At 49.8% G+C, this 211,479-nt stretch overlaps 75 protein-coding genes across 75 annotated transcripts; 33 read left to right on the forward strand and 42 right to left on the reverse strand.

Annotated features, from left to right (window-relative positions):
* Positions 1 to 564: 564 nt before the first annotated feature.
* On the forward strand, positions 565 to 1,155 carry AKAW2_51055S (uncharacterized protein; the record flags this gene model as incomplete). The annotated part of the gene is made up of 3 exons (XM_041690941.1): positions 565 to 571; positions 686 to 842; positions 906 to 1,155. The coding sequence occupies 3 exons, from the start codon at positions 565 to 567 to the stop codon at positions 1,153 to 1,155; spliced, it is 414 nt and encodes a 137-aa protein (XP_041544476.1).
* A 429-nt stretch (positions 1,156 to 1,584) lies between these two features.
* On the reverse strand, positions 1,585 to 5,805 carry AKAW2_51056A (putative nuclear pore complex subunit Nup133; the record flags this gene model as incomplete). Its single annotated transcript, XM_041690942.1, has 4 exons — positions 1,585 to 1,919; positions 1,976 to 5,290; positions 5,343 to 5,412; positions 5,485 to 5,805. The coding sequence occupies 4 exons, from the start codon at positions 5,803 to 5,805 to the stop codon at positions 1,585 to 1,587; spliced, it is 4,041 nt and encodes a 1,346-aa protein (XP_041544477.1).
* A 741-nt stretch (positions 5,806 to 6,546) lies between these two features.
* On the forward strand, positions 6,547 to 7,807 carry AKAW2_51057S (ACP S-malonyltransferase; the record flags this gene model as incomplete). The annotated part of the gene is made up of 2 exons (XM_041690943.1): positions 6,547 to 6,703; positions 6,759 to 7,807. The coding sequence occupies 2 exons, from the start codon at positions 6,547 to 6,549 to the stop codon at positions 7,805 to 7,807; spliced, it is 1,206 nt and encodes a 401-aa protein (XP_041544478.1).
* A 391-nt stretch (positions 7,808 to 8,198) lies between these two features.
* AKAW2_51058A (uncharacterized protein) lies at positions 8,199 to 8,863 on the reverse strand (the record flags this gene model as incomplete). Its single annotated transcript, XM_041690944.1, has 3 exons — positions 8,199 to 8,381; positions 8,477 to 8,767; positions 8,819 to 8,863. 3 exons carry the CDS (start codon positions 8,861 to 8,863, stop codon positions 8,199 to 8,201), a joined length of 519 nt encoding a protein of 172 aa, XP_041544479.1.
* Positions 8,864 to 10,164: 1,301 nt separating this feature from the next.
* Positions 10,165 to 11,017, forward strand: AKAW2_51059S (NuoB/complex I 20 kDa subunit family protein; the record flags this gene model as incomplete). Its single annotated transcript, XM_041690946.1, has 4 exons — positions 10,165 to 10,219; positions 10,266 to 10,458; positions 10,511 to 10,866; positions 10,923 to 11,017. 4 exons carry the CDS (start codon positions 10,165 to 10,167, stop codon positions 11,015 to 11,017), a joined length of 699 nt encoding a protein of 232 aa, XP_041544480.1.
* Positions 11,018 to 12,321: 1,304 nt separating this feature from the next.
* On the forward strand, positions 12,322 to 14,442 carry MPP10 (rRNA-processing protein MPP10; the record flags this gene model as incomplete). The annotated part of the gene is made up of 1 exon (XM_041690947.1): positions 12,322 to 14,442. The coding sequence occupies one exon, from the start codon at positions 12,322 to 12,324 to the stop codon at positions 14,440 to 14,442; it is 2,121 nt and encodes a 706-aa protein (XP_041544481.1).
* Positions 14,443 to 14,552: 110 nt separating this feature from the next.
* AKAW2_51061A (uncharacterized protein) lies at positions 14,553 to 15,355 on the reverse strand (the record flags this gene model as incomplete). Its single annotated transcript, XM_041690948.1, has 2 exons — positions 14,553 to 15,024; positions 15,120 to 15,355. The coding sequence occupies 2 exons, from the start codon at positions 15,353 to 15,355 to the stop codon at positions 14,553 to 14,555; spliced, it is 708 nt and encodes a 235-aa protein (XP_041544482.1).
* Positions 15,356 to 16,755: 1,400 nt separating this feature from the next.
* On the forward strand, positions 16,756 to 17,383 carry AKAW2_51062S (DUF1761 domain-containing protein; the record flags this gene model as incomplete). The annotated part of the gene is made up of 3 exons (XM_041690949.1): positions 16,756 to 16,771; positions 16,856 to 17,160; positions 17,240 to 17,383. 3 exons carry the CDS (start codon positions 16,756 to 16,758, stop codon positions 17,381 to 17,383), a joined length of 465 nt encoding a protein of 154 aa, XP_041544483.1.
* A 601-nt stretch (positions 17,384 to 17,984) lies between these two features.
* On the reverse strand, positions 17,985 to 18,685 carry AKAW2_51063A (putative NADH-ubiquinone oxidoreductase 21 kDa subunit; the record flags this gene model as incomplete). Its single annotated transcript, XM_041690950.1, has 3 exons — positions 17,985 to 18,009; positions 18,063 to 18,559; positions 18,626 to 18,685. The coding sequence occupies 3 exons, from the start codon at positions 18,683 to 18,685 to the stop codon at positions 17,985 to 17,987; spliced, it is 582 nt and encodes a 193-aa protein (XP_041544484.1).
* Positions 18,686 to 19,292: 607 nt separating this feature from the next.
* AKAW2_51064A (thioredoxin peroxidase DOT5) lies at positions 19,293 to 20,106 on the reverse strand (the record flags this gene model as incomplete). Its single annotated transcript, XM_041690951.1, has 2 exons — positions 19,293 to 19,657; positions 19,830 to 20,106. The coding sequence occupies 2 exons, from the start codon at positions 20,104 to 20,106 to the stop codon at positions 19,293 to 19,295; spliced, it is 642 nt and encodes a 213-aa protein (XP_041544485.1).
* Positions 20,107 to 21,258: 1,152 nt separating this feature from the next.
* AKAW2_51065S (putative mitochondrial protein sorting (Msf1)) lies at positions 21,259 to 21,900 on the forward strand (the record flags this gene model as incomplete). The annotated part of the gene is made up of 2 exons (XM_041690952.1): positions 21,259 to 21,411; positions 21,481 to 21,900. 2 exons carry the CDS (start codon positions 21,259 to 21,261, stop codon positions 21,898 to 21,900), a joined length of 573 nt encoding a protein of 190 aa, XP_041544486.1.
* A 981-nt stretch (positions 21,901 to 22,881) lies between these two features.
* On the forward strand, positions 22,882 to 24,387 carry AKAW2_51066S (ethanolamine-phosphate cytidylyltransferase; the record flags this gene model as incomplete). Its single annotated transcript, XM_041690953.1, has 4 exons — positions 22,882 to 23,005; positions 23,065 to 23,182; positions 23,233 to 24,007; positions 24,070 to 24,387. 4 exons carry the CDS (start codon positions 22,882 to 22,884, stop codon positions 24,385 to 24,387), a joined length of 1,335 nt encoding a protein of 444 aa, XP_041544487.1.
* Positions 24,388 to 24,757: 370 nt separating this feature from the next.
* On the reverse strand, positions 24,758 to 25,385 carry GRX5 (monothiol glutaredoxin GRX5; the record flags this gene model as incomplete). Its single annotated transcript, XM_041690954.1, has 3 exons — positions 24,758 to 24,909; positions 24,978 to 25,257; positions 25,359 to 25,385. The coding sequence occupies 3 exons, from the start codon at positions 25,383 to 25,385 to the stop codon at positions 24,758 to 24,760; spliced, it is 459 nt and encodes a 152-aa protein (XP_041544488.1).
* Positions 25,386 to 26,049: 664 nt separating this feature from the next.
* Positions 26,050 to 26,760, forward strand: AKAW2_51068S (putative flavoprotein; the record flags this gene model as incomplete). The annotated part of the gene is made up of 1 exon (XM_041690955.1): positions 26,050 to 26,760. The coding sequence occupies one exon, from the start codon at positions 26,050 to 26,052 to the stop codon at positions 26,758 to 26,760; it is 711 nt and encodes a 236-aa protein (XP_041544489.1).
* A 64-nt stretch (positions 26,761 to 26,824) lies between these two features.
* On the reverse strand, positions 26,825 to 27,570 carry COQ2 (putative para-hydroxybenzoate-polyprenyltransferase Coq2; the record flags this gene model as incomplete). The annotated part of the gene is made up of 2 exons (XM_041690957.1): positions 26,825 to 27,339; positions 27,411 to 27,570. 2 exons carry the CDS (start codon positions 27,568 to 27,570, stop codon positions 26,825 to 26,827), a joined length of 675 nt encoding a protein of 224 aa, XP_041544490.1.
* Positions 27,571 to 29,009: 1,439 nt separating this feature from the next.
* Positions 29,010 to 31,346, forward strand: AKAW2_51070S (putative JmjC domain protein; the record flags this gene model as incomplete). Its single annotated transcript, XM_041690958.1, has 2 exons — positions 29,010 to 29,277; positions 29,341 to 31,346. 2 exons carry the CDS (start codon positions 29,010 to 29,012, stop codon positions 31,344 to 31,346), a joined length of 2,274 nt encoding a protein of 757 aa, XP_041544491.1.
* A 310-nt stretch (positions 31,347 to 31,656) lies between these two features.
* AKAW2_51071A (uncharacterized protein) lies at positions 31,657 to 32,457 on the reverse strand (the record flags this gene model as incomplete). The annotated part of the gene is made up of 4 exons (XM_041690959.1): positions 31,657 to 31,751; positions 31,832 to 32,162; positions 32,244 to 32,305; positions 32,370 to 32,457. The coding sequence occupies 4 exons, from the start codon at positions 32,455 to 32,457 to the stop codon at positions 31,657 to 31,659; spliced, it is 576 nt and encodes a 191-aa protein (XP_041544492.1).
* Positions 32,458 to 32,777: 320 nt separating this feature from the next.
* AKAW2_51072S (cytochrome c oxidase assembly factor 1 family protein) lies at positions 32,778 to 33,403 on the forward strand (the record flags this gene model as incomplete). The annotated part of the gene is made up of 2 exons (XM_041690960.1): positions 32,778 to 33,242; positions 33,311 to 33,403. 2 exons carry the CDS (start codon positions 32,778 to 32,780, stop codon positions 33,401 to 33,403), a joined length of 558 nt encoding a protein of 185 aa, XP_041544493.1.
* A 367-nt stretch (positions 33,404 to 33,770) lies between these two features.
* Positions 33,771 to 34,774, reverse strand: MRPL9 (mitochondrial 54S ribosomal protein uL3m; the record flags this gene model as incomplete). The annotated part of the gene is made up of 2 exons (XM_041690961.1): positions 33,771 to 33,871; positions 33,958 to 34,774. The coding sequence occupies 2 exons, from the start codon at positions 34,772 to 34,774 to the stop codon at positions 33,771 to 33,773; spliced, it is 918 nt and encodes a 305-aa protein (XP_041544494.1).
* Positions 34,775 to 35,559: 785 nt separating this feature from the next.
* On the forward strand, positions 35,560 to 36,381 carry AKAW2_51075S (uncharacterized protein; the record flags this gene model as incomplete). Its single annotated transcript, XM_041690962.1, has 2 exons — positions 35,560 to 36,136; positions 36,230 to 36,381. The coding sequence occupies 2 exons, from the start codon at positions 35,560 to 35,562 to the stop codon at positions 36,379 to 36,381; spliced, it is 729 nt and encodes a 242-aa protein (XP_041544495.1).
* Positions 36,382 to 36,915: 534 nt separating this feature from the next.
* Positions 36,916 to 40,694, reverse strand: phoC (putative cyclin dependent kinase inhibitor Pho81; the record flags this gene model as incomplete). The annotated part of the gene is made up of 10 exons (XM_041690963.1): positions 36,916 to 37,131; positions 37,217 to 37,386; positions 37,455 to 39,705; positions 39,796 to 39,813; positions 39,880 to 39,927; positions 39,995 to 40,135; positions 40,195 to 40,245; positions 40,301 to 40,423; positions 40,528 to 40,612; positions 40,693 to 40,694. Coding segments are annotated over 10 exons (3,105 nt in total).
* Positions 40,695 to 43,179: 2,485 nt separating this feature from the next.
* On the reverse strand, positions 43,180 to 44,582 carry AKAW2_51076A (uncharacterized protein; the record flags this gene model as incomplete). The annotated part of the gene is made up of 2 exons (XM_041690964.1): positions 43,180 to 44,468; positions 44,573 to 44,582. 2 exons carry the CDS (start codon positions 44,580 to 44,582, stop codon positions 43,180 to 43,182), a joined length of 1,299 nt encoding a protein of 432 aa, XP_041544497.1.
* A 2,767-nt stretch (positions 44,583 to 47,349) lies between these two features.
* Positions 47,350 to 49,705, reverse strand: AKAW2_51077A (uncharacterized protein; the record flags this gene model as incomplete). Its single annotated transcript, XM_041690965.1, has 3 exons — positions 47,350 to 47,590; positions 47,643 to 49,334; positions 49,452 to 49,705. 3 exons carry the CDS (start codon positions 49,703 to 49,705, stop codon positions 47,350 to 47,352), a joined length of 2,187 nt encoding a protein of 728 aa, XP_041544498.1.
* A 4,390-nt stretch (positions 49,706 to 54,095) lies between these two features.
* On the reverse strand, positions 54,096 to 57,399 carry AKAW2_51078A (uncharacterized protein; the record flags this gene model as incomplete). Its single annotated transcript, XM_041690966.1, has 2 exons — positions 54,096 to 57,185; positions 57,382 to 57,399. The coding sequence occupies 2 exons, from the start codon at positions 57,397 to 57,399 to the stop codon at positions 54,096 to 54,098; spliced, it is 3,108 nt and encodes a 1,035-aa protein (XP_041544499.1).
* Positions 57,400 to 60,122: 2,723 nt separating this feature from the next.
* AKAW2_51079S (uncharacterized protein) lies at positions 60,123 to 60,524 on the forward strand (the record flags this gene model as incomplete). Its single annotated transcript, XM_041690968.1, has 2 exons — positions 60,123 to 60,276; positions 60,331 to 60,524. The coding sequence occupies 2 exons, from the start codon at positions 60,123 to 60,125 to the stop codon at positions 60,522 to 60,524; spliced, it is 348 nt and encodes a 115-aa protein (XP_041544500.1).
* A 3,221-nt stretch (positions 60,525 to 63,745) lies between these two features.
* AKAW2_51080S (putative MFS myo-inositol transporter) lies at positions 63,746 to 65,575 on the forward strand (the record flags this gene model as incomplete). The annotated part of the gene is made up of 3 exons (XM_041690969.1): positions 63,746 to 63,942; positions 64,037 to 64,333; positions 64,432 to 65,575. The coding sequence occupies 3 exons, from the start codon at positions 63,746 to 63,748 to the stop codon at positions 65,573 to 65,575; spliced, it is 1,638 nt and encodes a 545-aa protein (XP_041544501.1).
* A 618-nt stretch (positions 65,576 to 66,193) lies between these two features.
* Positions 66,194 to 67,784, forward strand: AKAW2_51081S (uncharacterized protein; the record flags this gene model as incomplete). The annotated part of the gene is made up of 5 exons (XM_041690970.1): positions 66,194 to 66,262; positions 66,319 to 66,759; positions 66,812 to 67,106; positions 67,170 to 67,264; positions 67,323 to 67,784. The coding sequence occupies 5 exons, from the start codon at positions 66,194 to 66,196 to the stop codon at positions 67,782 to 67,784; spliced, it is 1,362 nt and encodes a 453-aa protein (XP_041544502.1).
* Positions 67,785 to 67,922: 138 nt separating this feature from the next.
* Positions 67,923 to 69,225, reverse strand: sec13 (GTPase-activating protein SEC13; the record flags this gene model as incomplete). The annotated part of the gene is made up of 6 exons (XM_041690971.1): positions 67,923 to 68,247; positions 68,322 to 68,731; positions 68,801 to 68,831; positions 68,903 to 69,018; positions 69,109 to 69,150; positions 69,223 to 69,225. 6 exons carry the CDS (start codon positions 69,223 to 69,225, stop codon positions 67,923 to 67,925), a joined length of 927 nt encoding a protein of 308 aa, XP_041544503.1.
* A 540-nt stretch (positions 69,226 to 69,765) lies between these two features.
* pex20 lies at positions 69,766 to 70,737 on the forward strand (the record flags this gene model as incomplete). Its single annotated transcript, XM_041690972.1, has 2 exons — positions 69,766 to 69,879; positions 69,934 to 70,737. The coding sequence occupies 2 exons, from the start codon at positions 69,766 to 69,768 to the stop codon at positions 70,735 to 70,737; spliced, it is 918 nt and encodes a 305-aa protein (XP_041544504.1).
* A 1,121-nt stretch (positions 70,738 to 71,858) lies between these two features.
* On the forward strand, positions 71,859 to 72,644 carry AKAW2_51084S (uncharacterized protein; the record flags this gene model as incomplete). Its single annotated transcript, XM_041690973.1, has 2 exons — positions 71,859 to 72,470; positions 72,591 to 72,644. 2 exons carry the CDS (start codon positions 71,859 to 71,861, stop codon positions 72,642 to 72,644), a joined length of 666 nt encoding a protein of 221 aa, XP_041544505.1.
* A 1,310-nt stretch (positions 72,645 to 73,954) lies between these two features.
* On the reverse strand, positions 73,955 to 76,014 carry SFH1 (putative RSC complex subunit Sfh1; the record flags this gene model as incomplete). Its single annotated transcript, XM_041690974.1, has 3 exons — positions 73,955 to 74,189; positions 74,245 to 75,558; positions 75,662 to 76,014. 3 exons carry the CDS (start codon positions 76,012 to 76,014, stop codon positions 73,955 to 73,957), a joined length of 1,902 nt encoding a protein of 633 aa, XP_041544506.1.
* Positions 76,015 to 76,914: 900 nt separating this feature from the next.
* Positions 76,915 to 78,158, reverse strand: AKAW2_51086A (putative general stress response protein Whi2; the record flags this gene model as incomplete). Its single annotated transcript, XM_041690975.1, has 6 exons — positions 76,915 to 76,935; positions 76,990 to 77,254; positions 77,328 to 77,680; positions 77,777 to 77,912; positions 77,973 to 78,009; positions 78,080 to 78,158. 6 exons carry the CDS (start codon positions 78,156 to 78,158, stop codon positions 76,915 to 76,917), a joined length of 891 nt encoding a protein of 296 aa, XP_041544507.1.
* Positions 78,159 to 79,498: 1,340 nt separating this feature from the next.
* Positions 79,499 to 81,769, reverse strand: AKAW2_51087A (dipeptidyl-peptidase III; the record flags this gene model as incomplete). The annotated part of the gene is made up of 3 exons (XM_041690976.1): positions 79,499 to 80,614; positions 80,679 to 81,558; positions 81,642 to 81,769. The coding sequence occupies 3 exons, from the start codon at positions 81,767 to 81,769 to the stop codon at positions 79,499 to 79,501; spliced, it is 2,124 nt and encodes a 707-aa protein (XP_041544508.1).
* Positions 81,770 to 82,496: 727 nt separating this feature from the next.
* Positions 82,497 to 85,298, reverse strand: AKAW2_51088A (putative protein kinase Scy1; the record flags this gene model as incomplete). Its single annotated transcript, XM_041690977.1, has 2 exons — positions 82,497 to 83,812; positions 83,861 to 85,298. The coding sequence occupies 2 exons, from the start codon at positions 85,296 to 85,298 to the stop codon at positions 82,497 to 82,499; spliced, it is 2,754 nt and encodes a 917-aa protein (XP_041544509.1).
* A 927-nt stretch (positions 85,299 to 86,225) lies between these two features.
* Positions 86,226 to 87,642, forward strand: BAT2 (branched-chain amino acid aminotransferase, cytosolic; the record flags this gene model as incomplete). The annotated part of the gene is made up of 4 exons (XM_041690979.1): positions 86,226 to 86,454; positions 86,516 to 86,813; positions 86,873 to 87,571; positions 87,630 to 87,642. 4 exons carry the CDS (start codon positions 86,226 to 86,228, stop codon positions 87,640 to 87,642), a joined length of 1,239 nt encoding a protein of 412 aa, XP_041544510.1.
* Positions 87,643 to 96,840: 9,198 nt separating this feature from the next.
* Positions 96,841 to 97,857, forward strand: AKAW2_51090S (bZIP transcription factor; the record flags this gene model as incomplete). Its single annotated transcript, XM_041690980.1, has 3 exons — positions 96,841 to 97,012; positions 97,080 to 97,651; positions 97,729 to 97,857. The coding sequence occupies 3 exons, from the start codon at positions 96,841 to 96,843 to the stop codon at positions 97,855 to 97,857; spliced, it is 873 nt and encodes a 290-aa protein (XP_041544511.1).
* A 7,158-nt stretch (positions 97,858 to 105,015) lies between these two features.
* CKB1 (casein kinase II subunit beta) lies at positions 105,016 to 106,107 on the reverse strand (the record flags this gene model as incomplete). Its single annotated transcript, XM_041690981.1, has 1 exon — positions 105,016 to 106,107. The coding sequence occupies one exon, from the start codon at positions 106,105 to 106,107 to the stop codon at positions 105,016 to 105,018; it is 1,092 nt and encodes a 363-aa protein (XP_041544512.1).
* A 970-nt stretch (positions 106,108 to 107,077) lies between these two features.
* On the reverse strand, positions 107,078 to 109,135 carry AKAW2_51092A (transcription factor domain-containing protein; the record flags this gene model as incomplete). Its single annotated transcript, XM_041690982.1, has 3 exons — positions 107,078 to 108,052; positions 108,107 to 108,358; positions 108,410 to 109,135. The coding sequence occupies 3 exons, from the start codon at positions 109,133 to 109,135 to the stop codon at positions 107,078 to 107,080; spliced, it is 1,953 nt and encodes a 650-aa protein (XP_041544513.1).
* A 1,202-nt stretch (positions 109,136 to 110,337) lies between these two features.
* AKAW2_51093S (putative JmjC domain protein) lies at positions 110,338 to 111,365 on the forward strand (the record flags this gene model as incomplete). The annotated part of the gene is made up of 2 exons (XM_041690983.1): positions 110,338 to 111,291; positions 111,345 to 111,365. 2 exons carry the CDS (start codon positions 110,338 to 110,340, stop codon positions 111,363 to 111,365), a joined length of 975 nt encoding a protein of 324 aa, XP_041544514.1.
* A 371-nt stretch (positions 111,366 to 111,736) lies between these two features.
* On the forward strand, positions 111,737 to 112,279 carry AKAW2_51094S (uncharacterized protein; the record flags this gene model as incomplete). The annotated part of the gene is made up of 1 exon (XM_041690984.1): positions 111,737 to 112,279. One exon carries the CDS (start codon positions 111,737 to 111,739, stop codon positions 112,277 to 112,279), a length of 543 nt encoding a protein of 180 aa, XP_041544515.1.
* Positions 112,280 to 112,549: 270 nt separating this feature from the next.
* AKAW2_51095A (putative general amino acid permease (Agp2)) lies at positions 112,550 to 114,998 on the reverse strand (the record flags this gene model as incomplete). The annotated part of the gene is made up of 6 exons (XM_041690985.1): positions 112,550 to 112,589; positions 112,643 to 113,019; positions 113,077 to 113,812; positions 113,882 to 114,104; positions 114,320 to 114,348; positions 114,691 to 114,998. The coding sequence occupies 6 exons, from the start codon at positions 114,996 to 114,998 to the stop codon at positions 112,550 to 112,552; spliced, it is 1,713 nt and encodes a 570-aa protein (XP_041544516.1).
* Positions 114,999 to 117,611: 2,613 nt separating this feature from the next.
* Positions 117,612 to 118,159, forward strand: AKAW2_51096S (putative progesterone binding protein; the record flags this gene model as incomplete). The annotated part of the gene is made up of 3 exons (XM_041690986.1): positions 117,612 to 117,720; positions 117,799 to 117,894; positions 117,981 to 118,159. The coding sequence occupies 3 exons, from the start codon at positions 117,612 to 117,614 to the stop codon at positions 118,157 to 118,159; spliced, it is 384 nt and encodes a 127-aa protein (XP_041544517.1).
* Positions 118,160 to 118,378: 219 nt separating this feature from the next.
* NOP4 (mRNA-binding ribosome biosynthesis protein NOP4) lies at positions 118,379 to 120,544 on the reverse strand (the record flags this gene model as incomplete). The annotated part of the gene is made up of 1 exon (XM_041690987.1): positions 118,379 to 120,544. One exon carries the CDS (start codon positions 120,542 to 120,544, stop codon positions 118,379 to 118,381), a length of 2,166 nt encoding a protein of 721 aa, XP_041544518.1.
* A 696-nt stretch (positions 120,545 to 121,240) lies between these two features.
* On the forward strand, positions 121,241 to 122,221 carry RAD10 (DNA repair protein RAD10; the record flags this gene model as incomplete). Its single annotated transcript, XM_041690988.1, has 1 exon — positions 121,241 to 122,221. One exon carries the CDS (start codon positions 121,241 to 121,243, stop codon positions 122,219 to 122,221), a length of 981 nt encoding a protein of 326 aa, XP_041544519.1.
* Positions 122,222 to 123,365: 1,144 nt separating this feature from the next.
* AKAW2_51099S (uncharacterized protein) lies at positions 123,366 to 125,589 on the forward strand (the record flags this gene model as incomplete). The annotated part of the gene is made up of 4 exons (XM_041690991.1): positions 123,366 to 124,044; positions 124,155 to 124,441; positions 124,495 to 124,619; positions 124,671 to 125,589. 4 exons carry the CDS (start codon positions 123,366 to 123,368, stop codon positions 125,587 to 125,589), a joined length of 2,010 nt encoding a protein of 669 aa, XP_041544520.1.
* A 1,228-nt stretch (positions 125,590 to 126,817) lies between these two features.
* On the reverse strand, positions 126,818 to 128,374 carry LAG1 (putative longevity-assurance protein (LAC1); the record flags this gene model as incomplete). Its single annotated transcript, XM_041690992.1, has 4 exons — positions 126,818 to 127,411; positions 127,465 to 127,752; positions 127,807 to 128,117; positions 128,239 to 128,374. The coding sequence occupies 4 exons, from the start codon at positions 128,372 to 128,374 to the stop codon at positions 126,818 to 126,820; spliced, it is 1,329 nt and encodes a 442-aa protein (XP_041544521.1).
* Positions 128,375 to 129,988: 1,614 nt separating this feature from the next.
* On the reverse strand, positions 129,989 to 133,252 carry HMG1_2 (3-hydroxy-3-methylglutaryl-coenzyme A (HMG-CoA) reductase isozyme; the record flags this gene model as incomplete). Its single annotated transcript, XM_041690993.1, has 2 exons — positions 129,989 to 130,268; positions 130,317 to 133,252. 2 exons carry the CDS (start codon positions 133,250 to 133,252, stop codon positions 129,989 to 129,991), a joined length of 3,216 nt encoding a protein of 1,071 aa, XP_041544522.1.
* A 1,207-nt stretch (positions 133,253 to 134,459) lies between these two features.
* Positions 134,460 to 135,702, reverse strand: AKAW2_51102A (uncharacterized protein; the record flags this gene model as incomplete). The annotated part of the gene is made up of 2 exons (XM_041690994.1): positions 134,460 to 135,606; positions 135,674 to 135,702. The coding sequence occupies 2 exons, from the start codon at positions 135,700 to 135,702 to the stop codon at positions 134,460 to 134,462; spliced, it is 1,176 nt and encodes a 391-aa protein (XP_041544523.1).
* Positions 135,703 to 136,141: 439 nt separating this feature from the next.
* Positions 136,142 to 137,019, reverse strand: AKAW2_51103A (uncharacterized protein; the record flags this gene model as incomplete). The annotated part of the gene is made up of 3 exons (XM_041690995.1): positions 136,142 to 136,477; positions 136,532 to 136,773; positions 136,830 to 137,019. 3 exons carry the CDS (start codon positions 137,017 to 137,019, stop codon positions 136,142 to 136,144), a joined length of 768 nt encoding a protein of 255 aa, XP_041544524.1.
* A 1,519-nt stretch (positions 137,020 to 138,538) lies between these two features.
* Positions 138,539 to 142,123, forward strand: AKAW2_51104S (uncharacterized protein; the record flags this gene model as incomplete). The annotated part of the gene is made up of 8 exons (XM_041690996.1): positions 138,539 to 138,544; positions 138,595 to 138,644; positions 138,691 to 138,916; positions 138,973 to 139,035; positions 139,094 to 139,381; positions 139,441 to 139,678; positions 139,741 to 139,870; positions 139,921 to 142,123. 8 exons carry the CDS (start codon positions 138,539 to 138,541, stop codon positions 142,121 to 142,123), a joined length of 3,204 nt encoding a protein of 1,067 aa, XP_041544525.1.
* A 159-nt stretch (positions 142,124 to 142,282) lies between these two features.
* On the forward strand, positions 142,283 to 142,876 carry AKAW2_51105S (4F5 domain protein; the record flags this gene model as incomplete). Its single annotated transcript, XM_041690997.1, has 3 exons — positions 142,283 to 142,603; positions 142,665 to 142,749; positions 142,827 to 142,876. The coding sequence occupies 3 exons, from the start codon at positions 142,283 to 142,285 to the stop codon at positions 142,874 to 142,876; spliced, it is 456 nt and encodes a 151-aa protein (XP_041544526.1).
* Positions 142,877 to 143,264: 388 nt separating this feature from the next.
* Positions 143,265 to 144,380, reverse strand: AKAW2_51106A (uncharacterized protein; the record flags this gene model as incomplete). The annotated part of the gene is made up of 1 exon (XM_041690998.1): positions 143,265 to 144,380. The coding sequence occupies one exon, from the start codon at positions 144,378 to 144,380 to the stop codon at positions 143,265 to 143,267; it is 1,116 nt and encodes a 371-aa protein (XP_041544527.1).
* A 453-nt stretch (positions 144,381 to 144,833) lies between these two features.
* GET1 (guided entry of tail-anchored proteins factor 1) lies at positions 144,834 to 145,630 on the forward strand (the record flags this gene model as incomplete). The annotated part of the gene is made up of 3 exons (XM_041690999.1): positions 144,834 to 144,920; positions 145,022 to 145,208; positions 145,314 to 145,630. The coding sequence occupies 3 exons, from the start codon at positions 144,834 to 144,836 to the stop codon at positions 145,628 to 145,630; spliced, it is 591 nt and encodes a 196-aa protein (XP_041544528.1).
* Positions 145,631 to 146,878: 1,248 nt separating this feature from the next.
* Positions 146,879 to 148,406, reverse strand: AKAW2_51108A (RNA-binding protein; the record flags this gene model as incomplete). The annotated part of the gene is made up of 3 exons (XM_041691000.1): positions 146,879 to 147,611; positions 147,669 to 148,302; positions 148,373 to 148,406. 3 exons carry the CDS (start codon positions 148,404 to 148,406, stop codon positions 146,879 to 146,881), a joined length of 1,401 nt encoding a protein of 466 aa, XP_041544529.1.
* A 229-nt stretch (positions 148,407 to 148,635) lies between these two features.
* On the forward strand, positions 148,636 to 149,321 carry AKAW2_51109S (uncharacterized protein; the record flags this gene model as incomplete). Its single annotated transcript, XM_041691002.1, has 4 exons — positions 148,636 to 148,737; positions 148,792 to 148,998; positions 149,050 to 149,161; positions 149,215 to 149,321. 4 exons carry the CDS (start codon positions 148,636 to 148,638, stop codon positions 149,319 to 149,321), a joined length of 528 nt encoding a protein of 175 aa, XP_041544530.1.
* Positions 149,322 to 156,346: 7,025 nt separating this feature from the next.
* AKAW2_51110A (uncharacterized protein) lies at positions 156,347 to 156,889 on the reverse strand (the record flags this gene model as incomplete). Its single annotated transcript, XM_041691003.1, has 2 exons — positions 156,347 to 156,685; positions 156,746 to 156,889. 2 exons carry the CDS (start codon positions 156,887 to 156,889, stop codon positions 156,347 to 156,349), a joined length of 483 nt encoding a protein of 160 aa, XP_041544531.1.
* Positions 156,890 to 158,036: 1,147 nt separating this feature from the next.
* On the reverse strand, positions 158,037 to 159,080 carry AKAW2_51111A (uncharacterized protein; the record flags this gene model as incomplete). The annotated part of the gene is made up of 1 exon (XM_041691004.1): positions 158,037 to 159,080. One exon carries the CDS (start codon positions 159,078 to 159,080, stop codon positions 158,037 to 158,039), a length of 1,044 nt encoding a protein of 347 aa, XP_041544532.1.
* A 534-nt stretch (positions 159,081 to 159,614) lies between these two features.
* Positions 159,615 to 159,845, reverse strand: AKAW2_51113A (uncharacterized protein; the record flags this gene model as incomplete). The annotated part of the gene is made up of 1 exon (XM_041691005.1): positions 159,615 to 159,845. The coding sequence occupies one exon, from the start codon at positions 159,843 to 159,845 to the stop codon at positions 159,615 to 159,617; it is 231 nt and encodes a 76-aa protein (XP_041544533.1).
* Positions 159,846 to 160,051: 206 nt separating this feature from the next.
* AKAW2_51112S (uncharacterized protein) lies at positions 160,052 to 161,551 on the forward strand (the record flags this gene model as incomplete). The annotated part of the gene is made up of 1 exon (XM_041691006.1): positions 160,052 to 161,551. One exon carries the CDS (start codon positions 160,052 to 160,054, stop codon positions 161,549 to 161,551), a length of 1,500 nt encoding a protein of 499 aa, XP_041544534.1.
* A 1,121-nt stretch (positions 161,552 to 162,672) lies between these two features.
* AKAW2_51114A (putative sterol carrier protein) lies at positions 162,673 to 164,100 on the reverse strand (the record flags this gene model as incomplete). The annotated part of the gene is made up of 2 exons (XM_041691007.1): positions 162,673 to 163,555; positions 163,607 to 164,100. The coding sequence occupies 2 exons, from the start codon at positions 164,098 to 164,100 to the stop codon at positions 162,673 to 162,675; spliced, it is 1,377 nt and encodes a 458-aa protein (XP_041544535.1).
* Positions 164,101 to 166,964: 2,864 nt separating this feature from the next.
* AKAW2_51115S (putative mitochondrial carrier protein) lies at positions 166,965 to 168,272 on the forward strand (the record flags this gene model as incomplete). The annotated part of the gene is made up of 5 exons (XM_041691008.1): positions 166,965 to 167,147; positions 167,209 to 167,243; positions 167,294 to 167,643; positions 167,690 to 168,018; positions 168,066 to 168,272. The coding sequence occupies 5 exons, from the start codon at positions 166,965 to 166,967 to the stop codon at positions 168,270 to 168,272; spliced, it is 1,104 nt and encodes a 367-aa protein (XP_041544536.1).
* A 514-nt stretch (positions 168,273 to 168,786) lies between these two features.
* Positions 168,787 to 171,563, forward strand: RIM20 (putative pH signal transduction protein PalA; the record flags this gene model as incomplete). The annotated part of the gene is made up of 7 exons (XM_041691009.1): positions 168,787 to 168,794; positions 168,845 to 169,082; positions 169,127 to 169,181; positions 169,238 to 170,132; positions 170,176 to 170,750; positions 170,794 to 171,196; positions 171,242 to 171,563. The coding sequence occupies 7 exons, from the start codon at positions 168,787 to 168,789 to the stop codon at positions 171,561 to 171,563; spliced, it is 2,496 nt and encodes an 831-aa protein (XP_041544537.1).
* A 177-nt stretch (positions 171,564 to 171,740) lies between these two features.
* AKAW2_51117A (uncharacterized protein) lies at positions 171,741 to 173,645 on the reverse strand (the record flags this gene model as incomplete). Its single annotated transcript, XM_041691010.1, has 2 exons — positions 171,741 to 173,407; positions 173,477 to 173,645. 2 exons carry the CDS (start codon positions 173,643 to 173,645, stop codon positions 171,741 to 171,743), a joined length of 1,836 nt encoding a protein of 611 aa, XP_041544538.1.
* Positions 173,646 to 173,963: 318 nt separating this feature from the next.
* AKAW2_51118A (transcription factor domain-containing protein) lies at positions 173,964 to 176,422 on the reverse strand (the record flags this gene model as incomplete). The annotated part of the gene is made up of 6 exons (XM_041691011.1): positions 173,964 to 174,450; positions 174,498 to 175,506; positions 175,551 to 175,714; positions 175,763 to 176,144; positions 176,195 to 176,261; positions 176,324 to 176,422. The coding sequence occupies 6 exons, from the start codon at positions 176,420 to 176,422 to the stop codon at positions 173,964 to 173,966; spliced, it is 2,208 nt and encodes a 735-aa protein (XP_041544539.1).
* A 784-nt stretch (positions 176,423 to 177,206) lies between these two features.
* On the reverse strand, positions 177,207 to 179,273 carry AKAW2_51119A (type I 3-dehydroquinate dehydratase; the record flags this gene model as incomplete). Its single annotated transcript, XM_041691013.1, has 1 exon — positions 177,207 to 179,273. One exon carries the CDS (start codon positions 179,271 to 179,273, stop codon positions 177,207 to 177,209), a length of 2,067 nt encoding a protein of 688 aa, XP_041544540.1.
* Positions 179,274 to 179,694: 421 nt separating this feature from the next.
* On the reverse strand, positions 179,695 to 180,114 carry AKAW2_51120A (uncharacterized protein; the record flags this gene model as incomplete). Its single annotated transcript, XM_041691014.1, has 1 exon — positions 179,695 to 180,114. The coding sequence occupies one exon, from the start codon at positions 180,112 to 180,114 to the stop codon at positions 179,695 to 179,697; it is 420 nt and encodes a 139-aa protein (XP_041544541.1).
* A 1,390-nt stretch (positions 180,115 to 181,504) lies between these two features.
* Positions 181,505 to 185,058, reverse strand: AKAW2_51121A (dDENN domain protein; the record flags this gene model as incomplete). The annotated part of the gene is made up of 4 exons (XM_041691015.1): positions 181,505 to 181,644; positions 181,703 to 181,957; positions 182,011 to 184,332; positions 184,422 to 185,058. 4 exons carry the CDS (start codon positions 185,056 to 185,058, stop codon positions 181,505 to 181,507), a joined length of 3,354 nt encoding a protein of 1,117 aa, XP_041544542.1.
* A 5,570-nt stretch (positions 185,059 to 190,628) lies between these two features.
* Positions 190,629 to 191,762, reverse strand: AKAW2_51122A (trafficking protein particle complex subunit 13; the record flags this gene model as incomplete). Its single annotated transcript, XM_041691016.1, has 3 exons — positions 190,629 to 190,922; positions 190,987 to 191,505; positions 191,556 to 191,762. The coding sequence occupies 3 exons, from the start codon at positions 191,760 to 191,762 to the stop codon at positions 190,629 to 190,631; spliced, it is 1,020 nt and encodes a 339-aa protein (XP_041544543.1).
* A 350-nt stretch (positions 191,763 to 192,112) lies between these two features.
* Positions 192,113 to 193,713, forward strand: AKAW2_51123S (RING finger protein; the record flags this gene model as incomplete). The annotated part of the gene is made up of 7 exons (XM_041691017.1): positions 192,113 to 192,119; positions 192,213 to 192,690; positions 192,744 to 192,910; positions 193,010 to 193,071; positions 193,128 to 193,366; positions 193,419 to 193,540; positions 193,616 to 193,713. The coding sequence occupies 7 exons, from the start codon at positions 192,113 to 192,115 to the stop codon at positions 193,711 to 193,713; spliced, it is 1,173 nt and encodes a 390-aa protein (XP_041544544.1).
* A 639-nt stretch (positions 193,714 to 194,352) lies between these two features.
* On the reverse strand, positions 194,353 to 195,858 carry AKAW2_51124A (CENP-N/CHL4 family protein; the record flags this gene model as incomplete). Its single annotated transcript, XM_041691018.1, has 1 exon — positions 194,353 to 195,858. One exon carries the CDS (start codon positions 195,856 to 195,858, stop codon positions 194,353 to 194,355), a length of 1,506 nt encoding a protein of 501 aa, XP_041544545.1.
* A 1,561-nt stretch (positions 195,859 to 197,419) lies between these two features.
* Positions 197,420 to 198,967, forward strand: AKAW2_51125S (putative bZIP transcription factor (MetR); the record flags this gene model as incomplete). Its single annotated transcript, XM_041691019.1, has 2 exons — positions 197,420 to 197,699; positions 198,348 to 198,967. 2 exons carry the CDS (start codon positions 197,420 to 197,422, stop codon positions 198,965 to 198,967), a joined length of 900 nt encoding a protein of 299 aa, XP_041544546.1.
* A 1,349-nt stretch (positions 198,968 to 200,316) lies between these two features.
* On the reverse strand, positions 200,317 to 201,699 carry AKAW2_51126A (uncharacterized protein; the record flags this gene model as incomplete). Its single annotated transcript, XM_041691020.1, has 2 exons — positions 200,317 to 201,602; positions 201,666 to 201,699. The coding sequence occupies 2 exons, from the start codon at positions 201,697 to 201,699 to the stop codon at positions 200,317 to 200,319; spliced, it is 1,320 nt and encodes a 439-aa protein (XP_041544547.1).
* Positions 201,700 to 201,748: 49 nt separating this feature from the next.
* Positions 201,749 to 202,066, reverse strand: AKAW2_51127A (uncharacterized protein; the record flags this gene model as incomplete). The annotated part of the gene is made up of 1 exon (XM_041691021.1): positions 201,749 to 202,066. One exon carries the CDS (start codon positions 202,064 to 202,066, stop codon positions 201,749 to 201,751), a length of 318 nt encoding a protein of 105 aa, XP_041544548.1.
* A 1,195-nt stretch (positions 202,067 to 203,261) lies between these two features.
* Positions 203,262 to 206,150, forward strand: MLH3 (putative DNA mismatch repair protein (Mlh3); the record flags this gene model as incomplete). The annotated part of the gene is made up of 1 exon (XM_041691022.1): positions 203,262 to 206,150. The coding sequence occupies one exon, from the start codon at positions 203,262 to 203,264 to the stop codon at positions 206,148 to 206,150; it is 2,889 nt and encodes a 962-aa protein (XP_041544549.1).
* Positions 206,151 to 207,106: 956 nt separating this feature from the next.
* On the reverse strand, positions 207,107 to 210,644 carry AKAW2_51129A (guanine nucleotide exchange factor; the record flags this gene model as incomplete). Its single annotated transcript, XM_041691024.1, has 2 exons — positions 207,107 to 210,076; positions 210,132 to 210,644. 2 exons carry the CDS (start codon positions 210,642 to 210,644, stop codon positions 207,107 to 207,109), a joined length of 3,483 nt encoding a protein of 1,160 aa, XP_041544550.1.
* Between the last annotated feature and the right edge of the window lie 835 nt (positions 210,645 to 211,479).

Raw genomic sequence — 211,479 nt, forward strand, 5'->3', positions numbered from 1 at the left:
TGCATACATTGTCCAATTAAGTTGATGACTACGGGTGATTACAGCACTGATACCTTTGGCTCATCAACGCATTACAAGTCAATGAGGTCATAAGTTCACCATACAAACAATATATTCCTGGTCACATGCTTCTAGTGATTGACACCTATATAATACAATGATACAGCTGGTACTCCGTACACATTTGCATATAAGACTGACCCCACCCCTGCGAGTGTTGTACAAAGTAGTACAAAGTGCGTTTTTGTCCAATGCTTAATCACAATATCTTTAGTCTTTAACAGTAACATATTACCTGTTCCAACATCACACATTACTGTCTAACAAACCAATCGCTTCATATCCACTGGAAACCGTGGGCCGCTAAAGTAGGTATCGGGCTTGTAATAGGCAAGCCCCGGGCACTTTATGTTAACTATTCATTAAAGTCTACAGACATACTGAATAGAGCCAATCTCTCATATCGAGCAAGGTATGTATATTGATGACTTGCATTCGCTCGATAAAAATCACTGATTATATGCCTAGTTTCCTCGATCGAAAGAACGCAGAAAGTCCACCTCTATGAAAAGTAAGCATCTCTCGACATATCCGCTACCACTAGTGATATTTGGTGTGCGTATCTTGGATGCACACCCAAAAGCCAGGCTTGGTTGTACTTCGCACTCAATAGTTATCTCCCTAGTGACGCGGTCTCACAAAACCAACGATCCAGATCATTCAGCATTGCACGAAGGGGGAGCTCTAGATCAAGAGAGTCTTCCCCGCTATTTTGCCAAGTCAGGACCAGTGGATGCCGATCCCCGGAAGACAAAGAAAGATGGTGGCGGAAAACGAAACTGGTTAGTTGAGTAGTCTGGCGTCTCCATCATGGCCCATAGGAATATCCAGTGACCCTCCTTCAGGGGCCGCTCCGGCGATGAAGTGCACGACTATGGCTACAAGTTTACAAACACACGACGTCACTCAAACAGTAGCGCCCAGGGAATTGCGGACTTCAAGACAAAGTTTGAAGCCGTTGAACCAGAGCCAGTCTTTGAAGAGACCGTGCATGGGCCCGATGCCCTTCCCGCGGACGACGACATGGTAAGAAAAGTTGATAGCATCAACAGTGATATCACTGAAGGTAGTGAAGTCCTTTCGAACAAGCCATAGCTACATCAGGCGAGGTAACTAGGGATCAAGATGAGGATTCTTCAAGAGTGATCCCGCACAGACACGGTAAACCAGCAAGAGCTTTGTATAACAAAGGTGACGATCTTCAGTTTATCAAAGACCCCTGCTAGGAAATATGATGAGATAGTAGTTTGACTGCGTGTGCAATTCAGGTGCCTTGCTTTAAATAAAGAAATCATTAAATGTGGATAAAAAGATGCCGCAGCCTCGCCCTAAACTACGGAGGCCAACTATCAGACAATTGCATTGCTAGAAGATACTGAAAACATATCAGCGCCAGGAAAGGATTACTAAGGATGTATAAAAGGGCGGAACGGAAGAGAAGCATGTCTGCAACCAATTGAGCTCATTCATAGAGTGCAGGCAATAGTCAAGAACTCAGATATTGCAGAGTGTTGTTCTAACATCTTAGAGCCAACTCAGCTGTGCCTTCTCGGTTGATGAATCGTATTGCGTTTCATTATGCGCATTGCCATTCTTGTCATCTTCGGTAGAAACCCCAGAAGGCTCTTGACGCGTAGTCTTGGCTGAGTCAAAAAGGTTCTTGAACCAGAAATCAAGCTTTCCTTTTTCGATCTGTTGAAGTAGAATTTCGTTTTCCCTGGCAAGATCACGAGAGATGCGGGCACGACGCTCAGGTGGAAAACGTGTTGTAATAAGATCAGCGTCAAAATCGCTTAGCAACACGTCGTGCGGGCCGTTAGGGACGTATATAGAAGGGTAGTTAGAATCTTCATCAAGGCCTGTGGACAGAGTTAGTAAGATGCTTGAGGACATTCTCCACTAGTCGGTATCATACCGTCCCTGAGGCACCAACAAAGGGTACGTGAGAGTGTTGTGGCATAGAGAAAACTTTCGGTGTCCATTCCCAATCCCTCAGCTGCCTCTTCCAATTTTTCCCAATTGTTATCTATCATGCATCTTCTCCACACCAATTTCTGTAGTGCTGCATGATATTGTGGATCTCGCTGGTCATAAGAGAGTCGGATGATTCGCAAAGCTAGGTAAAATTGTTTCCCCACGATTTCATCCTGACCTTGATCAGAGACCTGGGATAGGTATATGTGCGTTAGCAGGTCGACTAGCTCATCCGAGCTGAGAACTTGTCGAGTGACAATCTTGGCCAGAGCCTCGCTAAATATCTCATGCAATGAAGGCCTATCCGCGGCTGTTGGGTTGCGAAATTGTTCAATCGCGATATCAATTTCCGCCTTCTGATCGATTGCATTGTGTAACGCGGGCGCGACATAGGCGAATATCACTTCTTGGACGGCATCGACCTCCGCAAAATCTTCCAAGCGTCTGACGTTCTTGCGAACGACTAGACTATCTGGCATTCGAGATTCCTCCCAGACCGCAAGATTTGCAAGCTTTGCTAGAGACAACTCAACATGATGACTCCAGATATCTGATTCATGCTTCGTGGCAAGCTTCTCCAAGGATCGGGCAGCGCCCTCATAGTCATTCTCGCCGATCACATCATTAATCCAGCCCAGCCGCAGATAAGCTGGGTGTTTCCGTAAGAACTGAGTGACGAAGGGCTGGAACTTTTTCATCGCAAAGAGTATTCCAGATTGGCCCATGGAGATCTGTCGGGAGAAAAATGAATCGGCCCAAGATTCCCCGAATTTCTCAAAGTAAAAGGATATCTTTTGACTGAGCCGCTCAGACGCGTTCTCGTCAGCACCTGCATTTTTGTTTGGCGAATCTTGATGTGTCACAAGGCTCTTGGTTTGGTCCTGAAGCTCGATTATGAGCTCCACGAGCGCTCCCATATCTCGGAACTGTTCGGCAAGCATAATGGCATCATCTAGATGTCCTATTCCGGCCAACTTGAAAAGCTGCCATTTCCGTTGCTTGATGTGAGCCTGTTCAGTCGCAATACTTTCGTCGATAAGTTTCTGACTCTCTTGGGACGAAAGCCAACGGACTCGTTCACAGTGCATGAGCCCTAAAATCTGAAGCTGCCTAGAACTATTTTTGGCAATCCTTCTCACAGTTTGAGTTTCAGGTAGCTCAACCCCAATCGTTGTTTTCTGGATCCAAGCTCTGCAGCTATCAAGCTCCAGATCCAGCAGGTGTCCAAATTCGATGTAACAATAGCGCTGAGAAGTCCAGAACTCCGAAAGCCCAGTGTAGTCACCCGTCAATATGCCGTCCTCCAGATAGCCGTCACCAATACCATACCGGCTGGAATTCTCGTCTCGATAACGAAACGCAGTCTCCAGAACTGCTAAGGACAAGTCACTAGCCTCGAGTAGCTGCTCCGACATCCGTCGTCCCTGTTTGGCAGAGCTTCCCTTTTGAGGCTTGATGGCTTTAAAGATCCACGGCACGATATGTTCCATTTGAAAAGTATCATATAGAAACCAATGGCGCACTGGGTCGCAATCACCGGTTTGCTCTTCGATCTTCGTTTTGAACTTCTCGCTCATTAATCCGATTATGTGCGCCAGCAGTGTTGAATTTTTGCTCGTGCATTTCCTGGCTTCGTCTTCCAACTTCCACATAGCTCTTTGAGCAGCCAGTTTCTCCGCACTCCAAAGTAACTGCCACCAGATTTCTCGGCGGATGGTCTCATTCTGCTGTGTCAACAAGAGGGCGAGGTCGTCGAGTGCTTTCGCTCGCAGTTTTAGATTTTGATCCACGGAAATCCCACTCGATGGAATGAATTCCGATGCAGACCGCATTAATTCCTGGCATATTTCCAATGCAGCATTTTCCGTCTCGCTGATTGGGAATCCTATTCCGTCATCACCTGTAAGGTTCAGTGGGTTTTTTGTCATTGTGCCATAGAATATAGCCTGTTCAATTTTATGCTTCGCAGTGATGCGGCCAACATCAACATTGCTCTTTGTTCTTTCACTCGGCAAAGCTGCAATACGAATGATTCCAAAATCTCGGACCATGAGCAGACATGCGGCTAATGAGCCCTCACCACTCTGGTTTTCACATCCGCTTCCTAAGATCTCGTAGCTCTCTCCAGAACGCAAAGGAATAATATCCTTGAATGCCCGCCCTTGCTGAGTTACGGAAACCGCATCCTGAGTAATAGTAGGGTGTTCGGAAATGGTCAACGATAACAACACAATTGACTGCCCAACAACAATGAAAGCGGTATGTCCGGGACTTGGTACAAACAACCTGACACGCGGGAAGTCGAGATGGGTGCGTAGTCCATGAAAATCAATCGTATTAGTAGATAAGACTTGAACATCGTCCGAAAAGCGCATTTGGACGACAAACATGTCCCGAACGATGCCGGGGGCAGAATGTGAGACAGAAGCCACAACCGCTGTTATCAGCGAGGAATTGGGCCCGTCACGAGCATTAGTGCTTTTGCAGTCGGCCAAGACAAAATCTAAAACCTTTAACCTATAATCATCGGCTTCACCCACGATAAGAGGCCCAAGTGCTTCACTCAAGAGACCATATACATCATGCTGATGTTTGAGCATGCTACCGTTGTTCCAGTGGGTATCCCAAATTTCGAAGAGACCTTGAGACGTAGCGATTACGACATCGCGTTGCCCACGCTGATGGGATTCGCCCGCTCGAACTGTGGCAATGTCTTTTCTGTAAAAGCCACCCCCAAGAGCATTTCTCAAGCTTCCAAGTAAACCAGGTCTACCGCCACCTGCGGGGCTTCTCAGGAACGAGACAGTTACTGCTGGCTTCCCTTGACAGTCTCTGATGGTTATATGGGCAACCCTTCCAGTAGATAATATAACAACGACACCAGACGGCTCGCTATTTATGACGTCTGTAGCGTGCTCACCCGAGAGCAAGCCAGGGATACAGCCTTGGATGCCAGAGTGCTTCTGCCTGGAGAAAGCTAAGGTTGCAGCACTTGATATGGTTTCCCAGTATATGATTTTTCCGGTATATGGCATGACCACCATCAACCCCGGAACACCGCCTGCAACGGTAGATAAGAGCAACCCCAGGGGGGCAGTGTTACCAGGCTCTTTGCAGGACTCGGGTATTGCAAGGGTAAAAACATCTGCGGGAGAAGGCGATGGAGTTGTGGTCGAATATGCCCAGACAATCGCATGCGATTTGGTTAAGGCTAAAGCATATCCATGACTAGTTCCAAACGAACCTCTGAAAGGCCCTGCATGCTGTGTTAATATAGTTGCGGTGGTGAAGGGGTCAGCTGTACTCGCCTGTTTGTAAACCAAGCACCTGGTCTGGCAAAGTGGGTAGCTGGGTGACGGTGTAGAACTCCGTTTTTGACTATGCATAAACCTATGTCAGATGGGTGATCCAAGGATCTTGTAGACTGGATAGTAATCGAGAACCACTTACAAGCACCACTGTTCCTTCACCTTCATCCCCGCGCTTCTCAGGCCTTTTGACCGCTCGTATAGGAATATTTCTGTGGAAATGAGCAGTTTCTGAATTTGCGACGCCTTCATTAGATAAAGTTGACGGCTGGCGTTCCTGAAAGTCGAGCTTGGTATGATTGTCATTCAGATTTTGAGACGTTAGTTCTAAGTCTTTTTGACGGAGATTAGATCTTTGTCTTTTCGCACTTGGAGGCTTTGGTGATTCGTCTGAGTTCGTACGCTGACGCCTCCGGGGGTTGCGCTGAGAAGCTGCGGATGAAAGCGTCTTAGGTACAAACATTTTTTAGGACCAGACACAAGCTAATTGCGTACTAAGAAGACCCTGTGTAGACTTCGTGGCCCAGAAGCGCGCATCTGAAAAGTAACCGTAACACGCCACAGTCGTGATGGAGAATGATTTGAAATTTTATATGTAAACAATATATTATTTAAATAGCGATATTGATAGGTACTAGGTATGGAGGTTAATTCACTCCGAAGGCGGTCAGCAGTTCTGATAGGATACCAGACACCCATAGATACCTGCAGAGCCAGTCCTCCTAAACAGATTCGCACTTACCTGATTAGTGATGTAAACACCCTTCAGTCCCTGTTTATACTTGCTGGATAGTACTATATCTGTTGAAAACATGGAATTTCAGAAAGAATTGTGATACTATGTAGACACTGTAATTTCATCCCGTTCTTACATCCTGACACTTGTGATATCGGTGACTAGTCCAGTAATACATAGCCAGATGATACATACCCATTAATCTACATACCCAGCGTTCAACAGCTCCGAATTCTTGAAGGTTAGTACAGAATCCCCCTATCACTGACACCACCTGGGGCTGTCGGTATTCAATATCACGTGACTACACAAGAACCCATTTGTTCGTGCTACGGCTACTGATGCTGCACTTACATTCGAAGGCAGCGCAAATTCATTTGTAAGAAATATTAACATTTGCCGATGGCATCTGAAGGCTATGTCCTGCAATAACAGCAAGGGCATTTATCTTCCTAAGGCCTACAAAATATGCTTGCATTATCATCGAAATCAAGACTTTCTTTTTGCATAAAAGCACCCCGATACCATGCTCATTGTCGTACCCAGCTAAAACCTAGTTTTCAACGAGATTATGCCAGCCCCATTACCGCGGAGACAGCCTTGCGCACTGCTCTCTTCTTTCCTGGTTTGCATACCCACCATCTTGAACTCGCCTTTGTTCTGACGCCTTTACCGCGTAGGTCATGGTGTACAGCGTGTGGGAATGGCAAGTTCTTGGGTTGAGAGGTTCCCAAAAATATCCAGCATGTTCCTAGACGAAATGGATTCGATCCTGGGCTTCAAACTGTCTCACATCATCTCCGAAGGCCCAAATTCGGAGCTCGATAAAACCGAAAATTGTCAGCCGGCTATAATGGCAACGTCAATACTAATCCTTCGAATACTTGAAGAGGAGTTCGGCTTCATGACGACCTCACGAGTGGATGTTACACTTGGACATAGCTTGGGGGAGTTCTCAGCACTTGTTGCTGGAGGTTATCTCGATTTTAGCGATGCACTGAAGTTGGTGAGACGGCGTGCAGAGATAATGTCCGAGTGCACGCGAGCGGCTATCAAGAGATCAGGCGATGAATTTGGCATGATAGCACTTGTCTGTGAGCCCGAACACATGAGTGAATTGCTTTCTACCATTTACGAATTCATTGGACTTGGCCCAGCGAGTCTGAAAGATGATTCGAGCCAATGGTACAAGGCATTTCGACAAGTCATGGTGGCAAATATCAATTCAAGAAATCAGATTGTACTGAGCGGCAACATTGCAAAAATAAAGGCTCTGCTTATCCAGCTTCGTCAATTTGGAGGACACGATCCCCGTGCGGTGAGACTGAGATGCGAAAGTCCCTTTCACAGTCCTATTATGATACCAGCAGCCAACTACATGAAATGTGCCCTTGAACATATGAATATCAATTTCCCAGCACGAATGCCATGTATCTCCAACGTTTCGGGCTTACCGTTCAATTCCAAGGAAGAACTCAGGTTTTTATTATCACAGCAGTGTGTCGATACGGTAAAATGGTGGGACAGTATTCGATACCTAGATCAGACGCATGCAGTAACACGCTGGATTGGCATCGGACCTGGGAAAGTCGGTAGAAATCTAGTTGGGAAAGAGGTCGGTAAGGTTATGGTGAAAGGCGGCGGTGTTTGGTCTATATCTGACCCCCTGGAGATTGCAAATGTTCTTTCTGCGTTGGACAAGACTGAGAGTGACCCTTTACATGATTGAAACGGATGACTCGGGCGAGATGCTTTGCCCCACAAGCTGTGTTTTCACTATATACCCATCCCATAAGGACCAGATTGGTCAAATCGGCTTAACTCCTCAATCCTCTTATCACGTATTGAACACTTATCATAGTACACAATGTAGAGTTATACAAAGCACTGGGTAAACATTGAATATTGTCAACTGATACTTTGCGATCGATAGATGTCTCCTACGAGTGCCGTACATCAGTGAATGCTATACCGAATCCTGTGCGTGTTATACCCATTATTATTGGAGGATACCAAGGGTGGGAGCCATCAAAAGTACAATGATCTTCAAAATCGAGATTCTTTCGAAGATATGGTGTAGAGCGGTAGGTTGTTTGCACATAGTATGGGTTCATGGTTTTTCAAAGGGAGGCTACAGTCGGAACCCATGAGTTTCCAATTCGGTTGACCTCGTTAATGAACCTCTGATCTGTGATCTGCGAACTGCAAGATGACACGGCTTTCGCTGTGGCCATGTGCTCGTCCGGTCGATAAAACGGATTCTGTAGCAACTGCACATATGCTGTTTGGAGAGTTCGGAAAACCTGTAGGTGGGCACCATTAGTCATTGAAGCCCAAGATCTTGTGGATTGTTCAACATGTAGAACTTCGAATGCAGGAGAAAAACCCAAGAACGTACTGCTTTCAGGTCAAATTCTCTTAACCCCGACTTGGTGGAACCCTTAGGATCTTCATCACTGATGGGCTGCCCAATCAAGTCAACTATAACTAGGAATTTTACCCCCGTAGTAGAAAGCCAGCCATATGCTGCAAGTCTCTCATCCACAGCCTGCAAAAGACCAAGATCTTGGTCAATTGACGTCTGTTTGCGGCGTATTTCAAAGATATCAAGGCAGGAATTCAATATAAAAGAGAACTCAATAGTGGACTCCACATAGGGAGGGAACAGCGACACGTGGAGTGGATTGTCCTGATTCATACATTAAGACTGGCGCAGCAGATGAAGGATATGAAGACTCACAGCTTTCCCAATGACGCCGATACAGGCAATCTTAGGCAAAGCCATAGCTCCAGGTCAGTTATGGTCTGCTGAAGAAATCAATCCCACTGAATTCAGATAAAAATCATCAGTTTCATCGTTCTTGGGACTCGAGATCTCCTGGCTTCTGCGTTTCGGAGAAGGTAGGCGCTGAGCCAGTTATGTCAATGATACCTAACCCACCCATGAACAACCCCATACTAATTCACTAACGTAATCCACATGCAGACCAGCCACATGTTCGAGCCACCTCTTTAGATATTCTTCACTGGCAGAAGAGATGCATTGATTGATACATACGCTTGAACCATCAATCAAATTCAAAGATTAAAAACATCTTTCTTTTCTTTCTTATTTTTTTTCCACTTCAAAGACAAAAGTATTATATAGTAAATAAAGCTTTGGTCAATTCCTATTCCTCCCCCCTCCCCCTAATTATTACACTCTAATCATTGTATACTATTCAACTCCACTCAGTCTTACAATCGCGATAGAGGACAGGAAAATTTGACCCAGCATATCTTCATATTAACTACACAGTACGTATAATCTGGAATTCGGTCTGGTTAAATCTTCGAAGTTCGAACGTAGGATGGTTATTAATTGTAGCTGTTCCACTTGTGGATTCCATTATCTGTTGACTTCATACATCTCTGAACTCTCATGGTTACCGTTCAAAGCCATTACCAACATCTTGATTCAATGATTCTCGCTGCGTTGTTCGACCTTGTTCTATATGATATCGACTTCAAAGAGAGCCACATTGTGAATATCCTATTCAGATACGCCCGTTTTAGTAAGGCATCATCTTTCATACAGCCCAGGCTGCTAGGACACCTGTCAATAGTGTGGAACTATTGATGTTTCTGTTACGGGATGCTCTTCACCTGCATCCATCTAACTACAGTACTTTGCTCCACGCAGCGATGAGACCCATGTCGCTGTCCAGATAAGGAGGGATTCGAATACCGAGCTTTGATGACTCCAGCCAATGAAGCTCTTTGAAATCTAACTTACACTAGCACATTGTTAGCCGGTTGTCCGTGGCTCACGTGCCAATACGGTATTATACACAGAGTAAATGCGAGACGCTGGGTTCAACGAACTTAACTAGGTTTCGTTACAGTAACTTACGGAAATTGCGTTCCATTAGTACCAATAGTGCAGAATGATACTCTTAATTTGAGCCTCGACTATCCTGATAATATCTTGCCACCATTGACAGACTGGACTACAAGCCTCCACTCTTCTGACAGTTCATACGGGTTTTGTACGCAAGGTCGCTTCTCTTTATCTCTGTGCACATTGTTACTGGGAGCGATACAGCCATGCTGCCTCTCACCGGTCGCGCCATTCCAGGCGCCATCCCAAGCGCTCTTCATGGTATGTGTTCTCCAATTGTTACTACTAAGTTGCTGAACTCATGTAGTGCGACCGCGTATCACATCTTGCCATTTCCGAATTCAGCCAGTTTCGTTCCTTTCGACCTCTTCAATCAAGTCGGCAACAGCAATCGAACAGCGGGGACAGTCTGGCCAAGCGCTCACTGCTTCTGGAAAGGTGCGGAAAGAGGTGCCCTTACCGAGCCAGGAGAAAAAGGAGGGTGCTATGCAATATGTCCTGTTTGTTGCCTGAGACGCATGAGATGGGTACATTATACTGATTCATGTGTAGTACCACGCTTGACCAAGTCGCTAACTGGGCCCGCCAAAGTTCTTTGTGGCCCATGACCTTCGGTCTCGCCTGCTGTGCAGTTGAGATGATGCATCTTTCGACCCCCAGATATGACCAGGACCGTCTTGGAATCATTTTCAGAGCATCGCCTCGGCAATCGGATGTCATGATCGTGGCAGGCACATTGACAAATAAGATGGCTCCCGCTCTCAGACAGGTGTACGACCAAATGCCTGACCCTCGTTGGGTCGTCAGTATGGGAAGTTGTGCCAATGGCGGTGGTTATTACCATTACAGTTATTCTGTTGTTCGCGGATGCGATAGAATCGTACCCGTGGATGTCTATGTTCCCGGATGTTTGTATACCCTCTACCATTCCTACAATGACGTCGGCTAATGGGAACAACTCAAGGTCCGCCGACCTCCGAAGCATTGATGTACGGAATCTTTCAACTTCAAAAGAAGATGCGGCACACAAGGATCACCCGCATGTGGTACCGCCGTTAAGCTCAACTTGGAATTACTTCCTCCCTATGTTACTTAAGGGTTGGAACGGACAGGTTCGGACGTAGACTTTTTAAGAAGTCCTATCCTGGAAATCAAGTATGTGCTCTCGTGCATTACCGAACACTACCAGCGCGCAATTGATAGGGGGAGCGATAAAAGGGAAGTGGAGGCTTAACTCTAAACAGGCATACCAGGTGTGTCATGTTCATGGTTGAGCAAGGAAACCCGGCCAACATGTATTGTATGCAATAACTGCAAGCCACTTTCCTAGGTATATTAGAACGGGGTTAGGGACTTGGCTGCAAATTCACACTGATATTCTGCGCTCTTGTACGGCTCACACTCAAACGTCTCATATCTAGACTATGTCGTGTCGTAATGTTAGAATATTTCAACAGATCAAGACATTACCACTGTTTGCATGCATAGTATGCAAATAATTGCTAGACTGCTTCTTCGCCTGTCCAAATATACCTAGAGGCTGCAAGGTGAAGGACTATACTACGACAAGTCTCTTATCATCAATATTAGGGTCGCAGATTTCTGGCATGCTGATACATGAAAGGAGTTCGATTCACCAGTGACAGTGGAAATGGCGCTTCTAGTCGTGTTAATCTTCCGCGGGGCTCATATAAAGTGAAGTATGCCCACCAGCCTTATATCGCAAGTCATCAATAGCGGTAGTATCTCTCCGATTAGAGGGACTGAAATATTACAGGCATTTCTGCAGACTTACATACGCTCGGCAAGGCTTTTCTTGTTCGGATTATGTTTTGCAAATAATACCTTCGCGCAAGTTTCAGGCCATGATTCATGCCTGTTAGAGGTCGGTTAAAGCATTCTCTTTAGTGCATCAAACCAACAATGAATAGAAGTCATCGACTTTATCAGTATGAGATAGAATACCCATCTTCTATATAGATATACGCGGCTCGTATGCCCACGTTTGTCTGCTATATGAGGAGATCTGCCATGCAACGCACCATCCATCACAAAAAGCATTTTGTAGTGAGACGGCCGAAGGAAATGGCCATGGCCCGAGCTTGCCTTCTTTCCAGTGGCCCCACTTTTATGACCCAAAGTAATTGATTATCTTAGTTCCCCTTTCACTTTCATTAACCTTTTTTTTTTCCTCCCGACTTTCGGCTTCCGCAAGCCATTATTCGAAGTGTCCACCACTGGCTGAAAATATCAGGCTGATCTCTCTGCACCTACCATTCAAAGCTTTCGCGTTTTTTTTCTTACCTCACTTTCCATTTCTTTTTCTTTGATACAGCTGTCTCATCTCAGGCGTGTACCACGCCATGAAGAACCTCGTTCCCGTTCAATCTGGAGCTCTTCCTGAAGTCGAAACTTATGAACCATTCCCTTCATTCAGATCAGGATTGACAACTCCTTGGATTTTCCTCCAACCCACGACGGAGTTAAAAACCACTATCACCGGCTCTGTGAAGTACTATCTAGATTCGTTAGCCTCGTCGGTCGGCGATTCCCAATGTGCGCGCCAACGCAGGAACAGAAAGCGCAAAAGATCCGAAGCTGAGGAAGATTCTACAAACCAGGTCCTACAGCTCAAGCAACTCTATGTCGACGGCTTTACTTCTGACCAGATATGGCAACAAGCCTTGAGAATTCTTGATTCTTCCAGTGGTGAAGTCGAGCGGGATTTTACTTGGTGGTCTGCAGTGTCCAAGCCACACGAGCAGTCCCTGACCTCACCTTATAATGTGGCACTTGACGACACCGCATTCGAGGGCAGCAACGTGGACTCTCAGTCAGAGGCCGATCTCACCCAATCGAGTATCGATGATGACGATGACGACCTTAGTTCAGTACACGCTCACTCTCAAACCTCCCATAATGATTCGGACGTCGAAGAAGACATTGAGCAATTATCCGACAACAATTCCGGAGGCGATATCGACGACGGTGAACAAGAAACGTATGTGGAGGATCCTTTTGGCCTGAATGATGGGTTCTTTTCGATAGATGATTTCAACAAGCAATCGGAACTACTCGAAAGACAGGATGTTAGTGGCGGCCCCGACAACGATTCTGAGAGCGAGGATGATGAAATTGATTGGCACGCAAATCCTTTGACTGCAGCAGGGTCAATGTCTCTACCGAAGAGAAACAGGCCACAGGAGCACTCTGACGGGAATGATGGCGAGGACATTTCCGACAGCGAAGAGGAAGGACCAACATTTGGTGATGCAGGCTTTGAGGAGGACTCCGATATGGACGCAGATGATGTCTATGCGGCAAATTCTGGAGGCGAAGGTTGGATGAACACCAGCGACATAAAGTATTCTGACTTCTTCGCTCCACCTCCACGTAAAGTCACACGCAAAAAGACACGCTCCCTTCCTAAAACTCAGCCCGACCTTGCCATTACCAACGACGACGTTGATCGTGCCATGGCTGATGTTCGACGTGATCTTTTTGAAGATGAGCTTTCCGGTGAGGATAGTGATGAACATGCAGTAGCGCGGGGATCTCAGAACAATTCCTCTAGTCATGAAAAACAGCGTGCTCGCATTGCTGATGAGATTCGCCGCTTGGAGGCTGCCAACGTTGCCAAGAAGGATTGGATGCTAGCTGGTGAAGCCAGGGCTGTCGAAAGGCCTGTGAACTCACTTATTGAGGAAGACCTGGATTTCGAAAGGATCGGAAAGCCCGTGCCAGTCGTTACGGCAGAGTTGTCAGAGGATATCGAAGAGCTTGTCAAGCGTCGCATCCTTGCCAAACAATTTGACGAAGTAATACGTCGGCGCCCTGGTGTTTCCGACGCACAGCGTGCGCGGGGAGTTCGTCCTGAACTGGAAGACACCAAACCCCAGCAAAGCCTTGCTGAATTATATGAGGCTGACCATCTTCGTGCTACCGATCCAAATTTCGTTGACCCTAAAAATCAGAAGTTGATCCGTGAGCATGCCACTGTAACAAGCTTATGGAAAGAGATCAGCTCTCAACTAGACACGCTCTCGAACTGGCATTACAAGCCCAAGGCTCCGCAGGCAAGCATAAATGTTGTCACTGATGTGGCAACAATCACTATGGAGGATGCCCAGCCGACAGCTAGCAACGCTGTAACTGGGACAGCAACCCTTGCGCCGCAGGAGATCTACGCACCTGGCGACGATAACAAGGTCGCTGGTGAAATGATTATGAAGAATGGAACGGCAATCGCCAAAGAGGAGATGACCAGGGAACAAAAGGCTAGGTTGCGTCGAGAGCACAAAAAGCAAAACGCCAGCACCGCAAAATCCCAGAAGACAGGTAAAGCGGCTGAAAATCAGCAGCTCATGTCGGACTTGAAGAAGGGTGGAGTCAAATTGATTGGGAAGCAGGGCGAAGTGACAAATATTAATGGCGGTAAAATCAAAGAAGCTGTGAAGGAAGGTGGCCATGTGCTCAAGCTTTAGATTTCAGTGCGGTTACAGATTGGATCTATGTACCAAAGATAAGCGTATTTCGATATATTCACACAAAACGTTCCCTAGTAGTTTTAGTTTTAATTTGTAGCTAGACCTTCCTAGACAGCCCTCTTGTCCGACTTCAACCGTATCTGGTAGAGGAAAATGTTCTCGCGCCGGTATGTCTCCGCATCAGGGTCATCCCGGATTTCTTCCACATCAAACATCTTCCTTGCATGTTTCATGAAACGGAGGTCTGCTCTTCTACGCCTCTTAAAGCAGAAGTAACAGATAGAGTCTGGACCAAGAAGATCATTCAAGGTCGAGATTAGTAGCGGGAAGGCGGGCTCAAAGTAAACACAGTCAGCGGCGAGGATAATTGCGGGATGCTTTGGGATGCTGTCTGGGAGGGAGTCTCCCCAGTTTAGTACTGTAGCTTCGACTGTAGAAGAAAGATTGTTGAGCTTGATATTCGTCTTCATCAGGGGCAACATGGGAGCTTGATCCGTAATGTAAATTCGTGGCACCTCAGGGTGACATCTGCGTGCAAGCGCAAGGCCAACAAGACCGCCGCCGGCTCCAAGTTCAACTCTAACCAACAATTAGCAGGGGTCAATTACCCGCATACCAGGCACAAGTCGGACAGGTTGCAGGTGAGGACAAAACTGGGTCATAGGGCAACGGACATTGTTTTACCGAGAAAGCTAGATTGATGTTGGCGTAGCAAGTACTTCGACAGGACCATCCCCGCTGGCCATAGCTGGCCTCCACACCCTTCCTTTAGATCTTCCTGGAGAAGTAGAGGGTTCGATAACATCCCATCAAAGGAGATGGTGCTCTGACTGGCGGGCTTAAAATCCCTAACCGGGATCAACGATTCATCGATGTCTAATGAATCATTCATGTCGATTGCAGCTGGCATTGAACCGGGAACTTCCATATAATATGATGATGTTCTGTTACAGCACACAGCGTTAACCAACACTTGATGCCGAAGTATAAAATGAAGCAACTTTGGACGTTTGATGAGTAACTCAGATGGAAGCACACTTAGTTATAATGAACTTGTTCTTTTCTTTGGGTCGATCTGGGAGGCACGGAATCGTTAGTTCTAGTCTCCCTCAATTTTTTTTTTCCCCGCCCTACTTTGCCCCATCGGTTTTCTACCTAATGTCTGGAATCACCCATCTAAGTACGAGTTGTCACACTTTTACAATGTACCAAGGGAATTGACCACCATTAGTGAGGTTGAATAATAAGTCCGCCTTTAGTGAAGAATAGTTGCCAAGGAACCTATATAGCTGGTATCAATGGGGAAAAAAAGGGCAACAATAAATTATGAGTAGAACCGAAAGGGGGGAAGGGAGAAAAAGAGGAAGACGTGGGAAATAATTGACAGAGCCGTGGGCAGCAGGCGTGTTTAGCAACACCAGAAACATGATAACTAAATTAGTCACAGTATTGTTCTTGTCTGATAGTAAGCGTACTTGGGAAAAAATTATACAATGTATAATAGAATGAAGGCGCACCCTAGAACTCATGGTCAACAATACGCAGATATGGATGTAGAATGTGCCATAACGATTCTATTGCCAGAGAGAAGCTGTACCTCAAATTCAAATTATATACTAGAGTACCAGAAATGACACCTTCATTAGGTCCTAGTTGTTCATTCTGGAATTAGTACAAAGTGCTAAGCAGCCAGTACTATGGATGCTACGAGTCAAACGAAGGGACCATGAGCCAAGCGAACAAGCTATCCAACATGAGCGTATTTTTTCCTTGATGAAAGTACAAAAATGGTGCAAACATTAGATTAGACTACATCACAGAATGGCTGTACGTTGTAGATATCGCCAGGATGTCTGTGACTGTGGATACTGCCACGACGTAACTCTTTTAAGGTGCAAGTAGTAAAGATCTACTGCTGGGTACTGAACGATCCAGGCACTAGTATGATTGCGGCAACCCTCCGCCAAGTACGTAATAATCCTGCACCCACTGAAAGTATTGTATGATGTCATGATAGAGCACTACCGTACAAAGTATGCTCAAGGTCGTCCTCCATCTTGCTGTGCTTCTCGTGTCTTTCGATCATAACGACGTCACTCCGTACCTCACCACGGATCGACTATGGACTTGTCCGGTGACGGTACTTAGGGGTTGAAAAGGCCAGCCTAGCCCAGCTCCATGCCATAAAACGAGGCTTACTTGCTCGAAAGAATCTACTTCCTACACTTCAATTCTCTCAACTTCGAAGCACCTTACTTGAATTATATCTTATCTCTACAACACCGAAGCCCCCAACTACCTATCTCCAAAATGACAACCTTGAACTGTGAGTGCTCGTCTGTCCTCGCAGTGCAAGCGACGACCCCTCCCCCTTAACTCCAACTCTCATGAATTAACATAATTGGCCTAGATCTCCCTTCAGTCAAGCCCTCCGCAATTGCGGCAGGTGCTCTTTTCACCCACACTGCTTCCCTCGGCATTCTCGCGCCCGTATTCGGCGATACCTATCATCGTGCCCAAGCAGCCAATTCCAAGGAAGAGTTCCTCAAATCTAAAGAGGCTGCCGGTGCAGTAGCAGCCTGGGGTACCTCCTTGGTTGGAAGCTCAGTCCAAACATACGGAGTAGCAGCTCTGATCAACGCCACGGGTACTTTGAGCTACAAGGGAGCGGCTTATCTTGGGAGCTTGATCTTCATGGCCAGCGCAGCCCCCGGTGTATGTTCTCCCCATCTTTTCCTTTTCCCACTGCCAACTCGCATTTCAGACATGCTAATCATGTGTTGCCTTTGTATAGGTTGTGAGCCAGGTCTTTGCCGAAAAGAGACCCCTTGACACTGTTGCCGTAGGTGCAGTCAGCAGGTTGTTTGAAACAGTGGGACTCAGCCTCTTCCTTACTTGGTGGGGTACCCGCACGAATCCATTTTCTAGCAGCTATTAAAGGTTCTATTGTTGCAGTGTAATATTTGATAATGTCGTTTTTTAAATATCAGTTGATCATATATTCGGCAAATAGTCATTTTTCTAGTCCACTAAAGTTAAAAGACTTGAGTATAGAGCGTGCGCCATGCAACTAAAACCCACAACCCCGAAAAAGCTTACACTGGCTCCTTTCAAGTTCTTGCTGTGTTTAGGTGTAGAGTGGATTTGCTAGACGCATTGCCTGCGATCCTGGGTGTGGAACTTGACTCTGTCACAGATATGCAACTCAAGGAGCCAAATGTGCTCTACACAGTGTACACAGTTCATTCGATTCTTGACCCATTGGCAGCAGAATGTAATTTGTAGGCTTGCGCCATTACCTGAGGAACGCGTTAGTCGTTTCCTTTGCTTGTCCCAATAAGTTTTGATGGGGTACAAAATCGACTATAGTTACTGTCAATTACATCTACAAGTACACCAAGTAATATCTACAACACCAGTAAATATCAAACACACAAAAGCACGAGGACAGACCGTCTAGTAATGGGAGCATGTAATAAAGGGAAAGTAAGTACAATTGCATTTATCTCAATATTGTACCCAATAGCTGCGTAGACAAGCTAAACGAAAGTGCGGCAGGGGTAGCTTATCAAAGGTGTTAGCTTGGTCTAGAGATAACGGGGATAGGTAGCACATACACACTGGGGTAGCCATGGTCATGGCCGAGCTGATATTTGCTACCAGCAGGGTTCAAGTTGCATGGCAGCGGAGGCAAACCATTAGCGCCCAGAACTTCCTTGATTCCATTCTTGTCCTTCTCAAACAGACCAGCAAGGCCGCGCTCTTCGGCCTGTTGCTTCACGGACACCAATTGTTTCTCTCCTGCCTCGCCGATCTGAAGCACATCATCCTTGGGGGCAGCTTGACTGCCTACACTGAGCAGGCCCACAGCATCCGCCTGACTGACCGCACTGAGCCGGGGGTAATTCCTCCGAACATCACGTTTCCAATAAGGGTTGTCAGCCAAGTCACCGGCCGGAACAGTAACCGGATCATCGTAGGATAGAGGAGGAAGAGCTCCAGGGGTCGGTAGACGATACTGAGCGTTCAACGGAACACCCGTGGAGCGAGTCGGGTCGACGGCAAGGAGGCGGCGAATGCGTTCCCATATCCCAGTGGACTGAACAGTGTATTTCTGATAAAGAATAAGTAAAATATTCTGTCCTGATGTAACACAGAGCAGCCAATGGCTATCTCCTACCTTATGAACGGCTATCACATTGGATGCGGACTTAGCCGCTTTCACGATGTCGCGAGCCATGATTTCTTTTCTGTCCAAGTAACGTATTAATGATTTAGGCGCAATTATGATAAGGGATTTTGCTATAGTGGGTGTTACTTTACCTGAGTACTATATCGGGAAGGAAATGGAAGACCTTCAAGGGTACGTCCTTCGCCGCACGGTCTCAAACGGAACCAGGCCTGCGGAATCGAGCCTCTACACACGGAACAACGTATTCTCCGACAGCCGCACACCCCCGATTGCCCAAGGTAACATTTGTGGTAGGTAGCAGTGGAAATGAAAGAGCCCTGTTATTTTCATGGAGAAAAAAAAAACAACATTACTGTATACTAAATTGTCGGAGGGCATGCAGTTACAGGCCACATATTATAAGAGGCTAAATTGCCTTGCTCACGCGTGAGAAGCGGGCTACTATGGCCGATTACAGTTCGGGTTGGGGGGTATTCTGGGGCATCAATCGCGAGGATGATTTGGAATTGCATATAGTGCTTATGCCAGACAAGGCATGTACCAACTGGAAACCTCAAGGCCTCTCAATATGTCTGTAACAAATGAATCAATCAGCTACCACGTTCAATGGGAGCAACCCCATTGTAGTGATATGCTGGTTACCCACTATCAATGACTAGTCATCCTTAGCTGGTGGACTCGCGTGGCGGGTTTCGTCTCCGGAGCTCGGTTTCTTCAATTCTGCAGCTAGATTACGTGCAGCATCAAGCGTTGCATCGGGGCCCCCGGGCTGTAGTATCAAAACTTTGCCCTCTTTATCAACAGCAAAGATTCCTCGAATTGTGCCTTTTGGCGACTTTTTAAGTCCAAGAGCTGCTATCAATGTAGCGGTGGGATTGCAGAGAAGAGGGTATGGCAACCTTTGTTTAGTCTTGAACGTAGTATTTGCCTTTGGTGAGTCCGCTGAAAGGCCGTAAATGGATAAACCACTTTCCGTGATAGAGTCATAGTTGTCACGGAACAAACAGGCTTGTTTGGTACCTTTTGATATATTAGCTTCTCTAGGATTGCTGCAGCGGATGATTGTATCAAAGGCCATAATCGCGAACGGGTGTATTCGATGACCACCATGCGTGTTTGTACCCGCACCAGATTATCCTCATGGCAGAGTGCAGGGGAAATTGGGGAGGTGGGAGTAGAGGGTTTTACGTACAGCCTGGGGTTGAAGCTCTAGGGTACGTGAACAGCACGACACCAGCTTCACTAGCATCGACGAGATCTTTCAGCGTGGTTTTTTGCCCTTCGTCAGTCTCAATATCACCACCGAAGTTGTCCAAGTCTAGTTTGTCGCCAACTTTTGGAGCCTTGTCGTCGGAGATGGCCTTGGGGACATCCGGCTTTCGAGATACCGTGGATTCCTGAACTTTTTTGGCCTTGCGCTCTGCCGCAGGGGCTTGTGCTGGCGCTTTGCGCTTTCGTAGTTCGACCATATCTTGTAATTGAGAATCCAAGCGTTTGATGTTTTGTGTCAACGAAAACAAAACACAAAGAGTGGGAAGTAAAGAAAGTCTTTTGAAGATGCTTATCAACAGCTAAACAGTGGATCAATTCATAGATAGTGGAGTGTAGGCCAAGACTAACAGGTGAAAACGACTATCACCCGAGAGAGCCACTGTAGTACGCATGGGAGATGTGTAATAATTGGCAGGGATTCTTGTACAGGGGTATGTAAAGAACTAGAAAGTGCGTGCTTTGCATATGTAACTGACTAATTAACGTATCTATCAACCATGAATTTCCTATCTCCCCGTCAATATGGGGTTCCCCCGAGTACACCAAAAGCACGTATGTGCCTTCTAAATGTCGACCACCACCTTTGATACTGTTTGACGAATGCTCGATATCAAAAGGCAAAGCTGGCTCTTATTGGATAATTCAAAGACTTTTGATGATGCAGGAAACAAAGGGCCAGAGCATCATTCACACTGTCATATCTTGACCTCAATTATTTCAACTATCCTATAGTAAGAGTAATTGATCGGTAGCATAAGATGTTGTGATCTGGGGGTTTGTTCGGATATACAAAGTAGTAGTCGGCATGAACCAACCTCGACCCTCTAACATAGTAGCGCCTGATGTCAGATGCACATAATAAGTAATTAACTACTAGTGGGTTCTCTGCGGAGTTGAAGGCGGTCTTTTGACCTTGACCGGGAGTCAGATTACTGTACCGGTAAATCCCGACCCTTGGCGCCACTGTTCTTGTCCAGGAGAAGAACGCGGAATCCGGGGCTAAAATTCTCAAATTTTCTACCAATCCTACCGCTATATTGCACAAGATTGGCGATCGCCACTCTCACTCACTGCGTCCGCCTTCACGACCACTCATGTGGAGTTCTCATTACTCATCTTGTAGTAGTTGATTATTTGCCGCATCCTGAACTCCTCGTAGTTATCGAATCCATAAGAACCTATCTCCGAAGCACCTATCGCCACAGACTTGGGTCTCGCTCCCGGTCTGGCTCGCTCTCTTTTTCTCCTTGGACGTGCATCTTTCTTGTTCTCGAAAGTGTTTCATAAGCATACGGCCACTCTTTGTCTATCACGATCCCAAGGGACGTTTCAGATTGCAGTCTATCGACATGAGAGTCTTTTCTTCGACGTGCACTTTCGATTATTCTTGGGAAGAAGTTTCGGCGGCAAACTGGCGCAAATATTGTCCCTGGAATGACAAGTCTACACATGTCGTGGCAGTAGACACCCTATCTCGGGCAGTCGATGCTGATACTGGAATTGTACGTATCATCGACCATCTTACTCTCATTCTTACCGTGCAACATTTGGCTGATTGTCTTGTTGGATAGCTGCGGACAGAGCGTCTGATTACATGTAATCAATCAGTGCCGCAATGGGTTCTTTCACTCTTTGGAGGCAGTGCTACGTCGCATGTTTACGAAGTGTCCTACGTCGATCCTGTCTCGAAGAAGGTCACGATGTGTTCGACCAACCTTACATGGTCTAACGTCTTGAACGTCAAGGAGACCGTTATCTATCAGCCGTCGCCGTCAAACCCTTCCTCAACTACCGATTTCAACCAAGAGGCGAAGATTACTGCCTTGTGCGGTGGATGGCAGAAAATAAAAAACAAGGTAGAAGAAGCTAGCGTGGAGAGATTCAGTCAGAACGCGAAGAAGGGCCGAGAAGGGTTTGAGGCTGTTCTTGAGATGAGTCGCCGAGTTTTCAGTGAACAACGTGAACTCGAGAGCACTAAGCTTCAATCCTAACCACAGTTGGGGCTTGTGGTCTTGGTCTATCTTTTCCGTCATACGTTTTTGAGCGTTTGCATTAACTGGCGTCTCTCTTTCCCGTCTTTTCGCCTTCATCCATATGTCTTAATCGAAGCGTTTGTTTTTCTATTCCCGATGGATCTTCCCTCTGCAGTTGGTCCGGACCGCATCTGCTTGTGATTGTCTTTCAAATGCCTTGCCTCAGCGCCTTTTGTTTCTGCTATCACGCGCCACTCATGAGACATGTACAACCAAAAGTTATAGACTCTTCTTTCGCTTTCATCACCTGTCTCTTGTTCCGACATCGTATTCATATACCATGATTACTATATATGCACCAGAATAGAGGAATGGGCATGTTGAATTAATTCGCTTTTTCGTTAACGCATTTGAGTAATGGCGTTGCCATTTAAACACCAGTGTGGTTTGCTCTCGATAATTCCAGAGCATAACATTTTATGAAGGGGCTTCCTTGATCCCCTTTGTTGCTGCAATATGTAAATGGAACAAGTTCTCTTGACAAATACTGTCTTTCAACCGGAACGCTCACTATGGCAGTACAGAGTCTAATTATTAGAATATCTAGTCAAGTCGCAGAACCATTCTAACACATGTAGTGGTCACACAAAATGGATGTTATATTATCTGACAGTTTGTAGCAGAAGGTACATTTGAAGTATATGCAAAGCATAGAAAGTATAGGTACCATTAAAGGTACGTTAGGCGGAGACTGATAATGTATCGCCCCGTTCCGAATCCTACGATGTCATCCCGCCTCCTTCTCCGCATGCCACATTGCCCCTCTTCAGCCCGCCTAGTCGGGTTAGGTAGGTGGACTCCCTAAGTCGTTTCACGGTCTCAACCCGTCGACAGCTTACCCGAACGCTTCAATACAAGCATAAGGTAATAGGGTACTCATCAAAACTCTGGCAATTGCTTCTTGTTTATGTTCCCTCCATACGAAGTTGCCCTACAACAATGAGCGCCACTCCTGAAGACATGATCCCCGCGCCAGGAGAGTGGCCCGTGGACCCCCAAGATGATGTACCCATTTCGGACAATCGCATTTGGGTAGACGGATGCTTTGACTTTAGCCATCATGGTATGACACCTTTTGCTCGTACCTTACACAGCACCTTCACTAGGCTGAGTTTTGTATAGGCCATGCGGGCGCTATGCTCCAGGCTCGCCAATTGGGAGACGAGCTTTATGTCGGTGTTCACTCTGACGAAGCAATTCTCGAGAATAAGGGGCCGACAGTTATGACACTGGATGAACGGTTAGTTTGCCTATATAAAGCAGCCCATTGGCCTTCTGACCCAAGTCTAGAGTAGCTGCAGTGGAAGCATGTCGCTGGGTGACTCGCTGCGTTCCCTCTGCTCCTTACGTGACATTTTTACCTTGGGTTTCGCACTACGGCTGCAAATATGTCGTCCATGGCGATGATATCACTTCCGACAGCAATGGGGAGGACTGCTACCGGTTTGTTAAAGCTGCAGGGCGCTTTCGTGTGGTCAAGAGAACTCCGGGAATATCCACGACAGACCTTGTTGGGCGAATGCTTTTGTGTACGAAAAACCATTTCGTCAAAAGCGTAAAAGATACCCTCAACGGGGAAGAAGGATCTGGAAGTCTGGAAGAGCGCAAGCATTCGGCCAATAGTCTTATGCAAAGGATTCGTGATTATGCCACTGACGAGACTGGTCTACAGCCTGGCCCGCAGGTTTGGATCTGGAACGGATCGAGTTCTGCGAAACTTGGGAACACAGTCGAGGAACCTGGAGCATTCGAGACAATTGTTAACGGAAAGTCGCCAAGGCCTGGACAGCGAATTATCTATGTCGATGGGGGATTTGACTTGTTCTCATCCGGGCACATCGAATTCCTTCGACAGGTCTTAACGCAGGAGGAATTGGAAGGCCACCGGCGTGGTTGGTATGACGAAGAGCAAAAAGTCAAGAGAGTCAAAGAATACGGAGAGGACTATGGCCCTGCCTATGTTGTTGCTGGCATACATGACGACGATGTTATAAACCACTGGAAAGGCCTCAACTACCCCATCATGAACATCTTTGAACGCGGGCTATGCGTTCTGCAGTGTCGCGTATGTAATTCGAAGTGTCTGGAATCTTTGAGTGAAGAATCAACCTGCTAACCAGAGTTTAGTATATACATGCTGTGATCTTTTCCTCGCCATTCTCCCCAAGTCAATCATACCTGGAGGCCATGCCACTAGGCGTTCCAGATGCAGTTTACCACGGTCCTACTACGTTCATACCCCTCACCTATGATCCTTATGTGGCACCCAAGCGGATGGGCATTTTCAAAGAGACATCTAGCCATACGTACCAGCATGTGAATGCCGGTGAGATCGTTGACAGGATATTGAAAAGTAGGGAAGCCTATGAAGAAAGACAGCGCGCCAAACTCGAAAAGGGTGTTGTTGAGGAGTTGGCCAAGTCCAAAGAGTCAGCATCTGCCTAGATAGCAATGGTGTATAACAAAGCCGGGCAAAAGCGCCTCCATAGAACATGAAATGATATATAATATAGAAGACGGAGAATAAGGGAGGGACGCTCGGAGATAGCGAAGACCAAACCACTCTTATGCATTCCAAAAAGCCAAGCACATTAAGATTAACAGTATGAAGTTTGGACAATGCGTACGTCATGACAGAAGCATCTCTATCTCCCCATCCTCGATCGCGCCACAACGAAATGCAGACATTTGAGTCACAAGCACGAATACAACTACTGCTGACATAAGTTCTTTCCTTCGAACAAAAAACGGTATGATAATTTGTAAATGTACAGTATGTGTTTCGAGGCAGCTGCGCTGTATCACATTCCTAAAATTAGTCGGCCGCCACAAGGACCCCCTTCTCTTCGAGCAATTTAGCAAGTTCTCCATTCTGATGCATAGACATCAGAATATCGCAGCCACCGATGAACTCCTTCTCCAGATACAATTGCGGGATTGTGGGCCAGTCGGAATACTCTTTGATACCTGGGAGACCTAGTATTAGTTGTATTGAAATAAAGATTTGAGGACAAGAGTCCATCTGTAAAGCATACCCTGACGAAGTTCTGAATCTTCCAACACATTGAATGCAACAAACTTCTTCGGATCCACTCCCTGCAGTCCCAAAATTTGTATACTGGCTCGAGAGAAACCGCACTGCGGCGTCTCTGGCGTGCCCTTCATGAAAAGAACGACGGGTGCAGATGCGACAGCTTTGTCAATAGCTGACCGTGTCTCCGAAGACAGATACCGGGCATAGAGGGTAGAGGGCAGCTGAATGCCAGCGAATCTAGGTTGCAACACTTGAGGCTGTCGGAAAAGTGGCCGAAACGCCTAATAAAAATTTATCGTAAACTTAGCTATCTCCATGAGAACGAAGGAGCAGTATGCATAATAGCTGAGAGATCAGCAAAGTAGGGGTGCGCAATACGTACCGACGAGGCCAAAGTCCTAGAAAACATGATGAACTATTAGTTTGTGAGAATATAGAAACGTGAAATAATTGCCGCTGAAGTCAAGCTCTGCTTGTCTATATGCACCGTAGTCCGAGGATTTAGTTAGCACATGCGGAGAACTTGGCTACGCATGCTCACTAAGCAACCACTGTAGTTGTTGACATTAATAAGGAACAGTTCCCACTCCCAGTCATGTGATCCAGACTTCTTTTTGCTTGATAATTCTCCCAGTGAGCAGGTAGCTATGCATTTGGCAAGAGTGTACGACTAGTAAACCTCGTCTACAGAAGCAAATTATATTAAATAGTAGCTGCTACTCGAATTACCAGGAGCGGTAAAACAGGACATCTAGTCAAGGTAGCTGACGGCTCCCCATTAATCTTGGAGCAAGATATCGACTTCAAATTGAAAGTGGACAGTCAAAGGGAGAATTGTCCCATGATCGGTATTGAGAGTGTTGTGTAAATTATCTTCACGTGGCAGACTGTGAAGGTCTTGAATCCTACCGGAAAGTGTTAGCAGAGTAATCGATAAACAGGTTACTCCTCCAAAACACCCCGCGTGTGCTCTCGCAAACACCCCGCAACTCCAAATTATTTCACCCCGCATATCGAGATTTGCAGTCATCATATCATTTGCCCAATCCGGCCATTATCTGCCCAAGAGCCCCATGGAATCCTCACCAGCTCCGTTCAAAGCCCAACACCACATTGGTGACAATAAAATCCATGTGCTCCTTGCAGCCAGTGGTTCGGTTGCAACGATTAAACTTCCCAATATCGCGGAAGCCCTTGGCCGCCATTCGAATATTTCTATCCGCATAATCGTTACAAAATCAGCGGCAGAATTTCTAAAGGGACAGAGTCACGAGCAACCATTGCTCGAAAAACTCCTCGAACTACCTGGCGTGGATGCTATTTACCGAGACGAGGATGAGTGGAGGCACTCTTGGACTCGTGGCGAGTCAATCCTACATATAGAGCTCAGAAAATGGGCACATATCCTACTTATCGCGCCTTTATCCGCCAACACCATGGCCAAAATGACCATGGGAATTTCAGATAACCTTCTTCTCTCTGTTTTGCGAGCATGGGACACGACGGGAACGGTGGACGCCAATTTCAAGGAAAAGAAGCCCATTGTGTTTGTCGCCCCCGCCATGAATACAGCAATGTGGTTTCATCCGATCACTGCCAAGCAACTGGCTATACTGAATGATGAATGGGGCGTAAACTCTCGCAACGAGGGCTGGGTATCTGTACTTAACCCGGTAGACAAATCTCTTGCTTGCGGCGATACAGGAACCGGGGGTATGATGGAATGGAAGACCATAGTCGATAAGGTGGAGCAGTATTTAGGTATTGGCAAGGACGATAAATAAAGAGGTTAGCTAGAGCTTCAGGACCTGAAAAGAAGAACGTAGGGTGTTTGTTTTTTTTTTTTTATCAGCTCTCCAGGGAAACCGGCTCCTCGTCCGGATCATTAAACCCAGTGGTTTTCGCGACATAGTCAAGGAACATTCCCAGGGTAATGCCTCCACCGGTGAGCAAGCAACCATTCTTAAACCACCACCAGCAATTCTGTACGTTTTTTAACTGAACTTTCCAGATCATGAGACCGAGGGTGACAGCTGCACTGCCACAACTGCCGATGAAGAAGATAGGCCCGCTTCCTGCTGCTACACCTGCAGCGGCGAGTAACGGCACCTGGACGGCGGCGAGAGCTGAAAGCACAGCCTTTGTGTTCTTTTCATGACGAAGGGCAATAGACTTAATGCCAGCCGCAACGTCATCTTTAATGTCCATATGCGCATATATCATGTCATACAGAACCGTCCAGGTTACACAACTAGCGTAAAGCGCAGCAGCAGTTTCCAGTGCGGCGGTATTATGGAGGAGATCGATACCCAGCGCAGGGAAGCCCATAATCGCACCCCATGAGAACGTAAGGCCCAACACAGCTTGGGGATAATAAGTAACGCGTTTAGCAAGCGGATACGTGGTCACCAAAAGAAGACTAGGTATACCGTACCAAAGGCATTGATACGGAAACTGAAGAAGAACACCAAGTCCTGCCAGTAACTGGGTACCTGTAAACAGCACCGCTTTACCAGGAGGGATTGCTCCTCTTGCGATTGGGCGGAATTTCGTGCGTTCGACATGCGGATCCAAGTTTCTATCCCATAGATCATTGATTGCACATCCGGCACCGCGCATTATCAAGGCCCCAGCAAAGAAAAGACCGGTAGTTCCAACAACATCCCAGGCTGAGACGGACGGCGCAATGGACGCGGCAAGTAGAGTTGAGTATGCGCAGGGGAAGAAAAGGTAGTATGTACCTGTCGGTTTATCGAGGCGTAGCAGCTCAGCGTACGGTATCCATGACTGAGGCAAATAAGAGATAAGGCCCTTGTTTGGTGGCGTATAGCTTGTCACTGAGGCCTGGCTTGTTGTACTGTGTGCCTGGCTTAGTATCAAGGCCGAGCGACGGGGATGGCGGTTGTGGGTTGTAATGTTCGATTTCTGGCAGATTGACCGAATGCTGTTGGTCGCCGTATAACCATATCTTCTGGACGACGATAAGGAAACTGGACAACGGTGTCCCTGTACAGAGGTGAATCGGTATATGTAAGTGCTCCTTTCCCTAGGATAGCGACATAGTCGTGCATGCCGGCCGGCATACAAGTAAATCATAATGAACCGAATGAGGATGTAGAGATAATGAAGCGTAGCAATTGGCCTCCTGTATGACTAGCACTTTCAGAATTATCCTACACGGAGACAACGAATCGATCTGGCACAGCGATTTGGCAGATGAAATCCGCACGCCAACCAGACTAGACGCTATCCGAGTCAATTGACGAGCAGATGAGAAGAATTGAAGCCAAAAGAAGCGTGAGACGCAGCTACCACTAAGCAATTTCCATGCCAGGAGCAGGAGCTTCCTGAGATTCACTCTTCAGAAAATTGATTGGGAGAAAAAAAGGTTCTTGATGAGCCAAATTTAAGGTACGGATATTGGCGGCCGGAGGTGTTCTTGAGCCTTTTTCGGCCGCGATTCCATGCGTTCCTGGGCCCGGCGGACGGGACCCACATGCCACAATCGCCGATGCAGCTGCAGCGAGAGTGAATCGAGACAATCAACAACTGCGCAGGGTCTATGGGTGTTGAACACTCTCTTTACTTCCATCATTTGGGAATCGGGGTATAGCTTGCACAGAAAGCAACTGCTGTTTCCGTCTCAAACTCGTGGTGTTGCTCGCCTGTTGCTCGTCTGTTGCTCGCTATTGTCATGACAGCGCGATATGTGTATGTGGGCATTTGATCAAAGTTCGCCCTGCCGGCCACTTTCTTGAAGCGCGTTGATATCGGCTCTACGCAGCTGATCATCTGTCTTGGGCGATATTCATGAGTCATCCTGGTGTACGTACGCTCCGACATCTTTCATGAATCCCAAAAGAACACAACCTCGGCGCAGTGGTCCATCCGGTAGCTTGAAAGTATGCTCTACTGCGGGGAAAAAGAATTGTTGGCTTTACCTAATATCGCGAAATAGGGTGATCGATACCTTTGAAGGCGAAAGTACTGGAGCTATAGCCATTCGTACCGACCTTGTTGAACCCCCTTCAGGATGCCCGCCCAGCGACCCCGAGCGGCTTTTGAGCCACTTTCTCCAGACTTGGACCTCACAGCACTCGTGAACTCGACACCAAACTTCGAGGAAGTTGCCAGGATTCACTGCGATATGATTGATGAGAATGGGCTGGAGATATTCGAGAAGCTTGTGTTGCTCCATGTGGTTCGGGGTGGAAAGCCTTTGGTAGTCGAGGGCTTCAACCACCGGCTCAATAACTCGATCTTCTCGGAGAAATGGCTAAGAACTCACTATTCATCGAAAAGTGAGTGATGTATCCCTCATCTATGCTGTCTTGCTTATCTAACCCAGAGCTTCTACAACACAGCGGAATGTGCTCGGAATTTGACCACAAAAACTGATTTACCTCTTACTATTGGACATTACCTGAAAAACTTGCCCCTTCTAGCAAATCAGTGGACATCTTATAACTACAAAGATCCTGACCGCCAGAGGATCTACCTCAAGGACATTGACTGTCCTCATCAATGGCGCGAGCAATTGAAAAAAATAATCCCCCCCGGATTGTTCTACTTGAACCAGTTTCAGGAAAGCTTTGACGGCCCGGGAGCGAAGAGAAGTACATCTTCCAACAAAAATAAAAAGTCTACGGGCTCAAATAACCCGATAGCCAGACCTGGGGATCTTATGAGTTGCCTCCCTCCAAGCATGCGTGCAGAAAACCTGATGTGCTACATCGGCCACGAGGGTACCTATACACCAGCTCATCAGGAAATGTGTGCTAGCTTGGGCCAGAACATCATGGTGGAGGCGTCGGATGGTTCCACTGAATATGGCAAAGAAACGAAGCCGGGGTCGTCTATTTGGTTTATGACCGAGAGCAAAGATCGCCGCGTAGTCTCGGAATATTGGATGTCAACACTAGGACATGATATCGATATTGAGGATCATTTTGCGCAGATAAATGCGTGGAAGGCAGCGCCCTTCAAGACTTATGTTGTCGAGCAACGACCGGGCGACTTCATCCTCGTACCCCCTTTAGCAGCACACCAAGTGTGGAATCGAGGAACACGGACAATGAAAGTCGCTTGGAATCGTACAACTCCGGAAACCCTGGAGAAAGCGCTCACTGAGGCTCTTCCTCACGCCAGGATGGTTTGCCGAGACGAACAGTACAAGAACAAGGCGATAGTGTTCTATTCATTGGAGCATTACTCGGCAATCCTCCGCAAGGCAGATACAGTTGACAGTGGTGATTCGACAGTTAAGCAAATAATCAAAGATTTCGAGCACCTTTTTGGCCTCTTCACTGACATCATCTTGTCCGAGAGCTTCTCGGACCAACTACCCGAAGAGGATGTTGAATATGTTGCCTTTGACAGCAACATTACATGTTCATACTGCCGGGGTAATATTTTCAACAGGTTCCTAACTTGCCCGTCTTGTGTTGGACCAACAAATACAGACGAAGAAGACACTTATGATATTTGCATGGAATGCTATGCGATGGGCAGAAGCTGTGCTTGCATAGCTAAGCTCAAATGGGTTGAGCAGTTCCCTTGGGATGAGCTTCAAGCCAAATACGAGACCTGGAGGCTGCAGATACTCGACATCAACTCTCAATCACGAGACACATTCGTGAGTCTCCCAGCGCAGAGGAGTCGGCTGGAGAAGAGAACACTTGCAGAGGTTTGCCAGTTGGAACTCAGACGGCGGCCGTGGGTCGACATAAGTAAGCCGACTGTTCAGTCAGAACGGCTTGAAGAGCTGGAAAGTGATTCGGAGCGACTTAATTCCGCGCGCAAACGGAGGAAAACTCGTCGAGTTGACACATTCCAGCAGACTGGAAATTGCCATATCTGCAGATATGCCGAGCCAAGGTGGAAGCTTGCCTCGTGTTCTAGCTGCCGGACGAACTACTGTTATGGCAGCTTGTTTAGGGCTTTCAATATAAAGCCGCAGGAGACGATGGAAGCATTCGAGTGGAAGTGCCCAAAGTGCCGCAAGATTTGTAGTTGTGCTGCCTGTCGTCGCGATCCCACGATGACGCCCTTTGAGCCGACATGCACATTATTGGGCCACGACACCCGAAAGATAGCCGACCCTCGAAGTGTGGAGAGCTTAGTGGATTTCCGACAATCCAACCTCAGGTGGTTGAAGAAGGCCGGCGATGATGAGGTCAAACGGCTGAAAAAGCACCAGAAAGAAGCTGACGACAAGCGTAACCAGTCAATGGTCGAGCATAGCATTCAGCTCGAGGAGGTGCCTCCAGTAACAGAGTATGCGCCTGACTATGGTGATATACCGGTAGATCCGGCCCTGGAAAGGCTTGACAGCTCGTTTATAAGTGCACCTGACCACTCTGGCCCGTGACAAGCTTCAGGGCGCTGCAGCAGTGTCCTGTGTCGCTATAGCTCTATGCATGTGGGGCGTTATACTTCTTTTTCTCTTCACCTCATATTTCCGCATATAGCGAGCAGGCTTATCTTGGCATTGTATCAGCGGAAGAATTCAGGATCGAACTTGATATCTTGCATTAGCCTCATCATTATGATTTATAGACCCACTAACATGCTCGTTGAAATAGCGAACTCATGAGCATGTAACTGTCGCCCGTATCTTGTCAAGTGGTTTCCCATAAAGCCGTGCTTGACCAAGGAAGACTTTATTATTCCAGCGTGCCCTATGCTCCTTTGTACTCATAGCGGAGGTTCTCAAGCGCTTTGAGGTCAACTGAGAGCATGACCTTGCGTGCGACTAATACAGCTGCAAACATTGCTATGTCATGTCAGTACTCGTCCGATCTTTTGCAAGACTCAAAACATCTAAGCAAAGCAAGGATGCCGCAGGTCACCTACCTCCTGGAACCAAGTAGGTAACCGGCTGGATCTCCAGCCAGGATTGCGTTGTGGGTTGCGAAGCGTAGACCAGGGCCAGAAGCACGCAGATCGCAGCATTGACAGGCAAGATGTATCGTCGGATGCTAGCCATAGCATGCGGTGTGATCATTGGTCTCTTGCCCTTAGGATCCGGGCGTTCAAGCGGAAGATACTTCATGATATAGGCCGTGACTAGTAGAGATAGGGCACCGAGCAAAGAGAGAAATCGTTCAGATAGGCTCGAGGAGCCCGACAGTATTGAAGCAATGAAAGCGAAGCTGGAAAATAGCGGGATGGCGGCAAAAACGACCTATGTAGATGTGTCGATTGGTCCTCAGCAAATGCTCTCTCACTCTCAGTCCGATGGTTTCATGATAGGAAATATATTTACACTATATTCAGAGTTCCGTTTCTCATTTAGTGCCTTCAGTTGCTCTATCACACGTTCCTGCTCTGTCGGACCGTCAGCAACGTCGTCTAGAATGGCTTCCTGCTTGGCTAATCTGTCAGTACATACCTTCTTCGTCTAGCTCCTCCCGACTGTGCTCGTCATCACCTGAATCATCAGGGTAGCGAAAAGCTCTGCGAAGCCTTGCCGTTGCCATCGCTGCAACAATACGTCTGCTATGAAGGTAGCAGAGAGAATCAAAGATTTGTTGATGACGTCGCTCAGGCCTAATAGCACACGAGGTCCCTCTAGCTTGGGCGAGGGTTTGTCTCGTTTGCCAAGGGTACGGGCAGTACACCCCGTTTTAGATTACCATTCCCGCCTCAGGTTTCGGGCTTCCGAGCATTTAGCAACCACGCCCTACTACTACTGCCTCTTTCCACGATACAATAAACGCACAGAGGTCACGCCGCCACACCGCAACAAGACACACGGAACACGTCGAAAGCCAATTGGACTTTTATACCTTTTCCAAAGATGCTCCTACGACTCGCAGAGAGGCGTATCGGCGCTTCTCGACTATGCGTAAATCATCGCAAAATGCTCCCTCCCCGGCGCAACTTGATCCCCGCACCACAGGCGAACTCGGGCCCTCTTATGGAAAGACGGGCGGACAGAGCTCTACCCAATGTTCAAAATGAGAGGCGATGGATACGAACCTTGCCTATCTTTGCTGTTGTCGTGGGGGCCGCTATGCTGGGTATCTTTAACTATCAGAAATCTTCCTCCAGTGTGGTTAACAGTACGCTGTATGCGCTGAGGACTTCCCCGCAGGCGAGGGAGATTCTGGGTGATGAGATCTACTTTGCTCAGAAGATCCCGTGGATTAGTGGAGAGTTGAACCAGCTTCATGGTCGCATTGATATCTCGTTCTGGGTTAAGGGTACTAAGGCTCAGGGTAAAATGCGGTTCCGCAGTATTAGACCTGACCGGACTAGCTTTGTTCGTTTGCCTCATCACTTTTGATATTTGACCTGAAAACTCCTGGCTAATGTTCTTTTGTTGTATAGTTCCGCACGGAAGTATGGAGTTTGGAAACCGAGGACGGCACGGTTGTCCAGCTGCTTGACAAGGATACCGACCCATTCAACCAGACCAATTGATTGACTCGATTACTTGGCCCTCTTGTTTTGGGCTGTATACTCGCTTGTTACGTGGTGTTTGGAGATTTGTGCATGTAAATATATCATATCATTCATGTGCATTGGGCTAAGGCGTTCGGGCTTCGGAAAGCGTCTCACTCTCCCTTTCTCCCTCACCCATCCCATTGGACAGATTTAGGTTGCTCGACTGGAGTGGAAGAGCTATATCAAAGCCCTAATCAGGCGGAAAAGGACCTATAGGAACCAACACTTTGGGAAAGGGATATCATTTATGTATCATATACAGACGCCGCTCTTAAAAACAATACAGTGTAGTAGTACATTTCACAAAAGATCACAAGCAGAACAGAAAGCGCGCGCGGTAAATTTATTCAGAAGCCTCAGCCGTCGCAGGGGAAGCTTCCGGCCACGGCTTCTTGATGGCATCCTGTATCCGGACAACGCAGCCCTTGGGACCACTGACGGAGCCTATTTAGAAACCCGAAGTTAGCATCAACCGTATCCATCTATAAGAAATCCACCTGAGAACAAGAGAGTAATCCGGGGTATCCTACCATTGACCACGACGATTCCATTCTCGGCATCCACCTTCAGGATCCTCAGATTCTGAACAGTGTTCTGCTCATTACCCATGTTACCCGCCATCTTCTTTCCAGGGTAAACACGAGAACCACCACCTTGACTAGGACCAGCGGAACCAAGCGAACGATGCGTCAAAGAAACACCGTGACTGCGATCCTGACCACCGAAACCATGTCTCTTCATAACACCCGCGAAGCCCTTACCCTTCGTATTAGACCTCGCATCAACGAACTGTCCCTCCTGGAACCAGTCCGCACTGACCGCCTGACCAACAGGCAAAAGCCCGCTCTCATCCTTAACCCGGAACTCATAGACATGGCGCTTAGGCGAGATGCCATTGGCAGTGAAATGGCCGAGCAGGGACTTGGTCAAGTTACTAGGACGCCTCCACCCAGCACCCAGCTGAACAGCATAGTATCCATGCTTCTCGCGAGTCTTGTGCGATACGACCTCGACTCGATCGAGCTGCAGCACGGTGCAGGGAACACGTTTGCCGGTCTCCGGGTCATACAGGGCGGTCATGCCCTTCTTGAAGGTGATGGCACCGGTCCGCAGGGGGAGGGTGTTTGCCTTGCGCTCGAGGGCGGCGGTGGGTGTCGATTTCAGCACGGGCAAGTCATGGCCGACGTTGAAGCGCGAAGTCTCGGGGGGGTTCAAGGACCGGATACCGAAGGTGCGGACTGAGGTGATGGAGAATTGGCTGCCGCGGAGGGAAGTAGTCGGGATTTGAGACGCCCAGATTGTCGTCAGGGGAAGCTGGGAAAGCTTCCCGGGCATACGGGGAGGCATGGCGATTGGAGGTGATTGGGGGGGAGGGAGGTATAACTCTCTCACTCTCACTTCTTTTCTGCCGCTGAGATTTTTGGCAAGACGTGCGGAGACCCCGTCGAGGATGGGCCGGAGAGCCTCGAAGGCGGTGTGTGGTGTGTAGGTGCGCGCGAGCGCGGATTCTGGTTTGATGCCTGGATATGATCCTCAGGCATTAATACATGCGGGTAAACATGGGTTTAGTTTACTTAGTACTGTATGAATGCTTATTTACCAGCGCGCAAGTAGACACGCAGTATTTTGCACTAAATCGCTAATAGTGCTGCTTATATGGAGCCTTCATATTCCTGGACCGAGCCAATGCCGAAGATATGGCGACACTAGCACCACAAACTTCGAGCATGCGATTTTCGTGCAGTCGATTCCATGCTCCGATGCCAGTTGCCAATCGGGAACCGGACTCGCCGGCACGCCGATGGCGGCGCCGAAGTGTATTAAAAAAAGACGGGAGGGAAGCTGATCCTACGATCTGCTGCCGCAACGTCATCCCAATCTCACTTGCATTCAGGCCTGCATTGCCGTCTCGGCTTCTTTTGCTTTCCAGACCGTCGCTATCCGCGAGTATATAAGAAGAGGAACTTCTTGGTAATTTTTCCCGGTCATCTTCCACCCCACGATTTGTCCGTTCTTTTCCGAAGACCCTACCGGAGAGAGACTCACATCACATCCTCTTACAACAAAACTACGCCTCCCTCCCCAATTCGCTCGCATTCGGACAACCATCCATCCATAAAAGCCCGAACAAAATGAGTTTACGACAGTCTCACCTATCGCGCCTGTTCTCTCAAGCGTCGAGAATCCTCCAAAATGCGCCACCCGCGTCCACAACAACATCCTCCCTATCCTCCTCCCCACTCCTAAGCCGAGCCTTCGGAATGCCCAGCAGACGCGCATTGAGCTTCCAGACCCGCGGGCCTTCCCAAATAAAATTCAGGAGCGGCCAGATGCAACAACCAGGGAACATCTTCCGGCGGTCGTTCTTCCGGTCTGCTCGGTCGAACAGCTCGGCGCAATCGGAGCAGCAAGCGCCCTCTCTTTCGCAGCGTCTTCGCACGCTGTCGAAGGAGTACGGATGGTCCGCGCTGTGGGTGTATTTGATTCTGTCGGCGGTGGATTTCCCGCTGTGCTTTATGGCTGTTCGGTTGGCTGGAGTGGAGCGGATTGGCCACTATGAGCATGTTATTTCGGAGTCGGTGAAGGGGGCTGTTCGGAAGGTGTGGCCCCCTTCGGAGGAGGAGGAGAAGGCTGCTGCTGCGTTGCAGAGACAGGCAGAGCAGGAGGAGAAGGAGGCGGGCGAGGAGAAGGCTAATGGTGGTGAAGCTAGTAAGTGGCTTATGTTTTTTACCCCTTTGCTGTGGATACATTCGTGAGTATAAGAGATACGTTGGCTAATCACTTTTCTTTATCGTTGGACAGGTCTTTGGACGCAGCTTGCCCTCGCTTATGCAGTTCACAAGAGTCTTATCTTCATTCGGGTTCCCCTGACGGCTGCGATCACTCCCAACGTTGTCAAGGTTCTGAGGGGCTGGGGCTGGGATATCGTCAAGGGTAGGCCGAAGGGCATGTAAGTGCCATTGGAGGTGTGTTTGAGTATGATGGTTGGGACGATTAATGCCGGAAATGGCTCTGCAAAGGGTCTTCAAAACAAGATATTATATTCATAGAGAGATGTACACTAGCTGTTACATATAATTTTGCAGGACAAGCGCGCGGTGTCCTTCTCCACTCAGAGATATTGAACCGGGTATTTCCGTCAATCATGATCGTCTAAGAACGACAGGGTACAAATGTTCGAGGAAAGATGAGACGGGACATTAAAGGATAGAGGACATCAGTCTAGAGTACCCAAAAACCACAGCATGTAGCAATATTGAGCCAAGCGTTATGAAAAAGTAATGGCACAAGTTCATCCAGGCATGCAGTGCAAGAAGTAACAAATGAACCGAGCCCCACATAAAGAAAAGACCTCACAGTGAAACAAGCATGTATGATTGACATGATTACAATGGTTCGGGATCCGTTGACGCCCGAGATACATATCGACGAAAAGGTCGTGAGAAAAACGTGGGATGTATGCGAAAGAGAAGACTCGAGATGGCGTATCACATGTCAATCATATCGTTGAATTTCAGGATGCCATTGGCTTTCATGACACCATTCACACCGTCTGGCATTCTGTATGCCCATTCAGCAACGCCCAATGGGCTTGCGACTTGCATGGCGTCTAGTTGGTCGGGTTGCTCAGAGTCATCGGATGTGTCCGCAACTAGCACGAGGCCAAGCTCCTTGATCGTCTCTACAAGCGCCGGTACAACATTCTATGGCATCAATTTGTTAGTTTCCGATCTTTAAGGCACAATGTTGTAGAATCTCAGTGTAGAAAGGAGACGAAGCACGGCATACCAATAAACTAGAACGGCATATCAAGCCCATGAGATTGTTGCTTTGCGCTATCCGCGCCGATTCCTTAATGGACATAGAAGCTCGACCACTACTATCGACGTCTGGCAAAGACTTAACGTCACGGGCTAAGTCACGAATTTGGCCCAGATCATTGCAAAGCAGGACGGGATCTGAGATAGAAAGTGAACAGTTAGTGTATTGCTTCCAAGCGATACCTGGAAGGGCATGTATAACTCACAGTTCGGTTGCTTCCAGTTCAAAGCAATGCATATATTGGGGTTGTAGGAGGTAAAGACCACAGACCGCATGTAATCGGGGTTCTGGTCACGCGAAATACGAGCGTGGTCAAACACTTCGGTAAGAATCGCATCGGCAAAGGTGTTGACATCCGCCAAAGACGTCATGTTCAACGCTCGCTCCTCGGCAGCAGAGGGGTAGAGGATCGACAGATTAATGCTGGCACTGAGTGGTAGATGGTGGAACACGTCTCGCAATGAGAGGAATGATGAGGCCAGCAAGCGATGAGCCTGTGTCAAATCCTCCACCGCACGCGTTTGCAGGAACTGCAGCATCTCTGAATGATTGATGCCCCTTTCGGCGCCCATTGCTTGGAACTGGGCATAGGTAAGATGGCAAATGGGTATTTCGATGTTGTGATGGCCAATGGTAAAGTGAGGGTACAGAACCGGGACCCGATCCTTAGTAAGTTGCACGAAAAGCTGAACATGGTCGCCTGAAAGGCTTGAGCCGGTGACTAGGCCGTTATGCTCAGGATCGATAGCACTTGTTGCCTTCCAATAAGTGGCAAAGTGTGTGATCTCCAGAGGATCTCCGTGGTACGGCTTGATGACCTGGAAACCAAACTGAAGCTGGCCGATTGAACGTAACCGAGGATCAAACAACGGCAATGTACATGTCCCGGTACTGGAATTCTCAGCTCTGAACACTGTTGGTAGGGCGACTGTTTTGGCGATAACCTTGGAGCCAAAAGCGGGGAAAATCTCGAAATCAACGGCGAATGATTCTAGGTTGTCCACATGGAATGAGATCATGCGTGAATCCTCTTGGATGGGAAGCATGATCGTCCGGGGAATCAAGTCAGAGAGCTTCGATGAGATGGTCAACCGAGCAGCAGGATGCCGCCCGGCCTGATCGAAGCAGATTGAACCAGACGCGCCAGTGTCAAATAATATTTGAACAAACACTTTCTTATCCAAAAAGTTATGGCCGTAACGCCTCAAGGGTATGATAGGTGGCGGAAGAGACAGATCAGGGATACCGTCAGCGGTCTCCATATCACCGGTTTCTGTCGCATCGCTGATTTGCAAGTCGATGTTGTGGCTTGCTTCTGGCTGTCTCATACCGTTCATAATGTCGAATGGTGTCCGTGCGGGTCGTGAGTCTGTGCGGATAGACCAAAGCAAAAGCATGCATTCCAGATGTCCTTCCCAGGCTGCATAATACATCGCCGAGAGACCCTTCTCATCAACAGCGCTGGCGTCGACACCTAGCTCAAGTAGGGTGCGCAAACAGCCCACACAGCCTTCGCTGGCAGCGTGGAAGAGCGGCGTCCATTGATACAACTTGTCACGCTGGTTCATGTCAGCCCCATATTGCTTGAGAAGTAGAAGTAACTGCGGCGACTGCGAGGCTCGTGCTACCATGTGCTGAGGATAGAGGCCTTCCGCATCTGGGAGCAATCGTGCACGCCGCTGTAAAAGCATCTGAACTATCGAGAGCGATCCATGCTGGCAGGCAAGATTCAGCGGAATATGATCGGACTCGGAAGCGGGGTCAATACGGGCATTGTTGTGAAGTAGTTGCTCTGCACATGCTAGTTGATCTTTAACAATGCTGTGAATCAAAGGGGTGAAGTTATCATGATCCATCACATCGACAGTATGAGGCCCTGCGGCCAGGAGATCCCGCACCATATCCACGCGTCCATGCATACAGGCGTAATGAAGAGGAATCCTGCCGTAAACATCTGTTCTGGAAACATCGACCCCGGCTTCCAGGCCAGCTTTGAAAACAAATTCACGACCAGAGATCGCTGCTTCGTGCAGACAGTTGCGCTCATTGATGTCATCTTCAGCTAAGAGGTTAACCAAACCGCTTTCCAAGAGTACCGCTAATACATCGTCGGAGAACTCGTTGATGGCGGCTAGGAAAGTGCGGGTTGCGCGAGCCTGTGCGTCGGGAGACGACTGCAACTTGGCGGTCCATTCGCGGAGCGTCTGCAGGTTCCCTGCCATTGCAGACTGTAGAATCTGCAGATCGAGATCTTCCTCATCCGTGCCAAAGGCCTGAACAGCCATAGCCCGATCCACCGGGCGCGCCGTATCAAAGTGGATGTTTTCGCCTTCTGCCCATGCTTCCAGTTCTAACCTGGCTGTCGTTGCTCGGTCGGACAAATCACGCAAGACATCACGATTGAAACACGGTTGTACTTCAACAGCGCGGTGCAGGTAGAGTTCCTTCATGCGAGACTATAGGAGACACATAGATAAGTAAATTGCCGCACGTTATCAAAATGGGACGAACGAATCCACGACGCGCGGGGTATGGGTGACTCGGACCTTTGATGTTTTATCCCACTAACTGAACTGTTAGCCATGTCAAGATTAAGGAAGCTAACGGCTGCGTTGCTTTCTGTGACGAACCTTCTTTAGGATTTTCGACATCGCAGTCTCGTTGATCTCAACGAATTGCTTTTTCGTACAGTGACTGTCAGTATGCCTCCCTCGACGAAGCTTGCCGCACACCGAGCGAACTCACTTGTAACTTGTTCAGGTCTCCATCGAACTGCTGAAACCCTTCAAACAGGGCCACGAAATTGGCTGGTGCTTTTGAGCTGGTCACTGCCCGCGACTGGATAACTCGTTTCTTATCGACTAGCGTCTTCAGCCGTAACGAGAACTGTTCCTTGTCATCAGCCCATCACAGCTCTTGAAGGGGAGTTGCAAAGGAATGCAAACCTCGGCTTCTTTTTGCAAATAGAATGCATTGACTTTCTCGATCTCTCGCTCCTACACAAATCACCAATGAGCCCCAATTCATCCTGCACTTGGCAGACTTTCTTACCAGACGGAAAAAGAACACCTCCTTGTTCGCGCGAAGAGCAGCTTGCGCTTCGGGGACATTTTGGGGGACACCTGCGGCGCTCTGAGCGGGTATTGTTGGTGTCGCACTAAGTTGTTTGATAAGCTGTCATACGGGTCAGCTGTGGTGAGACATGGTGTATATCTGGTGGTCCAGGGAGACAGAAAGGCGAGGTAGTGAACGCCCAAATAAGTGAGTGTGAGACCGACCTTCTTCAGAGCCTTATAATTCACGAAGCTGGCGGCATATTCGGGAAGATCAAGCTGTCTACGCTGGATCTGCTTGCCGAACTTCCTGTGATCCTGGTTGTTAGTGCCCCAATGGGAGACATGACGAGCTCAAATTCCATGACCGGTAAGCAGACATGGACTCACATCTTCGGAGGCTAGCTCTGCGCGAAGGCGAGAGAGCGATGTAACCGGACCCTTAATGCGCTGGTGCCCAGTTCAGGCAAAGGCTGAGGGGCCTAGGTACGAGGTTGAAGAAAGAGAGACAGTGGACAGCAGCAATGCCAGAATGAAAAGTGAAAGAAGAATGGCAGCGAGTGCGAATATGGGGTGAGGACGTCCGCCCCTCTCTTGAGCTCGGCCGGCGGGATGGAGGGAGGGCGAGAGAAGACAACGAGGGAAGACTGGACTAGTCTTGAGGGTGGGGCGTCAACAAGAAACCCAAGGGACGGGGAACGAAAGGCAAGGACACCCGTCAAAGTGACGATCGGCCTGATCCAGGTACCTTCAGACGTAGGTAGTGATATCTCGGGATATTGGTACCTCCGTCGCACTCGTCGTTCCTTCACTGAAGCAGCAGCGGCGGCGTCGGCGTCGGCGGTGACAGGGCAGGTGGACAGCAGACAAAGAGAAGGGATTGAGAGATGAACTATGGATGACTGGTCCAGTGGTAGGGTCTAGTATCACTATCTACTCCTTAGGTAGAGAGAGAGAGACCTCTTCGTTCTCTCACAACTAAAAAGGTATGCCGTGTTCACCCGGAAGGGCAGACCAATGCGGGGCACCTGACCCCGGCGGGGCACAATTGGAGGGGGGGTGGGAAAAAGAAGAGGGAGGGAGAGAGGGAGAGTGGGAGGGAGAGAAGGCAAAAGAGAGCAATAGAGAAGCTCAAGGTTCAGTAAATCCAAAGAGACGCGGTAATGGGGGAACGCGCTTCGCTCATTATATGCCAGAATAGGTAGGGTCAACGTCAAGTTACGTCGAAAAAAAGGAGTGGGGAGCTCTGGAGAGCTGCCTCCGGTCCAATCACCGCCCGGAATGTGCCCACGTTCCCTCTATCGCCGAACGACAACGCTTCAATTCGCGGGCTTCATGGCCAACGTGTTCTACAAAAAAGTACACTAACAATGAACTGACTCGTTACTACTTGCTTGGTTCTGAGTTAGTTGAAAAGTACACCTGGACTTCTTCGGGGATCTTGGTTTTTGAAGGACAGCTGGGCTCGAAGTAGGGTATGCCATTGGTACTAGTTACCACTTAGTATCCTACAACTCCGGACTTATCTACTTAGTACTTAACCGCAGGCGTCTTTCTTCATTCCATTCCAGTCTTGGCGGTACCACCCCTGCGTTGTCCCACATGCAGCCAATCACTTCTGCTGCCGAGACATGCAGGATATACTTTACTTAGTACTCCGGTGCATCAAAGGGCAATTGTCCGATCCTAGCCTACTGTTCACCTCTTACTCTTTAGATACATGTTTGCAATGTGCGGCACCTTCAAGCCACAAACAAGACTTGATCTACCCAGGTCATTATATCTTCTGTTCATGGAAACAGAAGGCAGGATGGAATGAATGGCTAATTGCATTATCGTACTTCCTTCTCAGGCTCTTACGTTGACCCATCAATCCCTCCTCCCCATCATGTCTGTTGGTCATGATCTACAGGGGACTCGGTTGATCTGAACTGTACTACGTCCTCAGCCCTACGTAAAGCACTAGCAGGTTCGCAACACCAATTGTATCACTGAAATGTTAGCATGTCCGTGCGGGCTCTTTCATCCCCTGTGCCGGGGCAGACGTGACATTCTGAGTGTCAATGGACCAGATTTCACTACGGTCTACTTCTTCGAACCACTTATACTTAGGCCTTTCCGAGTTTTACGGACTCTACGGATCCAGAAACAAAAAAGTTCACAATATGTATTCCTTAACCACACTACCCTCCCCATGAACAGTCCACAATGCCATTGCATCCAAATGTACAGGTGAGATGCACGCACTGCGGTGGCCTTGACCCACAATATATCCAGACCCGAGCAAGACACGTTTAGACAAAATCGAGGCAAACAGAAAATAGAAAAGGGGATAAGGAGGCGGGTAGAAAAAAAAAAAAAATAACAAGATAGGAAGCCCTGGTTGCCTTGTGTGAAGGTCAGGCTTCTATAGAATCATAAATGTACAATCACAAGGCCGAGTTAAACAAAAAAGAGAAAATGAGAAAAACAGGAGGGATATATCCATATACCAGAATAACGAGGGCACCGGTTGAAACAAGAAAACAAGGCAATTGAAACGAAGGAGGTATTTTGAGGTCTGGGAAGGCCACAAAAGAAACAGTGAGCGAGAGATTTGAAGAACAAGAGATTCATGATGCTGCACCTTGAACGTTATCCGAACAGTCCAGCGGCAAGCTATCCCAATTTTCCAGGCGGGGGGTTGGCGTTGTAGGCATGTTTCGTTCTATGCCATAGGTCTCGTGACCCCAATAAGAAATATAAAGACAGCCAATTGAAGGCGCTAGGGGCTCGTTAAAAAGCACCCATCGACCGCCACAATGTCTGTTGCATCCGGGCGTCCAGCTTGCAATGTCCACGTATTAATGCGGCGAGAATAGAGAAAGCAGAGGCATCTCAGAAATTCTGCGCGATACCAGCATTCCCTTGTCTAGGAAACACGGCAGGATTCTCAATGCGCGTATTGCGTCGTGCCTGAACATCGCGAATGACAGGCGGAGCTCCGCCATACGGGCCGTCACCATATGCGCCATATTGCGGTTGCATATCATTATAGTACGGGTTATCGTCGTAGAAACCTCCTGAGGGGTGAGTGGCAGACATGTGACTCTCTTCGGACGCTTCGGAATGATTGGCTGCAGAGTAGGCCGACGAGGCGTTCGATGGACCACGGTGGATATCGACATTTCGACTGTTCGCCGCGGCTGCTGGAGCAGCACCCAAGACTCCAATAGGTTCAGTCTCTCCCAGTGTACCTTGCCCTTCGGAGTACTGAATTGTCCCATCGCTTGGGGTCGCTGCATGGTGATAACCAGGCGCGCTTCCAGCCTCGGACATCGCCAGGCCGACTCCGGCGCTGCTTGATAGGTTCGTGGATGCCTTGCGACCAGCAGATGTCGTTCCCCAGCCACGGTAGCCTGAAGAAGTGTTGTCGTCCTTGGGTTCGAAGGCTCCACCACCCATGATAGGAGGCAGGGATGGATCGTTATTCGGATTGAACCCGTATTCCTCCACTTCTTTCCTCCGTTCTTCTTCGGCCGCCTTCTTCGATTTCCACTTTCTCCAGAAGTACAAGGCTGCAAGGATGATTATGGCCACTGAAGCCACTGGCACAACAACCGCAACCGCAATGGTGCCGCCTGCCGAAAGGCCTGAGCTGCCACCTCCACTTCCACCCGTCGACGATGCTGCTGCTGCCGATCCGCTGCCCGTGGCAGTCACGCCATTTCCTACAGTACCAGCAGTTCCCGTTGGGAGTGTTGTGTCGGTGGATGTTATCGTCAGGGTTTCCACGCCGCCGGTCGATCCATTGCTTGGTGTCGTAGTAACCACTTCGGTGACAACTGGAGTCGCGGTAGTGTGGGAAGTAGCAGAAGTAGTGGTTGAGGGAGCCTCAGTAGTACTAGTCGACGAAGTGGAAGTGCTACTTGTCGATGGTATGGATGTTGTGGTCGCAGAAGACGTTGATTCAGAGGTCGACGACGTTGATGTTGTAGAAGGTGTGGACACGGATGTCGTTGGTTCCGCGGAAGTTTCTTGCGATGTTGTCGCCTCGGACGTAGGAGTTGCTTCCGTTGTCGATTGGGATGTGGTTTCCGCTTGTGTCTCGGTGGGTGTAGTAGTAGCTGCACCAGCGGCGTTTGCCGATGTTGCTGCCGCTGCTCCTGCAGCCGCCGCAGCCGCTCCTGTGAGCAAGTTCAGTATATCGCAGGCGCATAGTTCATGATGGATAGCAGAGAACAGAAATGGGCTCTCCAAGACAGGGTGTCGTAGTGGGGTAGCACCATACCAGAAGACATCTTTAGACGGGAATTAAATCCAGATGGATAAGGGTCCAAGTGGTATCAGTCAAGTAGGATCAACTGGGAGTTGAGGATTCCACAAGTCCAGCTGTCAATGACTGATCCACGAAAAGGGACAGGACGTATTCAGCCGAGAAGTTACCGGTCGTACACGTTTGAGCGAAGTTTCGCAAAAGCACGAGTCTGTGTTAAGATTGCGTTGGAAGGATCGGAAGGCGATCGAAAAAGAGCGAAAAGATATTGTGATAGCGAAAGAACGAATATATGTAAGAATATAGGGTACGACCGTATACCCAATAGAGAATTAAAAAGGAATTGCTTCACTGTAGAATAAGAGTGTAGCGCCCGTAAAGTGGTGAAGCTGATAATGGACTGCCTAGCGGATGGTCAGGGGATAAGCACGGTCGCCTCAGACCAACGCGGGCAGAAAAGAAGAAAACAACAAATTATGGAATTAAAAAAAAGGGTTCTCGGGAAAGGAAATTTTTAGGAGGAGGGACTGCACAGTGGCAACTCACCGGAATTAAACTGGATGCCATGAGACAGCAGACCCGGATCTCATATTAGATAGAGCGCAGAAATAACACACTCATTGGGACAGATCCATCTGAGGGGGGTGGGTGTGGGAGGAGTTGAGGGAAAAGACTCCAACGAGAGAACGAACGAACGATGGAACGGAAGGGAAAAGAGCGAGTGAGCGAGTGAGAGAGTGACGGAACGAATGGATTCAACGAGCGGGAGAGCGGAGAAGTATGGGCGAATTGCGGCCAGAAGCAAGCCTCTGCAACCGGCTCAGTTGCTCCTGAGGGTGACTTTGACTTAGTCTTGTCTTGGTTTTTGATTCTTCCTGGTAATTATTCTTAGTACCAGGTACGAGTACGGAGCAGCGACTAGGTACAAGTGAGTGAGTGGTATGTAATGGTACCAGTTACACTTGGCCAACCCAAATTGCTGCGATCGGCATCCGCCGGAGTCAGCAAGCGAAGTGTCCGTCATCACATTCTCTCTCTCCCTCCCTCGAAATCGATTGACACCAGAACAATGGAGTAGTATCTGGAGTGTCAAGGGTTCATCTACTATCCTTATGGAGCTAAAATCATACTCCATACCCAGTTCTCCAATGTCCAATGTCCATAACTACCATGACATGCCCTGAAATTGAACTACTTATTCTTAGCAACAGTTAGACCCGGTTCCATGGGGGGCAACAAAACTTGATGACCCCCAAAGCGGCCCACCGGGCGAAGAGGAAGAATTGCTGATTGCAGATTGAGTGCCGCCTTCCGTGGGTCTCAATCTCCCACAGTCGAGCAGCCTCAAGCCCTGATTGGTGGTGCCGGACTTCATTCTTACCGCTAACCAAGCAGGAGCCACTATCGGTAACTCTCAGGTACCAAGTGTCTTGGAAGAAAAAAAAAAAAAAAGAAAAAAAGAAAAAAAGAAAAGAAAAACCAATGCTATGCCACATGTTTACTACTAGTAGATATCTACTACGTACCCCTTGAACGGTAGTGCAGCATTGATCGATCTACCTGATATACAAGGCATTCATTTTCCTTGCTATCAACATATCATCTCAAGATAAACCCAATTATCTGTACATGCTTTGAGATATTTCTGGCAAGGTAATCAAATATGTTTACTAACTCAAAAGTATGCCATCAGTGGCTTCCGCGAATGCCGCATCTCCCTCCACTCTAAAAATCGCCCGAGCGGATAAGAGCGACTCGGACGGTCGCGTCTACCATCGACTGTGCACCTCATTCAAGGCATGATGATCCATGTTTGACACTTCAAATTCACAACCCAATTGAATAGGAAAGAGTAATATTGAAGAATGTCATCAATTAAGGCTTGCTACATTGCAACCCCATTATTTACTAACCTGTGTCGTAGCCATGTTGACTACTTGGATGAAGCCTCGGTCGGCCGCTTCCGGCTGTCATTCTTCCCTACCTGCCTACTGTCTACTACTAAGGAGTATTGTCCCCGAGGTTGCATCTGACAATAAGGCGAGACAGACACAAGCTGGATAGGTCAAACAATTGGGTCTCTACCACTTACTTTCAGGCCTCCCAACAAGGCGTTGAATACTACGCCATAAACAGTAACAGTAAAACACATCATGAAGCTGCAAACTTCGTTGGGCGAATATCTGTCTCGGAATTTTTCCAATGCACCTGTATCCGAGAAATACTACTTACTACTTGTGCAAGAATCTGTAACAACACCCGGTCGGTCAGGCCTCTTATCGTTCGATGACGCAAGACCGCGTGTCATCCTTGCACTGTTGCGGATATGCATGGCTGGCACCTTTACTTTCGAAGCCACGTACTTAAGCCTACGACGCACTTTCACCGGAATCGGCGAAACCAAAAAAAAAAGAGTAGCACATTCTTTTTCTTTCTAATAAAAAGAAGGCATTTGGGGGACACAAGCATCGTCGGATTTAGACATCGACGATCCGCCCTCCAAAAAGGAATCATATTTGCAGGTTGAAGGTTATAGAGAAACATGGCTGATCAGACCGAGCGCTTAGAGAAAGCAGAGACGAACAACAAAAGGCCCCTTGTATGTATTCACGCCACTGAACATCGGGAAGATTTGCGAAATCGAACCCGGTTCCTCAAAAGAAGTACCGCTAGGACAGAATATATAATGGACAAGAATAGATCGTGATAAGGTATGTAAACACCAGATGGCTGTGGCAGAAGGGGGAAATCGTTACGGCTGGGAAGAAAGAACGAAACAGAAATGCCGGTATTTACTGCCGCATATCCCATTTAGGACGGAGGTTCGACATCAAGTCATCCTTGGTACCTACAGTGTCCGCGGGCAGACGGCTGACACGATACGCACCAGTGCGGATGTTGTGCAAATGGGTCGAGGAAATCCCAGTGCCGTTGCTGCGAATACTACCAGCATCGCTCGCAGTATCATTCTTGAAGCGAGGCGGAGGTGCAAAATCCAATGTGTCGTAAGCGCCCGACTTGCGCAATGCGTGTCTGCAACTTGGTTAATATTTTACTCAATGCCAATGGAGAGCATATGACTTACGCGCTAGGCAAGGCTGAAAGGTCATCGAAAGCTGAAACAAGCGGCGAATGGACCGGCACCGCCGGGCTAAATGGTTGCAGGCCGCCCAAGGGCGTTCCTGGTCGGCCCTCCTTTTGATCCTTGAAGTGGTTGGAGGGGGCATACTCGATGGCAGACATGATAGAGTCATCATTCAGCATATGGGGTGTGGGGAGGATCTGAAGCGGCGATGGCGGGGGTATCGGCTTGCGCGGCTTGGGAGGTCCCGGCATACGGTTAGAGGCCGAGGAGAATGCACGGGGACCGGGAGATTGAAAGCCGCTGCCTCCATCCGAGCCCCTGGCCATATGCCGAGCTGCCCCTTGGAAGCGCGGAGGTGCGCGAGGTGGAGGAGTCATGGCACGACGAGTCACTGGTTCAGCGAATGGCGCCGGCACCGCACCGAACTGATCACCCATCATAGGGTCATACGCATAGGCCTCTTCACCATAGTAATCTGGCACATAGTCGTGGTACATTGTTTCCCGGCCGTTCTTGTTCTCATCGAAGTACTCCTTGTAGAAGGACCTGATACGGTTGGCACGTTGCTCGGGGTCCTCAGACGGGTCCTCTGGCGGCAGAGGACGAAGACCGAAAGTCATCCGTCGCGTGTCACGACGGCTTGCATCAAGGCCTGTGTTTTGACTCCGAGGTGGCTCTTCGGCAAGAAAAGCAGGGACGTCGGGGTGCTGAGGACCATCTTCATAGCTTGTGGCGCTCGTCACATCTTGCACATTGACGGCCGGGATAGTAGACCTCCGCGCATCACCGTAGTCGCTAGCTGCATCACTCACAGGGAGCGAGATCCTGGGTGTTGACATCGATGCGGTTTGCACAGAAGCCGGGCTGGGGTCCAGATGAAGCGAAAGAGGGTCGTGTAACGGTGGAAGATTGGCATGATTCTGAGGAGCCGGTACCGAATCCACGTCGTGGCCGAGACCGTGGTCACTGGGAAGTGTCATATCTGCATACTGTGGCATATGCGATAGGCGCTTCTGCTTGGCACTGGTCTCAGTAACTGCGTGATCTCCAGCGAATCCGGCTTCGTTGCTTGTCGTGTGCGGCTCGCTAATGGCCATTCCGGGAACATGTACAGGACTCGGGCTTCTGGGCAGATCCAGTTGGAACCCATGATCACGTTCATGATCAGAGCTCGCCGGGCTCTCAGCGTTACGGTCACCAGACTGAGTATTGTAAAGTGGCGGCGACGAGCGCGACATTCGTTGGGCGTTCCGCAGAAGGCCCTGGTTCATATCGTCTCCCAGGGCGGCCCGTCTGGTTGAACCTGTGAAGCTTGCCGCATCGTCGTGGGGGCCTCTCGAGTGCGACCTGAGCGACGAATTATCACCGAGGAAGGACCCGACGTGTCGATACTTATCGTCGTCACCATCACCGATGGATCTGGACATAGACGCCAGGGATTCCCTCGAGTTGTGCAGACCGGGGGGGAGCAGATAGGGGCTAGGCCCAATATCCAACGAGATGCCCTTGTTGTGGGCCGCGTTGCGATCAGCTTTCTCTGCTTGTTGCATAGGCACAGCTCCGTTAGTGGGCGCCAAATCCAGGCCGAAGTCGAGAGATTTGTGTTTGTCGTTTGCATCTTCGTTACGGAGCTTCTTCACATTTCTGCGGTGCAAGTAGAGTAGAATGCCAATAGCAATCACAATAGGAACCCTAGGTGCTCATCAGTCATGGCTCTAAACCATTGGAACAGAACTATAACTATGGGTGCCGTAAAGTGGAGGGCAAAGGTGGCACTTTGAAGGGAGGAGGGAACGCAATTGAACGTACACTGCTCCTAAAACAACAGGCAAGGTCGTAGTGGTAAGCGTGCTTGTCGGTTTAGTACCACTGGATGCGGAGGATGAGGTAGCCGAGGAAGAATCAGTAGACGGCAGAGGCTCTCTTCTTGCCAACGTCGGAGTTTCGCGCATCGCTAGCAATGGCAGCCGGTCACGAGGCACAAGGCTTGGGCGACGTGCCCTCGAGCGGCCTTGCAATTGTGTGCCATGGAGAGCCTGATGATGGTGGTGGTGATTGTGCATGATCGACCGAGTTCTTCAGGGAGGTAATCCGAACTCTCCGTGAGCCCGGAGGACTTCTAGATTCTTCCAGATTACTTCGACAATGGGGCAGTTGCAGGGCCACAGTAGTTCTTCGGTCTGATGTGAATATTTCCCAGGTGTCGATATCCGTAAAGCATGAAGTCGAGTGGCGGTATTTATGACGAGCTGCAATTGAGGAGGTGCCTATGATGCGAAGATCTATCTCACTGGGGGGGGGAGGGCAGGTGGCCACGCTCAACAACGGTAGTAATGGCGGACAAGAAGCGAAGGTACAAGGACGGATTTGGGTCCAGCAAGGAATGGACGGGAGCGAGAAAGGCTCCCTGAAATGAACGACTGTACGCGAACCCCGAGATGTCGAGGCCCGGGGGGGAGGGAAAGAACGACGTGTAACAGGTTAAAAAAGGAAAGGAAAGGAGTAGCAAGAAGAGGAGGCCGACCGAACTCAATAGGGAGAGGGAGAAAAGAGGGAAAATGAAGTGAGCCGGCAGGGCGAAAGCCCAGAGGGCGTAAGCCAGCAGCAGCACCCAGGGCTACTACCTTGGGCTAGTCTGCCTAAGCGGTCTAGATGGCCCGTTTCATTTCCATTCATTTGTTTGTCTAACCGGTTGTGGGGAGGAGAGGCAAAGCTTGGTGGCAGATGGGGGGGTGGAAGTTGAGCAGTGGTTTGAACTAGACTAAACTAGCTGGTTTAGTTAGTTGGAGTGAGTATCCGTCGTACCATACTGCGGGAGGGGAAACACCGAACACATGCCCCGTATTCGCAAAGTATTGTATGGTCATCTATTCGAGGAGGAGGTACTATCTATCTGAGTATTTATCTATCTACGTACGCAGAGATAAGACAGGCTGCTGCTACTCGCTAGCAAAGTAAACTACTTATTAGCTACTTTAAGTAGTAGTATAATTGTTGTTGCCCACAGTATCTTCCCCAGAAGAATGCTTGATAAACAACATAATTCCTATTTAGTAGAGCCTGGGCCAATAACGTTGGCCAACCCACATAACTTCTACACCGTGAGTACATTGCGATTGATTTTGAGGTCAAGAAGAGGAATAGAACTACAAAGGAGCTGGCTCAAGTATGGACCAAAAAGTCGGAGTTTAGGTAGTAAGGTACACTTCCTCTTCTGTCACGCCATGGTTTTGCCGCCCCCTGAGTTGGCTGAAGATCGAAATACATATTACCGAGTGTGAAGTAGATACCGGTATCACATCCGTATGGAACACTAGTTCACTAGCAGTAATGGTGAACGGACTCCATCCAACAGTCTGGGCAAGCTGATTCCTCTTTTGTGACTTTCCTTACTTTGCAAGTGTTTCAGCTTCCTCGTGGGCTTTTTCTGGCAGATGTTCTAAGTACCCTGGCGACCCTCTCAATCCACTGTCTTTTCATCCCCTCCAGGTCCGGCTCTATTTACTTTTCTCTACTTTAAGACCGAGCAAGTAAGGTGGCCGCGATCCCCTGAGTCGAGAAAGCAAAAAACCAAGGCACAAGTGGGGCGCCTAGTCTCTCCTTTTCAGACTAGCGTCAGGAACCCGCTCAGTCCTGACCAATAATTGAAAGGGGACTCCGCCCCTTGGGAGATTACCTCTCGGACATTCTCCACCCGCCATACAAAGCTGAGCCTGTCGACTTGCTCGATTATTATCTGACATTTACCCCTTGGGAAGTCTGGACAGGTGCTAAACCTTCTCGAATGATCCTACCGGAGTAGATTGGCACTGCGAAAGTTTGTTGGTTGCCTACGGAGCACAACTAGTGAAGAAGTAGTTGACGTACATCCACGATAACACTTGGTTTATTATTAGCATCAGTTGGCTGGCTCAGTTACTCGATTTTGTTCAGTTGGCTTGGCCCGGGTATCCTTCCTGGCATGTAGTACTAAATACCTACGAAGCATTACTGTCCTGCACTGATGCTATCTAACTCTTCTACCCACAATTAGCGAGTGAACCCCCAACAAACAAACCAGCAATCAGTGACAAATCTGTCTGCAATGTGATAAAGTATGGGGTAGCCTCTGGGAACTATGATATTTCCCCGCCCTTCCGATCTTACTACGGAGACTACGCAGAAGTAGTTATAGAAAAGAAAACCAGATTAATCAATTGGCCGGTTATTTGGCTAAGCCATCTAGCCGAACCACAGCCTCGAGCTGATCTACCGTGGCCTGAGGCCTAAAAGTATCTTGAGGCGACCTCGGTTATAGATATTCTAAAACTGCAGAGTCCAGAAAGCACATTTCTCATGGTAGGTTTATGAAAATAACAAGATCCCTGGTCTGATAGAAAATGCTCACTCACCTGCGAGCGTCCCGTCATTCACATCTCCTATGTAGCTGGGGTTGAGACATGAATAATTTAGCAAAGGTCCCTTGAGTCTAGGATTATGGTTCGTTACGGAAACCAGAACGAACTTAGAATGGATACACCAATCGCAAGGAACACCACAATTATATGCATTATATTCCCCCTAGGTTGAAGATCATGGCTTGCATACTTTCCACCAAGTACTAGGTTCATGTAACCTATTGAATCGTTGACTGTCTATATCACCATGCCATGTAGCAACAGTATATCAATGAATAATATGTGATGCTTGGTTAGTAGTTATAAATACTAAAGGTTCTTCCCAATCATAACATATATATATGTTGCGAGTATATCACCTGCAATAGCCTAGTGCTCGAGTAATTTGCATCATGTCAACACATCCACATCTCAAGCAACCAATCTTCAGCTGGCACTTGTCCTTGTGATGACATGGGAGGAGTGAATCCCCCTTCAGGCTTGCAGCTCCGTTGCTTGTGACCTCGCCCTTCTGACTGTAACACTCCAGGTATATTACTTGACTCAACAGGTAATAGGCATCATACATCTATAGATGAATGAAAGGGGAAGCTGTCAGACACGAAGGCCGAAAGATGTCTGGGCCGTTTTTCCTATGAAACGGCACGGCACTTTTCCTTTTTGATAGAGTCATATATGCAAAGCTCCAGAGCCGTAATTCCAGATAGCAGTTGCGCTCTTTTCACGAGAAAGGAGGAGGAGGAAGAAGAAGAATACCGAGAAGAATACCTTGAGCATGTTTTTAAAAGAAGGTATCCGGTATCCCGGATATGTCGTATATAACACGGGTGGTATGAAGTGTGATCTACCGTAGTACTTATTGCTACCCCTTATGAATTACTTATAATTTATTTTTTCTTTTTCTTTCTTCCTAGGGTACTCTAGCTACCTAGATCTAGTAACTCTTTCTGGAAGAGAAACGGTGCATGCAATGTTACCCAGCTTACGCTCTTTTCCTCCGGGATAGCAAAGACTAAGTTCGAACCGAAATAAATATATATGTTGTTGAAACCAATGATTGCTATAGCTGGCAATGCCATATACTAGTAAAATCATGTCACAATACAAGAAGATATTGCATCACGAGCAGTACATTGATTGGATGTCACCGATACTATTTACAATCCCTTTCCCACCAGGTCCATTTGGTCGCCACTTTCGTTCTCAGATCGGTGGACAGAAAGCCCACCATGTTCTTGATGAATTGACCGCAAATTTCTTACTTTGATCTCCTCTATCTATTTTCCCCCGCGGATCCACTAAAATCCATACGCTTCCTGATTGATGGCCAGGGTCAAGTATGTGTTAAATGGTGAATTCGGAGTAGGAATGGACATTTACATGGTCGTAGGAAGATTTTGGCTCACTGGGCTCGTTTCATTAGGATTGTAATAGCCCGTTCTTCGATATTTTGCAATATTGGCTATTGAGAAATCGCCATATCTTTCTTTTGTTTCTCCAGACAGGTACATCATGACCCAGATTCTTATATCCATACACCCGTGAAAAGTAAAATCAAACGAAGAAAAGGAAGCTGGCAGAGGCAAAACAGGCAATGGAAGACTGTACGGGACCTTCGTAATCCACTTCCGAAAATATCACGTACAGAGAACAGAAGATGAGAAAAAAGAAGAAAAAAAGGAGACTAAAAAGGAGACTTTATGGAAAAGGTTGTGGGAGAAAAAAGAAAGGCCCCAATAAAAAAAATATTCGCACAAGAACCGCCCAAGTACACAACACAAACCCTGAATGGGAAATACCAAACATCTGAATTGTACAATGTGATATCCATCTGAAAACAGAAAGTTTTATCGAAAATTCCTTCCCTGACAGAGGGAGGGGAGAAGAGGAAATTAGCGGTAGCGTAGAGGTGAAGCATGTCCAAGTCAATTGTTTTCTTTCGCGTCAATTCATATGCTCAAGAAATCATCAGACTTTTCAAAAAAAGGAGGATACAGTCGGAGAATAGAAAAGGCGTGAAGTGATAACATCATGTAATGTAAGGAAGTGGCGTGGCTCATTTGCCGTGAGTTTCGAGACATGCATTATGATGGGAAGACTGGTCGAAAATGCGACGGAATGGCGGGTCTGAAAGATGTAAGGTGTCTCTAGGCTCCGCCGTAACACCTTCAGCTTTGCGAATTACTTCTTTCAAAGCACGCGTGACAACGCCAGCTCGAACGACCAAGTCTCGGAGAGATTGCGTATCAAAAGGAAGTTTTCTGGGACGAGGAGGATGTGATTCCGCAAAAGCGGAGTCAACCGAGCTGCGTTGTCGATAGATCAGATCCAACACAGAGTTCGGTTTGGTATTGGTAGTGACATCGGGACTGGGAGAGGTAGTAGGGCGGGAATTGGAGTGCTCTGAGAGCGATAATCCCCATGATCCATCGCTGACCCTTTTCCAAGGGTCATTGGCATTGGATGAATCGCCTTCCGAGTCGTCAAAACTGAATGTCAGCGACGAAGGGGATCCAGGAGGAGAGTTATTGTTCGAGTTATTATGATCATCATCATCAAGTGTGGCTAGGTTCACTATTCCTTCTGCCTCTTTCCAAAGCTCGCTTGATGGCCCGCGGACGATGTTTAGAAAGCTGCCTTGGTGTCGCAGACGCTTTAGCTCTTCAACCAGCAAGGTTAGTTCTTGGACCTGTCCGAACTGCCCATGAAGGCTTGCTTGGCGTTCCATGATGGCCTGAGGAACAATCATACCCCGCCGGGGGGTCGTTTTGCTTGGCTTCATAGACTCATTGGTTGTCTCATCTGCATCCTCGAAATCGAAGTCACTGTCCCAGTCTTCGCTAACGCCTTTGCTCCCAAGGCCCCATGTACCGAATTTGCCTGAGGTCTGACGTTGCTCATTAAGTGTCGGAGGGTCTCTCGTTACTGGAACACTTTGACTACGGAGATGCAATGTACTCGGAGCTTTTCGTCCTGGCGCGCGGCTGCCACGCACGTCAGGCGTATGCTTCCCATGCATGGTCCGTGGCCGCCCATCAGAACCTGCTGCTTCACGGTCACTTCTCGGCTGTTCTGACCAGTCGAAGATGTTCATTTTCGGACACGAGTCAAGCGCCTCGTGGTTGAGACTGCGAGAATCGTACTTGTGTGATTGCCTTGTCTCGCTTCTGAAACAATCGCCGCCATCACCCTTCAACGACAACATTGAAGATTGCACTTGTGTGAATGGATTGGTAGTTTCACCGGGCAACGCCGCCACCAGACTGCGAGAATCTTCGTCGTCGGTCAAGTCAGACGGAAAAGATATGTGGCTGTCACCTTCGTGCATATCCGATGCGCTGTCTGCGATATGGCCTGGCATAGTAATGGGCGTTGGCGTCGCATCTGCATCAGATTCACAATGGCAATTCCCAAGCGACTGTGAAGTAAGAGATTCGCGTGTTTCAAGTGCATGGCCATTAGAAGACTCTCCCTCCAAGGTATTCACGGGGAAGTCCTTATCAAAGATTGTCTCGATTCGAGGAGCATAAGAGCCCAAGCCACTGCTGGTGGTGAGATGGGTGCGGATGGAGTCAAAGGCGGTGTCGCTCAAGAAATCTGTCTCATCCTCGTCGCCAGATGTGAATATATGAGTATCATCGGAACCTATGACGGTTGATGCAGGGTCTGATGCAGCGATAGAATGGCGTTTTGGGCGCTGACGGAAAGTGCCTTGAGACCTAGTCAGTGTTACTGAGTCCAGGGTGAATGGACGCGATCCGATGTCCCGTAGATGAGCCATCTCTTGTTTATAGTCCTGAAGATAAAGAGGATAGGCTCTGCGTCGCGGACCCATTAGTTCCGACATCAATGACGAAGTAGCGCCGTTTTGTGCAAAGGTCGGACGACGGAAGATATTAGGGTCGGTGATGTTTCTTCTTCCATGTGTGTGAGGTGGAATCACCTGTGTTCCTTCCGTCTTTGTCGACGCTGGAAGAGGCGTCGATATTGCCCTTCTTTTAGAATAAACTAGGGGAACATTTTTGAAATTTTCGCCTTCGGGGGCTCCAGTGTCGGTTGGGGGAGACTTCGGATCCGCATCTTGCAAAGAAGGCGAGGTTTGGGAATCGCTTTCCTCCGGCGGCAATGACAATTCTTTTTGTTGAGATGAATTCGCACTGGGCTCGAATGGGTTTCGAAACTGGACTGAAGGGGAAGGAGCAAATGCATCCAGGCCAGCTTCCGCTGTCGGTTGCTTCCCTTTGATAGATGTTGCCAAAAGGAGAGCCGGGGCAGTCTCCGCATTCGGTACAATCCGCCGCAGTCCTTGGTCTTTCGGTCTTGTTGCGGTTGAGAATCTGCGCGCCAGCCTTTCCGATAAACCCTCCGGGCTGACGTCTATGTATGGACGCCAGACATGATCATCCCCTATAGCAGCAATATCAGGTTTGCTTACCGGAGGGTTCAAGATCAGACTCGGTTCGAAATTAAGACTATGAGTAGCTTTATGTCCCAAGGTCTCAGACCGCTGATGACTAGTAGCAGGCCTGCGAAAACCGGTGGGAGTCAAAGGAGAAGATGGCGCGATCCCGGACAATGAATGAGAGTTGGCATGATGGGAAGGTGGCCGCTTGACTAGTTTGTTGGGCCTGCGTTGAATAGAAGCGGGAGGGCTGGCCGGGCTACCGGGCGTGTTTGATGTAGGGGAAACGGGGGTCTGGCATGAAGCGCGTTTCTCCGGTTGGAATGACAGGCGTCGCACCCAGGAAGACGAAGGTCGTCGTATGTGCGCAGCGAGTGAAATATTCTCGAAGACTGGCTTTGGCGGGCCAGTGAAGGTCTGTCCGCGACGTCGCAGTCGTACACCTGCAAACGATGATTTCCTGCGCGACTTCTCCTCTCCCGGCTTACTCGTATCAAACGCACCATCTTCTGACCCCCGAAAGAATTCTGCGGCCAGAGGAGATTGTGCTGTCACTGATGGAAAGGGACTTGTGGGGACATGGTTTGCATTTGACAAGGATACGGTATCGTCTGTCGCTGTCGCGCATTGATCATGCAGCGGGAGGGTCTTTTTCCGGAATCGGCCTGGTCTGGAGGAGCTTCGATCTACGCGACCGAAGGCGAAGCCAGTTGGTGCAATACCGACGGTGCTAATTGCACAGAGCTGATCGAAAAGGAAGAAAGAAAAAGCCAGTTAGCCGCGACTACTTGTAAACATAAAAGGACGCGAAATCTGAGTCAAGCGCTTTGCTTCTCCCAATTTGCGCGAGGCAGAGAGCCTGTAGCCGCAGCAAAGTGGACAAGACAACCAAACGAATGCGATCCAAAAGAGATCTGATCGGACACAGAGCAGAACTCACAGTTGATACATGCTCCATTCTCAGAGGGCGCCGAGAACAGTGTCAAGCACCATAAACCTCAGATTAGCCACATCGATATCACATGTAGTTGACGACCCATCTGCATTATCTTGCACGAGGAGGATCAGCTAGCCCGACACATCTAGATAAACACCATCTCAAAAGAAGACAGGTGGAATCAGAGCGCGATCTAGCCTTGCGGTGGTGAAAGACAAAGCCACAGTGGCAGTATAGCAGCAGTATTAATTATTTGTAAAGACAATCCCAGCGTGCGATCAGTGCGACCTTAGGGTGGGTGAGGGGAAAGGGTGTCGGAGCCAGCTAGGAGGAAGCTAAAGGAATGGGGGAATCGTCGAAAAGGAATGTAGTCAAGGAATGAGGGACTAAAGAGGAAGACTGAGCGACTAGAGCTTTGGCCCGCGCAAAGTCACCGCAGTTTGTTTAACTGTCCTAAAGTCAACGGAGAGAAGAAGGAAAAACAAAAACCAAAGAAATCAGACAGCAGAAGGGAAAAAACGAAGAAGCAGTAGCAGTAGAGTAGCAGCGGCGGCAGCGGCAGCAGCAGCAGCAATAGTAGCAGCAGCAGCAGTAGCAACATGCGAATGAGAGAGGTAATAATAACAGACCAAGGTCATCGATCAACAAAAGCCCCAGTGGGACGCGGTCACTGGCTTTGCTACCCACGGGCGATGTTCTTCTGGTTCTAGTCTAAACTCAACCACTGGGAAAGGAATGGATCACGCTAGGAGTTCCACCCCCAGCACACCCAAGACCGCAAGGCAAGTCCCAATAAATTGTGGCTAGAGTCAGGGAAGCGGGAAGAGCACAAATTGGAAGGGTAAAAGAAGGAGCATAGAAAAGCAGGAAAAATAAAAAAAATATTAGTTAAATTGTGCTTTCTTTTCTTTCCTTTAGTATTAGAATAAAAAAACCGGTACGAAGATTAAAAATCCCTCCACCACAAAAGCCGTTAAATTTTCACACCTCATTTATCTGGTATGCTACGCAAGAGCTTCCACACCTGTTTGGACCACACAGCATAGACAAGGCAAGTACAGCCATCATGATGGGATTTTGGAGCTGCTACTGTCCAAGGGTTTGCTACTCAGTATTATAAAGCTAGTAATCATTTTGAGACCGAATCTACTACGTAGAGCTTTTCTGACAGCCTGGGGTTTAAAGGCACCAACTCACAGGTGGACAGCGATAGCTACCAAGGAAACCTGAAACGCCTTCTAATGCAGAATCAGAAGGAACACGAGGGTATTTATGTAAGTCATTGCTCATGTACTCCATCCATGTAGCATGCAGGTATTATGTAGGAGGGAATGTACTGACGTGGTGGACTACTTAGCCAAAGGAATAGACTGGTGTGTTGTTTAAGCTGAAATCCAATCATGCACATAACCTGGGGAATGAAACACTTACCTTGTTCTAGGTAGAGTGATCAGACAGGTAAGTTCATGATCCTACTTACCTAACTAACTAATTACCGTAGTAGTTAATTAGTATCTTTCGTCTTCAGCTGCTTACTGTCCACAGTCCACACCCAGAAACACACTACACTACTAATGGTGTTCGGAGTAGTCCGACCGTCCACTACTACTATCTACCCATCGGGCGGTGTATTTGGGTAATCATGGCGAGCCGCGATCCTTGCACCTCGGCGGCTGCAGCTGGGCCACTAGCGTGCACGATCCCACCAAGAGAGACTTGATGGCGAGGATGGGATCTGATTCCCGAACGTGTGCTGGCCTAATGAAACAAACCAGGGATCTTCAGCTCCTCCCCCCTCCCTCCCTCCCTTCCTTCCCGAGATTTTATGAGAACTTACTGGTCCAGAACGCCATATAATTGGAAGAAGCATTGAGGACGTTCAACCCTCTTTCTCTCCCTGTGTCATTGTATCCTATCCCTGTGCGAAGGGATATTACTTACTAGTAAGGCGGCTAGATTATACTTGGTTTTATCCATTTTATGCTTTGACTCGATTTAGCATCTCACCCTGTTTGCTTTTTCCAACTTTCTCAGGACCTCGATAGTGGAGATGCTTCTGCAGAGAGCTCCAAAACCGCACGAGATGGGATCGAGGTGACCGAGTCTGGTTTTCTCATGATGCAATCAGACTGCAACTGGCGTCCGAGCCTAGTACCGATCAGGACCGCTGATTCCGTCCAAGTCATGAAAACAATGGGTCCCTTTTATAACGCGGCTAAGCCATCATGCCCATCCCCACTTTTTCACTGGAAGTAGCTTTCGGCTGGCTGGCTGGCTGACTGATTGACTGACTGGCAAAAGTCACTCTCGTGACAATAATAATAAGAGATATTAATGCTATTAATTTTTTCTCAGATAGCACGGGGCCCCGGGCTCGTATCCCTAGCTACTGCTATCTAGTCTCTTACTTACGTTCTCTGCTTAGCTTACCGAGCCATTCAAGGGAGCGAAGGAGGAGGCGATCTAGGTTGGCGATCTCTGGAACAACCATCGGCAGAACATCTGGTTCCTGAGCTTTCATAAACCGGCCGGTTCCAAGGCACGGGGCCGAGAGGAACAAGCGGGATGCTACCCAGGGTAGACTTTCTCAGTCCTTGCCTCTTTTAGCGCTTCCAATCCATTGTTTTTACCCATCTTTATCCATCCAAGTTTCCCGATGTGATCAGGAGAAAAAAGAAAAAGTAAAATAAAATCCCCTTCATTCCTCCTTGCCGACCCTCTTTTCCCTTCCGCCTGTCTCCAGGATGACGACACTGAAGTCTGAAGACTCCAACTCTCCAAGGAAAATTTATCTAGCCCACTACGGTCGCATTTATTTTCCGAGAAAGGCCGAGAGCTCACGGCTTTTCATTTCCCAGTGTACCCGTGTGCAGAAATGTTCTTCGAGCGTTGCGATCCGTAAGCAAGATGTCATGTAGTAAGGGAAGGCAGCCAATTTCTGAGGCCAACTAGCTGTATCGGCCATTCTCTCGGTCGCATGTGTCAAAACTGGCAGGTCAACGGTGTATAGTAAGCTTATCTCATCGAGCACAAAGGCCGATCGCGATGATAGATCCAATTTCTCGGAGCGGAACGTGGACTGCGAGCGTCGAGCTTCCAAGGGCACAATTTCTTCCGGCCGATTGCCGGCCGGGCTAGAGCCTTGAGGTCTCCATTTTTAATTATTTGTTGTTAGGTCAAGGCTTTGTTTGTTGTATTGCTATTGTTACCTAGGCTCTGGGCCTGTTTACGCAAGACAGATAGTAGTTCCGTTCAGTGCTATTCATTGCTATGATAATTCCGATCGAACCACAGGAGTCCGATCCGTAGCTGCGAGCATTCCGTGCCCCTGTGCACACTATCCACCATCTATTGATTAGCCTTGCCTATCTGCTCCTGTTGCAGGCTTCGTTCAGAACGAGTGTGCTTTCCGGTACCTCCAGCTGTGCTGATCGACTTTCTTGGCGTTCGCTGCTACTTATTCATTCTCAACCGTCACCCGGACGGCCTTATTATAATCTGCCAAAAGCTGGTCTCCGTGTTTCAGAATCTGATCCTGGCCCCATTGGATAAGAAAGAGAAAGACTATCCTTGCTGACTGCACCCCTTCCTTCAGTGGGTGTGAAACCATCAGAAGCAGGAACACCCGCCAGCCCTTGCCTCCAAAAACACGGCACTTTACTGATGGGATAGTCTCCTAGGTGACACTGAGGGGCAAGTTCATGCATCTATGCAGGCATAACCCTGTCCCAATGATATGCTCACCATCGGGCCTTCTAGGATTGGAGTGCAAAGTGCGCTGCGGTGCGACTGACCTATCCAGATTTAGCACACTTGGTGGACAAAAAGTGCCGCTCGCTCCCTTGATTGGCGAAACTAGCCAGGGTTGCACGGCCCCATGAACAGCTGTCCTGCCTCCTGACGCGCGATCTTAGGGAGCTAAACCCGATAATCCTTGCAAGGTCCTGTCGATGGATGTTGTTCACTCTCATCACAAACCAACCATCTTCGTACGGCACCCGGGTACTCCGCAAGTGTCTCGCACTCGCAGTTGTGCCAACTGAAGCCCCTCTCCCCTCCTCGCCGGGGCAACCATGAGTGACCAAATCAACTGGCTCCTGAAGCTTGCTCAATTTGGTTGTGTGATGTTGCTTACTGCAGGTGATCAGCCAGAGAATTCTAAGTTTGATAGATTAACATAGCATCCTGGCCTGTAGGTACACCGGTATGGCAATCTACCACGCCCTTATTCGAGTGCTAGCTACTGTCTATGTGCACACTACTCCGGCTATTTTTCTGCTGCATTCGGGCTAACCTCTCAAGGCCTGCGCTTACCGAGAGGGAGGAACGTGAGCTGGCAAAGTTGATGCTCCTTCACCGACTACGCGGGGCCTACGGAGGCGTGCCCGAAAAACCGGGGCGGTAAGCTAAACACGATGATATAATCATGCTGGGAAAACAACTTTGTACCAACACAGATGGGGCGCAAGATACTGGAACCAATGAAATCATACATTCGACCTGTTGGTTCGCAACGAGGCGCTGGTACCCGCCACCTAGATACCTAGTGGGAAAAAGACGAGTCAAAAGATTATGCCACTATACTCTAGACTACCATATCTAGGCTTTGCGAGGCAATAGGGCCCAAGCAGTCATGCAAAACAGCATTGACAGTTGGAACAGAAGACCAGAGGCTTCATAGGATTACCTTCACTCGTGTGCTATGAATAAGAACCAGGCGCTACCAGCAGCATCCAAACATTGTAGCAAGAGATCCGTGATTCCGAGGGAACCATGGTACCTAAAGCCTTGGAGCGCTGGAAAATGGTAACTTCAGAGTTGGTGCATTGGAGGGGAACTACTAGGCTCACGAGTACAGTGACGAATCGGCTACGTATCATTGGTAGATGCTCAATGACAGGAGACTATATGAGCACTCCAAATCAATTGCTCGGTGAGCATGTATCGAAGCTACTCGACCAAAGCCAACATAATATGACAGCTTGAGCCCAGCTTGCACTATTTCTCAAAGAGCAGAAATTCATACCGCCTGATCTCCAAGTTCTTATATCGCCCCAAACTTCCTGGCTCAACTATCACCGCTGAAGCCTAATTGGTTTTTTCGAGGCACTAATCAATATATCAAACACAATCTATCTGAGCCCCGTTTCCAACTCGGACACTAGTGATATGGAGACATAGACCGTGGGTATTTCGGAGCTGTCCATTCGTGGGCCTGCCAGTCGGGGGTAACTATAGCATCTTTTCGTACTACATGCATTGTGATAATACCCGATAGATGCATCCTATCAGTGTTTGGGATTTGTGAGGCCGATAGCTTCGACAAGCAGAATATCTATAGATAGTAAAAAGCTCTTCAGAGCCTTAATGAGAGTGTGCCATATCTGATTATTATTCGGGCCTTATCCACTTTCAGCTTTCGCCATCATGAAAAAAGTCTCTCCGCTCAGGCATAAAACCTTCGATATCAGTGATATAGCAAGACAACCTTGCCCAGATGCATAGATACTGGGCAGCAGGAGATACTAAGGACACCGAGAGAGTGAGGTAGGTGGCCTGGCTCGAAGCAGAAGATTTGGATTTTGTAAGATGGGTGTTTGTCTTGGTTTTATTGTGTCCTGTCTATCTATTGTATCCCATTCTACAGAAGACCAAACACAGGGGCATACCGCTCTTCGTAACCAAGACATTATCCTGATTATTGTACTTTTAGCTAGAATATTGTGGCATTGATATACTCAAGCTGCATCATTCACACATGTATGGACATTGAGTATGTCCTGATAATGGCCTATCAGACTGTTAAATTGTAGATTTTTTGACCATACGAGTCTTTTGCGTATGAGATGGGTACGGTTCGACTTTTTATGTGCGAGGAATATTGATCGGTAGGCTTTCAGCTGCGCTTTGGTTAACCAACGTGCGTGGGATATGCTCACATGTACTCCATGTCGTTGCAGATGAATGCCATCAATCTGATTTGGGACTGCTCGTGATGAATAATGACAAATTTACCAGGTCGCCCAACAGTATACCATCAGAGATAGCATAGGAACGCTTTGAATCAATGACCTGAATCTATAAGATCCAAGAAAGTGTTCCCTTCTTTACATGATGTTGTATCCAGATCCGGCTGCGCCACTGTTGAGTATGGGGGCGGTGGGTCGCGTGAGCTGTCAGCCTTATTATGTAAAGTGTCTACCCCGTGCCTGAGCTAAACCCGCAACCACTTCTCCAGATTCCAGAACCCCCTTTCCCGAACAACCTAGTATACCCCAAAGATAGGGTATAGCTGGAAGCTCGAGTCATAATCGTGCCTGGAATGGCTGATATAGATACCCGTATAGAACCTATACAACCTTAAGCCATGAATCGCAGGGACGACAATGAGCCGTCTGACCCCAATGCTCCCTTGCTCCCTTCCGAGCCCCGGATAGACCAGGAACCCCAATATGAAGGTCGCAATGGGCCGAAGCCTACTACCAACTTGGAACAATCAAACGGGTGGTTTATTTACGCTCTGACCTTCTCCGCTGGCATTAGTGGGTTGTTATTTGGTTACGAGTAGGTCCGATCTGGATAGCCTTCCCATCGACGACAACTTCAAGTAGAGAGTTGGTTGCTGTCATCCGTTATACTGACACTCTGCCTTTTGAAGCACAGGTGTCATTTCCGCAACCTTAGTATCGATCGGCTCCGATCTCTCTAACCGTCCTCTAACGACATTGGACAAGAGTCTCGTAACGTCCTGCACCAGCCTGTTCGCTTTGATTGCGAGTCCGCTAGCGGGAATCCTGGCAGACAAGTTCGGTCGCAGAAAGGTTATTCTCGTTGCAGACGTGCTTTTCACCCTCGGCGCTTTGATACAAGCTGTCACAAGTGCAGTATGGGGCATGATAGTTGGAAGAAGCATTGTTGGCCTGGCTGTTGGTGGAGCAAGTCTGGTGACTCCATTGTATGTTCAGTCCTTGCTAGTCCTTGCTAAAGGGGTCCCCCCCCCAGCGGAGTATAGTTAGAGGCATTTAGTTGACCTTTTGTCTAACATGGCAACAGATACATCTCCGAGCTGGCGCCTTCCCATGCTAGAGGAAGGCTTGTGACGATACTGAGTCTCTTTATTACAGGCGGACAAGTCGTTGCTTATATCATCGGTTGGTTATTTTCCTCTGTATCTGGAGGCTGGCGTTATATTGTTGGCATTGGAATGCTCCCAGCAATTTTTCAATTTTTCATAGTCTTGACTCTTCCAGAAACCCCTCGTTGGCTGGTCCAGGCAGGGTTCGAAGAGAAAGCTACGAAAGTCCTCTCCCGGGTTTATGGGAGCCATCACGACAGTGGCCTCATGGCCAAGCAGGTTATGCGGGATATCCAGCAAGAAGTGGCCGAGGAGGAGGAAGAGTTAACTCAAACAAACAAGCCCTCCACAGGAAACTGGCAGTGGCTGACGAACGTTACGCAGTGTGCTCGCCACTTGGTCCTCGTCGGTGGTAATCGGAGGGCATTGATCATAGCGGTTATGCTGCAAGCCACACAACAACTGTGTGGATTCAACAGCCTCATGTATTTCTCAGCGACAATTTTCTCCATGCTGTCATTCTCGTCCCCAACTCTAGTGTCATTGTCAGTGGCGCTGACCAACTTCTTATTCACCTTACTCGCATTTGCCTTTATCGATAGGATTGGTCGACGCCGCATTCTCCTGTACTCAGTGCCAGTGATGGCTCTCTCCCTCATTGCTTGCGCTTTTACGTTCGGCTCAGTCGAAATGCCAAACCCGGAGTCGAGGGTACGGGCGGAAGATGCCACAAGTGATAGCGCTTTCCTCCCTGTTGTTATCCTGATATGCCTCACCGTTTATGTGGGAGCTTATGCTTTCGGACTTGGAAACGTGCCTTGGCAGCAATCAGAGCTCTTCCCCTTAAATGTACGCTCCTTGGGATCAGCCTTGGCTACCGCAACGAATTGGGGGTCAAATTTTGTTGTCGGTCTAACTTTCCTGCCTATGATGGAATGGCTCTCTCCTGGATGGACATTCGCGGCCTATGCGGCCGTATGCGTGTTCGGTTGGTTTGGTATTTACACTATCTATCCCGAGATGAGCGGCCTTCGCTTGGAGGAAGTCAAGGAACTTCTAGCAGATGGCTGGGGTGTTCAGGAAAGCCTTAGAAGACGTCGTGGTCGTCCTGGCGTGAGCTAAGGGGTTGGCTTCTGCTCATACGTGGCCCGCGTGCGGACTTTATAGACATTGTTTATCAACCGCAAGCCTATGTTTCACAAATTATTTTCTGGGATCTAGATTGAAGTATTATTTATGCATTACTTGACCTAAAGAAGCGCACATCTTACCTCCGGTAGCTGATTTTCTGTATGCACTCCTTTCCGCCTTGCAAGGCCTACCGTAGTGAGATCAAACTGACAGAGCATTGTCCCCTATCTCGAATACGCTGCGTATACTTCATTTCGAAGAGAGCTATATCACTCTTGGTTTGCATGTAGCAGTACCATCATCCAAGCGAGCATAGAGTGGTTGTCGTACTAAGGTTTGAAACATAATCTCGTGACAGGAGAATTGCCTTTCATATAATTGCACACCAACTCGCTCTTCATTCAATCCCTCCTCACTCTCAGTCCTTATGGGAGCTATATAACTTAAGCACAGCGGCCTTCTCTGACTCTCCGTATACATCCGCAGAGGAAAGTGTAAATCCACCATCCTAAACATCCTCCTGCGTGGCTCAAGAACATAAGGCAAGCGGCTTGTCACTACTGTATAGCCTCTGATAGGCATCCTCAGTTACTAGGAAGCCTGACGAAGATGAGCTCCCAAGTACCGACCATGGCGGAAAATTGCTCTCGTAACTCCTTTTTTCGCTTGCCCACAGAGGTGACAGTTCTTGCTATAACCATTAAAAATGATTGCACTGCTAAGGATGTTCATAGATCATTCAGTATATTGCTTACTTGCTACCTCGCGACATCGATATGGTAAATTTCGCCCAATGCTGCCCTTGGCTAGCAGCAAAAACACTGCCGGGTCATTCTTCCATCTGGCGAAGCCGCTTCATTGACCTTTATGATGTTACTCGACAATATGCTTCTAATGAAGTCAAAGTTGAGTATCAAATTCGAGCCATTGTTCTCTCACAATCCATCAGTTTCAAATTCGGCCAAAAGGAAGCGCAGACTCTCTGGCTGGAAGTCCTACGAGATATGCTACGTGAATCATACTGGCTTCTAGAGTCGAATGGGCCATACACTTCTAAGAACCACCAGAAGATTCGAGACATACTCTCCAACTCTGAACTTCTGAACAGGCCCGTTAGCGGCTACAGTCAGAAGGATGCAGGCTCGCCTTCCGATCTCTTCTGTGCAACCCAGTTGGTAAGCACCACAGATGTCATATAGGGGAGAGCGTAGAAACTGACTCTGACAGTGCCTGACCGGTTTAGCTCTGGATCCTCTTATGTCTGTTCAGTGTCTGAGGACAGACTATGACGTTGGCGTCGTCTATGGTTACAGGGCTGAGAACAGCAGACCAATTGTGCTTGAAAACAAGCTCGACCTGCAGAAGTTACTTCACATACGCAACTTCTGGCTTCGTCATCTTCTCTGCCCGACTGAAGCGACCTTTCACGCTTCTTATATTAACCTGGCTCCACGCTACAAGCCCAGATCATGGGGTGAGCTTGCGCCTTCTGATGATGAATTGCCATGGATGGGTTATGCATGTCAGTCACTCACCTGTTATCCGACCACACCATGAAGATAAGCGAGTGTTAACTTGTGTGTAGCATGCGTGCACCCATACCCGAGATCTCTGAAGATCCTCGAGGATCGCCAGACATGCGCGGATCTGGATACTAATTGTGCGCAAGTTCGGTTTCAGGTATTGCATCAAATATTCCAGAAAAAGGAACCCAGCTGATTCAATGCCTGCTGTGTAGTCTCTTTCAGTGAAACCCGATCCCAACCCCTTGAATTGGCCACCTATACTTCAATCAGTAGTTTCTCTTGATCCTCTGAACTTCGAACGATCATATTTTCGTGGAATACGGAGAACACCTGACTACGTCGTTCAACCCCCGGATCTGGTGCGAGGGTTCTGTGAACCAATCGCCGATTTCCAAGGGGGCTTCTCTGGCTGGCGTCGCATTTGCTTCGTGATATATCAATGGGATCAAGAGCAGCCGCCCGTTCTTTCTGCTAACGATGGCACAGAGCCCGCTCTGGATGAGAACGCAGGGCCTTTCGAGGCAAAATGGCCGCCACCAGACTTTGAGTCTGATTTTTACTTAGTACAGGTTTACGAGGGCGTGATCCTACCGGAAGGTAGAATGATGATCGGAACTTGGATAGATCTGCTGGAGACGCTGGACAAGGGTCCGTTTATCTTTTGGAAACGATGATGCTTTGCCTGTTTTTAAGCTCGTTTTTGATTTTCGACAACGTCGGGGTTGGATGAAATACATGGCAGGAACCCAATTTATCCGTTATCACACATGAGATATGAAAGTTGAAACTTAAGGAAAATGACAATCTGAAGCCTACTCCTCGATATCCTTTACCTTCTCCCATTGTCCCTTGAGGTTTTCCTTCCACAAGCTGACCTTGTTATCGCCACCGCTCACAGCAAGGATGTTTCCACTAGGGCTCCAGCTGACGCGCCAGAGGACAGTGTCGAACTCGAGTTGCTGGCTGGTCCACTGGCCAGGGTTTGACGCATCGGAAGTCCAGATCCGGACTGTCTTGTCTTGAGAGGCAGAGGCGATGTAGGACTTGGAAAGAACGCTAGGCGACCAAGCGACATCCCGGACCCAGTCGGAGTGGCCTTCCAGAGTCTGCGTGTTGTTGTAGGTCTTGGTTTCCGGGCTGCAGAAGAGTAAGGGTCAGCTTGGTTCAATTTAAAGACACAGTATCAGTGCGTAGCGGCTCATGATGCATACTTGTAGTCCCAGATCTTAAGCAGGTTGTCGCTTCCACCAGTGACGAACCTCCGCTGCTGGCCCGGTCCAGGGTTGGAGCTGATCAAGCTGCCAGGGGCGGCGGCAGGTGCCCAGCTGATAGAGTTCACACCCATACCGTGGGCGTGGAAAATCTGGTGAGTCCAGCTGTTGTCACGGAATTCGAGAACGCTAACATGTCCGTCTGAGGAGGCGCAAGCCAGGAGACAGCCACTCTCATGCGGAGCCCAGGATACCATGTTCACTGAAGCGGTGTGTAGAGAGAAGTCGAACACCTTCGTCCAAGCGCCGCCAGCGACGGGTGACGTGGCGTTCTGGTGTTGTTCGCGCCAGATGAGCACCTTTCCATCGTACGAAGAGGAAGCGAGGATAGTTCCGAATTTAGGGTGTGCCTAGAGAATTCCAGAGTCAGATAGATAGTTCACTAGGACAGCTTGACAAAGAATGCCATTATGACGTACCCAAGCCACACACCACACAGCTCCTTCATGTCTGTTCACACACGGCCGAAGGTTGTTAGAATCGATGGCGCGTAAGATCACCAGGGAGTTCTGGATCCTCACCCCTTCAATGTTTCAATCAACCGATGTGTCTCTCCTTCAATTTCAAATATCTTTATCGTCTTGTCCGATGAACATGTTGCCAATCTGCGGCCGTAGTAGTCCAGGCCGGCATCGTGCTATGCGCTGCGGTCAGTCTCAGGGACCACACAGAAAGGGTCGAAGCCATTGCCACGATGGCGTATGAGGAGCTGTCTCGCTTCACGTACAATCATCTCATCGTGTCCGGAATTGGAGATTACTTGAGCAGCCTAGTTGCCTGGACGTTAGCAATGTTCATGGGCAAATCGCCTGAGACCATTGGGGGGGAGTTGGGGACATACCATATTGATCAACTTTTTGCTCGGAATTAAGATCGACTCTATAGGGTAAACAGGGACGTGAGCTCGTGGGTGGCCCTGCCGGGGAGTATTAGGGGGGTTCTTGGGGGGTAAGAAGGCGGTGGTGGAGGGCCGAATCAACACGCAACAGGAGAAGCAGCAGCAAAACACCGCCAGCTTGTCCGTTTCGCAAGTCAGCCGCAGCCCGATCTTATCTTATCGGCTCAGTCAGCCATCTCCAGTCATGCTCGTATACACGTGATCCGGGGGCCTCGGTAGTCCTCGGTCGCTCTGCCCCGCGGCCTGTTCTCTGGTCTCCTTGGCTGTTACTACTACTCTCTCTTACTTGCCTTTGCCTCCTCTCACATTCGTATTGTCTTCTGTTGGACTCACTTCTTTGCTTGTTCTTGTATATACATCCTGCATTCCTAAATACTACTACCAGTTGCCTGTTCACTACGCTTATTGTATATCCTCTTCTCCTCAACACAGCAAGCAATCCGACACGCTCCATTCTCTCAGCTCGTGTTCAACCTAGTCGGCACCATGAGTGATGCTCTGTGTGGCCCCTCGAATGCGCTGCAGAACTTCCAGAAGCATGCATCTGTTGATCGTACCCTTCAGCAAGATAGAATTATTTCTCGACAATCGCCTTCTCAAGTGAGTCTCTCGCCGTGAGCGTGTTTTGCCGCATTGTACTCATGGAATTACCAGGGGTTTCGATCTCAAAATTCAAGCCAAGGGGTTCTCGATCCCGAGTTCGCCGCATTTGAGTCCGGTCTAGCAGGAGCGCCGCTTCACGATGTACAGCATGCCGGCCCTTTCGTTCCTCCCTCTCAGCATTTCCCCGTACCAGGCCCGGCAGAATCGTCAAATTGGGCGGCAGACTTTCAGAATATGCATATATCGGGACCTTCGCATTCTTTCCATCAAACATCAGGACCATCAGTAGCGCCGATGGCAGCCATGTCACAACAGGGTTGGCAGAATGAGTTCGCTCAGCAGCAACGACCCTCTTTCCAGCAGCATCAGCCACATGTCCAAGGGCTTCAGCCAACCTTTGCACCTCGCTTCCCTATGACTGGTGCTGCTTTCCCCCCCGCGCAAGCCACCGCAGCAAACCAGCAACCGATGGCCGACACATTTGATGAATCGGCGTTTGAAGCTGCATTTGAGCAGGCACGGGCAGACATGATGTCGCAGGAAACCGAGACTGCACCTGTTCACGCTGAGGAAGTCGTGGAAGAGACGAATTATGTTACGGCTGAAAGCACGGAAGAGAAGATCAAGATAGGGTCGGATACCATTCCCCAGACCGAGAAGAACGATCAACAGGCACGGGTGAATGATGCGGACGAGCTCGCCCGAACTGCGGGGCAGCTTTTAGACAGTGTCAAATATGATCAAAGCCAGAAGTTCAGAGAAAGCAACTTCCTTGCCTTGATGCGCCGCATTCGCGACCGTGAGGTTCAGATCGAGGGGGATGAATTTCGCGAAGTCAGTACCAGCAGTCCGTGAAATGAAATCAAATTCGGCTGGCGTGGAACGAACGCTGGTATAATCAAGTCTTTGCGCGCCGGCCTTTGTTTCTGCTAATCAGTATCTAGATTCCGCATCCATTGCACCCAGGCGGCAAATATTATCCGGAACGTCGGAAAGCACGGCAAGGGCAGACAATAGGAGATACGGACCATCATGCCCGCGGAGACGCTACACCCAACACTACGAGTAAGTTTGTGACGTGCCAGGCGGCCTATTATTACTTCGCATGATGGATCAAAATGATAGGCTGGAAAAGCTAACCGGGTTTCACCGAATAGCCGCCATGCATGGGATTTCGTCTAAAGGAAACTCCACCTCAATCACAAGTGGAAATAATGCGGAAAGCTCACCTGGTGGCTTCGGCCCTAGCGGTGATTACTCTGTATACAGGGATTGGCATCATGGGGACCGCTGGGCTTAAAGTAATCATTTGACTTTCCTATTCAGTTCTTGGGGCTAGGAAAGGGAATGTATCGGACTAGCCGGTTGATTCATGGTCTGTCGGGATCACGCAAGTGCCGAGCAGTCCTTGTTGGTTGGAAGTGTCAGACTCTAATCCGTCAGAATTGGCTGTGCCTATTCAGATGCTCTATTCATCCTTTAAAACTCCGGGGTGGCACCGCACAGGGACCCTTGTTGTCTCTGAATCGACACGTGACCCCTATTCCGCCTATTGATGGGGGAGAACAATATCACAGCCAGAGCACGTCAATTCGAGACGCAGGTGGCATTGTTATGAGACAATGTTGACCGTTACGAGCTGTGTCATGCATTCCTAAGCCATTCTGGCGCAATGAGGTGTCGCTTTCGCCTGCTAGTGGATGGTGTCGAGAGAAGTTCGTTTAATGATGCATCCTTGTTACCTGGATAGATGTTCTGTGATGGCGCTTATTTATGTCAATTGCATGCTATTGTTCTTAGCGACAGTGACCAATCCCAACCAAACACTCACTCCACCCATCCTTTCATCCTGTTCTTTTAAGCCCGGTCTCCATTCCGTAGGACAGTCTTTCCTTGCCACAGTGCATCACATCTATACCAATCTTTGCATCCTTCTCTATGACTTCTAGCGCTTATCAGACCGATTTCTACTCACAATGCTTCCACCATCTGAATCCATCGTCCATCAATCCCACAAATTAGTCGAATCACAAGAAAATTCCGACCAAACAAACACCATTACACCGCCACCTCCATACTCTCCTTCCGCTCACAATCCCCAAAAAGAACTTGAAGCCGAAGATGCCTCCTCTCATGGGGAGACAGACCAACCCAGCCTCATAATCATCCATATCGACGCATCAATGAGCATTCAGGGCAACGCAAATAGCATTATTCTCCCATCAGCTCCAGCTCCAGCTCCAGCATCAGCCCTCAATACCAAGGCATCACCCGCTCCCATTCTATCCTCAACATCCACCTCTACCGTCCCACAATCAACCCCATGCCAGCGCCATTCCAAATTGACAGACATGGCCACATCTATCATTACTGCTTTGCATCGCACAGGTCATCTCAATTCTGATTCCAATCCTACGGACCACTCTAGTGCAGCAACAGATAGAATTACATCGCCACCGCCATCTGTTACGCTGCATATCAACACCGGGATCAAAATCCTGGGAAGTGGGAACGTAATCTGTGTGGGAATGGGTGGACAAAGAGCAATGGGGATGAATGTGCCGAGGAGGAAGAGGAGGGCTTCTTCTGTAAGTTTTGTATTCTTTCCTTTCCTTTCCTTGAATTGTTTTCGCTTGGTTTATCGTTGGGAAATGGTTGTATGGGGTTGTGGGCTTATGGGCTAATTAACTGATTTTCTGGGAATATAGGAACCCCCGGAGGTAGCTACTACTGCTGCTTCTGCTGCTAAGAGGGCGCGGTAGTGTGCTTACCTCTTTTCTCTTCTCTGGCGCGTGGTATGGAATTAATTGGGTAGTTGTAGTAGATGGAATGCGGAGTAACCTTTTCGCTCTGTGCGTGTGTGTGTGTGTGTGTACTCTTTCATCTTCTCTTTACCTCTTGCCTTATTGTGCGTCTTGTTTGTGGTTTTATCTGATTTTGTTTACTCCTTGTTCTTTTTCTCTTTCTGATGGGCTTGATAATGCTAAGTGGGGATAGGACATGAAAATACGACTGGCTGGAAGGGGAAATAATGGAATAGATTGATGATATATAATAGCTGGTATAGAGAGCAATTTCTTTGCGGAGTCCTTAGTATAGTGATTAGTTCTAGTTTAGTTTAGATTGCCTGTGATTCATCGAATAGAATGTCATCGTGTTCGTGTGTTTTTGAGTTGGTTTGCATCGCGTGTGGTCTTGTTTTTAGGATGATGATGATGGTTGGACCGAGCACCCCTCGTATGTATATATATCCATAGTTAGTTAGGGCCAACTGCAGCTGTCTAATAGAGTACTTATATTCAGAGTATGAAGTCACAGAACGATACAGTCACTAGTAACCTATTCAAGACGAGTAAATTTCCAAACATATAAACTCTCTTTGCATCTTCTGCTATGACGCCGAAACTATCATACAACACATCAATCGATAGCAAGACTACTGAGGTAGCTAGGTAGCTACCACATAAACGTTTCCAGTTTGATTGCCCACACAAAGAGGACAATAAATCCAGAATAGGCAGGAACACCATACATACTTCAAAAAGAGAAAAGAAAAAGAAAGAGAAAGGTGCCCACCAGATCCTCGTAACGTAGTATACCAGCCCAAACAGACCAACACCACACTGAAAGCAAAAGTAAAATAGAATTGATCACCGAATATTTTAGAGTCCTTACAAACCCAACCAAACATGATGGAGAATGAAATAAAAGTGGCCCAGACCTATCGCCAGAGAAGCAAGGGTAGGTACCAATCCATCAAGAAGAACATATTAGGGAGAATAAGAAAGTAAAAAGTAAAAGGTAATGGAAAGTAGTTAAGAAGTTTGGAAGTATGGAAATAATGAGAAACGCCTGCCCCAACTATAGAATAGAGGTTCATTAGAGATATCATCAATCAGATAGTACATTGACTGGGGGTGTGTGATGTGCTTGTTTTGGCACGGGGAAAACACAAGGCAGGCTGGTGGGAGGTTGGGGGGGCCTTCTTCGACGAGGATTCATCACGTCAGGGATACTTCGTAGGATATGTCACGAAATAGCCGGCCTGTGGAGAGAAAGAAACAACATGGAATCAGACTCTGGCTCTGACCCCTGCTTGAGGTATCGTAGCAGGGAGAGGGATCGACCTCACCTCTGCCGTATAGGTACAGAGCGTAGAGCCGGGGGTCAAAGAGAAACATCTACGCTTATGCAATCCACCAAGTCTACTACCGGCCGATGGGCATATCGTGACGGTGTAGATCTCTGGACCACTCGGGGGCCACCTTGTCTCGTTCGTACAATAGACCACAGTTGTGGCAGAGAGTCTGTCGCAGTTAAGTCAGCATGTAGTTAGTTAGAGATGTGGCATATAGATCTTACTCTTGGGCCTGCCGGACCATCTCGTACGGCCCAAACGGCCGTACCCCAGACCATACAGTTGGTGCATCTCCAAGTTTGACGCTCCCTATCGAACAAAGAAGGTGGTCAGTATGCGCACTATGAAGAGATATTAAAGGTATGACAAACCAGTCGGCAAGTGTACCGCCACCTCCACCATAGCCAGCTCCTGAACCAGTGTCCGGAGTCCCTCGTCCTCCAGGGGTTCCTCCTCTCCCTGAGGGACTCAGACTGCGGAATCGTCTCTTTCGTTTGCTCCGTTCGCCTCTTCCTAGCGGCGTTTCACTGTCGACGTCAAAGTACCCACTGCCCTGTCGGGAGGCGTCGGGCGTTATGCCCGCAGTGGAGGAGAATCTGGCCGTCTCTCGACGTAGACGACGAATCTGACGTTCGCGATCACCCTCGCGCTTCTCGATTTCCTCCTTTGACAGTGTCTCCACTTTGGGTTCCCATTCGTCGCCCAATCCCTCGGGATCGTAACGCCAGCCCGCCTCCGCGCCGTTGGCAGCTTGATTGTCGATCTCGTTACCATAACCACCCATGCCGCTGATAAGTCCACCACTTTCGCATACTTCTTTTTTGAGTCTCAGAGCGGCCTCGTAGATGCCATGCGCAATGGCTCCGACCCATTCCCCACCCAGACCAAGGTCCGCGCACGTAATCCTGGCAAACTCCTCTGCCATGCCTGGAGGGTGCAATAGAGACCATTCAAATTTGTCCGTGTAAAGCTTATTTTGCAAGTTGATATTCAAGTTGATCATGCACCGATACGCGTCGTCCGGGTTTAGTATGCTGTCGTTCACGAGAGGCTCTTTGGTCACCGTTACCTGGTTAGGTCTGCTGTCAGGTGTCGCGGCGTGGGTGGAAACTGGTGTAGCAGATACATCTCGTGACAGGCCAATCTGCGGAGCTGGGGGCTTTGGCTGTACGCTCTGGAATAAAGGGTGCAGGGCAACGCCGGCATATTCTTCCAATTGTTGACGGATCTGGTTGCTAATAGCCATCGTCATGGCCTGTGGATTCGGTAAATCCATATCGCGAACGAACCCTACGGCGAATTCTTCGGGAGTCGCAAGAGCCTCGTGAAGATTCCAAAGGAACGTGTCTTTGATGCGATAGGCAGGCAGCGCCTCTGGCCGTCTGTAGGCGGGCAAGGTAGGGTTGATACTGGGATCGAGGACTGTTCGCGGCAAAGGGAATGGTTCTAAAGGTTGATGCGCTGGGACCTCCAGATCAATACGGATAGGTATAAGGGTAAGAGGGAGCTGCGCTTGAATTTGCAGCTGATCGGCGCAACTGTGCGAAGGGAGAAGACTCCAAGTCAGTACCATAAACAAATGCCGGAAAAACACAGAGGCGAACTGGAAACGCTTAAAGAATCAGACTGAGCGGCACATACGCTGGTCGCAACATCCTCTTGATCATCCAATCGCGAAAAACCCCTTGGACCTCAACAGGGGCGTGGATCTCTTTCCCCAGCTTCTCCGCCAGCGGCACCTTGTCGAACGTTGACTCCTCCCGTCGAAGGCTCCTTAGCCCAGTTGGCCGCCGAGGTCCCTCGCTGTCCTCGAAGTCTTCATCATCGTAACCATCTTCCGCATAATTGATGGCGGCGGTTCCTCGCTTGGTCGTCCGTGAAGTCGGGCCTACTTGGCTAGGTGGGATGATCGGGGTGAGAAGCGCATTGCCATATTGGCGCACACGAGGCGGGTATGATGTGATGTAACCTCTGAGAGGGGACATGTTGGCCATTTAGCTGGTCAGGGACATGTCCCTTTCAGACACTGCGCAAGTCGGTCGGCGAACAGGGCCGCGTACAATCCGCTGGACGAAAGGGCTGACAGCGGAGGATTGAAAACGATGATTTCAGAGTGTTATGGCCGAGGTATCGCTGCGCGGGTAGAAAGCGCCTGAAGCGAGCAATTGCTGAAGGAAATCGCGGTTCAGGAATTGAGGCTGCGAAATGGGGATGGTGAACTGAAGCCAAAGCTGCTCTTTGACGGTGATCGCGGTCGAGCTCCGCCTTTTCTGCTCGTCGCGTTTTGCCAGAACTGCCGGCCTTTCCACGCTAGACCCCTTCCAGCCATGAGATCACGTGATGAACATACAGGGCAACCTGTCTGGAGAATAAGAACACAAAATTTGGGAGCTACAGAGTTCAATTTAGGGCAATTGAAATCATGGGCTATTGTGATGTAATCCTAGTGTTATTTTGCGTATATTGTAGAGACACATTATATGGATTTCCAACTCGGCAACAGAGTCTTTCACATTGTCAAGGCCCAGCAACAGGGAGGGCTAAGCGGCCAAAAAGGTTTAAGACAAAGCAGCATAGGAATGAAATTAGATGAAAATACAGATCAATGCATGGGGTCCGGCCAGCTAATGAAAACTATAAACAGGATTACACAGTACCCAATGATAATTGAATACGCCATCCCTCTTGTCTGTTAGGCTGCGGATGCAGACTCGGGATATAGGGGATATCATCAACTCCGCAAATGTGCACTGGGCAACGCAGGGGAAAAAAAAATCAAAGAATGGGCTGCTAATAAAGCGACTCTAATATGCATCGATGAGGACGAAAGAAATCGCAGGATAACGGCGGAGACCAAAAAAGTCCATTGGTACGATATGACCGCCGCGAGAAGGCTATCGAAGCCCAATTACGCTCTGCAAATATTGGTTAGATCTTGGAATATATGATAACAGTAAAGGTAAACTCACCATCTCTAGAGTCCATACTCTACGGATCCAAATTTTCACTTTGCCTTCAACTCCCTCCACATCATCCAGCTCAACTCCTTCCCACCAGCATCTCCTGGCTGGTTTCCTCCAGAATAGAAGGAGCTTCTGAGCCATGCCAACTGCGTTGTTGTTCGACAGGTCGCCCCGGATGTCGGTACGCAACTTGGCCAGAGCCAGGCTGCATATTACCGCCTTGTTGGGCTCTGGGGCCCGGTGGCCCCATCGGTCGTCACGATCAAACCCACTGTGATCAATTAGTCTCGAAAAACATTCTTTGTATCGCCTATTGGGGCAATGAGTGGCAATAGTCAACTCACCCTGCAGTAAGCATCTCTATGAGATGCTGCTCTGTCGAGCCGGCTTCGTCGCTTTTTCTCAGCCCAGAAAATATCCCGTCTTGTTTTAACAATGCTTTTGCAGCCGCGCGCTTGACCTCGATCATCTCCGCCTGGTCTATATCTGGGCGAGGTGGGATCGCATAGAAATCGAGATCCTCGCGCAACACTATGATACCAGCACGGTCCTGAAGCATATCCCTAGCAGTCCCTTGCATGGAGTCGGGAGCAACATCCAGGTCCGGAGAGGTCGATGCAGATGGTGATGATGACGGGATGGATTGAGCAACCGATCGGAAGAAGTCTAGCATATATTGCAGAGACGCCGGATCGTACTAAAAAGTGGGAAATAATGAGACGTGTCCTGGGCAAGGTATAGGGAGAACAGCGGCGGTGGAAGGTGAATAGTAGAGGAACGACTGTTAACTCACGTCGACCGGATAGATGTCGCCTTCATGGAAGGTACCCATGTGCCCGTCAGGGAGTAGACCGTTCGGAAAGAGTGACAAAAGGACAAACTCGGGGAGAGTCAGCAGCTCATCTCGGGAGAGGGTAAAGCGGGTTCCCCTGCGAATTTGGTTAGGTCTGAGGCTCTAGTTTGACTGAGGGCTGATAGAGGGTTCTCACCGGAGATCAAGAGTGATATGTTCATCTCCACCGATATCTAAGATCCATGCAAAGCAGTCAGCCAAGGAAAGACCTTTCCCAGACAATATGGCAAATGGCCTTCGTACCTCCTAATGTATTGATCGGCGGCCCGCCGGTCTGCTGCACCTGCGTGATGATGCTCGACGCTCCTCCTGCTGCAGCCATCACGTATGTGAACGATTCGATAGGACTGGATCCTTCAGTATACGGCGGAGGAGGTTCTCCCTCTTCCGCAGATTTTCCTGACGATTCCGGCTTGTGGTCCCGGGAGAAAGACGCCTTAGTTTCAGCGACTAAGGATGAAGAAGGGCTCGGGGCGAGAGACTCTTCGTCGGGGGGAAGTGGAACGGAGGCTGGAGCGGAGGCAGATTCAGGTGGGGAGAAGGTAGCCTTCCCGCGATTGAAATCGGTCGCCGGAGCGAAGACAATGGACGAAAAAGGGGGAGGGCGCGACGAAGTGAAACTAGAGGAAGAAGCCTCCGAGGATGGGGAATGCGGCGGTGGTGGTGCAGTATAGAAGTCGTCGTCCTCCTCCGCTACGGAGTCTGTGTACTGGTACGGCCGCGCCGTGGGAGGCGAGCCAGAAGAATTCGGTGACCACGACAAGGTGTCGGGAGTTGTAGACTGATGCTGAGAGAAGGCCGTCTTGTCCCTTGGTTTGCCGGAAGCTAGGTGAACCCCACTGAGAAGGGGCCTTGGCCGGAGTAAATCCAGACCCCGGGTTGCTCGAGTCGCTCAGGAGCCCTCCGTTGCGTTTCTAGAGACGTTCAAACATGGAACTTAGGGGGCAAGTTTAGTTGGTCCAAATCGGATTCTATCCTGAAGAGTACGACAGAACAACAAAGAGAAAAAGAAGAAGTAACAATGAGAATGCGACCGCAGCCAAGATGATAAGATGTTGAGACTGTGGGGGTGGAGGAGGTTAAAGGGAAGAGGAGAGAGAACGAGGATGAGACGAAGCGCTTACAGGGCACGAGAGAGCCTGGAATCCGCCGTTGCTAAAGGGAGGAGGAAAGAGGAGGAGGCGGCACTTGATCCACCGACTGCTCTCGACTGCGCGTATTGGCTGATCGCTCCCGCCGCCGCTCCCTCCCAGCTTGATGCCCAGCAATCATTACCTGGCAGTCATTAGTATCTACGTGATGCAACTGTCTACAAAATGCTTGCCTCAATTTATTTCCGGTCGAAAAACCTGAAACTAAAGCTCCCGAATATTTGGTAGGAGATGCTGCCTGTCAAAGTGGGCGATCCCTCTCATTTCCGACAGAACACAGGTTACCAGGTAAGTAGATACTATGATGTAGATGGTAGGATAAAGATTTCTGATTATATGCAAGTCATATTGATGATGCATGCCTGATAGATCCAATCCATACTACTAAAGCAGGCAGTGTGCCACATTTCCACCCAATATGTACCACCATGCAGAGAGGAGAGCCTCGAGTATCCAGCGTTATTGATCAACCCTTTAATACTCCTCCGGCCTCATCCTCAACGCCTTACGTTCAAACATTACGCTCCACAAAACTCTGAATCATACCTTCAAGCGTAGGCTCGTACTCCTTGAGAGTGACTTCATCCCCATTCAAGATGGTGTTGCCTTGCACGAAGACCTTGCGAGGGATTTTGTTCTTGAGAACAATCTCGCGGACCTTGGTACCCCACCACTCATCGACCGACGTGATATCGTCATAAAGCTTCTTGCCCGCTTCGAAGTCTGCAGTGCTCTTGTAGACATGCAGCTTCTGCAGGTACTTCTCCACAGCAGGACGACCATGAGTCAGAATCTTGGAACGGTCCAGGTGGATCTCCAGATCGGACAGGTCATCCTTAGTGTATGAGAGCTTGACAAAGTCGCCTCCAGCATCAAGGAAGGTACGTAGGATACTGTACCGGGCCTGCATATGGGCCTGTCCCCACTTCTGCGTCTTGGGATCCCAGAACTCCAGAGCCACGAGACCAGCACGAGCCATCTGCAAGTATCCCGCAAAAAGAACATCACCGGCCTCGTTCGCCAGATCTTCCTTACCATCACCGAAGCCAAAGAGCTGCAGAATGCTGAAGTCGCAGCTGAGCGCCATAGCGACGCACTCTGCGCGGCACTCTTCATATGAAGAAGACATCGCTCCAAATACCGAGCCCCAAGTCTGCCCAGGCTTATACCAGGATGAGATAGGCTTGTTCGTCACCGGGCTAATGGGAGGATTGGAGATATCGAAATTGTACTCCCCAGGAGCTGTTTCCTGGAGCAACTTTCCGGTTCCGTGGCCAAGCAATTCATGAATGCCGACCTGGACCTCGAACGCAGCATCACGGCATCTACGGTAGACCTCCAAATCCTTCTCTGCAATGAAAGGAACAGGCTCGTTGGGGGCCTTTGCACTAAGGACATTGCCAAGGGAAACGTTCTTAAATCCAAGGTTTTGCCGAATATCATCGTAATTAGGCAAATTGATACCAGCCGGGATACCAGAGGACTGGAAGCTCAATACCTCCAGGGAGGTGAAGTCAGGACTCAGGAACTTGTCTTTTTCGAAATCCTTACCCCAAGGAAGCTTGGGGATCATGGCCTCGGCACTGTCTACCAATTTTCCAAATGCCCGTGTGCGCTCCAGGTTGACCTGTTTTGGGGCGCTCTGTTAGCTGTCCGAGCGATAGGGTTTTGATTTCTGACGTGACGCTTACCAGGGCAACAAATCCTTCCCACTCTCCTCTCACACCGTGGGGGTCTCTGTAGGTTTCGACGAAGCCCAAATTCGTCTCTAGAGCCGGCTTCTGGTCCTTCACCCAGATCCTTTGACTCTCCTTGAATGCTTCAATCGAGCCAGAGCCGAATGACATGGCATATGCATCCAACATCCGCTTCTGGTTCTCATTTGCCGCATTAAGTCCCGCCTGCTTCACGCTGTGAGCGACCTTCGCCATTTCCTCCCGATAGTCACCAAAGACGAGACGAAGAGTCTTTCCCTTGAGCTTTCCATCCAGTTCAAAGATATCGGCATCGCCAAGATCTCTATCCCGCACAGGTGGTGAGGAGACACCCGATGCGATCAATAGTTCGAAGTCACCAGACTCGGTCTTCTTGAGTCTTGTGTTCTCCAAGGGCAATCCTTTCTGCTCCATCAGATCTCCGATAGCCGTGATCTCATCCTTTGTGATAGACGGTGAGTCGGGGTAGTATGTTGTCATGTGTCCGCCCTCCGGGTAGCCGAGGTGCATGCGGGACTGCTCATCAGTCTCGTAGATGCCACCACCGGTAGAATTGGCCAAATCAAAGGCAGCCTTTGTCTTTGGCGTGGCTGAAGCTAAAGCCTGGAGTGCCTCAACGGGGAGTCGGGGAATGAATTTCGAGTCTCCGAAACCCTTGTAGTTACCACAGTTCCCAAGGAATTGGGTTGCATACTCCAAGAAGTAGCGTAGATGCTCATCGCTGACATTGGTCTTCTGAGCGAGCTCGGACCAGTTTCCATCACAGGCCCGATGAAGCTCGAGAATGAGGTCGTAAATAGGCTCAGACTCCGGGGAGACCTGACGGAGGGTAATACGGGTTCCCTCAAAGGCAGCTCTACAGACACATGCATGTTAGTGGGACCCGACATGACACCGAAATAGTAGCAAATGTATCGGCTATAGCAATTCATAACGTACCTGCTCAGGTAATGGGCATATTTCCGCAGCTTCGGGTCCGTAAGGTTGTCAAAGTGAGACTTGACTTCCAAGCGAACCACGGTTGGCGGCGAGTCGGCCAGGTAGTGCTGCTTGGCCTGGGCGTCCATTGTGGCTCGATGAGGGGAGTGAATTAGGGAATCGGAGGATGAAGAGAGGGGATTTGCTACAGACGAGGAAGAGCAGCGGGTGAGGTGGAGGGGAGGCAGACGATGACGGAGGGGCAGCAGGGACGAGGGGCGGTGGGGGAGGACAAAACGCTGAGCCGACGGAAAGCGTCTCAAGGCGCCTCGAAGAGGAGGTTGCATGCCTGGAGAAGCTGATGGTGGCCGTGGGTACCCAGAATCTCCGTCACTGCTACGTCGGGTCACCGTCGGGGAAAGGAAACCTAGATTGCAGTCGAATGGAATAGTATCAATCTACTGTCGGGTTGCTTGGCAACAAAAAAAAGTGGAGCCCTGCACTTATCGTTTCCACGACTGTTTCTCCACCTTGTAGCACCACGCTTTCCTCCCCATGCTCCATTATCATAATCATGTGGCCTGATGATGGCAGTATGCTAGATATGTCACAACCCTTCTTTTGCCCCATATGCAAGCCAACTCAGACATTAGAGAGGAAAATTGAAAACTTTTAAGCCCATTTTGAACTACGCCTAAAACAATGGGGGAATCATGCATGATGCTGTACACACAACATAACCGGTGACTATGCTAGAGAGACAAAAGAAATAAAGGGGGAGAAATAAAGGGAAAATCCCAAAGAGAATCTGAGTCTGGTGACTATAATTTGAAAATATGCGACTGGATCCATTGTATGACCTTACCCCCGGGGGTTTCACAGCAAGCTCTCGTACTTGTCAAGGCCTTGCTTTGGTGTTGCCTGCGGCGCACTGTTGTTTAGAAAAGCATTGGGGGAGGCAGTTGTACCAAAAGCCGAACCTCCCGGCTTAGGTAGTCCCCCAGGACTGCCAAATGATCCAACGGAGCTGTGACCCGACGGAGGCGGAGGAATTGAAAATGCAGAGTAATTGGGGGCAGATTGAGTGGGTTGGCTAGGCATAGGTGCCTGAGTCTTCATGTTCGCTAGCGCTCCCAGAGAAAGACCGGAAACATTAGATCTCTGGGCCGATTGCTGATTGCTCGCGGGGCTCGGTATACTCCACGATGAAGAAGGCGAAGGCTGCAGGGTAGGAAACGACGGCGTCGGGGGAGACTTGGCCCGACTGGCAGGTTCTAGGGACGGGAAGGTGTTCAAGCTATAATCCGGAGTGATCGAACGCATGCTGAGGTTGTTTTGGGCTGGGAGCATGCTCCCTTTCACACCTGAACTTGTAGTATTAGAAGACCAGGTGAAGCCCGCAGGCGATGTCGTTTGAGCAGTAGACTGCACTGCGGGAGGGCCCGAAGTGAGACTACCCCATTGGTCAATGTCCTGGTCATTGGAGGTGGCTGCCGTTCGTCCTAGAACAAGACGCTCAAAGTTGTCTCTTGTGTTGTCCATGTTAGACTGGCCCATCGAGATTGAGGCTGTTGAGGAAGACCCAGTGCCGTTCTGGAATCCTCCAGTATCTCCCCCCGACGAAAGCTCCTGGAGCTTCTTAGTCTGTTCCTTTTCGATCTTCGATGAAATATCCTTGATCAAAGTCATAAATTCCCCAAATTGACGCAGGTCAAGGAGGGGCCCAAGACTGAAGCTCCAGAGAACCGGCAGGACTTCCAGAGCAAGAAAGTCGGTGTCCGCCACTGTTCTAATTTGGCGGAAGACAGACAAAGCAGCCATCATGACAGCTGGTTCCTTGGTTTTGATGGCTTTCAACGATGGGACAAGCTTTTCTTGTATCGTGTACTTGTCTAGGATGGATGACTTCACGGACTGCGACTTGCTCGTTTGGCTTACGCCCGATAGATCATCGTCGATTGCCTCCTTGCTTTCCACGGAGCCGCCACACAGTACAGCGAACGCCTCCAGACAACGTACTTTGATAGCAAGACTGTTTGTCCGACTAAAAGTCGAAGCTATAGGCGGGAAAACTTCGTTTTTGACAGTGCTGAAGTCAAGGACCGGAAGAATAACAGGTAAGCACTTGATTGCACCATCTACCAAGGTGTGCGTGGGTGAATCGAGTCCCAGACGGATCAGGGGCAGGATGTCTGCTAAGGTTAGTTACGGCTCATTCGCGTGTCTTCGGTTTCACCGACCTTCTTTGAACTCCTTTCCGGAACAATTATCTGCAACGACGCGCATGTTTTCTAGGACGACCAAAAGACCCGCGTCTCTTTTAGAGTCGCGGTCTTGGACAGCACCTTTCCCTGTTGGGAAGGCTTCTTTGAGCTGAGGTATCACTCGCTCCGGGAACGTGCGGCGTGAATTGGGAATACGCTGCAAGATTGCAAACACATTGCTCAAAATAAGAGGCAAAAGTTCACGATCCTTCAGCTCTTCCAGTAAGGCGCCCAACACCTTTCTGTCTAGCACGGAGACTGGGAACTCTGGCAGGACCCGTTGAAGTCCACGCATGAACTGCGACTTTTCGTTGGCATTTTTTGCAGGTAGAGACTCTAGAAAGCGAATGGTCGAGACCAGAATATTATCGAAGTACTGGGATTGTTGAAATTCGCGCGCATTCAGACGCTGAGCAGGCCTTCTCGTTATCAGCCTAGGTAAAACGTGAGAAAGAACGTCCTTTGGGATTGGGCCCGATGATAAGAAGTTGTTGCCTTGGGAGGGTGTGCTGGATGGAGAGCTGAGAAGCTTTTTGTACGTATTCACATTGGAATGCGTTTGTAGAGGGGAGACATGGGGTGAGTTATAGAGCGCTACTATAATAAGACCGAGCGAAAACAGATCCGCTGCAGGAGTGACATTGGTGTCGAGGACGAAATCGGGCGAAGTATAGTCCAGATTCAATTGCACAGATTGAGGCAGGCGTGGATCTTGGTAGAGAACCTCTGATAGAGCCAAAGGTGGGAGAGTAGAGCGTGACTCAGTAGAACTAGCGGGGCCGGCAAATCCCAGCCCGGAGATTTTCCAATCCGATTTGGCATTGATGTAGATGGCTTCAGGGTTCAAATTGCCGTGAACAAGCCCAGCAGACTCGTGAAGGAACTCGAGACCTTTGGCAACTTGCAATAAGCCTTTCTGGATCTCTAATTCGTCGATCTCGAGGTCTCTTCGCCTGCGCGTGCCGTCGGGCTCTTCCACCATGTAACGGCTGGACCTCGAGCCACTCCTCGAAGTGGTCTCCTGCGCATCTTTTGCCTGCAGTAGTCCCGCAAGAGATGCAGTGATCTGTTCGGTAGCAAACATGAGCCCGCCATTCCGAGTCTCTTCGACGGGCTCCAGCACTTGAAGGACAGACGGATGCCGAAGCCGCGCAAGATTGCTTGCTTCCCGCTTCAGGCGTTCGACAACATCTTCTTGCAGCTTTTTGGTGGAAGAGCTGGAACGACTACCAAGTCCAGTTGATCTCGGTTCGAGAACCTTCTTGTCAAAGATGAAGATTGACGCTGTGGTTCCGGTAGATTTCTTCTTCCCATCGTGGATTTTCCAAGGACCGGAGATCACGGTGGGGTGTGGAGAGATGTGGTAGTTGGATGATATATTAGAGCTCAGGGATTTGAGAGCAGACGAAAACATTTTTGTCTGTTTCACTTCTCACCATAGAAGGCACGAAAAAGCTGAGACAGAAAGAGAGATCCGCCGCAATGGGCTCAATGCGTCCAGTGTGGGTGTCGAAACACTGGAAGTATGCGATGCGGTTCCGGGGGTGGGAAGAACAGGGACACAGAAGATAGGGGAACAAATATTACAAGAAATAGTATTATATAGAAACCGAAAGAGGAAGGGGGGCGCGTAGCTGACAATGCTAAGTTGAGTCCTCCTCAAGCGTAAACGAGGCGAACGGTTTCTTCGCTATCATACATTACCCGGCCTCTGATTTTCTTATGTGTTAAATTAATATGATATCTCTCTCCCCTCTGGTAGCTTTCAGGTATCAGTTGGCCGCTGCTAATCTGCCCGGTCGGCAAGCATCACGTGCAAGGAACACCCCTCGGCCAATCAGGAATGAGACTGGAAGGAGGGTCTTTCCCCGGACTCACCGCCTGGCTGGAACGCGGATTTACTGCCGGCAACTCGCCTCGCCGACGTCGGACTCGGAACGGAGACTGACCAAGAGAGAGCTCCTTCTGGGGTGTCTGGAATCATCACCAGTCTATTGGTTGGAGAGTTTGCAATATAGCCAGTACAATTGCTCATGTAGATAACCATTTACGTATTGGCGGGATGCCCAGATTCAAAGGTTCGCTTAGTGTGGTCTCCATGACTGAACCCAAATCGACCTTGTCAGACCTTAATCTCGGAGTTGGTGCCGTAGTCCGTGGGCAGGAGTCATAGACTACCGTTCTTATCCGCCTTTTAAGCTCCACAGCCCGCCCTCGGTCCTGTCGGTACATTCTTCTGGTTTATTTCCTGTCGTGGTTCTTCTCCTGCGCTTCTTTGCTGTCCTTTTTTCTGGGATTTCTACTCTCACCCCTGAATTGTTGTTTAAGCCGGAAAGCAATCATGAAGTCATTTCAATTCGCTCGTCGCAGGGCGTTACAAAGCCTCGTCGCACCGCGCGCCTTTCAATCTCCCGCAACGGCTCAGTTATGGAAGAGATGCTTCAGTGCTACTTCAGCTGCTGCCTCCCAACTGGCCCCCCTTGACCCATCGAAACTTACAGTCTCGAAGACGAATACCCCCAAGGAATTGACTGCCCCGAAGGACTTGGTCTTTGGCAAGACCTTCACCGGTATGACGAGCACGTGTCGTTTCTCAGCGCTGTCCAATTTCTAATGCGCATTCCATCTTAGATCATATGCTCTCGATTGAATGGACCGCAACGGAGGGATGGCACTCTCCCCAGATTGTTACGTATCAGAACCTCAGTCTCGACCCGTCGGCTTGTGTTTTCCACTATGCGTTCGAATGTTTTGAGGGTATGAAGGCCTACAAGGACCAGTCTGGTCAGATTCGCTTGTTTCGTCCGGACAAGAACATGGCGCGCTTGAACAAATCCTCGAAGCGCATTGCTTTGCCTTCCTTTGATGGCGAGGCCCTCACCAAGCTGATTGGAGAGTTTGTGAAGTTGGACAGCAGGTTCATTCCAAGGTTGGTGAAAATCCCACCAATCGATGATTGAGGAAAATAACTCACCTTCAAATAATTAGCGAGCGGGGCTACTCACTGTACTTGCGGCCTACGATGATCGGAACTCAAAAGACTCTCGGTGTGGGACCCCCGGGCTCTGCTCTTCTGTTCGTGATTGCAAGCCCGGTTGGCCCGTATTACCCCACTGGCTTCAAGGCCATTTCGTTGGAGGCTACCGACTATGCTGTTAGAGCCTGGCCTGGTGGTGTTGGAGACAAGAAGCTGGGCGCCAATTACGCCCCCTGCGTCCTCCCTCAGCTAGAGGCGGCGTCCCGTGGCTTCCAGCAGAATCTGTGGCTCTTTGGAGAGGAAGAATACATTACCGAGGTTGGCACCATGAACCTTTTCGTTGCTCTGAAGAACAAGGAAACTGGCCAGAAGGAACTGATCACTGCGCCTCTGGACGGAACAATCCTCGAGGGTGTGACCAGAGACTCCGTGTTGGGGCTGGCTAGGGAAAGACTGGTGCCCAAGGGCTGGACCATCTCCGAGCGTAAGCTCAAGATGTCCGAAGTCGCCGAAGCGGCCGAGGAGGGCAGAATGATCGAGGTGTTCGGCGCCGGTACTGCAGCTATTGTGAGTCCCGTACGGACAATCAGCTACCGGGGTAAGCTGGTCGACTGCGGCCTGAAGGAAACTGAGGAAGCAGGCGACATTGCTCTTCAGATGAAGAACTGGATCGAGGGTATCCAGTATGGTGATGAGAGTCACCCCTGGAGGTAAGTTTAGAGCCTGCCTTTTTTCTATGGATGTTGCAGCTTGCTAACCGACCAGTAGCTATGTCCTCTAAATCAGCGAAAAGAGGTGTTGAGATATGGGAATGGTCTTTTAAGCTTGCATTGCTAGATTTTTCTGGTATATCTTGATGATAGATGGAGATCATATGGCCGGTATTGTTGGCATATTTCTTACTATACGTCGATTTAGTGGTGATTGTTCTTGGCGAGCACGAGCATCACATCAAAAGAAAGGCGGGTTTTTTGTTTCTTACGTCTTGCGACCTAGCGGTGATTGGATTACCCCAGTAATCGAGGGCAAAGTTTCTGGCGTTCTTAGGAGACGGGACTGAAGGTGTCTGCCAGGTAATCCTAGACAAGACGGAAACATCATCTGCGGCCTCCTGCACGACATACACACCCGTCCAGCAACAGAGGTCAAGGATGATGGCGATGCACGCGAGGAGCCTGCAGGTAACGGGCCATGGCAGACGTAGTCAGCCGTGCCCTGGAGCGATTACCTGCAGGACGCCTGAGGCACGTCCCCTGTCTCAGTTGGTTGCGTTTCACCCCCTCGTGAGGTGCAAACGGCAGCTGTGTTGGACATGGGCTGTGACTGGGGCGAATTTGGTGTGCTGGCACGCTCAGCCGTCTCTGTAAATAGCATCGCCATACAATGATATCCTAGCTACCATACTCTCGAGTTGTAACAATCGACACAGGATGATCGACAATTTCCAGATGCGTATCCCGCCAGACTCATTGATTATTGGATATCTCCTCATCAATCGAGTAGATGCACGCCCATGGGATCCCAGTCACAACGACCAGTAGGGCGTGGCTGTCCGGTTTCGGCCCCGAACTACTAGGAAAGCAGTGTTCGGACCCGGGATATCTATCCAACACCGACCAGTCCGTCCGTACATTCAGGTCTCCGTGAGTCAGTGTACCCCTATGAACTGTGGAGTAGCATTAAGATAGTATCAACGACGGGGCGACTTCTAGGAAGACCAACCAACCTCAGGCTACTGAACCCCATCCAGGCAACAATCACTTGCGAGTAGATCATCGAGCATTTGGCAACAGTAGTAGGATTCTTGTGTCCACTATGCCTTACTCTGCCGGCAGGATCCGTTCCGTCAGTCTTTCTGTCCCTTCTTTCCCGAGATGGAGCGATTCAATTCTCACAGAATGGTCCATCCATAGCAGTTTAGCCAGTAGCGGGAGTCTATGCGAATGGATGGTGGAACCCTCTCCATACCGTCATACCAACAGATTCCAGAGATGTTGATCGCCGTGACCTTGCAATACATCTAGTCCAACCGAGCAGTGTGGCAGTGTGCTAGCTCGAGAGTGGGCCATGAAGCCTACAGAATCTGAAACGACAGATGGGGCACCTTAACGACCAATGTTCTTCAACACCGGCCCAAGCAGCAGGATCGTGGGCTTGGCGACATGTCGACTATCACTGCCTAAGGCCTGCAAAGCACAAATGGAGACAGACGTATTGGCCCCATCAGTACTCCGTCGTCCATACTAGTGAGTATCTAGTGTATTCTCGACACGGAGACGGACGAGCCGCGGTAAACCCCGAGCTTTTGCCACGAGGTGACAGCAATCAATCAATTAATCAATCAATTATTCCTCCGCAATCACACCCGTGCGAAGGATGGCAGCTGCCTGCCTAGTCCCAGCTAGCAGCAGCCCGATAGAGTGAATAACCCGACCCACTACCACACAACTGATGTCCGAAGGAGTTGACGTAACTTGGACTCACAAGGGTTCATTTAATCTACTGACCGGGCCAATTAGTCCCCAATACACTCGTACAAGAAGTCATTTGATTGATTGCTCAATGAATTGATTGCCCGAATGAGGTCGGCAGAACTATGTCCGTTCCGGACAGTCCGCGGAGTTCGGACAGTACATTCACCGTCCCCGAGACATCTGACGAAATGGGTTTCTAATGGTTCCTCAATATTCTCGCAAACAGATACTACTAGTCTTAGGCGGCCATAGTTACCCGTGGCTCTCGTCAACACCTTATTCTAGGATTGGAAATCACATCCTAGTTATGCACAATACTACTCGCATTCAACCTCTTTGCTATCGATTACCAATCTGATTTGATACGGCGTTACGGAGCCTTCCAGACACTCCTAATCCATGGTACAGACCGATACCTGTACTACCACCCTCGTCGGGCAGGCCGACAACTAGACTAACTACTAATAATTAATTACTACCAAGCAGGGTAAGGCGTCTGCGATATGTGTACGCCCATTTTGGCTGTGCGCACAGCCCTCTATAAGCACACAACACAACAGCTACGCACGCACTTGGATGAGGCTCTGCTGTGCTGGCTTCTGCATCACTAGTCCTGCAACCAGCCAAAATCCACCTTAGGCACCCAGCCCCGTCACAGTGGTTTGGCTACCACAAAGACATCAACAAATCGCAGCTCTGGCTGTCCGTTTTAGAATTTCAGAGCCAACGGGCAACTGCAAAGTAGCAAGCGCCCAAGGCGGCACCTGGTTTTGTCATTGTGTCGGCAATCTGCAGTATTAGGTTCATTAAACCAGGCCTGGTCAAAGTCGTTGAACAGACCTGTACCAGCTCCACTGGTGAACGTTATTATGATATCAACTAGCCCTCTGGATTTTAAATAACCGCAGCAGTGCCCCCTGCGCCTGGTGAACTACTAATGGGCCAAGGCTAGTACTACCTAGTGGGATCTACAGATGGTGATTGGTACCCTCGTTTATTGGTGTCACTCTCATCAACACATGGTAGCACTAGGGATATATTCTCCCAGCAGACAAAGTCTACAAGACGACAAGCCACTGTTGTAGCTATGCAGTCAATATTATTCTCAGTACACAATCAGCTTCAGCGTGTCGATCATTGAATCATCGAGTCACGCCGGTGTGCTCCTTTCGAGCATGAAGGGTGTGGCATGGGTCGCAAATAGTAAGCGAGCGGGCTGTAACAGACGTGCCCGGCTTATTACACCGTACACTGGCGCAAAGGGTCTGTGGGTATGGGCACCTATGAGAAAAGATTGCGATATGGAGCAGCGAGTATGAAATTGGGGGCCATTTCTGCCGTTGCTCCGTTCTGAAACTAGTCCCCCTGCTAGGTTGAGGGGGCGGAAGACTAGGCGATGTTGGCCTCATGTCGCTGCCACGTTAGGATAGCAATGCATCGATTATTGCAAAAATGGGGCCAACAATATAATGTTGTATTGGTGGAGGAACACCAAGAAGGAAGGGGAAAAAAAGACGCATTGTTGCGAACCTTGCCTACTCAGCCATAATTAGTCAAGAGTTAACTTTCTTATTTATTTTTTTATTGTCTTCACGAAACACCATCAATATTATGATTCTGAGTGGCAGCGCATTGAATCTGATGAAGGGGGACAATGATGTGACTATAATGATCGTCAGATCTATAGGAAAGTCAGACAAGGTTCCTGAAAGCTTGAGGATTCCTCAGGCCGGGCATTGAGCCGTCGCATGAATGCCTCCGTCTTTTTCCCACGAGGCGTGCTGGCATTAATTTAGCATGGCCGATAAGGATTGCACCATCCATCCCTTCCCGTCAAACGCCATGACCTTTGCACGTGGAGTCCCCGTACTTTGTCAAGTGGGTTTTCGTCATCCTCCCATTCCTGGCGGCGTGCGGGGCGGCCAAGATTAACCCATGCCATCCTGTCAACCGTGACTCACGTCCACCGGGAATGAAAGTTGCGCGCGCGGAAATTAATGGCCGCTCCATCCGACATGGCCAGACGGACAGTCCAGATGCTACCCACAGAGTAGTTACTCGAAGGTCCTCTCGATGTGAATCATAGACCTGACGCTAACTTATTATTTCCACACTTAGCGTCCAACTACCTATTCCGAACTAAACTTCCAGTCCGACAAGTTCAGTATAAGTTCAATATACCTGAAAATGGCAATACGATATCCTTTCCTAGCTTCTAAACCTTTCTCAGGATAATGTTCTGCACCCAAAAGGATATTGCGTTTTTTGGAACTAACGGTCAAGACTACTGCAGGCCTGGCGCACACTGCATTCCTGAATATTATTAATATCTCTGATGCCGCAGAAGCCGGCCAGTGAGACGACCGAGCAAGCAAACATACCAACCAGTTGTGCCGTCCGCCAAGGACCAGTGCTTCTAGATATGTACCAGAAGGTTCGATTCAGTATCTGGCAACCCTTGGCCGCCGCAGGCGCTCCCCCAATCCCTGTCAAAATGTGCATCCTCATGCACTAGTAGTAGGCCGTCGGCATGCAGAAATATACGAGCACTACCCTGGACCAATGATGACGCTATTTGCCCAGCTCTAGTGCACAAGGTCGGCTCGCGAGGCCTGATGAAGAAAGAGGACAGAATAGCCAGGCACACCCATACGAGATATGGTTACATGTGTATGAGTCGGGTCGAGTCATGGGTTGCGATCTCTTGTATCAGATGGAGACACACATGCAGATGCAGACTCTCACAGAAAAGACATGAGCCAAGGTAAAGTAAAATTGCTTGCCGCTTTCAGAATCCAGACATTCCGACCGGGCAATACATGTGATATGTGATTCATCGACGGCTTAACGTACTAGTAGGCCTACCCACTACCTCTCTGCGCTTGAATCAGGCTGGGGAATTTCAGTGTTGGACCAATAAGCTACGGACCAGGAACCGTAACTGCCATCAGCCCTACACATGGACAGTGATGCAGACAGGAATACTCATTGACACCTGGCTCTGAGGCAGTGTATGTCAATCAGACTGAAATATGCAAGTGATTGAGCCTCATAGGAGGTAAAACACGGGAGCGTGCTAGTAAGGCATCCTCCCAAGGCCCAATATCCAAATACAGTAAGTAATTCGTATAGCCAATTGCAGCGGAGGAATGACACCTTGGGGCTGAAAAGCCTCTCGCCTTTTGTGCAATGTCACTGGCCCGCTCGTCTACCAGTGGATCCAGGTGGTCCCCGCTCCGTCGTTCCCCCTCCCGGTTAGTATCCACAGGATTTCTTGGGGGTTGCCGATCGGATTTGTAATGGCATCCACTAACAGTACGCAGGGGTCCTTGTCCTTAGATTACAAACCGAATCTGGCAAGAGCCTTGACATTGGGGGCTCTTCGAATTGTGATTCTCGTCCGCAGCTACATAGCCACCTAGCTAAATGCCTCCTTGGGGGTAGTGTCCGGAATGTTGTATGCACCAGCACCAGGTACAAGCAGGGGCCCTTGATAATGCAATAATCTCGGGGCAATGTGCATGCATCCATCTATCCCATCAAGGGAGGTGAGGAGTACTGACCACTTCGCGATAAGGCTATCTATTATCCAGCAGCGCTAACGGATAACAATATTACGACTTCTTATGGCAATTGACGATAATGAAAGATAAAATGAAAACCTTAATGTTAAAAATAAAACGGAAAGGAAAAAACACCATCGAAACTAACTCAGCAACCGAAAGGCTGTATTGCGGGAACAGAGAGTCAGTCAATCAGTCAGTCAACTTCTAGGCCGGAGATTGGTAGCCTCCGAAACAAGGCTATCTTCCCCATCTCCGGACTGTCCGCAACCCGGGCTGTGCTTGATCGAAGTTAGGGAATCAAGTGATCAACTGATCTGCAAGTTTCTCTCCCTTCTCCATGTCTCATTGCGCCCAATCCAACTGCAACTTCCAAGCATCGGCAAGGTATGGACATGGACATGATGGTTGACAAAGATAGATGAAACAAACACCACACCCTCCAGAAGCAAGTCATCCAACAAATCAGCAACTGGCATTGGCTTACCTATAAGGGAAAAGGAATGTGACTTTTCAGAAAAAGTATAGCTAAGAGAGTGGATGAGCAGCGCCGCCCCCCTTCCGTCTCTGTCCCCTCTCCCCTCCCTTTTCCCCTCATTCCCACCACCCGTTCGGAATAGGTGAGATCTTTATCCTTAGTGTGCTGCCAAGATCGAGGGGTGCAACGTGGCAGAAGTCGAGACCGTGCACTAGAAGGGGCGCTGCTCGTGTCAATCGAGGCACACTCACCACTTTCACACACACGCACCACCCTTTTCCCTCCATCCCAGTTTGTCCTCGACCTGCAGATAAACTTGACGCAGGTGGTCACTCAGTAACGAGACTAGTAGCCTGATGCCGGTGCCTCATGGTCGGCACCCAAATGGCACTTTTCCAATGATTTCCTAGCAGTTATCTAAATTCGGAAATAAGCGCGAGCGGGCGCACGCGGGCATGATTGGATGGGGCTATTTTGAGAATCATGCATTGCATAGCATGTAAGGTCAACAGAGACCGATGAGCAAAAGAAGGCAGACAACAAAATGTGATGCTCGAAACTCAGGAGCTGAAGAAACTGTGCGTCTATGTGTGCATTACCGGGGCTGTGTGTGGAGGTCGAAAGGATTCCTCAATGTAGTAACTACTGCGTACATTACTATTATACTAGTAACCCAGTAGATACAGTGGTTAGGTAACCGCATCTAGCACTCGTAATCAGCGTAACTCATAGATACGCGAATACGACCCGGCAGCAATTAGGACCGAACAGTGCCGTGCCGGGCGATACGAAAGAGGTAACCGGACACTGATAGATAACTAGTAGACTAGAGGTAAGTACCACGGAGCAACAGCGTACTACATTAAATAAAGTATACGGCAACAACCACGTGCTCCATCCAAATTGACCCGTTTCTGCATATGGTTCGCCCAAGACATGGTTCGAAGGAATGCCGCTTGAGGGAAGGAAGGGAAGGGAGGGGGGAAGAAATCCAGCGGTAATCTGCACAAAAAACGTCGTTAATACGACAGCAATTATGATCTGACCTGAAGGATGGGTAACTATCTTACTAGTAGATTAGTTTTCCCTACTAGCTAATTGAGGATGGTGACATCGGCCGCCAATCATCCTCGACGATGGAGATTAAAACGTGCCTACTAAAGACACAGGCTGCGGAAATTCCACTATTTCCATGGTTCACCCGAACCTGTCGGATTTAAGCGACAAAGACAAAGACAAAGACCGGAATAGTGGTGATGATGGTAGTGCTACCACGATGGTAGGTAGTATTGGAGTAGGTACTTAGCTAGTTAGTAGTCACTACTATATCCTGGTTAATGGGTCTTTGGGGGCTACGGGTCTAGGATGAACCATTAGCTAATGGGTTAGTGGTTAGTTGGTTCAGTCTGGGAGATAATTGATTGCCTGAGGACTACAGTAACTCTCCATACAACAAGTAGTATGTATGTATGTATGTATGCGTGTGTATGTAATGGATCTCCGCGGATCATCGGCATGGAACACTTGAAACAGAACAACATAACTATTGAAACGCATTCATCAAGCACAAGACGTCTATAGAGTTCATGAGACAATTAAATAAATTCCTCATCTATTGAGCAATCGCCCTGCCTCACATGGTGTGATGGGAAGAAGAAGGAGGGGAAAGAGGCAGAAGGAAAGAGGTTGTGTAACCATACCCAACAAATCAATTAATTAATTACCCAATAAACCCATACCAATACAGTATTGATACAAGGCCACCCAACATACCACTAGATTGTAAAAGCCGCGCTTTTCATTTTCAGCCCCCTCCTGGCAGACCAGTCCAACAAACATCCTGCTTAAGCCACGCACACTCAACCCTCACACACACCTTTTCGCTCGTTTCAAAGTCCAGGGAACGAATGTAATTGGGTCACTCGGTTCGAGACTACGTTCTTAGGCCGTCCATCGGTAGGACAAATCTCCAAGCCTAATTTCTATTTACTGAAGTTGGAAAAGCTAGTAGCTAGATTAGGAGCCCGCCATGCTGGGCCCATTCTCCCCCACACCCACACCCACACAACACATACTCAATCACACTCGACATGCGAGGTTGACTTATCATCAAGGGGGTGAGTGGGTGTGGGAATGGAAGGATGGCCATGCAGCAGCAGCAGCAGTAGCTTCTTGGGGCTTTTGACCGTCTCGGTTGGCTCAATTGAACGGCTTCTCTTTTAAGACACGCTATCCAACTAGTCCGGAAAGGGCCCGTTGTTGCATTCGTTTCGAATCCTGGACCGACAGAACTCAGCTCCTCTCGGCACTGCATGATTTGACAGGGAATATACGACCGTAGAATCTCGGGAGAATGCTGCATGATGGGGGGGAAGACATAACGCATAGCCTAGTTAGTAGACAGTTGTAGTCGTATCGTACTAATGCAATTTGATCTGTGTATTTGATGAATACTAAGAGGCGGATTGCTGTATATACTTGGATAGAGGGAAATTGTGCCTCTTCTCAGGCATTCGGGCCTGTCCGGTAGCTACTTACTATCTCTGGCAGATCGATATGGAACCACATGGTCGTCGAGATTGGTGGACCAACCGGGGGAGAAGAGCAAGAGAGGGGGGGGCTGGCTGGCTTGGTCTAGCTAGCACTGCCTGATATCATGGATCCTGTTTAACCCTCCGTGGCCGCGCCTCCCACTCTCGCTTTCGCTCTCTCGGCCATATCGGTCATCGGGGTCCGCCAAAACAGCCTCACGCCTTTTCCTTCCCTCCCCCTCCCCCTTCCCTAGGATTCCCTTTAGTCCACACCGGGCATTAGTGACGCAGCCCTGCACATCCGCCAATCCATTCGGGAAAAGTTCCCTACCAACACATGGTCAAGCCATGCATACCCTGCAAGTCTCCAGCCATTCCCAATTTGATTATTACCTTTTTTTTTTCTTTTTCTTTTTTTTATTCTTCCTTAATTCAATATTATCCTTTTGGGTTTGGGAAAAATAAAAATAATTATTACCCATAATAATTTAATTCGAAAAAGGAAAATGTCAATTATAATAAATTCTTCGGAGCACGGACTAACGCTGCTATCGCAACGGTTCAATCGACCATCACGGACGGGCTGCTTTCATTCGGACCCGGGGCTTAGCAGGCATAAGCTACAGACCTGTTCTCCAGCTGATCGACCCATGGCTTAGTTTTAAATACTGAACGCATCCTGTGTCTTTTCTTATGAGTTTCAGATGTTGATCATCCTTGACTCGTGACTCTCACTTGGATTCAATATCTATATAGTCAATCCCAGATCCTCTCTCTGGCTCCTCATCTTCTTTCAACTTCATCTTCCTCTGATATCATCATCAGTCCAACTGCTTTCCACTTTCTACTACTACTTGTATATCTCTGCTTTTTGTGAACAAGAGCTTTGATCTATATATACCATCAACCCTCTCTATTATACTTCAATCCAAGATGCATCGGTCTTCCAATTACTCATATCAACAAACCTCGAGCTCGAGGAGCTCCAACCACGGCACCAGCAGCGCTTTCAGTCCTAATGCCAACCCCAATGAGGACTGGACCAAGATCTCAGACCTTGCAGAGCGTCGCCGGATACAGAATCGCATTGCTCAGAGAAACTACCGTAAGTTATCCTGCTCGCCGCTTGATTGTCTATGTTGCGACACAAGGCTGACTGAATGCGATAATAGGCAAGAAGCTAAAGCGCCGCCTCGAAGACTTGGAGAAGAGAGCCGCAACTGCTTCGACATCTCCAGAACGGTCACACGAGGGTTCGGAGTCGCCGAAGGCGGTGGTGCACACTGTCAAGTCCCGCACCAAACAGGCTCGCACAACCAAGTCTAGCTCAGATGCAACCCGTCACACCTCCGCGCAACGAGGCTCTTCCTATGACAGCCACTCCACCCAGGAAGATCGCGGATCGTCGATGTTCTCCCAGCAATGCACTCGACAGCTCTCAGCCTCGCCGCCTCCCGTGTTCTCTTACCCCTCATACTCCCACTTGGAATCCTATGGTCACCATTCGTACGGACAGCCACCTTCCTACCACTCTCTCAACAACCACTACAATGATCTGCCATACGGAGAGTACGGAACAACGCTGCCTTCGATCCTGCCTGGTCCGATACTCGGATCGGGCGCAAAGAAGCACCACTCGTACGCCGATGACGAGATTGTCAGCCCCTTCAGTATGAGCTATGCATCCATGGCTGGCATTGATCTGGGTCCGACACCGCAACACCTTCCAGAGCACAACATTCCTGTACATGCCCCTCTCTCTACCTGATGCCGGTCTGTGCAAGAAGTACCAGGGTTAGCGGAGCTAATGCCGTCTTTCAGATGCCACCTTTGTCTTCAGTCTACAGCGATGATCATTCCTCCCCTTCCACCCCAGCAGAGCCTCTACTAGGTTGTCCTCTTACACCGAAGTCGGACCCGTGTTCCCCCCACTCATACTCGCTGTTCTGATTTGATGTTGATTTTTACTGAAGGCTAGCGGTGGTACTTTGTCTTCCTCTTCTTATTTCTTTTTCCCTTCTTATCTTTCCCCTTGATTCACCCCACTCTTGCCCGCTTTAATGACAGTTATGATGTATTATCGAGTCAAGGTTGGATGTAACCGCATGATTCACCTTTTTGATTTCTATGTTTCTTTTGTTTGCGATTGATGATTTGTTTCCTTTGTGAGCATCTTTCTCTTCTTCTCTTTATTATTCCTCTCCAGAGGAATATTTTGTGGACTGCGCTCCAGAAAGGACCCCACCCCGGGTCCCGCGCATTGCTTTGAGGTTTATTTAGTTTGTGCAAGCCGATAGATGCATGTTTTGCGGCGTTTATGATGAAATGGAGGGGGGGTGGGGTGGAACAAGGCTACAGGTGTATGCGTGTGTGGGAAATTGGCTATTATTGGGAAAGCAATTGTTCCTTTTTTTTTTCTTTTCATTTCTTTTTTCTTTTCCTTACCGACCGATCAATCCGTCCGTCCGTGTGTTTCAAAAGATAGATTACCATACTTTTCTGAATCGAGTCTGGCTTCAACCAAGCCGTGTTGCTATGCAATGCCACTATCCTCCATCTAGAAGTTCGTCGAGTTCGAATCGAGCCGAGGCCAGGTCAGGTCAGGTCAGGTCAGGTCTCAGACCCGCCAGCGACCCAAAAAGTTACTTTGTCGGCAACTCCACCCATCCCGAAATCCCCGCGCATGTCTCCGGTCCCAAAGTGGGTAACTGCCAACCCAGACCGTGGACGGGGAGGCTTTCGCCTCCCGCCGATGGCTGTGTCTGCTGATTGGTCGGCTCGTATGGCAACCCTGGGGCAGCAGTGGATTTGAACCTAAGGGGGGGTTGCGCTTGGCCCCTTGACACTAAAACCAGTAGGCCCAGTTTTAGTGGCCTAACTTACTGTTTACTTGAAATGGGTCAATTAATTCCTTTTCCAGTGAGCAGTTTGTGGTTTACCGGATCCAAACAAGCGTGATTTCACATCCACTGTTGTTAGCTAAGTACTACAAGCTAGCTAGCTATGTTAGTGTACCCTTGGCTCAGTCAGGTAGATTAGTAAGTACGTAGTTAGGCAGTCGAGTCGAGTCGGGGTATGAGACGATCCCGATGGTGTTTTTTGATTCCCGTGTCCGTTTGTGCATACACGGTCCTGCTCTATCTACCTGTTAACTTACTTGATAATGAAAAAGAAAAGAAAATCTACACGGGCTTCTTCAGTCAAACTTAGTTACATCCTCGGCAATTGAACAACTCAAATATGCACAGTAAGTCTAAATAAGTAAATCGAATTGGGGATGTATGCCTCGGCACAGAAACTCAATCAATTCAAATCACACCGTTTTGGGGGCCGTAGTAACTTGCTACTTAGTACTCCGTACATGGTTTTTTAGTCACGGGTTTGCGAGATTTGTTCATCGTGCATACCATACATACATACTACTTACAAACAGTTAGTTAGTTAACTTGGAGGGCATACACAGCCTTGGGGCCATTTCGCAAAATAGTTACCTAGATAGGTAGTTAACCTAGACCCTAGCTAACTAGCCAGTCTACTATGAACCTACGTATCGATTTAATCGCAAGGCTCTCTTTCTGCTCTACGGAGTAGTACTTTGCTCTGTTTGCTCTCTCTCTCTGTTCATTGTTCGGGCCCGCGGGCCCCATCCATCCATACTTAGTAGTTGAACTAACTGCTCTAAACGAAGGATTAAAAATTCCCGGCGATACGCCGCCTGTCTCAAACCACTTATCTACTACGTACTAAACCAACACTAACTAAATCAGGGACCATGGGCTGGCTACCTACCTAGACTGGCCCCCAGCTAGATAAGTTGACTGGGTCTCTGTCTTACTTATGGACACTTCTTTTTGGCTTTCCAGAAAGACACTACTACTACCTAATTATTTTTTTCCCCTTCCATGAGGAGAAAGTAAGCATTCTAGATGGTAACTATAGAGGAAGGGCAAGAAAGAGAAAAAGGGTATGTTGTAAGTTAGGTTGAACAAACAAGCATTAAACGAGTGAAACCCAAACCCAGACCTTCTTCCCCCAGAACCAAACCGGAGTTATCCGCTCGGATCTCGGACTTAGGAATTAGGAGATTAGTATACGTCCTACGTAGGATCTTGTTTTCTTGTGTTACGAGACGTTGCTTGCTATGTGCTGGGTAGTTAGGTTCCAGGCGTTTACTCTCTCTCCTTGTTTGTTTGCCCGTCTGTCTTGAGGTCAGTGTTAATTCAGCTGGTAGAAAGCTAAGTTAACTAACTTATTAGCTCACGAAGTACGCGAGAACGAGTCGGTAAGTAAGTAAGTAAGTACTTACTAAACTAAGGGAAGGGAAAGAGAGAGAGTAACTAACTACCTGAATACGATGATTGGGTCCGCTAGGGAATGAGTGGTGTGTGAGTGTGCACTGCATCCCCCCCCAAAAACGCCAGGGCCAGAACCCTGTCCCTGCGACAACGCGGCGTGCCCGTCGAACCCGCTTCCGGCCAACCCGCTGTCTTTCTTTTTACTTTTTTCCCTTTTGGTAGGTGAGATGCCGCAGTGCCCCGTCAATCAGTCGCCAACTATGGAGTACGGATTACTCCATACCTTAACTAACCGACTAACTACTAAAGTGATGTACGAACGACGGGCGGGAAGGGGAAGGGAAGGGCAGGGAAGTTTTGGAAAAAAGGCTGGAATGTGGAAATATGGGCGGGAGATCGATGCTGGCCCGACCAGCGCGTCGCTCTCCCTTCCTTAGTTGGTTAGTACATGAGTGAAATAAATAAGATAAAATGGTTCCCTTTTTCGTTCTAAGAATGTACTTCGTACTTAGTGGGGCTCTGCTTTTTGCTGCTGTCTCGCTCGCAAAAAAACGGCAGCAGGAAGAAGATCAAGAAGGGAAGGGAGAGAGAAAGTTACGAACATGTGTGCTGCTGCTGCTGCTGCTGCGCCTCCACAGCTCCCGGCATGACGTGGTACTTGTCCTACAGGGTTGTAAGTAGTGTGCTTCGATGACTGGTTCTGAGATGTCTCTCGAGTCTAGAGAATTTTGACTTGACCCGCTTGCTGGTGTCTGTCTTTGTCTTTGTCTTGATTTTAGTTAGTTACTATTTACTGCATATGGAGCTTGGATCGTGTGGGTGAGTACCTTTGGAGAGAACAATGAGGTGACGCCAATACGTACTGGCATCTCGATTTCTACTTAGAGATAGATCCTAGCTCAGATTATCGATCAATGCTAAGTGATTTACTAATCAACCATTAGTTAGTTATACATCTGACAGTATGTAAGTACTTTGATCATTTTAAGCCTTCCATGTACTCCGTAGCGGCCCGCCCATCTACCTACACCCAACACGGGGGGACAGGTTATACTTTGTACCAAGATATCTGATTTCCTTGGCTTCTGCAGGGTTAGTAGAGTATACATCATTTTGCTCCGAATAACGAATCTCCCTTTCCACCTCTCTCTCTCTGAGAATAATGATGAAAGCTGCAAGGCTGCTACTACCAGCAAGCACTCAATACACACATACACACACACACATACTACATACATATTCTTGCATCGGACAACCCCGATGCAAATTAATCACTACTTGTATAGCTGTCTGTCAATCAATCAGTCTCTGTCAAATTCAAGACCCCTAGCGTCAAGCATCGTACCTACCAGATTCAGTTCTTATTTGCCATGCAAGTCAAGTACTTTACTGTTCACATGATGTGCTTTGCTTCCAGTAACCATCCAATCCGCCTTAGAGGTTAAGATGCGGCTGGCTGGCTGGCCGGTAGTTGCCCGGAAGTAAAGCTGTATGGCCAGGATACAATTTCTCATCCCCTCCATTTCTTTGTTTGTATACCACAGACATACATATGAGTGGCGATAGCAGAAAATCAAGAAAAAGAAAAAGAAATAAAATGAATGCAACGCTGAGTTATGCAACAGTTACAGCCGCAGAAAATCCAAAAGCCAAATCAAATTTAAATCTAAATGTACGTTTGCTCCGCTGCACGCCTTAGGTAGAATTAGAACTAGACCAAACCATGCCCGACAGACAGACAGACAGCGTGGCAGACGTTAGATGCATAGAAAGATAGATAGATAGGATAGTAGTATAGTTGAACAAGGCTCAAATATACGAGTCTACTGCAGCCACACATACACATACACACAAGACTGGCTTCTGTTTCGGAGTTAAAGAAAAGTTACTGTTACTTCTCTTTCGATCATAAATCTAAATCTAGATTATTAGAAGGTGATGTGATGTATACTAGTATCCTTCCCGTACTTTTTCTTTTCATTTTCCCCAAGTTTAATTCTGAGTCTTGTACAACGTTCAGAAACGGAGGGAATGTTTCGCTGGCACCAACCAACCAAATGCATCATCTATCGCAATCATCTACGTATCGTATTCATCATTTTTTGTGTCAAGGAGGTAGATAGATGGATGAAGAGGAGGCTCAGAGTGACCAGGACCAGGATTACCCACCCCCATCTCTTAGCGTTGCAGCAACCAGGCTAAAGTTGCACGAGGGATGCGCGATGGGCAACAGAATACATCAGAAGCGCCGAACGGCTCGGACGCCAGGGATTTCCGAAGGGAGAAATCAATCTAGTCTAGTCTCGTCTAGTCAAGACAAGTCGAGACGAGACGAGAGGCAGTTAAAGGGACCTGACTTGACTTGGGTGGGTGGAGTAAGTGAGTGAGGGGTGAGGGGTGAGGGGAAAGGGAAAAGAAATGCATCCCTCTCGTATAGGCTGAAAACCCATCCTCCACCCCCTTCCCCCTCACCTCACCTGCCAGTATTGCATTGATTGGGGGAAGGAAGGGGGGTGGAATTCGTCATGCATGAGTGACACCAGGAGGCTCAAGAGGAAATAAATTAATGCATTGGCAGGCAGTAGTGTAGTATGCAGATACGGAGTCGGACAAGCTGAAATGAACATCGGTGAAATCCGATTCCATCTCCCCCATAATGTATTTTATTTTCGTACAGTAATTTATTATCAATATCTTAAGAGGAAGAGGAAGATGGGAAAGCCTTGTTGATTGGTGGTAAGGCTTGGCTGGATGCCTTGTCTGTTTGGAAGCTGGATGGGGGCCTCATGACTCACGCACTCATGGCACAATAGATAACTAATGAATCCTTCTCAAGGCAAGTAACTAATTGTGATGGTCTAACTAGACTACTTACTACTCCATACAGATAAGTTATCAGTTGAACGCCTAATTCGCAGTAAGTAAAAGAGTCTATTAAAGTTCTCATCGTTTATATATTACTATATTTTACTATCTCTTGTTAACGCCACGGAGGGGGGGTCCACAAAAGTCGCATTACAAATAACGATGATAGCTATAATACTGAGTAAGTATATTATGCATCGGACGGACAGAACATCTCTCCGACTCCGATCGGAGGGAGTCAGTCAGTCAGTTAGGTCAGGTCATCACTTTAATTTCCCTCTTTTGTTTTTATTTTTTTCGATTTACCCGTTCAGGGTCTGAAGATTACGCTCGACCGGTCGGTCGGTCGGTCGGCCGGACCGGATGAATACTCCTTTGAACTAGATAAGTTAGTTTCTAGTGAGATTAGTTGATGAGATGGTGCCATTCTAGACTCCTGCTTATTATTATTATTACCATCCTAATCGTTCTGTGGGACTTGAAATACCACGTGTGATCCTGCGATCCTTTCGTTTCTGCTATCTTTGGTAGGTGCCTAGCCGTTTACATCATGTCTCATAGTAATTTATTTAAGGAGATTTGGTAATATGTGTGATGCAATAGCTTGAATAGGAAATGGCTAGCGATAGTAGATGTTGGATGCCTATTGTGTTATTGTGCTTGGGGGGGCATGAAATGGTTCTTTCACATGTACGATCACAATTGCTAGCTACTAGGTTGATAGTACTCAGGTAGTACGCTTATAGTAGTCATTCTAGACAATAATATTCCTGAATATAGACGCCTCCTCCTACTACTACTGACCCAGGTATATATAGGATCGTGATGGTGGAGAACATATATTTCATGCTCATATATATACTATACGATACTATATACTACGACTCCGTATATTCTATAGCACCACTCACTAGCTGCATCGGAGATGCTAGGGTAGTATTCTAGTATCATAAGTATACCTTTTTCCTGATTAGGAAGTACCTATCATAGACAAAGAAAACTATTATCTGGCTGCAGGATGTTTGACAGAATGCCGAGTTATGCATGTGCTTATCTATGGGGTGGGCTAGTGGCCGAGTCAGATATGAGTTTGTCATCTTCTCTATATACTTACTAAATTAGAGGGTTTGATTATTGCAACTACGATCGAGTGTAATGCCTGGTTTGATCTGATGCTATTCCTGTGTTCTATGCTAGGCAACGATGAATAGAATAGATGTAGCCTGCGATGGGATCGAATATAGCTGCCTATTCTGGTGGATTGGGAAGTAGGCATGGACATACGTATGATATACGTGTATTCGGTCTCCAGAATATAGGCGCCTAGTGTCTACCGGTATGCAATGGCCAATTGCGTGTAGGTCGGAGATGAAGATATTGCCGGTTAGGTAATGGAGGGGACAGGAGTCACAGACTTCGTGGCTCGCTACTGATGGACCAGACCCAGTATGTCTGGGGAAACCACGTTTTTACGAGCTACAATGTTGATCACTGCACAGCGCAGCCTACACCATGCACTCTACTGCACCTCATCATCAATTCATACAATCATACTTTATCCATGATTCTCCTCTGTACTGTATTCGAACGTGAATCTGTACGCCAAAGACGAAGAAACTCGACTCAACGACGCCTCGATGCAGGTCAACAGGATGAGCTGAAACGAACAGTGCGAACTCAAGCGAACAAGGTCAATAGACAAGCGTGGTAGAAGTAGTGTATCGGTTTTGCGGGAGATAGTGATGGCCACGAGTAAGAGATAGTGCGGTAGGAAGATAGAGGGTGATGATTCCAAATATTTCACTAGATGGAGCACAGACAGGCAATGGAAGAGATGAAGAGCATAAGAATATATAAGTGAAAAAAGAACAGAAAGGATTAGGAAAGATGTAAAACATCCCTCGAATAGCTATCCCAACAGAAAAAGCACAAAGAGCAAGGCGACCCGTTATCCGGCCTCCGCTCCATTGATGCTCATCTGGTTAGGATTGTATCGCCGTCTGCGCATGGGCGCCTTTTTCCTTTTCGCAATGGCGGCACTCTGTGCGCTGCCGGGGGCGCTCCCCATTTCCGTGTCCCCATCATTATCAGCATTATCAGCCTCCCCGTGCAGCGCCTCGTACCGTGCCAGCTCATCCAGTTCCCGAACATCAAGAGGCTTCATCCGCAGCCACTTCATGCGCGGTCCTGAGCGTGAGCGTTCCGACACGCGGAAGCCATAGATTCGGGATTCGTAGATCCGACCCGGTCCAAGACCCGGGCTAAAGTTGACGGTACGCACGCCGTTGATCTCAACAGGCTGGTTGGGAGGAGGCACATCCGGCACCACTTGGTTGTTGATCGAAGAAGATGTCAAGGAGGAGGAGCGGGTCGGTGATAACGCGGCGAGGGAGCTGTCCAGCCGGGGTCCGATATCGAGGTCTGGGAAGGTCATAAAGAACAGGCAACCAAAGGTAGTTCCGAAGAAAGCTCCGTCGACCGAGTGGAACCGACTGTTCGGGGGAGTGTAGAGATCTTGGCAACTAGGGCAGAACAATTTGACCGTCTCTTGGCCAGGCGTGTCGGAACGTCCGACGGGCAGAACCTTGCATCCGTTGCAATAGACTCGCGGGCAGACACCGAAATGTTGCATCTCATACTTCTCAAGCATCTGCTGGATACCGGGCCGTGAAGTGATGTAGCGTTGATGGATCAGTCCGTAAAGCAATTCAGCAGAGCTCTCGATGACGCTCAGATCACTCGCGACTCGTGCATGCCTCCGTTCCCCTGCCCTGCGGTATCCTGGCGGCTTTTCATCTCCTAGAATCTCGTCCTCATCCTCTTCTTCCTCCTCCTCTTCTTCATCTTCCTCGTCCTCCTCGGGTTCCACGTCCAGGATCATTTCCAAGGCCTCCTTGTACATAGGCACCTGCGATTGCAGACCCGTCAGGTTGAAGTCATCTTCGATAAAGTCCTCCGACACTTCCGCAAAGAACTCATGACCCATCAGGGAGCAAAACGAGGAGATCCAGGACTCCGGGGCCCCTTCCGAAGACGACATGTCGAAGGAGTCGGACGCGGACGACGAAGGCGTCGATTCAGACAGTTGACTCAGATCCAGCCTGTCTAGGCCGTCGGCCAACGCCGAACCTATCTCTCTCGACACGTTGCCGAGCTAGGGGGAGAAACGACTGCGAAATATCTCGTGCGAGATGAAGCGCCGATTAAACCTGCACCAGATGCAATGGGATCTGGTACGAGGTTCCGAAGTCGTGAGCCCTCCTGTGGCAGGAAGGCAAGAATTGAATGGATAAGGTATGATCGGACTGCAGATGACGTCCGCTGTAGGGCTAATAGAATGACAGAGTGGTGATGAATGTCGCGGTCATGACAGTGTGCGGGCGGGCGAGCGGGCGGGCAGATTGTTGTGCGATGAGGGTGTGTTAACGCGACTGAATTGGGTGGGGGGACTCTTCAGCAAACGATGTCTCCCAGAATCACTGACGGCCACAAGACATTAATAGAGATTGATAAAGTTGACCCTTCCAGATGATGGTGGATAAGGATGGATCACAAATCTCCCTGGCTCTTTCTCTCTCTTCCTGAATCGATCGACGGAGGTTGTCGAGGGGCTTCCGAAATTAGGTTCGTGGGGCGGTCGGGAAAGGTGCTCAAACACGAAGAGGGAGCGATAGATAAGGCAGCTAGACGACGGCAGAGTGATGAGTCGGGGCCCAAAAGATAGACAACAGAATGACCAGATGTCTTCAGATGCAGAGAAGGTGGGTGGCCACACCAACAGCGATTCACAAGTGGAACATGTTTCTGGGATTGGCTTTAGAGGAGGTTGGCGACCGAAAGTCACCCGCCGCTGGCTTTCCCTCCCTCGGTCACGTGGCGATCGACCAGCCTCGACTCCCTTCAGTGTTTCTTCAACTTCTTTACATGGGACAAGACATGGTTATACAGGATAACGACGCTTCATGCTACGATTTGAACAGTCGTGGCTACTGTAGATATAGCCTCATCTTTTAGAACAAATCTCGGATCACCCGGGACCATTTGCCTTCATCTCCAAGCACTCCTGAGAGCCCCTCCCCCGTGTTCTGGATTTCACCATCATGACCTACAAACCCATTGATTCCCTCGGCCGGTGTCCCGGAAGCCATAAAGTTCCCAAACCCGCCTACTGCCTCAAATAGATTCGTGAGCTCATGGCTCATCTGCAGCCCGTTGAGAGGGCTGTTGCCAAGCTCGCCGATCCCATTCATCGGGCCATACACCGACAAGTCTTCAATTTGGTGGCCAGCTAACCCAGCCATGGCCACCGCTGCACTTGAATGGGGATCATTCGAGTCAGACCCAAAGGGCCGCATAAGCACTCCCAGCCGTTCTCCGATCTTTCGGAGACCTTTGATAGCCTTCCAGAGACGCTTTGACACGTAGGACTTTGTGCTGAACCCGCTGATCAAATTCAGTGCCATGTAGAACTCGTCCCGCACCTGTCGGTTGAACTCTGTCGGTGCATGGCAGACAGCAAGGAAGATGACCGCCAAAGCAGCCACGAGGAAGTAGTTGAAGGTGATCTGTTGGCTGCGGTAAATGTCGGATGTCTGATTGAGTCGAGTGAGCACGCGGATAGTGTCTTTTGCGACGTCCACCACCGTCTGAGCATGGCCCTTATCCTCGGCAATACTTGCTGGGGAGTGCAGGACGGGGCGGTAGATGAGGATTCGGAGCTGATTCATGCGGAGATACAGTAGAACCCTTAGTCGCCTCAGGCCCCGGTTCGTCGACTCCACATGACCATTCTTTGGAGACTCGATCGGATAGAATTTCAAGGCGTCCGGGACCTGTTTATACCACTGCAGGATCTGGTAATCCAGGTAACCTATCTCATCCCGACGTATGTCCGTTGCACCCTCAGAGCCAAGCCCAGAATACCAGATCTTTGAGCTAATGCGATTGTATGATATCATTGATTTCAGATACGGCAACGAAGCATCCTAGGGGACAATTAGCAGCTGACCAATAAAGTCTTTATTTATGATGTAGCTCACCGGCTCCGGGAGGTTAGGGTCGATGTCTTCATCCTGAATGTTGAAAGGCAGCCCTGTCCCGAGACTCCACCGCCGATCCAGACTGTAGATTGTCCAGAAAGTCTTCACCACGGCAGGCCATTGTTCTTCATCAGGAAACATCTTGTTCAGGGCATCGCGCCGATGCAGACCCATCTCAAGACACATCCGTGCGGCCAGGCCGATGATGCGATAAGCCATGGCATCATCGTCCATGTGAAAATGGAAAGTTGCCTGTCGTTTAATGTGTTAGCGCAACCCCACTGAACAGAGCGATATACCTACAATCATAGCATATATCTGGATTGTCTTGATGTCGAGCGTATCCCAGAGTTTGGATTCAGCTATTGGCTTCACGCTCAGATACAACCGCTGTCCAAGCTCGCTTTGGCCGCCTCCCTCCACGATCAGTGTTATAGCAAGTATCATCTTCAAGAGAACCGTGCTATCATCAGTAAGACCATCAGCACCAGGCAACCCCCGTTGAGCAAACCCCGTGCGTATCGCTGATTCCATGAACGTGTATAGCAGGTTCACTTGCTGGGCGATCTGCTCTATATCTACAAGCGGGTACATGATACCAATCTCCTCTTCGTAGACACGACACAGACGCAGAGCTTCATCTCGCTTGATGGACCATATCGGATCCTTGGTGGGGTGCATCGTGAGAAACGACGGGCCCACATGGGGAGGAGAGCCAGCTGGTGTGACCTGGGCCGTGGTCAAATCGTCTGGTATGACTTCCTCTGGCGGAGCGATACCCATATTCTGTAGACTAGACCTTGCGACATCGAAGTTAAAAGCAGAGCTGGTAGGCCCCTGGAACCGGGGATGCTTTATGCGTGGTTTGCTCAACGGGGCTTGCATAGGCGTGAACACCGACTGGGAGCCATCACGAGAGAAGGCGTCGAAGTTTGGAGAGTCGATGGACGATCTTTGCGACCGAAGATCTTTAAGGTTGGTAAAAAGACTATTTACCTGATCCTGCAATGTCTTGATTTGGTCTGTCATCGACCGGAATTCCCTGGTGGTGGAGAACGGGTTAGCTGAGGATCATGATAACATACTGCAGGGAAAGAAGCCGAAAATAATGATCGACATACTCGGAGTCTTTAAAGTTATTATTGCAGCAGTTTGGGGCATATCGACCTATGGAGATGGTAAGTCGCGTTTGCCATGTGTATCACGGAGCTACAGCGCTAAGCTGACTGACATTCGAGGTTAAGGTGTCCACAGCGTTGGCAGGGGACCTGGCCATTGCATTTGATCTTCCGCCTCTTACATTCGTTACTAAACGGGAAATACAGAATTAATCAGCTAACAGATAAGAGGAAACATGCTAAGCCAGTGACAAGAGGGTTCAACATTGGGTGGATGGCAGGCGAGCCGGATCATACCACGCGATGGAGATGTAGCGATTCCGCTTGGAACGAGTATGAGTTCCGTTGGCCGGTTCCGCTTTCCTCTTCGCGGTATCAGCGTCCGGCGTGGCATTCTGGTCGCCAGAATCTGGCTGGGGTGGTGCCATATCAACCTGCGGCGACTCCGACGACATTTTGGATGGAAATCAAGTTGGGACGATTGGTTGTTGGCGCGAAAGAGAGCAGCGACCGATGCGGAGGGATTCCTTTCGTTTGCTCGATGGCGCGCGGGGTTTCCGTTTCCCCAGATGGCCGGACCGGGAAGGGATCGCCGAGGAGGAGATTCACGTCCGGCGCTTTTATTCTTATAAGCTAATGGAAAAGACTCCTAGCAGAAAGTGGGCAAGTACAATGTAGCTGATCCTGATGATGGTCAAATGACAGGTCGGTTGTTTGCCGTCTAATTTCCAATTGGGTTGTGAATGTAAAAAGACCGAGCGAGTTCTGTCCATGGTTTATCTTCAGCACCAGCTGACATGGCATCCTTATCAGCCCTTGCTTGTACTGTTGACAAATCCACTCATTACGGCTTTCCCTGAAAACCTATAGTTAAACTGTCTGGAGAACTATAGTAGATGATGTCAGAAGTAAAATATCAATTCAAATGAAGAATGAAGAGCTACCCAAGGGCGAGGGGTTCACCGGCAACTGGTCAATCCCCGTCGGGGCGGAAATTTCCCGATGTGCACCTTGTCAAACCGCACGTGCAGCAGCAATCCAAGCAGCACTGAACGGCGGATACGGAGCTTCCCCAACGCACTTCTCTGGATGACTGAACACTTGGTCTTCTGAATGAAGCTCCAACAATGTCTGCCCAACAATAACCTCAGGGTTTGGCACCGTCTGTCGTCCGTCACCCTCCGGTTCTCTTCAAACCAACCACGCCAACAACGCTGCTTTACCTCCACGACGTCCCGTCCATATCGCCCCCTAGGTACCCTCAACGATGTCGACATAGACGACTTCCGCAAGAATTACTTCACTCCGGAACGTCCTACAATCCTCCCTCGGGGTTTCTTTCGCGATTTTCCTGCCTTTGAGCGTTGGTTCCAGCCTGCTCCGACCGACCCCAATGTGTCTCAGTTGAACACAACATACCTCGCCCAACATGGGGCCGACGCCTTCGTTCCGCTGGAACTCACACAGCCATCATCCGGGGGTACCGCTGAGGCAGGAGCAGACGGGCCCACCTTTCAACAATTTCATGCGCCGCTGAGTCTGTTCCTTGACTGGATTCGTACAGCAGAGACGCTCGAGACACAGTCCGCGCGGTTGTATCTAGCGCAGTGCCAGCTTCTCGACCTCCCGCAGGTACTTCGTGATGACTTTCCCACACCCGAATTAGTAGCGCAAGCTGGAAAAGGTGACGTTTACGACACTAACGTTTGGATCGGACACCCGCCCACGTATACCCCTCTCCATCGGGACCCGAATCCCAATCTTTTCGTTCAGCTCGCGGGACATAAGGTAGTGAGGCTATTATCGCCTGGTGATGGACAGAAGGTGTTCGGGGCTGTTAGACGGCAGCTGGGACGGAGCGCCGGTCGCGAGGCGGCTGCGATTCGAGGAGACGAAATGATGCAGGGTCAAGAAAGGACACTATTGGAGCAGGCTGTCTGGGATGAGGTGAAAGCTGTGCCGGGGCTAGACGGATATGAAGCACATCTCGAAGCGGGGGATGGGATGTTCATTCCCCGGGGATGGTGGCATAGTATCAAGGGCGTAGGAACAGGGGTGACGGCATCGGTAAGTTGGCTTAAGTTGCGCCTATGACTCTATCTTACTTATCTGATTGACAGGTGAACTGGTGGTTCCGCTGATCCTCAGCGTGTGATGGATACCCAAGTAGACTTGTAGATATGGTAATGCTCGGAGCCAGGATACAAGCTACACTAAGACAACAAGACAAAAAGAAAAGTAAATTAAATACCCAGTATAAGCCCAATAATATGCATTAAAAACCCAATCTACATACTCCAATAAAAACAAAGTAGTGGGCAATCCGTACCCCAAATCAAACCCAACGTTCTAGAATCCTCTTTTCGACTCCGCCCGCCTTCACTCCACATCCCAAGATTTCGCCAACGACATCATCACCCTTACCTCTCAATTTCTCTTAATCAACCAAATCCCACCTCACCACACACCACAACCAACCCACCAACACAAGAAGAAAAAGAAAAAGAATATAATGTACATGTCCTCCACCCTCACCCGCGCCTCACTCATCAACCTCCTCCTCACGACGACCGCCCGCATCGCACCCGCATCCGCAACACTCACAACCACAACCACAACAACAAGCGCCTACCACACACCACGACACTTTCTCCACCAAGCAACCCTCCCTCTCCACCCTCACTGCTCAGCAATCCATCTCTACAACAACGCCAATAAATACCAAAAGGAGCAAAGCTCTCACTACTCCACAATGAGCACACCCAACGAGCAACAACAAACCCAACAGCAAGAACAAAGAGATGAGGAAAATAAGCCCATCCTCGCCCTCCCAGACGCCGAATCAGCCACGAAACTCGACGTTAGCGGGGACGGATCAGCAGTTGCATTGGATCACTTGGGTCCTGTGGTGGTGAATCAGGATGGGACGTTATCGCGCATCTCGAATTGGGAGGCGATGACGGAAATTGAGAAGAAGAATACGTTGAGGGTGTTGGGGAAGAGGAATAAGATGCGGTTGGAGGCGTTGAAGAGGGAGAGGGGGGAGGGGAATTAATCATTCGGTCTTCTATTGTGTCGTTCGGGGTTGTAGTGGTAGGTGGTAGATGATAGAGATGATAAGAGGGGTGTATTATATTATGTTGGAAGGGGGAGGGATATACTCGTGTGCTGTATGATATCTTATGGGGTTGGACTATGGTTTAGCGATTTCATTGTTTATCTTCAGTGTTTATTTGGTATCATCTGCTAAGGAAACGAAAGAGAAATGAACTTCTATCCAAATAGCCTCCCAAATTTTCTCTATACGTTGTCTCATGATGCTGGTCTAACCGAAAACCATATCGTTGAATCTCGTGAACGCGTTACTGTGTGCGATCGTTAGCTTCCTGGCCTCCGTCAGCATGCGAGGGATACTCACCTCGATGGTTCCTCAACATAATTCCCTGTATAAACTTCCACTTCTTCTACTCCAGTAACGATATCAACTTCCTTAGGACTCAGGAACTTTGTACGATGCCAGAGTTTCCATCCCACGTATATAACAGGAAACACCCCGATCATGGTATACGAGAAGAAGAAAGTCGGGATATCCCAGTTGCCGGGTAGGAAGACCGTGTAGCCGCCCACGAAGGTCATGACAAAAGTAGAGACCAGGGCAATGTACGCGACATAGGGCTGGCCTCGGCTCTGATAGGGGAGGGATGCGCGAGGGACACCCTGTGCCATGAGGGCTTTCCTGAACCGGGTGTAGGTGAAGGTAATGACGGTAAAGTTGATCAATTGGGATGCAGTGACCTGATTGGTAGTGTGGTAAGTACTTGTAGGTGAAGCGGAGGGTAAAAAGGGACTCACAAGATTTACAAACCAATTCAGAACAACCGCCGAACCATTAGAGACCTGTAGGAAAGCCAACAGTGCAAATACGAACACAATCAAGACGCAGTATATTGGCACACCAGTTTTTGTACATTTCGTGAGAATGCGCGGCGCCTTGCCATCCAGGGCAAGACCGTACAGACTTCTGCTGGCGCAGTAGACGTAACTATTTCCGGCACTGAAAGCAGCGAGGAGGACCATGGCATTGACGATGTGTGGCAGAATGGGGATTTTCAGCCGATCCATGGCGACAACATACGGTGATGCAGCTGCACCAGGCAGGTCTTGCTCATATGCAGCAGCCAGGTCGGGATCATTGTAGGGAACCAAGATACCGATGCAAAGCACACCGAGAACAAAAAAGGTGGTGAGTCGATAGAAGATGCCATTGTACGCTTTGGGCAAGATTTTGCGGGGGTTGACTGCTTCGCCGGCAGCCATGGAGACGTAGTCAGGACCGGCGATCGTGAAACTGGCTTGGATGAGGCAAGCAAGGAACCCGAGCCATCGGCCTAGATCTCCGGTCTTGTAGTATTCGGCAAAAGCCCCGGGGTTCTTCCAGTAACGGAATCCAAAGCGATCGCCAAGAGGGTTGCCTCCGAGCATCACAATGAATGTGAAGAAGATCAGGCCCACACTAAGCAAGACCTTGCTCAAGGAAAGCCAGAATTCGGCTTCGCCATACCACTTCACTGCAAAGATGTTGAGTAGCCTGATACTTGTTAGCTTGCACTGCTCCAAGTTGTACACGAAGTATGCTTCAACCCAGAGCATAACATACCCGAAGAGCACAAGCACAATTACAATAATTGCGGCGACAGGGACTGCATCGCTCCAGTAAGTGATAATCAAGTTACACGCTGTAACTTCAAATGGCACCATCGCGGCTTGAAAGATGAAGAAGTTGTAACCGGCAGCAACGCCAAAGGCCTCGTCAACATATCGAGTTGCAAAGCGGATAAAGGGCGAGGAGATGGGCAAATATGTGACCATCTCAGCCAAGCCTAACATAGTTCTTATCTTAGTGGAATGCTACTTCAAAGGGGACAAATTCGCGGGCCAATTTGTTGCGACGGAATCAGAGAGGCCATTGGGAAATCGGCGCTTTGGGACATGCAGACAAATCGCACAGGTCGCAAATGGCAGCTTTGATGTCGCTAGCGGCATGAATGAAGAGAATTGGGAGGGCTTCAGGATCGCAGGGTAAGGGAATCCGTACAAACAGTTATACATAGAATGACAGCGGACCTATATCAACGAGGTATAAGATTCCATATATTTAGCAGCAATATGCATAAGGTAAGGTCAGACAATCCCGAAATTCTGCTGTCTCTAGGGTGAAGCACACGTCAGGAACAAGGAAGCAGTTGACACTGCTTGATCTACGCATAGTGCATGGGGTATCTGATGTTCACCAACATCCTTGTAGCTGCTGATGATTGGGCGAAAGCAGGTTCTTGTACTTTGTGCTTCCGACTCAAGAAACTTACCTATGAACGAGACCCTTTGAGACAGCTCATAAGATGAGAATTGCAGCACCGTGAGGAACAACGAAAGACAATGGAAGAGAACGGTAGGAGTAGGACTAACCAGATAATAAATGCGAGGAAGAGACTGGCGGGACCACCTTCTATCAGTGCCTTACCAATCTGGACGTACAAAACGGTCCCGACTGTGCCACCGATACCGATGAGCTGGATATGTCTGGGCTTCAGCTTGCGGTGCGTATGATCGTAGGCAAGCTTCTTGGAGTCATCTTCGAGTACTTCTTCACTGTCACGAACGACAGCATCCTTCTCAGAGCGGTCCATGGCGGCTTCTTTACGCTCTTCGCCTAGTCCATGAGGGCTGATTGTGGGGGAATGCCTCCCGGTCTGTATGGCAGATGTAAAAGCCATACTGTGGCTAAAATTCACCGAGCCCCAGCAGTGGACAAGTTAGGTAGAGAAAAGCAAACCCAAAGACATTAGACGAAATATGAGGCACGAAGATGAGAGGAAAGAAGTGAGTTACTTTGTAGAAAAAGAAAAAAAGAAGGCGGGCGAAGGGAAACCGCGAAGAAAAATGGTGGGCTAGCTAGACCGGTCAAGAACGGTTCTCGCCATGCGGATATCCCTCATCATGGGGCATTATTCGGCAGAAGACATTTTAGTCAATTATGGTCTAGGGATAACTCGTGCAAAAGGGAATCAAGGAGACAAATCACAGTACGGAAGCCGACTTTACGGCTTCGGCGACTCCATTGGGAGCCCCCACAATGGCGGGCAGATACAGTTGTGCGTGGCGTTTGAGCAAAACATGGTGCTCGCTTTAACCTTGTCCTTACTTGCTAGTTCTACCCTATTTGATGGTATTAATCCACGCTAACCTCTACACTGCACTCTCTTATTGACTCGAATCCATAATGATTGATAAGAGAGCTGATAATTCTGCCACAGTCTATGATTGTGTACTAAATCACACTGTATACGAACTTACTTATCTGACCCTATAGAACCTCCTGCATCGGGTATTATCTTCTAGATACAACACAGACAGATCGACCGTCTAGGTGTCCAATCAGCTTGAAATACTATTATCGTGTAGCCCGTGATCGGTGCCACTATTTGCCGTTGCATGAAAGCGATGGATATCCGTGAATATAGACTAAAAGTGCCAGGCAGCCACATCTGCAAGGTAGATGGCAGAACCCAAGACAATTGTATGTCAGGAAGGCATACCCCCAGATTTTCAGGTCTTCAAACCTGACAGAGGAGGCGAACACGATGATAAGAGCCATCTAGGCTAAGACCAAATGTGGTAAAGCACATTAGTTGCGGCACCTCCGGATTGGTTCGCATGTATCAATGACTGCAGCCAGTCGCAGATAGTCAATAGCTGGTTGCAGCTGAGTAGTATACTACCGAGCCAAATGACACGCACAGCACATAAATGCCACGGGCAGCAAGGGACCCAAGTATGAGGGGCAGAGGGAAAAGTTGAAGTTAAACCTCGGCCGGGGATGTCCCGCCCTAACTGTTTTGGGGAATTGCCGTGGCATTCAGCCGGGGAGTCACATGAGTGACTCCAGACTGTCAGTTGACAAGTCTGGCATGGACATTGGTGGCAGAAAGGCTTTTGTGAAACTGCAGGTTAAACAAGTTCTTAAAACCGTGCATTGCAGACCATGGGACAGTTCAACTCAGCTGCAACTAACCAACGAGGTAGTAGCAGCTAGGGCACCATAGGTCTGGCGCGATCTAGGCCGTACATGATACTAATCCCAGACTGACTAGAATGACAATACTAAGTAATCCTTGTTCCAACAAGTGCCCCTGTAATCGCCCCTTGATATAGCAACTGTAGCCTATGAGTTTCTGTTTCTGCCTTCCCTGTGGTGACTAGTATCCGTGTGATTTCAAGACCGAAAGGAAATCGGATTCAACGGACATGATGCTAATTCTAGGCAACTTCCCATTTAGTCCCGAACCTCGTAGTTCCAACAAATAAGGATAGCAGTTAACGCCATGACGCCAGGCAAGAAAGAACCCTTGATGAAAACAAACGTCACAGTCGATACATGCGAGGATAACTTGTGTCATTGATCATGCTGGCATCTCAGTTTGGGATTTTTTGTCCGAGACCTTCGTACCATCTCCATGTTGAGTAGGCGGTGCCTTCCCTAGCCAGGCTGGAGGGAAAAAGCCATCGTTGTCTTCGTAGTGGAGGTAATGCGACAGATCGGACTCCTCCGAGATAGATCTGCGGTCTCTTTCTGCATCATTGCCATGAGAGTCCCGAGCAAGGGATGGGGTCTGGATGGCTCTCGGTTGACTACTTTGTTGTGTGGACATTTCGTGCGCTATCTGGAAGTTTCTCGCGATGAATGCGATGACAAGTAGGATCAGAATAGATTATCCAGCTCTGTATACACAAGATGCAACGGTTTGCAACACATATAGACAAAGACGAATGTCGCGTGTGATGCTTGCTTATATGATAGGTACTGCAGTTAGCCATCAGGCATGATTGACGTCAGAAGTGGTGCCAATCACGGGGCTTCCAGAGTAGGCAATCCTCTACAGATGCGGAAAGGGAGCTCAGTTGCCAACCAAATTGTTGCGATCACGTTTCTTACAGATCACTGACTTCCTGCATGCATAATTCAGAGCAACCACTGAGTCTGGCCCTGGACAGTAGGCGAGTCTAAATCTAACCTAAGTTCAGGGGCAGTGGATACTCCAGAAGATATCAAGGAGTCGATGTCTCAAGAGCCAATGAAACTAATTGTAAAGGACACTTACTACACATCCGAGAAGACGAGATGGGGACTGACGATAACATCACCGAGCCGCGGACGGAAGCTGCCAAACCTCGACCCACGGTTTCGCCGCTCCGAGCTCTTCCCGCCTGCCCCGCGCCTGTTTAACCGGCAACGAACCTCGTCTTTCCACAGCGCCTGCTGCTAAACAACAGCTTCCCAGCGAGAAACCCACTGGATAAAACTAACTGCACATTCAATAATCGTCACAATGGTCGAGCACGAGCCTGAGCCGAAGCGCTTCTCTCCCAAGATCCCTGTCCAGCTTGATCCCCCGAAATATGATCCCATAACCGTTGAGGAGCTGTCCAAATGCGATGGTGGGTGTTTCGCACTGCACCTCCAAGGATTTGACAAATCTGTTAGAATCTCATATACTGACAAATTACAAATTCCAGGTACTGATCCTAACCGTCCCACCTTGGTTGCGATCAAGGGAATCGTTTTCGATGTGACTCGGAATCAGGCATACAGTCCTAGTGGACAGTACCACGGTAAGCTATTCTTCCTTGAATACATCGCCTATGGCTGTGCTTCATGACTGTGAACGGGTGTACTGACGTATATTCACCATTACCAGTCTTTGCTGGAAAGGACCCCTCCCGCGCCCTTGCCTCTTCGTCGCTCAAAGCCGAGGACTGCAAACCCGATTGGTATGATCTGGAGGACAAGGAGAAGACCGTCCTGGATGAATGGTTCACATTCTTCAGCAAACGCTACAACATCGTGGGAAAGGTGAAGGATGCTACAAACTACTAAAGGGAGGAGATGGTTAGCAGCGATCTGAGATAATCAACCTTTCTTTAATGCAAGAATTATACCCGTGGACTCTACTTTTACGCGACCTACTTTCAATGGTCGATGACACATGCGTTGTTTAATACAGCGCCAGAAACCAAGAAATGAGCTTGTTGACAGATATCATTAGCTATTTACTCCATATATAACCCGCATTGACTTTTATCTATGTACCTGGCCTTAAGCCTTTCCCTTCCGAGATCTTCGCTGCATTCGCTTCTTCGCGATGATACGATTCCGCTTTGCAAGCTTATTCTGTTCCTCATCATCCTCCTCATTTGCGCCCTTGTCATTGTTGTCAGAGCGCTTTCTCTTCTTCCCATTGGGACCTCCCTTGTTATTTTTGCCCTCGTCCTTATCAGCCGAACCTTCACCATCTTGCTTGCCCTTCTTGAAGGTACGTGCCTTAGCCTGCTGTTCCTGCCGGCGCTTGACAACCTGGGCGTTCTCAATGGCGAACTCGACGATCAGACGCTTCTTCTTTTCCTTGTTGTCCTCCGAGCCAGTCGCAGGTGCCTCAACAGCGTGGCCATTGAGCCATCTGAGAGCCATTAGAGCATGGCGGTGGGTATAGTACTCAATGAAACCGTAACCTCTGCTTCTTCCCGCGGCCTTTTCCTCACCAACCTTGTGACCATCCCGAGTTTCGAAAACGATCTTCGCTTGTCTCACAACACCAACACCCTTCTTCTTCCGCAACTGCTCCGCCTCTCTCATGATGTCGGCCGCGCGGTTCAATTCATCCTTAGACAGAGGCTGCCGCAGGCCCTTCTTCGCATCTTCTGCAAATCCGGCGATTGCTTGACGAGCGAGCTGTTTCAGATCTTTTGTGGTGACGTGACGGGGTATATTACGGACCGACAAACGCGTCAAACTGAGATGGAGGGCCGGGTTCTTCTTGATGAAATTCTGTCGTTGCTTGTAGCTGTCTTCTCTCATCTTGATCTCCGATGGCGAAAGCTTCTTGTAAAGGGCGGAGTTCGTTGGGATGGTACCCTCAGAAAGCAGGTAGAGGCGGCGCTTGTCGGTATCGCGGACGAGTCGGCGAGACACTCCCTCTTCCTCTAGCTGTGAAGCGCGAGATTTGCTCACTGCGCGGGCGACTTGTAGTACGCGACCCTCCAAGGTATACCGTCCGGTGGGGTCGGCGTTTTCGTTCTGTAGAATGGAATGCTTGTAGGCGGTAGAGGCTTTCTTTGACTTATCTTTCTCTGCGACAAGGGGATCTTGTTGTTTAGGGGCGTCGCGCACACAGGCTGCTGCATCGTCGGGCTTCCAGAAGCAAGCAAAACCAGTACCGCGGGGACGCTCGGTTTCGTGGTCGACGACGATTCGGGCATAGCGAAGGGGACCGAATTGGGTGAAGTGTTCGTAGAGCATATCATCGTCGCAGGTGAACGGAAGGTTTCTGATGAAGATAGTCGAAGCGTTCCTTTCGTCTTCCTTCTCTCCCTCATCCTCTTCCTCGTCCTCGTCCTCCTCGGCATCCTCATCCTCATCAACGTCGCTATCGTCTTCCATGTCGTCGTCCTCGTCAGAATGGGCTTCTTCATCAATGCCAACTTCTGCTTCGATGGCATCCTCCATGTCGGCATCTTCTGACTCCTCCTTTACATCCTTTTCTTCTTCCTCGTTGTCCTTTTGTAGATCCTCCCAGACGTTCTTCTCGACAGCCCAATCGACAGCGAGTGTTCTTCCGTCCACCTCCTTTCCGTTCACTGCCTGCAAGGCCTTCTCGGCGTTCTTCTTTCCGCGCAAAACAACGAAACCGAAACCAGCCAATTGGCTTCCCTTCTTTGGAAGGGTAACATATTTGACCTTGCCGAAACTGCGGAAGAGAACCGCCAAGTCTTCGGGTTCCTTGATGCTCCACGGCAAGTTTCGAACAATCAGCTTAGGCTGAGCGGCCGCCCTCTGATCCTCTCTCTTCTTCTTCTGTTCAAGAGCTTCAGCCGAAGGCTTGCTCCTTCCAAGGTTCTCATCAACAACACGGTGACGCGGTTGGGCGTATTCAACCTTGATCTTCTTGCCCTCGAAAACAGAGCCATTGAACTCCTCCAGCGCGGCCTTTGCGTCTTCGAGATCCGCAAACGTCACGAAACCGTATCCCTTCGATTGTTTCGTCTCAGGGTCTGTGACAGCAACGGCATGCTTGATAACGTAGGATTGCGAGAAATATTCCGTCAGGCTCTCGGTCGTCGTAGAGGCGGGAAGCGATCGGACGAAAAGCTCTCTCCTGGGCTGGTTGGAGGCCGGTGTCTCCTGTGCTGGCTTCTCGGTTTGTATGTCCATGTTGGTATCAGGGGCAGCGCTGCCCTTGATCTCGCTGGCTTCGGGGGAACTCATCTTGGACTCGTTCCTCTCAGCCTTGATTGGTGTTTTTGAGTAACTTTTTTTTCTGTCGCAGAATCAGCGGCAGAAAAATCCCGATCCCGTTTTTTGACTTTTGGAGGCAAAAGCGGGTCTGCGGGCGGTGAGAAGGGATGGGTCTCCACCGTACTCCATCTACTTTCATGTTACATATCAGTCTAGATCTTCCTCTTGCTATTTGTCTGCCTTTCAATACGTTTGTCTGCTTTCATGCATTCTATAGCTTTTTTTTTGCAGACAGAAGACCTCCTTCGCATATGCAGAACAAGGTGGGTGATACTCAATGGCATATACCACACTGAACTGGATGGTGCTATGCTAAACCTGACGGAAGCGTATGCTTTCCCAGTGTTTAAATGACGAAGTCAGAGACTCTTTATAAATCAAGACTTCGTAATTCTTCTGCCTACTATCGCTAATCCTCTTCTCATATGACACATCTACATGATGAATGTTAAAGTCACATGATGTGATTACCACGTGACCTACATCATCACCACCAATCGGGAACCCTTGTATGGCCCACCTATTACTGCCAAGGATTGGTGTAAATCGGAATGATATGACAACATCCAGGGTCCCGTTCGCTTATATTTTGCGAAACACTTGATGCAGTAGCTTTCTATCTCCTCCGAACCAATAGCGGATGATACTGGGGGCAAAGAACGCAGCATGGACCCAGTAGCACGTTCCGAATCTGCTACGCCTCGAACATCTGGTGCCTCGACGCCGCAGCCATCATCTAAGGTCCAACAGCCTAAGCCACAAGCACTCCCTAGCAGGTCTGGCCCATCTGCCATCCTCGTGTCAACGCGACAAAAAGGCAACCCGATATTGAATCATATCAAACTACTGCCGTGGGAATATGCAGACATACCGGCCGATTATGTGGTCGGAAACACCACCTGTGCTTTATTTCTTTCCTTGAAGTATCACCGCTTACATCCCGAATATATCTACTCGCGAATTCGCCTCATAGCAGGAAAATATCTGTTACGGATTATCCTGGTTATTGTGGATATTCCGAACCATGAGGAAAGCTTGAAGGAGCTTTCGAAGACATCCATCGTCAACAACATGACGTTGATCCTTTGCTGGTCTGCACCTGAAGCTGCGCACTACCTTGAACTGTTCAAGTCTTCTGAGAACTCTCAACCCACTGCTATTCGCACGCAACAAGCCCAGTCATATAAAGAATCTCTTGTTGAGTTCGTCACAACACCCCGGAGCATTAATAAATCAGATGCAGCTAGCTTGATATCTACGTTCGGAAGCCTGCAGAACGCAGTCAATGCGCAACCTGAACAGATTAGTGCAGTACCTGGATGGGGAGAGAAGAAGGTCAAGCAGTGGTGTAGTACAGTAAGGGAAGGCTTTAGGGTGGAGTCGACGAAGAGGAAAACTCGCGGAGGAATCGCTGGAAGTCATGCAACTGGCGAGGTTGAGGGCCAAGAAGACAAGCCTTTCAATCCTTCAGAAACAAATGAAGACACTGCCGCGGAAACAATCCTAGCAGATGCAGAGGATGGTCGCCTAGAAGCACGGAGACAAGCCGTCGAAGAGCGTCGAATGCAGGAGTCGAGTCAGCAGGAGGAGGAGATGAGTGAGGGCATTATGGCGGCTCTGGCGAAGTATCGAGAGGACGGTGGTTGATCCCTTATCAGGTGGACTCTTTCATAATACGGAGACTGGTATAATAAAGAAAACATTGCCTTGCACCTAAAACAACTTGTTCCAGCCTGCAGTCCAGATATCACGTGGAAATGGAGCCAATAATACAACCTCCCATACACGCTTTGGGCGTTATATTGCTTTCTCGTATTCCCGAGAGTATACAGTGGGATGGCACAAGCTGCACGTGACTTATTGTGTATGGGGTGGGGTTTACATGGCTTAATATTTTCCTGAGCCAACCATTAACTCTATTGCTGACTCGCTTAGAGTTACAATATAGGTAGGGCTGGCCAGCTTAGCGGGAAGTAGTAGAAGATGACAGAAGCTTAGCCAAGCTGCATCGGCCATTGGCGCACTAGACACCCATACCGTCAATAGTAGGCCACTAGGGCACTGATCGTGGATTACGTGTGTTCAGACCATCAAATCAGAAGGTCCCCAGAGCTAATCAACCTTACTTACTTTGTAATTATAGTAGGAGTCAAATTACCCCGTGGGGAAGAGGGGATCCAGAATGAATTAAGGCAGGTGGAGTAGTAATGCTTGTTTCGTGGGTGCCTGGGCCCTTCCCAGTAGACACTGAGGATGGATACAATGTATTGCAAGCTTCTTGGTAACAATATTTCTATGTTTCTTCTCTATAGCCCATGTTAACTTTGGAGATAGAGTAAGAACCATACTTTGAATGCCTTCTAGACTGTTCTTTTCCAGTGGTTACAGAGAGAAAGAGAGAGACAAAGTGAAAGAAGCGGCGGTGACCCGACAGCTGAGTCAGCCGGAAGATCATCACGTGGGGGGACACGAGGGTGGGGGAAGCAAAGCCCAAAGGGGAAATCGGGCTGACGGCGAACATTGGAGTTTCGCCATTCTGTGTCAGTCCAACGACATTCTCTGCTATGCGCCATCTCTTGCGGCCACGGGCTTAGTTTCTGAAGCTTTTGCCCTATCGATTCTCATCGGGCTCCCCGGATAGCTCCACTGCCCAAAGAAAAAAGCTGCAGCAAGTAGATACAGACAGACGTCGTGTTTGGTCTTCCCCACCCTTCGGCTCTTGTCCCCAGTCCCCAATTCCCGGGCCTGACCGGTACTACGCGTTTGCCGGGCCAGGCCAAATCATGAGATAATGGGGGAGGAGGGTAACCCCGAGCCCGGAACTACCTCTAATACATCAGATATTAAGTTTCAAAATGTGAATGTGGCCGCTGCTCCAGGTCCTGCGCCTGCTCGTCGTCATTCCAATGATCAGAACAATCAACAAGCAGAAGACCGCTTGGCTCCTTCGAGAAACCGGTCTGCCAGACCTGCTCAGCAGTCCAGCTCCAGGAACTTCGAGTTTGTCCTAGTCACGGATCATGAGTCCAAGCGCCAGGTCCGCCGCCATGCCATGCGCCAGTACATGCATCAGCGGCGCTTGGACAGCATCGCGCGACTGGGGACAGCTCGTATACCTGGCGGTGGTTGGACCCCTCGCTCTCCATCTGACTCCCAGGTACCCGAGACCTCCTCGTCGCTGGCGGAGGAAATCCCAGATGATCCTGCTATCAAATCCGAAAAGGGTTCGCCGAGTAGCGAAGAGGACCATCCACCACCTGAAAAGGCAAAGGGACCTTCGCGATTGCTCATCCCCAAATTACACAAGGTCAAACGTGAGGAGGGAGTACCTCATCCCTCACTGGCTGTTCAGAAGCCTACAGTTAAAGCCTTAGACCCCCTCGTTACTCCTGGAGAAGGTTCCGTTCGAGACCCGTTTAGCTGCTATCCAATTCCGGTTAGTCATGCAGATCATGAATTGATCCAACATTGTACGTTATATTGCGCCGCAGATGTCATCTTTAAACCTAAGACGTTGCATGCGCACTTCAAACCCCTGCATATCGCTTTACTTCCCGACTGGAGCTTACACGTATGTTAGTTGTGGTCACGTACCCATCTATGATGTATAAGTTTGCCGACTCGATCGCGAACAACCCCATGATGGAAATATTCCGGCAGTTTGCTTTGCACGATGGCCTGCCGTTCCAGGCCATGCTCGCCATTGCATCGAAGCACCGTGCAGGTGTGGAAGGGAAAACTGAATCCGTCCAAAGCTTGACCCATAAGATGCGAGCGCTACGGTTGATGAACGAGCGCATTCAAGCAGACTCCACTGGGCAGTATGACGGAACTATCTACGCTGTTGCCACAATGGCTGTCATCGAGGTACTATGGCTAGTTACGATTTATTATTCAAGGATTTAGCTGACACCATAGAGAAATGGTCCAAGGATGCATCCATAGAACGGATGCATTTTAGAGGATTGGCATCGATGATTAGGAGTCGTGGAGGAATGCAAGGCATGCGGATTTCTAGCCCCTTCCTGGAGAAGGTGCTGTATTGGTAAGTTTGTGTGGCTGTCTGTATCAAAGGATATTTGTTAACGGTTTCCAGGGTGGATTTCAGTTGTGCCTCAAAGGCCATTGTCAGCACTTCTCTACCCTGGACCGGTGCTGTGTCGGCTATTCCTCCTCTCGACTTCCTGGACCCGACAATTCACCTTGCAGTACCCCATGACTCAACTACAGCAGAAGACTCGGAGAGCCTCTGCGAAACCTTTCGTGCGTGCGAAGACTTTTTACGATTCTTCCGTCGTCTTCGCGAACTAGAACGCTGCGCCCTAGATGCTCCTTATACTCTCATACCCGATGCCCCGCCTAAGCGCATCAACTATTTCACACCCGGCACGCAGCTCTACACGATTCTCACGATGCTCCCTGACTACGATCATGGAATTCGAGATATTCGCTTCATCGACGAATACACCTGCATGGCCTGTCTCTTTTTCCTGGCCATTGCTCTCCACGACTGCTACTTAAACTCAAACTCCCTCGACCCCTACATGGAATGGCTAAGCATGGAAATCAGAAGCATGAATCCATTCACCAACCCCAGCATCACATCTGTCCTCTGGCTCTTCCTCAACAACGGCGGCTACCCGCCAAATCATCGCGGCGACGCTGGCGCCCGGTGCTGGATCGTTTCCCGCATGGTCCGAGTCGCCAAGCGCCTCGAATGGAAACGTCACGGCACAATTTGGGACCGTCTCCGCCAAGTCCTCATCGACTTCATCGTCACCCAACAAGAGTGCGCACTCGGATGCGACCAAATCGACGCCGAAACTCTGGCCGCCCGCCAACGTAAACGTCTCCTTCATGTCCAAGAAGACGCCTCCCCCTCTTCATCCTCATCATCACCAGACTACTTCTGGAACGAGGCCCAGATGCGTGAAGATATCCTCAACTTTAGTTTATCCTCCATTACGACCACAGATGTGGGTGACGATACTACAAATATACCTGTTTTTACCTAAGTAATATTTCTATTTTTTTTTCTCTCCTTTCGCAAATCTTTATGCCTTACGGCGCATATGTATGTTGTTTATTCACATCGCATCAACTTCATTCAGTTATTACTGGGCGTTGATTTCACGAAAGAGGGAAACCAGGATACTACTACTGGACGGATATCAAATGGCGCAGACAGGAACTGGGATTGGCTTAATGCTTTTAACGAGACAAAGACGACAGACGAATGAATGAATGATTGGGAATAATGAAGACGGATGGTGTTTGGGCGTTTCACACGGCAAACGAAAATGAAATGAAATGATGGGATGGGATGGGATTGGACTGGGTATAATACGGCCTTTCAACAGGGCTGGATCTCTAATTGTTTTTGGATGATGGGTGGGTGGTAATGAGGGGTAGATTGTGAGGAAGACTTTCTATTACATTAATCTAGTTGATTGCAGATCTTTGATGGTATATGTAGCGCAAGGAGGGGATGACAGAATAGATCGAGTTCCCAAATGCGCTTCAATGTTACCAGTATCATGTAAGATGATGCAGTTGTGTCACTTTGTACGATGCAATCGTAAAGTATCTATCTCTCGCTGAGACTATCATACACAGCATAAAAATGAAAAAGTGGAAAAATAACCATAAAACCATCAACCAGTGGGTATTTGTATTACGTCCCTAAACCACAAGAAAAAAAGAACAAGAACTCTTGACGACAAGTAAAATAAATGGAAGGGGGCATCAAGGCAAACAAAGCATGCAATCGGCCAGCAACATCATCATCATCATCTAGATAAATAAATTGAGCAAGATAGGCAATGACAAGCAGCAGCATAGAGCATAGTATAAAGCAACATAATGATCATCGTGCACGCCGTTATTGACAGATCAGGTGGGGTGTGATGTGTGATGTGGGGTAGAGTTCGATGCAAAGTAAAAATGGGAATAGAAAAGGGAGAAAAATCCACAATCACTACCAATCAAGATCAATGGTATCAAACGCAAAGACAAGATGAGCACCTGCTGAAAATTGAAAACATATAGAACGGATAGGCTTGGTAGAACTTTTTTTTTCCCCAATGCGAACTGAACTGTACTTCTTTGCTGGTTCGTTTCACGTGTTCCTAGCTGGTAATGTCTTGATGCTCCTCGACATCAGCATCTCAGCGTGTCCGTATCCACATCCATGATATCATTAGTAAAAGAAAGAAACGCAAAGTCAAAGACGTTAAAGTGTGTCTAGGTCGGCTTATCACATCCGATCCGGCCGAGTAACGCTTTATGATCGCTCTGGTCGCCAAGACGAACACGGCCGCGTCCACGAGGCCGTACATTCGAAGACCCATTGGCACGGCGCCAGTCCGCACTAGAGCCATCGGTCGGGACAGCTGTGCCATTGGGGCCATCCTTACCCGAAACATCTTCTTCCTCCTCTTCGTCGTCGCTGCGAGGCTCCTCGGCATTTCCGGTGCGGAGGACCCCGACGGCGACTCGGATGACCATGGTGAACCAGATAAGCGAGAGGGCCTGCAGCGCCAAAAGGCAGGAAAGGAAGATCCATTTGACGGTGCGGTTCATGCAAATTGGGCCGCTGATGTCCTGGAAGGGATAAAGCAGGTATCGCCAGCGGTTGGGGTATGCGTCGGTGGAAGTCATCTCCGAAGTGGTACCGGAGTAGCAGCCGTACGCCATCCTGGCCGGGACGTCCTTGTAGATGGACCAGCACAGTTGCGGGTAGTAGATATGGCGCGTGATGAGCCATGTTACCATGAACACACCAAAAGCGACATTGCAGGTGGTCTCGTACTTCAAGTATTTCAGGATTTTGGCCGCCTGGTATTCGAATTAGCTCACGTCTTCATACCTAGGGTCAGATTCCTACACACCGGCAACAAGAGGTCCACAATGTCCATGAGCGATAGTACCACGTTGGATACATTGTAAAAGCCGTAGATATAAGCCGATCCGAAGAGTGTGATGGTGATGATATGGTGAGTCAACATCTGATAATGGTCTTTCCGGCGCTCCTCAATGTTGATAACTAGAAGCATCTGCACCCAGAACGCCAATTGCACCAGAAGGTACCATTTCATCAAACCCGACACATTGCGTGCGGGCCACTGATCCCAGATGGCGCTGAAGTCGCCCCAGTAGTATGAGTTGGACCAAATGTACTGTATCCCACGGTCAGCACGCCCGATCATATAAGCGCAATGTCAAGTACGAACCATGCCAAGGGACCAGAAAAACCCATAGTATAGGCAGAGCCAGCCTTGCTCAGCCAGACGGACCGAGGCCTTCCGTTTCAACCCGCAGCGTTGCGCCAGTGGCTGGAGCATCCAGTCGATAACAATTGCCCGGATAGCGATGAACGCAATCGCGGAGCTGGCGATAAAGTAAATGTCGTCCCATCCTTGCACATAATCTCCGGTGGCGGGCTGGTAGTACGACAGCTGGAAGAACGGGGTGGTGTAGGGATTCAAGGAAGGGTAGAGGTGGTGAACGGCCAGTAGCATGGAAAGAATGGTCAACGAGATACCTATATACGGAAAAGTTCTGGTTAGCGCACACAGTTCGCATGGAATTAGTTGTTTGTTTTGCAGAACATTGACGGGACAAAACAGTGAATTATTATCGGAAGCTGCATGATTGGTTCATACCGATCTGGTTGGCCAGCATCCATTCCCGGAACGTGGTTTCTTTGGCGGCTGGGCGGTGGTGTCCGCTGGAGGTGGAAATGCGGGCATTGAGCTCCGAGGCCGACTGCGAAGCCGGCAACGATGCGTCTCTGGCCATGACGAGACACACAATTTACGGAAGGGGTCGGGATTCCAGACCCAAACAGCAGTAGCGACTGATTCCGCGGAAAAGAGGGTGGTGACCAATTGAGGGGAAAGACGTCTCCGAGAGGGAGGAGCGAAGGAGAAAAAGCAAGGAGCTCGAAAGGCGACCGTCAAGCTGGCCGAAAGAAAGAGAGAGAGAGGGAAGGGAGCGAGAGCGATGGGGATCGAAGGAGGTACGTCGCGGGTCTAGCGAGAGCGGGCGAAAGTGGTTCCCGCCCACAGCTTGGATTGGCAGTGAGTGAGTGGCAGCAGTGGGCTGGCCGCAGCTGCTGTTCCCTTTTTTTTTTTTCTGTTGAGACCGACAACCTGGGCTGAGACTCGTCGGAAAGACTGGAGACGATTTTGAGAGACAGAAGCACCACCCGCGGTTCCACGGCGGGTACCTGGGATTGATTAATCGGTAGGCTTTTTGGGGGGGGAGTGGAAGATGATTCCCTGTTGGGGGTAACGGGGCTCAGCACGGCACACACCCTTGGTAAATGAAGAGTATACTTAGTTAATACAGCTGAAGTCTGTCTGTCTCCCGGGCCGAGCCTGCGACGGATATAGGGACTTGTTGAAGTAGTAAACAAACAAAGCAGTTGTCCACCAAAAACCACACGCAGAAGTTGAGAAGGTCAAAAAATTGCTCAATGCCCGGATTGCTTGTCTGGAGAGAAAGTTGGAACAGGCGAGGGGGAAAGGGCAGCGAGGAAGAGAGTGACGATCTCAAGAAAGGGAAAAATAAATAATATATACAAATTACGATGAGGGGAAGGTATTGACTGTATCACGTCTGTTTCAAGGCTTTTCGGCCCACTCGCCGTTACGTACGCGGTGTTTCTTGGCCTTTAAGTTTACCCAGTGACTTTTTCTGGGGACATCCACAGCTGATACTTGAACGGTACTTACACCACCGCTGACGCCGCCCGATAATCCCAAGTATCCCACTGGTCGCTCTGGTTGGGACATCCAGTCTCACCGCCCATGCTTTCCTTTCCTAACTTTCATGCCATGCAGGACTGTGACGTACCATGGTAAAGTCAAACAGTAAAATAAATGCAAATTGGAAAGTTTAGATAGATAGATAATCTGGCTACATAATATTAGAGTTATCAAAGTAACTTGAAGGTAAGTCAATACCGAGTAAGTTGGACTACATAGTGAGTGTAACTTGGGACTAGTACGGTGTCTCAAAGAAACAAGGTTACTTGACTAGACTCTCCCCCAATCGCCGGTTGTCCTCCTCTCACCTGCTCCTCCCAAAGGCTCTCCCGCTTCCTCTTCTTTTGCGACTCCAAAAGCGATCGCCCGGTCTTCTGATCATCGGGATCCAATCACCCAGTGAAGGATCCTTCGCCTAACTTGAACGAACCTTTCTCATTGCATTAGTCTGGAATTTTGGCGGAGACGCAGCACTAGTCTACAATTCATTGATAAGCGTGTTCTATCATCATCAATCATCATCATCTTCCTTTTTCATGCTCGCCTGTTAACTTCGCATCTAGTCTGCCGTCTATCTACTCAGAGTTATCTATCCCGTATCACAGACCCGCTGATCATATTATATAAGTACAGAGTTCAGGCCTCATTTTCCACCGGATGGAGGTGCACGATTATGCTGCATGTGTGCCTTAACCAGATGACCAGCAGCCAGCGCGGCGCAGAGCGACAACTCCGCAGCTAAAGTAGCTGCCGCAATAATGCGAGCGAGCTGCCGAGCATTCGCTCCCGGTTCGGTGGGATGCGATCCTCGAATTCCAAGACTGTCAAGCATGGCGCTTTGAGGTTCCAGGATGGTGCCACCTCCTAGTGTCCCAACTTCGATAGAAGGCATCGAGACCGAGATCTGGAGCGAGCCGTGAAGACTGGAAATGATTAGAGTCATTCTCGCATATGAGCTAAGTTGGACTTACTTCTTCATGATGGTGATACAGTTGGCACTCTCTGTAACCTGTGCCGGATCCTGCCCCGTCGCGATAAAGATCGCTGCTACCATATTAGCAGCGTGTGCGTTGAATCCTCCGATTGACCCGGCCATGGCCGAACCGATCATGTTCTTAGCTACAAAGAGCTCGACCATGGAGTCAACATCGGACTTCAGCACGCTCTTCACAACATCTCCTGGAATAATGGCTTCTGCAACAACGCTCTTCCCACGTCCTTCAATCCAATTGATCGCTGCTGGCTTCTTGTCGGCACAGAAATTACCACTCAGTGTTATGATCTTCATATCTTCAAATCCGGCAGACTTCATCACTTCCAGGGCGTACTCAACGCCCTTGGAGATCATGTTCATTCCCATAGCATCGCCGGTAGTAGATTTGAAACGGATGTAAAGGTTAGTGCCTGCAATCGCAGTGGTCATGGATTGGAGCCGCCCGAAGCGAGTAGTCGAATTGAAGGCCTTTTGCATTGTCGTCTGACCTTCCTCGGAGTCAAGCCAAATCTTAGCAGCACCCGCGCGATCCAGGGTTGGAAAGCTAACACAGGGACCCCTGGTCATTCCATCCGCTGTTAACATGGTTACAGCACCGCCGCCGGCATTGATGGCCTTGCTTCCTCTACTCGCGCTCGCAACAAGGACACCTTCAGTAGTCGCCATAGGAATGAAGTAGCTCCTTCCATCAATGACCAAGGGCCCGGCAAAGCCAACGGGGACTGGCATGTAGCCTACAACATTCTCACAGCATGCACCGAACACCCGAGACCAGTTATAGTTCTCATACGGGAGCTTGGAGTGTTCCAGAGCATTGGTGATATCTGCAGTGGCCTTGGTGCGGGAGATGACAGCGCGGCGAACCTTCACAGCGCGGGTAAAGTCTTTCAGGGTCTTCTCCAAGGCATAGCCGGGGATTTTTCCGCGCAGAGAAAGCTCCACAACCTCCTCATCGGTTAACTCATGGGCGCGTTTCTCTGCAAGCATCATTTCCATTTCCTCTGGAGTACGCTTGATCGCCAATTCTCCCCCGGCTGCCGGGCTAGTTGGAACAACAGCTCGTTGGCACTCGCATGGTACATTGCGAGACACAACATTGACTGGCTTCTCTGCCTCAGTGGAATGCTCTGGAGTATTTTTAACGCCCTGTCTAGCTGCACTGAAGAGGTGGCTGTTGAGGACAACACTCAGCACCAGGGCGGCAATCACCCACTTACAAAAGACCGGATCATCCAGGCTCTTGAGCAAGCCACCAACAACACGACCACCGATACCGTATCCATCAAGGGTGAAAGTCATGTCCCCATTGTCGTCGGAAGACCCCATTCCAGGAAGGCCGTAGTGCAACTCATACTTGACCGGGGCGAGGACCGTGACAATTGTATCTTGGCCGCTCGACCTGGCCTTGTCAAGGATCACGTCGAGCCCATGGGAGGCTACCTTAAAGGGATCCACTGGTGGAGACATGCCCATACCACCCAGTCCGCGAGCCAGATCCTTGACTGAGTGTGTGTTGCGGAAAGGAACCATACACATGCTGGCAATGTTGACAAGGAGAAAACCGCCTACCATAAGGACCTTGAATCGAGGAACATGCGCACTCTTGCCGAAAAGCGTCGTTTTAGACTTGCTCGGGCTGCTCCTAGCCACATCCTCGGCCGTTTGGGAGCTGATACCGTCGTCTTCCAGCGCCTTACGCATATCGCTGTACCCCTTGATCTGGTTGACTTCGAGCTTGATGCAGACGATTGCCGTGTAGAATGTAAAGAGAAAGATGGCATCAAAGAACAAAGTCCATGCGGCTAAGAAGCAGAACTGCTGTAGCCCTCCCTGCACCCCAGACAAAGCTCCCAATACGAGAATTCCGATCTCTATCGCATATTCCTTAGCGATCTCCGATCCCTTGTCGGTGATGACAGACTCGATGGCGGACTGTGTGTTAACCGAAGGGCTGCGGCGGTCCATGGCATGTTTTAGGATAGCCCGTGTTAGACTGATATACCTTTCGAAACCGACAATGACCACCAGAAATGGCAAGCCTTCAGAGAGGAGAACCATATTGACGGGTACTCCAAGCTCCACGGTGACAAAAAGTCCAAGCACGAAGGCAAATGTGGATGAGAACAACACACTCGTGGCAAGCCAGAATTTAGAGCCCATACGATACATGGAGAAGAACAGCGATGCGAATGTCATATGCATGAAGATATACCCCAGCAGCATAATGGCGATATCCGCTGTTTGGGTATTCTTGAGGAGGTCCACGAAGCTAACCCAGGCATCTTTTGCTCGGTCTGCCAGACTGTTCTGCGTTTGTGCTCGTGCATTCTTCATTATCCACTGGCCTGGGCCGCTGTTCGGTACTTCCTGGACCATTGTCAGGAAGTCGGATGCTTGACTGTAGGGGAGGGAGAAAGCATGAATATGTTCCTTGGAGTTGGTGCTGAATGATTTGGATGTCGAGGGCAAAGACATGACAGAGAGGTTGCTCGGCAATTGGAGCAGGGGTGTGGCCGGGGACTCGTGGAAGGTATCTGTCCTCTCCGGGAATATCAAAGTCAGAAGCGCGGCATGGTCGACATCGCTGGAAATTGGAGCGTTTGGAACCTCCGCATGCCAGTTCCAGTCGGACTGAGGGCCCGCATAGAGTCGTCTACTCCCGGCAGTGAGTGATGACCAGTCTGCCTTTGCCACAGACTTGGTCTTGTCGAATATACTGTCTTCCAACAGACTGCTATATAAGGAGCTAACCAGCAAGGCGACAGCAGCCACTGTGTGTATCGGATGCGCCGATGCAAGCCGGGAGAGGGAGAGCAATCCCGGTGTGATTTTCTCCTTGAACCATGACGGAGTCGTCTGAGACGACACCGGCTGGACCTCACGGGATCGCGAGGATATAAGTGAGCCAGCCATCCTCTGCAAGAACCGAAGAGGATACCTTGAGTCTCACGTATCAGCAATCACTCAGAAGAAGGGAATTGAGTAACTGAAGTAGAATGAATCAATTGACTGCCCCCAGAAATTAGGGGAATAATATTAGGGGAATAAGGCACAGATCATCAAAATCCGGCCAGCAAAACTGACCGACAGAAGCAAGCATAGAATTAGCGCGTCCGTTCTCTCGCTTGCTGGGCGGATGAGCGAGGGCGACGAGCTAAAACTAAAATCTCACCCGTTTGGAGCAACAACAACAACAATAAAACCTCCTGACACAGTAGCCTGGCTGATCATCCTACTAGGCCACTTGCTTAGCTGTTAGTAAGTTACCATAGTAGTTACCCTTTGACCGTGTAGATACTAGCCCGTCTCCGCAATCGCCAACATGACTGGTCCATGCTTTTGTGGCACTCCCGTTATGGAGTGGGTTATGGAGTACGGGTGTGGCAGTGCATTCATCCATCATCCATCATCCATCTCAAGCGGAAAAAATGTTGCCTAAAGTATTCCAAACCAACTAACCAAGGTTAGGAGTGATGTCTCGCTTTTTTGTGGACCGATCTCGACTAGTTACTAGTGAGATATGCCCGTCCGTCCGCGCGCCCCGAGAACCACCGCAAGTTGATGCTTTGCGTAGCTTAGCTTAGCTCGTCATTAGTGTAGTAGTTGTTCCGTGCTGGGCTGCATCGGTGGTTTTTGTTTCTTTCTTTCACCGCAGGTAGTTAATTTAGTAAGATGGGTGGTTATGCGTCAGCCTAAATCTTAACTAAATGGATAGTTAGCTTGATAGTTAGCTAGTCAATTGTTAGCTATTTGGCTGCTGGCAGCCTGGCTGGGACTGGCCGTTTCGGGGGTTAGCTTTGACGTTGTTGTTTAGACTATATTGATGTGTTTGACTCGGAGTAGGGACTCGGGGATTGGGGCTGATTTTGGGGCTGGGTAGTTACTAGTAAATAGTGGCTATTGTTCGTTATATTTTGTGTGGGTATGGTGCTGTGGCAGGGTCACTGTGGCTCTGTTGTTCTGGTAGTATATGGATGTGGGTGTGTTCACGTCTCGATGCTTTAGCAGCTAATGACAGGAGTAAACGGATAGATAGATAGATATCTACATGCTGAGCTTCTCAAACATACATACAATATACATAATTCACAACACACAGCTACAATCTAATCTACTTATATTAATTCCCCTCCAACCCAGCCGTAACACCATTAACATACTCCGCCGCATCCATCCCCAACCTCGCCAAATCAACGCCCCCCTGCCCGGCCATTGCCCGAGACATCGCGCGGACAACTTCCTCCTCCTCCCAAATCGACGTAGGCGGCACAGCACCCTCCTCTTCACCATTCTCTCCCCCACCAACCACCGTACCCGCCTTCATGGCCGGGTTATCCACATTCATAGCGACCACCGTACGCCAATACGCCTCATCCCGATCTCTAAGCATCTTATCCCGGACGACTGCATTCCTCGCCACAGTCACAGCATGCAGCTTCGACGTAGATCCCGAAAGCGCCCCCAACGACGCAGACACAACCTGATCGACCTGTTCTGCCTGAGACGGCGGAGTGAAGAAGAATCTCCGTGTAGCGGAGAGCCAGATTAGCAGGGCGCATACCCCGTCAAAGATAGCGAATAGCAGCGGACGCAAGAGACCAATTTGGTAGTATGAGCTAGACGGGACTGCTACGCCTGCGCGCACAGCCGCGGACGCGTACGCCATCGGGTCGTAGGACATGACCACGTAGATGTCTAGGAGAGTGAACGCAATGCCCATGATGGAGAACTCCTTGCGCCATTTGCTTGCGTCCGAACCGGCGAATGTCGAGGAGGTTACGAGGCCGATTGTGGCCATGTGGAAGAGGTGAGGGAGGAGGACGTTGAAGGGGAGGTGGTAGATAGCGTAGGTGGTCAGGTTATCGAGGGAGCAGAAGGCGCAGTTGGTTAGGGTTTCCGGACCGAAACGGAGATATACCTTGCGGGCGAGAGTGGAGGTGAGTTTGGACTTGAGGAGAGTGTCGGATGGAGTGAGGGATTCATTGGGGCGGAGACGCGCGAGGCGCGAGAAGATGATGTCTGTTGATGTGGTGAGGCGGGAGTTGGTGAGGGTGAAGATGCTGGGACTGGGCGCGTGTGGGTTGAAGGGCAGGCTGAGGCAGAAGAAGAGGGTGATGGTGAGGAAGAGGACATTCAAGGCTCGACTGGCATCTTGGGGAAGAGGGCGCGGTGGTGGGCGGCTGGAGAGGGCGACGCGGAGAGTGCGGTAGTAGTTGATGGCTCGGGGGATGATGATGGGCGCGAAGAAGATGAGGACGGATTTGATCCTGATGAGGGAGGTGTGGAGGTTAGTGGTTGGTCTGGATGGGAGGGTCGGGTAGGATGAGTGCATACGTTGAAAATGAGATCGTTATTTCACCCATCTTTGCGGAGAATGGCGATGGCGCATTGCAGTTCAGTGGTAATGGGATATCCAGATTCAGGACCGTACAAGAAGCGGAAGTTGGCCTCAAGCGGGCTTATCTTATCGCCGGTGGGCGCTAAAGCATGTTTTCCTACTGGTCAGGCACGCGGATCAGGGACACCGCTCAGAACAATAAAACTTCCGATCTGGTTTTACGGCGTAAGGAGAAGATCGTCGACTCAAGCTAAATAGGACTTGAATTCAATTGAATAGTTTGGGTAAAATGAAATACGATTAAACGATTGATATTGCAAGTAGAAATGCAAAACCCGAAAATCCAATATCCCCACTGCCTATGCTCGCTAATTGCCATACTGTCAACGCCAACGCAAATGATGACCCCGCATCTGAACTCCTTGTCGTGTCGTCGCAAAAGCACATTGTCTCGGTTTATTTCCTTAGACATGCGATGACTGCATTGCTGGGTGATGAGCAAGATCGGGAATAGTCATTCCTGCGGAATCCCTCGAGTACTTCGATGACGCCGCATCATTTATGTTGATAGGATTGACTGGCGAAGATATCTTCAAAGGGAATCGCGTGCGCCGCATAGACATCTGCCTATTCACCGAGTTTTGGGGACTGTAAGTAGGCAAAGTTTCCTCCCTCTTCATACTCAGCTGGAATGAACGCTGGCTGCCATTTCGCGACATCACTTTCTGGGGCGCCACTGCTCCATAGACCCGCACATGTCGTGCACTGACGCCAAGATCGCTATCGGCGAAGATAAAGCTCTGTGTATTCCATACTATCAGCGTTGCGCTCACAAAACCCGAAGTTCGACTTACCGCAATCACGTTGATCACGCTCATGATCATGGCTAGAATGCCAGCAGAGAGCACAATCCTCCAAAATGCCATCCCAAGGGATTCCTGGCTGGTGGCGTTCGTGTTTAGGTCTCCCAGCACTCCAACTCCCAGTATCAGCATCGCTATCGCCAAAGTGATGAACCCGGAGTTCTGCCCCAATAATGGCCAGTTACGGTCGAAGTAACCGCGGAGAAAGGGAAGCTCGGAGATGATGAGGAATACTGTTATGTCAAACTGTTAGCCATCCAGTACAGTATTTGGAGCAAAGGCTACTTACTGCTAACGCCTGCAGTGGCGACGTGAGAGACAGCCTCGAAAAAGAAAAACGCTGTCAACAAGTCAATCTTGACCAGCATGACCACACTGGCGGCAATGATGTCCAGAAACACAATGATGTTAATGACACGAATGGCGTTGAGAATCACGTATCCTGGGCCGGCCAGGGATTCTTTCAACGAAGCCATCATGATTTTGGTGTTAGATTAGTGGCTCAGCTGCCGGAAAGCTTGAACTTTTTGTGACCAGTATGAAAATAGGTAATTGTATCTTAAGAAATTATCGAGTTGGATATCCGTTCTGATTGTGATGCACCTTTATACTCTGCAACAAAAACTTGTAGATTGAAAGGAATGAGTAGTAGGGACTGACCAGCAGCAAAGTGCTAATTGATATGGGTTAAGAGCAAGGAAAGAAAGAACCACGAGGTCAACTCGCGAGTTAAAGAAAGAACGCGGACCCAAAGAGTTAACGAGAGGATGAAGAACAGCCAGAGGAAGTTATTATCTGTCAGGTCTACAAATGCCGGACAGTGTTCTGGTTGAGCGGGACTGAAATGCCCAACAAAGACAAGAATAGACACAATAGGCGCGAACCTGAGGCTGAAACACTTTCGACACGACTTTGAATGAACAATAGCCATTCATTCTGGCCCTTAGAAACACTCGTTACCTACTTGGGCGGCATTTGCCCTTTTCCGGGTCCCTGACTCGATCAGTGTTTCTCTTGCCTTGGACTTCCTGATGGATCCCTCCCGAGTCAAAAGCCCTACACGAATACAGAGCGCTTAAGATCCTCCACTCAGGATTAGCTATCGTTCCGCGTACCCAGTAATATTGAGGAATAAAGATAGAAGCTGAACCAGAGAAGTGAGTGGACTGTCAGATTTCAGTCCATTAAAAATGCTCTCTTTAGTATCCACTGCTTCATTGACTTGGTGGTGCTACTATCATACTATACTATCGAATAGACAAGAACGGGAAATGCCTGTGTTCAAGCGTGGCAGAGCAAGACTAGCGCCGAGGTGTTACCAGTTCGGTTGCCACCAGTACTCCCCACAATATTTATAGAAATGCACTGTGTAAGCGCTTGCTACGAGAACAATTGTAGCCAGACTGCGCCCGCTCCGGGTATCTCGGCCTAGAGACAAATAAGTCGGATGGAGTGGTCGGTGTTTAGGGTGTTTAGTTGCAGCCGTCCTCTCCAAAACGACGCTAATACTAGATTAGTGCCTTCCTCCCACTTAGTCCTACCTTCCTATTCGGTTGCATCTCTGCCATACTTTCGAACATCTACACCCACTCTCTTCTACAAAATTTAGAGATACTATGAATTTGAAGTTGATCTATAAATCAATTATTTCGGAGCCTTGTGTGGGGGCCTAGAAAGACCTACAGTAAGTGTTAAGTGTTCTGCCCCGGTGCTCATACATGCAACGTGCTAAAAGAGCAGATCTACAGGGATGTTGGACGCTACATGTCTTTGTCCAATCATGCTAGCAACACAGCCGCCCACGGTACCCCCTTGACAAGCTGAACATACGCGGCGCAGCAGCTCGCATTGATTAGTTAAGGAAGGTTGCAACGGCCTTAATGAGGGGAGGCCCCGAGCCTTAAGGGTCATTCCGAATTATGAAGGGCAACGCAACAATTCACCACCCAGGAAGGGTTGGTAGTAAATCAAGCCCAGTGAAAGAGCAGGATTGAAATCATGACGGTAGGGTCTTTGTTCGCATGCCGATAGAAAAGGGTTTAATAGCATTCTAGGGTGAGTATTACTTGCGTATATTGTCCGCCGGCGCAGATCCCAATATCGAGTAAGTCATTTCACCGGCACCATGTCTGCTTGCTAACCGACAGTAGCATTGTCGCCGTTCATGGGCTCAACCCCAAAAGCAAGAAAAACCATGCTGAGAAGACCTGGGAGTCGAATGGGAAGCTATGGCTCAGGGATTTTCTTCCCAAGCAACTGCCACGAGCCAGGATTTTTCTCTTCAGTTACAACTCTAAAGTTGCAATCCAGTCATCCGCAGCTGGAGTGCGAGAGCAGGCACATGTCCTCCTTGACCGCTTAAGACTGGAAAGAGAGGTAATCAACAGCAACTGTACCACTGGATCTGTCATAGAAGCTTACATTGCCTGCAGAAGTGTGAACATCGACCCCTGCTTTTCATTGCCCATAGCCTGGGAGGGATTGTTGTCAAAGAGGTATGAAGCTTCTCAGCTAGAAGTTGTTTCTGGGCTGTCTCTTATGGTTCAATACCAGGCGCTTGTACAAGCCAAACTCAGCGCAACATATGGCTCGATATGCACGTCGACCTTTGGAATCGTTTTCTTCGGTACGCCACATCGAGGGACGCACCTGGCACGTGTGGGAGGCGTGGCTGCAAAGTTCGTGAGGGCTCTACTAGGAACAGCGAGCAATACCCTACTGAAGGCCCTTTCAAAAGGCAGCCTTTACGCCCTGGAGCTGTCTGCGAACTTTGACAAGCTTCTTGAAAACTACAAGTATCTCAGCTTTTATGAGACGCTACCATTCAAAAGCATCGGCATAGTAAGTATTCCAGGACTTAACTAGATGTTGGCACTAACAAGACACACTGCTCGAATTAGGTTGTGGGAAAAGATTCTGCTGTTCTTGGCTTGCCTGACTCCCGTGAGAAAGCGATCGCATTGAATGCCGACCATGAAGAGATTTGCAGATTTCACTGCGACAAAGACGATCGATATCAATATGTGTCTTCGCTAATTGTCGAAATGGCAAACTCAGGCACGGAGACGCGCCAGTTAACCAGTTGCCTAGATGAATCAGAGTCCACCCTCGTGGTCGATGAAGCCGACCCTTGCTTCTGTAGGTCCTATGCATTACTACATATATGAAATACAGGAAACCGGCTTACACCAACCGGACAGGGATGATACCTTATACACGTAATCCCGGGTTTGTCGGCCGCGAGCATACATTAAGTCAGGTTATGGAGCGTATCATGCCACTCGGAAAGGTTCATTCGAGAGTAGCCTTGTATGGTCTCGGAGGTGTCGGGTAGGTTTTGCGGTTTCTACCAGGAAGCTTTTGACTGATAAAACAACTAGTAAAACCCAGATAGCCATTGAGCTGGCGCACCAAGTCCATGAAGCCCACCCCGACGCGTCGGTGTTCTGGATCCACGCAAACAGTATCAGCCGTTTCCAAGAAAGTTATTATCATCTGATCAAGGAATGCGAGATTGAGAGTCCAGAAGATAAACCACAAGACCTCATGCTTGTCAAGCAATGGCTTGAAAAGCAGTGTAAACGCTGGTTGCTGATTATCGATAACGCTGACGAAGCCTCACTCTTCACATCAGATGGGCGCCAAGGACAAAGAGCCTCGACCTCAAATAAGCAGCTGCAAGAAGATTCTTCCATCGTCCAGTTCCTTCCCGAAAGTCCATATGGCTCTATTCTCATTACGACCCGTAACCGAGCTGCTGGTGTCAAATTCGTCAGGGGTATTGGCCGAAACATGCTCGAGGTGGATACTATGACCAAAGAAGAATCGAGATGCTTAATCAAATCTGCTTTGAGTGGCAATTATCCGACAGAGTCGGACATGGATGAGCTCGCGGAGATGCTCGACTATTTACCGTTGGCAATTATGCAAGCCGCTTCATTTATGGAAGAAAACGTGCTTACTGTGAACGAATACATTAAACTGCATAATGACAGTGACGAGACCAAAATGAGTCTACTGTGCGAGCCCTTCGAGACGTTAGGAAGAGACAGCGAAACCCCAAATGCTCTTGCTACCACTCTGATCGTTTCTCTAGATCATATCAATACAAAAGAGCCAAACGCTATCGAGGCTCTTTCTCTTGTCGCTTTTCTTGACCAGCATAATATTCCATCAAGTCTGATGGAACAGAGGCTTGTCGGGCCACTTGATCTGACCAAGGCGCTGGGTACACTTAAGGCATTCTCGCTCATAATAGCAACAGGAAAGGGTCAAAACTTCTCTATCCACCGGCTTGTACAGCTTACTGTGCGGAAATGGCTAATCATCGAGCACACCTTCGACGAAAGAGCGATTCAAGCGATGGATACTCTCGCCGAAGTCTACCCGAACGCTGAATACGAAAATTGGGCTATCTGCGCTGCTTATTTGCCTCATGCTATATCTGTCCTCAGGTTCACACCGGAGCTGCATGGGAAGCTGCTCCGAAGGAGGCTTTATCTTCAAGAAGGGATAGCATACTATTTGTGGTCGCAGGGCCGTAACGATGAGGCAGAGAAGTTGGATCTTCTCATCGTGGAAGAGAATAAGAAGGAATTTGGTCTGGAGCATCCAGAAACATTGGAGAGCATTGCAGGCCTCTCCTCAACGTACTCCAATCAAAATCGACTTGCCGAAACCGAAGAGTTGAACTCGCTTCTTGTTACAGCCTACACAAAGCTTTACGGGCCGAACGATATCATTACCATGAGGAGTGAAAGATGTCTGGCAGCGACTTACCGGAAACAATGTCGTTTCGAGGAAGCGGAAAGCCTGCTATTAAAAGTTCTTGAAAGAGCCAAGTCCGTCTTCGGAGAAGAACATGAGGAGTCGGTATGTGCCATGGGCCACCTGGGCCTGCTTTACACTGATCTGGGTAGATGGGATGAGGCTGAAGAATATTCCATCAAGGATTTGGAATGGCACCAAAAGAATCTCGGGCCAGATAATCCCTGGACTTTGGACCTGGCCATTAATCTCGCGTCACTTCACGAAACTCAGGGAAAACTGCTTGAGGGGAAAGCACTAGGCATACAAACGCTTCAGATTTGTGAAGATAAACTGGGCCTAGATGACGAGAGAACTCGAAATTGCCAACAGCTCCTGCTAAACATCTACTTCGAGCTAGATGAATGGCAGAAAGCAGAGGGACTATGCTTACAGATTCTGGAAGAGACCTCGAGAATAGATGGACCTAGTCATTTTAAGACCCTCAGCTCGAAGGAACAATTGTCCGCTATCTATGAAGGACTCGGCGACGACAATAAAGCTGAGAAACTGGACAACGAGATAATTGACGAGTGCACCCGTACGTTCGGTTCCGATCACGCCTACACGCTGAAATTCAGTGCTTTGGCTCAGCGACGCCGAGGGAAACAGGCCGAGGCGATACAGCTGATGGCGCAAGCTATAAATAAAGAAGAAATCTTGTTAGGCGCCTTCCATGATGAAACATTGGCATCGGTCCGGATACTGAGGCTCTGGTGTGAACCCGAACGAGATATTGTTGACATCCTATTGGAAGCGGAGGCTAATTGTTCATGAAAAAAGCGATGTATACAACACCAAGTAAATGCTCGGTAGTGGGAACGGCTGAAGGCAGGATCGTGGCCCACGAGTTCAGTTGGCCACCAAGGCTACATCGCAAGGCGGCCTGATATATTATGTTGTCGCCTGCATGTTTTCTCATATTTGGCTGAGAAGATGGTGATGTGGCAATTGCACCCATGCCGGCTTGCCACAGCTGCAGAAGATCAGCGGAGGCACCTGAAGAGGGAATTCCGGGGGCGGCGGCTCGGCGGCCCTCTGAGGCGGAAAAACTTTCGATGCCCGACACCCTGCATATCGAACAGCATCTTCGAATCTCTTCTCGATCCCCCACGTTATACTACCTTGAAGGGAGGCATATATATACCGAACGAGAGCCCAGCAGGTCATTTGTCATACCAGACTTTATCAAAAATGGCTCGGGGTAACCAGAGAGATCAGGCCCGCCTGAAAAGGCAGAAAGAGGATCAGAAGAAGGTAAGATTATTCACCGGTTTTGCCAGCCGCTTTCACCTATTAATTCGCTTTCGCTGCATAGAAAACCAAGACTGAGGTCGGCAAGGGTGGTATACTGGCTAAGAAGGAGAACGATGCTGATAAGATGAGAGCGAAACAAGCGTTGGGTATGTAGGCTCTGGTCTGCTGATTTTGTGACACTTTTTGATCACTATCTTACTGACTCTCTCTATCTTCTTTTTAGCCGATCAGCGGAAACAAGCTGAAGCACTTGCAGGGGCTAAGAAGAAATAAGCTAATCTGTTTTCGCCCACGTTGTATAAAGTCAGACCGGAACGTTCTACGATTCTTTGATGTCGCATAGCCCTCGTCTACGATTTTGGTTAAGCATCCTTCCAACTTGTATAAGTACATTTGGAAGGCTGTTCTCTGGGCTCCCGGACTGGATATGGTTGACACTGGGACGGATCTTAGGACCTGCAATCTGACTTGGCTGGCTTTATCAACCGGGTGTACGTTGCAGATACATGTGACAAGACAATGGCATTTAGCGAGGCGTTTTATCAAGCAGCGTTTAAGTTTGCATAAAGATGGCGCATATGGTGCAACAAACCTTTACTTTGTGAAATATAATACATAGTGTCTACCCTATCTCAAGCTCGGGCTGCCGTCACCTATATGGCTACCCCCCCTGCTGACCAGCAACCCAGGCAGCCCTTGCTCTTTCCAAGCAGGCCTTCCACCCGTCTGCAGCCCCAACCTCAGACAAAGGCAGGTTTGCCAATGCATTCGACGTCTTGCATTGGGCTTTTGCTGGGGCTCCTACGCCTGTCGTCATTGTCGCCAAATTCACGAACGTCCATATGCTCTCGCCTTCCCAACCCACGTCCAATGCGAAACGCAACACCCTGTCAATACTGTCTGTTCTGGTCTTTTCATCACCGGCCCGGTCCAGTAGGAGCAAAGTGAACATCCAGCCGGAAATGTCACTGGGATGTGCGATACACCAGTCCAGCACTTCTGGTATGATTGAGGCAGCTAGACGCGCTGAAGCGCCTTGATCCTCATCACCGCCCGACAAAATGTCGAGAAGCTGTCTTATATAAGTGAATCCGTAGTAATTCTTTGGGTGTAGCTCTCCGGATCTGAGAACAACGGATAGTTCCTTCTTCAGCACCTTTTGGTTCGACACGATCTCCCTGTCATCTTCTCGCCTTATCAACCTTCCGCTGCTGTCAGAAAGCATCTGCCTCAATACCCATAGCCGGTGGTTATACAATGTCGGAGATTTCGTATGACGATGCAGTGGAGAGCAAATGTAGGTGGTCAATAGAGACATCTCCGTGTCCAATTCATGAGTGAGCATCTCCCGACAAGTATATCCGGCGTCCGCAGAGCCAGCGCGCTGGCGCAAGGCAACCAGACGTCGTTTGCGCCAGCTGCATGCCGTCAGGTGTTCGCAATCGAAGAGGAGGATGATTTCGCTGGCATTTAGCAGGTCGTCTCTTCGTTTCTGTAGCAGGGATTCGTTTTGCGGAGCTCTGCGCTCGTCTTCATGACCACCGGCATCGGAAAAATAGAACGGCTCGCTTGATGCATCGAAGAATATTCTTCTAGCCGTTACGAAAGCCTGGACCAGGTATTTCTTCGTAATTCCGACCGAGTGCCCATCCTGTAGCAGTGGACCAAGACCAGGCGGGAGTATCTCGATCTCTAGGACGTTGTTATCTTTGCGTCTAGCGGAGAGTATTCGAGCGAGTTCATTGTAGGCAGCATTTCCGTCCGGAGGAGTAGACATTGAGAATCACCCGCCTTGCAGCATGGCGTACGAATCGTAGTAATAGCGGACGTTATGTTAATGTTAGAAAGGGACATGGTTTAGAGCTCCCGACGGGGGGAAATGAAAGTTGCCGCGCCGCGGCCGACGGGCGGGAAACAACGTGACAACGTCATTTGCTGTTTCTCACTCCATTCATGGATGTCAATTCTCTTTCAGCCTCAGCCTTTCTCTCTCTCTTTGTCTGCTTGCTCATTGTTAAAACTTCCTCGAGCTTCCTTCAGGAAACTTGCTTGTCCGAGGCAGGTCGCACGCACCACTCTCCGCGCAAGTCGGTCGGGCTTCGTGGTTTCTTTTCCGCCCACATCTCCTGGAACCAATTCGATCTATTCCTTGTTCTCTTTCCCTCCCTCCCTCCCTCCCTCCCTCCCTCCTCCCCTCCATCAATTGATCGCAGCCGACGTCTAGCCCATCATGCTGTCGCTTTTGTGGTCGGTTTTCTTCGTCCATGTCGCCATTTATTTGGTTAATACCATTGGCGCTAGCACGATTGATAATCTGGTATGTTATGTCTGGGAGCTTGCTGGGTGGCGGGCCGTTTAGCTGTCATACCTTGAGCTATTCTCTTTAGAGTTGAAGTAAAGCTAATGTATACTTTCTAGCTATGGCTCCTCTACCTAAAGGTTCCGACCTCCACGTCGAAGAAGTTCAGGGAACAAAACCGACTCAAGCGCGAGGTTGTCCAGCTGAAGCGGGACATGAACAACACCAGCTCACAGGATGAGTTTGCGAAATGGGCGAAACTCCGACGCAAGCATGATAAGACTATGGAGGAATATGAGGCGATAAGTACGTTTGAGTTCCGATCACAGTTGCGGTCTACATATATTGGTTTTGGGGTTGGGGAATTGGCTGGTTCAAGAGAGAGAGAGCTAACAATGGCGGATTCAACAGACAAACAACTCAGTTCGCAGAAAACCTCTTTCGACTGGGGCGTCAAAATCGTTCGCTGGTTCGGTACATCTGGTCTCAAGTTCTTCCTGCAGTTTTGGTACTCGAAAACGCCTGTCTTCCATCTGCCGGAGGGCTGGCTTCCTTACTACGTGGCGTGGGTGCTATCGTTTCCCCGTGCGCCGATGGGGTCGGTGAGCATCCAGATTTGGAGTAATGTTTGTGCGACGGCGATTACGACTATGGCGGAGGTGGTGACGGCTGTTTTGTTGCAGAGGGCTACTACTGCTGCTGCGCCTGCTGCGAAGAAGACACAATGAAGTTATGTGTATGTATGCTATGCTAATGGATGCATGGATGTTTTGAGCTACGTGGAGTTGAATGTGTAAAAATAAGATGGTTCTTTTGGAAGATAATTGATTCATATTTTTTTCGACTTATAATATAATGATGCGATGAGGGGGTATCAATAATGAATATGAAATGTGTTTGTTCATCAGATAAAAAAACAATCGTTTATCGTCAACGACCCCATACCGTAGTAAGGGGTTTCAGGGCTTGACTCTATGATTGGTATATCATCACACGAACAAAAATCAAAACATCATCAAGAATGGATAATGGAAAGTAGGAGTAGTAGTAGTAGAGTCCGGCTCCTTCGACAGAGCATCTGCGACGAAAGCCAAAAGATGAACCGAATCACCAAGGGCCCACAATCACCGCTTTCCATAAGCTACAGACTCGTAGAAAAAAGGGAAAAGAAATTGAACTCCTCGCCTCAAGAATGAGCCCCATTGAGTTACCCCCTAAATATTTCCTGGACTAACGCTCCCCAACATATTTCAGACGTAAGAGGTCGGTTCCAAGAAAGATATAGGAAGGGCAATCGCATGACTATCCAAACACGACGAAAGGCAACCCAAATAAAACCCCCCTCTCCAGCACTGTCCTGCACCAACCATTGTTACCCACAAGCCACACCAGAAGGTGGCAGCAAGTGTTCGGGTACAGAGACAAACACTAGGAGGAGAATAGGGCGTATAAGCCGCTATCGAATTGCTTCTATGGCGGCGCGTTTCCGCATTGCCTGACTGGGCCCTACAAGAGGACGTTTAAACAGTCAGGATGTCCGGGGACTTTCTCCCAAAGCTGAGGGGGGAAAAGAGAGTCGTGAAGACTGCTCTCTGTGTGTGAGCTTTGAATGCGATTCTTTGAGCGAGGAGTTGGGAGAAGAAAGGGAAAAGAGAGGAAATTTGGATTCGGTGCGTGGGTTTTTTTTTATAGCCGATTAGTCAGGGAGTGGAGCTGTGGGTCGTGGTGGGTGTCATGTGACTTGGGTTTTCTATGGTGTTGCGGGTAGTAGTGCCTGAGGCATGCTGAGAATTTACGCGGTGGTTATGTGAGAGTTTTGGGGTATACGTTTTACTGGACAGAAATATGAATCAAAATTGGCTTGTTGAAGCGAAAATGATGTCCCTATTTTTTCATGTACAATCGATTGAACTCCGGGTAATTCTTGTTTAATGCCATAAGAAATACAAAAGTAGTATATAAACCCCCCAATCCCCTCAAGCCTTAGACTTGGCCTTGGTCTTCTTCTGGACCTTCTTGGCCTTCTGGGCGGCCGGGGAAGCAGTTTCTTCGGTGGTCTTCTTCGGGGTAGACTTCTCTGCCGACTTGGGAGTCTCCTGCGCAGCAGGGGACTGGGCAGCCTTCTTAGTCTTCTTGTTGGTCTTCTTAGGGGTATCTTCAGCGGGCTTCTCGGCCTCGGGTTCCTCAACCGGGGCAGCCTCAATGGCCTTGGCGGGTTCTTCAGCAGCGGGCTCAGAGGCCTCGATGGCCTTGGCCTCTTGGACAGGAACCTCATCCACGCTCTTCAGTTGCGGGATGTCGAGGTCGTAGCCCATAATAGCCTTGAGCTTCTCAGCCTTAGCGAGACGTCTCTTCTGCTCCCTCCCGATGCGCTCCGTCCACTGCTCTCTCGTCTTGCCCTTGTCAAGACGCTTCTTCTCGATGCGGTTCCAGGGGGTGCGCTTGAACCGTCTGTTGGCGCCCTTCCAGACCTCCGGGTGGAGCTGTTCGGGAGACACGTATTTGCACTTCAGGATGTGACCGTACATGAGGTAGTTGTCCATGGTGGCAGCAACAATCTTAGCGACAGAGGTATGGGCGAACTCGATGAAAGCATAGTGCTTGGAGCGACCGGTGATACGGTTACGGGAAAGACGCAGGCGAGTGATTTCACCGAACTGGCTGAAGTAGGCGCGCATCTGGTGCTCGTAGAAACCGTGGGGAATGCGTCTGTAGCATAGCGTGTTAATAGTAGTCACAAGCAAACTTCCTGATGGGTCAACTTACCCAACGTAAACCGTTCCAGGCTCCTCAACGTGACCGGCATTCTCCTTCTGCTTCTTCAAGATCTTGCGCTTGGCCTTCTTCGAGTCGGGAATCTGAGGCACCGGCTGGTCGGGGTTGAAGCCCTCATCGCCAGACTCATCCTCGTCACCACTGCTCTCGAAACCCCGGATGAGGGCAGCTGTGCGGTCATCCTCCTCATCCTCACTCTGGCTAGCCTCCGAGGCGGCGGACTCGTCTTCCTCAGATTCTTCAACGACAGGCTCTGCCTTCTTGGCCTTGGTGTTGGCTTTGGCGGGCTTGGATTTTGTCGCGGGAGCAGCTGATCCGTCTTCCTTCTTCGACTTCTTGGTGGTAGGCTTCTCCTCCTTCGCAACCTTGGACTCAGCAACTTCGGCCTCAGACTCACTGTTCTCGTTGTCGCTCAGGAAATCGGCTGCGCGCTTGCGAGGCTTGATCTGTCTGGCGGGCTGGCCATTGGCCTTGGTCTTCGAAGCGCCACCGGTCTTTGTAGCCGCCTCTTTTTGGTTGGCCTTCTTGAGGATAGGCTTGGGGGCGTCCTTGGGGGATTCGGCAGGCTTGGCCTCGACCTTCTTGGTCTTCTTTGCGGGCGAATCGGCGGCAGTGGCAGCGGCAGCTGAGCAGCGTTAGTAGGCGCACCAACGGGGTGAAAATGAAAATCTCTCAAACGGTGTAACAATACATACCCTTGCGCTTCTTGTCCTTCTTGTCGGGGGCCATCCTGCTGTGATTTTTGGGGATAATTGCAGGCGGTTCCTGGGGGACTACAATCGGAGGATCGCAAAGGTGCGGGAAACTTTTTTTCTGCTCGCAATTTTTCGGGCGCCAAGCGGTGAATGCAATCCAGCCCGGCCGACGGGGCCTCGCCGCGACTCCAACTCTAAGCTCTTGTTTCTCCGCAACCCAACCATCTCACACGCCCGTTTGTTTGCGCGCATTTACCGGGGTCATGGGAAAATCGGCCAAGGCGAATAAACCCCTCACTCAGGAAGAGATCTGGGATGATTCGGCCCTCGTCCAGAGCTGGGATGAGGCTGTCGAGGAATACAAAGTATGGGCTTCCTCCCCGTGCACGTGATCCGCTCGCTGACCAGAACAACAACAGCTCTACCACAGCATCCATGCGAAGGGGGAGAATGTTGAAGATGTCCTGAGAGAAGCAGAGGCTGCTGAGAAAGCTGAGATGGAGCAAGATGAGCAGCCGTTGGACGAATCGGCCGACCGCATGGATGCTGACGTCGACGCCGACGCTGCTGCCAATGCAACAACTGCAGCAGAACCTCAACAGGTGCCACAGGCCAAACCGTCGCAAGTGAGTTGCTCCGTTTGTTGGGCTGAATCTACTGGACTGACTTCATTTCAGGCTACGGAAGGACCGGAACAGCCTTCTGGACAGGGTGCCCATGTCACCGATCAAACGGCTGGGCCCAGTTCCGTAGGAGCACCTCCTATGCCTCATGCCACCCTATCCCAAGGTAAGATGCGCTCTAACCCTTGTTTGCTGTGAAGAAAGCTAACTCTTTCTAAGTGCAAGACGAGGGACTCAAAAACCTCATGATGGCCTGGTACTATGCTGGATACTACACTGGTCTATATGAGGGTCAACAGCGAGCGAACCAGAACAAGAGCTCATAACCCAGCTGAAAGTATAGTAACGAAGTGACAAGCATCTATCTGCGTTGTTCGCAATCCTGGTAGGTTGCCTTGAAGTATGAGCGCGGAAAGCTAAATCCCCAGGACGGCCGCAGGCGCAAACAACATCCCGTCTGGGTACAGGCCAGGATTAGATGAGAATCTCCCTCCAGGCGGCTGTAGATGTGCATGCACCTAGTTGGCATGTTACCTGAGTAGGCGGGCTTGCCGTTGGGCCACAATCACCGGTTGCGACTTTGGAATCCTACATGAAGACTGTGGAACAACGCTGCGTACATGGAATAATGCGCGGTGGCCTTACAGGCGGCCTCACCCTGGCCCCTTTGACTTCGTGCGGTCTAGATTCTGAATATCATTCTCATGTCTATTTGCCTCCTGTTTACTAGAATTGCACTTTCGAGAGCTATATATCCCCATCCTTCCGCCCATCTTGTTTGTTCCTTGATCTCCAGGATTTTTCTCTCTCTCTAGTATATATATATCAACCCCCTCGCGGACATTTTGAGCTGTCATTCATACGCCCCATCTTCTCTACTAAGCGCACACTCAAGGAGATAGAAGAGACCTTTAATGTAACATGATGTTCCCACTTCAGGACTGAGGAGTTGGAGCACCAATCTTTCGACCGTATATTGTGGGCTCTGTAGAAAACTTCATGTTCCCCTACTTTGTCCATGAAAGGAATTCTCGGATGCTGTCGCCCGGTGAAGCCTGGTATCCCCCACGATGCTGGAAGCATATATATAACCTACTAAAGAGGTGAGAACATGACACATAATGGTTTTTACATACAAAACTATTGACCTTCCTATAGGCTCCATCTATGTCTGAATGAGGTGAAGATTGTATTCGAAATTGTGTGAGGAATCTGGCGGAGCGGACAACTTGATATATGCCAATCCCATCCTCAGAGGCCATCAAGTATATATGGCAGCCTGCGCTACGTGTTGATTGAGAGCGAATGAAGAGAAGACCCAGATGATCCTCTCGAGAACCTTTCTCAGGGTAGGTGGGAATTGACCAGGGGGTCACCAAATGTCGTCTTGCCGACAACGGTTCATTTCCTGCTGCAAATACACCATCGAATCGGCCCCTCTCGCTGAACACAATTGGGCAAGACGTTTACCAGGTCATCGGTGTATGGAGATGGAAGCACTGAATCTCTGGGTACTTTCTTAATTTATCCAGTTCATGTCCCTGAAGCAACCTATTGCCTCACTCATGTCACCTGATCTATCAGCCTATAGTGCGTGCAACAACTTCGCAACAACAGTCTTGTCCAATTTTTCTGACATACTGTGGCAACGATAAGAGCAAGGGAGAAACATGCTTGTCCACGATCCCGATACTATTCTGGTTGGACCCTAAAACTTGTGTTGTCATCCTATTATTCCGAGAATCTCATGTTGTCGTGGATGTCCCCCTTCTATACACCAGCATCACACTAATACGGCATGCTGCAACCCGCATCTATTCTTTCACTTGTGACTTTGCTTTTCATTAGCGCAGCTTGACTTACAAGTGGAGTTCCCGAGGCCTCCTCGATGCGCCGCCGATATGTCCAGCCCGATCAACTTTGACTTCACTTAGCCAAATCATCAAACATCGCATATATAGCACGAAGAGTTCATGGTTCAACTCTCCTCATTATCGTTCGCATAAGCTTTCTGATCTATGATCCAGCCGCTTCCATTGATTCTGGTCATGTCCGCTCAACAACGGTATATACCCTACCAAAGCAGCATCGAATTGGTGTCAGGACCATATGTTCTCGATCCCTTCGCTTGAACAAGAGATCTATAAATCCATCAAAGCTCACTTACGGCACGACGCTTCCTCTCAGGAATTTACTGTCTCGTCGCAGATCGCATTTTGGTCCTGCGGTTCCGGGTTTCATACCATTGGTCCCAATGGCTACGAGTGCGAGGCCCTTTGTGTACAAATTAGTAAAACGAACATCCGAAAATCCCACGAACCCAAGGCTTCGCTACTAGCTGGAAAGCCGTGCTGCGCGCACCTGTCTCTTACAGCTTTTATATAACGGCGAAATCGTCGTCTCAATGGTTGGTCTCATGAGAAGCTATTGATAAAGCGCTTAGTGGCCATACACTTCGAAATCTACACAACGCTATCTGGAGATAGCCTTAGGCGTTGCCGTATCCGCAGCCACGGAGATGTTCGAAGCCATCCGCCTCCAGCCCGTCGAAAGAAAGATTAATAGTCCATCACAGAACGTCTGTACCCGTGTCTCAGCAGGAACCGTGAGCAAACAAGAACCGGATGACTCGTGGTCAGTCTTCGTGACTGCTCCCGAGCCTACGATATCACATCAACCATGTCGAAATCAGTCTTACAAAATACCTTGATATTAAGTGGCAAAAACCCAAAACCCCTCCAACAGACTTCGCAATCAAGGGACTCATCTTGCGTTCAAAAGAGCCAAAGCTACAAAGATCCTGCATCGCACAGCACATGCAAGGAATCGAAAACCAAATCCTGCGCCTGCGAAGGCGTTCCAGATCCACTCATTGGTCATAACAAGCCCAGAAACAACCCCCTCCATCATCTTTCGGGCATGTCGCTACCTTGGCCTTTGCATGGCGTCTTCGCTAGACAAAATGAATACGAAAGACGTCGGTGGGGACATATCCGGCTTCGACCCCTCTTCTTCGGTATACTCTACCCTGGTTATATACCAGTCGAACATAGTGGACATCGCCTGTTATGAAGCGTACAACCTCTACAGATAAATGCTCACCGGCTAGGATGCAATGTATTTGGAAAAGCCCGAGGCTTCAAACTTTCTGTACTTCGACCTTGCTTATCATCTGGATGGCCATAACCTTGGGAGTGCTGTATCAGACCGGTCTGGTGTCGAGAACAAGGTAGGTGCTCTTATGGAATGAATAGCTTCTGCTGTCTTGTTCCGACGCGATTATCGTTATGAAACTCATAGATGATAGCTATTCATGAGGGCACTAAAACAGTCGGGACCTAAGATCCTTTCTCCTATCACCGTCGCCGGTCAACTTACGATGAGGTTGCCGACTTGTGGGATGAATTAAGCACGCTCTGGAAATTCGCCTCGGACAGGTTCCATCTCTGATGCGTTTACACTAAAGTATCTCTGCATCGACACTGGCACCAAAGCTAGTGCATTTCTTTATGACGATGATCACATTTCAAAGGTTTTTGTCTCGCTAGGCGGAGGACCTATTCAGCATGTTCACTGGAATTAGGCTACTCCTCTTGTCAGCCCTCATGCAAAGTTCGCCATTGGCAACAGACAGAGTGGGCCCAAAACAAGCGACCATAATCGCGCTCGCCTCCCGTATGCCTTCCACCGGTGTATGCAGTGTTTGGGTTGAACACAGCCTTGAACAAGGACGGATGATCGGGATAATCGCTAGCAAAATATGATACCATCATTGTCAGATTATCGCATTGTGCTCTCACGCCTCTCCAACCTTCCGGTCCGACACACCCATATAATCCTGATATATGAATGACTCTGATGAGGAGCTGACAGCTATCTCATGGGTAGTCAGCGCGGATTCGGGTCGGTTTCGCGCAGTCGCCTCTCCACATGGATAACTAAAGATCTCCCATTGTCATCCCAGCGCTGTCTCCGCCTATGACTTGGGGGAAAGCCTTTAACACAAGAGACAATACAGCCTTGTCTGGGGAAGAGAAATACAGTCAATGCGGAAGCCTGTGTCAATGGCAATGCTAGGATTCACCTATCTGTCAGCCCCTTAAACCTCCATCAGTGATTTACAATGCGGTATGTTCCGTCAGATCATTGATTTCATGACACAATATAATCAAAGGCTTGTCAGTCAAGACGTCCGCCTCTGCACTAGTGGAAACCTAGTTTGAGGTACAACGATATAGGTCATAATACGAGCTCCGGAACCGAGCATCGGGACAACGTCTACAGCGCTAAAGTGGTACGCTGACTCTTCACATTTACATACCGAACCGATCTATTAGCTATGAAAGACGGTTCGACAAGGATGTCATGCGTCTGGTAGTAGGACTCGGTCACATACAAAGGATATCACCTTTACGTATCACGATGAACGCCATTATGAACAGAGCGTCACATACCGCTGGATAGGGGGTATATACCACGAACAAGGCCACCTGCGCCTCTTGTGGACTGAGGTTGAACGTGATGTGCGCGGCGCGAGTCTGCGTGCATATGATCACAACATACTTTGGGCAATGAGCCCGATATTCCAGTCATTACCTGGTTTTCCTCCGACTTACCAGTGATTTACAGCGACAGAAACTGGCTGAACAAGTTCTAAGAGAGGACCAGACCGGTCATGAAGAAAGGTATACTCTACTCGGAAGCCGCAAGTCAATGACTAATGGAAACAACTTCCAGTGCTCAATAAGACGGTTGAGGAATTAGTTTGCAAATGTCTTGACTGCCAACGGAAATCCATCTTCTGTCTTCCATATACTGTTGGGTTCGTGTCCGCGAAATACAGGCCACCGCACAAGGCAATCAGGATCCAAGGTCACCATCTCTCATATATCAGGCTGCTCTCCCTTCTCAGGGAGCATAGAATTGGGGAGCCTCCACGCGTGCTCAAGCACCATGAGGGATAATCGATCCGTGGCAATTCGCACAGATGCAAAAATCATCGAACACCAGCTTCCTGACAGCTCGGCTTTCATACGTCTTTTCCGTCTCCAGACCAAGAATTAGAAATCTTGTGTCAGTTACCATGGGTCGCGCATAACAATTGGGGACGGAGCTTGAGATGACCCTATCAACATAAGCAAAGCATTATCAAATTGCTAGATTAATCGCTTTCGTACCCACCACCTCCCCTGTTACGAGACCTCATAGCGCTCTTCTTTCCCCCAACTCCGCTACTTCGCTCCTGTACGGCCGGTCAACGCCAAAGCCCACACTTGTAATGGGCATCTATCGTGACGGAGCGAGATAGTTCTTACCAGGTCGTTTTGAAACGTTCATGAGCAGTATGTCTAGGATCAAACTGGGATATTCAAGAAGTCTGCCTCCTCCAACGAGCCTTCGGTGGTGACCATGGCCAATCCCTATCGCATGAGCAGAAGGGCAAAACGCATCGTATTGTTCCAATCCACAGACACTTCCGCACGCAAACTCTCTCGAAGATGGAAGAATGTCCTGGTTGCTCGTACTACATGTCACCAAAGTGGGATGTCATCTCGGACTCCGCCATCCTAGTCTATGCTTTGCAAGCAAAGCCGGGTCTCCTTAGCAAGGTTGACACCAAATCGCAAGCTGATCTTGCGTGCTATCATCGGATATAGGGAGTTAGACCGCCCTTGCTAGAGTCGTGTTCCATGTTTCTGGCTCTTTCTCTTAACCAATACTCTCAATATTCTGCCATGTGGTAGATTGAACGGAAATGGATGATGACATGACACCCATTGCGCTTAGCCGCGCGCATGGAGGAACTCACAAGGTGGATACAACCACTACGGCACGTACAACTGGTATCTGGTCTGCGGTCTCGGCACGACGTTGTTAAGAGCGAGCACGACGTTTTCATGGGCCTCCTCCGGTGACTCTATGTCGGCTAAGCCGAGTTCCTCACGCGCCATTGTCCGGCTGGATTATATGTTCTCGCCCTACCACACATCTGGAGGGTCTGGGTCTTATCCAGTGTGTGTATCCGTCTCTGAGTCCTCGGCTTGCAGATTGAGAAACCCTCACTGCTGGTGTGTTACTGGATCTTCCCGAGGACACCCTCTTTGCTTTGACATCTGTCGTCCCCTTCACGACCACATCGCTTGCACCACTGCAGCTTCCAGTCGGTTAGTCTCATAGACAGGTTTATAGCTTGCACAATACACCGCTTTGCACACAGTACAGTCTCGAACCGAGTCCGAAGCCACGGCCCGACAAAATTCCCTTGCCAAGTCACATATGAGTGTTCTCTCTTATCTCGCATGCGTCTCTCAACCAGATGAACCTCCTCACATGCCTGGGTGTGATGGGATGTCGAAACCAATGTATTCAATTCGTTACAAAGAGATCGTTGGAAAAGGAGCAACATCAAGTGAGACGAAAGAGACCCCGATAGATGGTTATTGGGAGTGACGGCTACTGAGGGTATGCGAAATGTCTGGGGCGTATCAACGCGCCAGGTTGACCAGTTCGCGTACTCATACAAGAGACACTACTAAGTCCTGCGGGTGTGTACCGTCTAATGAAATCAGCTAGCGCCACTTGGGACGGATGACTTCTACTGCATCTCTCTGGCACCGTCTGTGGTTTGGGGCTGAACGAAATGGCGCGGAGATGAACGAAGTGCTGTCCCGGGTATTGTTGCTCGCCACTATTTATTGTGTTATCCATGGACATATACAAACACGCCAACATCCTTGTTTCCATCTTCTGATCAAGAGCTCCCTTCTTCTGTGATCTACCTCTACGATGGATACCCTGCATCTCGTTCTGCTGGATAACTAGCAGACTACTACGTCTTTAACAGTCTGTTGCTCGGATGGATCACCTCGTGACGTCCATCCATTCTTGTTCTGAGTGTACCCTGCGCAACGTCTTCCTAATTGCCCTCTCTGCTGTACTTAAATTCTCACGTCTAGTGTTACTCCGAGACCCAAATAAAGCAGATATGTATGGAGCCTACACCGTCCTGAGCAATGGCCATGAGTCCCTCCTCAAAACCACGTGCTTGATCCACTACGAGCTAGCTGAACGCATATCCCCTACACTGAATTGTCCTAATTTAGTTTGATGATTTGGATTCCATTCAATGCATCTAGCTAGCTACACTAAGCCATTACTATTGTTTTCAAATAATAAAACTTAAGACGAACTCAACGCAGTCAAGTCCGTCCCAAAGATCCCTTTTCTTCCTTTTCTTTCCGTCCAAATATCAAACTGCCATCCCACATGCATGCATATAGAAAAGAAACATACATGAAAGCGACAACGACAACACACTACTCCTCATTCCATATTGGGAAGGTTGGATGACTTAACCCAACAGTCCTCCAGTAAGAGAGCCAGACCCACCACCGCTCAACAAGTCACCCACAAGAGGGATCTTCGAGAGCGGGTTGTCATTCACGACGTGGGAGGACGCGGTCGAGGGGGCAGAGCTAGAGGTTGAGGGGGTCTCCTCGGTAGAGGTAGGGGTGGTAGCGGAGGGCTCAGTGTTTGCCACCTTCTCCTCGGTCTTAGGGGCAGTCTGGGACTCGGTTGCGTGCTTGGTGCCAGAGGGAGAGGGCTTGCTGTCGGTGGTGCCGCTGGGGGCGGGCTTCTTCTTGTCGTCGTCGTCCTTGCCGGTTATTTGGTCGAGCATTTCGCTGGCGGACTATAGGATTGTTACGTCAGAATCAGGATAAGGTGTTGAGTAGAGAAGGGGATGAATTACCTCGAGAGATTGTTCTGCGACCTGTTCGGCGAGAGTGCCGTCCAGCTCGTTACCGCTGGAGTTCTCGCGCTTGACGGGCATGGCCGAGACCATGAGGGCCAGGAAAAGGCAGAGGACGAAGATGGAAAGGCTGAGACGGGCCATTGTGATGATGATGTGTGGGTATGTGGAAAGGAGAAGAGATCGAGAATTGAAGTGAGATAAAATAAATAAAGAGTGTGGATAGACGTGATAGATGAATGTAGATCGATCTATAGCCAAGTGTAATTGATCAAGATTGCAAATAGAAGTAGAGTAGTAGTAGAAGAGGAAGGATAAGTATGAGACAAACGACCAGACCACTGCAGAAATGAATCCGAATGCTCGCCTGGTGTGCTACGGAGCTGACCTCGTGGGCATTTTTATATTTGTCCTTGGCTCCCAGGTTTCAACAGTGGGTTGTCTGACATTCCCCTGGTTGGGAGGGAGAACGAAGGGACCGCGAGCCACTCGCGATGGACTCAAAACATAGATGATCCGCGTGGCTCATATTTGGGGAATCCAAGGGCTTGGTCGATGGTGATGTATGTATGGCTGGTTTATCCCGTTGTGTACCTTGATGGACGCAAGGGGTGCTCAGGGCGGCGCATCCTCATGTAGGAGGGTGGAGGGAGAAAGCTTGATGGGTACGTGGATCGGCAAACCGGCACTAAGAAGGGCACATTCCGGGGGACAGAGTCTTACACAATTGTCTGATATCCTTGGTTTATTGCGCGGCATGGTTTACTCCTCCTAACCGTTCTGCAGGAGAGCCGCGTGTGCATCCAGGATACATGCTTGACAGCAGCTGCGAGACTAACGCGTCTGTTTCACGATGACAGGAGGGTTATTTGCTCGATGATGGGAGTTAATTCAGCCTGGGATGGATCGCATTCGATGAAGGGCGTTCTCCTTGTGGCGAAGAAGTCATCGTGGAATGATCAAGGTGAGGTTGTGCAACAGTCGCGTACTTGTTGTTGCCAGGAGGTTCGAAACAGTTTTAGACTAAGAGCCGAACTACAAATATTAACCCAAAGTTATTTTGCATACTTCCTTACTGATCAGATCTTCCATTGTTAGCTGGCTGATGCCTAAGGTGGTCAATCAATTCTTAACAACAAATTGTGCAATTTGGTAGAGCATTATTTCACTACTTCAGAGAACACGAAAAAAGCTTATACTATTAGCGACTGGTATGGTGCAGTGGCAATGTCGAGTGGGATATATATACTCACCAAAGAAATTCAAGTGTTTGTTCACTTCTGTACCTCCCTCAGTGTGGATGTTCTGTCCCTTCGAGAATCCTCCAGTATCCCACCAGAGGCGCAATGATTGACCGAACTGCCTTGGAGACATTATCGTTGTCAAGTGTACAATTCTGCCAATTCAAGCATTGTTCTGTCACCTGACGATAGCTTTGCCCGCTTTTCGCCTCCACAAATGGTAGAAGGCGGAGTGCCGTATTGCGATTAGCCACAATCTGCACTTCATCATGATCTTCCCCTGTCTTTAACGCCTCCAGGGTCTGACACTGAGACAGCTCCACCAGTACGAACCCCAAATGAATAAAAGGTGTTCCCACCTGTACCTGACTGGGCTCATTATTCAGGTCCCACTCAACATAGGGTACGGGTACGGGTTTGGGTGCGGGTTTGGATGCGGGTTCATGTTTTGAGACGCGTGGATCTTTGAAAACCATGATGTCTCGAGCTCTCCACTCTCTTTTGAGCCAGCTCCCGTGAAAGTGGAGAACTGCACATGCAAGATCTACCGCGATTTTTAAACGATCTTGAAAGGTGAAGCTTTCTTGAGCAGTAACATCAGAAGGCGAGGAGGACAGTATTGCAAATAGCTCTTCAAGAGATTTTGAATGTATGTTCCGTACGCTCTCTGCATTGCTTCGCAGATGGTAAATATTATGTCTGTGCATTGTGTCTGTCACGTACCCGAGAAGCATCTCATTGCTCTCGTTGATACCGACGGCTGACAGTGAAACGCACATATTGGTGATCTGAACTGCGGCCGGCAGGTCTTGGGCTCCAATGACGGTTCCTTGTTCGGTACCTGAAACTCCTTGGGGGAAGCTGATGTTGGGTATGTTTTCATTAGTTGATAGCCCTTGCTGGCTTGACGTAGTATGGCTATCACGACACAGTTCCTGCGGGGGACTATGATTATCTGGTTTAGCCTCGACTTCGTGCCAGCGATTAGGGTTCTCCAAAGTCAGGACCTCCATCTTCAATCTAATCGTCTGAGATTCAAGGTCCGGTAGCTTTGACGGGTCACATGTCCATGGGGAGTTCGAGAAGTCAAACATAAAGTAAAGTCTGTGCTGAGGCTTGCAAAGACATGGCCAATAATTCCCGTTAATGATCGCATTATGCAGGCTGCTTGCTAATTGACGGTCTATTTGGTGTTGCCGTAACGTTTTTGGGGATACGGCCCTTCTTGCATTTATCTCCCGAATCTGGTTGCATTGCGCCACGAAGGTCTCTAGATGGCGGCGGAAATACACGATCTGTTCGATCAGGCCTGCGTAAACGGTATGTAGGGAGAGATCGCGGATTTTCTTCAGGTGTTTTTTGATTTTTTTGGGGGAGGTAATGTTGGTTACCTGGCAGGCACGTGAACTTGGTCAGCGGCTTGGAAACCTTATGAAGATGCTTGTTCCACTCACAAATCTGCCAGTTCTGTCAACACTTAAGCCCAACTCCTCGGATAGCGTATTTAGCAATCTTAATAGTACTTCCAATGTTCTCGTGAAATGGTTATAATTAGTGTCTCCAAGCTTCCACCTCAGCTAGTCCCGTACCTCCGGGCTTTCCCAGAATTCGGAAGGGGAATCGCTAGTCTAATCGCCAAATCCACAGTAAGTGATTCCGTCCACAGCGATCAGCAGTGTATTGAGCAAGATTGCCCTCTCATTGTCTAATGCGGTGTAGTTGCGTTCCATCCAGCTCCGGTAAACCTCCCATTTTAGGCGATTTAACATCTGGAGCCCTTCGACATAGCTGCCGATCTGGTGTACCAGCAGTGGCAGAAGGGCTAGAACGACACCCGCTGCTTCGAGGCCAGTAGCCATTTTGGAGTGCCGGACTTATGAACAGCAATGAGGAAGAGACAGTCTGTATAGCAGGCGAGGCTGGGACATGAACGAGTGCAACAAATGACCCTCATACCCCGCTCTCTGTAATACATGAACTGCTCACGTCAGGCTGGCGCTTGCAACAATCTTCACTGTGGCCTCCCTCAACTCAGGACAGGCAATTTGTCGCCATAGCATCAAGAATGGCTCAGGCTATCTCATCTACTGTTTTCGCTATCATCCTACAGTTGGGGCACTGGATCTCAGTCGTACAGCTTGGGCTGTTCCATGATCAGGTCCCCGTGTCTCTCTGGGAAGATGAAATAGGGCGGTTGCGAGTGTGGGCTGTAGATGTTGGTGCCGATGAACGCAGTTCATTGTCGCTGGACTACAGACTGCGCGACTCATCTCACCTCAAGGACCAGATCTCCAACCTTCTTGAACAGCTTCAAAGGAGCTGTGAAAAATTGCTGGAGATAGCAAATCCTGGTTCGGCTGATGGGAAGCTTCCGGATTCTGATATGAACGAAAAAATCCAGACAAAGCTCCAGACAGAGTCCCAGGCGGAGTCCCAGACAGAACTCCAATCAATTTATCACTCTGTGCATAATATAGTGGACTGTCTCTTCCGTATTGCACCAGCAATCCGTCAACCTGCCAGAAACCATTTTGTTCTAGGGATCAAGGAGTCTGGCGAGCTGCCATTTGAGTATTCCGAGAGACACCTTGTTCTCGAGAATTACTCTCGAGCAGATCTTCGGATCGTCGATCGGCTTGCAACAGCGATATCACTGCGCCGGAAAATGCTGCAGTATAGGAGAGAATGCCATTCGAACCTCGCTATAGGACTGGACAAGCTCGAGGAAGGCGAGTCTGACACACCAAATTTTGTCAACCGGGACATGTTACAGCTTGGGGAGCTGGAGGAATTGAAGGACTCCAATTGCTCGCGTGCAGCACTTCTTGAACAAGAAGGTGATGAAGCAATGGTTCTTTTCCCCTGTCAGATAGTGGGGGAAAGGTATGAATGCCCTTATTGCTTCTTCATGGTCCGGGTTGATTGCAGTGAACATTCTTGGGCCCAGCACGTCCTCGACGACATCATGCCATATGTCTGTGTCTTCCCATGCTGCCCATCGCCTTTTCGTCTGTATGAATCCCGGCAAGAATGGTCCGCACACTGCCAACTTCATCTCAAGGAGTTGGCTAATGGGCTCCTAGGCTATCAACCAGAGTGTCGACCGGAGTACCCACGAGAGCGTCGTCTACCAGAGTGGCCAATAGACTGGCCAACAGAGTGTCCCTTATGCACGCTGAGCACAACTTCCGACACAAGCTGGGAGAGTCACGTGGCCAAACATCTAGAGAAACTGGCACTTCTTGCATTGCGTTGGCATCGGCGGGCGGACAATGCAGAAGAGATTCGTGTGGCCTACGCATACAATTGTGATGGTCGCGCCTATGGGAATGTACAAGGACGGTTCCAAGATGCTCCCGATTGGGTCGGGTTCGAGGCACCAGAACCCAGCACTTCGGAGAAAACGTCTTCTGGCAAAGACGCAGCAACGGAATCCCAATCTTGGAAACTTCTTTGGTGGGTATGTTGTCGGTGTGGAGAATCACGGAATGCAGATGCAGAAGCCAGCGAGTGCCTTTCTTGTAAACATTGTCGCTGCACAAGCTGTCGGTCAGTTGGAGGATGATGACGATGTTTCCCACGTATGCTCGCATATATGCAATCATATTTTCTTATGTTCTTTAAGTTATAGCAGAATGTGAACTGAATTACTTTGAACAAAAAGGAGATTGTAAGGCGTGAATTTTGCTCTTGATATCTTTTCAACTGATCTAAATTGTCACTACGCATAACCAATCCAAATCGAAAGGATAGTATGTACCTCCCTACTTTGACACGTACCACCCCATACAAGAAACAGGCGGTCGCAACACGAGGGAGAGATTTAAGGACATATATAAGTCCAAATAATCCGATCACTCTTGGCACGATTTTGACCTCGACGAATCATGGGGATACGACGGACAAGGCTTCGAATGTGCCGACTCCTTCCTTCCTTCCTTCCTTCCTTCCTTCCTTCCATTCCTCAGCCATTATCTTCCATGTTATGATGATATAAAAACCTGTAGTTAGTTCAACATTTCAAAACTTTGAGCAACAATGAAAGAACATCACTAGCTAGGGAAGCTCATTTTCTTCCTTCGCCAATCATATCCAATCAACGATAATAATAATAATGGTAATAGTAAAATGGTGTATGCTCAAAGCGAACCCAAACGACCCCGTGAACAGTTGTCAGGCAATGGGATTAGAACGAGCATAAAATAATCAGTCTCGGTCTCAAAGCTAAAATTTGCTAGTGGAATGGAGAGTTTATCCATCAACAAGGGTATGTTGGAGACCTTGAAGAGGAGAAAAAAAGAAGAAAAGGAGATTTCGCGAAAATTTATTTTATCTCGGGCGGTGGAGTGAGGTGCTTAGTAAGCTGGTGCTGTAGGCCCCACCCCACCCCCCAGCCATCGGGTTTATCAATTAGTAGTATTATTGCGGCGGGTTGGGTTGGAGGGTTTTGGATGGAGGGGGAGGTGTGTGTGTGTGTGTGTGTGTGACTTTGTGGGTGTTTTTTGCTTAGCTGGGATGTTCTGGTTGTATTGGACTTGGATGGTTGTTTTTGGGAGGTTGTACAATCGGGGTAGTATACTTGGGATGCTACAACAAGCTGTGGTACTGGGCACTGCATTATATGTTATGTGCATGAATGGGATATACAATCTGCCATTACTATCATCTCAGAGCTAGCTATATCTCTTAGAAACGTGCGAGAACCCTCTCCTGCGTATCGCCCAATGCCCATGTGTCGCTGTGGTTCTTGCTCTGCACGGACTTGGCCTGTTCCGCCGTGAAGCCCTTGGCCTCCACGGCCGGGTTATAGCCAAGCCCGGAAATCTTAGCAACGACGTCGGATGGCACCGGTGTAGCAACCTTGCCATCTGCGCGCTTGTACACCGTTACGACAACGGCACCGCCCAAGCCCAGGTTGTGCTGGAGTGCGGCATCAGTTCCATTGACCAGGCGGTTGTTGGCCCAGCCGCGCAAATGCCAGACCAGCTCTGCACATTGCGCCAGACCCGTGGCGCCCAATGGGTGACCCTTGGAGATGAGACCGCCCGATGGATTGATGACCATCTTGCCTCCGTAGGTGATGTCTCCCTTTCGAACCATTTCGTGAGCCTTTCCGGGATCGGAAAGCTCTAGGGCGTCGATGGTGATCATCTCGTTGGCGGAGAAGCAGTCGTGCAGCTCGCAGACCTTGATGTCCTTCACGTTGACGCCAGCTTCTGCAGTCGCGGCGCGGCATGCCCCGCGGGACATACCGAAGCCCATCAAGTCAATGGAGCTGCGGTTGTAGAGCGAGCTGTTGTCCGAAGCGAGCTGCTGGCCCGCGATGAGGATGGCCTGATCCTTGAGATGCGGGCGTGCATCGAGGAATGCTTGGGAAACAATGACGGCGGCGGCAGCTCCATCCGACGTCGGGCAACACTGCAGCTTAGTGAGAGGTTCGTGGATCTTGGGCGCCTTAAGAATCTGCTCGAGTGTGTATTCGTCCTGGAACTGAGAGTATGGGTTGCGCTTCGAGTGCTCGTGGTTGATACGAGCAATCTCGGCAAAGTCCTCTGTCTTAGCGCCGTATCTAGTCCTTGTTAGTACTCGTACATGTGAACAAACGACGTAAGCAACTTACTTCTCCATATATTCACGTCCAGCATTGCCAAACATTTGTGCAGCACCAGGAGCATTGGTGATTCCCCTAGTTTCTGCCATCATGGTACCGAACAGTCCAGTAGGATTGGCGCGGTCATTATAGACTGACTGCAGACTTCCAGGGCTCATCTTCTCGAAACCGACAACCAAGACACAATCAGCAGCTCCATGCGAGACCATGGTGCGAGCCATGGCCAGGCCGGTGGATCCAGTGGAGCAGTTGTTGTTGACATTGTAAATGGGGATCTGGGTCAGACCGAACTGATAGAACACGCGCTGGCCGCAAGTGCTGTCACCGTAGACGTAGCAGGCGACACCTTGCTCGACGTCGTCGTAGTTGATATGCGCATCCAGCATGGCTTTGACACCAGCTTCAAAACCAAGCTCATGGTAATCGACCTTGCCGCGTGGTTTGATGAACTTGGTCATTCCCACGCCAAGGACGTAGGCGGGACCAGATGGCTTCTTTCCCATGGTGGATGGAGTCTCGTAATAGTTCGTGATATTTCGTTAGTTGGTCGTAAGAGAAGCTGCAAGCTTGCAGGAATCTTGTCAATGGATATTTAGTATGTGAGTATAGAATTAGAATACGGGTGCAACGTTAAAATAAACCCCTGAAGCACATGGGGATAGCAGCGGAGATAAACTGAGGACCGTTGGATGCGGAGAGATCCCCTGCGGGGAACCGTGCCGACCGAGGTCCCGAGGATAAGCTGACCCCAGTTGTTCATGCACAACCACTGCATTGTGCTCTTATGCAATCAAGTCGATAGTTTTGGTCGATAATCTCTTCAGGTAGCCCTGATGTTTATCTTAGTACTATCCAAGCTTTGGGTAAAAGATGTGGACATCGGCAGATGCACATCATCACTTCATGTTCATCCCATGTGAAGCCGGGCGGTCTCAAAGTCCCCAACAAGTCTGTCCCGAGGATGTCAAAGGCTAGGATGAACTGAATGAATGAATTCTGCAGTTCCGAGTGCCAGTGAGCATTATTCTGTAAGCATTCCTCTCATTGACAGGGGAGGAAGTAGTGCTGTTGATGGGCAGTCCTCTATGGGTGGACTCCATCATGGCACAACATCAAAGTATATACTGACAACCCGACATGCACTGGGCATCCACACATCATCCCTGACAACTCGGTGCCCATGAACTATCTGCTGATGCACCACGAAAAGGATACTGTGTACTACAGTGTATGGACAGTACGGTAGCTACTGCCATATGTGGGGTATTGAGCGATGCTGAGATCGACCGAATCCTGATCCATGCATATCCATCCATCCCGGGGATGGCCTCCCGTGGATCAACAATGAGTTCTGACCAACAATGTACCCATGGTTAGTCCACTCAACGCTGGAACACATCAGCAGGACGAGGTTTATTTCCGCTAAGCCAATAGTGCTGGCACAATAAATCGCTCGAGAACAATCGAACTTGGCCGTATTACGACACCATTCTCAGGATGGGTGGCACTGGCACGAGAGACCATGGTTGTCCACCGTCGCCCTTAACTTGTCCAGAGATGACTGGGGAACGTTATTCGCTCGTACCGCGGTATGCCACTGTCTTCTGGCCACATGTTGTTGGAGCTTGGTTTCCTGCCTTAAAGTGATTTACAGAATTGGGTCAAGAGCAACAGGAGATGCCACGCGCAGGAAGGGATACGTCCATCATTGGAAAATGACTTATCCCGCCCGCTTTGCATGTGAAATCGCTTGCTATTTGTAACTGCGCAGTACTAGTAGTATACCAGTCAGGACCGTCAGAAGACTCTGACCACTCGTAGCATTGATGTTACCAAGTACTTCTAGTAGTGTCAACCAAGACATGCATGCACCGGTCTAGGTGGACCGACACTCAATGCTGTAGAGGAGAGCTGCGGAATGCCATGATTGGAGGCGAGCAGAGAGATGTACCTGGCTTCCACAGCCATATCCAGTTCCAGACGCATCCCGCCCTCCTTCGTCCATCTGCCCGTCCGCCGGGGAGGAGCCAATGACTGCGGACTATGCAGCAAGCGTGGCCATGAGGGAGAGCGTTAATCCGTGAGCATCCGCCTGATGAGTGGCTCGTCAGGCAGAGCGGGTACCTCCAACCGCCGGACTGGCTTAGTCCGACGCAAGCTCCCTTGCCACGCCTCCCTCTTTGGGTTTAGCTTCACAGTTCGAGGTTCGAGGGTGGATTCTCGGCAACAAAAGAACCAATACGGAAAAAGTCACACATCAGAGCTGAGGTTGCGCAAATGGGTTTGGGAATGTACATTGTACCATGTCTCGTAGAGGAGAACAGTTTGATCGGCTGCGAGTAATAGGCGCGCTTGCCCTCTGGCAGAGACATCCGTCAAGTCCTCTCTGGTGGTCGAGTCGTACTAAACGTATCATAAAATACTCGGTTTGTTGCACTTGGATGCTTTCACAACGACGTCACAGCCCGGCTGCCACTAAACCGCATCCAGAAGCACCGGCCACATGCCTCGTTGTTGTTTGCCTGATTCTTGGGGAAGATTCCCTGCCTTAGTCAGAAAACCCGCAGACAAGCTGGAAAGGTCACTAACTTAACTAGTCAACTTAACTTTCTCCCAATAAGAACCTAAAACCAACTCGGTAGTCCATCGTGATGATCTCCGGCTGCTCCCTCCTCCCTCTTTTCTTGCATTTCGACTCTGGATTTCTCGCCCGCACGGCCCATTGTCCCCGCCTCATTGACCCTTCTTCCACTCCCGACAGTCGAGTTCGTCTTCTGGAGGTAAGTTATCCAGCCCAGGTCCATGATGTTGCTCGGACGGAGGTAACTGGGTTTAAAGAATAATGTGGTCCCGCTGTGATGGCGGGGTTGGTGCGGATGAAAAGAACCAAAATGGCTAATGACCTGTGCGTCCTGTCCAGATAGCTCAGACGACGTCGTTTGTCTCGATATAGTTCCTGGGTGTGGAAGAGGGATTGTCTGCACATTCTTGCACTGGAACAAAGCTTTTGTTCATACCATCACGACCAGGCTGAGTGCGTCCGAGCTTGACTATTGCTTGTGAAGCTGAGTGCTGTCACTGCCTCGGTTGCTCGAACTTGCACAATCATTTCATATATACGCCAACGTTCACGTTCCCTTGTTGTGGACAGCTGTGCGATCACCAGGCTTGCTGAGGCCTGCTTCATGGACAATTGTGGGACGCCGAACGGTCTGCTCGCACGTTGAGAGACCGCTTTGCGTTCCATAGGGTTCCCCAGCCTGCATCTCACCATCTCCTTCACTGACCCTCACGGTCTCCGCCGGCGACGACGACTAAGCGATCAACACGGAGCACTTCATCTGCCACAGATGGGATACCTCCAGGAATGACTCTTGACAAACACTCTGAACATGCACCCTTCTCACCTCCCCCCCCTCAACCTTCTCCCTTAGCCCGGTCGACGCAAACCACTTTGACGATGGATGAAGCGACACGCAACAAACTGCTTAAGAGCTACAAGACTCAGGTAGCCTCGGCGTCATCCACTGTCTTCGCTACGCTCGCAGTGGTGAGTGCTACGCGCTACGCGTCAAGAGGTCGAGCAAGAGGAACTGACTAGCTGCTTGCAGACTCCCCTGGAAAACGTCAAAACCCGTATGCAGACGTAAGTAGGGTATTTGCTTGCTACTGCTTCAGATGTACTGACCTTGACAGACACAACTTTCAAAATGTAGCTCAGTGTATCCGCTATTTGTGGCGTACTGAAGGCCCGCGTGGTTACGTGGCTGGTAGGTTGACCTCACCCAGCATTCTTACAGCGGATGTTAATGCTTTGTTGAAATCAGGCGCTCTGCCACCTCTTGCAAGCGTTACGGCGGTCAGAGTGATGAACTTTACCACCTATGCCTTTGCCAAGAATAAGGTCTCCGACTTTATCCAGAGAATGACCGGGGAGTCACCTTTGGAAATCTACGACCAGGAAGGCAGCAGCCCCACTGTTTCTACTGTGGTTACTTTTACCGCTGCTGGTCTTTTTGCAGGACTCGTCAGTTCGCCAGTTGCTTGTAAGTATGGTCTATACCATACTCAGAAGTCTACTAACGAGAACAGGTCCCTTTGAGCTTGCGAAGAACGTAGTTCAGACCTCGGTCTTGATGTCCCACCGTTCCCAGGCCTCTAACAATGCGCCCAATGACCCTTCACTGCGTAACATGCCACGTCTTAGCACTACCGAAGCGTTCCGACAGATCTACAAGAAATATGGTTTCCGCGGATTGTACACCGGATTCCATCTTCATGCCCTGCGCGACACTGTTGGCACTGGCCTGTACTTTGGCGTGTATGAGACTGTCAAGCAGATTGCGGAAAGAGAAATGGGTAAGGGAACAGGAGCGCCCGCGATTGCTGGTGCGATCTGCAGCACCATGCCCTGGTTTTGTGTAAGTGTACGTTCTACAGACTGGGGACGAAGCAGCTAACGAAATAGACCTACCCGCTTGACACCCGCAAGACTCGCGCTCAGAGCGTGCTGCTTGGCAAGTCCAAGGAAGTCGGAGAGGCGGCCTCGGCTATGGCGAAGTCCAGCATCTACAAGGGTTTGTCGATCATTTTGATCCGTACTGCTATCAACAACATGATTCTTCTGAGCATCTACGAATACATGAACAAAAGAATCGATAATCTCGATGATTAAATCAGGAGCGGGATTGATGAGCTGAATGATTACACCCTCAACCGCAAAACCGAGCGGAATGCTGAATACATCTACTGAGGTATTGGCTATCTGGAAGATTAAATACTTCTAGGAAGTATTGATGAGCTGGCTGATTGAATACTTCTTAAGAAGTGTTGATTATCTGGAAGGTTGAACGTCTACAGAAGTATTGGTGGCTGGTTGATTGAATACATCACAACATAGCAGATGAGCTGGCTCATTGAACAGGATATGGTTGGGCATTGGTGGATAGGAAGGATATTGCTCAACTGGAAGTAAATAGTACATACTAGCCGAAAATACAAATTGATGATGTACATTGCTGCAGCAGGTGTAAGTACATGGTGTATTGTGGCACAGCCTTAAGTGGGATGTAACGTACTTCTGCCTCAGGCACCCACAACGTCATGCGTTGCCCGGGTGGGGTTGGGCTTTTCCGTCAACAAAACTTCCGGAGATCTGGCTGCATGTCTATGCTCTCTCGACTGACACGATGGCGTCGTACGTGCTGCTGCTACATTTACATGATGAATACTGCTAACGCTCTTCAGTAATATCCTCCAGGTCCCGTTTCGGCGGTCGCACTCCGTCACGCTGTCGAATGCCATCACGCAATACATCTCCTCCAAATATGACCAACGCCCGGACATGTTCGCCGAGGATCTATTGATCATCGAGCGACTGCGAAACGAAGCGATCAATGTCCAGGAGCCTCATGTCAGCGGGGTCAGTCGACTGGTTACCTATGCGGCGCAGCTGAAATGGCTGGGTGGGAAGTTTCCGGTGGATGTGAGTAGATCGATGATGCAGAGGGATAAAGTTAACATGAGCAGGTTGGGGTGGAATTTCCGTGGTATCCTGCGTTTGGATTCAATACTTCTAGACCGAGTAGGTGATATCTATCAGGGATTGGGGTGGTGATGGTGGTGGCTGACCGGTCTCAGTTTCGCAGAATAATATCCGCTTCGAGCTTGCGAACGTTATCTTCAACTTGGCTGCGCTGTACTCGCAGCTGGCATTCTCCGTGAACCGCACGACATCGGATGGTCTCAAGCAGGCGTGCAATTACTTCTGCCAGGCGGCTGGGGTTCTGACTCACTTGCGGTCGGATATCCTTCCCGATCTGCGGACGTCGCCTCCCGAGGATATGGATGATATGACACTGCAGAGCTTGGAGCAGCTGCTTTTGGCACAGGCTCAGGAATGTTTCTGGCAGAAGGCTGTCAAGGACGGGCTGAAGGATGCGTCGATTGCTCGGTTGGCGGCCAAGGTCTCGGACTTTTATGCAGAGGCGGGAGATCATGCGGTCAAGTCGAATGCTATCAGTCCTGAGTGGATTCACCATATGACGGCTAAGCATCATCATTTTGCTGCTGCTGCGCAGTACCGGCAGTCCTTGGATTGCTTGGAGAAGCGCAAGTACGGTGAGGAGGTTGCTCGTCTGAGGGACAGCGAGGCATGCGTCAATGAAGCGTTGAAGGAATCGCGCTGGATTAACCGGACTGTGCTCGGTGATCTGCAGGGGTTGAAGACCAGGGTGACCGAGGATTTGAAGCGTGCTGAGAAGGATAATGATATTATCTACCTCAATCCGGTGCCGCCCAAGTCGGAGCTCAAGCTAATTGACCGGGCGTCCATGGTTGCCGCGAAGGCGCCGTCCCAGGTGACTGATGCTATCTCTATGTTGGGCGAGAACGGGCCTCTGGGGCAACCGCTGTTCTCTAAACTGGTGCCGTATGCAGTGCACATTGCTGCCAGCATCTACTCGGATCGTCGGGATCGACTGATCAATGAGAACATCATTGGGGAGTTGGAGAATATGACGGATAAGCTCAGGGAGTAAGTTTTTCCTTTCTATTGCTATGCAAGACTAACCAGTTAGTCTGTTGTCTTCTTTGAATCTTCCAGGATCGCTGCAGGCTTTGGAGAAACCGCTTGGACTTCCCCCGACCCTGGTTTCGCACGCAGAAGAGATGCGCCAGCAGGACGGACTGAACCGGCTGCGCAAGTCGCTTGAGGACACGGCAAAGGTCAAGGCCAACGACAGGGCTGTATACAACGAGGGCGTGGAGCTTCTGGCGGCGGAAAAAGCGGAAGATGATGCGTCGCGCCGGAAATTCGGCACCGATCGCTGGTCTCGAGCTTCGTCAGAGGAGGCTGCGCCAAAGTTGTACACGACGTCGCGCGAAATCGAGGGATACTTTACGTCGGCCCAGAGCAGTGATAACCTGGTTGAGCAGAAGCTGAAAGACTCCGCGGCAGTGTTCCGGGTGTTGACTGGCACGAACCGTGATCTGGAGATGTACGTCCCTAGCAGCCGGTGGGCTGCTCTGCCGCCGGAGGTCGAGCGCGAGGTGAGCCGACTGCGGGGATGTATGAGCGAGGTGAGCCGTCTAGAAAGCCGGCGAAAACGGCAAGCGCAGGCATTGAAGGACAAGGCGCGGGCGGACGATATTAGTAAGTGACCTGCCAATGTAGGAGGACGAGCTAACAGAAGTAGGCCAAGCACTTATCAAAGAGACGGCACGGCTGGAGCGCGAGTTTCCTATGCAGGCGATCCAGGCCAGCCAGTTCGAGGATCTCTTCGAGGAGCAGCTGCATCTGTATGACACAGATCTAGACATGGTCACACGGGAACAGCAAGACCAAGACGAGATCGCAGCACGGGTGCAGGAGGCCAACCGGGCGTTTACACGGGCACATACCGGCGACGCATCGACCAAGGAGCGCGAGCGGGCGTTGCAGGAGCTGGAGAACGGGTATTTGAAGTACAAGGAGATCTTGTCGAACATCGAAGTGGGACGGAAGTTCTACAACGATCTGGCAAAGATTGTGGGACGCTTCCGCGACGACAGCAAGGCGTTTGTGCATAAGCGGCGAATGGAAGCCAGCCAGCTAGAGGGGTAAGATTATACCACTTGACTTTGGAATCTAGCTAACTGGGATAGTGACATTTCGAGTGCTGCCGCCATGGCGTCGCTAAATATCTCGCGCCAGCCACAACTGCAGCCGCAACCGCAGCCTCAGCCGCAGCCATCTTATAACGCTCCGGCGCAGATTCAGCAGCCTTCCTATAATGCTCCTCCGGCGCAGGTTCAGCAACCATCGTACACTGCTCCTCAAGCAGCACCCAGACCCGAGCCCATGACGGCACCGCAGCCTACGCGGGCGAATGCGCGGCCACCGATGACTCCGGGGATCTGGTCACCGGAGATGGGGATACGGTTTGGGGGACAGTGGGATCCGAGCAAGGGAGTGAAGTTTTCATAACGTCCAATAATAATTGCTAGAGCATAAACAGTACAGCATTGAATACATACATACATACATGTTCATATCTACATTACAGTGTTTAATAAATCTGATCTATATTACTGCAGTGACATCACTACATGATTACCTATATACACTCCTCAACTTGACTATATACATACCCCTCAACCACTACTATGAAATAGAAAATACCCTCCTCAACACCTCCCCCGCCAACCACGCCGCCTCCCTCGTCCCATCCCACAACCCCATCCCGATCCCGATCCCGGGGCCAACATCCCCCGCAAGTTCATTACACCTCCGAATCCACCCTTCCCAGGTCTTCCTGGCAATAAACCTCCCCTTATCCTTATCCCTATCCTCACTCCCATCCGGATCCTCATCCTCATTATTCTGTGGATGTGGTGAAACCGACAAAGGTGGAGAAGGAGAATTCGCCGCAGAGGTAGACGTAGAAGCAGACACAGACCCGGATTCGAATTCATCGAGGGTGAGACCTGCTACTATGTAATTATCCTTCTCTTTCTCTTTCTCTTTCTCCGTATCCTTGTCTTCTTGTGGTTTTTCTTGCTGAGGAGGGGAAGGAGTGCGAATCCCACGTCTCCGCCAGAGATGTTCACCGTAGAGAAGGGCGAAGGTTGTTGCTGTGAGGATCTTGGTATTGTTTTGTAGAGTATCATTCTTATCATGGTGATGATGATGATGATCATGTTGATGTGGAAGATTATCAAGTATCCGAAGACACGAAATCGCAAGATCATCGATCCAGGACCCAACTCCGTCGCTTTCATCCCCATCCTCATTATTATGACCATTATCATGATGATCAAATCCCCAATCATATTCATCAAACCCATACTCATAATTATCCGAGTCACTCGGGGAATGTAATACCCCTTCTCTAGCGAGGAATGCGAGGAATGTGGTGAAGTTGAGCCATGCTTGGTGGAGGATGGCTTGGTCTTTGGGGTGCCATTTTTGGTGTTGTTGATGTGTATGTGTATGTGTATGTGGAAAAGGGTGCAGATGCATCCCGAGCACATCTCCAAAATCAGTAAATATTAACCCTACCACATCTCGGAAATGTGGTAGGTAGGCCCATACTAGACTCTTGGCTTTTGTGGGTCGGATGGTCGATTCGGATGCTGAGGAGGGGAGTTTGGGCGGTTTGGGTCGGGAATTTTCTTGGGGTTGAGGTTGAGGTTGATTCTGGGTTTGAGATTGGGGTGTATTGGTGTTCTTTCCTGGTTCTGACGGTATAGGAGGTGGAGGTGGAGGAGGAACAGGTGTAGCCACAGAATCATGCAAATGGCGAATATAATGCGACCCACCCACCGTCCCATCAAGATATACACCTAGGGATGGGTGGTATAGTTCTTCTTCTTCTGTACTCTCTCCTTCATCTTCCCCTTCATTTCCATTTCCAGGGTCATTCTCATTCTCATTCTTCTCAGTAATATCCCCATTAACACCACCACCACCACCATAAGAACTATACCTCTCCCTCGCCCCCGAACCACCCACCTGCGAAGCAGCAGAATAAGAATACCTTGACTGCGTCCTCGCGCGAATATGCACATGCACATCCGGCATATTCTTGATCGCGTGCAACAAGGCAATCAGTTTCTTCTGCGATGGGGTGGGTGTTTGGTGATGGGAGATGTCTGTGTCGATAGTCTCTTTCTTTATCATCTTTTTTTCTCCCAGCTCACCACCATTACCGTTGGACGTGATACTTCTATCAGCAGTAGTAGCTGATGCTGATGATACCATGATATTTGTGCAGGGTAGACATCTCCCTGCGTGTAGAATACTGGCCCATAGGTCGTGGACGCATTCATCTATATTATTATTAGCATCATGAGGTGTAATATATATAAGGTATGATGATGGTGGGATAGGGGTGTCACCTATTCCCTCCCCCCTCTTCTCCATAAACGCACTGATCTCTCCGACAGCCGTCACTACCGAGATCTCCTCCGCCAGGTACAGTTGAATAATGCCCGTGAAAGGATACAGGGATGGAGTGCCTTGGGTCCAGTTGTGGAGGGTGGCGAGGGTGTCGATTTTATGGTCCATCCCGTTTCCCTCTTCCTCTCTCTCTATCTCTCTCTACCATATACTCTATGGTAGTGGGGAGGACATGGCGAATTATTATGTGTCTGTTTTTAGTAGTTGGAGATGTTGTATCATGTGAACTTGTGTGAGCAAAAGTTAGTTGGAGGGTGGTGTCATGATGTCATGTCATGTGATCGTTATGGCCTAATTATATGCTAGTATGCTTAGCTACTTGTGTATGTACTATGCTGCTGCTGGCTGGTGTTGATTATAATGTACAGGGTATCATCGCTCCGTATTTACTTCTCCCTAAGGTTCATGTCCTGGCTCGTATCTGGCTTACGGATTCTCCACCTCCACCTCAGGCATCACCATATCTAGCCCCTCTCCGAGGAAAAAGTCCAGCTCGCTGGGTCCGCCCTGCGAATGCTCGTTCTCTGCCAGTTGCTCCAGCAGACTCAGAAACGGGTCTTTTTCGCCTTCGCCTGTGCCTGTTGCAGCTCCTGCTGCTGTTGCAGTGGCGCTGGAGCTGCCCTGTGACGGGGCGTCTGGCGTCAGTGCCGGTCCGCCCGGCGTGGCTTCAAACGGAAACGTCGCGTACTGGGGCTGTGCGGGCGGTGTCGGTGCAGTGAATGGGTCGGAGAGAAATGGTGCAGGGGAGTTGCTCACTCCTGGTGAGAAGCCTAGACTGCTCTCTGGTAGGGCGAGTTCGGGTTGTGGCCATGTCGGTGATGGTTGGAAGCTGATGGATCCTCGGCCTTGCGAAGGTAGAGTCGATGCAGGCGGGTACATAAGTCTGTTGAAATCGGGTCGGTCCAGTGGTAATCTAAACAAGTCAGCATTATAAGTTTTATATGAAAGGTGGTGGCTTACTCGTCTCCGTCCACTAATCGCAAATGCGCCCCATCCACGGCTAGCCCCGGATACCGGTCCAGGAAGTCCTCGAGATGGAACACCGGGGCAAATCGCACCGGTCGCGCTGCCATTGTCCGCACCAGCTCGGCATGGCATCCTGAAATACTTTGCAGCATCTCCCGCTGGTGCTGCACCCCCGCCCAGTACTGCCGTAGCCACGACAGCTGGTGCATCTCACGCGCGAGAAAGTCTGCGCTCGACGCAAACACTTCTCCCTCGCGCCCGTGATAGTGGACGCCGTGTACGTGTACGGTGCCAGCCGTGCACACGCAGTATGCCACCAGGGCGGGCCACTCGATGCGTGGCGCGTGTCGGGCCAGCTCCACCAGCTCGGCGATAGCATTGGCATGCGAGAAACAGAGCGTTGTCGCCTCGATCTGCCACGACTGATGCTGTCCGGTACCGCGCAGCTCGACCAGGTCGATGGGAAGGAAGGGCCGATAGAGTAGACAGTGCACGAGGTGGTAAATGAGCTTGCTCAGGAGTAGCAGCGTGCTCTCCGGATGACCGAATAGCGTTTCGATCGATGCGAACAAGTCCTGTGTGCCAGCCGCCCAGAGGTCGAGTTCCTGGCGGATCTTGGATAGATTGGAGAGAGCGTGCCAGGGAAAATGCGAGTCGCCTTTGACGCCTCCCGCGGCAAGATAGCGGTGCGTGACACCCAGAATGCGCGTAATGTCGACTAAAAGAGCTGGGCCACCAGGGCCTTTGCGACGGTCCGGGGAGTAATGGATATTAGGGCCAACCGGGTTAAACCATTCGCCCGTTTCAGACCCGCTGCCCGGAAGACGCAGGACGATGGAATGGTCGGCAATAAGACACGGTCGCTTGGAGCCACAGGTGAGGAAGCGATCCATCACGTAGACGGTCCAGAACAATCGCCGTCGCATCTCACGTTCTGCCGCGGGCAGCGCTGCGGGTGCTTCGCGATACAAATCCAGCGCCAGTGTCATGGACACCGCATTGGCTGAGCAGTCAGCACCAGTCTGCGTCAGTTGGCGTCGCACATACCTAATACCATGTAGGCTGTTTTGCCACACCCGTAGGCGAAGAAGGTATGACAGAGTAGTAGCAGAGACTGGGTCCCTTCGATGGACGGGTTGTCAATATCAACCAGCCGTCTTGCCTGCCGAGCATACTCCAGACTGCCTTGCGGTGGATTCGGCGTAGTATATCTAACAACATCAGCCAGACTTTTACGACCGAGGAACAATAATTACTACCTTAGGGTTAGGGCATAAATCGCCATAGACAGATGCACCGGTAATTGTCCATGCTGATGCCGTTGACGAGTCGCCGTTTCATCCAGAATCCAATACGGCTTCCCATGCAGCCGAGCAAAGTAGTTGTCCAGCATGGCATCGGGCAGCCGGTGTTGCTGCGGCTGCGATTGCGGGGGTGGGGGAAAGCCATGAGGCGCCGGGGGAAAGTGGAATGGCGTGGAGGCGGACGGCAGTAGTTGCTGGTCCATGGATTTGATGGGGGAGGCAGCCGAGGTCGGGGAAATCGGCGAGTCTTCCTGGAGGCGCTTTTCCAGCCCGTCAACACGTTTTAACAAGGCCTCCAGGACATCGGTTTTGGGTCCCCGCTTTTTAGGAACGGCGTCTACCAGAATGAGTAGAGTTCGGATTAACGTGGCAGGCAGAGGATCAGACCATAGATGCATGGACATTGGAAGACCTTGCAGGCCTCGCAGCTGGGTCGTAGACGATTACATTTGATCTGGCAATTTTGTCAGATCAAGAAGATGATGCTGATCTCACAAAAGATAATAATCTGAGTACCTTTCGCTTTCTGCAGGACTTGCAGTTCATGGATTCACGGGGTTCGGCATGGACGCGACGGGGAGTGAGACGGTCGATGCTGACCTGGGGGCGGGACATGGCATTGCCTGTGCATAGGATGGATGATGGAGAGGATGAAGAGGATGGCGTGAGAGTTGGAGTTGTTGTTGAGACGTGGTTGTGGGGAAGAGAGGAAAGGATGATTTAGTCAAGGAAGAAGAAGCCGAAGCAGAAGAAGAAAGAGGAAGAGAGAGAAAGTGAGGGAAAAGAAGAAAAGCGAAGTGACCCCGGATTTAAAACCAAAAGCAAACGTGGAGAAGCCGGTGGACTAAGATGGATCTGGTTAGACACTGCGAATGCGGGGAGTTTCTCTTTTCTTGCATCAGTTGAGTTACTAGTAGTCAGTATGATCATGTTAAGTGGTTGGTGAGAAATGTTAAATTCATGCATGAAGCACCAACTCTCTGTCGGTTAAATATTCCTCGGGATTTTCCCGCTTCCAGCACGGATTCTCGTCCGCAAATCCAGCACTTCTCAAAAGCCATCATCACTATCCAGGATAGTGCCAGAATATATGGTGAACTGGTGAACATCTTGTCAGAAACTGTCGATCGCAATCTATCATCCTGCAGACCTTTCCAGTCTAGTAAGAGAAGCTATTCTGCAGCCGGCATATGCCCCGGCCCGGCACTCTTAGTATTTAATTTATTTCACTTGCCGTGATTGCTTTTAATATCCATCGTCTGTTGTAAGGACGATCACACTGCATTCATCACACCATTACAACTGAAAGCAGTAGCAGCACTAATACCCCTACTCAAAGTGGATACAGTTCATTCATTTATCATATACCGATTTACTCCAATTCTATATCAAGATATAATCAAAACACCCGTCCCGATGCCATACGTACAAAATCAAACGGTACATTCTGTCCCACCAGCAGTCGCAGCGTCTCCACCGTCGTCCATGCATCAACATCTTCAATCCCATACGCCGTCCAGCCGGCTCGCACGGCTACCCCCACCGGGTCTCCCGTGCGCTCTCCCCTGGTCAAGTCCAGGTACACTTTCCCCCGAGTCGACGGCGGCGATGTGCGTCCACTCGTCCGGTAGTGCCGCAGCAACGGCTGCACCAGCAGCGACTTCTCTGGTGGCAGCGCCGACACCATCACGAACGGCTGCTCCACCATCTTCACCGATTGGATCGACGTAAACGGCTCCAGTCCTTCCGCCAGCGGGCCGCGCGCCCGGAACCCGACCGTGTGGATCGCGCCCACTCCCAGACTGCGCAATGCAAAGATCGTCGCCGACGCTTCGCTCTCGCTCCCCGCTAAGATGATGGCTGCTCGTCCCCGGTACGCCGACGGCACATAGTCCCGTGTCAACGTCGCCCGGATTCCCTTCCACGTCGCATTCTCCCCCATCAACTGCTGTTGCGGTGGCGCTGGCTGCTGTGGCCGCCCAGAGCCCCGCATGGCCACAATCGTATCCACCAGTCCGATCGCCTGCGCTGCTTCGCTGATGGCCGGGATGCTGCTCGTCCCACTGGCGATCGGCGGGTGAACGGACGCTCCCCCAAAGCTCGGCTGCGTGATCACCCGCTCGATCGAGCCCGTGGGACCCCGGTCAATCGAAGTCAGTGTGTGCGGTAGACTCAGCTCATTGAAGCATTTCTCCATAAACATCGACTGCGGCGTGGATCGGAAGGACCCAATCGCGTACAGATCTCGCTTCGGGAGTTGTCCCATGATGTGGAGGGCCTCGTTGATCTCGGCGGCGGTCAGCTGGCCGGGCGCGGCAATCATCGGCAGCAGCGGATGCGTGATGGGCGAAAACACCGTATTGAGTGCACGCGAAAGCTGCCCTAGTTGGCCCATGTTGACTGCCGAGAGAAGTGGGTAGGGCCCGTAGGTCCCCTTGATCGTCGACCGAAAGTACTCCAGTTCGTAGTTGGCCTCAATCGTAGTCACCATGGCAATCATCTTGACAATGTCCGCATACTTGGCGCTCTCCGCAAAGATCCGGGGTGCCTCTGGAGACGTCCACTTCCACGTCCCAGAGAAATCGTGGAACGCAGACATGATGATGCTGTTCCCTTTGACCTCCGACAGCCGTCTCCGGATGTCTTCGGGCAGCCACAGCTCCACATCAATGTACTCCACTCCCCACTGAATCGCCCGCCGCAGATACTTGTAGAAGAGCATCGGGTCGTCCATGGGGAATTTGCCATTCTCCTTGGTGCACCGGGTGGTGAAAATAATGGGCAGCTCCGTATGCTGCCGAAGTAACATCAGCTGCTGCCCTACGTAGCGAAGGCTCGGCACCGACACTTCTGCCCCCTGGGGTGGTTCAGGATCAACTAGCAGATCCACGCGGATTTCGACGGCATCCGACCCCACAGAGAGGATGTCGAGGTTTGGCAGGGCCGCATGCACATCCGGGAATGTCGTGGAGATGAAGTTGGTACGGTTCTTGGTTTTCAAGTCCTCATGCGGCCGAGTCTGGCCCAGAATCAACGACAAGAAGCGAGTCAGGTCGCGGCGAAAGAAAGGACTGCGCAGAGAGTAGAGGAATTCATAATGGCAGCGCTCGGTGAGTGCGTCATCCGGAAACGATCCATCGTCGACACAATGCGTATTGACCAGAATACAGGACGACGGGTCATCCACTTGCAAGCTTGCAATTGAATCTTCCGTGGCGAGAAACCCTACGACGACGGCGTTGCTGCCTGGGCCACACGTAGACAGTGAGGTTTCGGTAGTCCAAGGCTTGCCGAGGATATCCGCAACCACTTGAACGATGGCCTCTTGCCCCGGACTGTAGACTGTAACGACCGTCCGTGCAGGCTCCGGGGGCACGGTTAGCGACGAAAAAGCAGAAGATGTGGTAGAGCCTTTGAGAGCCGTGAGGGATGAAGTAGCGGCATCAGCCAAGAGTGTCATCCCCATGGGCTGATGAAGGGCTGTCTGCATCATCTCATTGCATATGCAGTATACTGCTCCTTCTCATACTTGGATGCGACCGTTGGATGTCGAAAAAAGATACGTCACGTTGACTCTTCGTCGATCGCGGAGAAGAGATCACGGAACAAAATCAACAGCGGACGTAGTAGTATATAACAGTAAGAGTAGTAGCAGCAGTAGTAAGTCAAGACCGGTTATAGAGGTAGTATGTATGTACTGTATGTGGCATTGATGGACCCCAACCAAACTCGGGAAAGTGATATCTGCACCAGAGCCGAGTACACCGACAGACAACCCCAAGCCCAAGAAAGACAAGGAGGGAGAGTCAAGTACTACTAAGAACGGAGCGCCGGCGGAAAGACAAGACAGCGTCGGGGCTTAGCGTTTAATAGCCGGAAAGTCGGAGTCAAATGCAAGCAGATTGGTTTAGGGGCTTCACGCCGATCAACAGAGTTTCAAGACAGTGAGGAAGAGGGGGGGAAGCAGGAGACAATGTAGAGAAGATCTGGAGAGAAGGAACGACATCTGCTCGGGAAGAGATGAGAAGGGATTCAGCCGATAAAGGGAGCAGATCGTGATGAGGGAGAGAGCGGGTAGAGAGCAGAGACTTGGAGAATTGGAGCTGGAGACTAGCAGTCAAGATGGCATGGATCATTGGCGATGGAGAAAAGAATCGAGGAATTTCCCCGGAATCCCAACTCCGCCTACCGGGGGGGCGGAGGCCATTTCTCCGCCAATCACGGGTGGGACTCGTCCTCTCCCGTTTCCCCAGCCTCCAAAGAGTTAGTTCACCTGATGCTTGCTTGCTATTCTTCCGACAGACCATCAATCCTACTCCATGTATTACTACGGAGTAAGTAGATACTACTGTGCGTGCTCTTCCATCTCGTTTCTACTTCCTAAGGCAGGGTCTGGTAGACAAGATTCTAGAATTAACTTCAGTAGAACTCCATCCACATCCATCTACATCAAACCAACAATATCTCCACGCTGTCGATCGGTTTCCTCACCCCAGATCCAGGCAGCATCCAAGCATCCCAGCATCCCCATCTATTGGACACGGTCGCGTCTATCAGGATGATCTGTCTCACCAGCCATCACCCCTCAAGCTCCCATGATACGAGGAAAAAAACCCCTCCCATAGCGTTATCTACACCCCTTCTTGTTGGTTCGGACATGCCCACCTGCGGCAGTTCCCTGGCCGGGGAGTAACCCGGCGTCGTACCCCGTAGGCCAATTGACGTTGCATCGTTCATAAAAAGTGGCCGCCATCTCCACCTCCCTGCTGCATCGTAGCTGACCTTAGTCCCCGGATGCTCCGGCCAGCTGGCCTGGACAATCAGCCTTACAGCCAGGGCCGACGCCCATATTCTACATAGTACTTCATCAATGCAATTGCATATCGGTGTACCACAGGTGGCAAGTGGTCAATTGGTGCAGAAGGAACCTTATGTAACATGACGGCTGAATCCACCAATAGTCCAGAAAGGCACTCGAATAGATTAAAAGAAATACCAGCCAATCAAAAGGGGGTATTGGAAAGAAACAAAAATCAAAATGCTCTCGAAAAAAGACAACAAAGAAGTTCGAATAATGACACCAGGTAAGAAATGCATACCTGTTCCAGCATCGGTGGATGCTCGTTCATGTTCAGGCAATTGGGTTCAGCGCAGCATATGTATGGGGGAGGTATGTGGTAGTTATGTGTACATGGATGCATATGATGTATGTACTCCGTGACTGCAAAGCCAGGTGTGACTGGCAAGCCAGACAATCATTATTATGCAAACTGAGGTTGTCATGGTGTATCCAATAACCCCGGGCGATCATGCCTCAGGATGAGCGGCCCGTTCACGTGAAGATATAGATCACCCGAGGCCTTCATTCCATGACCTTCAGTCAGACGTTTGATGTTTTTTAGTAAGCAATAGACCTGGCTTGCAGACCAGATGCTGCAATCCAGGGGTTATGTTGCGCCGGGATCTGAGGCACGGTGCGACGAGTGTTTCAAACACGGTCGCGGGCCACTCGTAAGTGATATTTGATGATAATAACCCACCGCACGTATCCACATATCTCTACTCGCATGCAACAGCAATAGGTCCGGACCAAGAGATACGACATGAGATACGTGGCGGTCTGGTGTCACACGGGGCCGTGCCATATCCAAGGGTGATCTTTCGGAATGTGCACTCCACCAATGTGATGCTCCCTCCTTAAGGGGGTGATATGGCAAGCCCATTCATGAGCTTGGGAAGCGGCTTTCTGCGTGCAGTATTTGCCGTCTTCGAGACCCGAGGCGCCCCATGGATCATGCGGGGTTCCTTCATCAGACTGTTATCGAGCTTCGCCGGTGCTGTCATTTGATGCTTTGGTTAGCTCGAGACACAAAAGGGAAAGGACGGGTCACAAACCTCGTGAGACTAGCCGGCTATAGTCCCCGGACATGGTGTTCTGGCTCCTACTACCCCCTCCAAAGGATGTGGCGCTCGCGGTTCTCCAGAGGTGGTTTGACGTGTCAGATAGGAAATCGGTCATACTACGACCGGAGAAAATAGAGGATCGGCCCCGATTGCGCTTGGACAGAATGATCTCATCAAATAGGGTCATCCGAGGGTCTCGCGACTTGGGATTCGCTCTCTCCCGTTCGCTGATGAACTCGTTAAAGCCTAGTGACACGTCAGCAATTGCGACCATCAGCTCGTAAGCCACTGTGTCTTACCTTGTGTCTGTTGCAGGACAGCAATATATTCCGCATGCTCCCCGGGCAAGCTCTTCATGAAGGCTTCCATGTTGAAGTTGTATGTCAACCCAGCTTTCTTTTTGTCACCAGTGGCGGGCTGAAGGAACTTCTTGTATGTGTAGAACAGGCTGGCAAAGCATCGGACAAACGCAGCGCGAACTTGCTCGGGGTGGAAGGCGGCCGGACACACAAGACATATCTGGAGGGCGCACCGGTTGTGCACCACTGTCTTACAGGCGGTACACTTGTACATGTTTTCTTCTGCCTGGTCATCGCAAATTGCACAGGTGGCCTTGTCGTCCCACGGCTGCACTTGCAAGCAATGTCCCTCCACCCAGCAGGTACCCTCTGCGTTGTGAATGGGCTGCGCGGAGGCCTGGGGCACTATCGTCGACGCAGCGACTGTGGACTGTGCATACACCGAAGGTGCGTAGGTGGAACCCGGGTTATAGTCGGTGTTCAACGTAGTTACAGACAGATTGGGTGCGTGGCCGAGGAAGGGAGCACTGGGCCGGCGCGGAACACCGGTACGCATGTCCATCCCGAATGAGGAGCTACGCCGAGATGCTGCATCAAAGTGGCCGGAACGTTTCTCGCGCAGCGATGCCTGCAATGTCGTACCGGAATCAGCACGGGAGCCGGAGACCGACGGGAAATGGCCGGACGTGGGCGAGATGTCTCTGGGAGACGGCGGGGAGCCGGTCTTATGCGTGGAGCCAGTTCCCGGTCGGTCTAGGCCCTTGGACGAATACCCCCTTGAAGCAGCCTGCTCATAGCGAGCATGCAGGTAGGCGTTGAAGATGAGTGGGGGCTGGGTATTTGGGGTTACAGAAGTGGCTCCGAAAGCGCTCGAGTTGAGACTGACGTACTTCGCCAACTGGGTAGACTGAGCCTTGGACGAGAAAATAGAGGAATTCTCCGACATGAATGAATCGAAGGGGTATGTTTCCACGGCATATGCCGGTGGCCCAGTGGGTACTCCGCACCGACTGTGATGAGGAGCAGCCAGCTGGAGCAAGGAAAGTAGCTTTCTGCGCTGATGACGAGGGAGAGGGGTTGGTTGAACAGTGCTTTCGATAAGGTCGGCATCCAGGTCGACCAACACAAAGTCATCTGACGGAAGCTCGACCTTCTCATAACGACGCTCAATACCTACAATGTAGGGACAAGGGGCTTCCAGAGCCTGGATGAGTCGTGCGGGCAGGATGGGAATAAGCACACCGGCCCACTGCAGTGGGAACAACAGGTCAACGATGGCCTTAGTCGCCAGGTACAGCATCGATGTGTGGGATGACAAGAGGATAATGCGCGACTCCGTGAGAGCGTACTCGAACAAGATCATGATGTTCTGTAACGACAGGGCCCGGAAGAGCGCATACAGGTCGGTGTTCCGAGAGCCCGGCAGCTCATTGGCAGCCTCCTTGCGAGCAAAAAGACGCAACTCACGCACCGCAAGCTCCACCTGTGTCTTGGACGAGTTGGGACTGAATGCCTCAGTACACAGGTTCATCACATATCGCTCCAGGGGTTGCCAGATGCCCATGCGCGGGGAGCTTGGGGGAATCCGCTGGAGGCTGCCGTCCGTCATTGGAACAACAACAGCCTTCAGCCATTCCTTCCAAAAGCTGGTCATGTTTTCCTCTCGTCCCAGGATACCGTAGGCGCGGGGAATCCAGAATCCAGTATCCCCATCTGTCAAACCCTCGATCTTGGATGCTGCACCGTGACGGACTGGCCGCAAGAGATCAGTCATCAAGGTGATCTTCTCTTCTACGGCACTGATCTCATCTTCCAACTGCTCTCGCGACTCTGACCCTGAAGGAACGGTGGGTAACTGAGCGAGAAGCCTAGAGAGTTTAGCTCGCTCACTTGCCAGCCTCTCACCCAGACTTGCCGCCAACTCCCTCTCTTCATCGGTCATATTGTCTTTCCGCCACTCCTCGCAACGCTTCTCAAGTTCTTCGGCCGCTCGCTGGTTGAGTGGGATCCAGATGATGAGACAGATGGCGTGCAAGCGTGAGCCGTTATCAGTAGTCATAACGAAGCCGTGCCAAGTGGATCGCGGCCTTTGGTCCGACGAGACTATGTTGATGTCGTTCGGAAAAGCAAACATGGGGACATAGTCCGGGAAATTTCCTCGCAGCTTCAGTTCGTCGGACATGCCTTTTGTCGGATACCGGTCGAGCAGGACGGGCTCGAACCTCCGCTTTAGGGGGTGCATGGTGGGGGAGATTTCGAGCGGTTGCGGGACAGGTATCACGGAGTTGTAGTTACTCAGACGTCGTGAGGTACGGATAGATGCTGTAATTGTCCACTGTTAGCCATCTATATTCCATACTCCCTATTGTCGGCCCTCCCCCTTCATTTACCCCACCAGGATCTCTACTCACCTTGACGAGCAATCGACGGTTGCCTCTTCATACTGTTCATATCGCGGAATGCCATGTGTCGCCGCACACTACCTATGCTAGACCGGAGCAGGCCCGCAGGCTGTGGGGTCTCCTCGGAGACGATCTTCTGAGTGCGTAATCTGGATCTGGGACGAGTCGAGGGGGTGATTGCGCCCGCGCTGACATTGAGATCCGACAGAAACGACTCCCTCTCCGACGCGAACTTGAACAGCGCTTTATCAAAGTCGAAGTCTTCGAGAAAGGAGGAGCCCCGGGGAGAAGGGGCACCCTTGATTGTCATACTGCTGCGGTTGCTGTGGGTGCCATTCTCGTTGGGTTCGGGATCGACCGAGCGCATGGAGAAGCGCTGGAAAGAGGTACGGTTTCCCGCCATGGAGATGGGACGGGAGAGACTGTCCAGGTGGGAATCCTCCTCGGCATCGGCATCTTCCTCGATGGTATCTGTAACGGCGGGGCCCGGTGAAGTGGCATTGTTGGCACGGTACTCATCCCCTAATTTGCGATAGGTTTCCAAGACCTCTGTTCCATCGACACCGGCAATCCAGAAGTAGTCGGCGAGCGGGGTGGTGGACGCTTCGGGCGGGGAAGAGGAGGAAGAGGAGGAGGAAAAAGGCATCTCGTCGAATCGTCACTGAGAGATCGCAGGGTTGTACTCATCAATCGTCACAATTCGTCGGGGTCGTCACAGCATGGAGTAAATGCAATTGCTAGATGTTCTGAATTTCCCAGGAACATCAACAGTGAGGAGGGAGGGGGGAGAGAATTTTCAGAAATTAGGGGGGGGTTGTGTTGCAGAATCACGGGCGGGTGGTGAAGACAGTAGTAGTAGTAGTATTAGCAACTAGAACGCATAAGTCTAGAAATGCGACGCTGTCGCGAACGCGAACGGGCAGGATGGCTGGGGCTCTCAAGCGTCGGTGCAGGTGCAATGAGGGGAATAGAAGGACGAATTGCAGAAAGGCAGATGCTGAAGAGAGGAGACGATCTGAGAGGTTGATCTACGCATTGACAAGAAAAAAAGGAGTGTCGGTTAGTGGAGGAGGAGGGAGGGAGGGAGGGAGGGAGAGCCAGCGAGAGCGAGAGCGAGAGAGAGCGGAAGAGAGACAGGTGAGGGGGCCAAGAGGGAAAGGGAAAAAGAGAGACAAACTGGAAAAAGGAGGAATGCTTTGACAGGTGTCTCTTTGTGTAGGAATGGGAAGAAAGTTAAGTTATGGTTCCTTAATTTTTTAGAAAAAGACTCCTAACCTTCTTTATTTTTTCTTTTTTTCTACTTTTGAATATTATTATTATTATTTTTTATTCTTCTAATTCTTGCTTGACTTCAATGGTCATGAATTTCTTCTGCTCTATTTTTTTATAATATAATTTTTTATTTTTCGAACTAGACTTACCACGCAGACGGATGGTTGCGTAGACACTGGGAAGGGGGGGAAAAGCGAAACGGCTGCCAAAAGTCCAATCCAGCCCCGGCACCCCCCGTGTGTTCCCCCCCTCCTCCTCCTACTTCCTCCTTCCCCTTCACGGTTGATCTGCTACTAGTAGTAGACTGTCCGACTGCTAATACACACTGTCTGTCTACACCCTCCCCTGCGCTCTCCTGCGCACACGCACTACCACCACAGCCGTCACTTCCTTCAATCTTCCCTTTCTAAATTGTTTAGTGCAGTCTTCTCCCACAGGTCGATCCGAGATTCCACATCTATTAAATTCAGGAAAAGAAAAGAAACTATAAAAAGAAAGTCTACCAAATGGTTGGAATATCAACTACATGTGGATCATGTCAAACAAAGAAGATGGTCGGAAAAGGGAGAGGCGATAGAAGCAGGCAGAGCAAAAGCAATGTGCAGCCAGAGAAAAGAAAATAACAAATAAACGTGCAGCTCTGCCCAGATTGGGACCGGAATACAACGAGTCGGTGGGACATCCTACTGCTACGACGGAGTACTACTGCCGCTCACCTACTATTTAGTAGGCAGACGCAGTTCCCAGGTACCAACAACCTTTTTCACTCCCCCCAAAGTCCCGGGCGCGACCATGAACTACTGCAAGTGTGCATGGTTGGGTGCGTCCCGCCAACCACCATCCGCAGCCGTGCAGCAACTCCCGCATCAGCTGTGTTACGAGGATCCGCTTGCTTGCTTGCGGGCAGAAGAAAAGGAAAGCAAGGTAGCTGATAGGACGGGCCAATACTTGGTGCAGCTGCCGCTGCTCCTCCTACCAAGGACTACTGTGATACTCGGTATAACTGCTGAGAGGTATGCACATAACTCACTGAGTACAGCTAGGCATCCGGAGCACAGAGGAACTTGCATCCTCATCTGTGAGGGACAGGTACGGTAGCATATCAATCGCTGGGCCCTCAGTGGATCCCGTCGCGCACAAATGGCTTGGCTCACCGGCAACTCTTTGCTCCTGAATGGTCCTCGTTGGATCGCTGCAAGAGAACTACCGTTCGGAATAACCATGGAAAACACAGACCATTACGTCTTCTCTTATCGTTACGGCCGCCGAGGGTTGAAGTTTGGGGCTGAGAAAGAGGCCATGTGGAGCACTTCGAAGAAAATGCGGGATTTCGAGGCCACTATGGTAATTATTGTTATTCTTATTATACATTCGTTGGACACACAGTTATCGCTCCTCTCATTGTGTCCGACCGACAGGCTCGACCGTGAGGTGAATCGAAGGCTAATTCCATACGCACACGCACACAGCCAGCCTCCTGCTAGCTGTGCCTGGGGCGAAGGAAGTACGGAAGACTAAAGGTAGCAACATCGGAGTTCCTAAATAGGTAGGTAAGTGCCAACCAGAGTTCGGAGATCGCCATGACAAACGATGATTGGAGGACCAGCAACGCAGCCTTGAATCCCATGGATCCAGAATTGTTAGAGCTGAAACTGGAGGGCGGTTCCTGAAAGGGGGAAAAGGGTGCGGTTATCTCTGGACCAAGACAGCCGAGGTTCTCACTTCTGCATTGTGGGAGTAATTGCAAAGGACCGAAGCGCATACCAAACCAATTTCTTTTAACAAGATAACTCACTGATCTTGTGGGTACAAAAATTTCAGCACGATTCTGGATGCATATTTTTCATATTTACCTCAGACAAAAAGAAAGGAGGTGGATCCTCTGGACTCTCGCACCCGACCACCCGAGAACTCCAAGTCGAAATGGCCCGGGGTTGCGTTGATGATCGATGTGGAGCCGAAGCAATGACGATAATCCGGTGCCAAAATCTATTTCGCCGGTCGACACCCGAGACGAGACCAGATATTAATTTTGAGCAGATAAATGATGAAGTTCAATCAAATATTATTACGATGAACACTATCCTTATATTGTCGAGACATGGATTCGTTCTCCAACTCACGCACCATACCCAATGGGGTAACATCACACCGTCACAGAATAGATAAGACACCGGCATAGATTGAGGAACCAGTTTCACCATTTTAAACTTAATCCAACCAGTGCCCCTTAACTCCGGCTTCATAGGGCTCAGCGTGAGAAGAAAACCTCATACATATTACCAAATCAAATCCCGTATACTACTATCTATATAGGGAAAACAAGCCACCACTCACTCACTCACTCATCTCAGGCCGCCACCAAACACTAAGGTATGTACCCACCACCACCACCACCACCACCAAAGGCAAAAAGAAAAATCATAAATCCAGTGGCTAGTACAGTAGACCAAACCCTGCAGCAATCAATGTGTAGGTTTTCATCATACATGCATACAATCTAAACCACAAATGGACAGCAATCTCAGCCTTCCCAGCCCAGCACATTTTTACTTCTTAAGAAAGAAAGACGGGAAGAAGAGATGAAGAAAAGAAAAGAAAAGAAAAAGAAAAAGAAACCAAAGAGAAAGTTCCAATAATGGTTCCTTGCATAGCCCTACTTCCCCGGACTTGCTTACCCGCATGATTGATGCAGTAGACCAACCAAGCCAAGCCCAAACCAACCAAGCATTCTACAGTAGTCAGTTGGTTGATTGCTTCAGATTATTCTCTAATTTCACTTGATTTTTCAAGCCCTACACAGCCTGCCTTGTGGACTTAAAAGAGAAAGAAAAGAAAGAAAAGAAAGAAAAAGGAAATCGGTGATGTTCCGACCGATCTACTTACTGTTATCTCCACTGACTACTAACGCTACGGAGTATTCATTACGGCTTGGGGGGGGGTTCTCTTTTCGACATTTGATGTTAACAGTTTCCCTAGACTATTCTACTCTCTTCTACGGGGCATAGATATTCTCCATAAGTACCACTTACCTACTAAAACCCACCTTATTCATTATCAATTACTACGTATCGACCTAGGACCCCGTCCCGCTGTGGATGGACATTTGACACCTCTGACAGGGACGGAGAGAAAGAGAGAGGAGAGAGAGGGGCGGTGACTAAACCAATTCGAACATGTAGTTACATAATAATCCCCTACGTAGTAAAATTAGAGGATAAAGTAACAAATTTAAACTTTTATTTAGCTGTTTTGTAGATAGAGTAACTTATAGATATTTATTAGTCAGTAGATAAGTACTTGCAAGTTGAAGAAGAAAGGGGGTCGGGCGGTCGGTCTGTCGGTCGGTTGGTGATGGAGTGTTTGTTGTATGGCTGGGACGGAACAACAGCGCCCGCAGCACCATACACAGTATACGGCAGGTATAGCCAGCCCAGCCCAGCCTGTAAGGCAGAGAGCAGTTGCATGTTCTGGACCTTGATCAGCCCACTGACTGACTGACTATCATCCAGTGTACTGGTGTGGATAAAATATCCGTGTTATCCCTTATTATAGCCACGATGTCTTTGATTTTCTAGACATACCATACTAACTGTCGGGAGGGAGAGAGACAGTGAAAGAAGAACGCCAGCGAGTCAAGTTAAGACATACTAACTAAGTACTAATTATATCATTCCCAAAACTGAATGCCATTGTGTCAGGGATTATTTCTCTTTCTTTGGCATCCATGCAAGACCAAGGAAAAAACCCCCAAAGTAAAAATCCAATCCAACTCTAGCCTAGCCTAGCCTATTCTTCTTCTTCTTTCTTTTCTATCTACGGGGGCTAGAACATCCAAATGCCGAATAAACCATCCGTCAACCTGCCACTCAGTAGTGAAAAAAAAAAAAAAACAGCCTGGTTCTATTTTATTCTATGGAGTACGTACGTATTCTATTTATTCTTCTAGGAGTGGACACATGACAACAAACTTGGTTTTTTTATTTTGGTTGCTGAGTTTGAGGTAAATTTAGGTTTGACCTAGACCTATCTAGACCTGAGTACTAGACTTCCATTCTCTTTTACCCTCCCCCGACCGGTGGTCCGTGGGGACGGTTGGATGGATGGTCTCGACCGCTCCCGGGGAGAATTTATCATGTTATCTTTAGGTTTCAGGGTTAGTTTAGGTAGTTCCATGGATTTTGACTATTTGCTGAGGTACAGGAGGGTGGTTGGTCAGTTGGATGGTTGGTTGGTTGGCTGATTGATGATCAACTACGTAGTAACTACTCCGTATTTACTTACGGTGCTGACTGTGTTGCACAAATAGCACATGGCTGGTCAGTTGTGGTGGCTCATCTATAACTAATCAAGGAATATAGTAATTCAACGACTCCTTCCTTATGGGGAACAAAATCTACCTAAAGATAGAATGGAATACGGCCAAGCTTCCGTCGGCGTTAACGGGGGGCGCCGTCGGAAGGTACCTTTTTTTTGTTTTGTTTCTTCTGTACACCCCTAGACTAGTACTAGACTCCCTCAGATAAGCCCCCGAACATATGATGTTAGTCTCGTCGTTTTTCTTTGTCCCCGTTAAACGTGTGTAACCACCACGCAAAGTGTCGCAAGCTAGGGGATCGGGATTGGCTGCCCTGAGAAGGTTCGCATCCGTGCAACATCCGCTTGGCTCCCGTCTCATCCATTCATCTTGTGTGCTGATGCATGCCTCCGTGGAGTCGGTGATTGGTTGAGGAAAATCACCGGTGAGCTTGTGAGTCTTCAGACTGCCACACACGGAGCTGGAGGGTTCTTCGGGATCTGCACTGGCATCGTTGGCTGCAGTGTCTAGAATGTGTGTCTGTTGTTGTTACACAAGGGGGGTCAAAGGCCAAGAAAAGCCCGCTGCAGTTCAGGTACACAGCAGAGAGACAGTAAGCAGGAAATATTACGTCCGATTGGTCTGTCTCATGCCCGTCTTCGCGTCATCAAATTACCTGTCGTTAGGAATCCTTTGTCGCCCATCGCGCCTCTCCACTCAATCGACAGCTGGCCCAGCACGGCGCGTCCGTCGCGTTTCATGTCCTTCTGCAGGGTCTCCAGCCCTTCCTGTTGGCCCTCTTCTTGCTCGACGAGGAATGCAACCTGCAAGACATCCCGCGGATGTAGAGTCGGTGGCCGCGGATCCGCTTGATCCGGTCCTTGTAGATCCCAATTGAGAGATACGGCCTTGAATGGCGGTTTCGGATTGAGCCTCGTTTGCTGTCAAAATTAGCATGTCGCCCAGGAGACGTCTCACTTTGGCTATGATTTGTGTTCGACGAACCTTGACCACCACAGGACCATCGCCTACGTTCTCTAGTTGTGCTTCCAGAGCAAACCGGAGCAGCCGGGTCTTGCCATATGGCCCGAGTGACTTGTTCTCGACTTCCAGGGGCGCCAGCTCTGAAGACTTGGTTCGAACACTCAAACAGGGCTGTGCCACGAACTGATAGAGCTTGCGGAAGGTTCTCACACGCCCGCTGGCTGCTTGCGCGTCCGACCCAATCAATGTCTCCGTGTAGCTGACGCTAACCGCCAGGATGTGATTCCCTTCCTCCTTGAGATCAAACCGTACTATTTTCTGTAGCGAATGGCCCTTCTGTACCCCGTCCTTCGAAGCCGTGTCTTCGGCCGGTTCTAGGTCTAATGCCGCTACCTGCGATGGTGTTTGCATCTCTGCCACTATACGAACCGATGTGACGACGCGCGACGTCTCCTCATCTGGCAACTCATTGTTGGCACTGAGAGTGCATGCAAACGTCTCACCCACATACGCAGATCCAAACGCCGGAGGTAGGGTTAACTTGTCGAACAGTCAGTGAGGTTATGACAAAACTTGGACGGTCTTCGTACATTGGGGGTGAGGATGAACTGATCGTCGACATTATCGGCGGGATAGCTGAGTGATGCTTTGCTTGAGATCTTCGTGTCTGCTGCCGGGAGGGGGTACTGATAGGATAAGGAAGGTCGCGATAGCCTTGCACATTTAGGAACAAGCGGAGCCGTCGGGTCAAGTTCGGTGCTTACCGCAATACTGGACAAGGTCAGCCAAGGTACCATGATAAAAGGGTGTCCCAGCAAAGCGTACCTTTGAGAGAGACTGCATGTGGCTCTTTAGGGGCATCAGCGCCCGAGTGAGCGCGCGGGCGTGCCATGGAGGGATGTGATTGCGAGTTGAACCAGAGCCGGACGCGGCGTCATTCCGTCGTTATCAGCGCCGCACTAGCTTCAAGCAAACAAGCCAAATGAGGCAAACCGAGCAAACCTCCGCATTGGCTGGGATACGCGAACTATTGGATCATCCCTGGTCAAGCTTGACTTGATAGCTCCGATTTCCTACTTTCATTAGACAAATGGAGATATCCGAACCAGCCTTAGGATCGTCAATGTGACATCTATAGTAGATCTTAATGCTAGGCAGGTCATTGATCACGGTTTCTCCCAGATCTGTCATTTCTTCGGGAATCAACCTGATTATGTCATGATCCGATCTGATTGCTTATCGATTAGGGGTCGTTTACTCCATACTACGGAAGCCGCCACTGCGACTATTCTTGTCGTGCTACGCCTCCTTTCTCCCTTTGTCAAGCTCGTGGCCTAGAATAGCTTCTGGGTTCAGAATGGGAGTGACACGTACAACTCCTTCTCGCCAGCAGCATGCGAACGCCTCCACCCCTACGGACGCTCGAGCTACACGCTCAAGAGCTGTGGCAAGCACCCCCGCATCGTCCAGGAAGCGAAAAGCGACTGAACAGAATGTCACACCAAGCGCGTCATCAAAGAAGTCGCGTCGATCCGCTACAACTGGTTCGTCCAATGATACCGTCGAAGTGATCGACTTGACTGGCGACACCCCTAGCCCTGCTAGAAGAAGAGCTCGAGCACCAGCATCATATGACGAGCCGACTCCTGAACGCCGAGCGAGAAGATTCCGTACCCACCCTCCCAGCACATATCTTGATAGAGCTGCGCGTGCACTATCCCAGCGGTATGTCGTACTTCGTGTTTGGACCCTATAGAAAGCTAACTTGTTTCGTACAGCATGTTCGTTGTCGGACATAGTGTCACGGAAGTCGATGATGCGCCCGAGATATCTTTCGACATCGTCGGTACCACTGGCAACATCTATAAGACAACGATAGGGAAGGTGCCATCTTGCAGCTGCCCAGATGCTCTAAAAGGGAATCAATGCAAACACATCTGCTATGGTACGTTGAGCCCCTTGCGTAGACAGTTACCCCGCACCCTCGTCTCTCTGCTTGGTAATTTTGCAATGTCCGAGTTGCTGATTCTTCTGGCTCGTGAAGTCCTAGTCAAGGCCCTTAGAGCGCCCCAGCATCTTCAATATCAGTTAGCATTCTTGTCGTCGGTAAGTTAGGTTGATGGTAGCCGAATGAGATTGCGGTGCTTATGGTTATACTATAGGAACTCCGAGAAATGTACAACGGCTCTCCCATCAGCCGCGAGCAGGCCCACGCTGAAGAAAACAGGGACGGGAATAGGAAGCCTGTTGAAGGCGACTGCCCGATCTGCTTCATGGAGTTTGAACCCGACAAAGAAGAGATAGTATGGTGCCGAGCAGCATGCGGAAACAATATACACAAGACTTGTTTCCAGAAGTGGGCCGCAACTCAGCAAGCTCAAGGAGTGAGATGCGTTTATTGGTATGTTCCATCACAAGACTAAGAGCAAAAGCACAGCTGACTTTTCGCGCAGCCGTTCTCCTTGGCAAGCAGATACTGGTAACATGAAACTTGATGAACTGGTCAAAGGAGCCAGTGTAGATTCTGATGGCTACGTCAATGTAGCCGATCAGCTCGGCCTGTCTGGAATTCGCGGTATGAGACCGAATCTGTGATTCTCACATTTAGTTGTTCATTGCCTTCAGGCTGATACTGACGAGTTGAGTATAGATTGTTCAACATATCATCCTTACTGGGTGCACCGGCAATCGTCTCGTTATGGTTCGCGACGTGGTAGAGGTGCGTGGGACTACGCCAACCGATATTAGTAGTGAAGCTTATCCGTCTGGCCTGGATTGTTTTTGGATCGTTACAAGCGTCGCAAGTCTGCGATTGATACCCAGCGCATGTTATTCAGTTATGTTAATACATTGGTATCATTCTTCCAAATGGGCAATACAATTAGCTCAACCCAACGATGGGTCGAAATTGCACCGGACATAGATTGTGCTGTCTGTGCAGATAGATCCGAGGTCCTCCCTGCTGCCTGGGGTCCTGTCTACTGACCCCAAGTGGTAGTCTTGCTGGATATCACAGCGGCTTTTATCCTGGTAAACTTTCAGCTCCAGTCAAGCCATCGCCGGTAAGCAATTAGTCCATCTTAACAGATGAGCATCCAAAATCAACAATAATATATACCACGCCCGAGCCAACCCCATCGCTCGGATGCAACCTAAATTAGCCACGCAGACACATGGACAAAGTCCGTGTCCCTGACTCGAACCCGGCGCGCGCCCCACTGCATGGGAATAAGAGGTATCCCACCCTTCCAGACCGGGACAAGCACAACAATACCTGTAGAGAGAACCCCTCAGAGCATTCTCTACCACATAATGGATGCTAGCTAAATGCATGTATGCAAGCATTATATAGCCATGAAAGAAACTTGCTTTTGCCATGGAAATTCTTCATCCACTGTCCTTCACGACCCGCCGACCCCGACGAACAACGGCTACACTCACTGCTTCTTCGCCTGTCATCCACGAAGGCATTTTTTCTGCATTGATGATGCCATTCTCGGCTAGTTTGCGGAATCCGCTGATTACGTCTGCACCGGTGAAGGTGAGGGAGAGGGTTGGTGCTGATGATGTTGATGTGGATGTTGATTTGGGATTTGGGGGATCGAGGAGACGGACATCGAGACGGTCGAGCGGAGCAGAGGATAGAGAGGCGGAGGTACCGAAGCGGGATTGTACAGTTAAGGTGCGCTTTTTGGAGACGTGTGGGTCTTCGTATTCGGTGTTGGGTCGTTTGGGTGGTTTAGAGGTGGATGTGTCGGCGTCATCGGGCTGTTGGTTCTCCTTGTGGTGCGATGGATGGTTCATGTGCTCTTCTGGGGTGACGGTGTTGGATGGTCGAGGGTCCAGGGGACTTCCTTCGAGGGCAGCATCGGCGAAGATGCTGAATGCGCCGGTGGATTGATTGGCACGGCCGGGGCCGCGGAGGGAGAGGAGCGCTTGGAGACTTTTGGCTGTTAGGGAGGTGGGTTTGAGAGTGTAGCGTTGGTGGGGGAGAGAAAGGGCCTTGGGGAGGGCGTCGCGGACGAGACGTTGCAGGCTGCGGGGGTCGGTTGCGATGGCGGTGGGGGTTGCGGATGCGCTGCTGGATTTGGAGGAGCCCGGGGTGGAGGCTATGGAGGTGTATAGGTAGGGACAGCTGTCTGGGAATGCGATGTAGATGACGCGCGAGGAGTCGGTGAGGAGTTCGGCGGCCTGGCGCGGATGTTGGTAGGGGGAGTTGGTGACGAAGATGCGGAGGAAGGTGAGTGGGAGTGAGGTCGAGCGGGAGAGGTAGTAGTGCGCTTTTACTAGCGGGGAGATTTGTTGCTGGAGCTTGCTGAGGAAGGTTGAGGCATGGACGCGCGGGAGACATGCGGAGAGGTCGGAGGGGTATGATTGTTGTTGTTGTTGTTGTTGTTGTTGTTGTTGTTGTTGTTGTTGTTGTTGTTGTTGTTGTTGTTGTTGTTGTTGGCTTTCGATGCGGGAGAGCTCCAGTGCGGTCCATCGGAGGCTGGAGGAGTGGTCGTCGATGTAGCGAAGGTCAACCATGGCTAGTTGTCGCAGGGTAATCCCATGTCTCCAGTCGCCTTCGAGGATGCGATCAATTACTTCGCGTTTGCCGCCTTTTCGCAGCTGCAACTCCTGGTATGCGTTTCGGACATCGTTGACGGTGCGCTCCGCAGGATAGGGATTCAGTCCCTCGTCCTCCTCCCCTTTCTCGTAATCATCTTCTTGGAGATATGGTGGGAATGCCTGGAGGTTGCGATCTTCGAGCCATTGGAACGCAAGATCCAGCAGTGCTTGTCGGGTGAGCTTGCCAAAGGCTTTGACTAGGGACGGCGTGGAGGAGGGGATGCGGAGGTTGCTGGGTAGACTGGCGGTTGTAGGCGCGCGGACAGACTTTAGGCGGGCCATTGCGTGTGAGTGTTGATGGAAGACCTACTAGGTAGGTCCGTGGAGCAACAACTCGTCAGATTGATAGGGCTGAGTGGTTACTTTGCTGAGTATGGAATTGGATAGATTGGATGCGGCGCGCAGCTACGGGATTGCCGGTGGTTCCTGGGGCATCAACAAACAGCATCACGTGGAGATAGGATCACCGGGTCTTATCTTAGTGCGGTTGGCAGCGCAGGGGCTCCCGCATTCTAGTCGATCGTCTCCAGTCATTCACTACTCCTCTTTTCATTGATTTGATGTCTGAATAGCGCTATAGATGCCGGAAATAGCGTGATTACAGGGTATGTTGTCTACACGTCGACTATCGTGTGATACATGAACATACCATATCTGCAAGGATGGAGAGAGGAGAGGTTGTGGATAACCTCATACGATAAGTATGCAGATCCCGATTATTAATGAGGAGGTTGTGAGGTTGTGCTCGCGGATAATTTTACCCTTTTTTGTGGTTTGGCACTTGGCTAACTGGATTCAGCAGGTACACGAGATGTGGTTTATAAGCAGGGAGATTAACTCCTCGCGAACCGCGCAAAACCCGAAGTAGAACAATAATACTAAACAATACTAAGGTCGCCAAGCCATCGGCCTCGAGCCAACCAGGGCATCCATAGCGGACACCCGGTCAGGCAAGTTTGGTAGACCATAAGCCAGTGCGAGGAATTTGTTCAATCTGACTTCACAAGGAGTGGCCAAGGTCGTCCCTAAAGTTCAACCGGTTTGGACCCTAAACCAGCCGGCGAAGGACCGGCGGCAGTGCGATTCTTTGGTTCCGCAGGCCCGACTTCGGCCACCGGAAAGAGGATGACTCGGCTTCGATGTCATCAGCGGAAAATGCATTTACTGTAGTGGTTAGTAGTGATGGTGCGGTGGCAACACGCGGCTCCCGAGTAACCCAGCGCAGGTACTGTGTACCTCAAGGGAGGGAAGGAAAAGTATCCAGATTCCGGGGCCCAGCGGATGGGGAGATTAGATCTAGAAATAATTTGGAAAAGAATACTTGATGGAGTGAATGATTGCAAGATGATGCAAGTAGCGATCGGAGCGAGACAAAAGCGTAAGTGAATGGAGAGGGACGGTTAGTCACCGGGATTATTCAACGGGGCCATTGTGCCGCATTTTCCCCCCGATAACTTAATAATCAGCGGCTTCCCTCCAATTCCCCCGCCCCGCCGCAAATTCCCACTCTTTTTCGTCTCCGGCTGTCCCACACTCCAAACTCGACTTGACCCTCTTTCTCTCCTCGACTCTTCCCACGCCTTTTATCCTCTCCTGTCTCGTCTTCGGATCCCACTGACACTCCATATCGCCTGCATTGCGACCCCATCGATTGGTCCGCTCACGACGAATACACTGTGCGGGTTACCGTGAACGGTTTTGAATACTTGGTGGTGATCGTACGACCAAGTGTCCCCGTGGAGAGGGACTTCGATATAGAAACTACGAAACCTGACTACAATCCTCAATACTCGCATCGCCGGATTTCAGGGAAAGAGGCCCGTAAAGCCTCAAAAAACACATCATGTCCGAGTTCAACGGCCGTCGGGCCCCCAACTTCTCTCAATATCTCGATGATCTGAATGCCATTCCTTCGCCGTACGATCAGGCCCTTCAGCAGCAACATCAGGATTCATACAACCTCGAAAATGAACTCTCGCTTTTTACCAATGCCGAATTCTTTGATTTCGACAAGTTTGCCGATCTGAATCTGCCCAACTTTGACCAGCTGGAGGACAACACAGTCAAGAAGGAAACCGCGCAAGACACCAGCTCTGACATGGACTTTCTGAATCTTTTGGGAGGTGAGTTGCTGCAGATTCTCTTTGAAAACACCACGACATAAAACTCTTGGGTCCAAGCTGGGTGGTTACGGGCAACTGTTGGGGTATTGTTGAAGCAGCTGCATACTTTCTGCATGTGCACCGCTTCACCAGTTGCTTCAACCACCAGCCTTCATCAATGTGCTTTTTCCATACCTTCAGCCCGCCATCCCCCTCTTTCATTTTTGCTTTGTCCAATTTGCTTTGATTGTGCGAATCTCGTACCCTCTCAGGGACTAGTACTAGTGGGAGAAGCTTTACTATATCCCTGAGACACGAGCTGTTCCTTCCGCCGCGCACCTCATCTGCACGCTCTCTCATTGGCTCGTATGCTGCACGGGGTCCTCTTTGTCTGTGCGCGATCGCAAAACGTGCAGCAGCCTTGCCTTGGCCTGGGATAACGCCAATCGCTCTGGTGATGGCGCCATACCACGTGACCCGTACAGCGTGGGAGGTTGCATAGAGGCACCCTTTGTGGCACATTCAAGATGATCTGGGCTCGTGTTGATCCCAGTGATGCTGTGCTTTATACCCCTTCCGCCCAGCTTTGGACCCTTTTCCCTTGGTCGACTTGCTTGCCTCATCAGGGGCTTTCATCCAATCATGAAAGTCATGACTAACGTTCTCTAGAAGGCTTCGGCAACGTCAACGATATTTCCTCTACCATGAACTCCATCAACACCCAACCTTTGCCGGTTCAGAACACACAGTACTCTGCCGTTCCGTCCCTGCCCAACGGTCCCCTCAACATCAACCCTGCTCCTAGCCAAGCGGCTTCTCAGCCCTCCCCGCAGTCCTCGATCACATCCCCGCCGTCTGCGGCTGCCACCCCCGCCCCGGCTACCACCGCCCCGGCAGCAGGACCTAAGCGCAAGAACACTCAAAAGACCCCAGCCATGAGCGTAGAGGAGGCCGCGCGCGTTGCCGCCGAAGAAGACAAGCGTCGCCGGAACACCGCCGCGAGTGCCCGCTTCCGCGTGAAGAAGAAGATGCGTGAGCAAGCTCTCGAGAAGACCGTCAAGGAGACCACCGAGAAGAACACTGCGCTGGAGGCTCGCGTCACGGCCCTGGAGCTGGAAAACCAGTGGCTCAAGAACCTGATCACCGAGAAGAACGGACAAACCTCTGAAGAGGCCAAGAAGTCGGAGAGCGACATCGCCGCCATGTTCAAGAAGTTCCTGGCTTCTCAACAGCAGAAGGAGACCGAACGGAGTAGTTCTGAGTCCAAGATCGGCGTGGGCACTGCCTAAACCCGACATTCTTGTGTTGTCTTCTTTTCTTGCTTGTTCATTTGAGCTTTGTAGATGATGTTTATGCAGAGTCGCTGATTCTCCCATCATTTGTTTTATTTCTTATTCTTTTACCCTTTTTTTCTCTCTTATATCTAATGGTGTACATGAGGGGATGGCGTCGCGGTGCTCGGAAATACCTAGGCTCGTCGGTGGCATGAGTGATGTTTATGAAGTACAAAATTCTTCGATCGAAACAGATCAGATCAGGAAAAGCTGTTGTGCATATCACACACACACGGTACCTGTTTCTCTAAAAAGCACATGACTATGAAAAATGAAACATTGACAATCAGTTATAACGTTCCGTCTCTATTTCTGTAGAAATACGCGTATATTCTACCTAATGGTCAGCAATAGTCACTTGTATGGATTTAGTGATCTGGCGCTAACAACACTGATTAAAGCAGAAAGTTTTAATCTGCTACTACAAGTGAAGTAAAGGTCTACTATTTACCCCAGTCATGATAAGAAAGTTGAAAATGTTACTTACACTTGTTTATTCTATTCTTCCTCATCAACACTCCCCCAACGTGAATGTTCAACGCACATAATAGGTACTATTGTGTATTTCATAGGAAATGCAAAGCTGATGTCCTTCACCTCAAAAACACGAAAAGAGGAAAATATCATAGCAAATACAGTCATGTAAAGTAGATAATGGAAGAAACATAATAGCAGGACAAAGATAATTTGACATCAAGAGAAGATGGAAGAAAAAAATAAGATAAAAGCAGAGATAAAGATAACATTGATCAATGTGCCATACATGCCTGCAAGCCCTTGGGGATATCAAATAGAAACCGTACCGTACCGTGCCGTGCCGTGCCGTCCGTCCGCCCAGATAGATAAGTCCAGTCCCGTGTGCACCGTGCCCAGTCCCGCGTTTATCCATCCTACCGATCTTGGTTCTTGGTAAAGGAGGGGGATGTACAGATGTGCAAAAGGAGTGAAATCGGGAAAGGGAATATATGGAATGAATATCAAACGCCGTTTTAACGCCTCATAGCAAGATAATAGATAGATTGTGGGGGTATGTGGAGGGAGGGACTCATTCAGTCTCTGGGTGAGTTAGTTATAAAACGAAACCCTCCGTGTATGTGGTTGCATTAGTCATTACTTGGAAAGAACGCAGAAGCAAAAAGAGCAAGAAAGCAGAACAGGGTTCACTCAATCTGTCATGGAATATCTCATCTTGCGTAACTTCGTTGCAGTTGTAAAGAAGGAAAGAGAATGGAAAATTTTCTTTTCTTCTTGGAAAGATAATCTTGGTGGGAGAGTTGATTCGATACCCGATCAAATCAGCCACCCTACTCACCAGAAAACTCTCTCTTCATGTCTGTCACGCCCTCAACTTTGATTTCGGGCTCCTCCGCTCTCCCTTCGGCGAGCTTCTCTTCATCGCTCTCTTCACCGTTAATCTCTCCCCATCCTGAGCTGCGACGGCTGATTCGCCCCGTCAAAGGTTGGTTGCTTGACGGCCCGGACCATGGACTGCCCATACCGGTCCCAGTGATGCTGGCTGCATTGCTGTCGTGGCGACTGTGCGATTGGGCCGCGCTGATGACACTCGCACCGTCTCCTGCAGTGGCGTTCTTGTGAAAGCTGCCGCGCTCACCGCTCCCTGTGAGAGGCGCGGCCCCGGACGCCGAGTAGACGCTGGCACGCTCAACACTGGCAAGACCCACTAAGCTAGGTCTGTTGAGGACACCCGGCGGATTGAATGAAGAGGAGGTCGCTGACTCTCCGACATTTCCACTCAGCACACTCAACGGTAAACTCTCACGGCTGCCGCCGAACACGGAGGACGGCGCCAGGGCGCGAACAGAGGCATTTGTGTCCAAAGAGTTTCTGCGGCGTCTCTTTGATGACGATGCGAGAGTCAGAATGGAGGCGTTGTCGGTCAAGATATTGTTGGCTGTCGCAGTACTATAGGTGACCGAGTGACCATGAGGGGCAAGGTGGGGCGGCACGGCCGTGGCTGGCGACGGGGGAAACTGATGAGAAAATTGCACTTGCTGCGTCGCTGGATTGTGTAAGGAACCGGTATGGGCCAGACCATGATGCTGGTTTTGCGTATTGTAGAGCTGCCCGGAAGGTGCTGCCGATTGCACAGTGGTCAAAGTTGTGGTCAGAGATCGCACCGATGGCGCGGGTGATGAGAAGGTGCTCCCCTCGCCTCCCCCCTGCGAACTGATACCACCACCCGCTGTAGCCATCGTCCCTGCCTTGGAATATGCTGCATCGGAGATGGCCGTGTCGCCGTTGGTTGAGATGGTTGGCGCGGTGGACTTCGCACTGGTGGCTGGGACCTGCTGCTCGTACCCGGAGTATGCGAGAGAGGGTTCGCTCTGCGAACAAGACCTCCGATCAGAATCTGCGCTCGCCTCGGAAGTGTTGAAGTCGCTATTGTAGTCGGGAACCATGTGGGCAGTGCCCGACAGCGGGTAGGGGTTGTTCTTCGAACTCCGGCTTTTGTATTTGGGCATCGCATGACGCTTGTTGGACCAGCGGTTGGCACTTGAATCGGTAGAATGCTTGAGACTGGCGAGTCGCTTCATCCAGCTAGAAAAGGGATGGCGACGTCCATTGCGATCTACGCCTTGTACATGAGCAACAACCCAGACAAGAACTTCTGAGATGAGCTGAATTCACTCACCATGCGCCCTGGCGGGCCCTTCAGCCGTGGCCATTCTGGCCTTCCAACAATCCACCGGTGAGATAGCCAGTGAAAGTGAGTGTTTATGCGATCGCCACACTCACGACACGTTCCCCGTAACGAGTGATGCAAGTCCACAGGGATACAGCGATAGACGGTTGGCCGATCAGATAACAGCCGCAGGGGAAGATGCGTGAACCAAAGAAACGGATCTGAAGGGTCGGAGGGGTAGCGGAGGGAGAGACAGAGATGGGAAGGGTGACGGGGAAGGGGCGAAAGCAAATAACTTCAATCCACGAGAAAACGACGAAAAAATGGTAGGAAGAAACAAAAGAGTCCGGAAGGAAGAAAAAGAAGAGCGAAAAATTGGGAAAATGGCGATGGAGTAAGAGGCCGGCCATCCACCCTTTCCATTTCCAAGTCAGGAGTTCCCTGACTCAGGAGCTGCACGTGATGCCCATCGGCCCAAATAAACGATCGGCGCCTGGATGTCGCCTTTCTCGCCTCTGCGTTTCACTCCCCAACCAATGCATTTATGGAGTGAGTGAATGAGGTTCCTGCCTCACACTTCTCTCTCTTGACGTGTCATCATGTCCGTCCTCTGAATAGTGTTTGTTTGCCAGTGGTTCAGCCTGACGAATCTGTGTCGATCTGTTACGAATCCCGCCTCCAGCACTCCGTCTTTCAAGCTTCCGAGGCTGGAACTACTGCAGTGATGCGATAGCGCGTATCTCGCTAGCCCGCTTATTCGGTCCTTTGACATGGATGTTCCCGGCGAATTATGTTAGTCTTGCGTGCCAGTTCATGACTCGCTGCCGCACGCTTTACTTTTTACTCTGGTGCATGCCATCCCACGCTATGCGCTCGTGTCCAGTGCTTTTCCCTCGTGAACCACATCTCATATGTAAGCATGCAACGATCTCGATCTGCTCCATGCTTCACTCTGAACAATAGAGGCTGAGGGGGTGAAGCACACGTCCAGGGGATTTGGTTCATTGTTTGTTTCCACCTCGGAACCGGAGATTGTATACAGGAGGATCCAGCCACGATAAGCTCAAGCACCCGCAGTTAGGGGATGCCAGATACCACACAGGCCAACGTAGCTCCTTCTCGGGAGGCTGAGCGGGTGCGTACATTCTGCCTGCTCATTTGGAGATCCTTTAAATTGCCACAATCTGACGGTTATGACAGTGTTCTGTCGAAGTCTTCGACTTTCTCGTAGGGAGTGTGTAGGGAGTGTAGGGAGTAGGCCATCAATACTGCGAATCCATGATTGCTTATCGCCAGCTGTCTTATCATCACGTGATATGCGACATCATCAGCCGCGGTTTCCCCTGCTGGGCCTCTTCTCAACTGGCTCTCCTCGTCAACTGCCAACATGACGAAAATCTATGCATTTCTCTCATCCCTTTGAGCTAGTGACTGCTTTTCTGGATAGTTGATCTGTGAATTCGACTCTCGATGACCGGTCTCTGCTTTCTAGTAAAGCTACTGGTCAAATTTCAAGCGCTATCAATTAACTCGGGGCGCCACCACATCATGGCAACATGAGAGAATCTCCGCAAGGCAACACACTGAATCATCAATCCCCTGGCGATGTCGTCATGGGACCCCAAAATTCGACCTCTGCCGCCTGATGTAGTGGCGAAGCTCAAATCCTCAACTGCCATTACACACTTGAACGGGGTTGTTGTAGAGCTAGTCAAGAATGCATTGGATGCAAATGCTCGTACAGTCTATGTGACCGTCGACTTCGTTCGCGGAGGCTGTATAGTTGAAGATGACGGAGATGGGATTCCTCCAGTGGAGTTTGAACCAGACGGAGGATTGGGGAAAGCCCACCGTAAGTTTAATCGTCACATATCAATGTCCTTTACTCATAGAGATGCAGATACTTCAAAATACCATTCGAGTCAGGCTATAGAAGGACGTAAAGGGCTGTTTCTCGCCTCACTTTCTGCCCTTTCTCTGCTGACTATCACATCACACCATGTGCGCCATTCGAGTACTAATACCGTCACGTTCCATCACTCGACGCCGGTTGCTCGATTGATGCCAGCTCCAGCGTATCAAGCGCTGAGGTTCAGTGCCCATGGCACGTCTGTCACAGTAAATGACCTGTTCGGAAATATGCTTGTGCGCGTAAAGAGTCGAGCATTGGCTCTTCAAAGGCCAGATGAACTGGAACGACAGTGGGAGGAACTAAGGCACTTTCTGGTGTCATACATGGTCGCAAACGACAGGATGGCTAAGCTAGTGGTCCTCGACGCTCACAGAGAAAAGAAGATCACGGTTTATCCACAAAGACCTGCCAGGCAATATGGCGGAGAACCTGATCTACAACGACTTCGTTCTATCCTGGCCCAGTCGGGGCTGGTTGAGGCTCAGAATGCGGGCATCTGGGATACCGTATCGGCCAGCGTCTCTGACTTCACAATCCATGCGGCAGTTTCCTTGACGCCTAGTCCTACGAAGAAGGTCCAATTTGTCTCTTTAGGCTCGAACCCGGTGTTCGCGAGGAACAACGCAAATCTGATATACGCGGAAGTCAATCGCTCGTTTGCCTTGTCGGACTTTGGATCTACAAGAAGCCGTTCCTCTGCAGTTGAAGCATCTGCCCGGACCCCTGATGGCCAACTCATGCATAGCAAACCCGCGTCTAAAGCAGTCAATAAATGGCCAATGTTCTATATACGTATAGACAGCTGCAATGAGTGGAATATCGACGATGATACGCAAGAACTTCCAGAATCAGACAAATCTCTCCAGCGTATACTAGATGTGCTGTCGACAATGATCAACGAATTCCTCAGGCAGAGCAGCTTACGTCCACGTACTGGGAAAAGGAAAAGAGGTGCGCCCAATGTACCGCCAGCTACTACGCGCCCTAGCAGCGTAAAGACCGGAAGGTCTCTAGCTTCAGAAGGCGTCGGCTCTATCACCGAAGAAACCCTCGGTGGTCAACTCAAGCTCCCCTCTTTGCGAAGACCACCCAATGTCAGCCATCATTTCGGCGATTGGACCAGAATCAAAAGTGCAAAGCCGGAAACGTTAAGCAAAATGTTGCCTTTACGCGGTCGCGAGTTCGGGTCAGCTCGCTCAGAGAAAAACCCAGCACATCAAGTCCGGGATCAGTTGAACCAGCAATCAGCGCTTTTTTCTGCTGGCGAGGAAGGCACGGCCACCGAGCCCCAATCTCCTATACCAGATGTGTCAGGGATGCACGAAGGACAACTGAATCAGGTTCGCGAAGAGACAGATACCGACAGGATTGTTCCGTGGGTCGATCCTTACACGGGTAGACGCCATTTAATCAACTCACGGACTGGCCAGTCCATGCTCCTCAGGTCTTCAGGAGCCTCGGACGTGATGCTGCGGCCCCAATCCACCGGCTGTATACAAGAACCACATCGTACTCCAGACGAAGTGCAGCGACCAAGATCAGTCCCTCTGCAAAGGACTGACAACAAGTGGGTCGAGAAACTTTTGGACAATTGGATTAATCCTGTTTTTGGCCGCCCAGAGAGGCGTATCAGTGCGGTGGATGTCAGTGCTAGCCACGAGACAGCTCGCCCCGGGCCTAGTTCTCATGGTGAGCTATGCGGGTTAGAAAGCATGGGAGTGTCGAAGTTCCGCGGCAAACTGCGTAAACAGGATCTCAGAGCTGCAGAGGTCATCGCTCAAGTGGATCAGAAATTCATCCTGATAAAGATGCAAATGCCCTCTAATAGCCCTGGGGGCCCTGCATCGAACCTGATCTTGATCGATCAGCACGCTGCGGATGAGCGATGCCGGGTCGAGGGACTCATGGCAGAGCTGTTCACATCTGGGGCAGATAGCTCAGCCTCCATCCACACCATCACATTGGAACCAATCATTTTTGAAATACCCACTACCGAAGCATCCTTGTTCAAACGATATAAGGAATTCTTCCGCTCTTGGGGTGTAACTTACACCATAGAACAAGGACCCAAAGACAAAAATGTCTTCATTTTCGTACGCACCCTCCCAACCCTCATCGCCGAGCGCTGCCGCACCGAACCAGACCTAGTCACCGACCTCATCCGCGGCGAGATCTGGAGACGCGAAGAAGAAAACGGACGAAGCCGACAGCCTCGCCATGTGCCCGACTTCGGCCATTCTCGTCCAGATATGGCTCAAACCAGCAGCAGCAACAGTAGCAGCTGGGTAGACCGACTCGACGGCTGTCCTCGAGGGATCATCGACCTGCTGAACTCTCGCGCATGCCGCACAGCAATCATGTTCAATGATGTTCTGGACAAGGATGAATGCCAGAGTTTGGTTAGACGACTCGCAGATTGCGTTTTCCCGTTCCAGTGCGCGCATGGTCGGCCCTCGATGATACCTATTTTGGAAATGGGGCCTGCTACTGTATCATTGGATCAGACTCCGGAGGATAATGAATATGAAGGCCCGGGGTTTGTTGGTATGTTTAGGAAATGGCGGGATAGGGAATTCGGTTAGTTGGGTTAACCTGGCCACTACTACTCCTACATGTCACTCGTGAAGTTTACAACTATAAGATTCAATTTACTATGTAGGAAAGTAATTGATCAGATCATGATATCGATCGATTAGTCAATAGACTAGTATGTTGCAGAATGGTATATACAAATAGTACACAGGTAGATCCTATCCTAAGTATCCTTCCAAATATCCATCCCATCCATCCAAGTTTCCATGCCATCCAATAAGTGAGTTCCTAGTCCAAACAAGCCAAGTCCAAGTACAAATCCAAGCAATGCTCCCATTCATCCATCCAAAGAGCAACCAACCAATCAATCAATAAAACAATGATAGTAAAAAAGAGATCAAACAAGGGGGTGAATCAAGAAAAAAAAGGTGGATAAAAACACAGAGAATGGTATAAAGATAAAAAAGCAGAGAGACGCACTCATGACCCATCATCAATGCATGCATCTCCATAACAAGTTAAGGCAAGGCAAGGCAAGGCCCAAAATTCGAATCAACGAGTATGTGTGTGTGCGAGCCGCGAGGCCCATTCCCGACCTGTAGTATAAGACCCCCATATATGCTTTGCCCCTCCCTTTTTTGGTAGTGTTATTTTTCCCAACCGCCCCTGTGCATGCAATGTACAACATTCCGTGTTGTTTTTTGGAAGCCCCGCCGATCCTTTCCTCTTTTTTTTGTTGCCCCGAACAAGAAAAAAGAAATATGGATGAAAAGATTCACGAGTACCGCCCAGAGAGATAATAGAAATTATAAGAGATGTGGATGGAGGAGGGTGAGAGCGAAAAGGTTATACACAGCGGAAATGCAAGAGTAAACGTGTGTATGAGAAGGAAGAGATGGGAATAAAAATGGGTAATTGGGTAAAAATCCGTGAAAACATGAATAGAAGTGACTGTCGTAAATTCATTAAAGTGGCGGCCGTGACGAATGAGTGGGATCCGACCTGTTCAACCGTTCGTCGCGACCGACTTAGACTTGGAGGGATGTGTCCAGGAAAGAAAGTCGAACTTATCTTTAGCGTTCTCGAGAATCGAAGAGGAGCTGGATTCAGGCTGCATGCGCGCTTGGGGCACTTCCCGGGGCTCCAGGACCAGCGACCGGCGATAGAATGTCTGCAGACTCTTTTCGCCGCTCGATCGCACACGGACGAGCTCGTTCTGCATCCACGCCTGTAGCTCCGGCACTTCCGTCAGTCGGTACGGAATCTGGAATCGCTGTAGCTCGCTGATGATCTTGGCCGTCTTCATGTGCTTGTCGAAGTTGATGACTGCCATGTCACCCTCATCTGTGGGCAAGGTACGCAGTGCCTGGTTACCGTGGTCCACGAAGGTGAGATCCGTAAGGTAGGTGCCGACGAAAGGCAGGCAAGGAGGAACGCGGTTTTGCAGTCGCTGCCGGAGAACGTAGTAGTTCCGTGAGACATCGACAATGCCTCGCAGGTATTCAAGGGTGGTTTTGGTCTTCTGGGACACCACTTCCCAGGTCCGCTTCAAGCGGGAGATCATGGATGAATTCAAGGAGCAGATGATGGCCATCAATGAGTCGTAGTTGCTGAGCTCCAGGCACTTGTTCGCAATCTTGACCCAGTGCTTGATGATCGCTGCACGCTTCTTGGGCTCCTCCAGCTGGAGAATTGAATCTGCTACAAGATGTGTCAGATCTGTGGACAGGGTGGCCATAGCCCTGACGTTGACAGCCAAGGAACCGGACTTCTTCATCCACTCCGTGGCCAGCAGCTCTTCGGGAAGAATAGCGCAGAAGATGCGCGACTCCTTGATTGTGAACTGGCGAGCGAGTTCCATGGGGTCGAAATCCAGGATGGTGATTGTGCCTTCGCCGTTCTTCCACTGCTTGAGAAGGTTGACTTCCTTCTTTCCCAGGATGGGGGGTGGCAGAGGTGTGTCTGGGTGCACATATTGTGCAGTTGCAGTGTTGGTCTTTCCCATGGAAGACACCAGACGCGGTACGACCGGTCCGTGAACCATCGAGACCTTTTCGGCAAGCTCGACAAGCCGCTTTCCAGCAGACGGAAGATTGTGCATGAGGGTCGTGCTGGCGAAGTTCACAATGTATTCGAGGGCACAGTTATCGCAGTCGTGACGCCAGTGGGATTCAAGCCAGCCTTTGAAGACGTTGTAAACACGCAGACGAACAGGCCCGGCAGTGTGAGGAGTGTCCCCGATGTAGTTGAATCGATCAACCAAAGTCTCCGCAAACTCAATTGGGGTAGCAAAAAGACGGAAAGTGAGATAGAAGGTCGAAACAAACATCGCGTCTGGCGTAGACTGGTGTGCAGTCAGCTTTTCGACGAGCGCGCGTAAACTTCCGCCCATGATCTGGCCATCCTTGAAGATCAGCTCGTGCGCGTAAGTCTTCTCCAGAATGTTGGCTTCTCCTTCTTCCGTTTCCTCGGCTAGGGTAGAATGACTGATGCTGCCCTTAAGAGAGGGAACCTGGTAATGGTTGCCAATGTCGGGCGAGGTCGCGCGAGTGGAAGTCTGGGAGACACCGCTCATCTCCGAGTCACGGAGACGGCTGTTGAATGTAAAGCTACTTCCATTGCTAGTGATGCCTCGGCCAAAGGACTCACTAACATCGGACTTAGCTTGGCTGTCCCTATGAGGGGGAATCTCAATGGGTTGGGTATCGTGAGACGAAAAGGATAGCTTATCCAGGCTGGTGGAGAGGTGGCTGGTGGATGGAAAGGAGGACATGTCGGTGCCGGGAGTGCTAGCCCCATTACGCGACTGGAAGGACGAGGGAGTAGTGTCATCCGTCAGACCTGGGGTTGGAGGAGAGTATCGGTTGTTGATGGAGTTGGGAATTTGTAGAGGAGGCGGGGGCAAGCGCAAAGAAGCTTCTTGAGATCGGTTCTGGTGACCAGCAAAGGTGCTTGTCTTCGGGGGTTGCGGGGTTTTGTTGGCGTCGGTCATTGCGCCGGTCGCAGCAGGCAAATCCTGGGGCATTGCCTCCAGCTCGAAATCACCGCATTGCTCCAGCATCAGTCGAGCTTTGGCCAGGCAGCTCCCCGCTGCTCGCACGCAATCAGTGGCGGCATCCACCAAGCGCTTTCCTTCATCAGGCAAAAACACAAGCTCATCATCTGGAGAATGGGCCGGTCGGAAGGCGTCCCGGGCCGCATAGACCAATTCGGAGAGACGTTCATACATAGTGTCTCTAGCTTGCTCCAGGAGCCCACTGCCCTGCGGGTCATGCTCGCAAGTGGCCTCGACGACGGTGAGCAGCGCGCGGCACGAGCGCACCGCCTGCTCCGTGGTCACGACCAATTCCGTCGAGGAGCGGGATTGCAGATGAAGCCCAATAAAGGAGCCCAGCACACCGAGAAATGCATCGTAGGCATCGTTCAGTCGTTCGGACGCGAGGTTGGGGTTGCGGGCAATCGCGGCCGGTCCCGAAGTCGAGACCCGGTGGGAGACGGAAATCCGCTTGGTGGTCACAGACACCGGACGGGTCTGTTGAGAGTCGTCCAGGCGAGTGGATGCTCGGCTCATATCCAATCGGCTACGGTTCATGAGTCTAGACTCGTTGCGCTCGGTGTCGGCCTCGGAGCCAGCAGCTTCCGAAATGGGGCGAGTCTCAGAAACCGTAGTGAGTGGGCCTTGCTGGTAGCCTGATTGCTGCTCTAGCTCGGCGATCGTTCTGCTCAGGCCAACTTCCTCGGTCCACACGTCGAGGAAACGAACACCTCGCGTTACAATGCGGAATGCCTTGAGGAGCATTTCGTCGACCATGTAGTCCATTTCATCCTGCGTCGCATTGCCGCTGGCAACCTCCTGAAACCTCTTGGTGGTCCTGACCAGAGATGAGAGCTCAGCCAGCAACGCCTTGCGATTCCTGCGCAGACCGTCGTGACTGGTGACCAGGATACAATCCCGTGTGAGACATTCAGATTTTTGCTGTGACCCTGTCAGTTATCCTCCGATAAGCACCAGCTAGGAGTCGAACACCTACCAATAAATAGCGCACGCCAGCAATCAAGCCTCGTACAAGATCCTGGTTGCCAGCGTCGTTCAGAGGGAATCCACAGCCTCCTCTGATAATATCCCAAAAGTCGGTCAACGCCTTCAGGAGCGGCCGCATAGGCTGTTGGTCATACGCTTCGCAGTAGTTGGTGGGTAGCCAGCCCCGAGCTCCAGTATCTAATAGTGTACCGTCGGCCCAACCATTGGTGTGAACAGAATGCACTAGAACGATGTCGCCTTGGTCCAAGGGGAGGGTGACAGTCGACGGCGATACATTTCCGGAGGGGTGATAAGGGTAGAATGCACGGAGGTAGTTGTGGAAGACGGCCCTCGGCGTCTCTGATTGCTCCATACTGTCGTCTTTGTTTTCGTAAGGTGTTAACGGAGGGCTCATTTCAAGATTGTGCTGGTAATGATAGTGATGTTGTTGGTCGTCGTAGTTGTAGTTAAGGTTTCCCTTTTCGATCTTCAGTGGCGCAATGTGTCGCTTCATTGATTCCATGTCTCTATTCCTGAGACGGGATCGATGTGGATGTGATAGCCTTCCGCTTGGTAGGTCCAGTCGGACGTCGTGGTCACTGACCAAGGCTTATGCGAGAGAAGACGCAATGATCATTCTCGCACTGTCCTATGAATGGTGGTAAAGGTGAAGAGAAGCAAGTGAGTTGCACAACCGGGGTGTGTCAGTGATGTAGTGTAGACAAAGAAGATGATCGAGCTAGTCGAGATGTGATGATGCGTGTGGCTGTAATGCAATCAATGTCTGTGGATAGAAGGTCAATCATGCGGCGCTGCTGAAGGCTGGTGCGAGCCTTGAACATTGACGGTGTGCTTTCTACCCTCAGGCCGGCAAGGGCGTCTGAAGGATGTTTGGGAGGGGATGGTTCTGCATGTCTCCCGGGGAATGTCCGATTCTAGGGAGGGGAATGGAAGGAATGCTGGGGAAGGGCAACCGGTTGCTAACGTACCTTGAACGCGAACCTAGAAAAACGCGGAAGAAAACGAAGGAGGTGCGTGGGTTAAAATTGCAGCGATGCGATCGATATATAGTAGTTGCTCGTCGAGAGTAATTCGGCAGCGTCTCTACTGCAGACACGTTCTTCAATGCGCGGGATCAAAACGAGGAGTGAAGTCGAGCACGAGGAAACCGGGGAATTGAAGAAGGTTTGAGGCAACAAAAAGCCGAGTAGACAAGCCGCAAAACAAAACAGAGTGTGGCGAACAATAACAAGCAGTCACTTCGACGCCCGGGATGAGGAAAACCTGCCTCGTTGGAAAGGGAGGGCGAGTGAAAAGCGGACTGGATAGTGCTGTAAAGCAAGCAAGGACCACGAGTC

Source organism: Aspergillus luchuensis, chromosome 5 (genome assembly GCF_016861625.1).
Source record: "Aspergillus luchuensis IFO 4308 DNA, chromosome 5, nearly complete sequence".
NCBI classification, from domain to species: domain Eukaryota; kingdom Fungi; phylum Ascomycota; class Eurotiomycetes; order Eurotiales; family Aspergillaceae; genus Aspergillus; species Aspergillus luchuensis.